At 38.1% G+C, this 256083-nt stretch overlaps 3 protein-coding genes across 8 annotated transcripts; 1 reads left to right on the top strand and 2 right to left on the bottom strand.

Moving 5' to 3' along the window:
• The first annotated feature begins 31445 nt into the window (after positions 1-31445).
• TMEM131 (transmembrane protein 131) lies at positions 31446-124891 on the top strand. Its single transcript, XM_081946768.1, has 41 exons — positions 31446-31844; positions 41456-41517; positions 45315-45355; positions 61125-61193; positions 64372-64495; positions 65067-65183; positions 68024-68146; positions 69681-69761; positions 71026-71176; positions 71261-71317; positions 74057-74118; positions 79351-79459; positions 80473-80581; positions 82058-82211; positions 82305-82475; positions 85973-86083; positions 86222-86356; positions 87821-87925; positions 89139-89225; positions 93524-93676; positions 94162-94237; positions 94331-94448; positions 95424-95562; positions 95650-95759; positions 96224-96290; positions 96837-96988; positions 103520-103662; positions 103890-104076; positions 107101-107286; positions 107826-107984; positions 108726-109315; positions 113889-114064; positions 115963-116087; positions 117286-117407; positions 117550-117708; positions 119218-119377; positions 119910-120031; positions 120114-120210; positions 120668-120765; positions 122080-122243; positions 123935-124891. The coding sequence occupies exons 1-41, from the start codon at positions 31658-31660 to the stop codon at positions 124223-124225; spliced, it is 5649 nt and encodes a 1882-aa protein (XP_081802894.1). The 5' UTR covers positions 31446-31657; the 3' UTR covers positions 124226-124891.
• Positions 124892-134710: 9819 nt separating this feature from the next.
• LOC309390209 (inosine-uridine preferring nucleoside hydrolase-like) lies at positions 134711-148368 on the bottom strand. 2 transcript variants are annotated; one of them, XM_081949349.1, is made up of 6 exons: positions 148227-148368; positions 142281-142471; positions 139389-139568; positions 138700-138811; positions 137918-138054; positions 134711-135672 (listed from the first exon to the last, which is right to left on the bottom strand). In XM_081949349.1, the coding sequence occupies exons 2-6, from the start codon at positions 142458-142460 to the stop codon at positions 135352-135354; spliced, it is 930 nt and encodes a 309-aa protein (XP_081805475.1). In that variant the 5' UTR covers positions 142461-142471; positions 148227-148368; the 3' UTR covers positions 134711-135351. The 2 variants fall into 2 exon arrangements, with proteins under 2 accessions (XP_081805475.1, XP_081805474.1); XM_081949348.1 differs by lacking the exon at positions 148227-148368 and adding an exon at positions 145130-148021.
• Positions 148369-151760: 3392 nt separating this feature from the next.
• INPP4A (inositol polyphosphate-4-phosphatase type I A) lies at positions 151761-255787 on the bottom strand. Of its 5 annotated transcripts, none has more exons than XM_081948196.1 (27): positions 255586-255787; positions 215695-215868; positions 210119-210187; positions 209157-209354; positions 207869-207913; positions 207057-207175; positions 206835-206951; positions 205523-205602; positions 204235-204346; positions 203657-203747; positions 202194-202341; positions 197687-197817; positions 194869-194973; positions 192239-192347; positions 188666-188683; positions 186125-186308; positions 184765-184983; positions 183313-183577; positions 175756-175788; positions 174821-174993; positions 173009-173132; positions 171601-171727; positions 170546-170686; positions 169109-169206; positions 167057-167169; positions 162543-162697; positions 151761-156825 (listed from the first exon to the last, which is right to left on the bottom strand). In XM_081948196.1, exons 4-27 carry the CDS (start codon positions 209260-209262, stop codon positions 156693-156695), a joined length of 2946 nt encoding a protein of 981 aa, XP_081804322.1. In that variant the 5' UTR covers positions 209263-209354; positions 210119-210187; positions 215695-215868; positions 255586-255787; the 3' UTR covers positions 151761-156692. The 5 variants fall into 5 exon arrangements, with proteins under 5 accessions (XP_081804322.1, XP_081804325.1, XP_081804323.1 ...); XM_081948199.1 differs by having other exon boundaries at positions 183439-183577; XM_081948198.1 differs by lacking the exon at positions 151761-156825 and adding an exon at positions 159475-160087 and having other exon boundaries at positions 183439-183577.
• Between the last annotated feature and the right edge of the window lie 296 nt (positions 255788-256083).

Genomic DNA, 256083 nt, shown 5'->3' with positions numbered 1-256083 from the left:
TGTTAAAGCAGAACATTCATACCCTTCCCCAAATAATATAGTGGAAACCTGCTGAGCTCTCTTCAGCTTTGTTGAAGGCATGAAGAGATGTCATCAAAAATAAGGAAGTAGAGAAGTTGATTATGTGGGAGGTGGGGGGACAGGAAACCAATCACTTATGAAGAGGTCCTGTACTGGGAGGAAACTACTGCAATTGAAGCTGGCAAGTGATTAGAGAGGAATTGGCCTCACAATACTCTAGCCCTCTAATCACTGCCACAACAGGTCATCTAATCTCACCTCAAAGATAATGGGTGACCAAGCACTGCACATTTACGCAACTTAAAGCAGGATAGTACTAGATGAAGGGGGGAAATCTTACCTTAAAATAGGTGCAATGACTTAATACTCATGGACATGAGATGACAGTAAAAGTAGAAATAAGACCTTAGAGGACAATAATATGATGAGGTGAAAATTATATCTTTTCGGATGCAGAGAAAGTGCTTTAAAAGTTGTCCAACAGATAACACTTAGTTTAACTGATAGCAAAACTAAGGAAAGAATTGCTACTTTCTCCTGGAATGGAAAAAGGTTTCTAATTATTCAGGCTGCAGAAGGACATTTTCCTGAATGGGTAATCACATCCTACCAAAAGTCTACAGAGATTCTCAGTCATCCAGGTCATGGTTTTCCCAAAAGTGCTTTTTCAGGAGGCAACTGGACATTCTTGTTTTTTCCTTTGAAGATGTTTTGCTTCTCATCCAAGAAGCTGCTTCAGCTCTGACAGGATAGTGGGGAATGGAAGGCTTTATATTCCTTGCAGACAGCTGGTAATCTGCATCCTTTTAGAAGGTCCTTGAAGCACTTGGAGGTTTATCTATGTTCTCAGGGTCATAAGTGCTTCAAGGACCTTCTAAAACAGGGGTGTCAAAATGCATCTTCACAGGCCGTCATGCCCTGGTTTAGGAAAGGAGAAAAAGGGGAACTTTTTTCCTCTTCCCTAAACTGGGGAGGGGGGGATATGATGAAACTGGCCCACAAGCCGCAGGTTTGACACCCCTGCTCTAAAAGGGTGCAGATAACTAGCTCTCTGCAAGGAATATACCGTAAATCCTTCCATTCCACACTATCCTGTCAGAGCTGAAGAAGCTTCTTGGATGAGAAGCAAAACGTCTTCAAAGGAAAAAACAAAGTCCAATTGCCTCCTGAAAAGCACCTTTGGCACATCCTACCAACCGTGTCCTTTCCCTCTAGAAATCTTCTAGAACAGTATTTTTAATGGCAACATTAAGATGCTGGATGGAATATTTGGGGATATTATTTCTATTAAAATTTCTATTATTTCTGTATTATTAACAACAGTAAATAAAGAAGCATTGGGGTTTTTGTTTGTTTGGGGCTTCATTTTGTTTTGGTTTCTTTCTTAAATCGCCTAAATACAATGCATTTGTATTCTTTATCACATAATAGAACTTTTTAGCAAAATATTGTAACTGAAATAACTACTGTAATGTCATAGTGAATATATTCTGAAAAATTCATGGAATAATTGGTCAAAATAGCTGGAAGTTGTCTACACTTCTTAGGTTTGAAAAGTTTGAAAAACATTAATCCAGAGAATTTGTTTATTGGTAGACAGTTCATTAAAAATGTCAACACAGTGTAAAGCTTCAGTAGGAAAGAAATTGGAGGGAAAGCCAATTATAAATCTTAGATTTATTATAAATCTGTAATAAGATTTCACTGTATAATTTTTGATCATCCCTGCCTGAAAAAGATTATAAAGATGGAAAAGATGCAAAACCTGACTAGGAGAATAGAGTGTTTCCATGACAGACCATTGCAACGTTTGGAGTTGAGGTGGCATACTCGTGTAACACATAAATAGAAGGATTGCTCAAAAATATACAATATGTTTTGCCTTAACTAATTGACTAAAGTCATTAATTATGGTACTCATGTATTAATATATTTTCATGTGCTGCTATGTTCTTTTCTACTTCATTGTACGCTGCCAGAATCTCACAATTGGGGCAGTCTACCAAAGACATTGATGTCTATCATTAATAAAGACAGACTTTTTATTGCTTCAACAATATCTGGCTGACGCTATAAATCCTTAGGGTGGAACTGTATTAAAGGAATTCAATGTAGCAGATGCAGTCATTAAGTCTGGTAATGACTACCAATTTAAACGCTTTAAGGGGAAAGGGACAATATTATGGAAGAATCAATGGTTATTAGCCTTTGTGGTTGTTTTCTTACCTTAGAATTATAGACAACACAACCACATTGTGAGTTTTTCAAGCACATCTGTTTGGCCATTTATGAGAAGACAATAATAAACTAGATGGGTCATTGGGCAGATCCAGGCTGGCTTTATCTTTTTATAAGTTATGTGTTATACAACACAGATGGAAGCCACATGAATGGCTTGAATCCTGATTCACTCCTCTCATTTTAAGTTTTACAAAGTCATACTTCCCTTATTTAATCAGTGTAAAAACTGAAGCTAGATTGGAATCTAGCCCAATTATTTAGTGTAGCAGGATGCTCAGCTGAAAACAATGAAATGAATCCAGACTTACTCATATTTCTGGTAAATATATTGAAATAAATAGAACATATTCAAGGAAAAGATAAAGGTTTCCCTCACACATATGTGCTCGTCGTTTCCGACTCTAGGGGGCAGTGCTCATCTCCGTTTCAAAGCCAAAGAGCCAGAGCTGTCAGAAGACGTCTCTGTGATCATGTGGCCAGCATGACTAAATGCCGAAGGCGCACATAACGCTGTTACCTTCCCACCAAAGTGGTCCCTATTTTTCTACTTGCATTTTTACGTGCTTTCGAACTGCTTTTGACTTTTCAGTAAACATTCACAGTGCAGACTGGCTTTCTGTTTTTTAAAATTAGCACAGAAAGCCAGTCTGCACTGTGAATGTTTACTGAAAAGTCAACAGATGCATTCCTGCATAACAGTAAACCAGGATTATTTAAAGGATGGCTTGGTGAACAAGTCAGAGAAGTCTAGTTCACATAGCATGCTAAGGCAAAACAAATGTGTTCAGACATAACAAACAAATTGCATTAGATTAGACATAATTATTTATGTCTATAATCTAATACATAATTATTTATGTACATAATCTAATGCAGTTTGTTTGTTATGTCTGAACACATTTGTTTTGCCTTAGCATGCTATGTGAACTAGACTTCTCTGACTTGTTCACCAAGCCATCGTTTAAATAATCCTGGTTTACTGTTATGCAGGAATGCATCTGTTGACTTTTCAGTAAATATTCACAGTGCAGACTGGCTTTCTGTGCTAATTTTAAAAAACACCATTGCTGTAAACTAGACTGGGAAGCTAAGAAGGCAAAAATAAAACTACCATACTTCCATTTTGTTGCAAAGAAAACAATATATATGTTTTCCACGAATCACCAGGAGCAAAGGAAATTTGATGGAAACTTTTCTCAAGTCCAGAAAAGAATGTACTGCATATTCTAGCACTGCAATGCCACAGATCCATTATATTTCTGCCCTGCCGTTAATCCAGTTTGGAGGAGGGGATCTTTAACCCCTGCTAGGATTTGGATTATTTTAGGATTGATATGGCATCAGATGAATTACATCACATTACATTACATCTGCAAACAACCACTACCATTTTTTTTCATAAGGGTAAATCCACTAGTAGGTGGTGAAAACCTCCAGCAGGAGCCCCCCCAAATGGGTTAATGGCTAAATATAACAGTAGAGTTATTTCAGAGGAAATAAAATGATACAGATTGGGATGGCATCTCCAGTTTCTAGGGTGATGAGCACATTTGGGCTTTTTTTAATTACAAAATGGCTCACTAATCCTGCCTGCCTGTCCAGAGATTAGAAAATTATTTTTCCTGCCTGCAGTTCATAATGGACACATCCAGTTGTGGGATGCTTTTTCCAAGAATGATATTCATTTAATTATTAAATTGATATGTCACCTACAAGGTGACTCTGGGCAGCTTACCAATCATAAAAAAATAGATAGAAAAGTGGTTTAAAATTTAAAACTATGCAAAAGAAAATTTTAATGCAATAAACCAGGAACCAAGAGATAAACCATACAGGGATGAGGTCTTCTTACCCATCAACCCACATCCAGGGCCCCAAGCCAACCCCTTCAGTGCCTCAAGTCAATTAGCAAAATCAAATTTTAATTTTAATACCTTTCTTGGAAGGGTATTAAGGGTGGGGAGGGCAGTTCTCAGCTCTGGTGGTAGACAGTTCCACAGGGCATGTGTAATATGAAGCATATCAAACTAGTTGGATGCTTTCCAAACGGGAAAAAATGAATATTTTCTGCTATTGTACTAGTTCAACAAATAACTGAGGAAACAAATACTCTTGTAGAGCTCAAATGTGTGCAACGTGGTGTTTGTTTCATGCTTAGCAACTACAGTATGTTCTCTTCTCTTTCCTCATATATTTACAGTCTGAAGTATTCAAAGACTAGCCTCAACATGATTAAAGTTTAGATTGATGGATCCCGCACAGAGGAAGGAAAGGTGTATGAAATATTTACCCAACATATCATTTTAAAAACAAGAACAGAATGTTCTACAACTTGATGATATAAAATTAGGCACATCATGGTATGCAAAACAAGGCATTTGTTTTAGAGATTCCTCACATTGCATTCTACTGTGTTTATATTAAAGCCTTTTTAGAAAAAAATCAAGACTATTTGTAATTGTTATTCCATGTAATAAATGTTGAACGTTAAAGGAAACAAAAAAGTTCTGTTGTTTATTTTAATAACCAAACTGTATGGTAGAATTGGCCAACTGGGACTTGCTAACTAGCCCAGGTGTAGGAAAACTGCATTGGGGTTCCTGGTGAAAATCCATGATGCAAATCTAATTAATATCTAATAAAATAATACTATGATTAATCAGGATTATCATCCTCAATGAACTAGCCATTTCCTCCAGTTTAACCTTCTCGGGACCTCTGTGAATACCAAAGACTTATGCCGTCTGCTTTTTTAAATTCTTAAATTTCTTGGTTGTGGTTGTTTTAATGAAGCTCGGGCCAGACATCCTCAATCAGAATATTTTGCTTGCGATGCTTTAAATAATGTAATGATTGGACTTTTTTCACATTGCTTGTGGTAAAGAGAGAACTAATATGTTCCATAGTGTTCAAATAGAATTATTCCTCTTCAAAGAAGGTGACTTCCCACTTGAAAGGTAACTTCTGCATCCAGGAAATTTAGTGGAGCCTTTGTCTGTCATGCAGATTTTAGAGGCAAAAGAACTGTGCCAAGAGAATTGGTAACCTTGCTTTATACACTTTGATCTGCAGCACAAGCTTACACATGCCCAATTAGAAATAAATCTAATTAAATTTAATTAGTTTTAATTATAGGCAAGTATGTATAGGATTGCAGTCTCAACGTAGTAGCCTTTCATGAAATACTTAAATAGTTTTGATAGCTGGGGATTATGGGAGTTTGAATTTCAAGATATATGAAATGCTCTAGTTAGAGAAAGTGCATTGCCTAACAGAAAAAATAAACTCAATTTCAGCTGTAATAATATTGTTTCCTTAACTATGAACCTTGAAAATGACTAATTTGTTTATTGTAATAAGCAAAGCAACAGTACATTCAAGGTACCTTCTCTATTTTCTGTAGCATCCAGTGTAGTACTTCTTCAGTGTTTGAGACATTTTTTACTGAGGAAAATATAGGCTCCTCACTCAAAGGTATATAAAAGAAGAAGTAGCTTAAGAGAAAGAAGGACTAGGGGAGACATGATAGCATTATTCCAATATCTCAGAGGTTGCCACAAAGAAGAGGGAGTCAAACTATTCTCCAAAGCACCTGAGGGTAGAACAAGAAGCAATGGGTGGAAACTAATCAAGGAGAGAAGCAACTTAGAACTGAGGAGAAATTTCCTGACAGTGAGAACAATTAATCAGTGGAACAGCTTGCCTCCAGAAGTTGTGAATGCCCCAACACTGGAAGTCTTTAAGAAGATGATGGATAGCTATTTGTCTGAAACGGTATAGGGTTTCCTGCCTAGGCAGGGGGTTGGACTAGAAGACCTCCAAGGTCCCTTCCAACTCTACTATTGTATTGTATAAGTTGTGATCCTTTCTTTAAGGCAAGTAGAGGCATTGGTAATCAGGGCTGTTATTTCAGATCTGACTTCTGGAATGTCCCCATGATGCTGATTTTCTAGTAGCACACACAACTATGGTGCAACATAGAATGAACCTGAATTGATGATCACTAAAAGTCAGTTTCTCAACCTTCTTATCCTGGAATGCAGGTAGTCTATTGTGTGATTGACAAAAATATAGAATACAGAATAATAGGGTTGGCAGAGTCCTTGGTGGTCTTCTAGCCCACCCCCCTGCTGAGTCCTTATACCATTTCAAAGAAGTGGCTATCCAGTCTCTTTTTAAAAGCCTTCAGGGATGAAGCACCCAAAATTTCTGAAGGCAAGCCATTTTGCTGCTCAATTGTTCTATTAGGAGATTTCTCCTTAGTTCTAGGTTGTTTCTCTCCTTGATTAGTTTCCATTTTTTCTTGTCTTGCCTTCAGGTGCTTTGGAAAATAGGTTGGCTCCCCCCTTCTTTGTGGCAGCCCCTCAAATATTGGAACATTGTTATCATGTCACCCCTAGTCCTTCTTTTCTCCAGACTAACCATACTCAATTCCTCAAACCTTCATATGCTTTAGTCTCCAGGCCCTTGATTATCTTAGTTGTTCTTCTCTGCACTCTTTCCACAGTCTCAACATCTTCTTTTATAATGTGATGATCAAAACTGGATGGAGTATTCCAGATGTGATCTTACTAAAGTTTTATATAGCGATACTAACACTTCACATGATCTTGACTCTATCCCTTTGTTTAGTGTACACTGCTGGCTAATATTTAAGTGATTGTCCACTAGGATTCAAAGATCCGTCTCCAGTTACTGCTTTTGAGCCAGGGTTCACCTACACTGTACTTGCACATTTGGTTTTTTCCTGCCTAAGTATAAAACCTTAGTTTTTTCTACATTAAATTTTATTTTGTTGGATAGGGCCCAGCAAAACAAAATTCTAGTACTGAAAACTAATGTAAGAGTGAGCATGTTCCATAACATTTAGAGTATGTCTCATTGGTCTTCAACCAATTTTTCATCCAGCTGCATTGGTGGAAACTTGACGTAGATCAGAGATGGAGAACCTATGGCACGTGTGCCACAGGTGGCACGCGGAGTCATTTGTCAGGGCACGTGAGGCGCTATGGCCCTATGGGTAAACCAGAAGTTTGGGAACGGACTTCCAGTTTGCTCGGAGGGTCGTTTTGACTGCTCCGAAGGTGTCTGGGAGGCCTCTGGACGGTCCCTGAAGCCTTCAGAGTGCTCAAAACGACCCTCCGAGCAAACAGGAAGTGACTTCCGGTTTGCTCGGAGGGTCATTTTGACTGCTCCGAAGGCTTCAGGGAAGCCTATTGAAGGTCCCTGAAGCCTCCAGAGGGCATCCGGGGGGGCGTGGGTGGCTGTTTTCGCCTTCCCCAGGCTCCTATAAAGCCTCTGCAGCCTGGGGAGGGCGAAAAAAGCATGTGAAAATGGGGGGAAGCACCTGTAGTGCACGCATGAGCACTGGGGCGGTCACACATTGCATTATGGGTGCGGCACGCCTGCACACGACCCCCCTGCACTCCCCCCACTTATGGCACGCGAGCCAAAAAAGGTTCGCCATCGCTGACGTAGATCATCATTCCAGCATTTTTTTTCCTGAACTTTACACTATTTTAAGGTGACCAACTTTTTTACAATGAAAAGGAGGACAAAACACGTTCTATTGTCCAAAATGCTAAGGTGACCAACTTTTTTACAATGAAAAGGAGGACAAATAAATTGGAAAAAATATATCATAAATAAAAGAAAAATTTTATTCATTGCAACAATAATGCACTAAAATATGATATATGCATAATAAAAACATTTGCAACATTTTATATTGTAATTATGCTTACATGCCTGTTAATTATTATTTAAATGAGTACTTTTCCATTGAATTAATATTTTTGTCAATGTATCATCTTCTAACAATAGATTGGAAATATCTGAACAAGAAATATCCTTCATACTGAATTTTACGGCAGGTGCTGCAGCTAGAGTATCAACATTCAATCTCGATTTCTCACTTGTCGAAAAATCATTGGCAATTGGAAAAAACTCTTTCAACTGCTGCATTAGTTCCAGGGCAGCACAACGTAAATTGAACAAGTATAAATAAATGTTCACATGGAATATGTTCATTTTTGAAATGGCTGAAAATATCCACCCATCTTTTATCAATTTCAACATGTTGATTTTCCCATTGTATTAATTTTTCAGAATTTAAATATACATTCAGTCTTCTAATTTCTTCAAAGAGACAATTGTCGTCTATTTTAATGTCTGGCATTTCTTTAGATAAAAATTCAACACAAGATTCAATATCTGTTCAATATACTTGCGATGAAGTAAAAAAAACACCATTAAAAACTGTTTAATAAAACGTGAATTGTACTTACCTCTGTATAATTGAATATTCACTGAGAAAGAAATAATTACCGTGAGTCATTCAATTGCCGACGTGCCGTGAGTCATGTGCCATGTTGTGTTTCGGTAAGAAGTAAACAAAGCCACTTGCACCCGGCGCTCTCTCTCAAGGTCTCCCGTGCGGAGTGCATGCATCTCATAATCGCGTCTTATACCGCACTATACGGAGTCTTGACGAATTGTCATGTCAAATGGCATGACAATTGGAATAGGGCGGCTGCCGGGGCCTTGGACCGGGTTGCGCCTTTGCGGCCTCTCCTACGGCAATGAACCACCCTGGCTCCTTGGTTCACCGAGGACCTGAGGGTGATGAAACGCCATAGGAGACGCCTAGAGAGCAGGTGGAGGTCCTCGCGCACCGAATCTGATCGAACACAGGTAAGAGCCTATTTACGGTCTTACCTTGTGGCATTAAGAGCGGCCAAACGTAGACATTGCGCCGCTCTTATTGCGTCCACCGATAACCGCCCTGCTGCCCTGTTTCGGGTAACCCGCTCCCTCTTATCACAGAGGCCGCGGGAAGCGCCTTTACAGGGCAGAGCAGAGGAGTTTGGAGAATATCTGCAGGATAAAATCGCTCAGATCCGGAGTGGATGGGCCCCCTTCAGTGGACCAGAGGAGTCGTCAACAGCGAGTCTTGAGAGACCATTCTGGGAGGAGTTTGATTCTGTTGCCCCCGAGGATTTGGACAGGTTGCGTGGACGGCTGTGACCCACTACATGTTTATTGGACCCGTGCCCCTCCTGGCTGGTACTGGCTTCCTGGGAAGTGACACGAGGCTGGCTCCTGGGCCTAGTGAACGCCTCATTGGGTGAGGGGTCTCTACCGGTCGCCTTGAAAGAGGCGGTGGTGAGGCCCTTACTCAAGAGGCCTTCCATGGACCCGACGGAACCAGCTAATTATCGTCCTGTCTCCAACCTTCCCTTTTTAGCGAAGGTTGTAGAGAATGTGGTGGCACAGCAGTTTCCGCGACACCTGGAAGAAACCGATTATCTAGACCCGCGCCAGTCCGGTTTCCGACCCGGTCACAGCACGGAGACGGCCTTGGTCGCGTTGGTTGATTATCTCTGGAGGGCCAGGGATAGGGGTTGTTCCTCTATCCTGGTCCTATTAGATCTATCAGCGGCTTTTGATACCATCGACCATGGTATACTACTGCACCGGCTGGAGGGGATAGGAGTTGGGGGCACCGTTTTGCGGGGTTCAGCTACTACCTCTCCGACCGGACGCAATGTGTGTTGGCAGGTTCGCCTGGTGCGCCAATTGCGTCCCCTATTGGACCGGGATGCCTTATGCACAGTCACTCATGCGCTGGTGACGTCTCGCCTGGACTACTGCAATGCTCTCTACATGGGGCTCCCCTTGAGAGGTACTCCCACATAACACCTCTCCTGCGCGAGCTGCACTGGCTGCCTGTGGTTTTTCGGGTGCGTTTCAAGGTACTGATTACCATCTTCAAAGCGCTCCATGGCACAGGGCCTAGTTACCTGCGGGATCGCATTCTGCCACATACATCCCTGCGACCAATTCACTCACACAGGGAGGGACTCCTCCGGGTGCCGTCCACCAAGCAATGCCAACGGGCGGCGCCCAGGAGTAGAGCCTTCTCTGTGATGGGCCCAACCCTCTGGAATGACTTCCCCCCCGATATCAGAACTACTACCGACTTCCGTTCCTTCCGACAAAAACTTAAGACTCACCTGTTCCGACTAGCCGGCCTGGCCCACTTATAGTTCTACTCTTCCTCCTGGCGGATATTTTATTTGGGATAGCTTTTAAGGTTAATATTTTTAACTTTTTAAATTTTCTAAAAATTTTAATTTAACTTAACTAAATTGTACAGGGAATTTCTACTACCTCCTCCAGTCCTATGTTTAATTTATTTATTGTATACTTAAAACATGTATATTTACTGTCTAACCATTTTAATATGACTGTACACCGGCCCGAGTCTCTTTTGAGAGACGGGCGGTCTAGAAATCCAATAAAGTTAAGTTAAAGTTAAGTTAAATACAAATACGTCACATAACGCGCAACAGATTAGTCTTCAAATATCGAAAAGGAGGACATGTAGGAGGACACTTTTTGAGGGAGGACAGAACTTACAAAAGAAGGACTGTGCTCCCTAAAGGAGGACGGTTGGTCACCTTAACTATTTGGCCATTGCAAAAGTTACTGGGGGGAGAATGCTGTTTCACAAATTTACTACTATCAGCAGAAGTACCATGTTAAGACTGAGGCCTCACCCGAATCTTTTACCAGCCTTAAACTAGAAAAGGATTTCCCCCCTTTCTTTTAAATTGGAATAACAAATATAAAAGCTTTTCTCATCACCAAGGAAATTGTCATTGCTGAGAGCAAAGATCAAACTATATAAGATGTCAAATTATTGCTGCTTCAGCCTGGCTCTGAATTCACAAGGATCTGAGAATGAAAACTATGTATGTATGTATGTATGTATGTATGTATGTATGTATGTATGTATGTATGTATATTTATTCATGGCTATGGGTCTCTCCAACTCCTCCTTTTCACAATACATTATTTATTGGCATGTGTTCATCGTGTGTAAGTCTGTTGCTGTTTAACCACTAAGATATTATGAATGAGTTATGTAGAATTAAAATGCAAATAGAAAATGGCACAATGCTTACAGACGACCCTAAAGCAATAAGAGAATGATGTAAGAATGTAGACATAACTTATTACAAACACATAGAAAAGGATTACATCTTTGAATCACCTGGTGACTTCATGGACATACAGTATGTCTACAGTCTATAATTTGCTTCATTGCACCATGGAGTAGATTCCTAAAGGCTTCTCCCAAAATTATTTTTTGACTTTCCAGGCTTGCCTACAGCCCAGAGGTCTTTATGCTTGTCTTTGCTTAGCTTCTTGGTTCAGACACTTCTGTATAAATAATAGGATAGTTGTCTGAAATCAACAGCCCTATAATCAAAAGTAGGTTAGAGCAACCTCCTAGAGAATAATACAATAGTAGAATTGGAAGGGACCTTGGAGGTCCTCTAGTCCAACCCCCTGCCTAGGCAGGAAACCCTATTCCATTTCAGACAAATAGTGATCCAATATCTTCTTAAAGACTTCGAGTGTTGGGGCATTCACAACTTCTGGAGGCAAGCTGTTCCACTGATTAATTGTCCTAACTGTCAGGAAATTTCTCCTCAGTTCTAAGTTGCTTCTCTCCTTGATTAGTTTCCACCCATTGCTTCTTGTCCTACCCTCAGGTGCCTTGGAAAATAGTTTGTCTCCCTCTTCTTTGTGGCAGCCCCTGAGATATTGGAACAATGCTATCATGTCTCCCCTAGTCCTTCTTTCTCTTAAGCTAAACATACCCAGTTCCTGCAACCGTTCTTCATATGTTTTAGTCTCCAGTCCCCTAATCATCTTTGTTGCTCTTCTCTGCACTCTTTCTAGAGTCTCCACATCTTTTTTACATCGTGGCAACCAGAACTGAATGCAGTACTCCAAGTGTGGCCTTACCAAGGCATTATAAAGTGGTATTAACACTTCACGTGATCTTGATTCTATCCCTCTGTTGATGCAGCCTAGGACTGTGTTGGCTTTTTTGGCAGCTGCTGCACACTGCTGGCTCATATTTAAATGGTTGTCCACTAGGACTCCAAGATCCCTTTCACAGTTACTACTACTGAACAAGGTACCACCTATGAGTTACTAAGATGGTGTGCTGTGAAATAACAGCAAAGTTTTATTGCCAAGCATGATCTTTTTGGAGAAGAGACTGCCCTTAATGCAGCCAATAAATTTAAACTGGAAAAGGGGGTCCTTTAGAAACCAAACCATTTAAATAACATTTAAGCAGGTGCATAGAAATAAGTCATCCACTCTCTTATATATTTCTCTTAGTAGGTATCTGAATGTATAGTAATGCATTTATTTTCCAGGGCAAGTCTATTAACACTATAAGAGTAAAATCAGTACAAAGTAGCATAGATGCAGATTCTTTGATTTTAGAGTCCTAACTAATCAAATTTAATGATGCTATTCAAGCCCAAAGAAATAGAATCAAGCAAAGTATTTTGTTGCCCTCGCTAACCGAGGCAACTTATTTGACTAAATTGTCTGACAACACTTATACTCAGCTGACACTCACTTGCTCAAAATGTAATATTTATTCATTTAACTCTAAAGAAGTATTTGTTCTTTGTATATTGTTGGAAGTGACTACTACGAGATTACTTTGTATTTGAAAATATACCATCATTTCTCTGGGTAGAGCACTACATAAATCTTTCAACACAAGTTCTAGAAACAGAGAGGTCCCCCCCCACACACACACACTTTGTTCTCTGAAAGGATAAGATACTGCTTGAACAGTCACGCTGAAGAAAACTGAGAATTTCACTGTACGAGTAGGAGGCATTATTGACCAGTGCTAAAAGTAAAAATGATGTTGCCTTCATTGTAAAGGTAAAGAAGTAACAGATATTGGCATCAAGTGGACTTGCTGATGTCCAAAAAACTAAGTTCCTAGTTAGATGGAAGACAATTAAAATATCCCAGAACTATAGGCTAGGTTGAAAAAAAAAATAAAATAAAAGCCCAATCTGGAGGGAAACCAGTTCTGTACCGTTACTAAACAAAAAACAAAAACACAGCATGTAGTCTGTAAGACTTGATTGAGGCTTAGTGTCTTGTGGAAACTTAAGTATGATTGATGGATTAGAATAATGTGGGAATCCAGTTGTGTTTCTCTCAGTGACACATCTTCTTTGGATACAGCTGTCAATTATCTTTATGACACAAATCATATCTGAACACCTTTTTGGTGATCCATGAAAAGAAACAATGAGGAAACTATCTCAAGCACATGTAAAGTTTTGGCATTTCCTATTGAATCACCAGTCACAAAGTGTCTAGCATGAATTTCCAGATTAGTGAATCTGAGAATTCCTGATACCTGTTGCTTTTTTCAGTGCCTGTATATTGCTACACAGTGTTGTTTCTTTGAAAGTCTAATTACAATTGTCATTAAACAGTTAAAGGGGTTTCCCCTAATTTTTTTAGTTTGCAAGTCTTAAGAGATATTTGACATCTTCCTGTTGCTCTCTTATTTGGAAAAGAGACAAGAAAAGAAAGAGAAGAACAGAAAGGGAAAAAAGATTTTTGAAATTACAGAAAGAAGAAAAAGAGGAGAAAGGAAGGAATGTGTGAACAGAAGAGGTGATAAATTGAGAAGGTTAAAAAGAACTACTGAATCTAGAGTTTACTGTGGTTGACATCTCACTGCCTTCTACAAAAATCTTCAGAAAAGGAATATTGGAGACTTTCAAGAAGTTATTAAAAATGACTTGATCAAAAGCCCAATCCTTTATTCAGGTAAAAACTCCCGTTGACTACATGTCTATGTAGCAATAATCTGAACGCATGTTCATGACTATATTATAAATATGATTGCCATTGTCTTCACTTGTGATGTTTTCCCCATAGTCCACTGTAGCTTCCAGTCCTCAGATGTTCTGATGGAAGAAGATGTTCTTCTTCCCAAATGCTAATTGGATCCAACCCTGCTTTACTTTTTGAACTCAGCTAAATCTCAATCTCAATCCATTAATCCATGTGAAGACATTCCAGACACATATCTCATCTTTGTTGTATGTTGTGAATAAGATAATTGGTTTCATCGTCAAACTGTTCAGGAATTGGATTCAGGCAGGATCTACCTTCCTGTAACTTAAATCAATTGATTAATTTCCGGCAGTCTGAAATGATAGTTGTGGCCTTATTTTATGTTACTCCATTTCAGATTCATGAAGAATGTGATCTTACAACCTTTTTAATCATGCCTTGTCAAGTTTAAGATGAATTAAACCTAAGGAAGACTGCCTTCCTCACTAATACTCCAAATATGATGAAGTTTTCGTTTCTCTATAGTGTTTAGCATCAATGCTAAGAGTAGGAGAGAAGGTAAGAAGGAGGAGAAGAGGGGAGGAGTGGGGGAAAGAGAGGGGAAGAAGAAAAGAGGAAGGAGAGGAGGAAAGAAGAAGGTAGAGAAGAAGGGAAATTGAGAAGGATGGAGTAAGGTTGTTGCAAAACAAGATGGAAGTCCGGGGGGGGGGCAAGAAAGTGACCCCAATTGTGTTTTCTACATTTGTAAGAAGATAGTGATAACTATTAATAGTTAATAGATAAATGTTAATAGCATTAAAAGAATGTATATTTGTGAATGTACTTGAAAGGAAAAAATAAAAAACTTTATACAAGCATCATTGTTACCCTATGTAACAATGAGCAATAAGGACAGGCTTATAAGGGTCTAAATGAAAAAAATCTTCAACATCTCACTAAAGTTAAATTGTTCATATGGAAAATGTGTACTTTGAAATTTCTTGTTTTTCTTTTTTAAGAAGTTAAGTTGACTGATGTTTAGGGAAATAACTATGAACAGCATGTTTGAGGCAGCAATAGGAAAGAAGATTGTTACTTGTGGATAGGGATTTGCAATGGAATAGAGATTTTGCTAACTTGTACTGGCAAAGTCAGAGCCAGTTTGGTATTGGTTAAGGTAGGGGTCCCCCACCTCCAGTCCGTGGCCCAATACCGGTCTGCGTAGCAGGCAAGCCCCCAAGTGTGTGAAACTCCATTGCCTTAAATGACAGACATGTGCACAAAACCATCCCCTCACCCCTTCACCATCATCACCATGAAGCTGGAAAGGTTGGGGACCACTGAGTTAAGACATCAGGCTAGAAACTGAGAGACCATGAGTCCGACTCCTGTCTTGGGCATTAAACCAGTTGGGTGATCTTAGATGAATCCCTTTTTTTTCAGCTCTAGGAATGAAACAATGGCAAATCACTTTTGTAAAATTGTGCCCCCAAAATTGGAGGGACTTGTTCAGGCAGTCTCCAAGAATAATTGGATACAATTGAATTGAAGGAACCCCCTCTCCATAAAATAATTAATGTTATCACCTTATTTATTTAAGAAATGAAACTAAAATAGCAATTATGTCAGACATGTCTCTGTAAATTTTATAATTGATAATAGCATCTTCAGCAAATCTGCTTCTAACTTTGAATAATTTATAATGGTATCTTCTAGCATCCCATTTATTCTTTCATTTTTCTGATACAATGCCATTTACTGGGGAAAGCAAATCTTGCTGAATGCTACTTTTTAATTTGTTTGTTCGTTTCATGAAAAATTAGGTTACTGTAAAGAAATGATTGTTTCACGTTTTTAAACTTATTCAGAAAATGGGGGAAATGCCTCCTTTAATTCTGAAATTTGCCTTAAATCGTTTCCAGTTGCCTCTTTCTCTCTTACATAACTTAGTTTAATATATTTTTTCCATTAATGTCTTTATTTGACTTTTAACATTTCGTAGCAGCTAATGAGAGAGCAAGTACTTTAATACACACACGGGCAAAATATTTGCAGAAAGCAATCACACAGCAGCAGCAGCAGAAGCAGCAGCTGTGTAAGAAACACAGTATTGTGTGAAGGAATGCCACAGAATAAGCAAAAGAACGTGGAGCTGCCACCCAGAGATTCCATAAATGAAAGCATTAGAATTCACTGAATGTGAGTAACTCCCGGTGTACAGATCAGCATAAGCATCAACTGACGGAAGGTTGTATTCATGTGAATAATAGTCAAAACTATCCTTCTGTCCTAACAACTTCCAAGTGTAGCCTTTAATGTTGGAAAAGCAGTAGGATGTTCATTTTGAAAAAGAAACCTTTCACACTCTCAGAGGGGACATATAACAAGAGCTATGGATTTGCCAAGTAATTTCACTGTGGAAGCAGAAACATTCACTGTAATTTTCCAGGGATTTCTGTTCAGCTGGGTGCCAGAGTTTACTCTTTGGATGTGAATAAAAAAACAATGTTTAACAGAAGTAAGCTATGCACACAGCACTGTCCCTACTTCTATTCAACATTGTTTTCTATTCAAATCCAAAGGATAAACTCTTCGAAGGAGTGGATCCATCGCATACTTACTTATTGTGCAAATTATGTTGCCGCTCTATAGAAGTTCAGTTAAGATAAATAAAATACTAATCTATTTATTGGGATTACTATCATTAGATAGAGAGGAAATACTGTAGTATTGAAGTCTGCAATGCAAAGAAAATAGTATTGAAATTGGTTACCTACTTTAGTTTATTCAACAAGTTATAACAAATCATGATTACTGTAGTGTGTAAACTCAGCTAATTCTAATGCCCAAATGCCTGAATATTAACAGTTGCATGCTGTAATTGATTTTGTATTCCCTCTCCTCCACAATTGCCTTTTTACAAAAAAAAAAAAGACACATATTTCACAGCTGAAAGCAGGGCTTGATCTTATGATATTATCCACAAATACTATGCCCCAGGTAGGAAAATCATATCTGTAATAATTATCATTACATTAAATTTGTCTAATTACCTAAGGAATGGTTAGCGTTCTTTCCAGGGCCCTCATGCCATCAAGGACAATCTGTCGTGGTTATTCATAATGGCTAAACTTCTATAATCATGGAAAATTATATGATGTTATAGTTGTCAGTTCAGGGGATCAGACTCCACAAACAATATAATCATTTCACCAAAGAATGGCTTTACGGTGATGCTTTTCAACTTGAAAATCGGAGTATCATGTTGAAGAAGGACGATCATAAGCATGATCTTAGTCATTTGTAAACATTTTTTCCATTATATATCCTTTTCTTTGCTTGCCCCAATAAGATGATATCATAATAAATTATGTTATGTCTAACTGTATGCTATGCATTACATAATTACTTCTGGAACTAAAGAAACATTTGCCCAAACATGTGCTCAAGCTAATGTCTCAGAGTCAGATGTTGCAACTCCGGTTTTAGAGCACCTTCCTGCATGAGTGGTAAATGAATCACAATAAACAATGACATTGGAAATGCACCTCATAGCTAACAAGACTACAGTGGAAGACTACATGGGAATTACAGAAGAGTTACTAGATAACTCACAAAAGATTTTGCTTTTTAATAATATTTACAAGATATTACTGAACTCTTTCTGATGTTTTGCTGTCATAGTCTAATACGATTGTTCTCTTATGGTACATATAGAAAGGGGATGTAGTGTATGTAGTGGGTGGGAGGAGAACAGAAATAAGAATTAAGGTTCAAATGCTTATTTTTTATCATTTTACATATCAAGATATATTCAAATGAAATGATTAAGTATTTTATAATCATCATTCTTACCATAGTAGTTCTTGCAATAGTAGTTCCTACTTGTATAATACCAGTAGTCTTTAAAGAAGATTCTCTTTCTCAAGCTTAGGCTTGGTTTAGCAGGAATGCTGGTAACAAATGAGAGTTTACATCTTGCGTATTGAATATAATCACAATGTCAAAATATTTTCTGATCCTTTTATTGAGACTTTGAACTTACTGAGTATTTTGAATCCCAAATGGCTGCGATCTTGGACATTTTAAATCCAGAATTTATGTTTTAATACATAGAGAGGTATCCTATAGCTTCTAATTAAAATGATTCCTAAAAAAAATTCCATCCAACCTCCCTTTAATATAATCTTAATGTATATGCTTTCCTAAAAATCCAAAACACCAAAATAAACAAAAATGGATAACTACATTCATTCGATGCTTATTACGATCACAGACCAGAACAAAAAATTAAATATTAAAAATAAAGTAAAACTGAATAGAACCAAATGGAACAAAAGATAGTAACATGTTACAATTGAGAATGAAATGATCAGTGGGTGCCTAATTTTACAGACAGTGTAATAAAATTTAGCTACATTCAGAGAAACTGAATCATACTGATCTGACAATAATAGTTGTACATAAAAGAGATCACCGCCCCGAGTCCCTTTTTGGGAGAGGGGGCGGTTTAGAAATGCGAAGAATAAAATAAATAAATAAATAAATAAATAAATAAATAAATAAATAAATAAATAAATAAATAAATAAATAAATAAATAAATAAATAAATAAATAAATAAATAAATAAATAAATAAATAAATAAATAAATAAATAATAAATAAATAAATAAATAAATAAATAAATCAGAGTTTCCAGAATATTTCATCAGGGAAGGTGTTAAATAGGTCCAAGATTATGACCAATTCAGATGCAAATGACACAGTAAATCTGAAATCTCCACTTACAAAATTCACACATGGGTAACAGGTAAAAAATCCTAAATGAGAGTTCTTGCTATATGAATATAGCCGCAGGGAGTAAAAGAGACAAATGAAAAGATAGACGGGAATAAATGTACAGTAGTTATAGCGTGTATTTAGATTTTGGGTTTTAAAGGATTAACACTGCAATGCCATGTACTGTGTACATCTACTTTATTTCACATTGTAGATGTACAATAGGACAATTACGATGTATAAGGAAGTCTTTTAAATATTTCAGATGCTATCCTGTTTCTACTTCATATTCTCTCTCCTTTCCTCTGTTCTGTCTACTTAGTACATTGCCAAGAACAAATCATTCTTGACTAAAGTGTGAATTTGTCACTTGCAGAGATGAAGGAATGACAACAATGATAACGATGATGGTCATCACCATCATCCTGACAGTCATCATGTCATTTTTCTACCCGGATTGTCCACTCTTGCCTTAAGAGGTTTGATGTACAATCAAAACTTGAGAGTGAATTCTGAAGAGTCTACGTTCTCTGATCAGACCATTCTAAAGATAGAAAAATGAGCAAACAACATATTTCAGAATGTGGAAGATCTTTGGCAGTAAACTTGAATCACAAATCATTTGAACATTCACTTTTGACTTATCACAACGATGTTGCAATTGTTATTTATTTCAAAGTGTTATTGTATGTCATACTATACAGCAGTCTATAAAATATGCCAAAGGAACTACATTCTCTAACTAATGGGGCTAAATGAATAACATAATTTTATTGATATAAGTTGCCACATTCTTCCTCCTTTTAAAAGGTGGCCTGTGTTCCCGAATACTACAGATATACATGTCCACATAATACATTAAACTAAAATGTAGTTTGTTCCGTTTGGCTCAGCATAAAATATAAATTTTGTTATTGTAGTTTGAAAATCATAGTTTGGTTTCTCATCCTGTGTAAACAGCCTTCTATGACATATTCAACAAACCATGGCTAAGTGAATGGCTTAAATTGTTTGGCACAATGCGTGAAATCTTTTTCTGGGTGAGTGCTATCGTTTATTGAGTTACTTAGAAAAAAAAATATTATACCCTCTGTCTTAGTTGTTTTGACAAGCTTAATGTGTTAATATGGCATCATATTATGCTGGTCAGAATCACTTGTTGAGATTGGTGGCTGTAAAAATCAAATAAACAAACAAATAAAATTGTATCTCCTGTTGAATTAAATACCTTACTAGTGGCAGAATAACTGTTTAGTGTGCATAAATTATAGGGCAGCTCTCCTCCATAAACCATCTTGAGCCCTTGAAGGAAAGGTGATATGCTGAAGTAAACATGCTGATGATGATGATGGAGGAGGAGGAGGAGAAGTAGTAGTAGTAGTAGTAGTAGTAGTAGTAGTAGTAGTAGTAGTAGTAATAGTAGTAGTAGTCAGTTAGTCTTTGGCATCTCTAAAGCTGCCTGAAGCTATGGAGATTCTAGATGCAGAGTGCCAATGGTCAATCTGCAGCAAAATTCTGTTCTAACACAAACGTGCATATAAAAGATTTAATGGATCAATGCTTGACCTCAGAGCAGATTGAGTTCATAATAATTTTATTTGAATGCATTGTAGTTGAATAAGGCTGGGCTGAGGGTTAGCTAAAGTTCAGAACCCTCCATCCTGGTGGCCCTTAGCAATAGTATCACATGGATATGGAGTTATAGCATAGTCCAGTAGATGGAAAGGTTTTAAAAACAAAACATTGTCGATTTCATTTGTTGGCTCTAATGTACCAGAAATGTAGAAACCAGCTCCTGAAAGCATGAGAAAATGAAGTAGTAGATGGGGGAAATATTATTTCTATGTTTTCTAATGGGAGTAATATCAATAAAGGAAAACATTTGTAGTTCAGGGTTGAAATGAGGGGTCCTTGGTGCTCTCTGAGCTTGGTTGTTTTCTTACAGATAGTTCATTACCCAAACTAGGTAACATCATTAGTGCTAGATAACCAGAGATGAACCAAGTAATGAAAGTATCAATGATAGTAATACACATGGTAACCTAAGGGGGAGGGGAGCATAAGATAATTAACTTTGGAGGGGGAAAGTAAAACCATTATTAAGTTACAATCATTTTATCTACAGAAATACTCTTGTTCTATTGTGTATGGGTGTGTGTGTGTGTGAATAACTGAGATCTTGGAAAGTCTCCAATCAATATGAATCTGATACCCTCCTCCAGGATCTGGTTTCTTCCAAATGTGGAGTCTTACTAGACAGGCATATTGAGAAGTGAAGTCTAATGTATCTGGAGCACTAGTTGGGAAATCTTGATGTAGATACAACAATAAGCAGTTTCAAATGTTCATCTTCCAACTTCTGTAGATACATTCTAGCTACTTTGAATTAACGGGAGCAATGAAAGGTAAAGGAGGACAGTGTTTCTGTACTTACATAGTTGTAATAGAAATATACTAATTCAGTTGTAAAATTTAATAGATTCACAAAAAGGAGATTAAAAACCCACAGTAGAACTAGAAAGGGGCATTTAGGCCATCTAATACAATCCCTGCTCCATACAGGAATCCAGATGGTGACTTTCGTCATTCATCATTTGCAAGTAGTATGAGGCAACTACAAAGGATTACTACTTTCGCATAATAATTTATGACTTTGTTTCTTCTCCATACTTTTTGTCTAACTTAACATCCTCTATTTTAGACTACTTTTCCTATTTGTATGAGGTTGGTTTGGTTGAGATTACTGTACAGATATTTCAAAAAAAAAAGTGTGTACCCTTGATTGTTGTTTGTTTGGCTCACAAGTGTCAACAATTTTATAGCAAGCTTTCTGAACATAAGTATGTAATTTATATGGTAATCTGTCTGGTGACTACCAAATGTCTTTAATCCACAACATGTGCTTTGGAGCATGACTGAATATGGCTGGTTGTCAAATGAATCACTTTATTAATTATTCTCTGACAAACTGTTCACATTAGATTAGATTATGTCAAAGATTCCCAATCAAAAACAATCATGTAAAATTTCTTAGTTTAAAATCATATACACTTCAGTTTATTTGCAATTCTTCGTGCTTTGTTTATTAATTAAATTTACATTCAAGTTTCAAAAACTTTCATGGGATGAGAGAAAGTGTGCAGTTTATATCAACATTATACAAGTGCCAAGAAATTGTTCTATCTTCTTATGAGGAAATTGTCTTTTATTTTTTGGATTTTTTTCCATAAATTTAAAAAAGAAAGAAAAGAAAGAATTGACATTGGGAATTAGAAGAGCCAGTGTTTTACACCTTACAGCAATCTTCCCTTCTTAATAATACCTCAAAGAATTTCTTCATTTGCCTTCTCCCATATAAATATTGCTGTTCCTATTTGTACAAAAAACATGTATGGTTTTTTTTTTCTAACCAATGATAGCAATTTTGGAAGCATGGTGATGACTTTTCAGACTTTTGTGTTTAAAAGAGATGTCCAATTTTTGCAGTCTCTTATTTCGGGAAAGAGAATTGTTCCCTTTTAACACAAGGCCATTAAACAATATCTACTTCAGTATCTCATCTGATGAAATAAATAAAAGGACATTGTTTTAAAAGACATGAGCCCTATCCTAAGAATGCTACTCACAGTGATGTAGAGAATTGACAAAACTTCTGCATGCAAACTGCTCTCAAGCAACAGAATCAGCTATGACTTTGATCAGCAAGTTTAAACATGTTTATATGATAAACAGTCAACTCACTGCATAGCACATAGCACTAGTCATGTGTAAAACAGAGGTCTATTTTTTCATGTTGAGGACAGAATCAACCAGTCCAGAAGGTCACAGGAAATGAAACAGAAAGAAGTAAAAAATAAGCTGGACATATACAAGGGCATATTATGCATAAATTGAAGAAGATATAATAATAGGAAAGAGCAAATAAAGAAAAATGAAACAAAAAGGACACACACACACACCAATCCCAGTATACAGTATGGGCATTTTATTGCAAGACGTTTTGTAGTACCACTGGATTTCAACCAATTGTTGTAAGAGATTCCATGACACAATTTCTCTGAGTTTGACAAAACAGAATGGCCAATTCTCAACTCAAATTTCTGAGATTTATTTTTCATAGTAGACAGGATGCTAGAGTTATCAAATCTTAGAAGGCTGAAAATTCAAATACCGGTACATATTTCCAGATTTATTTCATATTCCAATAAAATGTTTAAATGTTGCGAAATACCATGGCATACCACTTGAAGAACAGAGCAAGGCACCTGCTCCTGAAGAAGTTATCTCTTCCAATCTTCCATTTTGGGGGAGGATTTAGGAGAAGATGGCATAGTGAAGGTTGCAGACACTCCTAGATCAAGCAGCTTATCTGGATTCCTTTTACTCAGAATTGATATCTGAAGATGGGATGAAAACCATGTCAGTGGATCACCATCAAGACCTGAATGGAGGCAATGCAACCCCTCTGAATCAACTAGACCTCTTGATGGAATGTCATACTTTTGACAATAGTATCCCCCTTGGACCACTTGTGAGGGTTAGGAGAGTAAGTCACTGCTTCATTGTTGCTTCACTTCTTCCTGACCGGGCTGCTCCAAATAATAGTTATGGGACAGAGGCAGTCAAAGTATGTGTGGCATGTTCCCTGTAATATTTAACACCTACATGAAATTATTGGGAGGTTTCATATCCACCCTGGGTTGAGCTAAAGTTGGAACAGAGGATTTTATTCCATGTCTGGAGGCTGTGACAGTTTGCATGGGGGGGGGGGAGTTAAAATTGAATCCTAGACAAGCAGGGGTTTATTTATGCATAATCTGTCTTCCTTGCAACAACCTCTCTATTGGATGTGGAGGAAGTAATCATCCCCCAAAGAAACAAGTCCATGACTTGAGAGTCCTCCTGGATTCACACCTTTTGCTTAATAAGCAATTAGACGCCATAGCTAGGGAGGCCTTTGCCAAACCTCAACTGATATGCCAGTTGCTGCCCTTTTTGGAGTGGGAAGGCCAAGCAAAGTGATTCATGTTCATATCACATCAAAGTCAAGATACTGCATGGGATTCCAAATAATGTGATTTCTTTAAAAGATTAAGGGAATGCAGTAGATGTAATATATCTTGATTTCAGTGAGAGATTTGACAAATACCTCATGGGTATTGTGATTATACAATACAATACAATACAATAGTAGAGTTGGAAGGGACCTTGGAGGTCTTCTAGTCCAACCCCCTGCCTAGGCAGGAAACCCTATTCCATTTCAGACAAATGGCTATCCAACATCTTCTTAAAGACTTCCAGTGTTGGGGCATTCACAACTTCTGGAGGCAAGCTGTTCCACTGATTAATTGTTCTAACTGTCAGGAAGTTTCTCCTCAGTTCTAAGTTGCTTCTCTCCTTGATTCCACCCATTGCTTCTTGTTCTGTCCACAGGTGCCTTGGAGAATAGCTTGACTCCCTCTTCTTTGTGGCAACCCCTGAGATATTGGAACACTGCTATCATGTCTCCCCTAGACCTTCTTTCTCTTAAGCTAGACATACCTAGTTCCTGCAACCGTTCTTCATATGTTTTAGTCTCCAGTCCCCTAATCATCTTTGTTGCTCTTCTCTGCACTCTTTCTAGAGTCTCCACATCTTTTTTACATCGTGGCGACCAGAACTGAATACAGTATTCCAAGTGTGGCCTTACCAAGGCATTATAAAGTGGTATTAACATTTCACGTGATCTTGATTCTATCCCTCTGTTGATGCAGCCTAGAACTGTGTTGGCTTTTTTGGCAGCTGCTGCACACTGCTGGCTCATATTTAAATGGTTGTCCACTAGAACTCCAAGATCCCTCTCACAGTTACTACTATTGAGCATGGTACCACCTATACTGTACCTGTGCATTATCAAGGTTTGAGTTGGAGGAATACCAATTAAGTGAATTTATAACAGCTCAAAAATCACACTTGATGAGTGGTTCCTTATCAAAACTAGAAAATGTATCAAGTGACTCACTAATGGTTCAATCCTTGGGTCTTCATTCTTCAATATTTCTATGAATAACCAAGAAGAAAAGAGACAATGGTTATCACATTTTCAGATGATGCATCTGAAAGTAACTAATATCCTAGAACCGTGATGGCGAACCTATGGCACGCGTGCCACAAGTGGCACGCGGAGCCATTTGTCAGGGCACGCGAGGCTCTGCCCTGTCAGCTGGCCAGTGCGCATGCGCGCGCTGGCCAGCTGAGTTCACCTTTCTAAAAGCCATTTTTCCCCTTCCCCAGGCTCCAGAGGCTTTATAGGAGCCTGGGGAGGGCGAAAAGAGCCTCCCCCGCCCCCTGGAGGCTTCAGGGACTGTCCCTGAAGCCTTTGGAACGCTTAAAACCACCCTCCGAGCAAACCGGAAGTGACTTCGGGGTTGCTCGGAGCGTCATTTTAAGCGTTCCGAAGGAAGCGGGCGGCAGTGGCGGCTGCAGAGGCGGTGGCCCCGGAGAGGCAGAAGGAGATTCCCCGGCCGGTGCGGAGCAAGCGCGGAAAGGCGATGTGCCGCCGCCTCCCAACCGCAGCAGACACAGCTGCTCCAGAGGCGGCGGCGGAGGTGGAGGAGGTAAGCACGGGGGGGCGGGGCGGGGGAGGCAGGCAGGGCGGGAGGCGCCACGCGACGCCCGGCAAACTTTTCCTGGCTGGGAGCCGCCTGGGCGAGAGGCGACGGGGGGGGGAGGACAGGTGCTCGGGGGCGCCTCCACACCTTATGCTGCTCTTCCACGTGGGCTCCGGCCGCCTCCCCGGCATGCAAGGTCGGGCCGGGTCTCGGGGGGCGGGGGAGGCAACTTTGCTGGGGACGGGACACACTTTCCGCCTGCCCCGCCAGCGCATCTCCCGGGCCTTGGAGGCGGGGGTCACGGGGGTCCAGGGCCCCGTGGGGAAAGGCAGGAGCTGCGGGAGGGGCGCGTGGGGCTGTCCTGCCTCCTGGACGGGGGCTGCCCGCTGGCTCCGCTAAATGGGGAGGGGGTGGCTGCGTCCCCGGGCTTCCCTTCTTCTTTGCCCGCTTGGGCTGCGCTGGCCAAGAAGCCCCCTTTGCCCCCCTTCCTCCGGGAGGCCGGGAGCCTGAAACTCGGGGGCTCCGTCGCCCGGGGGTGGGGAGGCTGCGACGCCGTAGGACAGGGGGGCTGCTTCCCGGGCGTTGCCTCCATGAGCTCCCCGCCTTTAAGCAACCGGCAGTGGGGAGGGGGTGGCGGCAGGGCAGGTGCCGCTGGGGAGATGGGGTGACCCGTCATGCGGAGGGGGGCTCGGGCGGGGAGGTCTGGAGCGGAGAAAGGCAGGAGCTGCGGGAGGGGCGCGTGGGGCTGTCCTCCTGCCTCCCGGACTGGGGGCGCCCGCTGGCTCCGCTAAATGGGGAGGGGGTGGCTGCATCACCAGGCTTCCCTTCTTTGCCCGCTTGGGCTGCGCTGGCCAAGAAGCCCCCTTTGCCACCCTTCCTCCGGGAGGCCGTGAGCCTGAAGCTCTGGGGCTCTGTCGCCCGGGGGTGGGGAGGCTGCGATGCCGTAGGACAGGGGGGCTGCTTCCCGGGCGTTGCCTCCATGAGCTCCCCGCCTTTCAGCAACCGGCAGTGGGGAGGGGGTGGCGGCAGGGCAGGTGCCGCTGGGGAGATGGGGAGACCCGTCATGCGGAGGGGGGCTCGGGCGGGGAGGTCCGGAGCGGAGAAGCGCCGCAGCCGGTTATGTAACCGCTGGATGCTGGGCCTCCCCCCGCCGCCTTTCTCCCTCCGTCCCCAACTTCTGCCGACTCCCCGCGTCCTTCCCTTGCTGGGCTCAGAGTGGCCGAAAACTACTGCGTGTGTTGACTGCATAGCCGCGCCCCCCCTTCGCCCCCCCAACTGCCTGGCGGGCACCGGTGTCCAAGGGGGCTGGGCTGGCAGGCGGGGGCGCCCAGTTGCAGGTGCGCCTCTCACAGCAGCGCTGGGCTCCCTCGCTCAGACCCAGCCAAGGTTACATAAACTCTGCCGGGTGGGCGATTGGCAGCGGCAGCGGCAGCGATGGAGGCGCGCAGAGGCTGGGCGGAGCGGCGCAAGGGATGGAGGCGGCTGCGCGCCACACTGGCGAGTGCGCAGAGGCTGGGCGGAGCGGTACAAGGACGCCGGGCCCGAGGCGCCGCACGGCGGAGGCGATCCGAGCACGGGCAATCGAGACGCACGTCTCGTGCCTGTTCAGGGACCGTCCCGAGGCTTCCCTGAAGCCTTCAGAGCTCTTAAAACGACCATCCGAGCAACCCGGAAGTCACTCCCGGTTTGCTCGGAGGGTGGTTTTAAGCGCTCCGAAGGCTTCAGGGAAGCCTCTGGACAGTCCCTGAAGCCTCCGGAGAGCCTCCGGGGGGTCGGGGGAGGCTCTTTTCGCCCTCCCCAGGCTCCTATAAAGCCTCTGGAGCCTGGGGAGGGCGAAAAAAGCATGCAAAAATGGGCGCGTTGTGCGCGCATGCGCACTGGGGCGCGCGTTGCATTATGGGTGCGGCACGCCCGCACACGACACCCCCCCCGCGCTCCCCCCACTTATGGCACGCGAGCCAAAAAAGGTTCGCCATCGCTGTCCTAGAAGATAAAAAGAATATTCAAAATCAGCTTGAAAGGATAGAGAAAAAACAGAATGAAATTTAACCAAAACAAGCATAGGGAATATTACCCTTTGTATTGGTACTTGTGATAAAGATCTTTAAAAGTGATGCATAATAATAAAAGATTGAATATGAGTTGACTGATCTGGCTGAAAAAAACATTAAATGTAATTTTAGAACTTGTTAATAGAAGTATAGTTTCCGAATCATAGCAAGTTGTTTTTTTTCTTTGGTCACATCATGCCTTGAATACTGTGTTTGGTAATAGGCAACATCCTTTAAGAAAGATTTAGACAAACTGGAACCAATTTGAAGAATTGCAAATGGGATGATTTTGGAAAAAGTTCAGGGAATAAGCAACTATAAGGAAATATTGAGAGTTGATAGAGGGACCTGGTTCCATTGTTTAAAAAGCTGAAAGAATGTCACACATAAGAATGGAATGCATTTCTGTGTCCACTACAGTTGTTTATTAGAAAGTATCTTCTATTCCACTGGTTTCAAAGATAAGAAAGATTGAGAAAGAAGCTTAAGGACTTTGAAAATCCCTTTTCTGCAGAGTGAATAGATACCAATCACCTATGCAGCATGCCAAAGATGATATAAGTATACATCATGGACAATTAAGTTACTGGTGACAAAAGACATGTTGTCTTTTCTGTTTCTCCCAAGCGCTGGTCTGGTTCCTGTTCACCTTCTTAATCTCACTGCTTATCTCTTCACAGATAGGATGCTGCAACCATGGGTAACAGACAAGGTTCCATTTGCATGTCTGTTGGCTTCTTGTCATTTGAGGAAACATCCTGATGTAATGAAGCCATGGTTCTAAAATCTTACTTGCCAGAAAAATACATTCTGAAAGCTCATGTTTTTGTGTGTGTGTCAATTTGACTGGTTCTGTTTAAGTGTTGCCCAATTGTGGACTTTCTTTTCACCATAGATCAATTTGGGCAAGATTGCTTTGAAGGTGCAATGCACTGAAAAGTTCCTCGTCAGCATTATAAAGCATGCAATAGTAAGTGCCCTTCCCTTAGACATTTTGCCCAGAGCAGTTTGGGCTTACTCATACACAGGGTTTGGTCCCATTAAAAGATCTCGATCTGCTTTTATGTTCTTCTCCCATAGCCCTCTACAGCAGACTGTTGTTAGTTGTATAATGATTCAGATGCTCAGATGAAGAACTGTCAGAAGTGAACAGTTCTTGATTTCCATTAAAAATGACTTGCCCAAGACATACTTAAAAATTAATCTAAAATGCCAGATAATGTATGTTTTCACATACAATTTGTAGCTTTTCTTCTTTTTAATGCAAATAGCATGAGGGAAAATCTATACTGGAAAAGTTGCCGGGGGGGGGGGGGAGTTAAGATATTCCTTGACTTACAACCATTCATTTATTGACCAGTCAGTGACACTGAAAAAAAGTGACGTGATCATTTTTCACACTTATAACTATTGCACCTATAACGGTTTGAGTTATGGTGCTTATTAGGGATTGTCGTGAAGGCTCTATTGGCATCTTCTAGCATACAATCTGATATTTGTCCACTGAGCTTGGTAATCGGTCTTGAGGCTAATTTATCCATGATCTTATACCTCACATCAGCTGCTGGGCTCTGTAATGGAGGAGGTGGCAGAGACATTCTATCCTCAGGTGTTGGTTGCACATCCAGTTGTTTTTCTGGGTCTTCTTGAGTCCAGAATGTACTGTGCAATTGGTTTATCTCAAGTTGTGAGAGCATCTTCCTCTTCACTATGTTGAAGTGTTGGGTAACTAGCTGTTTCTCAGTCAGTGTGAATGTAGTTCTTCTGTCCATTCGTAGTTCCTTCATAAGTTTCATACACCCCCTCTCAGTAAGTAATCTCCTCTCCTCTCATTCATGTATGATTTGTTTCAATAGCTTACTTATCATCAGATCGTTCTGATTGCCCAACATTTGATGTGGACCTTGTTAATAGTATCAGCCACAATTTGAACTTAATCTCCCATGACAAAGGTATATTCTTACATCATGTTATCCAACCAGTTGCTATACACACAGATGACAAGCATGAAATATAATACCAGTAACAGTAATAATAAAAGCAATTAGTGCCTTGGGTGCAATCCAAAAACCTCTGGAAGACCATTTGAACACCTTTGATTTCAACAAAATCACTATCAGTCAAATACAAAAGATGGTTTTATTTGAGACAGCTTACCTCCTGCCATGATCCCTCCTGTGGTGATACCTTTAGCACCATAAAAAAATGACTTGATTGAGTTATTGTTTTGTGTATCTAAAGTTTCTGCCTGACCCAGTCTTTCTAAATGGATTACCAAATCTGCATTTCAATAAACTGGCTTCCTCAATTGCTGCTAGGGGCAGGGAAACTGGGGCTAGTTTTTGCCTCTCAAGTTTTTTTCATTTCTCCTTTAAGAGAAATATTCTATCCTGCCTTGTTAATATTCCTTCAAATATTTCATTCTTGGGGCTAACCACACCATGGTCTGAAATGGTTATGTTTCACAAATAGCAGTTTGCGTTGTTGGAAGAAATGTCCTTCTGGGTTCAGCTCCCACAAGCCTCCACGATGCTCCAGCTGCTCGGCGGAGCATCGCGCAGGCGCTGTACACAACATGCACGTGCACGGAAGCGCCGAAGGTTTTAAAGGACAGGTATGGAGCTCGGGCGGAGCACCGTACTAGAACAGTACCCGTACCAGGGCATACCGCCTGCAATCCATCACTGGTCCAGCTCCAAGTGGGGGGAAAGACACTGGAGACATGGAGAGTGCTTGGAAAGATGGTTCAATGGTGGACAGGACCACATGGCTTGAGTCCTGAAAAGAAAAGGTGATCACATGCTTTAAGATGCTGAGGGAAGAAGAGAGAGGCTGAAAGTTCCTGGCTTTATACTCTCTGTTCGGCCCCACCTCTCTGTTTCCAGTTCCTGTGTAAGAAATGTAGTCTGATTGGTTGTTAGACTCCCATGGGGCCATGCAGGGGCAACTCTCTAGGCTTTGTTTTGAGTCCAAGTTTGAGTTTCCAGACGTCATGTGGTGAGTGGGGTAAAGGGCTAATGCTATCATGCCTTAATCCCATTACTCTGGAGCTGAAGGGAAGAGCTCTTTATTATGTAGAATAGACTGGTGTGGGCATCTAAATGGCCCATTAAGAAAGTGGGGGCTATTAAGAGTGAGTCTGTTTCCTGCCTAAAAACACGTTTCTCCATTTCTGATCCAGGGAAATATAATATTCTGCCTTTTCTTTTCAATATTTCCTAGGATATTTCATTCTTCTAGGAGAGGGGTGGGTGCTTACTTCCTACAGCGTATTATGTGATTTAACATTCTTCCAATATCTATTCCAATTTCTCATCAATTGCCATTCAGGATGTAAGTTACATTTCTGCATACTGTAATGTGCACCACCACCCACATGCGTGGCACACAAAATACCTTGTTTGATTTTGGTTTAGTGGTCCTCTAAACTCAGTCCTCTAAACTTTCGAGACGAGCGATGCTCGGTTCCTCTGTGCAGAGAAGTCATTAGTGTGGGAGGTGGGGCGTTAGGGAAAGTTCAAGTATTAACCCAATGCACAATGTGAAAAGTGAGCATCTGGATTAGAAATAAAGCGACTATGACCGGCACGATGGATAAGATGGCTGGACCGAAGTTATTAACAGAAGTATCGTGATGATTGCTGGTTGATTCCATGGCGTGTAAATAAAGACCCCAAAACTCCCATTTTAAAATGACTGAACTTCCATGCTTGCAAATATCGCGCACTTTATGAGAACTTGAAAAGAATGTTACAGGCAGATACGTTTTTAGGAAGCTTAAACCAACTGGAAACGCTATCTTTAAATAGAATAGCCAGGCTCTTACGAAACGAGGGAAATTTACTTCCGGAGCATGTCCTTTTTTGCAGCCATCTGCCCTTACTAAAGATGATGAAATGGTCCCAGCCCGTCCCTTGCCTGTGGAGTTCTTTGTAAAATACCGTATGGGTTAGTGCCTTGCCCTTATCCAAGATGGCAACTCTTCCGCTCCCATTTTTATTTTTTGGTGCGTCACCGGAGGGGCGGAGCCGATCTCGAAGCACGGCCTCCGGCCCTCCTTGCTTATTGGTGCGCGCGGAGCCGAGGGTGTGTCCGCGTGTGTCATGTGCGCGCGCCGAATGCTCGCGCCCTCGCCGCGGCTGCCTCCGGCACGCGCCCAACGACAGAGGGAGGAGTGAGCGAGCGAGCGAGCAAGAGACGCGGCAAAGAACCGCCTCGCGCACCCTACGGGCCAAAGAGGGGCCCGCAGACAGACGCGGAATTCTCAGGCGTTGAGGCGGCAAGAGCGTGATGGCGGCGAGGGCAACGACGGCGGCAGCAAGGCTGAAATGGGAAGCGACTCCGCGCTCCGCCGGGTCTTCCTCTCTTCCCGTGGCGACCGAGAGCCTAGCGTCGACGACGGCGGTCCCCTGGCTAGGAGTAGCGCTGCGGTTATTGGTCGCGCTGCTTCTCAACGCGGCCCGGGCCGACAAAGAAGGTGAGGAAGAAGCTGCCTATGGATATACCTCTTTCGGGGGCGTTTGTTACCCAAGCATCGTCCCCTTAGCTAGAGTGGCCCGGTGGGGTGGGGGAAATCCGAGGGACGCGGGCGATGCCTTCAGAGTCTCTCTCCCTCCTCCTTCCCCAGGTAGTTAAACATCCAGGATTTCAGCGGGTTTCTTCCTTTTTATTGCCTGGCCGTCCCTCTTGTTGGATGGTCCTGTGCAGTTGTTATCTGCGGGTGATCCCCAATGATTTCCGTAGCATCGCGTCAATGTTGTTAGCAGGAATACAACAAATACTGTTTCTACCCTCCCAAAGTTTCTGCATCTTGGGTGCCGCCGTTCCCTAAACCGCTTGCCTCTGCTTTTCACCCTTCTCGAAGGCCCCTTAACGATTTCTTCTCGGATATCCTTTACTTCATTTTCTTCTTCTTTCTTGGTGCTGCTGTAGTTCTCTCTCGTCCCCTCCCAGCCCGGGCTGCCAACTCACTGCCCGGCCCTGTTAGTTGCTCCACCCGGCTTGGGACCTGCCTCCCCTGGGCTTCGACTTTCCCCACTTTGTAGCCGGGCCGTAGTAGCTGAAGCTGTGCTTGTTTGGCAATAAAAATTGAAGTTGCCTTTTTAAAATTTTATTATTCTCTTGTGTTTTATACCGGCGATGGGAATGGAAGACCACTTGCTCTTTAACCTCTCGACTAAATTCTAAAAACTGAAACAGTTACTGCACCATTTACAGCCAACGTTAGACTTGGCTTGTTTGTTGAAAATTATTTTATGCTAAACTATTTCTTCAGGCCACCCTAAGCTTCCTTTACTTCACTGGATAGTTCTCCTTCCTGTCCCCCCAATGGAGGTATTTGTGAAAGTATAAATAGTGTAATACTTACTACCTTTGCTGCTTGGTTTATGATGGGTGGGAGTGATACCTGGTTATTGTAATGAAGCATGTATTCAGGTTGTGAAGAAATTTCTAAACTAAAGGGTATAGAAAGAGTCTTATCGTTTACACTTGGTCTTGGCTCTAGCGGTTGATGCCAATCAAAGATGAACATGAAATGAGGGAAATGTCCCCTCAAGCTTCCATTCCACAAGCGTATATTAACATGTTTGGACATTTGTGAGTTGGAACTTCTAATTTGTTTTAATGCTTATATTTTGCGGCTGCTTATGTATAAAATATAAATAATTATTTAAGGCTTTATCACAAATGGGGAAGAGTTTTGGCCCTGTTATCAGTGGGTTGTTTGTTTGTCAGCTGATTTTTTGCAGCTTTAAGCCAGGAGTTTTAGCCACAGAAAGTAAATCATAGCAGGTATTCTTGGAGAAGGAGCATATCAAACAAATTGCTACAAGTGAACATTTTTGTAATAATTGTATTTGATAACAATGTTTAATCACATTATGAAGATGAATCAAGATAAAATATTTAAAAATCTAATGAATAGTCTAAATTTTAACTTAGTCAGGGAAACTTTGATTAAGGAACTAGAATCTGTATTGACTACTGATTAAAATTTATCAGAAAATAAAATGTCCATTATATTTCTGTTTTCTGATTCTATAGCTGATTTTGCAGACTGGTTCTTGGCTTGTGAATAGCTTGTGTAGATTCTGTTTGAATAAGTTGCTGCTTCATTCTGTCTTAATAATGTGCCCTCATGCTGCCTTCATGCGTTGCCTGGAACTTGCAAAGTCAGCAGTTAACTCATTGTTAATTTCCTCCCTTCTGATTTATTTATTTATTTATTTATGTAAAGCATTTATATTTGCGCCCAATTCAAACATGAAATTTTGGGATGCATACAATAAAAAACAAATTAAAATATAAAATAATATATACAATCAGATATAAACAACTGGCAGCCAGGAACTCAGATGTATTGCCTTCTTTCTTTATAAGAGCTCTAATCAATCTTATCCAAATGCTCAAGGAAAGATCAGGTTTTCACTGCCTTTGTAAAGGCCTAAAGAACTGGGGCCCACCATAGGGTTGAGTGGAAATAACTAGAGGGCAAGCATTGCCCTGGGAATGATATCCCCCTTAGGTCTCATCAGATGACATTATTTTAAGAATGTACCTACTTCAAAGTGTGCCCACCATATGGGAGCATTTGGAATGGGTAGATGCCATTGGGAGAAAGTGGTGCTGCAAATAATCAGGCCCTTTGCCACTTAGAGTCTTAAGGGTGATAACCAGCTTCTTAAATCCCACCCAGAAGCCTATAGGACAGTGATGGCGAACCTGTGGCACGCGTGCCACAGGTGGCACGCGTAGCCATTTGTCAGGGCACGCGAGGCGCTGCCCTGTCAGCCGGCCAGCGCATATGCGCATGCTGGCCAGCTGAGTTCACCATTTTTAAAAGCCATTTTTTCGCCCTCCCCAGGCTCCAGAGGCTTTATAGGAGCCTGGGGAGGGCAAAAAGAGCCTCCCCCACCCCCTCGGAGGCCCCCCGGAGGCTTCAGGGACCATCCGGAGGCTTCCCTGAACGCTTAAAATGACCCTCCGAGCAAACCGGAAATGACTTCCGGTTTGCTCGGAGGGTCGTTTTAAACACTCCGAAGGCATCAGGGAAGCCTCCGGACCGTCCCTGAAGCCTTCGGAACGCTTAAAACAACCCTCTGAGCAAACTGAAAGTCATTTCCGGTTTGCTCGGAGGGTCATTTTAAGCGTTCCGAAGGCTTCAGGGAAGCCTCTGGACGGTCCCTGAAGCCTCCGGAGAGCCTCCGGAGGGGCGGGGGAGGCTCTTTTCGCCCTCCCAGGCTCCAGAGGCTTTATAGGAAAAGCATGTAAAAATGGGGGGGTCGCGTCTGTTGTGTGCGCATGCACACTGGGGGGGTCGCACATTGCATTATGGGTGCGACAGGCCTGCACACGACCCCCCTGCGCTCCCCCCACTTGTGGCACGCGAGCCAAAAAAGGTTCGCCATCGCTGCTATAGGAAGCTTTTATTTTAATTAATTGTAGCTTCTGGATAGTTTTCTGGGCAATCCTATATAGAGATTATTGTAGCAGACCAATGAGATGACTAAGGTATGAGTGACTGCAAGTGGAAATTGGCATGTTGGTATCCAAGATGAAGTTATGAAAATGCCTCTAGTAGTTTATAGTAGTTTCCAGGCATACTATTTGAAATTGATACTTTATTGTATCAAAAGCTAGCATATCATTGTTCAGAAGTCTTGACATGATATTTGAAATTTCATAGCTACTGAGAACAAATATTTCTACTTCTACATGTCCATTTGAATAGGTCTATGCTTACAGTAACTTCTGATATAGAAAGCAAGCTTTTTATTTAAGGCATTTTGGATCCTCTACTCTGCATTCTTTAATGAAATTTATAAGGCATTTCCATCAGTTGGCTTATTTCTTTAAAAAAAGATATAGAAGATATTCTTATTCTGGTACACTTTTTCAAGCTATCTGACTTTAACTGGATTGTTTGCTTATCAGAATCTATTTTGGTCTTGTGACTTGGAAATTCATTACTTTTAATTTTGAGTTGTAATGTTTGATATTGATAAATGTAAAGGCAATTAGACAATTACTTGCACGTTGATTTTGATTTTTAAATCAAATTTTAAATACAAGTTTTAGTAAAAGGGAAAAACATATTTAGAATTATATATCTTGAATTTGAATTATTTTAATATAAAGGTAAAGGATTCTCTATCCAGTCATGTCTGACTCTAAGGTATGGTGGTCATCTCCGCCAAGAGAGCCAGCATTGTCTGAAGACATTTTCTGTGGTCATTTGACCAGCATGGCTATACATCAAAGTTGCATGGAATGCTGTTATCGAAGTGGTACCCATTCATCTACTTGTGTTTGCATGCTTTTGAACTGCTAGGTTGACAGGAGGTGGGGCAGGAATGAGAGCTCATCCCATGCATGGCGCTTGGGTCTCAGATCCAGGCTGTCAGCCGGACAAGCTAGGCATCTTAACTGGTGAGCCATTGCACCCCTTCTTTTAATGTAGATAGACAAATTGAAAGGTATACTGATATTGCCTGTGACCCGACAAGAGATGGAGTACAAAGCAACTCGCATACCTCTGAAAATGTCAGTCACAACTGCTGGCAAGACAAGGAAAAAACCCTAGATCACAGCTATTCAGCCTGAAAACTCATCACTGTTTCAGACTAAAACATACTTTGAAAATTGCATTTAACTTTATTGATTAAACTACTAACAACATTAAGACGATAGTGGCAGGATGGACATTTATCTGCTTTGTCTGAATAACAGGTTGTATTACACTTGAAGGGAAGAAATCTGATTCAGTGATACATGTGTTGGTAACCTCAAGGCTACACTACTGCAATGTATATTTCATGCAACAGTTTTCAAAGATTGCCCAAAAATTGCAGTTGGTCCAGAATGCAGTGATAGAAGGCAAGTGTCATTTCTTGGAGATGACATATTGCTCCTATGTTGGAAGAATTCACTACTACCACCGTAGTTGCCTATACTCAAGTTTATTTAACTGTTCCTCATGGGATTTAGTTTCCAGTCCCTTGATAATCTTGGAAGCCATCTGAACAAGCTCTGGTTTGTTGAAGATTTTTTTTAGATGTCTATGCCCAGAATGGAATACTATCTTGACCTCATTTTGGGTAATGTCAAAATCCTAGGGTTTCACAAGAACCTGATCGGATTTCTTGGAAAGATAGTGTTAACTCAATTTTCTTCATTATAGCTTTATCATTTAATAAGTGGTCCAGGGTTTCTTTTTTTAAAAAAAACCACAACATTGTAAAACTTGAAAAAGTTTGAAAACCTCTGTATTAGTGGGTGGGTGGGTGAAGAGAGGAAATATTTTGGATTCCTGAATTGAAGAGCTAGGTGAGCTCCTAAATGGTCACTTCTAATTATTAAGATTCTATTAATTTATGCCTATGGTTCACTCTCAGGCTTGCCATAATTTAACTCATGATACAGATTCAGATGTCATTCGGGATATAATTGTATTTTAAACTGTGATTATGAAACTGAAAACAGATCCAGTTAGAATTCCAATTTAGATTGCATGTTAATTTGTTCATGTTTCCTCTCTCTTTCCTATTTTATCCTTTCAATAATACTGCTCATTCAGCATACTGTATTTTTGGGGGCATAAGATGCACCTTCCCCCCGGGAGGGTAAAAACTTTTTTTTTAAATTTACCTCTTCAAAATTTTGGTGCGTCTTATACTCCGGTGCATCTTATAGTCTGAAAAATACGGTAAGTACTTGATTGTGCATAGTTTTGTAGTTGATCTTTCTTATCAAACTGTTAATGTTTTATTGCCATTGCTGGGTATGGTATTACAGTATAACTACTGTTTCTTTTATAACTGGTCTAATAGTTAAGGCATCAGAATAGAAACCAGGTGACTGATTTCTAGTCCTGCCTTGGGCATGAAAGCCAACTGAGTGACTTTGGGCCAGTCATTCTCTCTCAGTCCAACCCACCTTACATGGGGTTGAGGGAAAATAAGAAGAGAAAGGAGTATTTGGTATGCTTCACAATTTAAATCCCACTTTGTTTACAAAAATACTAAATGTTAGATATAAATAAATAAAACTTATTTTGTTATACATCCCTGAAATTTATTTCTGGCTCCTTTTAAACCACTATTAAAAATTTAAATCATATCTATATTCAAGGACTGTATCCAAATTTTGTCTTTTAAACAATTCATTGTTTTTAAATTATAGATGAAATAATATACAATATTGTTTTTTATTTTATCAAAGTATATTAATCCAAAACCTATTTTACTCATGCAAAAACATTGATATAATTGTTTTTTAAATTCCATTTCTCTATGAATTGTTAATAAGATAACAGAAAAATGGGAAAACTGATATATCCATGCTAATTTACAGAAGGAAGAAATATAGCAAAAACAATGTAATGCAATTACTGTGGATTCTTCATCTTACCCATGTGTTTCTTTAATTGTTATTTAACAGCTGGGAACTGGCTCATAGATACACTCAAATATGTCTTTTGGTTGGTTGAGGACTTGTCTTGCTGTGAATACTGTATCTAGCTATTATACTGAAGTTTTTTGCATTGCCTGAGAAAGAATTATTCTCTTTGGATAAGTGTTTAAAGTCCACCTGTCCCCCAATCCTAACATTTATTGCTATTCTTCAGCTCTAAAATATTCTTAATAAGTTAGTCTTCCTTATGCACAGTTTTCCCAAACAACAGTATTTCCTCACTATGGCCCCTAATGGTTTATAGCAGGGGTATCAAATTTGTGTCATCACGGCGGCATCATGTGACATATCGGGACTTTCCCCCCCCTTCGCTAAACCAGGCGGGGGCAGGGCCAGCATGTGATGCATCTGGCCCATGGGTTTATAGGATTTCTTTCGACATCCTTGGTTTATAGGATTTCTTCTTCTACAATACAAAATAAACAATTAATGATGAGCAACAGAATAAGATACTGGACTAGCAACAGGGTTTTAAGACATGAATAGTTGTTATTTTAAGAATAGTTTGGTAGAACTTGAATGGATGATTGTTTGGACAGGTCTTTTAAGACAAGCTGATCTGCTTAAACAGCAAATGGAAGCCATGGCCTACTTTAACTAAAATGTCTTGATGACAGTAACTCATGCTCTAATCACCACTTGGTTGGATTGTTATAACATGCTCAAAGGGGCTACCTTTGGAGATACTGAGGATTGCAGCTGGTGTTAAATGCAATGGCTAGATTGCTAACTAGATAAGTTGGACAGGCAGGAATAATACCTATTTTGAAATTGCTGCATTAATTGCCAGTAGTTTCTAGGCTTAAAACAAAGTACAGGTTATTACCTTCAAAGGCATTTCTGGTGCAGCATCAGGATATATCAGGAAATGCCTTGGCAGAATTGAACCTGACTGTCTGATTAAGTCATTAAGAGAGGATATGTTGCAGGTCCCTCCTCTATATGATATGCATTATCAGGTGCAAGGCTTCTCAGTGGCATCACCCACTTTATGGAATACACTTCTCCCAGTAGAACACAAAACCCCAAATCTGCTGGCATTTCTTAAACAAGAAAAATAATTGGTTAGAGCATTTGTTCAGCCTTTAGATTTACGGATTTATGAAGTTTACTGATGGGTTTCTAGTTTTTTTTAATTGTCATATATACTGTATTTTTTGATGTATAAGACACACTTCTCCCCTCCCCCGCAAAAGTGGTGGAAATATCTGTGCATCTTATAGAACTAATGTTGCCAAAGCCCCACCCACCCGACGGCCCCTACACTGGCCTCTACCCTCCCAGCAATTTGCCTCCTTGCAGCAAACATCCTGGTCAGCTTCAGCATAGCCAGATTTAGCATGAGCAGCTGATTGGTGGTTGGATGAACCTCCCGGAACAGTGCCGATTAGCTGTTCCAGGCTGTGGGGATTGCCACCGCTCATAGTCACCATCTCCGTGCCCCCCATTTTTGGCCTCTGCATGCCCTGTTTTTGGCTTTCACACATTCCATTTTCTGCCTCCGTGCACCCCATTTTTGGCCTGTTCCAGGCAGCGGGAATAGGCACCGGTGGCAATCCCTGCCACATAGAACAGACCGAAAATGGGGCACTTGGAGGCCGAAAACGGGCATGGAGGTGGCAGTTATGGGCAGCAGCTGTGGGCGGTAGCGATCCCCGCAGCCTGTAGCAGCTGATAGGCGGTATTCCGGGAGGCTGATCCAACTGCGAATCAGCTGCTCATGCTAATTCACACTATGCTGAAGCTGACCAGGCTGTTTGCTGTTTGCTGCAAGGAGGCAAATTTCTGAGAGGCAGAGGCAGAATTTTTTTTCTTGTTTTCCTATCCAAAAGTTAGGTGCGTCTTACAGACCGGAGTATCTTATAGTCCAAAAAATATGGTAATTTACTACTTTATTAAATTTGTGCCATCCATCTCATAAGAGATTACTCTGGGCAGCTTACAAACATTAAAACTAGTACACATTGAAATAATAAAACAAAAAACAATAAATAATACTGATAAAAGATGGAGAGAAGGGGAACACAAAGGATACCTGATGAGGTCTCTTTTCCTGAAAAGCGCAAAATTCTTGACCGATGTAGTCTGCAGCATGCTCCATCTACTGACACAGGTTGGCCAATCCCAATGAGATGAGATGGTTCTTCAGCTAACCTGGTCTCATGGCTTGAATTGTAGCTGGAAACAAATAGTAGCCAATGCAACTTGCAGAACAGTGGTGTAACATGGGCCAACATAGGGGCCCCAAGAACTGCCTATGTGGCTGCATTATGCGCTAGTTGTAGCTTTCGAATACTGAATCCTGACAGGAAGGGGTCCAAATAATCAATTTCTTCCTCTGAAACTGCCAAGCAACCACCTTCTTTATCATATTCCTTAAAACGGGAAGGTTGGAAACTAGACAAAAATTGTCCAGACAAATGGGATGAAGAGCTGGGGTTTTCTAGGGGGGGAAAAACCAGGGCCTCCTTAAAAGACCACAGGAATGCAGTGAATGTCCCTTCCTTCAATGAGGAGGGCTAAATCTAATTGACAGGTTGATACACTGACATCATCCTGTTCACTTCCATCAAGATCAAACTGTTCCCATATAACTGGGTAAGGCCTATCCCCAGGCATATCACATATAGGAACGTCACACATAGCTTCCAACTGGGAATGAATCTCAACAACTCTGTCAGGTGTTGAAGAAATTCCTCTGGGCAACCCTGAAGATGATCATCTCAGCCCCCCTCTCCCAGGAAGGACTAGGTGATCCTGAACAAGGCTTCCGGGCAACATTCTGTGATTGCAATGGGTGGAGAAATAATGATGTCTTGCCACTCTTACCGCAACAAACTAGGCCTTAAAAGTCATTTCCAGTCAGAGTTATCCCTTATTTAGGTGTGTCTTAACCCTTTTCAAGACCCACAGCTCCTCTATGAACCATAGAGGGTGTGAATAGTCAAGAGAGATGGGTGGTGAGTGTGAATAGTCAAGAGAGATCGCGCAGGCACAATCCTGTTCAAAGCCTCCGATGCCCTTTGATTCCAAGACTTTATCAGAGTTTTGGCAGGACTGTGCAGTGAAGCCCTGGGATATTTTCCAGTCCCCCTGGAACCATTTGCTGGGGACAGATCACTCACATGGGTCCAGGAGGGAGGCAGCATAAGGGAATCTCAGGGACACCAAGGCGTGATCTGAACAGGACAAGGGAGAAGCCAACAGGTTTCACACACACCCCAGCTCATGTTGCCATTGCTCCGATATGAAAATTATATTTGGCCTGTGGTGACTATCCTGAATCGGATCTGAGATGATCTGAGATAGGCCCATGGCTGCCATTATAGTCATGAACACCTGGGCCACTTCTGAGATCAAACCCAGAAGTGGTCGATTAAACTGTCCCAGAACAATAAGCCTGGGGAACTCCGCTGCCAGCCCCAATATGGTCTCCAGCCGTTCAGACAGAGAAGTTGCTACGCAGCAGGAAGGCTGGTTACAATAGTTCCATTTTTGTTTTGCCTTTGTTGTACTGCACCCACAATTGATTAGAATTGAGCAAGTTTTAAATAAGGTAAAATAAATAGGTTACAAAGTTCACTTGAATGAAATTTTTGTTTCTTTTTCTTACAGCTTTTATCCAATCCGATAGCATAATAGAAGTCTTACGCTTTGATGAAGGAGGCTTATTACAGGTAAATATTTACTGTTAAATAGAATTATATAGTAACATTTCTTCAAATAGCCTGCTTTACTACTTGCATTATTTTCTTTAATAAAGAAAAAATAATGGTGGAACAACTGGTCAGACTTGATTTCCTTTTCAAATGGTCTCTTGCAAGTCTGCTGTGTTATTTTGCCAATAAGCATATTTCAGCAAGTGTTTTTTTTGATGTTGAGATAAAATTTTAAGTGACTAGCTGCATTTTTGGCGCAAGGTTTTTTTGGTGAACTCCCCAATTCCAAAATGATATTATGAAATATCTTTTTAATTAGTTACAGTGCTGAATTGAACTTATATAGCTTGTTTATTTTGACTTATTACTCAGCTAGCCATAGGTAAAACAAACCATAGCAAATTATGTCAAGTTACCTGATCTTTTTTAGTTTGTTTTGAGAGAGAATTGTTTTAAAAATTTGTATTTCACTTTTCATTTCAAATGATGCTATTATAAAAGAATTTACAGGTAGTCACTTACTTACAACAGGGGTGTCAAAGTCCGAGGGGCAGATCCGGCCTGCAGGGTGCTTAGATGTGGCCCGCGGGGCCGCCCTGGAAACAGCAAAGGACCAACCCGTGGGGCCTCTGCCAGTGAAAACAGAGGCCATTGCAGCTGAAAACACAGTTCACAAGGGCTGTGTGTGGCCCTCCCGGGCTATGTTTTCACTGGCAGAGGGTTGCAGGAGGACGTCACAACTGGAAATGGAGTTGGGGAGCCAGTTTTCGCTGGCAGAGTGCTCGGGCCGCCAAAGGAACCCCCGATATGAGTAATGTCAGTTGGCAATGCCCATTCTGGCCATGCCCCCCCAACCCCCCCCCCCAAGGTCAAACACAACCCAAATGCGGCCCTCAATGAAATCGAGTTTGACAACCCTGACTTACCACAACTCATTTAGTGATTGTTTGAAGTTACAATAGCACTGAAAAAAATGAGTTATGACCATTTTTCACAACCGTTGCAGCATTCTCATGCTCACATGATCATTTGCTTGCCAAATGACTCATTTTTATGACGGATGCAATATCCTAGGGTTACGTGACCTCCTGAAGTCTATGGAGAAGTTTTACTTAACCATTTTACTAATTTAAGAACTATAGTGATTCACTTAACAGTGGCAAGAAAAGACATAAAATATGCAAAACTCACTTAACAAATTTTTCACTTCGCAACAGAAATGTTGGGCTCAATTTTGGTCGTAAGTTGAGGACCACCTGTATTTGATTTCAAAATAGTTTTTAAAATTATTTTACCCTTGCTCATGAAAAGGAGATGATTCTTTTTTTATATTCAATGAGCGCATTTTTGACAAGACTTTATATAACTGTGTTATAGTTGTTTCTCCTTGAGCTTCTTCATTCTTCATTTACCATTTTTTGGAGTCTGTTTTCCATTTTCCCTTTCAGGCTGCCAGCTATGTGTTTTCTCCTGTCAGAAAACTAGCATTATGATGGATGAAGGAGGCTTGAGTCAATAGGGGGGGGGGAGTGTGTCTCACAGCATACAGGTAGTCCTCGAGTTAATTTAGTGACTGTTCAAAATTACAACGGCACTGAAAAAAGTGACTTATGACTGTTTTTAACACATACAACCAATGCAGCATCCCTGAGAATGTAGACGGAGCGATACACGCATCCCTCCGGGTCTCCATTTACAGTGGCAAAGGGCTTTCCTCAAAGCCTTTGCCACTGAGAATGGAGGCCTGGAGGGATGCATGGACCCCTCCCAGCCTCCGCTCTTGGCAGCAAAAGCTTTTTCCAACAACAGCAAAATGCTTTGCAAATGGAGGAAAGGCGTCATTGTTTGAGGCCTTCCCTCTGTTTGCAAAGCCTTTTACCACAGATCTCACCCAGGCCTCCATTTGCAGGACTATGTCGTAAGTATTTGGGAGTGGGTGGGTTATATTATAATTTTGAACGGTTGCTAAGTGAACTGTCATAACTCGATTACCTCTACTCAAAAAAGAATTTTTTATATGATAGAACAGCAAAATTAGTTAACACCATATTAATTCAAAGGAAAGGTGTCTTTTTTCCTGTAAAGCATAACCTTTGCAAAAAGGTTGGTTGTCTTATTTTCTCAGAATACTGGCAGATATTGAAAGGGAAAGTTTGTTTCTTTCTGACCATGAGTGAGGATTCTAGAAAAAATATTAGGGAATCCAGTGATTGAGTGTCTGTCCATGCATCTCCACAGAGTTTTTAGTCTTCACTTTCAATAGGGTAAAAACAAATTAAATGGCTTCCCTCTTCCTTCTGCTTATCTCTTACAACTTTCAAATAGCATAACCTTATTCAAATATTGCCAAAAGGTTCAAGCTGACTACTGTAACTCTAATATTAATGATAAGTCAGCCCCACCCTGGTAAAATATTAAGTCTTTTTATAATTCCTGACAAGCACTTTCCTCTACTTTCTCTTTCAGTTACCTCATTTTTATTTAATCAGTTCTCTTTCCCCTCAGGGCTGCTATCCTTTATAATTTCCTCCCCCCCCCCCCCCTTCTGCTAAGAAGGAAAGAAATTGGCTTCTAATTCCATACACAAACACACACACACACAAATCCATCAGTGGGTTTTAATGTCATATCATTAAAAATTATAATACTTATTTCATGGACATTACATATCCATTTTGTAATCAGGACATGATTATTAAACTTTAAGTATACTTGGTTAAAATAATCAAGTCAGTATAAAAAAGAAAACAGTGAAACTATAACTGATAAACACTGCATAAGCAATATTATAAATTATATGTAGATCATATGTCAGGTTAAAAAAATAAATTATAAAATCAAGAATTTTTTAAAGTGAAACAATTTATTTATAAAGTTTAGTCTATACTTGTTCCTAATACATACTCCTATGACACCCTCGTATGTAGGATGAGCATTGGTTCTTTTTTCTCCTATTTTTTAGGCAAAAACTTCTATTTTTATCCCAGTATTGCGGAGTTAACTTAAAATGGGTGAAGGGCCCGTTTATAGTGGTTATGTGCTTGCCTAGAAACCAGGAGACTTGAGTTCTAGTCCTGTCTTAAGCAGGAAAGCTGCCTGGGTAAATTTGGGCCAGTCACTCTTTGGCAGCCTAACCCACCTCACAGGACTGTTGTTTAAGGAAAAGAGGAGAAAGGAGTATTATGTATGTTCATCGCCTGGAGTTACTTAAAGGTAATAAAGGCAGGAAAAAAGTCTAATAAATAAATAGCTTTTGATGAGGAATTTTGTCAAAAGATTTTTAAAAATAAAAATGTGCAGCATTTATTGTTTATCTACAAGTTTATTAGTATGTTTGTGAGATTAGATATTCCCTAGTTACAAGTAGCTATTTACAATTGAGTGACCATTCAGTGACGGTTTGAAATTGTGCCAGGACTAAACAAAGGGATTTATGTACCCAAAGTTATAGCCACTGCAGTGTCACCGTAGTCACATGAACAAAATTCAGGCCGTTTTGGGATTAGTAACAATTCTCTGACCACGTGTGAGTTGGGGAGGTGCAGTGTGGGCCTAGGCCTGCACCAAGCTTTCCAGGGCCTCCCCTACCCCATGCTTTACTTAACAACTACAACATGGAGAACAGGGATTGTGGTCATCAAGTGAGGCAATCATTTTGGTGCCTTGTTTAACAACTGCAGGTTCCCTTTCAGTCGTAAGTTGAAGACTTCCTGTAATGGGATAGACAGCTGATATTCAGTTCTAAATAATTTGAATATTTAGAAGTAATTTCTTTAAAAAATGCTTTACAATTGAACTTTTCTATTCTTTTTTAGACTGAGACAGCTATTGGTCTCAATTCATATCAACAGAAAAGGTAAGTTGTTTGCTATAATAGAATATTTGATTTAGTTAAGCAGTTTTTTCAATATTTTTTGTAATTTGAATTATTTTGACAGTTTGGTAAATCTACCACATTGTCTCCAATTATTACTTTTTAAAATCCATTATGACAGTGGTGGCTAAGAATGCCTTTTATAAGTTTTGAATTGATGCTTCTGTGCAGACATATTGCAACATTGTTTGTAGGTGCTTTGGTAACCATTCACTTACTGCAATCATAGTAAGATGGACTACTTTTCAACATAGTTTCTAAACTTTAGTTCATCAAAATGAAAGTTTCAAAGTTTGTAATAGGTTTAACTAATTTAATCATATCACACGTGTTCTTTGTTAGTTGAATTAGCTGCCAGTAAATAATCTATTTCCAGGGGCTAAGAAAGGATTTGAATTCTAATTTTTAAAGTTCTGAATGGCTTACAGTTAGGATGTGCAGCTATTCAGAAGGGGAAAAGGTGCTTTGAAGGGTCTGTCAGCATTCCTCCTTAACGAATATCTCCCTTTTTTCAGCTCTCACTACAGGCACATAGTGCCAGGAAAATACATATTTGAATTAAGAAACTGAGAACAGGGTATTACATTGTGCAGCATTTCCTAAACACAAGTGAATTTCCTCTCAGAATCACAGAAATTATAAAATTAATCATGTTTTATTAGTAATTAAAAATGTACCTCATAGCAAGCAAGTTTTTCATTTTTTTAAAGTTATGTGTTCAGTGACATTGAACTAGCTAAAGAGCAAGGTACAAAGGAAAAACGTAACAAATTATAATTAAAAGACTTCAGATTAAATATGGCAAAATATTTTCTACACACATACATACACACAAATATTTTAATTATTTTTTTGCATAAAGTTATTTTTTTAACATGTCAAAATTTCATTTTCAATTAAGCGGTGTATTGTCGGTATAGTTTGAAAGATAGTAATAATGTTTACAACAATTTCATTACATTTATATTAATTCTATAGTAATAAGAATAGTAATCATATTTACTTCTCTATTTTAACAAATCTCCCTTATTTCATTAATGTTTTTGTTATATTTCCATGTTTCTGACTTCTGTTTTTGTTATCTAACCATTGATAAAATAAATCCCATATCATAAAATATTCAGTGTGTTCCTTTTCCTTAATTGCAAGTGTTAATCTATTTCTGCACGTTCTAATATTTTTTTTATCACATTTTCATCTGTAGGGATCTCTTCACTTTTCCATTGTTGTGCAAATACAATTCTGGCTGCAGTTAATACATGTAGGATCAAATATGTATTCCCCTTATTATAATTATCCGGTAGCACACCCAATAGAAACATTTCTGGTTTTAAATCAATATGTTGCTTTATAATTTTTTCCAACCATGTATGTATTTTTGTCCAATATTTTTTTGCTTTTGGGCATGTCCACCATATATGATAGTACAAACCAGGTATCTGATGGCATTTCCAACAGTCAACCGACATATCCTTAAACATCTTTGCCAATCTTGAGGGCGAGAAGTGCCATCTATAGAACATTTTATATAAATTTTCTTTATGCAGTTGACATCATTAATTTGTAATTCCTATCCAATAATTTCTGCCACTTATCTAACTATTGTTTTTAGCCCATACTGTCATTGTCTCCTTTACTTGTTCATCTTCCATTTTAATATTAATAGATAACTATACGTTTTCTCTATTAGTTTTTCATCTGTCCCTATTAGTATCTGATCTAGTTCTGTTAATTCTTTACAAAAACCATACATTTTAGCATCTTTCTCATCTCTAGATTGTATCTGCACTTGTGGCCACCATGCTATATCAATCCCTTAACCACGCAGTTCCTCTTTAGTTTGTATCTAGTAATATTTCCAGGATTAATAACATTTGGATGGATCAGTGCCTCTATTGTGGAGAGTTGTCTTGTCAAGAATTGGGTATTATTTCCTTGTATCCCTTACTCTACAAGGAATATGTTTTAGGACTACATTTTAATATTGAAGTTCTTAGGAGAAAAAGTCATGAGTTTGTCTCAGTACACTGTATCTACCTCCTATTCATGGAATGTGGGTAAAAGTGGAACAATAGAAAATACTCGTATCTCGGGTTTTAGATTTTGGCAGTGGTTTGTTCTCCGAGCTTGCCATTTAATTCCTGAACTTTTCATTGCCAGGCTAGATAACATCAGCGGGACTTTGGTAGAAATGTCTTGTCCTCGTCCTCTTTAGCTTATATATGTCTTGTATGCCGGTGTGGTCAGTTGGTTGTGTTATTGGCCGTTTGTGCTATGTTTAAATGCTGAGAAGCTAATTGAACATTAGGGTAGCTTGCAAGATACTTTCCAGTCTAGAGATCCTAGTCTGCATAGAGTGATGTAAGTATATTGTTTGCATGGCTACTCTATTTCAGATAGAACTGAGTTTTATTTATGTCTCCTGCAATGTGGCCAAAATGTGCCAAACTGAACCAGTGCTACAGTAGAAAAACAGATATTGAGAATGTGACTGAAAAATTGTTAAAATAGGACAATAGTTTACTTAGGAGTGACTACACAACTTGCTTAACATTTTGTATGAATACTGCATTTATAACTGACAATTGGAAGAATGTCATTATTGTTCCTCTACCCCAGGGGTGTCAAACTCTATTGCTTTGCGAGCTAGATCAACATTCTAGTTGTCCCTGGGGGAGGGGAAAGAGTCAGTGGGCGCATGCAAGTGCAGGAGCCTTTGGGCGTATGCGAGTGTAGGAGTCAGTGGGCGCATGCATGCGCAGGCCCCAACTCGCCATCCTGGCCACCTCCTGTGTGCATGCGCACATGCCTGTGCATGCATGCGGCCACTGACTCTGCATGAGTGCCTGCTGTGATAGAATGAGCCAGGCCAAAGCTTACTGGAGGGACAGCTGTGGATCCCCTGCTGCCGGACACCTCCCCCCATGCATAAACACCTGAAATGCTGGTAAGTGTGGTCATCCCGGAAACGGCAAGGGGCCAGGGTGCGTGCTCACAGGCCCGGCCCACGCCATGCTGGTGTGCGCACATGCACCTGCATCCTGTGCACACACGCACCTGCCGGGCTGGCATGAGCCGAGCCTGTGCGCCCGCTGCTTCCTGTACGAATGCATGCATGCCGGGATTGGGTGGGCCTCACCTAAGTGACGCTGGCCAGCCACTTACCATTTTCAGGATGACTGCATGGGCAAGATCTGACCACATCACAGGCCGGATCTGGCCCACAGGCCTTAAGTTTGACACCCCTGTCCTACACAGATAGATAGAGCAAATGTAAACATTAAGTATATTAGCTGTGTCTGGGGGAAAGCATATATATAAATTTTGTTTATATATATAAATGATGAAAACCTAGAGCATTAATTACACAGTGAAATTGAATTGAATTAATAGAATATTTGGCTCATCAAAGGAAGAGCTTTAACAATAAGTGATACAGGAAAGAAATTTTAACAAATGAAACTAAGTACAAGATTTTCTTTTTCCAATTCATGTAATTCATGGGGAAATAGTAAATAGCAGCTTGACAATGATCCTTATCAAATATGAGTACAAACAGAAGTGGTTGAATCTGTTACTTACCATCACGTCCCACATTAAGGTCTTAAAACTCCTAACAGACTTCCCCTGACAACGAAACCAAATATAACCTGAAATAATGAAAGAGATGACTCTCATTGGCTCATCACTCTTGCGAGAATGGAGTACGGGTCTGTGGAACTTGTATTTTCCAAAGTTGCTTGGATGCAATGTAGAAGAAATGAAAAAAATGTCCCATTGTGGAAGGGTTTACTAAAGCTGGATAAATAAAATAACATTTGTGCAAATGTTGCTAGGAAGGTAATGATAGTATGTGGTTTGTAACTTATTGAAAGGGGAATGGTGAAAAGTATAATTCTGTTCACTTTAGTGCATACAAATGAAAGTATATGAGAAGAAATTTTTTCAAGAACTTGAATCTGGTATGGTTTACTCAAGATATGTAAGTGGGGATGGGGACAAAAATGAATGGGTGATTAATGAGTACAATTGAGTAATGTAACAATAACATAATATTCATAATTGCATGCAGAAATGTGCAGTCACTATAAAATCTATTAGAGTGGTTTGGTCATATAGAAAGAAATCTGATAGCACATCCCATAATATTGTGCAGATGTAATGCTATAAAAACTTGCCTGTGCTATAAAAAAACTCAGATCAACAAAATATGCATTGTGTACAAACTGGTACAAATTGTGGTTAAAATAATTTACCAGTCCACTACACTAAAATATTTTAACAAAATAACTATTTCTGAAGCTTATATTTAAAAACTTGAACAAAATTTAAAACCAAAAAAGGAAGTTTAAACGAAGTCTCTTAAAAGACATACGGGCGCTTGCTAATTTCACTTCCTGTTTATTTTTGAAATGTCAGACTTGCAATTTTGAAAAAGGCATATGAACAGTTAACAATAAAAAAATCAACTGTGTTCAGTTACTTGATATTAGGGGACTCTAATACTCTGTCTTTTGCAACAAATAATATTTTACAGTTTGCATTTGTCTTCGTTACGTCATAATCACTAAGTATAAAAGTGTAAGTAAAATCAGATGATAGAATGGTTGGAATTGTTTCTTAAGTGCATTTGTAGGGAATTACTTTAGATTTACATATTTAATTGTAATTGCAATTGATCTAAGATTTTACACTTGCATTCCTATTATTCTCATACCAGGGAATACAATGGGGCTTATGCCTGAATGCTGAGAGATAACTATAGTCTAGTATAATATTTGTTTAATTTATATAGCTTCCCATCTCAACAAATTACTCTGGTTGGTGGACAGTAATTAAAATATCATCAAACATCACCTCCATACAAAATAAATATAATTGGTAATCATTCTTTTTAAAAAAAGAAAAAACAACTATCAATATAAATACACTCCGATTATAAAATAATTGCAGCAATCATGGCAGGAAGAATTAAACAGGTTTTAAATGAACGAATACACCCAGACCAAAAGAGATTTTTTACCTCACAGACACATTAGAAATAATACGAGAATCATCCTAGATATAATAGAGTACTACGAGGCGCATCCAGAAAAATAAATGATACTGGTTTTCCTTGATACACAAAAAGCATTTGACAACGTTATCTGGAAATTTATAATAACACTATTGGATGAGATGAAATTTGGAGAAAAATTTATAAAAATGATAGAAGGATTTTATAACAAATCAGACAGCCAAAGTTCTGATGAATGGAGAATTAACAGAGAAGATTGAAATAAAAAAAGAAGTCAGACAGGGATGCCCCCTCGCTCCTTTGCTGTTTATATTGACTTTGGAAATTTTATTAAATGAAATTCAGAAGGACCAGGGAATAAAAGGTTTAAGACTCAAAAATGAAGAATATAAGGCTCAAGCCTATGCCGATGACTTAGTATTTGTTTTAGAGGACCCATTAGAATCCAGTCTGAAATTAATTCAAAAATTAGAAGAATATGGCGAAGTGGCAGAACTAAAGATCAATAAAAGCAAAACAAAAATGATAACCAAGAACATGACAAAAAAGCAAGAAGAGGAACTGGCAGTAACAACCAGAATGCAAATAACTAAGAAAGTGAAATACTTGGGGATCTGGGTGTCGGCAAAATGTTCCACAATTAAAGATAATAACTATAATAAATTAGTGATACAAATAAAGAAAGAGTTAGAAAATTGGAAAAATATTCAACTATCACTCATGGGACGTATAGCGACAATTAAAATGAATATTTTACCAAGAATCTTATTCCTGTTGCAAGCCGCACCCATTAAAAAATTCTTTCAAGAATTAAACAAAATAACCGCTAGGTTTATTTGGCAGGGACGAAAAGCGAGGATTAAACTAAAGTCAATGCAAGACAGCAAGGAAAGGGGAGGTTTAGCATTACCAAATTGGGAGCTATACGCATCAGCAGTATCAATAACATGGGTGAAGGATTGGATAGAGCTAAAGAATAAAAGAATTTTGACCTTGGAAGGCCATGATTTGCAAGCAGGCTGGCATACATTCCTATGGGATGATAAAAATAAAACGCACAAATACTTTCAAAATCATTTAATTAGAAGAGCGTTATTGCAAAAATGGTTCAAAATAAAAAAAAAAACACTATGTGAAAATTCCGAATTGGCTATCACCGACAGAAAGGACGATCCATCCAAATTTTATAGATTTGAGCAAAATGCTAAGATATAGAGACTTAATTGATAGGGAAACTTAAAAACAATTGAAGAATTGGCAGAACAGAACATGAAAGTTGACTGGCTAACTTACCTTCAAATCAAAACTAAGTACAATAAAGATATCAAATTATATGACATTGAAACAGAACCACACGAATTGGATAAAATTATTCAAAGCTCAGATAGAAAGATGATAGGGAGAATATATAAATTTCTCTTGAAGTATAAAATGGAAGAGGAAATTGTGAAAGAACAAATGATAAAATGGGCGCAGAACTTTGGATATAATATTGAATTAGACAAATGGGAAAAATTTTGGGGAACAAACTTAAAAATGGCACTCTCAGTTGCATACAAGGAAAACCAATACAAAATGTTTTATAGGCACCTGGCACCAACAAGGTTAGCTAAAATATCAACAAATACCTCCCCAAAATGTTGGAAATGCGAATCGATACACGGAACGTATTACCATTTATGGTGGACCTGTGAGGAGGCTAAACATTTTTGGAAAAAGATCAAAAATTGGCTGGAGGCAATAACGGGGGTTAAAATAGAATGGAAACCTGAAATTTTTTTATTAGGAATAATGTCTGCGAAATACAAAAAAGAAATCCAGTATTTAATACTACATATAACTACAGCGGCAAGGATTGTTTTTGCCCAGAAATGGAAAAACAAACTAACTCCAAGTGAAGATGAAATAATAAGAAAGGTTATGGACTGTGCTGAAATGGACAAACTAACTAAAGAAATTCAGGGAAAAGAAGAATCAGAATTCTACCAGATATGGTATAAATGGTATAGGTGGATGGAGGAAAGAAACAAGAATCAATGAAGGAATGTAGCAAAACTCAAAAATAATAGTTACGAGTAAAATAAGAAAGTTAAGAATGGTGAAACTCAAATGAAATACAGTTGAATGGGAAATAATATAAGGTGAGCGCTATCGATTGATAACTGCTATTAGAAAGAACAGGAAGCTCCTGTTTGTATTGCATTATGTAAATGTGTTGTACGTCTAAGTTTTGTGTGTGTGTATTTTATATGTTTGTTAATAAAAAAATTATTTAAAAAATATAAATACACTACAAATGTTTCAATAAAACTAATTCATAGGCTCTAGCGAACATTCCGATAACTCCTGTTATATAATGTAAGATGTGTTTTAGTAGGGCTATGCAAAGCATGTAGAGGTGCTCCTCACTCAAATAGCCATATCTTCCCAAGTAATCTGTGTAACTATTTCAAGGGTGTTCTAATATTGTCATGTACTGTATTAATGTATATATTGTATTATATAAGTGGTGTTTGTGTGTGGGTGTATTAATCTGCAAAAGAATCATTTGAACATTTTGCACAGATCTAAAATTTACATTTTAATTATAGTTAAATTCTGAATTCCACCTGCTTTCAGATATAATTAGCATGGGCAAAGAAAAAGTGGGATGTGTAAATCTCTGCAGTTGCTACTAATCCCTTTATGAGGTGTTTTTAAACTTTCTAGTTGAGGGTCATTTTGAGAGAACTGATCATAACTACAGGATGGCAGTACAAGAAAGGAGCCAGTCACAAATTGGTAGTAGATACATTTTGAATGGTCCTCAGATAGTTATTACTTAATGCTATTAAATACTTAGATATTTCTTTAAATTAGTACACAATCTTTTTTGAAATTAGTAAATTCTTCACTGTAGGGTTTTCCTTATAGCAAAAGTTTCCATACTTCAGTTTCCCTAAATTAACTGACAACATTGCTCAGCTTTTTTAATTTCAAGCATAGTTTATTTTATTTACTAATCAAATTTATATAATTGCTCATCTCCCCCCCAAAGAGGACTCTTGGAAGTGCACAACAATACATAAAGCAGCCAATATAAAGCAGATTAAAAAAATCTAAAAGCTACAGTAATAACATAAAAGCCAAAATACTTACCCTGGGCAAAGGGAAGACAAAAATGACCCTCTCAGCAGTAGAACCATTAAGACAAATCTACAGTTTCTTGGAAGCTCCAGGCCTGGCAGCATAACCAAATTTGACTTTATTTACTTTATATAATGTATGTGTTTGTTGCATTTATATATTACTGCAATAAAAATGAGTCAGGTTTGCTGATAATAAAATTATTATTTTATATGTGGCTTCCCAACATTCTTCTCAATATTTTACCCATATTTTGTTGTATCTCTCTTTGTATTATACACAGTCTTTTCAAATACCAGATCTTTCAGCCTTTCCTCCTTTTATACTGGGTGAGGAGAATGCAATTAACAACAGATTACTTCTCTCTTAATATAATATCCTCTAGCTTTTGCTTGCCATTTCAGAGAGGGCCAAGGCAGATATAACTAGCAGAGTTTCAGAATTGTCCAGACGGTTATCCAGAATAAAAACTGGGTATGCTTTTTATCTATGAAGAAATCCTGCATGCTTATTTTTCTATTCACTGTTTAATATTTAGTGAATATTAAAAGTATTAACATTATTTCAGTCTAGATTCATCAGGGCAATTTAGAATTGTCTTATCTGAATACAAGATTCCTTGCAGTGTTTTCCTTTGTAACAGGAATGCATAATCTGCAGATTTAAGATCATATGCAGCTCTTCAGATGCCTCATGTAAATCTCTGCAAAAGCTGCCAGTCTGATGTTTAGATTTTATTTTTGTCTTGGCCCTTAGTATTGTTTGATAGTATGGAATGTACTGCTACAACTGTGGCTCTTGGCCTTAAAAGTGTTATGTACCTATTTTTTTTTTATTTTTGAATAAACACAGAAAAAACACACAAAAAACCCCCACAAAACCATCTTCTATTACAAATTGTAGTAAGTGTGTTGATTGGTTACAAAAACTTCCGTGCATCCCTTCCACAGTCATCACCTACAATTCATATCAAATCATATATTTTAAATGAAATATATTTACATATATTACTATCATCATACTTCAACCTTCATTTGACTATAATTGTTTTTACATCTTTTTATGTAAAATATTCCAGATTTAAAGCAGAACCACATAATGGCATTCCATTAGCTCTTCGCAATTTCATCTAGTAACATTACATCTTTATAACATGTTCTAAATAAAAATTGGTTATATTTAATAACAGAGTTTCTAAACCTCCTTTCGTAGTCACAATTTGCAATTTATATCAAATTACCTCTTATCAAACCAATACATATATATGCATTATTATCATTATCAATCAATTATTTAACTGTATCCATTATCACTTCATTTTATACATAATGCTCTAAATTTAATTAAATTTGACTTAATTTTTTATTATAAGCTTTCATTACATCAACCTGTGTCTTTCCAGTAATAGTGCAGTCTTATGTCTCTTGCCATTTGTGGCATTAGTATTCTGGTTATTTCCTTAGTAAGTTTTATATGGACTTCTCTTCGCAACTTATTGCATATGCATATCTTGCATAAGCTCGAAACCCTCCATCTGCTTCTTCGATCAGCTAATCTTTAGTTATCATTAGTGCTTCTGACAAAATTTCTCTCCTTAGTTCCATTAATTCTTCTCTCTTTTCTTCTACTATACTTTGACATCTGGGGTAGAGCTCCAGTCCATCTATCTCCCCTTTCCATATTCCACTTTTCCATTTCCAACCACGCTCAGTTCACTGTCAATATCAACAATTTTCTTGTCTCTTTGTTTATTTTTTCCTTCAGTTTTTAGAACTCTGACCTCCAATTTCTTTATTTGATGAACACCCTCAATTTTTCCATCAAATTTTAATGTTCTACGATCTATGTTCTCCAATCTCTTCTCAATTTTCTCTGTTACTTCTAATAATTTTTGAATTTCAAACATAATCTTTTACAATGTTAAGGTTTCTTTTTCATGATGCGTCCTTCTTCCAACTTGTAAACACTGCCACTCTGGCATTCAAAACTTTTTATTAAATTTAAAACAAGTTCATTTATAATCTTTCAAGACAAGGCTTTGTTTTCAGTCCACTCCAGCTGCCAATAAAGCTCCCGAAGAGCATTTGTATAAACAACCCATGCTCTTCTCACTATCACTCTCTGTAAACAAGCTGAGGAACCTTGAAATGCAAAGTCAAATGATCAAAGAGAAAAAAGAAAAGACAATATTTCCAAGCCTCCAGCCTCCAAGTGGCAGTGTTACTTCCTTTCCCTATGTTATTACAGCCCTCTTTGTATTCCTTTTATATCTTCTTTATATTCCAGGCTTAAAGAAAACACCATTCTTAAATGAAGCAAAAAAAACCCCATCCAATCCAGCATTATAAAAATAAGGAAAAAGATTTTAATCCATAGATATAAAAAAAAGAATATAAAAAGTAGAAGAAGAAAAACTAATCCATTCAATTTAAAGAATAGGAAACATCTGCAAAAGTTCCATCCATAAAAGAAAATTTTAAAAAAGGATAACACACTGTCTAGTGTAGCTTAATTTCGCCACTTGTTCTCTTCTGTTTTCAAATTTAATTTAGCTTACATTGGGGGGGGGTAGTTTCTTTTATAATAATAACATTTCCTCACCAGATGGACACACTTTCTCTTTCCGTTTTCCTCCCGTTCCAGAGCTGTCCCAACTTCAGCAGCTTCAATGGCTGCTCTTCTGTTTCCAGCAAAAAGAGATTCTTCTGGATCAATCAGGGACTTTGCGGTGTCCCTGAGTTCAGCAGGACGTACTCTTCCCTATCACTGTCTCTTCGGGACGGTTTAGGTCCAAAAGGACCGTCCAGCGGCAAAAGTATCAACTGCGATCTTGGGGCTCCAAGATTGCACGTTGTGTCATTGCAACGTCAGCTCCTTCTTTCGCTATATAAAAATTCTTGATCTTGGTCTTCTTGGACATATACAGTCTAATTAATATATTAGGTTTAATTTCCCCTGATTCTGTCATTTGATCAAGTTGATTCTTTCTGTCCTACTTGGCCATTAACTTCTAGAATAGTTATCAGCCTTAAATAGCATCTTAGACTTACCCCACATTCTAACACTTTGCTCTTGTTCAACTGCAACCAATTTCTCTCAAGAGTGATTATTTTTCTCATGGCACATAAAGAAATTTTGCTTTTATGTTCAGTAATCTGATGTAACCTACAGGTGGCTTCTCATGGAAAATGCTGAGTCACCTAGATCCATCTAGGCTGTGGGTGGGAAATCCTTTTTGTAGTCTGAGGTTGATCTTTGTTTTATTTCATTTCGATGGCTGATCTTTTTAATTCATTTTAATGACTGATTTGTTTTATTTTATTTTAATATCAGTTACCACGCAGTTGGAGCAGTGATACTAATTGCAGTGTGGGTATGGGGAAGATTGTTGAATAATTATTGGTGTAATATGTCCTTTTAAAAAATTATATCTTAGGATATTAATTTTAAATCATCCTATTCTTTTCTATTTATAAATAATAAATAAATTGAAGCTTCAGGAGGTGGCAGCTTTTAAGCTAATTTTCATTGAGTTCAGAAAAGTTAAATAGGCTTGGAACATTAGTATGAGAGTATCAGAGACTACCTGAAAATCCAGGGCTGCAGACTTTAAAGATAAAAATCTTAAAAAGATCCCAGAAATAAACATAGGCATAATTGTACCTATGAAGTTCTGATGAATTGAATCCAACTTAAAAAAAAGTTTTTAATTAAAAAAAAAGAATTAAAATTTTTTTGATCTTTCATCTCAAATTTTCTGATGAATTCTGATGTAGTCTCATATTTTTGTCTTTTAAAAAAACTTTTCAGTTTTATAATTTGAATAATAAATATTAGGCAAATATAACTTAAATATAGTCAAGATATCAAGAAGACAGAGACTGGATTTCTTTGTTTTTTCCAGGAGAAAATGCCATAACCATGGGACTCTTTGAAAATGCCTTGTCTCATATATCTGCCAATCTTTTTTTAAATAGAACAATCTTAGTGTTCAATGTTGGCATATACAATTTTTCATATATTAGGTTATTTAGATTTTATAGATCATTATAACCTGCTTCAAAACAAAACTCTTTTAAACCTTCAAAACAATTTCAATGCTTGCGTATAACTAGTGATCCTTATTTTGCAGCCAAATCACTAAACCATTTGAACTTGGTAAAAAATGTACCTGCTGATTTACCGTATCTTTCGGAGTATAAGACGCACCGGAGTATAAGATGCACCAAGGTTTTGAAGAGGCAATTTTTTTTTAAAGTAGGTAGGTAGGTAGAGGGATAGAGAGGGAGAGAAAGAGAGAGAAATACAGTAGGGAGGGAGAGAGAGAGAGAGAAGGTAAGTAGGTAGGTAGTTAGGTAAAGGGATAGAGAGAGAGAGAAATAGAGAAAGATAGAGAAATACGGTAGGTAGGGAGAGAGAGTGTGTGGGTAGGTAGAGAGATAGAGAAATAGAAAGATAGAGAAAGAAATTCAGTAGATCGGTAGGGAGGGAGGGAGTAGGTGGGTTAGTAGGTAGAGGGAGGGAGAGAGAAATATAGAGAGAATACAGTAGATAGATAGGGAGAGAAAGAGAGAGAATAGGTAGAGAGAGGGGGGAAATATAGTAGGGAGGGAGGGAGAGAGAGAGAGTAGGGAGGGAGGGAGATGTTTCCAGGGGTATTTATCCATGGGCTGGAGAAGGAAATCGCTGACAATCTGCAGCACCTAAGATTTTGTTTCTGCTGGCACAGCACTTGATCAATCTAATTCTCATCAATCAGTTAAAGAGCTTTCCAAAAGGGGGCAGGGGTTTGCACTCTGCAAACCTCCCAAAAACGGCCCGTTTTTCATGAAAACCAGACTGAATAGCATGAATGGCTTGGGGGGCGGCTTGCAGAGTGCTCCTGGGGGGGGGGGCAAAAGCAAGCAAAAAATGCCCATTTTTTTTTGCGAAAACGGGCCCTTTTTGCCAAAAAAGTGCATGCATAGCTTTATGGAAGCTTATAGAGTGCTGCTGGGGGGGGGGGGGGCAGGCAAAAATGGCCCATTTTTTGCTCTGCTTTCAGGAATTCTCTGAAAGCCTCCAAAAGGGTATGCACAGCCATTTTGATGAAGGGGCAGGGCTTCGGGAGGCAAAAAATGCTGCATTCGATGTATAAGACGCACCCAGATTTTCAGCCTCTTTTTTGAGGAAAAAGGTGTGTCTTATACTCCCAAAAATAGGGTATATTATTCATGAATCATGAGCAAGAATGAATTGGTGGCCACTAAATTTGGAAACAGTATGTTATCTCAAAAAATCCTAATTGCATATCAGTTTCTTTAGAAGACAGCCAATTCATCTATTCCTCAGTAAAGCAGCCCTTCACACTCCTCCACTGGGAGGCTATCAGATCTCCTTTTATTTTATGCAGAGCATGTCTTGGTTGTTTCTTTTCACTAGTCACTTTGAGAAGGTCTCTGAGGGAACTGGCAGAATGCTTGTAAACAAGATTATTTTATCATTTATCAAAAACAAGCAAACAAACAAAACAAACAAAATCCAAATTCAAGAGTCCCAAATTGTGCTCATGGCACATAGATGCTGCCAAATTAAACAGGTTACCAGCTTTAAATGTTTGAGAGTGCCTGGGTTCAAAAAGTTCCATATTTGGTATACAACCACAATAGCACAGAAATCCTCAGGTGCCATCCTTAAGTTTCTACACAGGGATGAGGAATATTTCATAGCACCAGTGATAAATCTCTCAGGCAAAATCAAGGACACAATTACTTATGAGATGCAGGCAGGCTCTGCCTCCTCATTTTGCCCTTCTGGAACAAGTGCAGTCTCTTAGAGCAGCTTTACAAGTTCCTTGAAGTGCACCAAATGTTATTCTTTGACTGGAGACAAATATGAATAAGGTGAAGGCAAGTGTATATATTGTATCTTTAAAATTATGATATTAAAGTATGAAAATATTGCCCTATAGGATTGCACTCACCCACCTCTCCTCCACAATGCCTATCAATCTTTCTGGATCAAATCAATCCAACTGAAAATATTCCCTTCTGTATTTATTCCCTAACATTGGATTATGACAGGACTAAGATAGCCATTAAATAAAGAATCTTTGACATAGAATACCAGGAAAATTGAAAATATACCAGGTTTGTTTAGCCTTAGAGTGGTTCAAATATTTAGTGATTCCTGCAAGGATACTTTCATAATTAGAAACACCAAGCCACAGAAAACCTTTTATGCTGATAAAATGCTAAATCCTCCCTTCTGCTGTACTGAAGAGTAAGTATAAACAGCACCCAGTAGTTTAATAGCTTTGTTCCTCTAATACAGGAGAGATAAAAACATGGGCACATGCCATCTTCTGTTGCTCATTCTAAAGAGATAAAAGGTTTCTTTGATTGGCTGTGATCCTGATAAACTAGATTCAGCCTGTGTCCAATTTCTATTGGAAGGCAATAGTCTCTATTTTAGCTTTGACTTACTGGGCAAATGAAATCTATTACTTTTACTGCTGTTACTGCTTTTATTGTTTTATCTGTACTGGTGTTAGAACCTCCTTAAAGATATACAGTATATACCTGCATTTTTATCAATAAAGATAACTCAGTATGTGACATATAATCCTGTCAGAACTGCCTCCAAATAAGCATTCAAGTTTCCACCACATCACTTCAAATAAGAATTACATATAGTCTTGATTAAGCTTATTTTATATTGAATAAAATAGAGTTCATTTTCATATTATTTTATTGCAGCTTTTATAATGAATGTCTTGTTGGAAGTTGTCTGAATAAATAGTATAATATATAATTATAATAAGATTTGCACTGTTGTGATACTTAAGCTAAATTCCCTGATGGTTCTTTTCACTAATGTCATATGAATGTTAAAAGCTGGTAGGAAATTATGAATGGAATCATTTTATCTTAAAGAACAAATATCATTTGTATAGTATCTCAGCATCACATTCATGAACATTCCTGCTGATTCCAGGAGTTGATTTACCATACTTCTATGGCAAGTTGACCCAGTGGGATATCATAGTTAATAATAGCCACTGAAAGAAGTCTGTTCCTCTTATGTCTGTAATTAGAAGTCCAATCAAGACTATTTCCATCTCCAGATCAGGATATCAGCTAAACTAAAATTGATCGAAATAATCTGTGCCATCCAAATCTATCTGGAAGTGAAAAGTAACCATTCTTTTTCCCAAAATGATAGGAAAGGTTTTCTTTTCTTTTATCATAGAATACTCAAAGGCCCAGACTGGTCCCATTAATGCAACATATTTTATTATAAGCAAGATTTTAAATTATCCATAATCTGTATACTACTGAAATCTCATATCTATAACTTTTAACTGGGTGAAATAGTGCATCATAGGGCAACACCTTTTGAACCAAGATACCTCAAATGGGCTAATTTACAGAATGCATCCAAAATCTGGAACCAATCACTTTGTGGAGTTGAAATTTGCTGGTTGCTTCAGCTCTCCTGTGCTGCATGTTGCCACCCAAAAGTGTGTGTTTTTAGGTAAAAATGACTCCATTATAAAAATTTTATTTATTGTTAATGTTATAAAACTTTTAGCTATATATCTGAGTGTCTTTTCTTTTTGTGTAACAGTGTATCTATGTATCGAGGAAATTGCAGACCTATTCGGTTTGAACCACCAATGCTGGATTTTCATGAACAGTAAGTTGGGAATATTTTAATTAATATACTAAACAACACTTTCAGATAAAAATTGTACAAGGTTTCAGTTCCAGAAACTATTGTATAAGCTTATTTTTCATTATGTCAAATTGCACAGTGTGTGCATGTGCAAAACAACAGCTGCCATTTTTGCATCCCTTGAATAGAAGGCATGAAATAAGTCAGGAGTTATATAAAGGTAAAGTGTTTAGATGTTGAACTATAAGCAAGGAGACCATGATATCTAATTCTTCCTTTGGCCAACTTGGTGACTTTGGGCCAGCCTAACCCATTTTACAAGGTGGGGGGGGGGAAATTGGAGGAGGAAACATTATGTGCACATTATGCAATAAAACATAATAAATCAAAACAGTTGTAGCAGCAGTAGCAGAAATTGATGTTAAAAGACCAAAAATAATAATAACATCATGTCAGATATTCAAGATTGCTGCTTAGCACTGCAAATGATATGTACATTTGAATCCTATTTAAGTGAAAGGTGTATTTATTTGTTCATTGGATTTAAGTTCCATATTTTTATAGGAATGCAAAATGGCTTATATGGAGATATCTCTTCATATTACTACAACAATATCCTGTAAGCTACATTACACGGAGAATAACTAGTCATTTTTAAAACCTTTGCAGTTTCAGCACCAATGCCACCTGTAGTGTGTTTCTATTTGGCAACCTGAATGAAGAAGAAATCAGAATATAGAGGAATTGTAACATATTACAATCCATGAATTCTAAATTTGTCACAGAGGATTTAAAATCAGAAGTAAACTTATTCAATAGCAGGCAGGAAGAGATTATTTTATGTTCCCCATTTTATTTGCATACCACCCAATTCTGGAAAGCATCTGGGCATCATCACCTAGTAGAAAAAATGTCTGAAATAATAAATCCATAAAATAAACCAAATGCAATATCAAATATTACACTCACCCACACAAAATGTGCAAAAGCATGCAACTGCATGTTCAAATCTTCAATCATGCCAAGCGCTTTTCCCGCACTTGATGAACTATTCAGTCATGACTATCCTCCTGAGACCCAAAAGGAAGACTAGTAATACAATACAATAACAATACAATAACAATACAATACAATACAATAGCAGAGTTGGAAGGGACCTGGAGGTCTTCTAGTCCAACCCCCTGCCTTAGTCTCTCTAAGAAGGGAATTCCAAGATATGGGAAAAATTATGAGGCCCAAGACAATGTCATTCTTGTGTAGACAGGATATGGAAGTAATTTACCATATTCATCTTGATTAGGTAGTCTCCAGCATTAGATGGATAATGGAGAAGATGCCGCAAGATTAACTATATATTGTCTTAAAAGTTTGCAACAAGCACCTTGAATTACATCCAGAAGCCTCTTGGCAATCTGCAGCTCGCAAATCAGTGGGTAAACCCTGACTGTCCAGGCTTGTTACCAACCATGGCTTCTGAATGCTTTCCAGGGCTATTTTCATCTAGGGCTTACAATAATCCCTGAGGGAGGTGACTAGGCGATTGGCTGTGAACAGGATTCCCTGATCCACAGAAGTTGCAGTTGGTGCACAAGATGTGACTGTTACAAATGTTTTGTAAGTTGCATTGGTTACTAGTTTATTTCGAGGTCCCGTTCAAGGTGGTGGTGTTGAACTTTAAAGCCCTGTAGGGCATGGGATCAGGTTATTTGAGAAATTACCTTTCCCCGATTTCATCTTCTCATCCCATTAGATCCGACAAAGTGGGCATGTTTTAAGTTCCCTGATTTAGGGAGCTATATCTGGTAGTCCCAGGTAGTGAGCCTTTTCTGTTATAGCGGAATGTTTTCTTCCCTCTCTCCCAATATTAAATCAACTTTATCATTTTTGAGGATTGGAAGGTCTCTCTGGTTATGCCAGAAGGCCTGAGAACCCAGGGGATGGGTAAACAAATGAAGTTTGTTATTTCAGTGAAGATATTAATCACAATTAATTGTTTGAAAACAATATTGTATAGTAGTCAGACCATGAATGGTTATTGAATATTAATTTAGTTAACCATGTTAACTAAAAATATTGTTCATTCTTTTTCTACTGCTTTTAGTTTAGTTTTTATTTAAGAAAAACCAAGATGATCTTGGAAATGTCATGTGACCCTAGTTAAAAAAAAACATTGGAATTCAAGCTTATACAATACAATAGCACAGTTGGAAGAGACCTTAGAGGTCTTTTAGTCCAACCCCCTGCCTAGGCAGGAAACCCTATACTGTTTCAGACAAATGGCTATCCAACATCTTTTTAAAGATTTCCAACTTGTTCCACTTAACTCTGTTAAGTATGAAGGAAGAACGGGAAATGCTGTCAAATGACTTTCAAATTTCTGTTATGGTAGCCTACATCAATAAAAAAGGATTGGAACAATACTTTTGAAGTCTTTTTTGATCTAGCTTACTTCAAAGGGCTGATAGTTCCTGTCCCTAACCCTAAACATGAACCCTAGAAACTTGTCTTTGAGAATTGTAATTGCAGTGCTGTATTTTTTTTTCAGAACAAAAATGTATCAGTGCTTTAAAGACAGCATATGTGCTTGTTCTCTTAATTACTAATAGAAGAAATAATATTTAATTGGAATATTAATTGACTCCATTCTCAACTGAAGCTTCAAACCAGCATGCCAATAATTTTATAAATAAGATTATTTATAGTCTCTAATATAAATACCTGGTTAAATAATCGTACTTGCTTACTGCAGTAACTTGCATTGTAGAATTAACATAGTGATAACCTATGATTATTGTGGAATAATAGTTTAAGCTTTCATTTATTGGTTTATTTCCCTTTGTATAAAGCTTCTCTCTCATGTAAAAACTTCATTTTTATTTCTTTGAATATGTTAAAGTTAGTAATTCTTTAATATGCAATTCAGTGTTGCTGCATTGTGCAAGTTATTGTTTGCTTTAGGATAAAGAGTTAAATACTGCTTGTACCATTTGCATTTCTTTGTTTTGTTAATTTAATGCTAGATACCACCTATGGCACCTATAGAAACGAATAAGACAGATATTCATAATGATAATTCATATACAAGAATTTTTTTTCATGATGTATCAAAATACATTATGGCCTACAAATATAAATTTACTGTGCTAAGATAAAAGATAAAAAATTATAAATGCTTTTTTTGATCTTTCTTTTTATACAGGCCGGTTGGGATGCCGAAAATGGAAAAAGTTTACTTGCATAATCCCAGTTCAGAAGAAACTATTATATTAGTTTCAATATCTGCAACAACATCACACTTTCATGCTTCTTTTTTTCAAAATAGGGTGAGCTAGCTTTGTTTTGTGAAGTTATTGTAGAATATTTTTACCCTATCATAACAAACTGTACTTTAAACAAAATCCCAAATATGAGATATTGTAAACTATAAACTAAAATATGTTTATATCATTTTTCACTGAGGAACAGTTCAGTAAAAATGAGAGATCGATTTCTCCAGGGATTTGCAAATGTATTAATTAAGTATTGCAAAGGAAAAACTTAATTTCAGTTTATACTACTGTAGTTCTAATTCTGATAACTGAGGAAGAGCTGTTTTTTGTTAGATTTATATTCTGGCTTTTTTCCCTCAGGATCTAAGGTGTGCTACATTGCACTTTGTCCTTCCATTTTTCTGCACAGCAATACTGGGAGGTAGATTGGGATTAGAGAGGCGATTGGTCCAAAATCACCCAGTGAACTTCCATGACTAAGGGTGAACTTCAATCTGGATTTTCGCAATCCCTAGTCAGGGATCTTAACAGATAGCTTGCATATGTCAGTTCTTCTTTTGCATACTTAATACACTGCTTTTGAATCAACAGCATGGCATATCTTCTGACTTTTTTTCTTTTCCAGAAAATTATCCCAGGAGGAAATACATCATTTGATGTAGTTTTTCTTGCAAGAGTTGTGGGAAATGTAGAAAACACATTATTTATTAACACATCTAATCATGGGGTATTTACTTACCAGGTAAGAACAATGTGACATTGCTTTGTAGCACAGTGTACATTAAGATAACACTGTACAATTGAAACTAACAACAGTTTATATTATTTGAAGTCCTTTTTCATAGAACCAGAGTCCTGATAGGCTTTTTTGGTCAGAGAGTCCAAACCATTTGCTCAAATCCAAAGTAAAGCCACTTTGGCAAGTTGCTGCTTAGGCTTTTCTTGAATAGGTTTAACGCCAATGAATGGGAGTTTATATCTTTCTGGGAATTGGTTTCACTAACTGGTATTTGAAAGATGTCACCCTCATTTTCCATGTGTGGATCTGTTGGGTTTTGAATCTTTCCTAAAGTAAAGGCTCCAGAAATAAATACTTTACTTAACATACCCTGGAGACTGACTGACTAAAGTAAAATGTATATTTCCCATGATTCAGAAATGTATGTCCGTTGATACACTCCTGCACAACTTTTTTTTCTGTTTTCTTTTGCAGCCACATCATGATGTTGAACATTTTTTCAATTTGTTAACTATTCTACAATCTTTTTGATAAGAATCATTACAATATATGTTATCCCTCATTCCGGGCACTGTTTCCCAGTGTGTTTGTCTTGAATTTTATTTTATTTTCAAAGGCCCATCAGGATTGTTTTGAGTTTATTTTACAATGTATTACTCTGTAGATGCATTACTCTGGATTCTCTTATCTGTAGATTTAATATGCATTCTCTTATCTCTTTATCCAAGTCACTAATAAAAATGTTGAAGAATACAAGCCCCAAGACTATGATATCCTACTTGATACCTCCCTCCAGTTTTATAAGGCTACATTGATATGCACTCTTTGAATATATTTCTTGGAAAGCTGAGGTTTGGCCGGCTTGCCTCCTTGTAGATATCAAAATAATGAAAGTCATCCATCACTAATACTTTATATTTTTTGGAAAATAATCATACATGTCTTCTGCTTGTTTAGATAAGTGAAAGTAAACAACAACAGTTCTTAATTTATTTATTACTCCCTTTATATTAACTAGATGCTCTTGGGAATAAATTCTTTTAGGAGTTCAAGTCCCTCTTCTTTTCTATTACCTATTTGTTCCTTTTTAACAAATTGTATTCTTCAATACAATCGTAGGAGTCATATCACCAGATGTAAGGCCGAATTCTATTTCTTTTTGTTATTCCCAGTAATTATTACAGGAGGATAACAAAGTCTATTTCTTCATTTGTTTTATTAAGAGATGTGAAAGATGCCATCCTATATAAGAATAAGCTTTTAACTTCTGAATTTTCATCCCCAGGTTATACAGGATTCATTTTATGGGCCTGACTTCTTCAGGAATCCACCACTATTTGTTCTGTTTTGCAGTCTCTCTTTTTCTTCCTCTGTAATTCAAAGCTTGTTTGTTTTGTAAGGGCTTGAAAGCTGTAAAAATTGTTGTTTCCTCCCCACCTCCCACTATGTCTTGTTTTTGGTTGTCATTCTTATCCAGAAGCTTGCTCCCATGGTTCATTTTCTTCATTAAATAGAATTGATCCATCTTCCAGTCATCTTGAAATGTCTATTTTTTTTAATTGGATAAATCTTCATTTCATATTATGAATTATAGGAGCCACTTATTTTCCTTCAAGCACCATTACAGCATTGTATTTGCTGAAAGTATGTGCCAGATTGTTGGTGGGTAGAAATATAAACACATCATAAGTAATGCTGCTTATAGTTAATGCTTTCTATTCATGTATGCTTTTATTTCTAGTGCACTACTCACAGAAGATTTTATTGTTGTTCACTTCTTAGGCTGTCAGAAACAAAGACTTAGAGGAAAAAATTGTTAGGGACTCTTCCTTAAATACTCTTGCTAAGTCCATTGTTAAACTCCTGTTTGCTCATTCAATGATCTTGTCCCCTGGAAAATTACCACTTTATGTACCTCTTATAGTCTCTGCTTATGCAATTACTCATCATTCCCAGTGAGCAATCAACAAATGTTCGATCTGTGTTAGAAGATTGCTTTTCCCCCTTACATTTGAACACATAACCGTCAGAGGAAAGAAATGCTATGGTCATTCTCTTATTGAATTCTACTGGAAAACTTTAATTTGTGATTCCTTAGTGATCATTCTTTTCTCAAATAAAAATTATTCATGGGGAAAAAACATTCCAACATGGTAATGTCTAAAGGTTTTGAATTACAAATATATCCTAGCCGGTGTAGCAAACAATTATTTTGCCTAAGGGTACTGGCATTTGTACTTCAACACATTAGATGAGGAAGGCTGGAAATATGCTCAGTAGTGCAATGCAATAGAACACCCACAAAATTATCTTTAAACTTTGCAAAGTTTGTGCATTTAACAATATAAAAACTATTTAAGAAGTGTAGTAAAGAACATTCTGTGGTACTAATGATTCTAATGATATTAAAAATATAAGAAGATACTTGAATGTCAAAATAAGTTTTTCCCAAAAAAATCAATGTATGAAAATAATCATAAAGTCTTATGATTCATTTTATATAAATATGTACATAATAATTTAACTTCAGTATTCTAAATTATGGAAAGGAGATAATAAAATATCAACAAAGCAAACATTTTTACTATTACTGCATTAGATGATGTTAGAGAATAACATAAAACTATCATTTCTACTGAGGGTGAAAGGCGGAAAAAATTATTTACTTGAATTTTATATGATTAGGAAATTAAGTAATGTCTGAGACTTTTTAACCTTGCAATAATGAACTTCAAATTCAGAAACAGATGTGGGACTGTCTTTAGTGCGAGAATTGGGTGAATTTTAAAACTTGGAGAAACGAAATAACCATATTGATTACTAAAAATTGTTTTCCGAAACAGGTGTTTGGAGTAGGAGTACCAAACCCTTACAGACTGCGGCCTTTTATAGGAGCAAAAGTTCCAGTGAACAGCAGTTTTTCTCCTATTATAAATATACACAATCCCCATAGTGAACCTTTGCAGGCAAGTAATAGCATTTTTATATTTATAGGTATGTTAAAGAGTTGTAATATATTACGTACAAGTAGTCTTTGACTTTTAACCAAAATAAGGGATGGAACATTTATCAATATTCAGTGAACTTATTAGTGAGGTATCACTACACCCGATTTTAGGAGCTTTTTTGCCACATTATTAAATGGATGTTAAACGAGACATCGTGACCATGACTTGGAACCTCATTCCAGCTTCCCCATTATCTTTGCTTGTCAAAAGTCAGCTGGGAAGGCTCCAAATGACGATAATGTGACTGCAGAATGCTATGACTCTCATAATTGCATGACAGTTGATGGGCCCTAAATCACAGTTGTGACTGTGAAGATGCTGCAATGATTGTAAGTGCTAGAGGTGATTGTAAATTACTTTTTTCAGCACCATCATAACTTCAGTCACTAAATGGTTATTATGTGAAAACTACCTGCATTTCATGCAGTTCTTGAAATATTTGATCTTCTCTATTTATTTTCAGGCTGGGTTATTATATCTACACTAATGTTCTGACATCAGAGTATTCTGACAGATCCAGTGCTTTGTTGGCAATTGACTGACTAGAGTACAAAAAATTGAAGCTCATTCTATCCTACTATGAGCTAGCCTATTTTTTCTGGCATGATATAATGGAAGATTGGTACCGTGTTTCCCCGAAAATACGACCTGTCCTGAAACTAAAGCTTGCCACATATTTCGGGTGGGCAAAAATATTAGCTCCCTCCCCCCCCCGAAAATAAGCCCCTTGGACAATCCCCCCCCCTCCAGCCAGGCAGAGCACCGCTCGCCGACCTAGCGGTATCCCGAAGGCACCAAGCTGCGGGAACAAGGTGGGGGACAAAGGTGCTCGTGTTGCTTGGTGCTTTCGGGGTACTGCTAGGTCGGTCAGTGGCGCTGTGCCCAGCTGAAGAGGGGGGGTTGCCGGAAAGCTGCTCTCTTGCAAGCAGGCTCCCAAAGAGCCAGGCACAGCCTCAGGGTCGAATGGCTGTGTTGCGCTGTCGCAGCAGCAACACAGCAGCCATGAGGTGACCACACTTGTGAGCAGCCACCCAGCAACCCCCCTTTCCAGCCGAGCACAGCGCCGCTGACCGACCTAGCAGTACCAGGAAAGCACCAAGCAATGCGAGCACCTGTTCGCCGCCCTCCGCCTCCTGCTGCTCGGTGCCTTCGGAATTTCTTGATATCTGGAAAACTAAACTTGGAAATTAACTAGCAAAAGGAGAATCCAATATTATAGATAGAACTCTCACTAGACAATTTGTGAATTAATTTGATTTTTTTATTCTTTAGAGAGTAATAGGGAAATACTATATAACACTGTAATTACTGGTGATTTTGCACTTCAAAATTAGGTATTTTTAAGAGTTATTTCGCAAATATTGTATCTAAGCATGTCGCCACCTTAAGACATCTAGTTTGAATTTGGATTCAAGTTTTATTAACGCTTTTAACAACTTTTTTTCTTTTATTCCCCCCCCCCCTTTTTTTTTTTTTTTGCATTTTCTCTCAGGTAGTAGAAATGTATTCAAGTGGGGGTGATCTTCATCTAGAGCTTCCAACTGGCCAACAAGGAGGAACGAAAAAATTGTGGGTAAGTGATAATTCATTGATGTTATTATCTGCTTTTGATGACAATCAAAATTAAATGCAGCATAAGCTTTTATGGGCAAAGCACTAGAGCTTCTTTAGATCAAGGGTGTCAAACACAATTTCATTAAGGGCCACATAAGGGTTGCATTTGAACTCTTTGAGCCGGGGGGTGGGTATAATCAGCTCAACATCACTTGTGTCGGCGCACCTCTGGTGGCCAACTGCTAAGGCAGGACCCTCAGACCCTCCCTCGCTCATTATAATCCCTTTCCTTCCTTCCTTCTCCTTTTTACTTCCTTCTTTCTTTCCTTTCCTTCTTTTTCTTTCCCTCTTCATTCTTCTTTCTTCCCCACTTTCCTTATGTTTTCTTCCTTGCTCTCTTCCCACTTTTCCCATCTTTTTTCTTTGTCTTTCCTTTTCCCTGTCCCTTCTTGCATGCTCAAATGCAAAAGGGGAAACATTTCTCCTTTTCTTTTTAGTTTCTTTTGCTAGCCTTCTGCCAGTGAAAAGTGAGCCCAGGGGACCATGTGTGCTCCCCGCGCCACGTTTTCGGCCACGACAGCCTCCTTCAGTTGTCTGCCAGTGAAAATGGAGCTAGCTTATCATTAATTATTGCTTTTGTTTGTGTGAATGAAGAGTTTTCAGAAATGTGAAAAGCATAGAGAAGAGGAAACACAGATACATCCTCAAATTACGACCACAATTTAGTCCAACATTTTCATTGCTAAGCAAGGCAGTTGTTAAGTGAGCAGTGCCCCATTTTATGACCGTTTTGCCAGAGTTGTTAAGTGAATCACTCCAATTGTTAAGTGTATCAGGCAGTTGTTAAGCGAACCTGACTTCCTTCATTGATTTTGCTTGTCAGAAGACAGTTGAGACGGTTACATATGGTGATCACATGACCCTGGAAAATTGCACCTGTCATAAATACATGACAGTTGCCAGATTTTGATCGTGTGATCCTAGGGATGCTGCAATAGTTGTAAGTGTGAAAACTGGGCATACATCATTTTACAATGTTTTTGTAACTTTGAACGGTTACTAAACAAATGACCTACCTCGTACAAATTGAAACCTCTTATGTTTCTTTATTGTTATGATTAGAAGCATGGTTATGGGTTTTTATATAGTGATAATAATCACTAATGGTGACTTTCTATTAAATATATAATCAACAGATCAAAATATACTCAACATTATACTAAATGGACTTCTGAACCTTTAATTTTTTTGACTCACATTTGCCACTATTGTCTATTCAACAGGAAATCCCTCCCTATGAAACTAAAGGAGTAATGAGAGCAAGTTTTTCTTCAAGAGAAGCAGATAACTACACAGCATTTATTCGAATAAAAACAAATGCCTCAGATATTACAGAGTTCATTATTCTTCCAGTAGAAGTAGAAGTTACAACAGGTTTGTGATGTAGTTTTCAATCAGTTCCATGTATTTTTCTTCTCTGGTGTAAAAGAAGCTAATTTTGATTATTTTCTTTTAAAGCTCCAGGAATTTATTCATCAACAGAAATGCTAGATTTTGGTACTTTAAGAACACAAGGTAAATCCTACATTTGAATATTTCTCATAATTATTATTGATTTAGTTACACAATTCACATCCTATCTGAATTCACATATTTATGATGGCAACTGTATATACTATAAAAATGATCATTTAAAAGAAAACACATCTTTAAATCAGCAGCACATCAGTCACCTCAAGCCTAAAAGTTTGATGGGGAACAGCCACAACATTGCTACTAGTAAAATCTAAAAGGGGGAAGGCATCTGAACTGGGGAAAAGTGTGTTCCAAAATGATAATTTTCTGTGCCATAAAAACCTGCAACTGAGCGTTGACTTTTCTAAATATCTGGAGAAAAGGAGACCAGCGTTCTGTGCAGTTTATAGAAGTAATACTGTTGAAGTGCCTCTTAGCATGCTAGAATGCAGACAGCTACATTTTGTGCCAACTATAGCTTCCAGATATTCTTTAAAGACAGCCACAAGTAAAAGAAACTGTAGTGATTCAGTCTCAAGGTAATGAAGGCCTCAATGCTTCTCTTTCAAAATAGTAAAATTTGTGCATTAAAGGTTGAAAAACGTTGTCCTAGTCATGTTCTCCACCAGCAGCTAAACCAAAAACTATAAATCCAGAAGTCCTTAGGCCATGGGCTTCTTCTTTTAAATAGTGTGCAATCAAGGGTTAGTGTAAGGACTCCTCCAAATCTGATTGTTTCTGAAAAAATAACAACTCACATTTTGTTGTGATTCGGTTTCAGTTGTTTTCCCCATCCAGACACCATGAAATAAGGAGAAAAGAATCAAGCCCTAGACAACCAATATAGGAATTCCTTAAGGTCCAATTATATATCTCTTGTTAGTGCAAACCAATGCTTTCTACCCTCTTATGCAGACAAAGAAATGAGATATCATTGTGGAATTCATTTTTGTTCTGTTCTTTAGATTTGATATATAATCATTATCTCTCAGATAGATTGTTTTTAGATATAGTGTATATATATATACCGTATTTATCGGCGTATAACACGCACAGGCGTATAACACGCACCTTCATTTTAAGAGGGAAATTTCAGGAAAAAAATTTAAATTTCAAATAAAGAACTTTGAAGCAAAATAAGGGTAGCTCAGAACTTTTTTTAATTAATATTATTACCACTTATAAGGTAAATAATGTAAAAGGACAGTAAAAGCAACTATGAACACTGCTGCTTTCACTGCTACTATCTTCCACCCTCCCTTCCTCCTTCCCTTCCTTCCTGCCTCCCTTCCAGTTCCCTCCTTCCTCTTTCCTCCTGCCTGCCTGCCTTCTTTCCCTCCTGCTTATCTATGCTTCCTTCCTTCCTTGCACCTCCCTCCCTTCTGCCTGCCTGCCTTCTTTCCTCTTTCCCTATCCTCTTATCCTTCCTTTCTCCCTCCCTCCTTCCCTGCCTCCCTTCCAGTTCCATCCTTCCCTCCTTCCTTTTTTTATTAACTTTTAGTCGGGAGTCCGGTGAGAGGAGAGACGGCTCATCCATTCTCTCCTCCTCTCACCCACACCCCCGCTGTCTAAAGCGCTTCCTTTCGCCCGCCCGAGCTCTTCCGCGGGCGAAAGAAAGCGTTTTAGTCGGGTGTCGGGGAGAGGAGAGACGGCTCATCCATTCTCTCCTCTCGCCCACACCCCGCTGAGTAGCGCTCCGCGATCCTTTTCTGTGCGCCTGGCGTTTAGATAGATAGCCGGATGTTTTAAACGCCAGGCGCACAGAAAAGCAGCTGCTTTTGGGGCGAAGCGCTCCGCAATCCTTTTCTGTGCGCCTGGCGTTTAAAACATCCGGCTATCTATCTAAACGCCAGGCGCACAGAAAAGGATCGCGGAGCGCTTCGCCCCAACAGCAGCTGCTTTTCTGTGCGCCTGGCGTTTAAAACATCCGGCTATCTATCTAAAAGGCTGCTGTTGGGGGGAAGCGCTCCGCGATCCTTTTCTGTGTGCCTGGCGTTTAGATAGATAGCCGGATGTTTTAAACGCCAGGCGCACAGAAAAGCAGCTGCTTTTGGGGCGAAGCGCTCCGCGATCCTTTTCTGTGTGCCTGGCGTATATCGCCTGGCGTATATCGGCGTATAACACGCATACATCATTTGCCCCCTATTTTTCGGGGGGGAAAGTGCGTGTTATACGCCGATAAATACGGTATTTATATACATGCTTTATTTAATTATGCATAATTTTTTGTGGTACAGATAAAGTTAAATTAAGTAAATGAAACTAAGATTAGTATCTCCAGATTAATGTACAAATTCATTTGATTGCCTTTACACTATATTTGAATATACCAGCAATAACTTCCTGCCTTGGGCTGGGGGTTGGACTGGAAAATCTTGGAAGGTCTCTTCCAGCCATGTGACACTATGATTCTACACAGTGAGTTAAAGCTTCAGTTGCATTTTGTTTCTCTGGATTAACAGTGCTCTACTTTTAAAAAAGATTTGAAGACTTGTATAATTGACTTCAAAAGCTTTCAGTTTGTTATAATTTCCTGCTCAAAATAATGGAAATATATGGATTTGCACTTGACTTTTCAACTCGCAATTATGCCCTTGGTCAATATTGATTGCTATATTAAAGAAAAAAGGAGCATTTTAAATAATCTGTTTACCAATTAAGGATTTCAATTTTCTAATTAGGACAATAAAATGCTCTTGTCCTTGGGAAACCAATATATATATATTTACAGCTAAAATTAGTTAAGTTCTGGTTTTGGGTACTAAAGTACTTATAATGCCTTCTTATATGTCTCAACAGATCTGCCAAAAATTTTAAATCTACATTTGTTAAATTCAGGAACAAAAGATGTACCAATAACTGTAAGTACTGCCTGTGTAATTTCACAATTCATTATAACTTTCCTTTCTTTTGTACACTTATATTTATATTAGTGATTTTGGGCCAAAAACTCTCTCTCTCAGGCCAACAACCCCCCCCCCCTACACACCATGTTGTGGAGAAAACAGGAAGTAGCATTAGGAATGTTTGCTGCCCTGAGTTATTTATAAAAATAACAAGGGAGTGTGAAGAAGGAAGGAAGAGAGAAAAGAAAGAAAAAGAAAGAAAGAAGGAAGAAAGAAAGAAAGAAGAAAGAAAGAAAGAAAGAAAGAAAGAAAGAAAGAAAGAAAGAAAGAAAGAAAGAAAGAAAGAAAATAAATTAGAAGTCAAAGCTTGGGTTCTGAAAGTTTAGCTCCCCTTTTCTTATGGCATGTGATGGAATAATTTGGATTCCCAGGAAGGAGGGGCTCCAGTGGGCAAAGAGTCATCAAAACCATTGAAGTTTTGATCTTTGGGGGAGAAGACAGTTAAGAAGGATTATCCTTAACTATTCCCAGTAAATATCTGTAGTGATGCAAATAGTTGCTTTAGTTTGGCAAGGTTTCTAGGTGAGGAACAATAAGAGAAAATGCTCTAGGGTAACTCCAGATGCCCTTCTTGGTTCTTGGGGCCTGACACATCATTTACATTGTCACCTATCCTTTATACGTAGTATTTACTTTTCCCAAGTCAGTATCAACCTTTGCTAGATTATCAGCTTTTGGTACCACAACTTGTCAGAGATTTATGCTACCGGTTTATAATATAAGTTAGCAGTGCTTATATAAGTAGGATTACCCTGAAGGCAGGTGGACCTAGCAAGATTCTAGACAACGAAAGTTTCTTGTTTACTAAGCATTTTGAGACTAAATTTGTATACTATTCATTTCATCTCTGGGTTATGGTTGCAGAGAAGTCTGATTGTTGAAGATCAACAATTTGTTTTTGAGAATATGCCTCATTTGACTTAATATTTCTTTGTTTCTCTGATTCATTATGTTTAATTAGATAAAGGTTCATACTTGTATCTAGGAAGTGATTAATATCCCACAGAATTATGATTGCCATAAAATTATATAGTTTTGAGACCCTCCTCTTGTCCCAAATTATTTTTGTTCAAACTATAGCCAATCAAAATACAGGTAGTCCTCAATGTACAACCACAATTGAGCCCAACATTTCTGTTGCTAAACAAGACAGTTGTTAAATGAATTTTGCCCCATTTTATGATTTTTCTTGCCAAAGCAGTTAAGTGAATCATTGCAGTTGTTAAGTTAGTAACACGATTGTTAAGTGAATCTGGCTTCCCCATTGACTTTGCTTGTCAGAAGGTTGCAAAAGGGGATAACACTGCAAAATAAATATGACTCGGTTGCCAAGTGTCTGAATTTTGATTGTGTGATCAAGGGGATGCTGCAGCGGTTGTAAGTGTGAAAAACAGTCAGAAGTCACTTTTTTCAATGATGTAACCTTGAATGGACACAAAATGAACTGTTGTAAATTGAGGACTACCTGTATTCACTTTTAGATCAAAGTTCTGGAGGCGATACTGGTGTGCATTCTGTCTAAAGTTACCAGAGTGCTAAAAATGGGATGTTGGCACATTTGCAAAGTAGCAGTGTTTTTATAGTGTCCTAATCAGTTTTCTCATTTGTTGTTTCAATTAGGAGAGTGGTTGAGCAGAATGTTTGTTTGTACATATTCTTGAATTGCTCTTTTAAATCTAATGTAGCTTTATTTTTTCCTCATCTTCCACACAGAAAATTGAATCATTGGGTTATGATTAGTTAGTAGCTTGCAGAGCCAGCAGTTGGCTGGTTTGGCCTCTAAATTGAGGATAACATTAACAAACAAACCTTAATATAAAAGCAATTGCTGGACTCAGATTTAGAAACTCGAAAAACGTATTTGTTAGCGTCTAGCATGTAGCAATTCTCTAAAGATAAAATATGCATAATCACATTGTTATAGAAGAGACACCATATTTTCTGGTCTATAAGACGCACTCCCACCACCCAAGCAGTGGGGATTGCCACCACCTATTTCCAACTCCTATCGCCACCACAGAATGGCAGCAGCAATAGGCAGTGGCGATCCCCACTGCCTAGAACAGATGATTGGCGGTATTCCGGGAGGCCGATCCAATTGTCAATCAGCTGCTTAGCAGCAAAAGGTCCAGCATTCCCAGCAGAGGCAGCAGACACAGAGGAAGCAGAAATTGGCAGGGTTTCCAGTCAGCCAGCCCACTGATCAGCGGGGCTACAGGAGACTGGGATCCAGCTGTCGCTCAGCTGACCAGTGGTGGACGCAACAGAGGGGAGCCCTGACGACCCACATGCTGGGGCTGTGATAACGTGCCGAAGCTGACCAGACTGCTGTTTGCTGCAAGGATGCTAGCCAGATGAATACCGGATGGATGCTGGGAGGCAGAGGCAGATTTTTTTGTTTGTTTTAATCCTCTAAAGCTAATGTGTGTCTTATGGTCTGGAGTGTCTTATAGACGGAAAAATATGGTAAATACATCTGACACAATTTGTAGCCTAAGAAATATTTCATGAATCCCTGGATCTGATCTGTTACCCATCATGTGGCTTAAATGGTATCAATAAAAATATCCAGTATCCAGAATTATCTATGGATACTTTCTAAACAATATACTATTGAGTTCAAGAAATAAATTTACAGTAATTGAACATAAAACTGCTGTTGTTAATCATAATAGTAGAAAAATACAAATAATCCTGCTTGACAGAACCCATTTCCATGTTTGTTGTTAAATTATTTAGCTAATTATCTTCGTTGGGATTATTTGATAGCCCTATTCACTAGTATTTTACTTTTGGCTATAAGGTGAGATAGAAATATAATAATGATAGTAATATCCTGTAGAATCCTAATTGCTTGATCAATGACACTTTACAGCAAAATTGGTATATATATTTGAACTTATCCTAACAGTTAAAATATTTTTCATATAAGTAGGAAAGCACAACTTTTTGTATTGTGGACATTGTTTCAGCATGCTTTGAGAGCAAAGAAGTCTATTTCAAACTCCATTCAAATGTCATGAGAAAGGCCAAGACTATATTTAGCTGAAATCTGATCTAGATAGTCCTAGGATTAAATTCTTTCAGTATTTTCTAACACTATAGCCAATTTCTATAGCCACTAATGTGTTTATTCTTTTACAATCATTTATCTCAAAGCTTATGAATTTCAGAAAAAAGGAAATGTTAATAGTGAAATAGCCAAAAAGCTGTAATTATTTGGTTTCCATGCCAGAAACTATCCATCAAGAATAAGTAACTCAGTAACTTCCCAATATTTTGCACTACAGCTGTATTTCTGCCAGTAACTATGTTGGCTGAGCTTGATGAAAGTTCAAAACTTTTGATGAATGCTGCAATAATGCCTTTTATTGCCTTATATTTACATTTATATTGGCAGTTTTGCTTTATTTTTGAGTTCATAGGTGTGTCAAAAATTCCGATACAACCCAACCAAAACTTGTCCATAAGATTTATGATTCTTCCAATAGCTCCATGCCAATGCCGGGGAAAACAGGTGATGATTTGTAGGAATGAGAGGTAAGGCTACGTAAAGACATGCGTAGGAAATTGCCATGATCTCAGTAGCTGGTTATTTTGGATACCTACAAGCTCACCTAATTAGCAGAACCAGATGTGGGAATAAAGGAAAGGTTACACATAGCCGGTTATCTTTTAGCTCATTATCTCACCGAGCAAAGGCAGGAGTCAACCTTGGCATGAATAAGCTTTCTGGATTCACTAGGGAAGAAATGGGGGGAGTAAACCAAAACAATGTGTTGTTGCTCTGTGGTTTGCTTGTAAAAACTATATAAAAGCCAAATAAACTCTGCGAAGGCAGAGAGATATTTTGGACACAAACTGCCATGATTGATTTCTGAAACCTACAATGATTATTGTTTTGAGACCTTAGTTGCACCAGAAGAATTGCCCCACAGGTGACTAGATGTAGGGCCCTAAGGCCTTAGGAACAACATAGACTTGCAGCCTGTAAGGTTTTGTGATTAAAATATTTTTTCTGCAGTGGTTCCACTTCTTCATTAGTAGGAGGTTTCAGTTGCTGTGTGAGGGCGGAAAGTTGTATATCCATCAGTCAGGTTGCTGTAACACATCCCACATGAGCTACATTTTAAGATGCCTTTAGAAGCTTCTATTAATCTAAAGTGCAATGGGCCTTTTGCTAAAATTGAGCATAGTATTTCAGCCTATGCTACCATCACTATACTGGATATTGTTCAATTTCTGAATCCAATTCAAAGTGCTAGTTAGGCTCACGTGACTTGGCTCTTTTATATGTAGACAACCATCTCATAACAAGATCTACTAAGCCACATGCATCGTAGAGGTATGGGATGTCCTGAACCTCTCTGCCCTTTCAGATATGCCAGTATACCAGGTTATATGGAGGTGAGGAAGCACAGGTGAAAGGAGCCACCAACTCCACTGATAATGCTCATTACATTTTTTGGACCAACTCTATTGGATGTTATTATAATATTTTAAATTCCTATTGCATGGCAACATCAAAAATAGGAAAATGATAAAACTTATAACTGTGGTAGGATCCTATCAATTTAAGCAGTGCATTTTTTTATTTTTGAAGACATTTATTAAAGAACTTCAATCACATTCAAAGTCAATGTTTAAAAGGCAGGGTGGTAGGTAGTTTTATTGTCATTTTGCATGCTATAACTTAATATATTTTTAATTTCGACTTTATGAAACAGATATTGATTAAAACAAATTAAAATTGTGCAAGTTGTATATTTTCTTTCATAACATGCAATATGCCTAAGAGTTGACTTTCTTTTTAATGTAATGTAGGAGGCGACCCAGTATTATTTTTATACAAATCTAAAATGTAAGGGCTTTAGGTTTCTTTGTAATCCAAATTATTATGGATTGCTGTCATTCTAATGTATTTTTGTGATAGCATACAGTTCTAGTCATCATATTGTCTAACCTAAGAAATAAAAGTTAAAAAGATACAATGAAATGTTAAATAAGTGTTTGAGAATTAAAATTAATGTGTGCTTTTATTGTAAATTGTGTTTTTTTAAATTCTGACAATGCTCTAATGAATATTTTCAATAATGAATGGAAGATCTGAGATAATTATAACTAAAAATAATAGTAGTGGATTGAATTGTTTATTAGTGTGCAAAAACAACTTTGCTTCTTTTTCAGAGTGTTAGACCCACACCCCAAAATGAAGCTATCACAATCCATTTCAAGCCAATTACATTGCGAGCTTCTGAAAATAAATATACCAAAGTTGCAACTATTAGTTTTGATGGTACGTGATAATCTTGGTAATAGCGTTCAGTGAAATCAAAATATATTTTTAAATTTTAGTTTTTATTCAAAGCTAAGAATATTTTAATGAATATAAATAAATGTATTACTATTTGCTTTTATTTTGAAAATAGTTATTTAATATTATACATTTAGTAAATCTTTATCTAGGGGACATAACTAATTACAATCAATACCTCATGTGGATTTCAACAGGTTGCATGAATTACTTGCAAAAGTAGTTAATTTAAAAGAGGAATCAGTGAACACAATCAGGGATAAATTGATTTATGACTGCATATGATTGGTTGTTCATCAGATTGCAGCAAACATAGCATACCGCAACTTCAGCAAAGTTCTAAAGAGGCTCTCATGAGATTTTTATGTAGAGGATGGCAAAGATAGAGTGAGCTACACTACCATTAAATGCTTAAGAAGCTAGCTAATGATTATATTCAGTGAGTGTTCATCAGCAACTTAAAAGGAAAAAAAAACATTTGAGGAACTTTGGGAGGAACTGAGTATGTTTAGCTTGGAGAAGAAAAGTCTGCTGAGTGACAGCTGTCTTCAAATTTTTGAAGGACTGCCATGTTGAAGATAAAATTGATAAAATGGTTATTCCAGGAAAGAAGGATTCTGTGCTGCTGCTTTAAATATTTCAGCAGATGCCATTATAATGTAGTAATGGATTCAAGCAGTGAGCTGGAGTTTGGACTATTATATATTATCTGCATGGTCTCCTCCAATCCTTAAATTTTACTGTGTATTATCTGCTTCAATATACAGTAGTACACAAAACAATTCAAAGTGTAGAATCTGTTGAAGACTCTGTTTTCTCCTTTTGACTAAAAAAATAAATGAATACTTCACTTTTAGTTAGTAGTTAATGTCTTAAAGTATTATGCTTAAATATCAAAATAAACAGTTACATTCTGATATGTGTTAAAATATGTATAGTTAAAACTATAAACATTGATTCTTTTTATTCATGTATGTGTATGCAAATGTATATAGCATCAAAAGCAAAACGACCTGCACAATTTTCTGGAAAAATAACTGTGAAAGCAAAAGAGAAGACCTATTCAAAACTTGAAATTCCATATCAGGCAGAAGTATTGGATGGGTAAGGTTACATTAGCATGTGTTTTTGAAAATTGCTTTGCATTTTTGACTTTGCACAACATTTTATAGACAGGTAGTTAAACAATTGCATAGCTCTTGATAGCGATGTGAAATTACTTCAGGCTTGCGGGATATAGTTTATTTGAAGAGTGTCAAAGCAAGATTATGATTTTTCCATTGTTTTCCTGGATTTGGGGAAAGAGCAGTATATATCCTTCACTATTGATTTCTATTAAATACAATGTAATTGAACTGGATAGTATGGAATAATTTATCAGAATCATTTTATTGAAATTCAAATAGAGGGTATGTCTGTATAGGGGGGGGGCACCCTTTGGCCGTGGCCCAGTACTGGGCTGTGGCTGGTTCGGAAGTGAGTTGTATGAGTGGTAGGCCGGCGCACGCAACTCAACTCGCGTGACCAAGCAATGAGCCGATCCACACCAACCCAGTTGGAAGGGCCAGTTCCTCCCTCTCCTCCCCCCTCAGCGGGCTGCCAAGCTACAAAGATTGGGGACCACTGCTATATAGCCTTGGAGTTGGAAGTTGCCCACTCTTTGTTTATTTGAATGACTTGTATGTCTAATTTTGGCAGAATATATTAATTGGGATATATTTGTTTGTTTGTTTGTTCGTTTATTTGGGAATTTATATTGCTGCCTATTCACATATGGCGACTCAAGGCAGCTTACAAGAATAGAAAACATATATAAACAATAAAACTAATAAAAGAGAGAACCATATGATAAATTAATATAATAATAAAATAACCCCTCGCCCCAGCAACAATACATCCCACGAGCCATCAAATGAGCTTCATCCTGCTCTGTGTTCCCCAGGACTGCTGGCAGAACTAGGCCTACAGTGCCTTCAGGAAGAGAGAGTGGGAGCTATTCTAATCTCTGGGGCAATGAAGTTCCAGAGAGAGGGAGCCACCATGTAGACGTCCCTTCTTCTGGGTCCCACCAGGTGTATCTTCCTAAGGGATAGGATCCGCAACATAACTTGGTCCCAAACCATGAAGGGCTTTAAAGGTGACAACCAGCACCTTGAATTGCACCCAGAAGCAAATCTGCAAACAATGCAGCTCCTACAGGAGAGGTGATAGATGTGCACACTGAAATGTGCATAAAACCATGCGTACTGCTGCATTTTGCACCAAATGGAACTTCCGGATGCTGTTCAAGGGTAGCCCCATGTAGAGCGTATTGTAATAGTCAAGATGGGAAGTGACTAGGGCATGAGTGACTGTGAGTAGGGCTTGTTGGTCCATGAAGGGCATAACTGGTGCACAATCCACAGTTGCACAAAGACCCTCCTGGGCTTTTAATCTGGAAATGAAGAATAAGTTTGGGTTTAAAACTCTTTTTGCAGAAGTACTATATTAAACTTTCCAAAACAATCTTAATTCAATATTGTTAGAAAGAAATGTGTAATAACTACTATTCTCCCCCTCAATGTTGTTCTTTTGAAATAGATATTTGGGATTTGATCATGCAGCAACATTGTTTCATATTCGTGACAGTCCAACAGACTCTGTGGAAAGATCAATCTTTTTAACAAACACATTCAATTTTGCAGTCTTCATTCATGATATAATACTTCCAGAAGAAATCAAAGCAACATTTAAAGTAAGCTCCGTTATATATGGCATTATTTTTATAACTATTCAATGTTACACAAATTGTGTTTAAAGTTAACTGTTACTTTATTTATTAAACTAGGTTCACAACTTCAGCAAACCAGTTTTAATTCCACCAAATGAATCCAGATATATTTTCACTCTTTATTTTGTGGCTTCTTTATCATCTTTCCACATTGATAACAATATTCTGCTCATTACCAATGCCTCTAAATTTCATCTACCTGTGAGAGCATATACTGGGTTTTTAGATGTGAGTACTACATCATTTGACTTTTTCCCCTCCCTTGTTTTGAAAATCGCTGAGTTTCATTGTAATTTTATATGTAGTGAAGTGTTTTATCTGAACCCAAAATGAAACTTCAAATTTTAGTCTTTCCATTTACTTAAATCTAAATTAAAGGATATGCACTAGCTGTAGAATTCACTTCTGCCCTAATTTGGTGCTTTGGAAAATAGCCTGATGAAATCAGAAGTTGCCAAGTATAGGAGGGATCTAAATCCAAAGAGAAACGCCTTCTCCCATTGGCTAATGTCAGAAAGAGTGCAGGGATACATAACTGTTTTACTGCTAGATTTTTAGCAGAATACAATTAAATGTTCAAGCAGAGTAGACTTCTTTGAAATTCATCAGTTTCACAGAAAGAGACATGTGCTTGGATCTAAGATTTAAATATTTTTAATTTTCAAATAAATACTTGAAATATGTCTCATGAAAAATGCAAATTTGGGGTGGAAAATAAAAACCTTGGATTAGTTGGCCACATGAAAAGGAGAGATTGAAAATATGCAGGTATCATTGAGCATCCTTTTGCAAGACAACTATAGTTTCATAGAAACAGATGCTCTATTCCTTTTTAAATTCTGTTTTTAAAAAGAATGCTGTGTCTAGAGAAAAATCAGATGATACTTGCAGGTATTTTGTTACCTGCTATGTAAATAAACCATTCCATAATTCAAGAAAGTATGTGAATAATGTAATATTTTGATTTGGTCTTCCAGCGTAGATTTACCAGCCGCATTTGTGGATTTACCAATTTTTTCGACCTCATTCTTCTCCCTTCTATCTCTCCCCATTTTATGTAAAAAGCAAATGAAATGCTATGAATAGGGGGAGAGTTTTGTTTCAGCACCTTTTTTTTTGCAGGGAGGGGGACTAAAAAGTCTGTCCCGGCTTTTTTGTTTTTGTTTTCTTTATTGAAGAAATCTGGGTTTGGGGGGGGGGTGAGATTAAGCAAGAAAAGGAGTTTGGGAAGATTTATTTTCATGCAAAGGAGACTTCCCCAAAGCCTAAAAGAGGTTTGTAGTCTCCTGACAGTTAGCTAATCAAGGCAGAAGCCAAACCACAAGCATAGCTTCATTGGCTAAGTGTAGAAGCTTGTTTGGAAGCCTCACTGACATTAAAATGCAGTGCTGGGCCCTAATCTAAATAGGTTTTTCCCTCCTCCTGGACTATTTTTTAGTTTACAAACCTTTTTGTTGTTTGTCTGCTTCCTTTATGGACCCAGCTGTGTGGCAGGTCTCCTAGGGCCTCCCCCATCCATAAGGTGCCCCATGTTCACTTAACAACTTGTGTGTTTGTTTAATGGTGGCATCAGGGAGAACGGGGGTGGGCAAGGCTGTCTTACTTAATGGTTGTCACTATTTGCGACTATAACGGCAGACTGCATTATGATTATAAATCAAGGACTAACTGTACAGTGCACAAAAGTTTCATACTAATACACACACACACACACACACACACACACACACATATACAGTTGCAAGAAAAAGTATGTGAAGCCCTTGGGATTACGTGGAGTTTTGCATGAATTGGTCATAAAATGTGCTCTGAACTTCATCTAAGTCACAACAATAGAAAAACAATCTGCTGAAAATAATACTACACAAATATTAGATGTTGCCATGGTTTAATTGAACATAACATGTAAACATTCACCGTGCAGGGAGGAAAAAGTATGTGAGCCCCTAGCCTAATGACTTCTCCAAGAGCTAATTGGAACCAGGAGTGAGCCAACCTTGACTCCAATCAGTGTGATGATATTGGATGTGTTGCTGACAGCTGTCCTGCCCTTTAAAAACACACAACTGTTTTGGGTTTATTGGTTTCAAGAAGCACTGTCTGATGTGAACCATGCCTCGCAGAAAAGAGCTCTCAGAAGACCTTCGATCAAGAATTGTTGACTTGCACGAAGCTGGAAAGGGTTACAAAAGTATCTCCAAAAGCCTTGATGTTCATGTGTCCACGGTAAGACAGACTGTCTACAAATGGAGAAAGTTTAGCACTGTTGCTACTCTCCCTAGGCATGGTCGTCCTGTAAAAATGACTGCAAGAGCACAGCGCAGAATGCTTCATGAGGTAAAGAAGAATCCTAGAGTGTCAGCTAAAGACCTACAGAAATCTCTGGCACATGCTAACATTTTTGTTGACACATCTACAATAAGGAAAACATTAAACAAGAATGGAGTACATGGGAGGACACCACGAAGGAAGCCATTGCTGTCCCCCCAAAAAATATTGCAGCACGTTTGAAGCTTGCAAAAGAGCACCTGGATGTTCCACAGCACTACTGGCAAAATATACTGTGGACAGACGAAACCAAAATTGAGTTGTTTGGGAAAAACACACAACACTATGTGGAGAAAAAAAGACACAGCACACCTACATCAAAACCTCATCCCTACTGTAAACATGGCGGAGCGAGCATCATGGTTTGGGGCTGCTTTGCTGCCTCAGGACCTGGACGGATTGTTGTCATTGATGGGAAAATGAATTCCAGAGTTTATCAAGACATTTTGCAGGAAAATGTATGACCATCTGTCCGCCAACTGAAGCTCCGCAGAGAATGGGTGATGCAACAGGACAATGACCCAAAGCATACAAGTAATTCAACAAAAAAAATGGCTTCAACAGCACAGAATACGCCTTCTGGGTGGCCCAGTCATAGTCCTGACCTCAACCCGATTGAAATGCTGTGGCATGACCTTAAGAGAGCAATTCACACCAGACATCCCAAGAATATTGCTACACTGAAACAGTTTTGTGAAGAGGAGTGGTCCAAAATTACTCCAGATCGTTGTGCAGGTCTGATCTGCAACTACAAGAAACATTTGGTTAAGGTTATTGCTGCCAAAGGAGGGTCAACCAGTTATTAAACCCAACGGTTCACATACTTTTTCCTCCCTGCACTGTGAATGTTTACATGTTATGTTCAATTAAACCATGACAACATCTAATGTTTGTGTAGTATTATTTTCAGCAGACTATGTTTTTCTATTGTTGTAACTTAGATGAAGTTCAGAGCACATTTTATGACCAATTCATGCAAAACACGTAATCCCAAGGGCTTCACATACTTTTTCTTGCAACTGTGTGTATGTATGTATGTGTGTATGTATGTGTATATATGTATGTGTATATATATATGCATATTTAAAGTGGGTAGGACAGAAATGAACCTGCATAATAGTTTTAGAACATAGGGTTTAGTTACTTATACTGCTCCATTTAAACATCTTGACTTGGCACACTAGTGAATTCAGATACTGGCTTTTCTGTAGAGGTGTGATCTCAAGCCAGATAGCTGAAAGGCAAATACAATGTTATTACAATGATTATTTATACACATCTAAATATTCTAGTGAATAAATAATGTTGGTGTGGCAATAAAATTTGGGCTAGTCACTATATTAACAGATATATGAGGTATCTTCTTTTAATACAATTAATATTGTTATTCTTTTTAGTATTTTATATTGCCCCAAAAACCTGATGAACAAATAATTGACTTTGGTATATTAAGTGCCACGGAAACTAGCACAATTATGTTTGCAGTGCTTAACAGTAACCCAATTCAGGTAAGAACCCTCCTTCCTTCCTTCCTTCCTTCCTTCCTTCCTATCTATCTATCTATCTATCTATCTATCTATCTATCTATCTATCTATCTATCTATCAATCATTCATATTTATGCTAATGCTATCCTATTTTTTTAAGCTTTTCCTAAAAAGCTGGAATATTATAGGTGATGGTTTGACCATAGAACTCCTAGCTGCTGAAAAAGGCAATAGAACTACAATAATTGCTAGTCTTCCAGACTTGGAAAAGGCCAGTATATTGGATCAAACTTCGGTAAGTTACATATTTCTTGAAGTTCCTTACTACCTATTGAATTTATTCTCTAGTTAAAAAACATGTATTATGATTTAAACTTTTAATAACATAGTTGATCCCAGTATATTTAATGTGTCTGTTGTTTTCACAAGATAAGAAGCAATTCCTGGTAGTCTTGACTCTTCCACCTGTTAAAAAAAAGTAGAAATTTATTTCAAAGTGATAAAAATAAAAATACCCTCATTTGATAATCTAACCTTGGCTAATCTTGGAAGATAAGCAGGGCTGTCTGATAATGTTTTGACGGGAGACTTTCTGTGGATTCCAGAGCTGTTGGCTTGATTGGGGAAATGAAAAAAAAATTCTGAAATAAATTAATGGCAAACCAATTCCATAATGCCCCCAACAAAAGTGCAGGAATATGTCTAAAACAGTGACTGCATACTGCATCCAGCTTCAAGATTATTTTGTGAGCCTTTTCATCAATCACTGCTAGAGAAGAATGATAAAAAGCAGGAAGGCAACACATTTCCAATTCTTTGTTAGTCTGATGACAAAGTGTGCTATGCAGTGATCTCAAACTGCAACTTGTCATAGGACAGACCAGGGGCAGCTAATTTCTACCACAACTGCTAAAGTTCCACCTTTCTATGACTTAGAATAGGAAGCACTGCTTTGTTCCTGGACAGGTAAGCTCAGGGATACCTGCACTCCTAACTTTACATCAAGACATCTTCACACCATTGCTGGGGTCATGCCAAGTTCATCACCATTCTTCTTAATTTAAAGCAAGGATAAATGTGACAGTGGGAGCAGGGAGCAGGAATTTCTTTATATGCAACTAAAGTGAAGTCAACTCTCAGCTTAACCCACCCAGATACAGAACCACACTTCTCATCCTGAAGCTATAGCAGTGAGAACTGTGGTAATGACAGGTGGGTCAAGTTCCTGCACTGGTCTAAGGCTTTTTCTGGTATCTTAGTTAAGAAACTCCTCATCAGATAAGCAATAATAGGATCTGGATATCCTCTGCATCGTAAGGCCATTTAGGTTCACTATGGGGATGCTCAATCATTCTCAGAAAGAATAAGCAGTTATGCCAGCATTGTGCTGATTGTAGACTTCAATTAATATTATTGCTGCTGCAGTATTAAGAAATGCCTTATTGCCACAAAACTACAGAAAAAGGAGGAACTGCATACTTTTTTGCAGTATTTGTTTTAATTACAAGAATTCAGAGCCTTATCAGATTTCAGTGCTGTGTCCATTGGGATAATAATAAATATGCATGCAGCCTTCAAGATAATTTGAGCTGAACACAGTTGTTCTAAAATATATTGTCTGATACAAATAACAATTGATGGGCAATTTACATCTAAAGCAAATGAATAAAGCATAGAAATCATTCAGATAACTCTTAATTTTGGGGGGGAGGGGGAATAGGAGACTAAGTTGGAGTATATAATTACTTTTATTTTTCAGGTAACATTGATGCCTGGTTCATATACTGTATTCAGAGTAAGATTATTACCAAAAGAACTTGAAGGGATCCATGATGGAGCTATACAAATCACAACAGATTATGAGGTATTTCTAAATTGTAAATTATATTATATTATATTATGTAAATTATATTGAGCCTGGAAGTATTACGTATGAAAGTAGAAACCAAACTAAACAAATTTAAAAAGGAAAAACACGTGTACTTCCAGATAGCTATTTTGATTTACAACTACTGATCTTTTTTTGCTATTATTTGTTATAATCCTTGATTACTATTTTAGAGATAACCGTTGACTTATGAATGATCATTTAAACATTGTTCAAATAGAGAATGAAAAGAGTGCTTCACAGCCCCTAAAACATCCCCCCCCCCCTATTATTTGACTGCATGTTGGGTGCTTGGCAACTAGGTCACATTTTCGCCTGGTTATTAAGTTCCCCATGATCATGTGATGAACATTTGCAGTCTTTTCTGCCAGCTTCTAATGGGGAAGCCAGCAAGGAGGGTTACAGATGGAGGGGAGCTGAAATTCCTCAGTAGGCTGCAGGAAAAGAAGAGAAATCTTAAGGGTTCCAGCTCTATCTACAGTCTGCTGTGCATCCTACATACAACTTGCACAGAAATGAGGTGGCATCCTTTGGTAGACTTCAGGAACATTTGAGAGTGAAAGGGCTTCCTGTGGCGAGGAATTGAGTTCCACTTAACTTTCTAGGAGATCGTATAATGACTGTAACTGGAGTGCCAGAACTGCAGTTGTTGAGTGAAGCAATTGCATGGGCATCTTGCTTAACGACTGTGTTGCTCAGCGGCCAACATAGCGTCCCAGTTGTGGTTGTAAATTGAGAACTGCCTGTATGAACAACTTCTGTCAAAACCAGAAGTTTTACTTCTTTTTATAAGTTTGTTTTCTGAAAGTAAGTTACATTAATTTGATATTTTTATAACTTGGCCAAGTACACAGGAAAAGTACTAAATTGCTATAACATAAAAATGACCCAGACCCCCCAAAAATGCAAAGCACAGGGCAGTTTGATTTCTTTAAGAAGCACTAGCTTCTTAATCACAAATCTGATACAGGAAGGTATGAATTTTTTTTTTGTTTCTGATTTTCAATTCTGGAGTAGTCGATCTTTGAAAAGAATGGTGGACATTTTTAAGGAAACCTAAGCGTACATATGTTTTACAAAATAGATTTTCATAGTGCATAAAATATTATCAGTAGAAATGTGTTGATACAAAAATTAATCTAAGATTCAGATTATTACATTTGTATATTGCTTCCTCCCTTTTCTTTAGATCCTAACAATTCCTGTGAAGGCTGTTGTTGCTGTAGGCTCCTTGAGTTGCTCTCCAAAACACATTCTGCTTCCACCTTCCTTTCCGGTAAGCTATTATTTGGCATTTTCAAAAGATTCTTCTTGGTTTTTAGCTTTCGTGTTAGGTTAGAGGAAAGTTTTGCTAAATAAATGGTATGCTGATACTGCAGGAATTCATTGACTGCTTTGCACTATGAGGCAATTAAATGTTGGATTGTCTTTATTTTTTAGCAAACTTGGTGTGCTTTCCTAACTGGTTCATTCATAATTATAAAAGGCTGAGTAACACTAATCTCTAAGAAGTAATATTAAGTGTTTCAATTATATTTCTGACTTAATAAGCAACTTTGTTAAAACAGGTTTTTTGGCCTTATTTTTGATTCAAGGCAATTTCTTTTTATGTTCTTTAAGAATAAGTGCAAGTAATTCCCATGCTACTGCACATTCAAAAATATAAATGCTTATACTCTTGTCAGTTTAACTAGAGTAGAGTAATTTGTAAAATGGAGAAAAGGGAGAATAAGCTAAATTATGTTTTACATCAGTAGACTTACCGTATTTTTCGGAGTATAAGAAGCACTTTTTTCTCTCAAAAAAGGCTGAAAATCTGGGTGCGTCTTATACACTGAATACATCATATTTTGCCTCCCGAAGCCCGCCTCCTTCAACAAAACGGCTGTGCATGTCCTTATGAAGGCTTTCAGAGAGCTCCTGGGGGCTGGGGAGGGCAGAAATGAGCAAAAATGGGCCGTTTCTCCTCCAGCCCCCCCAACAGCACTCTATAAGCCTCCATAAGGCTATTCATGCAATTTGTTTGACAAAAAACAGGCCTGTTTTTCTGAAAAATGGGCCATTTCTTGTGAAAAACAGGCCATTTTTTGCTCGTTCCCCCCCCCCCAGCACTCTGCAATCCCCCTCAAGGCTATTCATGCCTTCTTCTTTTTTAAAGGGCCCGTTTTTGCAAAAAACGGGCCGTTTTTGGAGGTTTGCAGAGTGCAAAAACTCCCCCCCCCCTTTTGGAAAGCTCTTTAACTGATGGATGAGAATTACCGTATTTATTGGCGTATAACACGCACTTTTCCCCCTGAAAAATAGGGGGCAAATGATGTATGCGTGTTATACGCCGATATAATACCGCACAGCGGCTGCTAGGAGCGTTGGTGCCACTGCGCTGCGGTTGCTGTGGCTCTGGCTGAAGCTCCCACCGGGCACGATCCCTCTCAGCTCGCGGCACAGATTTGGTTGCCTCCTGCCGCCCGGGGGCCACCCTCATCTTGGGGCCCTGCGCTAAGTTGCCGCCATCTTCGTCCGGGAGAAGCACTTTTTTGGTGGGGAGCGCACGGCCCTTTGCGTCATCTCCTCCTGCGCCGCCAGCCTGGTGCATTGGCAGCAGCGGCGGCGGCGCAGCGTGCTCTGCTTTCTTTCGACTGGGGAGGGGGGTCGGAGGAGGAGAAGAGAGACGAGGGAAGGGGAGAGATTTGGGGAATTGCCTGCCACTCTTGTGGCTCATCCTCGCCGCTTTTAGGATCCCCACCGCTGACGTTCTGGCTCAAGGGGGAAATCTCCCAACTCTCCTCCATCGCCCTTCAAGGAAGATGGATGCACCGGGGATCCTCCGGGGTGAGTGCCTCCGGCGTGTCCCTTGCATCGCTTTAAGGCATCGGTTGCGGAAGACCCAGTTTCCATTTGGACCTGCGCGCCCCTTTCCCCAAAGCTCTAACCTATGGCGCGTCTAGCGGCTCTTTCACCTACAGGCAGCCGCCAGCTCTTCCCGAGCCACTTCGTAGTGCAGAAGGCACGCAGTTGCATACAACTTTCTCTTCTGGCTTTTGCGGTTCCTTTTTATTTATTTTTTTAAAGAAGAGAAGCTGTGCGCTGGAGTCTGACCGGAGTCCTTTTGCCGAGAGAGGAGCAAAAAGCGCTAAATCCCGTTTTGCCGAAAATCAGCCCTTTCGCGCTATTCTCTTAGTTCAGAATTTGATTGAAGCAAGTTCTTTTTCGCAGGGCTAGAAGGGGGGGGGACCTTTCGCGTTAACTGTATTTAATAACAAGGACACTGCTATGTTATGCATTCTATGTACCTGTGCGGTAACGCTTTGGAGTAATACAGATTTTGCCTTCCTAACTGAACTTGATGGTAAGGACATTCCTTCCAATTCTGAAGCTTATTGCATCTACTATAGAGAGAAGTGTTGGTGTTTGAGGGGCTGGAGTAGGAGATAACAAGCCAGTCTGTTCTGTCCTGCTGCACCCCTTATTAAAGTAACTAATCAGAGGGTGGGGGATAGTCTAGTTTTAGCCTTTAAAATAGGTTCTTGCTCTCTTCTTGAAGGGAGAAAAAAACTGCAGGTGAATTTAAGGGGAAGATCAGGCAGCATTTAATGCCTATCCACCTATTACATCCAGATACCTCCAAGACTATTCATACTAATATTGTAAAAACAGAATATCCAAGTTTCTTTGTTAAAACAGTTGCTTTTACTGTCCTTTTACATTATTTACCTTATAAGTGGTAATAATATTAATTAAAAAAAGTTCTGAGCTATCCTTATTTTGCTTCAAAGTTCTTTATTTGAAATTTAAATTTTCTTCCTGAAATTTCCCTCTTAAAATGAAGGTGCGTGTTATATGCCTGTGCGTGTTATACGCCGATAAATACGGTAGATTGATCAAGTGTCAAAGTCTTAGGTGCTGCAGATTGTCAGTGATTTCCTTCTCCAGCACATGGATAAATACACCTGGAAACATCTACCTACCTACCTACTCTCTCTCTCTCCCTCCCTACCTACTATATTCCCCCCCTCTCTCTCCCTCCCTCCCTCTACCTACCTACTCTCTCTCTTTCTCTCTCCCTACCTATCTACTGTATTTCCCTCTATATTTCTCTCCCTCCCTCCCTCTACCTATCAACCCACCTACTCTCTCTCTCCCTACCTATCTACTGTATTTCTTTCTCTATTTCTATTTCTCTATCCCTCTACCTACCTACACACACACTCTCTCTCTCTCCCTACCTACCTACTGTATTTATCTTTCTCTATTTCTCTCTCTCTCTCTATCCCTTTACCTACCTACCTATCTAACTACTCACTCTCTCTCTCTCTCTCTCTCTCTCTCTCTCTCTCTCTCTCTCTCTCTCTCTCTCTCTCTCTCTCTACCTACCTACTGTATTTATCTTTCTCTATTTCTCTCTCTCTCTCTATCCCTTTACCTACCTACCTATCTAACTACTCTCTCTCTCTCTCTCTCTCTCTCTCTCTCTCTCTCTCTCTCTCTCTCTCTCTCTCTCTCTCTCCCTACCTACCTACTGTATTTCTCTCTCTTTCTCTCCTTCTCTCTCCCTCTATCTACCTACCTACTTTTTTTAAAATTTGCCTCTTTAAAACCTTGGTGCATCTTATACTCCAGTGCGTCTTATACTCTGAAAAATACGGTACCTTATTTAACTTCTTGCACATCTCCATGTCTTTGCTGGAAGATTTCTGAGCTTGAACCCAGAACATATTTGAAGAGATATACAGAAAAGACATATCAATTTGGTCCACAAATGATGGCTTAGTTTTAGCATAGAGGCACTCTGAAAGTTCACTCACTTTATACAGTATAGCAACAAAGTATATACCTTAGCCTAGATGAATATCTTATATAAAACAGACAACAAGTCAGAACATTATGACTAAAGCCTCAATTGTATGTCATTCTTTTTATCCAATTTACTTGTTATCTTTTGGTTTATTGACCAAAAGATCAAAAGAAATATTGTGGTCATATAATTATGTTGTATATACCTTTTATGGCTTTCTGATGAGCCTGTGACCTTCTTGTTGGTGAGCTGCAACTTTCTATTGTCTCTGTATGGCCAGTTCCGAAGGATTCCTTATATAAATATCTAAACAAATAATTGGTTTCTGTTTTCACAAGCATTTCCGTAAACAATTATGATTTTGCAACCCTAATTTCTTCATGTGGTTTTATGTTAATGAGTGTTAGGTTGAGTGCATTACAATAAATCAGGGTAATTAGAATACCTTAGCTGTAATATTGAAAGATTTTCTGAGTGTTTATCTACTTTTACAGTTCATTATCCTCTGACTAAACAGTTCAATCCTAAACACTTTAATAAATTGGCAGATTTTGAAACACTTGCGTGAAAAAATTTCTTAACTTGTGATCATTTAAACTATGTAGAAAATCATTCAACTGGTGTGGCTTAAAATAGCCTAAATGATAATTATAGAGAATGTTCTAATAGTGGTCTCTGAACACTTCAAACAATTTAAATGTTTTGTCTGCTTCAATAAATGTGTCAGAATGTGATCACTATGGGCACAAAAGCATTAAAAGGAAAAATATTTCTTCTTCTAGGGCAAGGCAGTTCATCAGAGTTTGAGTCTTATGAATTATTTCTCGCAGAAGGTAAAAATACAGCAGATCCGATCATTATCAGAAGATGTTCGGTTTTATTACAAGAGAATACGAAGTAACAAGGAAGATCTAGAACCAGGGAAAAAATCAAAGGTTTGAACATTTGAATATGATTCATATGAACAGAGTTATCTGTGGAATTGTCATCATTTATCAAGTCTGCTATAGGCATAAAGGGAGATGGGGAAAGGGAAGGGGTTTTTTTTTTGTTTTTGTTTTTCGTTCCTTTAGTTTTCGGTCTTTATGGGAGTTTTTTTGTCTCTTTTTACTGGAATCAGTAAGAAGGAAATTATTGCATTGGTTGACGTAGTTTGTATGTATTTATTGAGGCTCATGTAGAAATGGCTTCTGTAGATCACAAACTATCTCACACATCTTTGAAATCCCCTATTCCATATATAAAAGCACTAACAGGATTTTGAGATTCTCAGGTATACAAATGGGAAGTATTTCTCAGTTTTACTTTATAGTTTCAAGTATATTTCTGCCGGTATTGGGAGTACACTAAAATATGTTATATTTGCTGTCCCAAGATATATTGTTATTCAGGTTGTTTCCATCTTGCTTATATTTTTCAGATAGCTAATATTTATTTTGATCCTGGTTTACAGTGTGGAAACCACTGTTATGTAGGTTTGCCTTTTCTGAGTAAATGTAAGTAATTATTTCTATAATTAACTATTAAAAGTGCTATTATTGAAGGCATTTTGGATTAAATCATTTATTGGTGGTTGTTTTTTTCTCTAGCTGAATCAAAAGTACAGCACAGTGTGTCAATGCAAGAAGATGCATGGGATTTAGATTGGGAGTTGCATGATAATTTATTCAGAGAATGGATTGGAATAAGAGATTATTCAAACGATCAGTGAGTTTATTTTAAAATACAGTTACATTTGAGTTAACTCTGATTTTTTAACATCATTTTATTTGCTTGTTAAGATGTTGTAAATTATATGTATTAAGCAAATAAGAAGCATAAAAGAAATTATTTTTTAATGAAATAGCAACAATCAGTTTAGAAACTAGAAACTTAAGAAACGATTCAACAAATATTCTGGAGAATTTATTATAGATTAAAACGGTAACAAGTGTTTTTCCTTAGTTATACTAGGCATGCCCACAGAGGTGGTCAGCAAGTCAAGATAGAGATAAGTGAGCAACAATGCTTCAACTTTATAAATGAGTGCTTAATGCAAAAAATAGGTGGGGTTTTGATTGTACATTCACACTTGCTGTCTTGATCTTTTTGACACACAGAAATGTGCACATGCACAAAGATTATATTGTAAAGAATTCTGCTTTTATCAGTCTTTTAAATGGTTCAAAGAATCAGAGTATGTGTTTGTGAGATAGTTGATTTTAGCATCTTGTGAATGCTTCTATTTAGTCATATTGTGGTTCATAAATTCTTTGATTCCGTACTGTAGAAGCATGTGCCACTAATAGTGACCTTTACTAATAATGGTTCCATTCATTAAATGTGTGAGCTATGCACCGTAGCCGTTTTAAACAAATCTTCCAATTTCCATATTTATTTATTTTCATTTATTTTTCATATTTTTGAACTCCCATCTCCCTCAGAGACGGACATATGCCAATTATATATAGAATAGTTTCATTATTTTACTATGCAAAATGTTTTATGTCTTTCTCAGTATTATGTTCCTTTGTGTCATTATATCTCTATAACTAGAGTTGATAATATACTGTATTTTAATGAAATATAATTCTTTTTAAAATCAAAATGTAATGCAGAATTGTGAAATTATGGTTTTTATATTATGTGAATTCCATGACCTACTGTTACTTTTTTGTTTGTTTAACTTTTTTTAATATCTAGGCTGAGTGCTGTATTTGAAGTGGACACAGATCTTCAAAAGGCTGTGACATCCACAATCACAGCAAAATTGGCCTGGCCCTCTTTACTTGGCTCACAGCACCAGTTGGATTTCTCACTTACCAATACAAATGGTTCTTCTGTAAGTCTTGGCATTGTTAATAGAGTAAAGCTTAATATTTTTTATCCCTTTTATACAATAAATCTGAATTTAAATTTGTTCCATTAGGAAGAAGAAATTGTTCTAGAAAATCCTGCGGATGTTCCCGTTTTTGCTCAGCTTCTTCCCATAGCGCTGTACTGTAATCCATCAGTCTTTGTAGATAAGCTACTTGACAGGTAACGTTTGATATTAACAGGGTTGATAAGAAGATTAACTCTATGTTCCATTGCCTTGATGCCATTTATATTTTAATTATAAGTTCCTTGTGTGTTTTTCTGTCTGCTTAATGCATAACCACATTTGAAAAAAGGATTCCCCCCCCCAATCATATGATTGGGGTGTCCTTAGTGATGGTCACTGGTTTCAAAATAAGAGGGGTGACCATGGGATCAAAGCTCTGCTTCTGCTTGATATGCATTGTATATGCATAAAAAGGGATGAATCTTTGATTGTTTAGCTGCACCTGCAACTTTGAAACAAGTTCTTTAAGGAAAAATATTTCATAGTTTTACTATGGAGTGTAATTAACCTAGAATATTATTCAAATATATTTTTAATATATCTTTTCAAAGGTATTTCCTCAAATAAATTTTATTTTTCTAAATGCATAAAAGTGGCTAATAAAATATGTTTCTTTTAGATTTAATTTAAGTAAAACAGGAGACATCAATTTGAAGACATTAGAATTTCAAGTTTCTAGAAATTGTGTAAGTAACCCTCACTTCTTGATTTTCTTCAGATGTCAATCTTGGTATAATATAGTAATTACAAATAAGAACTATATATTTAGAATTCCTGGTTCAAATTGTATTTCCACTATGCACTTAATGAATATCCCAAAGCAGAATGAACAGCCCTTGGACCATGGGCCCATTCCTCTCCCCGCTGTAGTAAGTTGCCCAAAAATGTTAAGTTAAAGTTTACTTCACAAAATAAGAACAAAACAAAATTTCCATTCTGCTAAATCACTATATTGATGCCATGTTCTATACATCTCTCAGAAACCAAAGAGATATTTTTAAATGTAGCTCTGATACCAAAATTAGTCTTGCTACTGAAAGAAGTCAGTGACAAACCAAAATATTGAATTCTATCTGAATATGCACATCTGCAAATTGTGCTTTGGTCATTAGGACTCTCATGTATTTACTAAATATATGGATTTGTTTTTTATATACTGAAAGTTAAGATTTCTAATATATGTTGCATTTTATACAATTCTACAACTTCTGAATTTTGTTCTCTTTTCAAAGGGTCAGACATTGCAGAGCTCCACAGGATTTATAGAAGGGTTGTCTCGGCAGTCAGTTTTAAATGTAATTTTAAAACCTGGTGAGAGAAAATCTATTAAAGTAAAATTCACTCCAATCCTTAATAAAACTGTTTCATCCCTAATAATTATCAGGTATAGTATGCTTTCTGAATATAATTAACACAAATATTACTTCTGAATTTTGACTATACTTTTTACAGGTTGATTAGTCAACATGACTTGCAATTATTTTGTAGCTGTATAAGAAATTAGGTGAAATGTTTTGTTACAAGTATTGTATGTATACCTGATCCAACTTATAGAACTACTTCTCCTAAAACAACAAATAATCTATCTTTAATGTACATATTGCTATATATATTCGTGTCATCAAATCAACTACAATATTCTTTTTCATAAATATTTTGCATTAGAGGAAAGATAATTAACTAAGATTGTATTTTATTTATGTATTGATTATCATGTAGAAAACATATTTGCATGAAGAGAGATAGCTGCATTTTATCAAACATTTGACCCCATGATAAGCAATCCCCTGCCTGTTTTGGGCCTGGAAAGTCTTCTGCACCAACCTAGAAGCTAAAAATGGGCGAAGGGGGGTGCATGTGCAGGAGGGGGCACTTGCATTGCATTTTGGGGATGCCTGTGCGCTTTGGGCACTCGGCACCAAAAAGGTTAGCCATCACTATCGTAGGGTTGTAATGATAGCCAGGACTGCCAGGATTGCCATCAAAAGCAATGTGATCTCATAATGATGCACTTTATGACCACATCGCTTAGTGATGGAAATTGTAGGCACAATTGCCATCGTAAACTAATAATTTGGGAGAGAATCCTAGTGGACAATCACTGAAACATGAGCCAGCAGTGTGCAGCAGCAACCAAAAAAGCTAATACAGTCCTTGGTTTTATAAACAGAGGCATAGAATCAAAAGCACATGAAGTGTTACTACCGTTTTGTAAATCCATAGTAAGATACACCTGGAATATTGCATCCAGTTTTGGTTACCACATTATAAAAAAAGATGTTGAGACTTTTGAAATTTGCAAAGAAGAGCAACTAAGATTTATTAAAGGCCTGGATACAAAAACATATGAAGAACGGTTGCAGGAATTGGTATAGCTATTCTAGAGAAAAGAAGGACGGGGGGGGGGGTGACAGTATTGCAGTATTGGAGGGGCTGCCACAAAGAAGGAGTCAACTTACTTTTTTTTTTTAATTAAAGAGTTTTAATAAATTTTACAAATGTATCCCCTCCCCTCCCTCCACCCCGATCCCACCCCCCTCCAACCCTCCCTCCCCCCAACCTCCCAGAGCAAAATACAGGGTATAAACATTTAACAATCATACGCTAACATAAGCTAACTAACTTTAACTTTAACATCTTCCTCCTCTTGTACTTTAACTCTACTTTTGTTAAACTATCTTTAGATAAATTATATCAATCCTTGTTCTTTCACTCATAAGCTAATTGGAATTTCTTAGTCCGATATTTATTTTGAATATATTCAATCCATCTTCTCCATTCCAACTTGTATTTCTCATCTGAATGGTCCTTGAGATATGCTGAGATTTTGGCCATCTCTGCTAAATTTACTACTTTTAACGTCCATTCTTGAATAGTAGGCAACTCTTCCTTCTTCCAGTACTGCGCCACCAGCAATCTTGCTTCTGTTGTTAAATTCAGAATCAAATTAGTGTCTATAATTGTACGTCAGTAATTATCCCTAACAAGAACAGCTGGGGAGTGAACTTTATCCTCTTTTTAAGAATATTTTGAATAATCCACCATATTTTTATCAAAAATGCTTTAACTTGTTTGCAAGTCCACCATATATGGTAATACGTAGCGTCAGCACAGTCACATCTCCAACATTTAGGTTGTAAATTCGGATACATACAAGCTAACTTTTTAGGATCTAAATGCCATCTATAAAACATCTTATAGAAATTCTCTCTCAAGTTTTGAGCTTGCGTAAATTTTACATTTCTTGCCCAAATCTTTTCCCATGTTTCCATCATTATTGGTTCTTTAAAGTTTTGTGCCCATTTTATCATACAATCTTTAACTAACTCTGTTTCAGAATCTATTTCTATCAGTACATTATACAACCTTTTTATATGCATTTGACCCTGGTCCCTAATTTGTTTTACCAAATTATCCTCATTTTGCATGATACCAATTTTTTGATCTTTTTTCCATCTAGCCTGTAACTGTCCATACTGAAACCAGGTTTGAATTACCCTTTCCTCTCTTAGTACATTCAAAGGCTTTAGCTGTAATACACCTCTTTCTATGTTAAGAAGCTCTCTATATGTAATTACGGTACATCCTGTTTTTGTTCTATACTTACATTCTCTACTGCGTGTCTGGGCACTACCCACATAGGTATCTTATCATTTAACTTATATTGATATTTTTTCCAGACACGCAGTAGAGCATTCCTTAAAATATGGCTTTTAAAAATCTTGTCCACCTTCTTATCATATATTAAGTAAGCATGCCAACCGTATACCAAATCATATCCCTCAATATTCAGTATTCTATCCTCTGTTAAATTAATTCAATCGCTAATTGTTGATAAAACTACTGCTTCATAGTATAATTTTAAGTTGGGCATTTTCAAACCTCCCCTTTCACATATATCTTGCATTATTTTAAGTTTTATTCTCGGTTTCTTCCCTGCCTAAACAAAATTATTAATACCTTTCTGCCATTCTTCCAAATTTGCATCTTTTTTGAGTATTGGTATCATTTGAAAAAGAAATAGAAAATTGGGCAAAACGTTCATTTTTACTGCTGCTATCCTTCCCAACAAAGACAATTGTAGTTTTTTCCATTTAGTCATCTCTGTCTGTATTTTATGCCATAATGGTTCATAATTATATAATTTCCCATTTGAGGTTGTAATATGAACTCCTAAATATTTAACCTTTTTTACTATCTCACATCCTGTTACTCTTTCTAATTCTTCTTTTTGATTTATGGTCATATTTTTAACTATCATCTTTGTTTTCCCTAGATTTATTTTAAACCCAGATACTTGACCATATTGATTAATTATATTCATTAAACCTATAGCTGATTTCCCCGGTTGGGTTAAAGTTACAACCAAGTTGTCCGCAAATGCTCATACTCTATATTCATAATGCCTAATTTTAATTCCTTGTAGATCATCTGACCCACATATTCTGTTCAACAATAACTCCAAGGTTAAGATAAATAATAATGGAGACAGGGGACACCCCTGTCTTGTTCCTTTTTCAATTTTAAAGGATTCTGTTAAGCTACCATTAACTATAATTTGTGCTGTCTGTTTCTGGTATATTGCCTTGATAGATTGTGTGAAATACTCTCCAAGCTGCATCTTTTGTATTATTTTCATTAGAAATTGCCAATTCACTCAATCAAATGCTTTCTCCGCATCTTAAGAATATAAGCACTGCGAGGACTTGGTTATTCTTCCCCAAATATTCCAATATATTAACAATTTGTCTTACATTACTTTTCATTTATCTCCCCTGTATAAAACCAGATTGATCATTGTGAATCGTTTGTTGTATAACTGACATCAGCCTATTTGCTAATATTTTAGCAAAAATTTTATAATCTGTATTAAGTAATGATATAGGCCTGTAGTTTTTTGGCTGAGTGTGATCCTGATCTTCTTTCGGAATCAGGGAAATAAAGGCTGTTCTCCAAGATGGTGGTACCTTTCCTTCCAATTGAATTTTATTAAATAATTCCTTAAGAGGTTCTACCATTTCTAATTGTAACTTTTTGTAATAAACCGCTGTCAATCCATCTGTACCAGGGGCCTTGCCAATTTTTAACTGCTTAATAGCCAGAAGAGTTTCCTCCGTGGTTACCAGTTGATTCAGTGTTTCCCTTTGCTCATCTGTAACTATAGGGATTTTCCCTTTCTCCAAATATCTATCTATATCTAAACCTTGTATTTTATCACCAGCATACAGTCTAGTATAGAATTTTGCTCGTGTTTGAGTATTTTGCAGAAGTCTCTTCTTGTCCTTCATGGTGTCCAATACTCCGTTCCAATCACCCAGTAATATACACGATCTATAATCCCATTGTATTAATTTGGTATGAAGCAACTTGTAAAAAATTTCTTGTTGTTGATTGGGGGCATATACTCCTGTTAAAAGTATTTTCTTTCCTTCTATTAATAGTTCAATTGCAATATATCTTCCTTGAGGATCTGCTTCAATTAATTCAGCCTTTAAATCTTTTCTTAAGTATATAACTATACCATTTTTCTTCTCCGGAGCAGATGCCACAAAATGTAGTCCCAATCTTGCATTCATCAGATATTTCTGATCCTGTGTTCTAATATGTGTTTCTTGCAGACAAATCACATCATTTTTAAATTGTTTCAGATAGTGGAATATTTTTTTTCCTTTTTTGTGGTGAGTTTAAACCATTAATGTTCCAGGTTAGAAATTTAATTGTCATCTTCAGCCCCCTGAAGCTTTTTAAGAGCCACCTGGAAATCCTGCTGGAGTTTCTTCTTCGGTCTGACTCCCCCCAGAACTTCTGTATTTATGCTTATAGTTTCTTAGATTGTTGTCTGGGCTTGTTGCATCTTTAATTCTTGCTCTTTACGTTTGGTAACCGCTCGGGTTTGTCTTTGTTCCATGATTTCTTCTGTCTCAAGTAAGTCCAGGGTTTGAGCAGCACCCGCTTGTGCCTGGATATCTTCCTGTTTTATCTTCCCCTGCTTCTTTTCTTCCTCTAGATCCTGGAGATGGAGGGTGTCCAGCCTTTAATACATTGCTGTAAAAATCTCTTGCTTTCTAGACTGAGCTAAGACGATATCTTTCTCCTAAGTAATTCACCACCAATCCTTCTGGAACCTCCCATCTGTACTGTATCTGGCGAGTTCTGAGTTCATCCACTAGGAATGCATAATCCTTTCTAGATCTTAACATTTTAGGGGGAATTTCCTTTAATACTGTCACCTCTTGACCTGCGACATGCAATTTGTTTTTAAACATCGCTTGTAGTATCCCATTTCTTATTTTCCTGGTAATAAAATAGATTACAATATCTCTTGGTAGTTGTCTCCGTCTGGCAATTCATGAATTTACGCGGTAAATTTTGTCCATCTGCCAGTCATATTCGGTCTTGGATTCACCAATTAATTGGACAAAAGCTTCCGCAAAAATCTCTTTCAAATTTTCTTGGTTACTTTCTTTCAAGCCTCTTATTCTCAAAGCAAACTCCATAGCTCTATATTGTGTCATTGTGACTTCTGCCTCTGACTTATCAATCTTGCTTTGAATGTCTACAACTTTGTTCTCCAAATTCACATTGAACTGATTGATTTCTTCCACTCTATCCTCCAGTGATGTTACGTAACCAAGCAAACCCTTAAATGCATCCACTATATCTTCCCTTATTTGCTGGTTGCGAGTTTGGATTAAGTCCTTAATTTCAGACATTTCGTTAGACACATCTTTAAGGGCTTTAGTAATTTTGCCTTCCAGAGCAGAAGCTTTTTCCTTTAAGGCATTTTGAAGGTTACTTTGGAGGGCTTCAAGTGTTAATGTTTCTGCTGGGGGTAATAAAGATTGCAATTTTTGTGTCTGGGCTGGAGAGCTTCCAGCACTCTTAGAGGCAGTTAATTTAGTTTGCTCTGAAGCCATTTCCAAATACTCAAATCAAACTTTTCAGCGGCCAAATTGCTTATCCAAAAAGTCCACCGAACCCCCCAGATTTGTTAATTTTTATAGCTTGTTAGCAAACCAACGCTGTTTTGTTTAATCTCGAGCTCTTGATTCTTTTTACAACTTTAGCAAGCACTTAACAGATACTTTGCTTCTTAAGTATCACTTTCACCATGCCCTTTGATGTTCAGGCGCCATCTTCCCTTTTATCCCCCTTAATCTTCACAGAAGGAAGTTATAGTAAATCTGAGTTAAGTTTTGTACTTGCGATTATAATCACTCCTGTTTTCGCTCCGCCTGCTTCTTATTCAAATGTAGATTAATACATTGATAGCAGGAGTGGTGTTTTGTTCTGCCGATGCAGAGACGCCCCTGGAGCGGAGCACTATCGGGCTGCAGGGGGGCTCTTGCCTTTCAACCCCCAGAATTACTCCTGTGGGTCTAAGGGAGCTCTACCCTTACACTGTTGCTCACCTCCCCCTCTTTTCCCGAGGGGAGAGTTTTCAAACTGTCAGACAGCTGGTTTATGCTGTTCTAGCAGCTTAACGCAATCTCGGGGCTGGGGTTCCCAAAGGAACGTCTATCAGCACCTATGTTGCCACCGGAAGTCCCAGGTGAACTTATTTTCCAAAGCACTAGAAGGCAAGACAAGAAACAATGGATGGAAACTAATCAAGGAGAGAAGCAACCTGGAATTAAAGAGAAACTTCCTAACAGTGAGAACAATTAACTAGTGGGACAGCTTGCAGTCAGAAGTTGTAGGTTCTTCATCACTGGAGGTTTTTTAGAAGAGACTGGACAGCCACCTGTCTGAAATGGTATAGGTCTCCTGCTTGAGCAGGGAGTTGGACTAGAAGACCTCCAAGGTCCCTACCAGCTCTATTCTGATTGAAATTGAAATTGTGGAATAGCTTCAAAATAGTTAAACATTGTTACGTGGTTAATTTTATAATGATTCTATTGCTTTTGTTTTATAGAAATAATTTAACAGTAATAGATGTTATAATGGTTAAAGGACAAGGAACAACAGAAAGCATGAAGATTGCAGGAAAAGCACCCGGAGTAGCCAGTTCATTGAGATTCAAAATCACTGAAGCATTACTAAAAGATTGTACAGAAAGTGAGTATTTTAATCACTAGAGTTAAAACAGTTAATTCCATGAAAAAGTGCTCAAGAAAGATAGTAAATATAGTATTACTTTTTTTTTCTTTAAAAAAAAAAGACTAAATGAAACAAGGGCCAATGATGGTTTTATTAAAAATAAAGAAAACAGATATAGACTAATATCTTTTTTAATAAATAACTTATGGATTATAATATTAAATGTTTTGTTCTCTTTGTTACAGAAACAAAGTTGAAGGAGCCAAATTTTACTCTGAAAAGAACATTCAAAGTGGAAAATACAGGACAGCTTCAGCTTAACATAAAATCCATGGAAATCAGTGGATATTTATGTGAAGGATATGGATTTAAAATAGTTAATTGCCAAGAATTTGCACTAAGTGCCAATGCCTCTAAAGACATTGTCATATTGTAAGTGTCCTTGTGCTAAATACTGGCATCAATTTCAATTTACAGGATAATCCTAATTTATGTATTCTTTGTATTGTGTATAAACAAACTCTTTAACAGGAATTTACAAATCCAGAAATACATTTTGCATCAGACCTGAAATGAACTGTTGTATACCAGGTGTTCTGCCACATCATTTTAGATTGGCTGCCCTTCAACAGAAACAAAACCTGCAATGTTTCACCCAGGGGATGTAGGGCAAAGCTAGTGGCCATCACTAATTTCTTCCCTCTTTTTTTGCATGGCCTGTCCCCACATCTCCCCAGTTTTTCCTTCTAACTCCCACAAACCCACCTAGCATCCCAACAGACTGGCCTGTCCATCCCTCTGAATTCTACATCATTGTTGCCTTCCCTCAGTCTCTCCCAGGCTTTTTGTTCACAGCTGCTGCCAGTGCACTAGCCTATGTGCCCTTAAACCTTTGCTACTAATGTTCATTAATGTAGTTGCCAAGGAAATTCCTTGCGTTTTTCCCCCAACCTTCCCTCATCCCTCTAATCCTTTCTGCCCAGATTGAACTCCATTTCAGTTCTTATCCAGAACAGAGCAGTTGATCCGTACATAGAACATTTCAATAATAAAATGCCTGGTACATCCCTACCTTTTATTATATAAAGAAATCTATGTGTAGATACAGGAGAAAATATAATGTTGGTTAGGACAAGAAAATGTTCCGTCCCCTAAATTATCTTCCCAGGAACTTGGAAAATAATAATTTCTTGTCAATTTAGCCAGAAAGTACTTAAAAGGCCAAAGGATGTTGATAAAGCTTGGGGGGGGGGGCAGAGGGGAATACTAGGAGACAAGCAAAATGCTCTAGGAAGCAGGGGAAGTATAAGATAAACCCATGAAAACAACTTCCTAGAAAATTAGGTGTCCTTTCATGTGCCAACTCTGCCTATTGACTCCTGCACTGTGGAAAAGAGACAGAAGAGGCAGGCAATGACAAAGACAAAAGGCAGGGTTCACCACTGTAGAAGGACCCCGCCGCCACAGCCCAGCTGCTATTCATCAAAGGACCAGCACCATTTCCACCCATTTTGGGGCGGGGGGGAGGGAAGTGTGTCTTATAGAGCAAAGAATATGATACTTTCATGAAATCTTGCTTCTATGTGCACCGTTGTTCTTAGTTCCAGCCCTTTACCTCAAAGATTTCATCCTAATTACCTCACTGACCTTATCATCACTTATCATCTCATGCTGAATCCAATCATATACATGTACTAATTGTTATATAAAGAAGTGGCATCCTTGCCCCCTTTTTTAGGTTTGCTGCATCTGCCTCCAATACTAAAGTATTTGGGCTTCAGTGGAATATCATATGGGTCCATACTAAAAGCCCTGATACCTTCTTGGTTTTTTGTAGGTCGTATAACATTTTTAATAACCAACTACTCCAGGGTCAAATCACATCAAATTTATTACAGCCCAGATACAGGCTAGATATAGTGGGACCTCGGGTCCCTGACAGCTCAGACCACAAACAATTCGGGTGCCGACCAAAAAGTACATTAAATGTGACTCGGGTCACATCCTCAGGTGCCAAATAAACACCACCGTGGTGATTTCCCCTTCTGTGCCATTTTGTGTGTGTCATGACCAAATTGGGTGCCGGCCGAAGTCCTGGAACCGATTACAGTTGGCAGCTGAGGTCCCATTGTACAAGCAAAATATCTAATAAAAAAAGTATTACATCCTTCTATAAATGTGTTTAACAGAAGAATGTATAATAGAATCCAAAAATAAATATGAACAAAGATACTAAAATAAATCCAAATAAAATAGTATTATAAAATGTTGGAAACCTAAGTAATGATGTGGCATATCATACAAATGGTAACACAAATTTGAGTGATGTGAGAAGTTATTTTTGAGTTTTTGTCCGAAAAAAGTAATATTAAATAGAAATCACACTGAGGTGATTTTGATTTGATTATTCCAGAATATATAAAAAGGTTAAATCATGGCAAGTGGACCAAAGTTTATTAAACTGAGATGTTTCGTTACTCATTTAAATAACTTCTTCAGTCAAAATGAATTTTTTTGGTTAGGCATAGAGAGAGAGTTAGCCATTAGAATGTACTAACTCTGCCATACTGACTGCAGAGGGTTTCTCTCCAAAATGAAATACAATATGTAAATGAAGACTAAATCATCCAGGTCAAAAGTATCTAAAAGATAAATTATGACAACTGGACCAATTTATTAAATTGAGACATTTTGTTAATCATCCAAAATGAATAGATGAATAACGAAATGTCTCAGTTTATTAAATTTTGGCCCGGTTGCCATGATTTAACTTTTAAAGATATTTTTGGCCTGGGTGATTGAGTCTTCATTTACAGACTACTTCAGAGTTATTCATGTATCATACCTTACTCTGGGGTCTTTCTGGATACTGTATGTGCCTGACAGAACATAGTAATCTTGGATTGAATATGCCACCTGAGGCTAAGATAGAGGATATCCTATACTTAAATAGCCTAAATATCCAAGAACCTTGTGGATTATAGAATATGAAAGTTCATTAGCCATATGCTCATTATTCCATGCCTTTATCTACAATTGGGTAGGAACAAATTATAGTGGATGTTCTGTTAAGTTTCTTGTATTTTTCAATAGTTTTCTACACTCCCATATTATTTTACTTATATGTATCTTACTATGAACACCCAAAAATGTTTCATAATGAAAAATGGCATGATTGCATAATGAAAGAAACAAAGCAAAATTCAAGCAGGACCCAAATATGAAAGGATTTTCTCATTTTTAAAATAAGCATATTCAGATGCTTCACTTTTTCAATACTGTTGCATGGTTTTTTAACAAGAATTGAAGGAAGTTATTGCATTGGTTATTGTTGGACCAACAAAAATGACATTGACTTTTAGAATGGCTCTAACTTAATTGAAATTTGCAAAGTTGCTTTTTTTGTTGTAAATGATACAACCTGGATAAGTCGACAGTATTTCTTTATGCCAACAGGTTTACACCAGATTTCACTACTTCCAGAGTCATTCGTGAACTGAAACTAACCACAGCAGGAGGCTCAGAATTTATATTTGTATTAAATGCATCTCTTCCCTATCACATGTTAGCAACTTGTGCAGAAGCTTTGCCAAGACCAAATTGGGAGTTGGCACTGTACATAGTAGTCTCAGGAATAATGAGGTATTAAGCATCTTTTTTTTTACATATTTTGTTTACTGGTGTTCTCTACTTGTTAAGAAAATAAGTCTTCATGCAGATCGTCCCCAACTTATGCCCACATAAGTTGGGACCAAAATTTCCATAATAAGTTAGTGTAATAAGTCAAATCATCATGTAACCAGACCCAATTTTACAACCATTTTACCTTGGTCATTAAGTGACCACATTGTTGTTAAGTGAATCTAGCTTCCCCAATTGTGTATTTGTTGGAAAGGACTGGGAAAGTAACAAATCGTAATCAAGTGACTGGAATGTTGCAATTAGTCGTAAATGGATTACTACTGAAATACTTGCACTGCTTGCCATTTATTAATTTTTTTATAAATTGAAGCAGTAAAAATTAAAACAAATCCTGTCTGGTTGGTTGAATCAATATTTAAGCTTATTTTGTGTATTTAATCATTTAGTAAATCAAGGAATTTTATAATTAGTAAACGGATGGCCATTGTTTCTTTTGATTTTAAGAATCAAAATAATAAAAGCACTTAATTCTCTTGCAGTGTGCTCTTCCTTTTGGTAATTGGAACAGCCTATTTAGAAGCTCAAGGAATTTGGGAACCATTTAGAAGGCGCCTTTCCTTTGAAGCTTCCAATCCTCCTTTTGATATGGGAAGGCCATTCGATCTCAGGAGAATACTTGGAATTTCATCTGATGGAAAGTATGACTTTATTTAGAAATTGAATGCTTTCAAAGTGACAGTTTCATTAATGTATGTTGTCCTCAGAATGGATTTGTACTGGACTTGCAACATTTGAGCATATCTGTGTACATAAAGAATAATTATGGAATTAAAACTCACTGGGCAAATATGTTGTTTATATTATCTTGCCTAATAAATGCCAATTAATATTATTTTCCCAAAATTGGATTATCAGTTTTAAGGGGAAAAAATTTAAAGATTATTTTAATCCTGGATGTACATTAAATTAGTAAATCCATGGTATATATCTTATATTTTGTAGTAATAGAAATAGAAAATAAATCAAAATGCAAAAACAAATAATAACAAACAGCTTTATCCTTATACTAATGTACAGATCCTTTGGTATGATTCTATCATGTTCTTGAATATATTATAAGTGATGCATGAGTCCAGCCTTTATTTATTTGCAGAATTCTTGGGATAATATATGGGTGAAACTCAGTTATACAGAAAATATGTACATGAAGAAAGAATGGCAATGGAATCTTAAAAGGAGGGTTAGCAGTAATTATGGAATGGAAACATTTATATATTGAGCTTTTAGATCAAAATTAAGCATTAATTCCACGTATTTTTATTCACTGTATTAAATTTAATACCTAGTCATTAAAGTCTCATGCATTTTAGTAAGTAGGTCGATCTCTATATTCTAAATATTTGCATTGTGAGATTTAAAGGCGGTTATTTTTATTTCAGCTTGAATCCCTTTGGATCAGAGTCAAATCACAGTTCTTCCAGAGGAATGTATGGACCAGGAAATTCCTCATCACGATCCAGTGCAGGAAGTCATAAGCAATGTAACTCATCAATGAATCTACACAGCAATAGAAATTCAGTTGAAGTTGATAATATGAGATTTAAAAACAGTTCTAATATTGCGAACAGAACTTCTGTGCAGGCAGGTTCTGCACAGGCTATGAACAGAGCAGGTTCTGTCTGCTTGGATTCTAATGCTGCAACTCAGAATCATGCAGCAGGCAGGAAATCTAGAAGTACAAAACAAAATTTGCAATCAAACCAGCAGCATGCATCGGTTTTAGTAGAGCAACATTTACCAGAGTTACCAGTAGTATCTCAGCAACAAGAACAGCAGAATGAAAATTCCTCACCACAAATGCAGCAGCCTGCACCTTCACATTCAGAATGTGCTAATAACACAAGGCATAGTTCAGAAGACTCTGATATTGCCACTCTCATGGAAACCATGGATAAAGACTTTGATCACCCAGAATCACCTCCAGAGGTATTTACAGAACAACCACCCTCTCCAGTAGCAAAAAATAAAGGTAATAAATTCCTGATTAATTGTACTATTAAGTAGTATAAAAGGAAGTATATAAAGTTAAGATGGGTTGTTGAAAGAAAATATTTCTAAACAAGACAAACCTGTAGCATACATTTCTTCTTTATGAGCAAGCCATTATAAGGTTTTAGCAACCCCTAATATACAGGTAATTCTTGACTTACAAGCAGAATTGAACCCCAAAATGTATGTTGTTAAGCAAGACATTTGTTAAGTGAGTTTTGCCCCATTTTACGACCTTTCTTGCCACACTTAAGTGAACCACTACAGTTGTGAAGTTAGTAAAACGGTTCTTAAGTGAATCAGACTTCCCCATTGACTTTGGTTCTCAGAAGGTGGCAAAAGGTGATCACATGACCCCAGACCATCATATATATGAACCGGATGCCAATCATCTGAATTTTGATCACATGACCATGGGGATGCTGCAATGGTCATAAGTGTGAAAAATGGCCATGTCACTTTTTTCAGTGCCGTTGTAATTTCAAATGGTTGAAAATTGAGAACTACCTATATCTCAGCTTATCAAGAGATTTGGAGAAATATTGCTAGATAATGGAGATGACAGAAGAGGCAATAACTTACAATGGTAGCTGCTTTTACTCCTTCCATAATGGGGGTGGGGGAAGCAAGCAAACCATTTTCTTCTGTATTTCCACTCTCTTTAGGGAATGCCACTGTTGCATATTTTGGAAGTGGGACAGAATTGCTTTTGACGTAAAGAAGAATTTGGCAGCTGGTCTAACATTTTAATATGTGTACATGTGTCTCTGTGCAGAACCCTGGGAACGAAAACAAACTTTAGTGATACGTTTTCAAGCTTTAAAATATGTGAACATACACAAATGCTTTCTCCATGATTTTTGGATACACTACAGATCAAAGGGTCCACACTGTACAAGGTTTTGAAACTACAGTATTACCGTATTATCCATCAAAATGCATTACCCGTAGATCTTTTTTGTTTTGTTTCAAAGCTAGGGGCATTTTTCCCCAGCCTGAGAAATCTAATCGGATGGGCTTTCCATTATAATATTTTTTATTTGCATTTCCAGGGGAGGATGTAGGTATTCTAAAGAGAAAACAGCACACAAGCTTATTTTTCTAAATCAGTCCATTTTCTCCTTTATATTTCTAACATTGGAAGATAAATGCTTCTGAACCTGGTCTTTATATCTTGGTAGCTCTGTAAACTGCATGCCATTAAAACCTATGCTTTAACCCTGTCCTGCACTGCTCCGCCCTGCATGTTTGCCATTAAAAGTTTGGAATGTAGTAAAGGAAACAAGTCATTCTCCCAAGTTGGTGGAGACAGCGGTCATGCATGGGTTAACTCAGTCAGTAACCAATAGAACTGAGTCTACCAAAGTGATGGTCATCGTCTCTGTGGAGCATGTTCCCGCTTTTTTAGACTCAGTTCGATTGGAACTGGCTTCTCCTCAACAAATTCTGATTAATTGGTCATATTAATTTGGTTTAATTAGATTTAATTGGATTTCTCTAAGCTACAAACAAAATTACTTCTTCTAAATTCATTTTTCTGTATTGGGCTCCTGCTGAAGTTCTTCCAGACCTCTCAATAGCCTCTGAGGCTGAAGAGGATTGCCTTGCCTCAACGAGGCCTGCCTTGCTTGGCTTCGGGCTTCTAAGGCTTCCTAGAGCTGAACAAAACTTAACTGGCAAACTCTTGTGGCTAGCACAATGTTGATGTTCTAATTGGGTCTTCTTGGGACTTCTCTGGAAATCTGCTTTAGGGACATTGATCCCTCCACCCAAAAATGGGCCCAGAGGTCTTCAATTTATCCTTATCATTTTTTTCAGGTCCTAAAACTTTTAAAAACTGGCTTGATCTGCCAGCTGCCTTTGTGCCATTTTTCTTTCTAGCTACAATTCTCCTTAGCCCAGTGATGACTAACCTTTTTGTCGTCCCATGTCAAAGGCATGGGCATGCCCACACCCATAATGCAATGGGTGTGTGACACACACACCGCATGCTCTACCCCCTGCATATGCTACCATGACACTTCCCGCGCATGCACGTGAAACCCCCCACACCTCATTTTGGGCCTAGCAGGCCTCCCTACAGCCTCCTGGGAATAAAAACAGGCCGCCGGTGGGAGGGGGGGTATTCTACTGATTTATGGCTCCATTCTTCAAAAATCTTCTTTAATATTTTCATTGTCATAATGTTTTGCATCATTTTGTAGGCTCCTGTTAATTAACCTAGTTTTGTAGGCTTGTGGAGTTATTACCTAGAATCTTTAGTTCCCCCTAGTATCCAGTTTTTAAAATTATAAAATTACTTCTCTCTCTTGTCTTGTAAAAACAAAAACGGATCTATTTCCCCCAAGAAATTGTTTGTTCTTTATAATTAATTCCAAAATATTTTTATAAAAGTTAATATGTTTCAAATTTATCTGGACCCTTGCCCATTTAGAACTTTCTAAGATCAAAATTCTGTTTAGCTTTTTGTTGTTCATTTCAAATTCTTTTTTTTTAGCAAATTATTAAAACATTCTTTTATACTGGGTTGTACAGTGGGTAGATTCACCTGGTGTTCATTCTGAAGTTCTCTACTAGCTGAAAAGTAATTAATAAGCAATTTCCAAAAGTGATTAGAAAGTGAAGTTAGCAAACTTAATATCCTTTAAAAGGCTGCAATTGTGAACACGATGACTGGTCCCTTCATCTCCAAGAAGTCAGACCCAAGGGGGACCACTGTCTTGCAGTCTTCTCAGAAGGAGTACCCTTCTAGAGCACATGTAGGCAACCTTTAATCCTCTCCTTATTGAAAGAACTTCCAAGGGATCTTTTTTCCCCATAGTCGGCAACTCCGCTTTCATAGACACATCTTCAGTCCACCATCCCCTGAAAGCCTTCTTTGCTATTGTTATTTGGACTGGTTTCTTGCAAATCTATGTCATTATCCAGGCTTCCTGAAATAGTTTGGTTAGACCCTTTACTTTCCATAGTTGCTTACCATATTTTGATAGATCAGATCTATCAGATCAAAGAACTTTCCATCAGTTCTTCTCATCTCCTAACTTAGAAGCAGGCAAATGCTGATCTAGCAAAATTGTTATTTTTTAAAAAAAATACAGTTGACTGCACAAAGCTGCTTAGTAGGCAGCATGTTATATAGACTTGACTTTATAAAGAGTATCACAGAAATAATGAACAATTGTTATCTTATTCACAAACCAATGTGATAAAGTCCTTCGTAAATAGAAAATTAACAGCAATTGGATTTGAGCAAATTTAGGCCACTATAAACAGCAAATCTCTTTCTAACCTCCAATCTACAAAAAGGCAAGATAAAACTATTTCATTTTCTGCATAAATGCTTCCAATGCAATAATTTAATTTTCCAGCCACCATGGAAATAAGGTTCCCGTTACAATCATTCTTTTTGCAGCAAAGTGCTGAGTCTCATTCTTTATCATACACATATGTGTAATTGTAAAGATGTAAAAAAAATGAGAGCAATTCAAGCCAATGTCTTAAGACCAATGCTACATTCAGGCTTGATACTGGAACTTGATTATGTATCAGCAGAGACCCAAAAAGGAATTACTGATTGAAATACAGGCAAAACTTTATCTCTATCCCAGTTAATTCTTGTCAACAAGTTTGACTCATTGTGGGGGAGGGGGGAGATATATCCTCATACTTGACCTATTATGGATTCTGAGTCGTCCCCCCCCCCCAATTGATAATACTAGGGTCTCAGGACCTTATAAAATTTCAAGAAATATATCCTGGATTGAGACAAATAAAGATGTACAGGAATAGAGTAGAATTTCTTACCTGTATAACAGCCTGTAGAATAGGTTTTTTTTAATTTACATTTATACAGAATTCTCTCTATCCCTCACAAAAGAGGTTGTTTTCTTAGGCTTAATGCTTTGAGTTTTGGAAAGGAGGTATAGCAACCTTCACTTCCAGAACCAAATCTGTTCCTGCAGGAAGGGCATCACTGAACAATTATCACATGTATTGGTCATGGTCAGAAGCGTTTGTGACCGCTTCTGACCACAACCAAATCGGGGTCCGACCAAAAAAATTCACAATTTTTTTTTTCTCAGCTGATTTTCCCTTCCGCACCCTTTTTTTTTGTACACAACATATTTCCAAAATTAGGTTTGGGTCACGACCAAATCGGGTTGCAACCAAAGTTATGGAACAAATTATGGTCATGACCAGAGGTTCTATTTTCTGCTAAATTATCTACTGTATCATGCATGGCATTCTGAATTAATATTATCATTTTTTTAAACCACTTCAACCACCAAACTAAATTACTATGGAAGAGAACATATGTTTTTCTATTAGTTATAATTCCTTAGAAATCTAGAAAAATATAGCAAAATACTGCTTTGTCATGACCACTATAAGAACAATCCAAAGCAGAAATTAGTTTATATCAGAATGTGTCATCTAGCTATGATTTTCTTTTTTACTATTTTAGTTTGATATCTGTTTGTTTAATGTTTTATAAATAATGTTGATTTATGACAGTTAATCTTGAAACAATGTAACTACCTTTATCATCCTAGGGAAAGGAAAACAATTCCAGCGAAAATCGAAACCCCCAAAGAAACGTGAAGAAAAGGAACACAGGGGAAAGGGTAGGCAACAAGAGGATGAATTAAGAGATGCTCTAGCAGATGATGACAGTTCTTCAACCACAACAGAAACTTCAAACCCAGATACAGAAGCCGTTCTGAAAGAGGTACAGAATTTTAATAGGAATAGCTTGGATAGCATTTTAAAAACTACTGTAGAATCTTGTATATTCAATGCCTTCAGTAGATTTTTTTTTAAAAAAATTATCAACATCACTGCAGTTTTTAAGTTTTATATTAATCTATTTAAGAAATAAACAAGCAGATATATTATTTGATATGGTGGTTCTCTTCCATCCGTTGTTGCTGTATTTTATAGTGTTAAAATATGAGGCAATCTTGTGCTGAACCTTTAGCAAAGTTCCTATCCTGTGCCCTAATTCACAATTAATTCACAAAACCATCAGTTTGGAAGGAAAAATAGATATACTTCTGCCAGAGTAGGATTAAGGCCAATTGACAATGCAGGAAATAGTAAGTATCCGGAGTTTTAGAGATACAAAATGTTCTTTGGACAAACCATCCATAGCTATAAGGCATAGCATTATAGAAAAGTGATTATTTACTTAAAAATCTGTCTTTAAAGTTTAAAACAGCTTTTAGGAAGAGGTTTCAAATTTCTAAATGCTAATTTTAGAATGAAAACTTATATTATATGATTAAAAGCCTATTTCTGGAGGGTGGAATTATATTAATCCAACTTCTTAGATAAGAAGAGAATGAAGTCATGTAAGATGAATGTATAATGTTTAATAAGTATGTGGTCATTTTTGTGGGACAGCTTGGAGAAGAAAATTGATGTATAAATTATTCTTTCCTTTAAAAAAATATGAAATCCAATTAAATTTTTATTTTATTTTTTTATTTAGAAACATATGACCATAGAAAATTTGTGGCAGAAAAAGAGCTGCCATGTTTCCCTGAAAATATTTCCCCCCACCCCCCAATAAGCCCTAACTTGTTTTTATAAGCATGTGCCTAATATAAGCCCTACCCGAAAAATAAGCTCCAGTGAAGGGTGGGCACGGCCAGCACAGGAGCAGCAAGTGCGCAGGCCGACAGTGTCCAACAGCAGCCGCAGCACAGTTGAGTTGATTTCCTGTCCAAACATCAGGCAGAGGGAGGAATGCGATCTGGATACGCCATAGAAATGCCAAGAGTCGGTGGCCGCAGCTGGCGGCCAGCCGCAGGAGGTTTTTCTTTGCATCTCTCAGCTTGCCTGCAGCCTGCATAGTGCATTGAGATCACCTGCCTTCTGCCCCGCACTTCTGCCTCCCTCTGCTACCAGTGCCACCGTGTGAAGACGAGCCTCCTGCTCCGCCCCACCGACTCTTGGCTTTCCTGCAGCCCACCCAGTATGTCCGGATCACCTGTCTTCTCCAGTACCTCTGCCTGCCTGCTTCTTGGATAGAGAATCAACTCATCTTCGGGCTGCACAGCCTCAAAGTGCACTGACCAAATGTCTAGCTGTCTGCAGTTTCTGCTGGATACCATCAATCCCTGCATGCTTACCGCCTCTATGCACATGTCAGGGCGTGGGGCACCCAGCCAGGCTGATCACCCTGAAATCATGTTTCCCTGAAAATAAGCCCTAGTGCTTATTTTGGAGCCCAAAAAATATAAGACCGGGTTTTATTTTTGGGGAAACATGGTAGTAGTCCATCAAGTCTGCCCTTTGAGTTTGTTTTTTGTTTCCTTTTTAATAAATTTATTATTTTTAAATATTTTTATATTTTCTTAATTTTTCTTTTCTTTTTAATTTTTGCAGATGATAGACATGTGTTTATCGCAAGCATGTTTAAATTCAGTTACTAATGATTGACCCACTACTTCCACTGGAAGTTGGTTCCAATCTTCCACTACCCTTTTTGTGAAATAATACTTTCTAACATTACTTTTGAACTTTCTTTCTATCAGTCTGAGATATTGAAAATACTGCTTTCTAGAACATTATTCACAACTTGAATATGTTTAAAGGTTTCAATCATGCCATTTTTACTTTCAGGAGCCAGAAAAACAAAAGGGAAAACAGTTAATACCAGAGAAACAAGAACATGAAATACATGTAAAGCAGAAAAGCAAAAAATTATCAATGAACAAGAAAGATGCTCCAACAGATTTAAAGCCAAGGTAACTACATACAATCATAGTATAATCCAAATAGTTTATATTCTCTACTAAGCATATGGAAAATGATGTGGCCTTTGGTCTCAATTGTTACATGATTTACAGAAATGAATCAGTGACTGTTGATGTGATGTCTTCTATGCTAAGAAGGCTCTGGAAAATGTGAAACATGTTTTTAATATAAACCGAGAAAAGGAGAATTATAATTAATGGAGTATTTTGCCCAACGGAAGTCTTTCTGCAAATAAAATGTAATCAGACATTTTTCTGCTGTTACAACAATTAAATCTACCGTGTTTCTCAGAAAATAACACCAAGTCTTATTTTCTTTTAGACTTGAAAATAAGCACTTGGGCTTATTTTCAAGGCGGTTTTACTTTTTTTGAGGTGCAGCAGGCCAGACTTGGTGAGCTGGATGCATCATGGTCTCCATTCCGAATCTTCAGCGTTCAGAATGGAGGCTTTTTGGCGAACGGGAGGAAAATGGGGAGGAGGATTTTCCTGCCTGCCATCAATCTGTATTGAGCTTGAGGAATGGGTGACAGGCAGCAAAATCCCCCCCCCCTGTTTTCCTCCCATTCACCAAAATGCCTCCATTCTGAAAGCTGAAGTTTCAGAATGGAGACTTTTTGGCAACAAGGAGGAAATTTAGAGGGGAAGGGGGGATTTTCCTGCCTGCCATCCTTCCCTCAGTCTGTGCTGAGCTTGAATAATGGATAACAGGCAGGAAAATTCCTTTCCCACCCCCTCCCCCTTTCCTCTCTTTGCCAAAAAGCCTCCCGCGAGCTTCCCAAAAAGAAGGAAAAAGCAAAGCAGCTGCCCACGTTGTTACCATCTTTGGGGAAGTGGCCCAACAAGCAGAAGCACTGCGCCCAGAAAGAGAAGGGCAAAAGCAGTATTTGCACTACCTCAAGGGACCAGCGGGATGCAGCCATACAGTTGCTCCCCCGCGCCGACACTCATGCTGGCCACGCCCATCCCCCATGTCTTATTTTCAGGGTAGGGATAATATTAGGACCAAAAAATTAGGGTTGGGCTTATTATTGGGGTGGGTCGTGTTTTTGGAGAAACATGGTAAGAATATCGTATTGATGAAGATTAGAGAAGCTGATAATCTGTTCTGCATTTTAGGAATGTAAGATTTTTTTCACCAGTCAGTCTACTACAAATACTTTTTTTTGTGCTTGTAATTTTGCTTTAGTTCCTTTGAGGCATCGTGTTCATCACTTGAAAGTAAACAGCACAAAAACTTTTCATCAAAGCTATCGGCTCCGCATACATGTTCAAATGGACTCAAATCAAGAAACTTCCAGAAAATGAAAGGTATGACTGGTAAAATAAAGACTTTTAAAATAATTAGAAACGGACTTCAGTTCTCTTTTATTCTTTATTATCTTACATGTGAAGCTAAAGAAGTTTCTATCTTACTAATTATAGCTTTTTTAAAATTATTATTTCTCTGTAGGTACAAGTCTGAAAATGATGGATAGCAGGCCATCATCATTAGCAAAGTTTTTCTCTAGTGGCTCTGGTCAAGAATTAGGCAATACCAGCAGTTCAGAAGGAGAAAAAGATTCACCACCACCAGAGTGGGATTCAGTACCAATTCACAAAGAAGGCAACTGTAAGTATCCGCCAAGTCATAGATATTTTGTACCAGAACGGCTTGTTTTAACTGACCTATATCCAAATTGAAACATATGTGCCATATTACATTTTGCCTGCATAAAAAAGGGCTTTTTTTGTTTCTGGTATAAATGAAAATAGGGTTCTTCTCAATGGTTTGGATAGATTAAAAATTAGACCAAAAACAATTCTTAGGGTTTCTTTTAATATCCTTCAGGGGGGCAATCAGTGGTGATAGTTGAAGAGAGGGAAGGTGCTGGGAAGTTCGGAGGTTGGCTGGGTGAGCACACAGGCCATCTAGAAGAGAAGGAGGTATCTCCTCAGCCTTAACCTCCCTTGTAAAATCACTAAAGTATCCCTCTTGATTTTGTTTCATTCAAAGCACAGAACAGCCAAATGTTTCAGGTTTTATTTCTGCGAGACAATCTATAAAAATTCAGCAAAAGTTTCCAAAACACTACATTTTGTTTCAGGTTGGGGGGGGGGGTGTTTTCCATTTCATACATCTTTACCATGTGTCAGTTCAACTTTATGATGACACGGCCTAATTTTTTTTTTCAAATATTTTTTTTTCAACAAAACAATAAAGCGAAAGTGATGTGAAACCTATCTATTCTGAAGGTTATCTACATACTGCTAAAATTCTCATTGTGCTTATCTGTTTGTATCCTCAAGTTAAACTCTGCATTATACTGTTATAGTTTTTTGAATCAAGGTGCCTAAAATCCACTAATTTAAAGACTGTATAAAAATCTGGAACTCGTTACTTCAGCGGAATTGAAATTTCCACAATACTTAGTCTAATTTTATTTGCAATGTTGTGGCCATTTGTTCCTACTCCCACTGCTTTTCTCTGAAACCATCATCCAAGGAGTCACAGGGTTCTCCAACACAAAAGTTATACTTACACAAGAAATACTATTTTTCAAACCTTCCTCTTTAGTAAATTCTTCTGCAGTGAGAGCTTGACAGAATTTCTGAAACTCAGATATATCCGACTTTCATTCTTTTTTTTAGTGGAAGAAATAATTGGAATTTCTTTTGTACAGTTCAAGACCAACACCCAATTCAGGTTTTTTACTGAATAGGGAAAATTGCTAAAATGTCCAAACTTTTAAAATACCACAGCACAATGACTTAGCACTTGATATCTCAATATTCAGATATTTTTCTTTAAAATGAACGTAAAAGGATGTTCACACAGTCCTTCAGTAAGATACATTGGAACTAAGTTACATTGAAAGAGTTATTTTTAACTACCACCACCACCCTGAACTGTCCTAGGAAAAACTATTATAAAAATAGAGAGGAGGTGGGTGAGAGTTTGAAACTGTTTTTGCAAATTAGATGTACTGGGCTTCAACGCCCTCCCTAGTTTGTTTTGAATAGCATGCAACCTTAAGTAGCATATAGTATCTGACTTAAAGGACATTCAGTTTGGTGCTCTACTAAATGTTTTTTAGGAAAATGAATATGAGGGACTTTAACAATTGTGTTCTCATTCCAGCTTCTGACAACCTTTATAAGTTGTCTCTGCAAACAATTAGTGCGGATGCTTTTCTGAAGCAAAGACAGACCTCACCAACATCTGCTTCTCCATCTCCACCACCTGCGTCATTGGCCTATGCCACACGGAATAGTTATAGCAGCATTGTGAACAACTGCAAGTATGTTCAGATAAAAACTAAACACAAGAGTTTAGTACCCTTACTGTATCAAATACATTTTAATACATGCCTTTTCTTTGTGGCTGAAAGTTCTGAAAACTTGTCTTCTCTTCCAAATGTATGAAGCAATTTATTCAGAGATTCTCGTAAGATAAATGTTTCTATAGAACATTGAGATATATTTACATTGATAGCAATCAAATCAGATTTCTAAATAATTTGACAAGAGTTAGTAACAGTTAATTAAAAACAAATATGAAAGGAGTGGATTTGGATGAGAATACCATATAGTAGGAGTGCTAAAACTGCTTTTGTGTATGATATTGCGCCTTACACCCATGTCACTCAGCAACAGAGTTCCCAGTCCCAATTCCTGTCAATAAACAAGGACTTCCTGTACTTGTAATAGTTTGCTTTTATAAATCATATTAACAGTTCACGTTGTTCTGCTCTCTGCTCGGGATATAAATTGTCACCACAAATCCAATATTAGTACATTGTAAGGAATAATATGTCTTTTTACCTTTTGTAGAGACTCGAAAAGCAAACTGCTTAGTGGTGCCAAGCATAAGGTGACAAAGGCAGCTTCTCTTCCTGGCAGGAATGGAAATCCTACTTTTGCTGCTGTAGCTGCTGGTTATGATAAAAGCCCAGGTAACACAGAAACTTGGGAAAGCAATTTTTGTGGTAGCCCTGCAATTCCAATATAATCTTATTTGCTAATTAAAACTTCCAGGTGGCAGTGGCCTAGCAAAGTCTTCACCAATTAAAGCTGAGCCTTCTGGCTGTATGGGCATTTCACACACAGCTGTGGACAGCGATGGCTCTGACAGGTAATCTTTTTGAAACAGAAAAAAACTCTAAACCTATTAGGATATGATTTAGAAGTCTACATCTCTGTTTTTCTATGTTTAAAACTTGTCTTATTTAAATTTTCTGAATTTGAAGGACAAGACAATTAGCATAGTATTGCATGTCTACAGGTTTTTATTAGAACGGTGCAGTAGTTCAAAAATCCAACATAATATTGAATGATAATGCCTTTCTTATATTTATGGATAAACCAAAAGTGACTTAATTCAGCTATGTAATGATTTTGTAAATTATTTTTCTAAGTGCAGTTCTCATGGCATATATCAATAACTCAGAGCAGGATTTTTTCTACTAGTATTTTCACTAAATATGATTTTGATATGCTGAAATTGATAGTCCATATAATGTTTAATTGTATTTTGAGTTTATCTTACAGAAATGATTGTTCCTAACATAAATGCCCTTCTTTTCTCTTAGTTCTGGTTTGTGGAGTCCTCTTAGCAATCCTAGCAGCCCAGATTTTACTCCTTTGAACTCTTTCTCAGCATTTGGAAACTCTTTTAATTTAACTGGAGGTAAGTGGGGCGAGTAGAACATAACTCAGAAAATAAGTCAGTAAGCTAGAAACCAGGAGACAGTGAGTTCTAGTCCTGCATGAAAGCCAGCTGAGTCACTCTCTCAGCCCAACTCACCTAACAGAGGAGGAGTTGTGAGAAAAATAGGAGCAGGAAGGTGTATTAGGTACGTTTTCTGCCTTGAATTATTTGTAAAAATAATAAAGGTGGAATAAAAACATCCAAAACTTACTAATATACTTATGCACTGCTTCAGACAGTAGTTAATGATTCTGACTAATATTACAAATATTAAATATTGATGTTTTCAAGTTTTGCATTTATATTCTAATGGAAGTATTAAGATTTTCCACTTGTATGGGGGGGGTGGCTATTTCTGGTGGAAGGAGAGAACAGAATATGCAGGTGTTTGCCTTTGTGTGTTCCTATGTATGAGACAAACGTTAGTTAGGAAATAAGTTTATTTAATAATGATACATAGGTAGTCCTTTTATGACCAAAATTAGGAGTGGCAACTCAATTGCTAAAAAAACAGTTGCTAAGTGAAGCCAGGAGTGTCCTCATTGTCTCACTTCAGCTTTCCTTTATTTTACAGACCTGTAAAGGTCATAATGCAAGTATTGATCACAAAGTTACTTTTTCAGCCCTTTCATAACTGTGAACAGTCGCTAAATGAGGCAGTCACTAAGCAAGGACTACTTGCATACATTTTATAACCAATCTATCTCTTAATAGTACCTTTTATTATCCTGGCCCTTCCCTTATTATTAGCATGGCTTCTGAGGTGTATACGTACACAAATGTGAGACATGTACACATTTTATAGAGAAATTCTAGGATTATCTTTATTTAGACTTGGCATAGATTGGTAAGGTGAAAAGATAAGCATTCATAATATTTTTGTCTTAAGTTTATAAATAGTTTCTCATTTGTTTTTTGCTTTGGGAGGGAATCATTTTAAATCCAGGATAATCTCCCTCTCTGCTAAGGTATTTAGCAAAATTAAAGTAATTAAGACAATTTTTTAAAAACAGTAATAAGTAAAGTATAAGTGGCAACAAAAGACTGACTTATAAAACAATATAAAAAGCAAAATTCTGAATGTTTATATTGAATTGCTCTATGGCAGCAAATAAATTATAGCAAAGTCTTCTCAAACAGTATCTGCGGTACACTTATATAGCTAATATCTGATGAGATTTAATCTTCATGCTTCTATTTCAGGATGCCAATGTTTTGTTAATTTATTCAAAATCAAGGCCTTGTATTTAAAATAGAAGTTACATCTGTCTTACTTTTCTTGCCATCTCTTAGAAGTTTTCAGCAAACTTGGAGTGTCACAGTCTGTTTATGGTCAGGATGCTCAGCGAAACTGGAGTGAGTTTAGCAATGTTCCCTCATCCATCTGGGATTCTTCAGCTGCAGATTTTGCACCTTCCTGGCCCACAAGTTCGGGATCCCCAACTCACACAACTTCGGTAAGTATATGTTTCTCACACTACTGTCTTTAAGTGTCTTAAAATGATTTCTTCAATAACCTGGACTGCTGGGGACAAATTTATTTGACAATTCTGGGATGTGGACTTAATTGTTCTATTTTCAATAATACTAAATTTTGACTGTACATTAATACCCAATATGTTCTTAGATAATAAAGGAATAACGTAACTGGACAATGGAAATCTGGGTCTAAGATTAATCCACCTAGATGGGTGCAATATGCACACATCTGCTGTTAATCTTTCAATTACAAGCCATGTCTTTCATGTCCGATAAAGTGCAAATTGAATGCTCAAAATTAGATTCTTCAAAACTTCATTCAGTATATCAACAAATAAGACCTACTTATAATACTATGCATCCATTTAGAGCTAACTTTCTTACCTTGCAACTCTGCTTCACAATACTTGGATAGTGGCATTGTTTTTCAAGAGAAACCTCAGGTTTCTGCTGTTCTTTACATAAAATACTGGGCAAAGTAAATATGGATTATTTCATTTATGTTTGCATTTATCTTGCATTTTTTATATCCTGCCTAATTTGAAGACTTGGATGGATTATAAAAGGGGTAAAAAATAAAAAGACAACAATAAAACTTCACGATTGTTCACCCAAAACAAACACTGCTTGCTGATATTCATGTTTCATTTTAGTAAAACATGTAGTCTAGGTTTTCTTAGGTTACAGAGATTTATTTTCCACTCCACTGAAAAAGGGAAAAACTGAATAAAATACAGATTCAGTGGAGTTTGCTCAGGAATTCACCTAAATATTTGCGAGCTTGAATCTGCTTATATGTAGATTATTGAATGTAGATGTAGATATAAGTAATTCTAGTGGGCTTTACACGTCATGTTTATTCAGAGTCAGATGACAGTTTTGAAATTAAATAGCATGGGAAATTCTTGATACACTTCCAGAGAGGCAAGGGTCATTATGAGCAACAGGGGCTTGGTGTGAAACTTGACCTAGTCTGAAGTGCTATGTAATAAGGTTTATTGAGCAGGATTAATGATTGTTGGCTACTGCCAACCCACATTGACCTATATCAGTGGGAAATACCTTGATTATCAGTCTAGTGATACAGAAGTACTCCAGGGTATGAATCTGATCTGTGATGTCAGTTCTATGTCTTCTATGGACAGTTGCATAACCAATAGCATATTTGAACTAAAAAGTATCTAGGTATACCTAGGTTTGATAGTAGTTTTTTTTAAAAAAAAACACCTTCATTTCTATTGTATACTATAATATTTCTTATGGGAACTAGAGAAGAAATGCAAAAGCTATGAGCAAAACATGAATTAAGCTGTCAGACATTCAGTAATGATGTCTGTCCTTTGAGACAGGCCAGGTCAGGAAACAGACTCCGTAAGAAATGCGGAACTCCACTTTACTGATAGACAATAATAACTGGATTTTGAATGCCTGGCACCATTTTCCTTTCCAACCTCAGACTTAATTTGTGTTTTTCTAATAGCCTTTACATTTCTTCTCCAAGTCAATTCTGTGGTTCAAATTATTGAATAAGCAGATTAAGTCCTGCATATTAACATTCAATATATTGACATCTTTAATCAAAATCTGTAAAAATAAGACATTTTAACCTGGTAGTTATGATGATGTGTATGATAAATAATATTGTGGTGTTTTTTTTTAAATAATGCAGTCTATCCTTGGCAACCCAAGTGGCCTGTGGTCTACGACTACCACTCCATTCAGCAGTTCCATTTGGTCAAGCAATTTGAACAATTCCCTTCCTTTCAACACTCCAGCTCACCATTTGCCAGGGATCGACCTTGGGAGTGAAACCACCCCACCCTCCCCTGTTTCTGCACCCACCGTAAACAATTCGGAAGAGTTGGGACAACCATATAATCCTTGGCTAATTTGGAGTCCTGCAATTGGGAGAAGAAGCTCGGATCCTTGGCCTAATGTGCATTACCCATCTGAAAATTGAAATTAAGAAAAAATAAAGTGACTGTAATTATTCAGATGCGATCATGGTAAATTCTATAACATGCCTGAAACATAATTCACAAGCCATTTGTTCCTATTCTTTCTCTTTGTTCCTCCCAACAAAAACCATTAAAGTCTAATCATACATTCATCACTTGCTCCTCTTAAAGTCTGTCTCGCAATTATGGTAGTGTGAAATTGCTGATCTGATTGGCGAATCTTTATGTGCAGTCATCTACTGCACTAGGACTGTTGTTCTGGCTTTTTACCACCTACTATTTAGATTTTTAAACATTTGCTAAGTTTTAAAAAAATACAGTGATTTTCATCTACCAAGCTAGATTTAATTTTTTCCAGTATTATGCCCCAAACCTAATTTTAAGGAGCAGCTCGTGCTAAAAATGCAAAGTATTTTTTTAAAAAAACAAAGCTTTGTCAAAAGACTCTATGAATGTAAAAACATTAGGAGAAAAAATGGCTGAATCTAAGAGCATTCTGTTCAAACTATACATTTTATGTGTCTGTTTGTACATTTGTAAACCTGAATGCATTTTTAAGTTGAACTGAAATGTGCATAGCCAATACTTGTGGATGACACAAGATTCCTTGTGCTTTTTTACCAATACAACTTTGAGTTGTACTTGAAAAATAAATAATGCTTTTTTCATGTTTGTGTTATGTCTTCCTTATGTACCTTTTGAAGTATGTTTAAATTTCAAACATTTGGCACAGTTTTGGTTAAAATTTATGTAATAAATCATAGTTTAATCATCAAACAAGTTTTCCTTTAATCTAGAAGATTTTTTGTAGGCCATCTTAAATAAGTTTGCTGCCTGAGCTGCTCTACCATAGTGAACTCTGATCATTCTAAAAGTTCACAGTGGAGGAAAACATTGTATAAAAATAACTGTGCCGTGTAAACATTTTTTTAAATGGCAACTACAAGTGAGCTGGCTGGCAGTTCTGTGACAGCTGCTGCAGCTGAGTCACCAAACAGCATATCATCTGTCATACATCCACAATGGAAGAAGTCTACAGGTGAAACTCGAAAAATTAGAATATTGTGAAAAACTTCATTTCAGTAATGCAACTTAAAAGGTGAAACTAATATATGAGATAAGATTCATTACATGCAAAGCAAGATAGTTCAAGCCTTGATTTGTCATAATTGGGCCCAGGTCAGACGAGTTTGCTGGCCAATCAAGCACAGTAATCCCACAGTCATTGAACCAGTTTTTGGTGCTTTTGGCAGTGTGGGCAGCTGGAAAATGAAGTCAGCATCCCCATAAAGCTTGTTTGTGGAGGGAATAATAATTAATAATTAATAATAATAATTTATTAAATTTCTAGACCGCCCCCTCTCCCCGGAGGGACTAGGGGCGGTGTACAGGAATAAATTTAAAAACATACAAACAATCATATACATAGCTAAAAATCAAATTAAACAACCCCTGTACGAATTTATAAAAATTAAAAACAGACCCTAAAACCAATCCTAAAAATTTAGAAATAAAACTGAGGTGGGAAAGGTGGAATTAGGACAAGCCGGCTAGCTGGAATAGGTGGGTTTTAAGTTTCTGACGGAAGGAGCGGAGATCCGTAGTCATTCTAATGTCAGGGGGAAGGTCATTCCAGAGGGTTGGGCCCATCACAGAGAAGGCCCTTCCCCTAGGTGCCGCCCGCTGGCACAGCCTAGTGGACGGCACCCGGAGGAGTCCCTCTCTGTGTGAGCGAATCGGCCGAAGGGATGTATGGGACAGGATACGATCCCGCAAATAACTAGGTCCTGTGCCATGGAGCGCCTTAAAGATGATGGTCAACACCTTGAAACGCACCCGAAAAGCCACAGGCAGCCAGTGTAGCCCGCGCAGGAGAGGTGTTACGTGGGAGTAGCCAAAGACTCCCGAGACTGCCCGCGCGGCCGCATTCTGAACCAGCTGCAGCCTTCGGGTGCATCTCAAGGGGAGCCCCATGTAGAGAGCGTTACAGTAGTCTAGCCGGGACGTCACAAGCGCATGAGTGACTGTGCGAAGGGCGCTCCGGTCCAATAGGGGACGCAATTGGCGCACCAGGAGAACCTGGTGGAACGCCCCCCTGGCCACGGCTGTCACATGGTCATCCATGGACAGCCGAGTATCCAGAAGGACGCCCAAATTGCGTACCCAATCCACGGGGGCCAGACGTTCGCCCCCAATGGCCAGTGATGTAGTAAGCTGGTTGAACTGGGGCGCCGGTAGCCACAGCCACTCAGTCTTGGACGGGTTGAGCTTGAGTCTGTTACTTCCCATCCAGATCCGTACGGCTTCCAGACACCGGGACATCACTTCGATAGCATCGTTGGGGTGGTTTGGGGTGGAGATGTACAGCTGGGTATCATCCGCGTACAGATGGTAATCTACCCCAAACCCACGATTGATCTTGGCCAGCGGCTTCATATATGTATTGAACAGGAGAGGCGAGAGGACCGACCCTTGTGGCACCCCACAAGAGAGCGGCCTCGAGGTCGACCTCTGCCCCCCTGCCAATACAAATTGCACTCGGCCAGAGAGGTAGGAGGAGAACCACCGCAAAACGGTGCCCCTCACCCCCAACCCCTCCAATCGATGCAATAGGATACCATGGTCGATGGTATCGAAAGCCGCTGAGAGGTCTAATAGGACCAGGATGGAGGAGCAACCCCCATCTCTGGCCCTCCAGAGATCATCCACCAACGCGACCAATGCCGTCTCCGTGCTGTGGCCGGGCCGGAAACCGGACTGGCGCGGGTCCAGATAATCATTTTCCTCCAAGTGGCGCGGAAACTGTTGTGCCACCACACTCTCTACAACCTTCGCCAGAAAGCAAAGGTTGGAGATGGGACGGTAGTTGGCTAACAGAGCTGGGTCCAGGGAAGGCTTCTTGAGGTGGGGCCTCACCACCGCCTCTTTCAGGGTGGCCGGCAGAAACCCCTCACTCAAGGAAGCGTTGACTAACTCCTGGAGCCAGCCTCGTGTGACCTCCCAGGATGCCAGTACAAGCCAGGAGGGACACGGGTCCAATAAACATGTGGTGGCTCGCAGTCGCCTACGCAACCTGTCCATATCTTCGGAAGTAACAGAGTCAAACTCCTCCCAGAATGGGACCTCACGACCCGCCTCCGACGTCCCTTCCAGACCACTAGTAGAGACCAACTCGCTTCGAATCTGAGCAATTTTGTCCTGCAGATACTCCCCAAATTCCTCTGCTCTGCCCTGCAGAGGAACTTCCCGCGGCCTCTGTTGGAGGAGGGAGCGGGTCACCCCAAACAGGACGGCAGGGCGGTTATCTGCGGACGCAATAAGAGTGGCACAATACTGACGCTTGGCCACTCTTAACGCCACAAGGTAAGTCCGTAAATGGGCTCTCACCTGAGTTCAGTCAGATTCAGAGCGTGATGATCTCCATCTGCTCTCTAGGCGTCTCTTGTGGCGCTTCATCACCCTCAGCTCCTCAGTGAACCAAGGGGCCTGGGTGGTTCGCTGCCGCAAGAGAGGCCGCAAAGGCGCCACCCGATCCAAGGCCCCCGCGGCCGCACTATTCCATGCAGCCACTAGGTCCTCTGATCAGGTGTGGGTCAGGGCTACAGGAAATGGCCCGAGCTCCGTCTGGAACCTGTCAGGTTCCATCAGGCGCCTGGGGCGGAACCATCTTGGGCAATCTGGTTCCGCCTCCCCACGGTGGGGAGTAGCGGCTGGAAAGTCGAGCCGGAGCAGTGAGTGATCAGACCATGACAGGGGAGTGATAGCTAAATCCCCTACTCCCAGATCACTCCTCCATTGGCCAGAGACAAAAATAAGATCCAGTGTGTGTCCTCCCTCATGTGTGCTCCATGAAGCATGAAGTGCTCCAAAATCTCCTGGTAGACGGCTGCGTTGACCCTGGTCTTAATGAAGCACAGTGGTCCAAAGTCCTCTTTTCTGATGAGAGCAACTTTTGCCAAAAGCACCAAAAACTGGTTCAATGACCGTGGGATTACCGTGCTTGATTGGCCTCTCCATTCTTCCTCCATACTCTGGGTCCTTGGTTTCCAAATGAGATGCAAAAGTTGCTCTCATCAGAAAAGAGGACTTTGGACCACTGTGCTTCATTTTCCAGCTGCCCACACTGCCAAAAGCACTAAAACCTGGTTCAATGACTCTGGGATTACTGTACTTGATTGGCCAGCAAACTCGTCTGACCTGAACCCCATAGAGAATCTATGGGGCATTGCCAAGAAAAAGATGAGAGACATGAGACCGAACAATGCAGAAGAGCTGAAGGCCGCTATTGAAGCATCCTAGTCTTCCATAACACCTCAGCAATGCCACAGGCTGATAGCTTCCATGCCACACCGCATTGAGGCAGTAATTGCTGCAAAAGGGGTCCAAACCAAGTACTGAGTACATATGCATGCTTATACTTTTCAGAACTTTGTTCTATGTACAATCCTTGTTTTATTGATTGCATGTAATATTCTAATTTTCTGAGATGGTGGATTTGGGGTTTTCATGAGCTGTACGCCATTATCATCACAATTATGACAAATCATGGCTTAAACTATCTTGCTTTGCATGTAATGAGTCTTATCTCATATATTAGTTTCACCTTTTAAGTTGCATTACTGAAATAAATGAACTTTTGCACCATATTCTAATTTTTCGAGTTTCACCTGTATTTACCTTGGCTGTGAAACATTCTGCATTGGATACCGATTACATACCAGGAGCAAAATGCTTGAACATCTTTTCAGGGCTCGGAAAATAAGACTGATATTCTGGGGGGAAAAGATAATAGGTTTGGAAGGGCTACGTGTCTTGATTTGTGACTACTGGACAAGCAAAGTCCTACAGTTTTCTTGACAAGGTTTTTCAGAAGTAGTTTATCATTGCCTACTTCTTCCGGCTTAGAGAGAGATACTCACTCAAGGTCCTCCAGTCTCCCAGTGTCTAATTTGATGCCTTAATCCCTACACCAAACTGCCTCTTATTTAGAAAGCTAGATTTTGTCTTTCAGAGGAATCTGTTGCATCAGGGAGATGTTTTTAAACCAGCGCTAATACATATTGTACAGTTCCAGTAGTTATTCTAATTGCAAACTTTTTCTCCAACACTGCACAATAGCATTCACTTTAGAGCAGGGAACTTTCAGCCAAAAACCCTAATTCACTCCTGGGACCTCATGGACCACAGCGATCAGCATTGATTTGCAGTTGCTTCGTTAGACAAAAGAGAATGAAAAGGCTTACACAATCAGTTGTTTGAATGATGATGCTTGAAGATGCATTTTTAATTGTTGCCAGTCAAAACCCTTTTAAACACTTCACAATGTTTCCATTGCCATGAGTCAGCTGTTCTCCAGGAGCTGGGTAAGTGCTCCTGGAGAGGAGGAGAACTCTGGTCAATCCCATTCCAAAGGCATCATCTAACCTATGGAAGGAGGCCAGTTATGAAATTCACCATATTTCTGAATACAAAATGAGGGCCAATTATAGGAAAGAAATACCTAATTTTTATTGGAATCTTCCCTTGGAATGGATGATGTAAAATGTATTCTGGCTGCATAGTTTGACTCCGCATGGAAATCTTTGAATCTTAGATTGGAAAAAGTGATTCACCTAGATCAGTGATGGCGAACCTGTTCAGCACTGAGTGCCCAAACCAGAATGCGCGCATGCACATGTGCGTGCACGCTGGAGTGCCAGAAACAAAAACCAGCTGGCTGGTACACATGCACACACCGGACACTGCGCACACTGGTTTCTGTGTTTCCAGTGCATGCATGTGCGCCAGCCAGCTGGTCTTTGCACTAGCGGAGTAGCGGAGCGACGGAAACCCAAAGACCAGGTGGCCGGTGCACACATGCACACTGGCCAGGTAGTCTTTGGGTTTCCAGTGCTCTGGCACACATGGGCATGCCAGAAACCCAAAGACCAGGTGGCCGGTGCACACATGCACACTGGCCAGGTAGTCTTTGGGTTTCCAGTGCTCTGGCACACATGGGCATGCCAGAAACCCAAAGACCAGGTGGCCGGTGCACATGCACACTGGCCAGGTAGTCTTTGGGTTTCCAGTGCTCTGGCACACATGGGCATGCCAGAAACCCAAAGACCAGGTGGCTGGTGTGCGCATGCAGAGAGGGCTCTGTGTGCCACCTCTGGCACACGTGCCATAGATTCACCATCCAAATTTAATGTTTATATGTAGTTATTAATTCAACCAATTTTGGTTAAACTAGAAAGTCAAGCACCACTAACACTTGGAGTACTTACGTGGGGGAACCAATTACCTAGTTCGACAATGAAATGTCTGCAAGCAAACAACCAAGCTCAAAGACCATCTTGACCCTACAGTTCAATCCAGAGCTACAAATGTTCTTTAAATTTTCTTATGTGGGGTGCTTATGGGGGACATAGGCATCTGCAAGAGGATATGCAGAACATACCCATAAGTGCCTTGTGATACTACCTTCCTTTGTGTTTTAATATGCAGCTAGGTTTAATGAACGATCGTAATCAATCACAACTTGGTCCAATTTATGACTGCTAAATCAAAAAAGATTTTTGTTTATGTTATGCTACAACACAGAATGTGACTTTTTAAAAAAATTAGTATGGATATTTTTTTTATTTTGGTTATACATGACCATAGAACATAATTTCAATTGCATGGAAAAATTGGTGGAATTTCTATAATATTTGGTAGTTTTACTTGGGCAAAATAAATACGTTTTCTTACGTAAGTAAATACAGTGAAAGATGGAGGAAGGAGACCATCAAACAAGGAATAGCATTTAAAGAGGATCTGGCTGAAGGATCCAATTTCCTTTACACTACTTGGAATACCCTGAATAGGTTGAGAGTTGGCGTGCCTAAGTGTAAAACCAATATGCTGAAGTGGAAGCTCTTAGCAGCTATGTTGTATGAATGTGGAAAGACGCACATCTGCTGCAACGTCAGCTGTTACCAGAAAAACATCCCAATGATGATTTATTTTTGGCTACAAAGTACAAAGCCAAGAAAGTGGGGGGGGGAGTGGGGACATAAAAATAATAAATGCCAAAGCTATTTTAGATATTGTGTGTTTTTATTGCATTTACCCAAAATGCAATGGGGGGGGAGACTCAAATGGTGTATATTTGTATAGATGAGTGTAATTTGTTTAAGCAATTAAAATGGAACTCATGCCAAACCCAGCATCTTTTATGATTGACATTATGTGTAGAAGTAACAGTACATTAATTTACTGCAAGGGGAGGACAACATGTTTGTTCTGCCTCTATTTTATTTTATTTTATTATTTTTATGTCTTCTGCAGCTGCTCATATTATAACAAGAATCCTGGGCAATGCACAAAACAATAAAAACAACTATCATTCAAACCATAAAATAAAATAATAATAAAAAATTCTGTGATTTCTGAAAGGACTTCCAAGAGTGTCTTTAAAACGTTGAATTTTCCAACATGAGAGACTCCTGAAAATTCTTGTATAAGTCCTAGAATAGGCTTAAAACTTTATAAATACCCCTTCACCAAAAATGAAGAAAATGAGACATCCTGGCACCATCATTTTTACCTCATTAGTCTGCCCATTGCAACTTTCTTTTCTCCTAACTACTATTGTCTCCTCATTTATAAATCATTTCTGTCCTTTGCAAAATCTGTTTTAAGTGCCTGAATGGACATGCTGTTTAATATTTGAAACATCTTTTATGAACTGGCTGAAAACCTACAAGTAGATAACTCTTATTTTTAAAATCCATGCAATTTTTGTAAAGGAAGAATGCAACCTACCTAAATCTTGTTGGCATATTTTCAAATTCATTCAATCTGTATTTAACTTTCAAGGTTCCTGTTACTTAAAAAAAAAATAAACATGCTACCTTAGCATATTTGAACAGAAAGGTAACATTATGAATAGAGAATAGAATAGAATAGAATAGAATAAAATAGAATAGAATAACAGAGTTGGAAGGGACTTTGGTGGTCTTCTAGGCCAACCCCCTGCTTAGGCAGGAAACCCTATGCCATTTCAGACAACTGGTTATCCAACATCTTCTTAAAAACTCCCAGTGTTGGAGCATTCACAATTTCTGGAGGCAAATTGAATCTTATTCCATTGAATGGCACAATTTCTTTGTAATGTACAAGTGCAAAACTCTGGGCAGTACATTATCTGCATACAGGATGTACTGTTTAGTAATATGTTGAACGATAATGCAAATCAAACAAGGTTTCAGATTAAGAAGGTGAAACCCCTGCTTCATGCACAGTCCTTCTACAAACTGATAGATGCCAATTTCATTGGGATTTCATTTTCATTTCTGTGTCTTAAGGACTTTATTGTTTGTAATGAAACACCACCAGCGCCACCTTATGGCTATAAAAATGGTTACTTAATATTCTGTTATTCTTTTTTCTATGCTTAATTATGGATGCAAATTTAGTTCTACTGAGATTACATTTCATTAGCTCCCTTACTTGACTCTAGCCCAAGATTTTATTATACATTTTAGTTATTTATTTAGTGCAGATTACTTTGCTCTTAATGTATAAATGTTTCCAGGGTTCCTCCCTTTGGGTACATAGTCTAACCTAATGGTATATGAATCAAAAAGTAAATAAAATAGAAGGAAAAAGAGAAAAGAAAAAAAATGAAAATGGTGATTGGGTCGGTTGCTTAGTTAGCTCAGATTATATTGTAGTCTGATTAGCATGTGTTGTAATCTAAGTATCTTCCATTTAAACATTGCAATAAGAATGTCTGCCAGCTAATTATTTTAGCAAAGTATCTGTCCTAATTTCAAGAAAGTGAGGGGAAAGAGCCCATAAGAATAAAAGGTGCTTATTAGTCCTTCTGTTTAGAAAACATAGAATAACAGAGTTGGAAAGGACCTTAGAGGTCTTCTAGTTCAATTTCCTGCTCAGGCAGGAAATCCCATATCATTTCAGACAAATGGTTGTCCAATCTCTTCTTTAAAATGTCTAGTGTTGAAGCATCCTCAACTTCTGGAGGCAATTTGTTCCACTGATTAATTATCAGGAAATTTCTTCTTAGTTCTAGGCTGAGTCTCTCCTTGATTAGCTTCCATCCATTGCTTCTTGTCCTGTCTTCCAGTACTTTGAAGAATAAATTTGACTCCCTCTTCTTTATGGCAGTCCCTGTGATATTGGAACACTACTATCATGTCACCCCTAGTCTATAAGAGGCATTGCTCTAGAGCAGTGGTAGTCAACCAGGTCCCTACTGCCGACAAGTGGGCGTTCCAGCTTTCATGGTGAGCGGTAGGGGTTTGCTGTAACTCTGCTTTATAAATTTTATAAAGTAATTTCCCTACTTTATAAATCACCATTACTGTGGAACCAGTGGGCGATTAGAAAATTTTACTACTAACAGAGATACAAAAGTGGGCGGTAGGTATAAAAAAGTTGACTATCCCTGCTCTAGAGTCTGTATGTTTTCTTTATAAAAAGGGACCCTCTTGAGATATTGCTTTGGAATTTATAGCAAATAACATTTTATCTTAGTTGCTTCATGAAAAATATCTTTTGGGATGAAATGGACTATGCATCAGATACTAAATGTTGCCATTTGTGATTCTGTAATGATGATGCAATGGTAGTAATGAGTCAGCAGGGTTATTTCACTGTTACCACTTTAAGAGTCTGTATTATAAAAGAGGCCCTGTTGTGGCTTATCCCTGTCTCTGTGTGTGCTTCGTGCTGTAAACTGCTGATTGATTGTTTGACCTTTGCCTACAATGTGTATGTATATGCTTTGTAGAGATAAACCACTATTTATTATTTACAAACTTGTGTGTGATATATTTGCTCCTGGATTGTCTCAAGTAGTACACTGTACGCACTCTGACATCATATTGTGTAGTGAAAGAGCAATTATTTCAAATGAGTTCTTTGAGCGGATCTTTCACCTTTTCTATTAGCATACCTTGATTATCTTGAAAATTATGCCTGAGATCATAACAACATTCACCTTTACATAATAATAATTCCAGAAATAATTACAGCAAGTCTTTACTTCTTGTTGACTGTTTTCTATGGCTTCTGTTTTCTATATCACAATTATTAGAGCAAAGATGCATAAGAAAAGTATTTTCTAACTGAAAATACATGCTATTATACAGTAATGTTGCCATTGTTTTATTAACAGATATTAGTTCTAAAGTAGGATATGCTTCTCACACCAATGGCATTTATTGAAAATACCAATTAGCTCATTGGAAGCAGAAGACAACTGTAATACAAGCAGTTATATGCCAAGTGTAGTGTAGTAAAAATGGCATCCAATTATACATATGGAATCATAAGGATTCTGCTCACTGGAACAGTATCCCCTCAAAAGATACGTTCATCTACCCAAGTCTTGAGTAGAAGGGACAACTTGCTTTAGAATGTCAGTCCTTTTGTTTGCTAGTCTGACCTCTGGCAATATCACAATGGATATGCACATCATTTTCTGCACTATCCTTGTTTCTAACTTGCACCAAATAAAAGAATTTGAACATATCAAGATATTCTCCGCTATTTATTATGTGCTCTTTTACTTTAAGAAAGCTTTTATAAAGTATAAGCTATAACTGAATGTTTTACCCACCCACCCAAGCAAACCAAATACCGTATCTCCATTAAAATTGACCATATTCATTATTATTTTTAGATTTATGAAGGGGTTTTTTGCCACACGTTTAAGAAACAAATAACATAAATGGTGCCTTTATCAACATCTATAGTGCCACAGAGGAGGAGGAAGATAAACATCATGTTGGAGACTTTATTTTATTTATTTAAATTTATAGCGTTTGCTCAAAGGGTCCCTTCATGAATACTTCCTAGGGATGCATAACTCTTGTCATCCTCAAGAATTTGTGACTATAGATGACTCAGTGAACAGGATTCAATCAATTGGAGTGCAAAGGAAAAGAAAAAAAAGTTCAATATATATATCTTTCATGCTGGCAAAAATATTAAAAGATTATTTTATTCTTCAGAACAATTAGAAAAGAATTCAAATAGAACCGTTCGCATGGGGAGCTATTATAGTGCTTCAGGCAAATCTTGGTTTGCCCAGCAAGAGGAACTTAACATATTTGGAAGAGAACCTCATAAGCCCATTTTATTTCAAAGCATCCGTCATAAGAGCCTGGAGTTTCCCTAAATCACAGTTTTTCATTACAAATGCTTTGTGTTCCTTTTTCAGATGGTCACACCAATCCATTACCATCATTCCTCTAGTGAGAGAGCCACTGAGCTCAACACTTACGCCAATTATTGTGAATTCCGTGACAAAGTTTTCATCAATGGCAGCAGCCATCGCATAAGAGTCGCAAGAAACAAAGCCCAAGTGAGGTTTTGCGATTTTTAAAGAATGAGCAAAGATTTTCTTCATGAACCTGGCTTTCTTGGTATTCTGATTCACCCATTCGTGGTAGAATTCCTAGGAAGGAAAAAACAATGTTGAACATTAAAAAACCAGCCAAAGAAGGAATTATGGGGGGTGGGAGAGAGATCAATGGGCAATCAGCCTGGAGGAGTCACACCTACCTTGCTAGAAGCCAAAAGAAGCAGGCCCAATAACGTTATGTCGCTGGGACCAGTGGCCTTGGAATTTCTGCCCCCCGTTTTGTTTTGGAGACTTTGAGGAAGACCTAACTCATCCATGTTGCCCTATAAGCCTCCCAAACAGGGAAAATAAGTTTACTACTATAGAGAGCATACATCTAATGAAAGATTACCTGCTAATTTATTAGTTATTATTAAAATAATAAAATGTTTTGCCTTAGAAGTTTTATTTTAAAAAAGATACCCTTTGCAGTTAATACAAAATTGTTTCTATAGTGTATGGGTATCTCTATGTGTGCATTAAAATATTTTGTGGGGTCCCATAAGAATAGAAGTATTTTACTGTCTTTTTAAATTTTCACTGAACCAATCCCAAGCATCATTCTGGTGAGAGTGAATTCTGAAGAACCAGAGCCAGGAAAGAAAAAAAAAGCTATTAACTAAGATAAGACTACTTTAGCATTCGTAGGGAAAGCAGTTGACCCAAACCCCCTAACTAGATCAAACACAGAGATATACAAGCCACCAGCAGATTTTTCAATTACTGTAACTGGCTATGCATCTTGTTTTAACAACCCCATAAATCCCTTGTGGGGTGGGAGTCTGGGGAACTGAATGGAGCTAGCAGAGTGTTTTAATAGCTGGATACCCTTCCTGTCACCAATTCAGAGTTTTATTCAGCAGATATATTCTCAGGGTGCCCAGAGAGAGAAACATCTGCCTCTACCTAGGATCAAAGCCCCCTGATTGTGAGGCAAGAGCTCGACCTCTAGGCCACCCCACCATTCCAACTGGCTATGCTTCTATGTGGTGCTTAATATCTCAGCCCCATCAATTTCTACTGTCTCTTTCTTGAATTCCCTACCAATACTCCACCGCTAAACTGAACATATTCAATGGATGGATACAGACAATAAATTGGGAAGATCTGAGGCTCTTTCAAATTTCAGACGCTTATTGGAAAACTTTAAAACTGTCACTGTCTCTCAGATTATGATGTCTCACAAGGCTGCCGTGAGAGCCAGAGAAAATATGTGCGTTGCCTTAAATTCTTGAAGAGCAAACAGGAATTTGTGATAAAGAAACTGCTAAAAGCTTTAGTAAAGACTTGGGGGGGGGGGGGAAACAAAGCCCTATTATTCCAAACTAGAGAAGAAGATTGTTATATGCGCTGATATCAAGTGGGTATACTTTTACAACAGGAGATTTCTTTTTCTGATAAATAATAGGCGACAACAAATGTTTTCAATTCATTGTTTTATAATTTTAGTTATATTTTTATGGAAGCCAACCAGAGTTGATGAAATTGAACAAAATACAAATAATGTACCCTAAATATTTTCTATAGCTATAAATCATCAACTACTTTCACGTTCCTAATACGAAATTCCTAATATTCTCTACATTTTTACTGCGATTTAAAAGCCGGTAGAACAGCTGATCACAATAAAATAATTTTAAATGGGCGAATGTTAGGCTGTGATGAATGTTGAAGATATTAGCCTAGAAGTCTTCAATATGTTTCCTTGATGCACTTGAAAGAACAAGAAGTCTTTGATTTATGACCATTCATTCAGTGGTCATGTGAAAAAAAAGGCACTTGGCAATCTGCCTGCCCTTAAGACCACCTGCCTATTTCCTCCTTCTCATCCTGCTTTGGGCCTGCTTTCCCACCCTATTGGGCCTCAAATCCTCCGTCCCATTCCCCGCACGGATTGGTCCAGGGGTGAAATTTGACCGGTTTTATCCGGTTCGGGCGAACCAGTAGTGCTGGCAGCGGGAGGCTCCGCCCACCACCCAGATGTCATTGCGTCCCGTTTTTGAAGCTCTGCGCATGCACGCAAGATCCTGCTCACACACTCACATTTGCATACTGGTAGTGAAGGTAAATTGATTTCATCCCTGGATTGATCACTTACCTTTTTTGGTAGATTTTTGGGAATCAGCTGCTCCTCTGCACGACCTTCCTACACAACGGAGGCAGCACAGTGCCATTCCAGAAGCGAATAGAGTGAGCCTATGCAACCTAGTTTAATTAACCTATCTACCCAGTATGAAACCCCATTGAATTCAGTGAAACGAATTCCCAGTATAGACAAAAGAGTAGAGAACTCTCTTACCCAGGGCAGTGAGCAGGCACAGGTGAACTCCCAGGCTGCAATATACATTGGGCAGGTATACTCATTTAAGACAATGTAAGCAGCTTCAGGATCAGTTGCAAAATTGAATTCTCCACACACTTTAATATTTCCTCTGGCTAAAGGAAACAAAGACAAAGTTTCTTTAGAAGAACCATTTCATTACCGAAGTAGATGAATTGGAATGAATCTATGTATAATCTCATATGTAAACCTCATGCTCATATAAAAACATATTTTATTGGCAGTGTGAAATTTCATGGCTACTGTAGCTGTAGCTGACAGTCATTTAGTTTAGACATTTTATCACTTGTATAAATTTCGTTGCACATAAAGTGCAATTCATTCATCTTCTAACTATGCATAAATGTTCCCTTCATTCACTAACATACCTATAATATTTAAGTCACAATCTATAAAATATATCTATAAATATGAACGTGGATACATGTAGCTTTGTCTGCATTGTGTGAGAAAAGCGCACATCAAGCACACGAGCCTCACACATGAGCTAACCGGCAGTAACACTGGCTGAAACCCACCCCTGAGTTAAAATATTTAGGATACACACTCATGCATACACTTGGTAGAAATAGATTTGAATTAAAGCAATCAGACTTTATCTAAGCAGCCAGAATTAGGTAGTATGATTAGATTTTTTCCCCCCATAAAAAATGAACAAACAGGTTAAAATTAATTTTAAGCATGCATCTGCCACATTAGCAGCATAAACATGTCAAATAGGTCCTCTTGAGTTCACTTACATTCAGTATTTCCTCCCATGATGAACAAATTTTTAAGTTTCTTGGGAAGTGATGGGTCCATTTTCACTGCTAATGCTATATTCGTCAGTGGACCAAGGGCAACCAGAGATACCTAAAGATAAATTTATTTATTGAATATTATTAAAACACATAACTGCAAGATTATATTAATTTTTCTGTAGTTGATTAGGCTTCACTTCTTCAGGTCATACTGTTGTTATAGAGACAATATGTGATCATATTTTTGGGTCCATTTGGAAATAGTATAATCAGTAAATCTTGAACTGAAAGTCAAAAAATATTTTGCTGTACTCATAAGGAATGTACTGTAACTTTATTTGGTACAGCCTAGTTTTGTCCTTGTTCTGATGCCTCTTTTTCTTCTTTCTAGGTTCCTTGGGTTAACAGTAGGGCTACCTTAACTTCCATATCTATCATATCCATCCAAAGTTTCTGAGTGCCAGGCAGCATGCAAGTATACCTGGGCTGCAAATTCTAGACAACCACAAGTTGTGAAAACAAAGAGATACAGGGAAAAAAAATTGTTTGCAAGTACTGGCTATGTAGATTTTTTTCAGCCCTATTAAAAATGTGCTGGAATTCAGACCCTGGGGAGCATGGAAGATGAAGCAAGACCTTGTTCTATTCCAAATTTATGATAAATATTTATGGTACCTGTACCATCTCACCTGACCTGGCCGCTCATTGATTATTCTTAATATTGCAGTCACAGCATTTTCCTTCTGCAGAAGTTCTGTTCCTGGGGCATTAGGATCAGGAGCATCGCCCAATCCATCTTTACCATGGAACTCTGCCCCTGCAACAGGTCCACCAAGTAGGGGAGCAGCAGCTCCAGGATAAACTGGAATCTATATGTGAAAAGATGCCTATATAATATGAATTTTAAAGAACTATTGATCTGCATAATATTAAATAGCAATGTCAAATAATTGAATTGCTCTACAAATCCAGCCACCCACTTTTTTATTTCAAACATATTTATCGCATTTAATTATCTATATCTATCATCTATCTATCTATCTATCTATCTATCATCTATCTATCTATCTATCATCTATCTATCTATCTATCTATCTATCTATCTATCATCTATCTATCTATCAATATCTATATCTATATCTATCTCTATCTATCTATTTATCTATCTATATCTATATCTATATCATCTATATCTATATCTATATCTATATCTATATCATCTATCTATCTATCATCTATCTATCTATCTATCTATCTATCTATCTATCTATCTATCATCTATCTATCTATCATCTATCTATCTATCTATCTATCATCTATCTATCTATCTATCATCTATCTATCTATCTATCTATCTATCTATCTATCTATCTATCTATCATCTATCTATCTATCTATCTATCTATCTATCTATATATATATATATATATATATATATATATATATGCTGGTTTTGTTGTATTCGGGTCTTTTCCCGTGTAAGGTTGAGATTGTCTTTGCAACGTTTCGGCAGGATCTCACCTGCCATCTTCAAGCGTGGCCTCAAAATGTGGGCTTAAAATGGGAACGGAGCTGCCGTCTTTCTGTAAGTCTTGGTGGGAGGGGATGGGGTGCTGGCTTTGTTTCAGTAAGTGGAATGATTGGTTGTGTGGTTGTATCATGATTGGTAGATTGGTGCTGATTGGTGCAGGCTGTATGTGCATTGTTGTTTTGTATTGTAACGGCTTGGGTGGTGGGTGGTGTTCGTTTGTTGGCTAGGGCTGGTTTCCAGATGTTTGGTAGGCGGGAGGTATCATCACGTTTGTTCATGCTGTGGGGGTGTTTCTCTATTTCGATGGCTTCCATGATTATTCTCTTGTGGAGGTGTTCTGTTTTGGAGATTAACCTGGCTCCTTCAAAGTTGATTTCATGTCCTATAGCTTTAAGGTGCTGGAAAAGGGAAGAAGTTTTTTCTTTTTTTCCTACTGCGTTTTTGTGTTCTGTGATGCGTGCATTTATTCTCCTGTTTGTTTGTCCTATGAATATTGCTGGGCAGATTTTGCATGGTATTTTGTAGACTCCTTGGTTTTCTGAGGTTTTCGTGGGTGTTTGTATGTACGTCTTTGGTTGTTCGGGTTTTCTCCCACGTAGAATTGGAAGTATCTTCACGACGTTTCGATGAAGTCTCATTCATCATCTTCAGGCTGGTGAAGCACCAAGCCGGAAGCACCAGCCTGAAGATGATGAATGAGACTTCATCGAAACGTCGTGAAGATACTTCCAATTCTACGTGGGAGAAAACCCGAACAACCAAAGACGTACATTTATATAGGTTATATAGGTTTGAATCCCAGTAAGGGTATGGCTAGCTGATGAGAGCTAATTAGCTCGAAATAGATCTATACTAGTCTCCCTTTATTTATTTATCAGTACAAATACAACACAAATATAAAAAGGCAACATTAAAAATAAAAATATGCTTTTCTGCCTGCATGGTCTTCTGTGATGAAGCCGAAGGACAGAAAGAGGGAGTAGTGACCTTCCTCCCATATTTAGTCATACCAGGGGTTGTAACACTAATACATACCTATTTCCCTGGCTCAACTGATAAGGAAGTGAGCCCGTGGCTTAGTGGCTAACACTCCTGCCTAAGATATATACAGCCCGGGTTCAAATCCCAGTAAGGGTATGGCTAGCTGATGAGAGCTAATTAGCTCGAAATAGATCTATACTAGTCTCCCTTTATTTATTTATCAGTACAAATATAACATATATATATATATATATATATATATATATATATATATATATATATATATATATATATATATATATATATATATATATATATATGCTGGTTTTGTTGTATTCGGGTCTTTTCACATATATATATGTGTGTGTGTGTGTATATAATGACACGTGAGTGCTTTGTCTCTCAGGGTTCCTACACTTCCCTTCCTCTTTTAGACCACCCCCTTCTTCTGAAGGGAAAACATCTTCTTTCATTTGGCTGCTATATTCTGTTTGCTGGTGACTGAAGAGGTCCAAAACACACATCTCCTCCATTCTCCTTTCATTATCTCCCAGACCTGTGTCATGGTGTAGCTTTTTTGCGGGGGGGCAAACTCTGCTGTGCTGTTGCTTGGGAGAAGGTCAAATGGGAGTGAATGAAAGCAGCACAAGTGCCTGTATTATTGCTAAGCAATAATTGTGTTCTTCCTCAATCTGCAAAAACCTATATGGATTGGTAGGAAACCAAGCAAATAAATACATTAAAGTTTCCACTTCAGACCAAAACTATGAACACACCCATAGTAATCAATCATAGTGGTAACAGTTCCTACTGCAAACCATGAAGTTGGCTTAACCCCGTCCAAAAAAATCATATGTGCAGTTAAAGCAGCCACATCAATGTTTTTTTTTAATAAAAGGCAAGCAACTGCTTTTTGAGAATTAGTGGTGTGGCCACGCTTCTCTTATGTGTAAAGTGATTCTTACACATAAGCAAATAAGCACCAGTCTCACATGCCAAGATTTGATTTTGTGAGTCCCACACACAATGCGATGCCAAATGTATTGGGTTGTTCAGTTGGGGCAATTACCTCAAGCTTATTACAAACTTGCAACACACGGAGTACATTTCTTGATGTGTTTTCCAACCGGTTGTTCCCATAAGTGCAAGTAATCCCCAGGACTTCTACACTGGGATTTGCAAGAGCCATCATAATTGCCTGAGCATCATCAACACCACAATCAGCATCAATCAACAAAAGTTTCTTCATGTCAGAAATATCTATGGAAATAAAGAAACATCAATAATTTTAAAAAACACCTTTGTATCAGCTGTAACCAGTATTGAAAGGATACGTTGGACAGATAGGAACCAAGTGCTGGATGAACCAGAGCAAGCCCAGACTTGAACAGAATATAACTTTTTTGCAGGCTTGCCTAGAATAACTTTCATAAATGAGCCTGATGAATATTGGGTTTGATCAGCCCTATGATGTACATTCATATTTTATTTTAAAAAAATATGCACACTATTTGAACATACTAGTGCACAGAGAATGCATCAGTATACTGTGGTAGACCAAAACAAGGATCGACTGGAAATCAGATCAAAATATAACTGATGAAAGCAACAAGAACCAATCCCAAACTCTGACTTCAAGCTGCCTAGGAGCAGCTAGACCCCTCCTAAATTGTTTTCTTTATCATTAAATATCGTTTTTAAACAATATTCTGTGATTGGGGCCTTGATGAGCCAAAGGGGTTTGTGTGAATGAATGAAATTGTGGGGTTATGTCATCGGATATGTACGTTTATGTCCAGAAGGGTCTTCCAAAGAGAACAGGCCATAATGGATACCCCAGACTAACACCGATCACATCTGCCAACCTGCATTGGACCAGCATGGCAAATTATGGTCTATTCCTTCCATATGCCAATACAATCTCAAAAACGGCCCTCAGTCCCTGGATCTCAGGAAACATGTGGAAGAGGCCAACATCCTGCAGTGGATAGACAATGGCTAAAATGATGATGGCAATGATGATGATAATGATGATGATTTATACTTATTGGATAGGAAGAGATTACAAAATAGCAAACAAGTACACTGTGGGGAATGCACATTGAAAGGAATGCTTTGGTACTACCACATGCTTTTCACATGCTTTTAGGAGCTTTTCTGGAACATCCCAACATGCCCCAAAGTTCTGAGGAGATGGTATCTCTGTTTCTTTCTCTCAATATCATTTTTACACCATGGCAATCAAAACTGAATGCAATACACCACACCACTTGGAATACTATATCCACTTTTGGTCACCACAATAACAGATATTGAGACTCTAGAAAGAATGCAGAGAACAACAACAAAGATAACTAGGGGGATTGGAGGATAAAACATGTGAAGAACACCTATCCAGGAATTGGATATGTCTAGTTTAATTAAAAGAAGTCTAGGAGTCACATGATAGCAGTGTTCCAATATTTGAGCGGCTCCCACAAAGAAAACAGGGTCAACTCTTCTCCAAAGCACCCAAAGGCAGGTCAAGAAGCAATGGATGAAAACTAATGAAGGAGAGAACCAACCTAGAGCTAAGGAGACATTTCTTGACAATTAGAACAATTGGAATGACTGCAAGTTTTTAAGATTGGACAACCATTTGCCTGAAATGGAATAGGGTTTTCTGCCTGAGTTGGGGTTTGGACTAGAAGAACTCTAAGGTCCGTTTGAACTCTGTTTTTGTCTTATTCTTTTAGCCTCCTTTCCAACATTTTTTGGCTTTCCTTGCCACGGAGGTACCCTACTTCCCTCTATGAGACATGGGGTTTTAAACCACTCCTCTGGAGAGTTTCTGCTTTGATCCAGGTGAGTCTGGAACTTTCTGTCTTGCCCCATACACATGTTCTTAGCCACTGCGTATGTGCTTATGAAGACAATGCCTCTGTGTCTGGGAATTCATTATCAAGAGAGCTGGAGTGAGTAAAGAGAGAGAAGGAAAATGGGTGGAATGGTTACCAGTTCCCTATAATGCAAGATGGAAAATATTAGCTTATTACACTTATAATTTGAAAGGAAACAGTTAATGTCCTCATCAGATTTTATAAGCTAACATTTGAAGTAAGTCCAGCTTTGAAGCAGATACTAAAATCCAAGATGCTTTCTCAGGCAATCATTTCCTGCACTGCTCCCCTATCAATTCTCACTTTTTTGGTCTTCTGTATTTTAAATTTCAGATATATAATTATTATGTGTGATGGGGCAAAAACCAATAGCTACTAAGAGAATCTTTCCAATATTCCCTGGCTTCTCATGATAGTGAGGATGATTCCGGAGAGGAAGCACCTAACTCAGTGTCCTACATCTTCCTTAGCAGGAGAGCTGTCTGCAAGGAGGCCAGTGGGCTCCTTGGGGGGGGGGGGGGCACCATAAAAACAGGCTATTGAACTAAATAGCCAGGATCCAATCCACCAGGACATTGCTTATAATTTTATGGGAGATATTTGCACTTTATGACAGGTACCTAGGAAAATGCCCGTGTGAGTTTTATTAAGAACTGCTAATAGATGTGCTTCCTGGACTTCTGCTTGTGGTGTAGTGTTATTCTTTATATCAGAAGATAAAGCAAAATGGAGTTTTAAAGGCCCCAGATCATTTTATGAAACCTTTTGAACTTGGTCCAGTTTATAAACTTATTATACAAAGCAGGGAAGCAGTCTGAGGGAAAGGATTTAACAAGTTAAACTTGGAGCAGCGGGACTATTTAAGCGACGCATTTTGCCTTAAAATCCAAGACGAGGAATGTGCTTCCTTAAAAAGAGACAAAGATAAAACATCGATTCGCCTTTCTCACTAACAGCCGCTATTAGGGACAGACGAAACTAGGCTAAAAAGCGGGATAAAAAGGCGCTAATGAAAAACGAGCCAAGTGGACGAGCGAACCTGCCGAAGCGAAGACAGCAAAGCCCGAGCTCGAATCTAAGCCTTCGGGCAGGGCGGGGCTGAACGGAGAACGAGCGCCCGGAATCGGCCAATCACCAGCTGCCCAACTGAATTCTTTCGGAGTAAATTCGGGTCGTTGTTATGGCAGCCGCCTCCCGATCGTTGCAGGCCTGGACCCTCCTCGAGACAGTCCGGTAGGGAGGGTGCCTCAATGTGGAACTGGATGCCAGCAAGACGAGATGGTAGCTGGGCCTCGAGGCGGCTGAGCCACCAGCCCTTGGAAACTCGACCTGCAGATACGCACCAAGATATTTTTAGCCGTGAAAATCCGCCCGGCTGCCTGCGGTGTAGCCCTAAGGTGCAATTTCTTCCAGGATAATCGGCTCAGCATCGAACGCTTTAATATCTTCGTTGTGGCTTTGCCAGACCTGGTTTTCGGGGGAAATAACGGACCAAGAACCGCTTTTCCAAGAGGCGCCTAGGGCTGACTTGTTATCGTTAGTGTGGGTTTGTGAAAGAGCCGGCTGAAGGTGGAAGAGCTTTATTGAAACCGGATAGGCTACTAATCGTCTGGCACAAAATCAGACCATCCAAACCATCCATTCAGGTGTTTCCAGTGGTCCTCAGATTCGAGTGTTATACCATCCGCAGCTCCTGTCCTGCCCGTGTGAGGCCAAAGAGATAGTTCATGCTCTATGGCACTATGCTATAAAGGCTTCCAGTTAGAAACTGCCACATCTCTCCTAAATCATCAGTCTGGCAGCATCGTTTCAAGTTTTTTAAAAAAAATTAAGGGGCAGAAGCTTTCATAATATGTAGTTCGCTTATCACATGCCTGGAGTGGGTCAATTGGTGTAGAACTTGAAAAGGTTGGATATGCAGTTGCATGTTACTTGTGAGACAGATTTGGAGAACATCAATTAGCAATTGTATCAAACACCTATTTGTTGGGAACTTCTAGGATAGCTTGAAAACTTTTGAGATGTCAGTTTGGTGGACTCACTCTATGATGCTGGAACAGTTTTGTCATAAAAAGACAACTGTGAAATCTATAATGAAATATCCTGGGAAATTAAAGGGCTCTGCTATTCTTTGCATTGTGTGAGAACTGATGTCTAACTGTTGATTTTTTTGCAAAACATTTGACTTTTTCTAAAGTAGAATGCAGAGGAACAATGCTGGCAGATAACACCATTGGAAGAGGAGCATGTGAACGGGACTTATTTTAATTTTGTGTGAGAAATTGTGAAGGCCTGTGATGTGGCTGTTAGCTACTTTGCCCCCTTTCCTGTATGTATACTATCTGGGTTTGTTGAAAGGGTCTAGTTATCATGATAACCTCATTGTTCTTGTCACTTGTGTTAATCGGCCTCAAGGTGATTGCATGCAAATATGGCATTGTGTATGGAAGAATGCCATCTGCGGATTGAGAAAAGGCACCATCCTTGTCATTATGGTTGTAGCTTGGGTGGCGAGAGCTGTAGGTGACAACCAGTGAAATTCTAGTTCTGTAGTCTGCTTCCAGGAATTGATCTGGCTCTTTTGTCTATTGGTTAATGGGTAGTTCGGACTCCTGAATGCCTGGCTTAATTCTGTGAGCTTATCTGTCACAGAACAAATTCATTTGTGATGTGGAGTTTGGCAAAAGGTAGGTTTGGAGAGTTTAAGAGAGCTTTTAACACTACAATTGCTAATTGATGAAGTAATAATAATGTTTCACATGTAATATAACCACCCTTTCTTCCCTCAATTGTACTTGTTTTTAAATTTTACTCCAATTTAACTGTAACATGCATCTGATGAAATAACCTCATAAAAGTGTGTATCTTTCAGCTTGTTAATTAGAAAAGTTGCTATTGGATTCCTTCCAATATTGGCTGTGATAGATTAACCTGGCCCTCTTAATGTTTAGAAAATGAGACGCTTGTTTCAGAATCCAGGAATGCCGTACAAGTCTCATCCAGTGATCAACATCCAGAAAGAATTAAGTGGTAAAATTATGTTATTGTCTTTGTATGTTAAGCAATTGTATATGTACATTTTGTAAATAGCTGTTACTATTTGACTTTTTCATATGCAGATCAGTTCTAATACTTGTAAGTTAATTACAAGTTAAAGAAAACTTCCGGAAGAATGGTCCTTCATATGATAAGTACTAGTTTAATAATGCTTACCAATTCTTAGGATGGTGCTTTTCAGCCTTCCATTCAGTTACATTTCATGAGGCACTCTATCAAAGAACCTGGATACCACCATAATATGCATAAAAGCCACTTTTTCTGAAGTCACTTTAGTAGTAAAGATTAATCCTAAATAAAAATTTGCTGACACTTTCATGTCAGGTGTGGATTAAAAAAAAACCTGAAATGCCTTCAGGGTCATTTTATCATCCTAATCCTTTTTTTCCATTTCTTGCTCCAAAATAAGAGAATGTAAATCAACTGAGCAGAGCAGGGAACAGCTATAAAATACTAATGGGTCCTTATGATTCTGACCTTTTAAAAAAAAAAGCGAACAATCAGGCATGATCAAATTACTTCTGAAGAAAAAGCAGTAAAACATTGGCTTTGTGCAGTTGTGTTGTCTGTTTCTTCTATCCCGAATTCCACACACTGTTTCTGTTGCAAAATTCTTTTCTTTTTGGAACACTCCTCCCCCCTCCTCCCCAAGTTTAGATTGGCCTTGATTCTGGATATCAACCCTGCTGGCATTTCATAACATTGCAAACACGTGCATAGGGGTTGAACTACTAGTTGGAGTCCACGTAGTTATCAATTTATAACAAATTGGCTTTACCTCAATTGCCATTTTGCATGTAAGTTTGATTTTACATTATTTTTGTTTTGATTTTAAAACTTGTTAGCTGCTGAATCACTGTGGTGAGATGGATGACAGTATAAATAAGTGAATAAATTTTAGTTTGTCGGTCACAAGAGGTTTAGTCTTCTGAGCTTTTGGATTCATACTGGAGCCCATCCTCATAAAAGCTTGGAAGACTAAACCTCTGATCCTGGTGACTGACCCAGATTGGATTCTGCAACATTATCCTGGAACATGTATATTTGCCTGCCTTCATGAAAAATATTTTTATCCTTACCTGTTCAGCTCTCAAGTTGTCTCAGTCTGAATACTTGCTATTTTTCAACGCTGTGGAACTTGACCGGATTTTGTTAATATTTACCCAGTGTATTGTTAGAATATTAACAATACATATTAACAATGTATTGAATAAAATAAATTGAAAAGCAGCAATTTAAATCAATATTCTTAGAGTCAAAATTATGTGGGAGATAATGGAATTGAATTTCCCAGTTTTATATTTCACTGAAATATAATAAAAATCACCACTTATTTCATTCTTTGATAAAGTGATAAAATGCTATGGACATAGTATACTTATATTTCAGTAAGATATTTCACAAAACAGACCACAACCTACTTCTTGGTAAGCTAGAAAAATGTGGAATAGGCAACATCACCACCAGATGGATTTGTAGTGGGTTGACAAATGATACTCAACGAGCAGTGACGTGCGGTGAGGTTTATGGCTGGTGAGGCTGGTGACGTCATCAAACCGCGTGGTTGCTCTGATCGCACGGGCGCAGCCCGACCAGAGAAGTTTCTCTTCTCAGAAATGTCAGAAAGGGACAGGCAGGCTGCCACAGCTCCACTGAGAAGACATTTCTGAGAAGAGAAACTTCTCCTTTCTCCTCCTCCCCCCCCCACTCCCTTCTAGCACTGATGATATCATGTTACCTAGGCATTTTTTGCATCAGGCGAGCCCGAGATCCTTGCAAGAGGAATGGGATCACGTGTGCAGGAGGCTCCCAGCGCAGGCCTCAGATCAGCGCAGCCGCGGTCCCCTTCCCCTGCACACGTCCCATTCCCCTCCTTCCTGAGCCAACATGAAGGGGACCGCGGCTGCGCTGATCTGAGGTTGGCACTGAGGAGCCTCTTGCATACGTGGTCCCATTCCCCTTGCAAGGATCCCGGGCTCGCCCGATGCAAAAAATGCCTAGGTAACATGATATCATCAGTGCTAGAAGGGAGGGGGGGAGAAAGGAGAAGTTTCTCTTCTCAGAAATGTCTTCTCAGTGGAGCTGTGGCAGCCTGCCTGTCCCTTTCTGACATTTCTGAGAAGAGAAACTTCTCCTTTCTCCTCCTCCCCCCCCCCCCTACTCCCTTCTAGCACTGATGATGTTACCTAGGCATTTTTTGCATCGGGAGAGCCCAGGATCCTTGCAAGGGGAATGAGACCACGTGTGCAGGAGGCTCGGAAGCGCCAGCCTCAGATCAGCGCGAGCCGCGGTCCCCTTCCCCTGCACACGTGGTCCCATTCCCCTTGCAAGGATACCGGGCTCATCCGATGCAAAAAATGGCGAGATTGACGCACTTGGGGCTGCTGCTGCAATGTCCAGGGAGGCTAAACCAAGCCGCGCACCTGTCCCAGCCACTTTTGCGGCATCCCAGAGTATTTTTTTTTTCATGATGAGAGCGGTGAGGCTCTGCCTCCCCTGACTGCACGTCACTGTCAACGAGTAGTCCTTGAGTAGTCCATCCACATGGAGGGAAGTAAGTGGTGGGTACCACAAGGTTCCATCTTAGACCCAGTACTCTTCAGTATCTTCATAAATGACTTAGATGTAATAGAAGAGGAACCTATCAAATTTGCAGATGACATTAAGCTGGCAGGAATAGCCAACACCCCAGAAGAAAAACGGTGAAGGAAGAAGAAAGGAGAAGGAAGAGGGAAGGAAAAAAGGAAGGGAGGGAGGAAGATTATGAGAGGGAGGATCTAAGGGAAGTCCTGCCTTAGCACTTGGCCATCACAGGTGCCCCGACATGAGTGATGTCGAGCTGGCCATGCCCACCATGGCCACCCCCACCGTGGCCATGCTCACTCTAGCCCCCTGAGATCAAACACAACCCTGATGCGGCCCTCAATGAGTTTGACACCCCTGCTCCAGAATATCAAAGTAGGTGGATATCTTTGCAGAAGGCTTAGTTTTAAAATCTGCATAACCCTAGGGAAAAAAGCCCTTTCTCCCAATTACTTCATTGAATATACCATGCTATCCTGGAAGTGAGCAAATTAATAAGAGAATGGTGATTGAATAATGATTTCTTTTGTTCATTGTCATACAGTTTTCCTTTTGTGTTGCTTATATTGAGGATTAGCTTATGAGCTCGAGAAAGGACTTTGATCCTAAATAACTGATAACTCTACATAAGTAAATAATAAAATATTGTAAGAGTAAGAACAGGTGTGAACATGATTTCTCCCTATCTTTGAATCTCCTTGAATAGCAGGCCATCAAACGATACTATATACAGTATTATAAAGCATGCTGAAAGTCCCTCAAAAACAACATCACTTTTCATGGGGTTAGATGGGATCGAATAAGATAGGCGTGAGGGTGTTTTCAAATCCACGTTTAAAACTCTTGTTATAAAGTTGTTGTCATCTTCCATCATTTTTTAAAGTCGGTAACCCTTAACACAGTGAACTCTTTTCCTCTCTCATCACAATCACCTTAGGAAATAGATTTGGTTAAGAAAGAAGAATTAGCCCAAAGTCACTCAGTGGGTTTGCATGGTTGTGGACAGATGAGAATCTGGTTTTGCCCTTATACAAGTTTGACCATACATCATAAGGCTCTCCCAAGTTTACAACCAGTTCTTTGATTCTACAGTTTCATTCTTGTACTTGAAATCTGTTTCTATTTCTGTAGTTGAATACTGCAAGGTTGGTGATATTTACATCTTTTGAAGATTACAATTAGCTTTGTGTTGGTCTGATTTTCTACTATTGGATTCATGATTCATTTAGTGTTTGATTTTATTTTGATTTATTTTTTATTAGAAACTACCAATTTAGTATAAATAACACAAATAAATCTTCAGTTATTTATTTTCATTGTAAAGTACCCAGTGATTTGACCTAAACCATAAAAAAGCTTATTGATAAGGACATAGAAGTACCACTATATTTGGTCATCAGTTTTTTAGAAAATAAAATATTAAAACCATAAATACACATAGAAAGAAATAAACACTTCCCAAGACCTAGAGAAAGATATTCTGGCATAATCTTTTAGAGATTATACAGAAGGTAGTCTATAAATGTTTATTCCAGTATATATATATATATGTGTGTGGTGTGTGTGTGTGTGTGTGTGTGTGTGTGTGTGGTTACAACCCCTGGTATGCCTAAATTCAAATCCCAGTAAGGGTATGGCTAGCTGATGAGAGCTAATTAGCTCGAAATAGATCTATACTAGTCTCCCTTTATTTATTTATCAGTACAAATATAACATATATTTATGTGTGTGTCTGTGTCTGTGTTACAACCCCTGGTATGCCCAAATATGGGAGGGAGCTCACTCCTCCCTCTTTCTGTCCTTTCGGCTCATCACAGAAAACCATCCAGGCAGAAACCCATATTTTTTATTTTTAATGTTGCCTTTTTATATTTGTGTTGTATTTGTGCTGATAAAATAAAGGGAGACTAGTATAGATCCATTTCGAGCTATCATGAGAATTTATTGGTATGAAAACTTTAGAAAGTACAAACAAATATAGGGCTTAAACCTGTGATCATATTGATTTTTTTTTAAAAAAAATAGTCATCTCAGCATGCTTGTCAGTTCTTTATTTTTTTAAACCCTAAAGACTAGCACATTTACAGCATACAAGGACTGAGTGAATTAAGACTATACAAAACAGTAACCATATTTTATGGTATGCCAATACTGCTCCAAACAAATAAATAAAATAAAATAAATGCAAAACGTTTTAGGAAATACAATTGTGCCGGGACAAAACTATGTTCTATTTTACAACAGCTATACATATTGTATATAAATGAAAAACTCAAAAGGCAGCAGTGTTGTGGCTGCTTTTACAGAACATGTACAGAATAAGCTTGGCAGTAACTGTATATCCTTTGAATGTTTCATCTAAGAATTGTACTCAAAAAGGTTAGCATGAGGTTCATACAATAATAATCCCTAATAATGGATTTTCTATGGCAACAAAACAAACATTTTAGAAAAGTCTGCTCATTTGATATTTTCTATATGGATATATGCTTTCTTTAATCCCCATGTTTTTATTGAGCTATTTTTATTACCCTTTAGGGAAATCTGTGCAAAAGAAATGAAATCAGAATTTTGCATTTGTTTGTCACATATGATGTAGCATTGTACATTGGAGTACTGTTCTCAGAAAGGGTAGAAGAGAAATAATTATATATACAGAGAATTTGGGAATTGCTTTAAAAAGTAGTACAATGTTAGCTTTTCACAGTTGTAAGATGGTATAGTACTGTAAATCACAATGTAAAACAAAGTTGTAACCTAACTGGGAGTAGCGAAATATCTTCCATGGCATACATTTTGCAGTGCTGACAGGTCTGATTTAAAGTTCTCTTTTCTGAAAAACCTATAGATTCCTAATGCATATGAGCTTTGTGTTTACATCAATAGAAATTTATTCACACTAAAGAAAATAACAGTGGAGCAGAATTTCCTTTTTCTATTACAAAATGGGGGGGGGGACGATGACCCTAATTGCTTCTAGAAGATGATTAATAAAGGAGAATAATACATTGTCCTGGCAGCAATCACTGTAATTAATCTTAAATACTTGTTGTTGGCAACAAGTTTTAATGTCAGACAATTAACGTTAAAACAATTGTTTTAGATCCAATATTCTTTCTTGCCAAGGTAATATTTAAAAGGTGAATTATATTAAGTATTTAAATATAAATACATTGTGCACACAGAGGGGTGGGGAGAGAGTGAACAGAGAAGAAACATTAAATAAACTAACATAAATCAAAAGGAGTTTCTCGCATTTGAAGTTATCCTAAAAATATAACTTAATTTTACAGAATTCTGCCATTCAATATATTGTATTATACAAACACTAAAAGCTGTGAAAAAAAGAGTGATAAAATATAATTCATCCTGTCCCTAGCTGAAGCATCATCCTGGGAAGAAGAAAAGGAGGGGGAAGAGGGCCAGACAGATTCATCCTGGCACTAGGAAGAGTAGAGAGATGGTATCAGGCCCCCACATACCTGCCCCTTGTGCAGCTGCTATCTCTGGAGGAAGAGGAAGGAAGGCCAAAGATGTTCTCAGCTGCAAAGAGATACCTTTAGGCAGGGGTGGGCTTCTGGGCGTTGGTAAGGGTTTGAGAGAACCTCTAGTCAAGTTTTTGTGCAGTTCAGAGAACCCCCAAATCCCACTTCTGGCTGGCACTGCCCACCCCGCCCCTCCCAGGAATCCCCACGTGGCCCGTTTTGGATGCGGGTAAGTGCAGGGAATGCCTGGAGACTCAGGGAGGGTGAAAAACGGGCCTACCAGAAGTTTGGGGGCCGTTTCCGGCCTCCAGAGGGCCTCTGGAGTCTGGGGAGGCCATTTTTGCCCTTCTGGAGGCTCGAGTAAATCGTCCAGAGCCCAGGGAGAGCAAAAACATCCCCGTGGTGCAGGAGGCCGACTAGCGTTGTTCAGTGCCAGGAGACCTCAGGAAGGGAATATTCTCTATGCACGGTACCGCCCAACTACAGTTGAAGGGGAACAACTTTTCATGGCAGCCTGATTTGTATTTTGTTTTCAATTGTTTTGCAGCTAACTTTCTAGATCAAGGGAAGCTTACTTGCAAATCTCAACTCTTGTTGACTTAACTGCTTTGCCCTGCTAATCTTAGTTACTACCAGGAATTTCATTAGTAACAGATACAACTATTCCTTTTCCTGTTGGGTTTAAGACTTGAAAGCAGTGTTTCCTAAATTTGGTAACTTGAAGATGTGTGGATTTCAACTTCCAGAATTCCCCAGCCAACATGTTGCCTTGGGGATTCTGGGAATTGAAATGCACACATCTCCAAGTTACCAACTTTGAGAAACAATGCACGATCAATTAATTTGCGAGACCGCCTACTTGCAAGACTGCCTACTGCCACCGGTAACCTCCCACCATCCAGTATGATCCCACAGAGTTGGCCTCCTCAGGGTGCCGTCAGCCAGTGTCGGCTGGCGACCCCACGGGGAGAGCCTTCTCTGTGGGAGCGCCTTCCCTTTGGAATGAGCTGCCTCCAGAGCTTCGCATAATCCCCGACCTCCGGTCCTTCCAGTGCGCCCTAAAAAGTTGGCTTTTTCAGCAAGCCGGTCTGGCCTGAACAGAATAAATTAAATTATTAATTTTAATTGTTAATTTGAATTTAATCCTAAATTTGATTTAAATTGTCAATTGAAGGTTATTGGATTTCCTATTTAATCTTTTTTACCTTTTGTTATGTTTTTATATTGTACACCGCCCTGAATCCTTGGGGAGAAGGGCGGCATATAAGTCCAATAAAACCAAACCAAACCAATTTACTGCATTCTAACGGATCCAGACTGTTTAGTACATATAAGACTAAACCATTAAGCTACTAAAAGGCAATATTAAAACAAATTTCTTGGGTCTGAAAAGACCATTCATACCTTCAATAAATATAAAGTGCAAAAAAAGGCAGAATAAAGTAAAATATTTGAATGGCGAATGCATATCAGACTCTTTCTTGAAAATTGCACCATTTTCTCCTTTTCATTAAATGGCCAATAATGCTAATGTAAGTAAATCCCTCAAGTATCAGTGGAATTTAAACATGTTGGGGTTAAATTGTTAGAATGAAAAATTGGAAGGATTTCGCAACCTGCCTACAGCTTCCAAAGTCCATCCAAATGCTACTACTGAACTGTAGCATTTCAGCTGATAAATATTCACACCCATAAAAACATACAGTGACCTATTAATCAAAGTTGTTATATATTAATAATTGATGAATATGTACTGGTACCACTACATTTTTCAATATAGTGGTAGTTCATCTTGCTTTTAAAGTATGAATTTGTTATAGGGATAATGAACAATGAAATAAGTTATAGTTTAACAATGCCAGGAGAGTGTTCATGGAAATTTGGGGTTTGTTACAGATTAATTCCTAAGTAAGCAATAAGCAATTTAGCAATCTTGCTAAATAATGTAGGAAATTATTCCCCTTCTTTGTGAATTCATTAACCTGAAATTCAAACTCTGATGTTCTGGAACAAATTGTAGATTACTGAGTTTCAAAAATTAGTAATGGGTACTGGAAACATTTTATATAAAATAATATTCAAAGTAGGAGAAAACTCCTACAGGAAAATGAGGAACATTGATTTCTGTAAACTAAAGTGCACCTACATTCTGGATAGGATCTAACAAGCAAGCATCTTAGGAACTTGCAGAATTCTTAAATGCATAGGGCAGTTTTTGTATGCAAATATGTTTGCCTAAAATAATTCTTGTCATTTAAAAAAAAAAGAACTTGGAAGTTCTGATCTGCTACATGCTAGTTTATACTACATATCACTGTGGAATCAGCTAACTCACAAGCAAACAAAGTAGGGTAAAGTGACAGTGATTAAAATTATGATGATGTGGAAGACACCGACGATTCAGCCCGATGAAGTCCTTCAAACTGCAGGTAGAAATCCACTTCTGTTTTGTGAATAGATATGGATACCATACCTTCTGTTTGGATTCATTGTTTAGGGCTAAGTCATGCTTTATTAGAGATATATATACCGCATTTTTCAGAGTATAAGACGCACCCTTTTCCTCCAAAAAAGAGGCTGAAAATCTTGGTGCGTCTTATACACTGAATACAGCATTTTTGGCCTCCCGAAACCCTGCCCTCTTTGCAAAAATGGCAATGCATAGCCTTTAGGAAGCTCCCAGAGTGCTCCTGGGGGTTTGGGAGGGCAAAAATGAGCAAAATACAGGCAGTTTTTTGCTTGTTCCCCCCCCCCCCCCATCCCAGCCTCCAGAAGCACTCTATAAGTCCCCTAAAGGCTATGCATGCCCTTTTTTAAAATAAAAAACGGGGCCAGTTTTGCGAAAAATGGGCTGTTTTTGAGAGGTATGCAGAATGAAAAACTTTTTTTTTTAATTTGCCTCTTCAAAATCTTGGTGCGTCTTATTCTCTGGTGCATCTTATACTCCTACGGTAACTCTTTTATATAATAGTGTTCTAATAAATTTAAATTCCCAACTTTATATTTTAATGGACTGCTCTGTTTTTAAAACTGAGCCTTCTCTTCAACTTGTAATACCTGTTGTACTTGTCAAAACTTCTCATTTCCAATTTATTTATTATTTACAGCACTGAGGTTTTAAAAAGTATTATGAAAGTTTTAAATAAAATCAGTATAAAAATGAAGGAAACAGCTGCCTAATTCATAAAATCCTCCACAGTCCAGGAATTATCTTTCTTATTTAGGCAAAGAGATTGATTAACTAATATATGCAGGCATCTTACACTGGGCAATCATTATATTAATTTCATGTTATGATTATTCAGCACGTAATTGTTTTCTTTCTATGGAATCCAGTTTAACAAAATTACATGCTCAGTATTTCCTAGTGAATCATACAAAAACATTTTTTTCTGACATTGTCATCAAAATTCATATACTAAAGTTGAGTGTATTCACATATTTTAACGGAACAACTAATTACAAGACACCGTAATCCTATGAGTCAACTTTTCCATAAGTTCCTTCAGGAGGCCTGTAATACTTGGGGAAAGCCTTCAGCTGCAAGGAATTAAATGCATATTTGCGACATCCAACATTCTTCATTGTATTTTCTCTTCGACAGCCCTCACTGGGGAAAAAGACAAGCACAAAAAAGGGAAAAAATGACAGCAGTAAAACAAAAACAAAATTACCAGTACTTTAATTAAAATGAAAGGAGTCAGCTATTTCATTTCAGTAAAATATTTGAATTCATAATTAAATAATGGGCCATTGATGGTGTACATAAAAAAATGTGCCACATGGACTCTTGACACTGCAAATCTAAGCAAACAACAATGCATATTTGTTTTTAGGAAAAGGAGGTATAGAGTAGGCAAGTCTGCCAGCTCCTTCTCTGAATCACTGGGAACATATTGGCAATATAACATCACTTCTGGAAGATTTTGGCACAGGAGAAGAAATTTTATCGCAGCATTTTCTATTTGGCTCCGAAATCTATTGCACACTTTTATTCAGCAAGACTGAATTCTATTGTGAAAGCCATTATTATTAGATATACATACATATACATAATTACATAAGTAATTTGAATTCTCAAAATATACTTTCCAAGTCTCCTTCTTTGGTTTCTCTAAACAGGAGATGACAAAGGAAAATGAAAGCTACAGAAGCAGAAGACAAAAGTATACAAACATGACTGAGATATTATTTATTTGTAAGTTGACAATGAAGGACAGCAACATTGAACATGCTCTGAGCATTAACTACAACAGTTTTGTTTCCAATATGCACTGGGATGTCAATTTATAATAACTTGGTCCAATTATCAGTACAAAGGAAATTCTAGTCAAATAAGATTTTAAAATATTGTATTGATTTCCGGGGTATGTTTTGCTGATATTTATTATACAAATATAAATAAAAGACTTTAATTTGCATTATCTTTTATGGATCACACATATTCTTACATTAATAGGTCTAACTGATTTCATTATGTTTTAAATGTATGGGTTAAATAGTCGATTATTTGGTGTAGTTATTGTATGTAGTGACAACTATTTACGTATATATTTGGTTTCAGCATCATTTCTACCACCGGGCATGTTTTAAACAAAACTCTCCAGACTTATGAGGAAATGCATGAAATAAAGATTCATTCATTTCCCGATTTAATAACTTGTGATGTGTTTGCATGTATATATACATACATACACACCCCTATACATAAAAGTCACATACAATTTAAGTCTAAAGCACTCTAGTATATTTAATGCCACAATATAAGGCAGGACAGCTGAGTTTTTCAAACCAGCCCCCCAAATGTATTCCTCCATTTATTTAAATAATTTGTGCACCTCAGTAAGAACTACATTCCCCACAGAGAAAATTCTTACTTGGATGTTTTCCTCGGGGAGCTGGCTATTTGTCAACCCAGCATTACTTCCTTAAATCCAAGATTGCATTTATGTACTGAACTCTCTTGTCTTGAAAAAATAGGTGTGATTGAGAACTCAAGGGCTACTTATATTCATTTGCAAGGCCACACAGATGCATGCAGGGTCAAAGCCTACATTTGGAATAAGTGATCTTGTTGGATAAGCAAAGAAAATGGTGGTATGGAAAAGATTATGATGTGACTGTGCCAAAGAGCATGCTTAGATTTGGCATAAAATGATCAATATATTGCTAACAAATTTGTCAAAGGACTTGTTAGTTACCAAGATGTAACTATTGTGGTTTAATTTAAAAAATAAAATAAAACTGTGTTTCAATTTAAAAATTGAACATTATTGTGTGACATCTACAGGAAGTGTCTCATATTTTCATTATCTACCCTGTTGCTGGCAAGTGAAACAAACATGCAGTATAATTGAGCCCTATATCTTTCACTGCAACAGAATCATATACCTACCAAGAAAGCAGCTACTGTGCTACTCTGTCAAGATCCAAATCAATCCAATCAAGAACACATCTATATCTTATCTTTGCAATACAATTGATATGATGCAACAGATCAGATAAACAGGATGTAGCACAACCAAATATTAAAGAATTTTATTTATAAGCCTTGGAGCTGCTTTTTTAATACCCAATAGTTAGCTGTATCTCTCTATCTATCCATCCATCCATCCATCCATCCATCTATCTATCTATCTTCTATCTATCTCTAGATGTTCCTAAACATACACTGGTGTTATTTATAAATGCTATCGGGATGTTTTGGGTGAATAAATATAATGATAGAAATTAAGATCATTATTACAAATTGAATGATTAGGATTCAGGATATCACTAAAACACATTTGCATCCTTCACATACCTTAAGATTTAAAGTTTAACATTAACCCAAAAGAGCTATTAGTGCATTTTATGCCAATATTTAATGTAAATATTAATTAACATGTGATAGCATTGAATCACACAGATTATAAAAATATTTTTCCAATGATTTGAATGGAATTAGCTGATTGTTAAGCCTACTCTTCCCATATATTCTTTTTTTTTTTTTGATACAGTAAGAAAGTAAACATATAAATATACTGACTCTATATATTGCGTGCAGCATACTGCTTTCAAGTTCATTTTAAAGGGCATAATGTGTTGCAACAGATTTATAAGAAAACGAGCTCCATGGTTTTATGTATTGATTGTAACACTGTAGAAGTGATGCTTATAAATCAAAGTAGAAAGATGCCTTGAACAGATATGTAGATAAATATGTTACAAAGCCCTCCCTTTTCCCCCCTTACCACTTAAATATGAAAAGCAAGACTGACACTTTTTTAGGATATACAAAAACATTAGAAATTTCTTTAGACATAGTTTCTTTTTCTGGATAACAAGAAACATGTGAAACAAAGCTGTATGTAGTTATAAAGAAATGGAGGGGAGGTGGATTTGAATGCCTAAAATAAATGATACAGAAACCAATCTTCAGGTTGAATAAATCGCTGAGGTAACAGGCAGCTGTTGGACTTATATTACAAGCACTGGAAGCTCAATGACAGTGTAAGCACTTAATACAATTCCTTTTCATAAAAGAATCAGATGTGTATTTTACAAGTTTAGTACAATAGAAACAAAATTGTAAGGCATACTAATCATTATTCTTGGCAAACAATGCTATGAGACTTTTTTTGACAAATCGGTACCAGGTGGCAATATATATTCTGGCACTTTACTGGATTTTTGCTTGGTTTATTTTACTTCATTTGCAACGTAATTTAGCCACCAAATATGCAATGCTCAGAAACAGCCACACAATCAGTAAATTGGGGCTTAGAGCTAATAAAGGAATAGAGTAAAGAAGACTGGGATCTAGCCTGAAATCCCGGAGGGGCACCAGGCCACACAAGTTCTTCTGGATGACTACCTCCCGTGTTCCAATACTGTGAAAAGGAAGAGATTTGGGGAGAAAAGAAAAGAAACAAAAAAAAAAACAACCCACAGACATGCAATGTATATATCAAAAGATAAAAAGAGAATCAAGATGGCAAAAGAAAAAAATTGATTCAGGAAGAGGAAAGAAAATAAACTTTGAAAAATTCACAACAGAAAGTAGAATGTGTGAGGATAAAGAATAAGGAAATATGCCAGTTTTTTTCAAAATAATAATAAAAGGCGCAATTACAGAATAAAGAAGAGAGAAAGAGAATAAAAAAGAGAAAATAAGAAAAAATACTGTAGTCTACTGAAAATAAATACATGTATGTCAAACTAGAATGGTTTTCCATGTTCATTTTTCTCATTTGGCTAAGCGATGTTCTATGCGGTTGTGCCATGCTTTCCACATGCTGCAAAGAAAGGGAACTCTGAAAAGCAAACTGAACATGAATAACCATTGTGATATTTGACCCTTTCAAGAATGCTTCAATGCCGGGTATATTGAATTAATTCAACTATTAATGTAGTGAAAATCTTCCCTTGAAGAAGCTAGGTAAAACTTATTTCTTAAAATCCATGGCATTAGTTCAGTGGCTTAAGAACTAAAATAAACCACATAGATATCCTATTTCCCAGCCTAAAATATACTTGAAAAATGGGTGGAGAGCTTAAAAGTTTAAAAAAGTAAATCTATCCACTTTGGTTCCAGATTCTGATTTTAATCACTTTGGTATTTGACGTTTTCAGAAATAAAGATATGGTGGTATGTGTACCAAAAGGCAGGAAATTTTTTTTTTTTGTGAAGAATTAGGTCTGTAAATATCTTAGGCAAGTTAAACTACATGTAGCATTTATTTTGAGGTTTTCAATGAATATTTTAGAAAATTATCATCTATTTAAAAAACATTTTATTAAAAGATGGTAAATTGAAATTCTACAGAAGAAATATTGACTGCTAAACAGCCTTTTTCAAACTCAGATCAACAAGAGTATTCCCTTGCTTCAATTTTAATTTTTGTATTATCAATGCAATGTCTGTATTGCCAGAAAAAAAATGCTTTGTTGTAAAATAATGCCAAAATGTAGCAATTATTTTGCAACAAGCACATAAAACAGAATTCCTACCATTAGGTCTACTGTGTAGCATCATCCACATCAATTCTATAGTTTTCTTTCCTAAATGCTCAAATACAACAACATGATAATTTTTTCTCAGGATAGTATGAGCTGAAAATGTTTGTTGAATACAACTGGTTCTTGATGTGATCCATATTAGATCGCTATGTTAAATTGTAGTGAATGCTATCAGAGGAACAATTAATAAAATGGTAAGAATTAATTTTAAAATACTTTCTCTCATATTAGATATACTATATTCTTAAACTGCTGGCTCAATGTCAAACAATTGCAATTGCACTTTATGGAATTATGTAGTTGCTAGATAGGATTTATGGAATTAGAAAACATTTACTAAAGTAAGATGACATTGCACGTAGGTTTTAAAAATAATAAACCATTGAAGGTTTAGAAAGGGTCAAATAGCAAAAACATATAGAAAGGATAAGATAATTGAACATTTATGAGAGCTTGTGAGAAGACACACAGAACATTTACATTCAGCAAAAGTGAATGTTGAAAGCAGAACTCTATAGTCAAACTATGATTAAACACTAAATCTGGATTTCTTATCCTTTCTTGCTTCATATGTACAACTGGAGCTTTTCAGCAGTACTTGAAATAATGTATTGGATTTTTATTTAAAACAGAAACTGTGAACATGTCAACTGCTTCAGAAAGCAGATTAAACTGACATGACCACAGTATGTCAGCAGGTTGTGATGGATTGTTAGCTGTATCATGAAACATTCATAATGGCAATTCGCTGAAGGGGCAAACCTCTGAGGAGTAAGCATAGGAAACCAATGCAACCTGCAGATGTTTCGCCTTAATTCAGCTAATAATTCTGCATTTTCACTCCCAAGGAAAACAGCAGCCTTGACAATGTTAGTTGTGAAGCTTTCATAGCAGTAAAGCAGAAAGATCTACTTGCTTAGCAATTTCTTCCTTTATATCTCAAGTCCAAGGAGACGGTTTAAATCAGGGGTAGTCAACCTTTTTATACCTACCGCACACTTTTGCATCTCTGTTAGTAGTAAAATTTTCTAACCGCCCACCGGTTCCACAGTAATGGTGATTTATAAAGTAGGGAAGTAACTTTACTTTATAAAATTTATAAAGCAGAGTTACAGCAAACCCCTACCGTCCACCATGAAAGCTGGTAGGGACCTGGTTGACTACCACTGGTTTAAAGGATTTCAGAGTCTGGATCTCAGAGTACTCAGCAATGGCGGTTTTGTGTGTAAAGAAAAAGCTGAATCGTATAGTATTGAATACTCATCTGCAGTTTACAGGGCTCCAGGATTAGAAACAAGTAAGCGCAAGCAAACTAGGTCTTCTTACCTCCTCATGCACTCCAGGGCCTGAGTGAAGACCTGTGGAGCCATTCCATGTTCATGTTGCAGTATGAGACATTGCTCCAGGGTCACCGACATGGCAGTCCGATCCTTGGCACTTTTACAGCTTGTAAACCGAACACCATTTAGTCTGCGGCAAATCTGGGGGTGGGTGGGAAATGCTTGGGATTAGTTCCACTGTAACGCAGGACAAAAATATACATAGCATTACTCCAGGATTACTAGGATAATCTCATTGCTAAAACTGGGATGAGATTAGAATTCAAGAAATGTAGAATTTATAGTCAGTCTTGAATTATTTTAGGTATGATTATGTACTGTCAAATTGTTTTTGACTACTAGCAACCACATCTTTCCCTAGCCTATTCTTTCAAATCTCCGAATAGTGTACTCATCATTACTATAAGTGAGTTCATCCACCTGCATTCATTCATTCATACATACAGTCATACAGTCTATTTCTGGAGGAGAACCTTCCAGATGACAGAGATTATAGCAGAAAAGGTTCACACTTCCTAGTCTGTGCCATCTGACATATCTTAGCTGATGAGACCTGTATCATGCCTTGCTGGTGGTTGCCCTGTTCTTCCTCTTTCCCAGCATTAGTGTCTTTCCGGAAAGCTGGGATTTTACAGAATGTGTGCGAAATAGGAGAATTGGAGCCTGGTCATTTGTGCCTCAGAGTGAGAACTCTGAGATGATTTGTTCAGAAACCCATGATCTGTGTTCTTGGCTGTCCACAGTATTCTCAGGAATCTTCTCCAAAATCAAAGTTTAAGGGTGTCAATACTCTAACCATGTCACTTGTTTAAATCCCAACTTTTGCTTTCATTGAGCGACCCGGGGAATATTATGACTTGCATGACTCTGATCTTTGTAGGTATAGACAAATCACAGCATTTGAATATATTTCTAAGCCTTTCAAGACTGCTCTACCAAATCCTAGTCTGTGGCATATTTCATATCTGCTTGTTCCTTCACTGTTCATGGATGACCCTAAAAAGCAAAAGCTATCCACCACTTCAATATATTCTTCTTCATTTTCCTCCTCCTCCTCTTCTTCTACCTACTGTCATTAGTTTAGTTAGATACAGATTATAGGTATTGGAGGACATGCCATATTTATTGGGGGCGCTGAACAATCCCATCGGTAGAGCCCAGATTGCCTACTTCAGCCATGGAATATGGGTTTTCAAGTGTCAAAATCTACAGAACGGTGGATAAAACTTCATGATGCATGCTCCATCCCTTTTCTATATACATCAATGCCATGCCCAGATTCTTGTAAATTTTTAACTCTCTTGTGAACCTCACTGGTCAGGCTATAGCATTGCAATCCTCAGTGCCCATCATTGCCATCTCTGTGCAGAACAAGGCAACTGGTAACAGCACCCTCAGTAGAAAATGGTCAGGCTTTTTCTAGGGCAGCCAAGCTGGCAACAATGTCAATAGTTTCACAGCATTTTCTTTTTAAATTAGGAGCTGCCAATGAGATACTTCTAACATTTCTTGAGACATCTACAGAAACTACACAATTACAATATATGTAGAGCAGTGACGTGCGGTGACGTTTATGACTGGTGAGGCTGGTGACGTCATCAAACCACGTGGTTGCTCCGATCGCAGGGGCGCAGCCCAAACGGAGAAGTTTCTTCAGCTCCAGCCTCAATCAGCGCAGCCGCGGTCCCCTTCATCTTGCCTCAGGAAGGAGGGGAATGGGACCATGTATGCAGGGGAAGGGGATCGCGGCTCTGCTAATCTGAGGCTGTGCGCTGAGGAGCCGCCTGCACACGTAGTCCCATTCCCCTTGCAAGGATCCCGGGCTCGCCCGATGTAAAAAATGCCTAGGTACCGTGTTTCCCCGAAAATACAACCTGTCCCGCGCTCACTGACCTAGCGGTATCCTGAAAGCGCCAAGTTACAGGAGCCGGGGGTGGGGGGAGCGCCCACGTTGCTTGCCGCCTTCAGTATACCGCTAGGTTGGGGAGTGCCTGCTGCCGCCGCCCGCTGCCGCCCCGCGCCGCCGCCGCCGCCCTATGCCGCCCCGCGCCGCCGCCGCCCTATGCCGCCCCGCGCCGCCGCCGCCTGCTGCCGCCCCGCACCGCCGCCGCCTGCTGCCGCCGCCGCCCCGCGCTGCCTGCCGCGCCACCGCCGCCCCGCGCCGCCGCCGCCCTATGCCGCCCCGCGCCGCCGCCGCCTGCTGCCGCCCCGCGCCGCCGCCGCCTGCTGCCGCCGCCGCCCCGCCTGCCGCCTGCTGCCGCCGCCGCCCCGCCTGCTGCGCCACCGCCGCCCCGTGCCGCCCCGCCGCCGCTGCCCCGCTCCGCTCTGTGCATAACATCCAAACTCCAAAACTTCCAGCATCGGCCGCTCTAGGAGTGCTCTCTATGGTGGGCCGGCTGCTGCCGGACAGAGAGTTTTCCGGACAGAGTCTTCCAGCAGCCGGCCCACCATAGAGAGCACTCCTAGAGCGGCCAATGCTGAAAGTTTTGGAGTTTGGAAGTTATGCGCGGAGCGGTAGCGGGCGGCGGCGGCGCGGGGTGGCAGCGGGCGGCGGCGGCGCGGGGCGGCAGCGGGCGGCGGCGGCGCGGCAGCGGGCGGCGGCAGCGGCGCGGGGCGGCAGCGGGCGGCGGCGGCGCGGGGCGGCAGCGGGCGGCGGCGGCGCGGGGCGGCAGCGGCCGGCGGCGGCGCGGGGCGGCAGCGGCCGGCGGCGGCGCGGGGCGGCAGCGGGCGGCGGCAGCAGGCACTCCCCAACCTAGCAGTATTCCGAAGGCGGCAAGCAACGTGAGCGCTCCCCCCACCCCCGGCTCCTGTAACTTGGCGCTTTCAGGATAACGCTAGGTCAGTGAGTGCGGGACAGGTTGTATTTTCGGGGAAACATGGTACCTAGGCATTTTTTGCATCGGGCGAGCCCGGGATCCTTGCAAGGGGAATGGGACCACGTGTGCAGGAGGCTCCTCAGCGCACAGCCTCAGATTAGCAGAGCCACGATCCCGTTCCCCTGCACACGTGGTCCCATTCCCCTCCTTCCTGAGGCAAGATGAAGGGGACCGCGGCTGCGCTGATTGAGGCTGGAGCTGAGGAGCCTCCTGCACACGTGGTCCCATTCCCCTTGCAAGGATCGCCCGATGTAAAAAATGGTGAGATCGGCACACTTGGGGCTGCTGCTGAGATGTCCAGGGAGGCTAAACCAAGCCGCGCGCCTCTCCCAGCCACTTTCACGGCTTCCTGGAGTAATTCTTTTTTATTTTCATGATGAGAGTGGTGAGGCTCCGCCTCCCCTGCCTCCCCTGACTGCACGTCCCTGATGTAGAGATATATGGAAAGCCAGTTTGGTTTAGTGGTTAAGGCAGGAGACTGTGAGTTCTAGTCCCGCCGTAGCCATGAAAGCCAGCTGGATGACTTTGGGTAAGTTACTCTCAGCCCAACCCATCTCACAGGGTTGTTGTTGTGGGGGAAAATAGAAGGAGGAAGGTGTGTTGAATATGTTAGCCACCTTGAGTTATTTGTAAAAATAATAAAAGTTGGATATACATAATCAAATATTATAATAATCAAATAAATGTACTTTTAACATCAAAATTAACAAGGTAGAAAAAGCATGGCTTCTGGAATTCTTCCCACCTCCTTTATGAACAATAATCATTGGCGTTTTTGCCTTCATCAACCCATAAAGTAATGGGTTGCATCTTCATGTGTATATATGAGTCTGCTCTTTTCCCCAAAGGTTGTGCATATGCATTTCCTATATACATGAGTGTCTATAAACATGTTTCCACTTTTCCTACATTTCTTCTGTATTGTGTTGTGATTTGTGTATATGTACGCAATGCGAAGTACAGAGCAGGCTGCATACATTCCGCTATGAGTCACATGACAGGAGGGAGGGGCCTTAGACTGAAGCCATCACCAGCATTCCAAGGCTTTGCCCATCTGGGTTTCCCATTGGGACAGGCGGGGGAAATCTGCTCAGCAGGCCTCAACCTTACCTAGTCCATTTTCAGACTTAAATCTGTTTTTTACTGGCATCTTCCTCACATCAAATTTAGTCCTGTGCTATTTCCTTTTCAGATAAATCATATAAAATCCTGAAGCCCTTTAAATAAACTCCAGAATTCTGATGAGTTAGAAATATTAAAAATGGTCAAAATCTTAGAAGATTGTAGCCATTTTTAATTTGATTCTATTTTCTGATGCCCAGACTAGATTTATGCCAACAGTGACCAGAACCTAAAATTTTGCTAATCCTGGAGGAAATCATGCCACGACAGAACCAAATGTCAACATTTATTCATTTTTATGTCTATCTTAAAATCAGAAAACTGGAAGGATAATGAGGGTTACTATAATGCTCTGCATCTTTTTGGCCAAGGAAACAACATGGCACAACAAACGAGAACATGCAGGGATCTGCAGCTTTCTGTACTGCTGCTTATTCTGAAGACATAACGTTGTCATGGGAGATAAGTGACAACATACTAAGTTAACTTTGTTAAACCTTACCTCAGCAGCTTGCCAAAGAATATCAACATTCTTATTTTTTCTTGCATGTACATTCTGTCCAAGGAACCTCAACAGTTCAGGCAGGCACGTTTGACTCCGAGATCGAGGTAGACCTGAAGAAAAAATAAATAAACACAACTCAACAAAGGCCCGATAGCATTTTTTTTCATCTGAGAATGAATAGGTTATGTTTAGCAGCAGACAGTTATTGTCATGACTGCATCTCTCCTATCCAAGCATCATTATATGACAGCCTGACATTAGCAATCGGGAGGAGAGGGGATATTTGAATGTAAGGAGAAAGGCGGGGGAGGATGGAAGCTTGTGAGAATCTTCAGCCAGCCCTGGTCAACTATCAGTATGCAGAGCTGGGAACCAACAACCTGTTTCCTAAACATTATAAAGTTAAAGGTTCCCCTCACACATATGTGCTAGTCGTTCCCGACTCTAGAGGGAGGTGCTCATCTCCGTTTCAAAGCCGAAAAGCCAGCACTGTCCGAAGACATCTCCATGGTCATGTGGCTGTATGCCAAAGGCACACGGAACACTGTTACAATCCCACCAAAGGTGGTTCCTATTTTTCTACTTGCGTTTTTACATGCTTTCGAACTGCTAGGTTGGCAGAAGCTGGGACAAATGACAGGAGCTGACTTCGTTACTCACTCAGGAACTGGGACTATACATAATAGGAATTCAGAAGCCATTCTTACACATCACATCAACTGATGTGTTGCATCTGATATGGTGAGCTCCATGAAAATCGATATTTTTTTTTAATAAAATGTGTTAGTTGGAAAAAGTACTACTAGATTCCTTCAGATTTTTGGGAACTGCCTATGAAGGTCACGAGCACTCTTTTGTAATGGTTGCACTTCCCTTTTAAGGGAGCACATAGGAAAAAGAGGTTTGGTAAAAGGTAAGCAGCAATAGTGAAAGGGGAGGTCTGGTATTCTAAACTGTTAAGTTCCTTGAACAATATTTCTAAAATTAATATGAATATCCCTTTTCCTATCCACAACTGAGCATAGAATTGATTTAGTCTCATGAATGTGCTGGCATCATCATTGCAGGAATCAGGCCGCCAGCTATTTAAAACAAAAAAAGTAGCAAATAAAACTAGTGTTATACTTCTTCATTTCAATAAGTAGAAGGACTTGAAAAAGGTACTCAAACACCATGGCTGTCAAAGTGACCTACAAAAATCAGAATCATGCAGGCCATTGTATTCTCCATAAAAGTGAAAGTTGGACTATGAAGAAGTAGAAGAAGAAGATTGGTGCTTTTAAATTTTGGTGTTGGTGAATACTCTTGAGAATATCATGGGCAATCAAGAAAACAAACTACCAGATCATTGAATAAATCAACCCTGAGTTCTCACTCAAGACATACTTGACAAGGCTCATATTATCCTACACTGGACATTATGAGAAGCATTAGAGCTTTCTGAAGAAGGCTGTAATGCTGGGAAAAGTGAAGGAAAGAGGCAAGGATGACCATCAGCGAATTAGGTGGACACCATTACTGTGGCAATAAGTGCAGCACTGGATAAACTGAAAGACCAGGTTAGGGATAGAAACTATCAGGGGTGTCAAACTGGCAGCTCATGGGCCAAATGCATCTGGCACAGGCCACACCTACCCCGATTCCCCAAAAAAGGGGGGGATATCACAAAACATCTTAATGTGAGGCCACAAGTTTGACATCCATAGGACAGATTGTCATGGAAAATATTTATGTGGTCACTAAGCAATGAGTTGATGATGCATATCAATCAATCAACTTCAATTGGAATTGCATTTTTTTTCTCTTAGCATCTATATGTGCCCATGGCCACACAACCACTTCCATATCAGGGTTTAGGGACTGTCCACAGGAGGTTGATACTGTTCCATTTTACTAAACCCAACTCAAAACATTAACTGAGATTAAAGAAACCTCAATGTATTCGGGAGACATAGCTGATTGATTTTCAATTGTTTTGTTATCATATAAAAGCAGATCTTTTCTTGATTTAAATTGTTTTGAATATAAATATCTGTAATTTACACTTACAGTCTTCAGGCAAAACTTCTTTGAACTGTTCAAAGTAGGAATTCAACCGTACTAAGCTTTCCATGTTAATAATTTCCTGCAAGGAGGTATCGCCAAACCTTTAAAAATTTAAAGGGCCATATTAATAGATCTTCCAAACAAAAGATGAGACATTCTGCAAGCTTTCAAATTGTTCTTTTCATTTCAGTTATTAATATTTTAGCACTTGCCTTAAACATAGTACAGACAAGGTAACTCATTTATTCAAGTGTTTTTAAATAGATTTTAGAAATTATTGTGATACTAATTTTAATTACTCTATGTTTACTTATTCTATAGTTTTATAAGAACTTTGCCCTCAAATTCAGTAGTAAAATGCTGAAGTAGATTAATAAATAAATGCCATAGACTCTGCATGTATTGTCGGATTGATTTCTACTAATAATATAAAGGAACAGATACTCCATTTAATAGCTTGTTTACTGTTTCCTTAATAAAAGTAGTTTCCTTAACATAAGGAGATCCAAATACAGACTCTGACACAATGTTATTAAAGCCATCAAAGCAATACAATAGATTCTCCTATCTTAGGTTTTGCTATAGCTCTTTTGAAGTGGCAAGCACCAGATATTAGACTCTTCAGGGTTTCTGATTCAAAAGGCAAAAGGAGTCTGGCACATATATAAGAACACTTTAAAGCAGCTGTTACTTTCCTGGATTGCATGGTTGCTCTTTATAGCTGAGAAACAATCTTGGCAAAAAGACATCTTATTTATTCTCCATAAGCATTACATAGGCATCCATTTCTTATTCAGTCACTAAGTTGTGGCAGACTCCTTACAATCCTGTGGAGTACAGCACACCAGGCCTCCCCGTCCTCCACTATCTCCATGCATGCTCCAAATCACATGTTGCCTTTTGAATATGGATACTGCATGATCTAGATAATGTTGTAAATGCCTCAAGGTATTCCATGAAGCCAAGCTTGCATCTAATCTTAAATATAGCAATAGCATTTAGACTTATATACCGCTTTAAAGCGCTTTACATCCCTCTCTAAGCGGCTTACAGAGTCAGCATATTGCCCCCAGCAACCTGGGTCCTCATTTTACCCACCTTGGAAGGATGAAAGGCTGAGTCAACCTTGAGCCTGATGGGATTTGAACTGGCAAATTGGTGCAGCCGGCAGCCAGAAGAGTTAGCCTACAGTACTGCACTCTAACCACTGCACCACCATATAACCATATAACATCAGCAGACTATAAAGTGTAGAAATCTATGTAGTACACATATAAGTACTGATTCCACAAAAGTTTTCATGTCATTCAACTTCTTCCTGAGCTATCCTTTAAATAACCTCTTGGAAATTCATTCAGTATATATTTAGGAGGAAAACCATTTCCTCTGTCATCTATTAAACATGAAAGATTAGAAAAGAGAATGTATAGGTGTATGTACTTTTCTGCTAAAGTTTGCTGTTCATTGATTCCCACGTTGAAAAGTACTGGTTGAACTCTCAGCAACATGCCACTCTGGATTTCACGAGGCAAGGCATCGAACAAGGTGCTTGGTAGTGGAATCCTCACATTAAATCCATCCCTAATTTAGACAAGAAATGTGAAGCTAATCAAGCAATAGTAATATTTTCAGAAAAGCCCCTTTAAAAAAATTTAAGGCATACTGTATGTTGCTATCTAGGAGATTGCTAACAGTAACTAAAATCAAAACTCTAAGCATCTCCATTCTTGGCAGTTTTCAGAAAGCAATGGAAAATACAGTATAATAGGAGAATCTAAAGACCTGACTCGAATGTCATATCAGTCCAAGAGGCTAAGCTTAATAAACCATGTTGCACAAGAAAAGCCCATTGATATAATCAACCTATTAATTAGCACTTTGCTCAAAATGAGTGGATACATTAACTACCACAATACTATAGTTACATGTGCCCAGACAAGGTCAAATTAGGCCAACTTCAATCTACATGAAAACTCACTTCTTGTCCTCCTTTGATTATTATAACATGAATTTCCTAACTCTTTCTGGTTGGTTTGTTTGTTTGTTTGTTGGTTGGTTGGTTAGTAATACAAAACTGGAAGGAATAGGCTATATCATACTGGCTGGGAAATTCTTGAAGTGTACATCTCTTAGAGTTGCTGAGGTTAAGAAATTCTGGACTAGATATATGCTAGTTCTGTGTGAGAAGACTACATTTCCTCCTCAGAATTTGTTCTCTTCTTGCATACAGTACCAATAAATGTTATATTTATTCCTTGTACAAATCCTTATCCGAGAGCTTCATTCATAATATAAAAAAATGATAGCATGGCTTGCATTTTTATCTTAAGTAAAACAGATGGTCAGTTATGTTTATAAGTTGAACAAGAGTAACACATTGGTATAAACAACGCACTAATTAGCACATGTTCTAAAATATTCCTTATTAGGGAACACATTTCTCCTTTCTTTTTCTTTCCCAACCTCTCTTCTCCATTCCCACTGCAATTTTTTACCGATTTCCTGTAATGACTGGCAGCATATCAGCAGAAGCACCGGAAGTGGCCTGAGTTACTTTAAACGTTACATTTCTCAAGTCCATTATTCCCACACTCATATCTTCTAGCATAGCCAGTTCTTCTCCTAAATGAAAAAAATGAAGACAATATTAGTAAGATTACAAAAATATATGTTTACATTTATTGCCAACTAAAATAAAATAGTCTTTGAGGCAAGCTAAAGGCCCAGTGATTCTGAATAGGTTTGTTTAGTTTTCTTGAAAACAGGAGATAATGTATGGGATTTTCTTTTCAATTTTCTTAGTTAACTTGTATCTCTGGAATTCCCTAAAGCGGGGTTCCTCAAACCCCAGTCCATGGACTGGCACCAGTCCACAGCATGCCAGAAACCAAGCCATGCAAACAAGTGAAGCCCCATCCGCGCACTGCAGGCAGCACACGAAACCATGTCCTCTCCGGTCCGCGGAAAAAATCTGTTTTCATGGAACCAGTCTCTGATGGCCAAAAAGTTGGGGGCCAAAGCCCTAAAGTATCTCTCCAAGAACTAACCAAGTTTGAGCTGCTTAGATTCTGAACCCAGATAAGGATGAGCTATGGCTGCTGTTCACACTTTAATTGCAATACAACAATCCTACAGCCTAACAGGAACTAGCCATGCTTCTGGCTCCAACATCATACCCTCATACTAATATGGGTTGCATCACTAGTGAGATGAGTGGCATATACATTTAATAAATAAATATAATAAAGATGTCAGTGCACTGATAGCTAACAAGGAGGCATTCCTCTGCAGACTTTATGCCAGCACCATAAGCAGAAATGAAGCCATCGAAAATTGCTTCGGTTAGTCAGATCAGCGGCATGTAAATTTAATAAATAAATGAATAAATCCAATTTCTGAAACAACTCGTAAGTTTGGATTGACATTTCAACTTTAATGTCTTCATTTTGCCAAGGCTTTCAGCTGGAAGGAGTTGCCATTATTTGAGATAATGTAATCCAACTAAAATTAATTTCAACAAATCCAAATATTTAGGTACACTCCAACAGAAAGTTTTACATTCTAAAAGGCAGCTGGTGTGTTCAAATTTGTTTGTCCTGCTGAACAACTCTTCTGAAATTGCTCTTCTGTTGCTTGAGGAACTTATCAGTACACACCAAGCTCATTACAGTTTCTGAATTTGGATCCTGTCCATAATTATCACAAGCAACTTTGATTTTTAGTTGCATTGGATTCTGTTGACTAATTTAAAATTTAATTGTACGTCATGGTTTGATTCTAAACCTACCTAGAGCCTTTTTATGTTTGAATAACAAGACCTACATTATCTATGCATATTTCATTAAGTGTAACACTTCAAGGAATTAATAACTCTGCATGCTTTCCCCATGCAATGTTCTTTACCGTAAGTACTTAAAAGGCTTTCAAATTGGGCCAGCAGACCAATGGTATACAGCTGCCTCAGGAATCCATTATCGTGCAGGCAGTTCCTCAGCTTGATAATGAAACCACAGATCAGGGCTGTAAGCTGCAGGAAAGAATACAAAAAGAAATTAATTGAAGATACTTGCCAAGGTTTCTCAAGCTTACTCAGCCAGTACTAATATGGCAGATTGCTTCTGAATGGATGCATCATAAAGGTCATTAGACTTCACTGCAATCTGAAGACAGAATTGCAATTGTTTTTCACGCTATCAGTTTTATTGCACTTTTTGTTATGTTCATCCATCAGTGCCTCTAGTAACTGCTATTAGGGATTCAGAACTGGGAGATTCAATTCCTCTGTGCCACCATTTGAAACTCAGCACAAATACTTATCCAACCTTTGCAGTCAGCATCATTTTATTAAATTATGCTTTAATAGATCTGCAAATGACTGTTAAAAGCTTGTCCACCTAATATTATTACTGAAAAATATGATTGAAGACTTTCAGCATTTGGTCAACTTTGCCAAAATGGTAAATGGGTATCAGGAAGCAATATTCTATAGATAGGATGTCACCATTCAGTGCTGGAAGCCTAAATTAACAGCTTCTAAAAGGATAACCCCAAAGTAAAGTCTTGGAGGAGTTATTAAAATCCAGATGGCCTAGCAGTCCTTTAGGTATACAATTCCCAAATGCCCTTGCTGATTGGAAGCAGATTAGAACTCAGTGCCATTATTGTAAGATTTTCTGGTTAGTTCTATATATTTGGTGCCAAATAATACTGCATGTAATCATCTTGCACCAAGGCTTCAGAACAGTTTCAAAAGCAGGCCAATATGTGATATCCCTACTATGACCATACTTTTTTGGGAAACAATAAAGGTAAAATCTGACAAGGGGCAAATATGAAAGAAGTTTGTAAAGGAAAAAAAATGTTTATTTTTATAACTTTGCTTTACAAAGGAAAACGCAGTAGCAAAACCAAAAGAAATTTTATGAAGATGCATATTCTAATAAAAAACGTCTCAAATTAAACACTACATCTACATTTATTTTAAAGAGACAATTCAGTTGCCACATTTTTCACAGGAATATGAAAGTCTGTGCATTAAGGGGTACCATTTATACAGTAAAAGTTAAATGAGCAAAATAAGAGATGGCACAGTGGTTAGAATGCAGTATTGCAGGCAAACTCTGGCCACAGCTTAGAATTTGATCCTGATCAGCTCGAGGCTGACTCAGCCTTCCATTCTTCTGAGGTAGGTAAAATGAGGACCCAGGTTATTGGGGGCAACATCCTGATATTGTAAAACACTCAGAATATGCTTGTAAAGCACTATGGAGCAATATATGTCTAAGTGCTACTGCTATAAAAGACAAAAGTGAGTTTTTGAAAAGTAAGTCTAAAGTACAGCTTTCTTATTATAAAGTGTCGTCCTTTGTAATAAAGGACATGGGACTCTAAATATCCCAAAGGTTTATCACTGCAGAAGAGAATTCTGTGACTGTGTTATCTGGCTCCAAAATTGCTACAGTGCCCTAGGCCAGTGTTTCCCAACCTTGGCAACTTGAAGATGTCTGGACTTCAACTCCCAGAATTCCCCAGCCAGCATTCGCTGGCTGGGGAATTCTGGGAGTTGAAGTCCAGACATCTTCAAGTTGCCAAGGTTGGGAAACACTGCCCTAGGCGATCACTATCCCCTTTTGAGTCTAATCACTGTTTTCAAAACGCTAAACCTCCAAGCACAAATCCCAAAATCCAAAACATACATTCCATGTTCTTGCTTACAGTTTGGCAAAAGACCACATCCCTCCGGTATTGAAGGCTTAAGCAAAGAGCTATGGTGGGGGCACTGTCCTGCATTAAAAGAAAGACCATTGCTTTCTTTGCTTTGTCACTCATCATGGCCACACATTCTGTGAGTGTTGTTAGCAGAGGATAAAGAGCCTCACTCCATTCACCTGCAGGCCAGAAAAGAGAAGAGAGAGCAATGATAAGGCAGGCACTTCTGTATGTTTATGCATTTGGCTTTTAAGTACAATTTAAAATCACTTGAAAGCATCTAAGAATTCCAAGACTGCACATATCCCAGTCTCAGTCATGATCTATCAGCTGCGTTCAAACATCATAGGTAGGTAGGTAGGTAGCAGTGGTGGGTTGCAGCCGGTACGCCTCGGTACGGGCATACCGGAGCCAGCCCGGAGCACCTCATGGAACGGTATCCGGAGCACCGGATACCGTTCCAGGATGGTGCTCCAGAGGGCCACCCAAGATCCTTACCGGCCTTTTAAGTAGTCGTTGCTTCCGTGCACGGCACATACAGCGCCTGTGCAATGCTCCGCTGAGCAGCTGGAGCATCATGGAGGCTCGCAGAGGCGAGCCGGGCCCGTTCCAACCATACCGGTTGGAACGGGATCCGGAACCCACCACTGATAGGTAGGTAGGTAGATAGACAGACAGACAGATACAGTAGATATAGTTTAGACCTAGTGATCATCAACTCAAGATACTATTATCCATAGTTTATTTTGTGAGAAAGAGGCTCTCTCTCTCTCTCTCTCTCTCCTTCCCTCTCTCTTCCTCCCTCTCCCTCACTCCCTCAAAAGTCAATATAGTAGAAACTTTACGATCAGCAAAAGATGTTAGTATTCAATTAAGAGAATCATTCTCCCCCAAGTTTTTCAAGTACGAATACAATGAATGGAGGGGGAAAATATACATACCTGGGTTGGATTCTTCAGGAGTAGGACTGCAATCTGCATAAAAATGGAGGTGTAACATGCATGATTAAGGGGCAGCAACACATTTTAAATATAAGCAACTGAAATGCTTAGCACAAGCAGTCTCAAATATTTGGGGAGGGGGGTATCAATTTATACAGGAATGGGCCATCTATGGTTGTAGGGATGCACATCAGTGGTGGGTTCCTACCTGTTCGGCCCAGTTCGGCTTTGTGCATGCGCAGAAGCAAAAATTCATTCAAACTGGTAGTACTTTGGCGGCTTGGGTCACTGGAACCGGCAGCGACCCAGGCCTGCCACACCCCTGAACCGGTTCTCTCCGTGGCACTGTAGGCACCGCTATTTTGTTTTTTGCTTCTGCGCATGCACAAAGCAATTTTTATTGCATTTATGGTCAAATGTACACACGAGCACCGAACCAGCAGCAATGCCAGCAGCAACCCACCGCTGATGCACATGTCCTGAAACTTTTTTCAAAAGCCTTCTGCAAAAAATCCATGTTAAAAACAATATATCACAACTGTAGAGAAAGGCAAAGGAGAAGATAATTAGCACAGAGGGGGGGGGATGGTTTGTGAGAAAAACAGCAAATCAATGACTCAACTCATGTCGCTTCTAGTCTTGTCCACTGTTTGAATAAGCTCATTCATCGCTGACATGCAGCCTCCTATAAATTTCTTGCAATGAAAGAAAACACATGGTTGCTTCTTCTTGCTGTAGCCTCTTTCAAGATCCTCTTTTCTGCTTAAAACACACTATACCCTGCTGCCAAAATCCCTGCGCTACCAATTCACAGAAGCACCTAGAAACTAGGAAAAATGCAGGTATATCATTTTGGGTTTTATGTAGTACAACCTACAGAGTTTGAGCCATCAGCTTGCATTAGAAGCCACTAGATAGAATAGCAGAATACCAACTATTTGGAGTCTACCAAATAACCCAAATATGCAGAAATAGATTTTAAAGGTGTGCCCCTGAAATATTTAATGTGTAAGGTTAAAAATGTGAAGAATAAATATGGTGGTGGTGAAGAAAATTCACCAGAAAGATTGAAAGCAAACTTTCTTGGAAGTGTCAATTCAGTAACAAATTCCCATTTCACTTCAAATAGCTCTCATTCAGGCTCTATTGAACAGTACAACTGGAAACCCATCACATTATTTCTTCCAGCTTTTATGTATTTTACACTCTTATCCAATGTTAAAAAAATATTTACAACTTTCAGCAAGAAACACATTTATGGAAATGTATTAATACGGTTTAATTGATTTTATTGTCTGTTCTTTAACATTTTTAATAATATTTAATCTCACTATACCAAGTTTATTGATGGAGGCTGGTGAAAGCAAAAATCTGTTGGTTTGCGGCAGACAAACTAGAATCTGTGCTTAAAGTGCATTCATAAAAAATACTATTATTCCATTATCTTCCCTATCTTCTTTTAAAATTTTTAGCTTTTTATAAGTTTAGTATGTGGTCAAATTACAAGGCAATTAAATCATTCTAACATAGGCAACTCTAACTATGAAGATTGGAGTGATTTATAAGTTTATAGTTTGCTGAAATTTTTGTCTCAAAATGTGCACGTTTTTTTTAATGCAATTAATAGGATCCAAACTCTGTCACTGTGAAAGTTGGACCATGAGGAAGGTTGAGTGCCAAAGAATTGAAGCCTTTGAACTCTGGTGCTGGAGAGGACTCCTGCGAGTCCCTTGGACTGCAAGGCGATCAAATCGGTTAGTCCTAGAGGTGATCAACCCTGACTGCTCTTTAGAAAGCCAGATCCTGAAGATGAAACTTAAATATTTTGGCCACCTAATGAGAAAGAAGGACTCACTGGAGAAGAGCCTAATACTGGGAACAATTGAGGGCAAAAGAAGAAGGGGACTGGACAACAGAGAATGAGGTGGCTGGATGGAGTCACTGAAGCAGTTGGTGTGAGCTTAAATGGACTCTGGGAGATGGTAGAGAACAGGAAGGCCTGGAGGAATGTTATCCAGGAGGTTGCAGTGGGTTGGACACGACTTTGTGACTAACAACAACAAACTGTCACATAACAGACAAACTTAACTCCAGCAGAATGTACTTGCCCATTATATACTTCCCTGTCTCCTCTTCTGTTCCCTTGAACTATGATTCCAAAGCTCTAAAATTAGTTTACACCAAGAAAATAAAAGCCTAATGTTTAAGTGATAATAATCCACCAGAATCAAATCACCGAAGTAGGTGGTACTCGATCCCAATCTACCACGCTGAACCAGTGCATGTGATTTCCGGTTTACTTGTAGAGTTGTTTTTAGTCCTCCGGTGGCTTCAGGGAAGCCTTCTGAATGTCCCTGAAGCCTCCGGAGGGCCTCCGAGGGGGTGGGGGAGGCTGTTTTTGCCCTCCCCAGGCTCCTATAAAGCCTCTGGAGCCTGGGGAGGGTGAAAAAATCATGCAAAAAATGGGGGGAGCACCTCCCATGTGCGCATGCGCACTGGATGGGGTCGCATGTTGCATTATGGGTGCGGCACACCCGTCCACAATCCCCCTGCGCTTCCCCCCTTATGGCACGCGAGCCAAAAAAGGTTCGCCATTGCTGTTCTATACCATGATAGACAGGCAGGCACATAGATAGCAAATATTATATGACAAGTTCCTTAGGGTTGTTCTATGGATGGAGAATGGAGGTGAGGACAGGTGCAAGAAATTCAGGTTGGAACTTTATATGATGGAAAACCATTAAGGTGAGCATCTTATCATCTTCTCTCAAAAGATTTTTAATGAAGTGATTGCATAAAGGTTCGGCTGTCACTTGCTAGAGCAGGAAAACATTCCACAAGTGACATTGCATTATACATTTAGCATTGGAAAATATTGTTAGAGAGAGAGAGAGAGAGAGGAACAAAGCTATGTTAGTTTACGTCGATTCCAACCACTGAATTTAATTTTGCAATTTTATAGCATACCTGCAACTAGAATAGAAATAGTATTCTAATAATAGGCAACATTAAAAACTTATAAAATGTTTATTGTTCTAATGATTCTGCAGTCATGCTGATTTTTACAATTTCATATTATAAGCATTTCACTCCTATGCAATTTCACACTTTAAAAAAATCCTACACAGTTTAAAACATGATTATGCATTCTCTTCCTAATCTTCTCACTGGTGTGTTTTTAAAAATAAATACTGCCTACCATGACTTCAGTTGTGTAAATAATCAAGTTAAAAATATCCTGGCTTAGAATGTGATGTTACTCTAATATTTTAGTGTGCATTGATTATAGCTTAAAATACTTATTGGGGGAAAAGCTTTAAATCTTTATACACATTAAATGTGTATGTGACACTATCAATCCATTGTTTCATTTGTTATCAAACAGGGCAGTATCAGGAAATATTTGATGTAAAAATATTCGATGATCTAATACTGTACACATGATATTGCTCTAGTTGGGTGAGATTCTTTTCCTTATTACCCATCTAGTATATGAGATTTTTCTTAGAAATTGCCTTTATTAATCTGATGTCATCATTGGATTATGCCTATATTTTGCACAGCTTCACAATAAAATCAGAATGTGTATTAAAAATTTAATATAGTAACTATTTGCACATTAATACACTATTCCATACATAATACATTATTCATTCTTTTACTTTGCTAGTGTTTAACATACCAGCTTAAAATAGTTACTAGAATTCTGAACAAATCATACAAGTCCTGTTCTATATTAATAAATTAAAAGAGACATCTCAGCTATTTCACATAATAATGCAATTTTACTATTTTAAATAATAATTTATTGTGAAATCACAAACATAAAAAACTATCATAAGGAAACATAATGAAGAGACAATATAAGACTATAGGTGTTGTAAAAATTATTTTGAAATGTCAAGCAAGCACATGGACTATAATACATTCTTACTCTACATTCTGAAACATTATATATTTATATATAATGTTATGTATTATTCATATTCCAGTATGAACATACTCTGCACTACTTATAGAATATGACCAGCAATTAGGAAAGTAGATTTGCAGATGATCACAGCTTTAGAATAATACTAGTGCTTTTGTAACAAGTGCTATTAATGGAGGAATCTTTAAATGTGTTTTAAATATTATTTAATATTTAAAGGTTTGTATGCAAAAAGTTAAATACCTTTGAGCAAACTGTATGTTTCAGAAAGTCTCTAAGTAAGTTGATACAGCCTCTACCTACCCAGTACAAAATTAGAAATGGCATATTTCTGCAAATGTAAGTATACATTTAGTTTTTATGCGCATTTGTTTCTCTTTGCATTTTCCCGATTGTCCCTTGCAGTACTCTTGTAGCTCACAATATTCTTAAATCTCCTTGCATGTGTTGTATTTGGAGATCTTCCCATCGATTTTCAAAACATTTCAAAGTATGAGAATTCCAGATCAATAGCTTTGATCAGGGATTCCTAAACTTTTGAATACAATGATCTGTATTTGCATCATACCTTAATCTGGAACTGCTACACGTAGTATTGGCGTAAAAGAATCTTTCCCAAAGTGGTGTCCTCTAGTTATCTTACATTTCAAGTCCCATAACACCCAGCAAAAAATCCAAGAGCCATGTCTGACGTGGGAATTACAGACGTTTGTCTGCACATCTCAGGGAAGGCTCACTTAAAGAATCAAATTAATTAAAGAAATGCTTAGATGGTAGTTTACACTCTAGAATGAGTCTTGAGTGAGACTAGAGTCACAAAACTCACATACAAATCCTGCCCTGTGGACTGCAAAAATGTTCCTCTTCCAAAGAAGAGAAAAACCACATATCCTTTACTTTCCCAAAAGGGCAAATACCTACAGGTATTTGATATACCTATAGGGCAGTATTGGCGAACCTTTTCGGCACTGAGTGCTGAAACGGGAGCGCACACATGCACCTGTGGGAGCACTGGAAACTGGAAGAACAGTTCCTTGGTGCGCATGTGCGTGCCAGGAAGCTGAGCTTCCAGCTTCTGGCGTGCACATACGTGCTGGCCACCTGGTCTTCTGGTTTCTGGCATGCAGGCGTGCATGAAGACCAGCTGTCCGGTGTGCATGTGCGTGCCAGAACCCGGATGGGCGACGGCTGGCATGCTCAGAGAGATGGCTCTGCATGCCACTTCCAGCACGCGTCCCATAGGTTTGCCATCACGGCTATAGAGCTTGCAATTTGCTTTCCAAGCTCACTTTAAGACAATAATTTTGGCCTATAACAGGCCTGAAATTACTATAATTGGAAAAAAATACTTTTCCCACTATAAATTTGTTTGGACTCTGTGGAGATCTGTAGAATTAATGCAACTACATTTTTAAATGTTTTCATGTTACTGCAATTTTTATGATAGATGGCCAATACATTCTGTGGACAAACCATCCAATGAACAAAACATTTATTTCATCTTGGTATAGATACAGACCCTGCAGATTTTGAGTTCTATATGTACCTAAAACATGTGTTGCAGGCAGAAGTGTTCTAGGGTGGGGAGAATGAAGGAAGGGAAAGCCCCTGGTGGTAGCAGGGGTCAAAAGGAGATAGAAGAAAGAAAAGCACAGAGATATGATAGGAAAGGATGGACAAATAGATCATTCACAATGGTGAGAAAAGGGGTTATACGACAAGGTGTGAGGAGATGGAAAAGGGCAGTTTGGGTGGTTGGTTTTGTAATGCAGGGTGATGATGTTGCTATGTAGATAGCAGTGGGAGACAAGTGAAAAGAAGGTGAAGGAAAACGGGAGGTCAGGGGAAGCATAGCCAGTTGGAGTCATCTAAAGCATGGTGGAGTTCCTGGTGGCACACAGCTAAACAGAGGTAAGGGAAGGAAGGAGTGATAAAATCACTGGAGGGACAGATGTCTAGGCCACATGGAAAGGGAGGGGACAGAGAAGCAAGGAGCCCCAGCCTTACCCAACTTGCACTTTAAGACTCTTCTAGAGTTCTCTCAACTCAAATCCTGAATCACCAAGAAGGTCCAGCAATACATACATACATACATACATACATACATACATACATACATACATACATGTTGTACAGCATGAATACCTCTGGTCTCTGAAACATATGGCAGCACTAAAGGTCTTCAACTCAACCAAGTACTTACTAGGTGGCTTGAAACAAGCCATATTCTCATCTCAGTGTCTTACTTTCATTCGTAAAAAGAGGGAACGAAATACCAGCCTACCTTTTAGATTCTTTCCTCATAGAAAACATGCCATATAATATAATCATATGAAAGTATCCTAAAATATCAACCAAATTGAAATCATCAGTTGATTTCTTAATTAGGAGATAAAGTCACTTCTGAAAATATCACTGGGCAATTTTTCTATCTTCAGGTATATGCAGGGTCATCAGACATTTTTATAAATACCTAAACTAGAGTCTGGAGTTCTCTATTTTTTAATTTCAAGAATGTAAAGAAAATTAATTAAGGCCTGGAAGGGAACTTGGTAGGTACTGTGGCCCAACAGCGGCCGGCTGAGCTGTTGCTGGAATCTGACAGCGATGAACACTATGGGACTGCCCTGGAGGCTGAGGAAGACTCTGGGGGGTGTTCAGAGTCAGAGCAGGGACTAGAGAGGCCTGTTGGCCACCAGATGGCGTCTGAGTCAGGGAGCAGTGAGGAAGTACAGAGGGAGGCTGATGTGTAGGGCTGAGGAGGAGGCGGCAGCAGCTTTGGAAAAAGGCTCACAGAAGGAAATAGGAACAGGTGGCTACTGATTGGCCCTTCCCAGAGAGCTTATAGGTGGGGCGATGGGAGGGGAATTTTGCAGGAAACAACAGTTTACTAATCTAGGCATAGTGAAAGATTGGGAGAACTTCGTGAGTTCAAGCCTTGTTTTCATAGAGATAATTTTCTGGGCTCCTAGCCAAGGGGTTGCTTATCTCCCTCCTTAGTTGTGGCAGACAGCCAAGTCGGCATCAGTATATATTAGAGGCTTGGGACAGAACAGTAGGCGAAAACATAAATATCTACAGGTACAGTGGTGCCTACTAGCACCATGTTATATAATCTAGTTTATATTCCAAAGATACTTTATCCAAAAGGCAACTGGATTTTCTTTGGAAGGAGGGTTTCTCTGAAAACACTTCACTTTTCATCCAAGAAGCTTCCTCAGTTCTGAACTAAAGAAGCTTCTTGAATGACAAGCAAAATGTTTTTAAAGAAAGAAAAACAACAAGAAGAAAATCCAGTTGCCTTTTGGAAAAAGCACCTTTGGGACAACCATGACCTGGATGATTAAGAATCTCCATAGACAATCTAATTTCTACTATAGCTTTTTGGAGAGTGATCAGAAGCACTCCCTATTTAACCCTTTTTAGGAAATGCTCTGAAAATTCAAAACGGAAATACAGCAAAAAAAGACCATGGTTCTCTCATTCCTGGGACCTTGCTGTTCAATGAAGATTCCTAATATACCGAGAAATGCTTACAATACATGGATCATGATTAAGGAAGAGCTAAGAGATGCAACGAAGCACAACAAAATGGCAACACAAAAAGCCATGGCTGTCATACGCACTTGTGATTCTGGGAAAATGGCATGCAGAGGATGAAATGGATGAAGATGATGGTGGGGATGATGAAGATGAGATGATTTCATTTAAGGTCTCTGGCTTTATCCAGTATGCACGGGTGTCTTGTTTACCTTTCTTGCTAGAGCAGCTAACTTCACACAGGAAAACATCTTCACAGCTATCACTTTGTAATCGTTCTTTCAGGAGAAGCTTGTCTACCCTCTGGATAATGCATTCAAGACTTTTATCAACATTCACCCAGACTTTTTCCTGGGAAGGAACAAACAGAAAGAAAGGGATCAATTACATACTGGTGTGCCCAATATAATGAAAAGAAATAAAGAAGTATATTGAAATAATATTTTGAAAACACTATTTTCAGTAATTCATAGAAAGCATGCACATCGATTGAAAGGAAATAAAGAAGCATACTAACCATTTCCATCTAATTGGGCAACAGGGTAAGATAATATTATTTTCTTCTGGACAAAACTGCAAAGACTATCAGTTCATTTACTACTTTCCAATTAATAATTGGGAAATCATCACATCTCCAAGATACCTAGAATTAACTCCATAGCAAGATAGGCAGCAAATAAATTTAACAAATAAATAAATTTAGCTGCTCCATTTTTACTGGCAACTCAAAAAATAGAAACAGAAGTAGAGAAAAAGAAATGAACACCCAATGCCTGGGTTCACAGATTGCTTTAAGTCATCATATCATTCCTTTATTGCAAGAGTTGCATGACCTCAACTGATGTGGTTCCTAGTTTTCATCATATATGAACCCAGCTACTTATTCCACAAACTATATTTAAATCAGATAATGAATCAGTGCAATCTGTCAAGAGTCTGCCGGAATTAATAAACGAAGGGCTCCAGAAGCATCAAAGCACCTCCCAATAATGATTGCCACAATTGGGTGCATGGATTTTTACCAATATTTTTAAAGGAAATATGACAATTGGAACACAGGCTCTAAAACAGGCTTAACATCATTTATAACTACAGTGATCATAATCCTTTCTTATAAAGGACAGTCCTTTATTTCAGAAAACTACCCTCTAGATTTATTTAGCAATTATTTTCTTGGTTTTGCTCTTGAATTTTCCTTTGTAAAGCAAAATTATAAACCTAAATACTTGTTCCTCTTATCCTTGAGAACCTCTTTTAGAATTGTCTCTTTTTCAGATTTGTCTTTCATTTTTTCCAAGAAAATATGGTCACTGTATTTATAGCACAAAGAAACAAAATGCAATAATCCATGTTACTATGGATTCACTATGCATCACTGTAATGCCCACCATGCCTTTTGCTCATTCAAAGCATTTTAAACATAGTTTCTAACCCACAAAACATGATCAAATACCTGGCAGCTGTAATTTTACAAAAGGGAATTGTCTGAATTAAGATTCACTGTAGTATAGGAATGGAATTTTAAGGTAACAGCCTACCCACTCTTCTTCATGCCAGTCCACCTGTAGGGAAGAACGGCTATTTCTTCCTGCCCACCTGGCCACCAAAGTATCTTGGTCATTTCTTAGCACCACTTGTTCTCCTTCTGTAGATGTTGGAGAAGCCTTTGAAGCTATATAATCTGGTCTTGCAGCATTCAGGGCATGAATTGAATTTGCCAACAGCTTGCAGTCACAGACAGTGACAAGCTGCCTGGTCTAGAAAGGATAAAGATGACACGCAATATTTGCAAACACTGTCTATTTTATAACATCATTCTTTATTACTGTCCAATCCCAACACTACTAAAGTACAGTAAAGTAAACAAACCCAGTAACAAAAATTATGTCACTTTTTAAAAACAGTTTAATATAAGGTATACTTTTCTTAACAAATATGGACATGATTTAGCCTTATGGCTACAATACAATTTTTAACAAATAAAAAGGTTATTTTAGCATACTAAAAACCTGCTAAGACTGTTTTTTAATGCAATTATAGTGATCTAGGTACTGATTGAGGCAGACGGGCAATCTTTCCATTACACTGCCAATTGAGAGCACAGCTCCCCATAGAATTTATCATAGAAAAACATATTCTATGGTTTTTATTTTATAATTATTTCTATAGCATTTCACTGTGAATTTAATTTCAATTTGAATTCAATGAATTGATTCATACAGCACACTAAGCAATAACCTTTCTTAGCTTAATATGTTGTGTAACCTAGACATTGTGGCATTTAACCTGCATCTGATAATATGTTGTATGGATCCCAATAATTATGGCTTATTTGTTAAAAGAAACTAAATTTAGTGTCCACTGAATGTAATTACAGTACAGCAAGGAAATATAACATGATTAGCAGGAGGCAGTTAGCACTGAGATGGATATCATTACTTGAAAAAATGATCAGGGCCATAAAGATTCCCCCCCCCCAAAAAAAATACTTTAATTAGCAATCTGAAGAATGTTGTTTTACAGTCCTAAGCATCACCAATATTTATGATATTAGGTTTTCGATTTTCACAACAGGAATGAAGGTTGGAGAAGGAGAATCTTTTTGCCTCAAGTCTATCTGCTGGAGCAGTAGGACTTAAAGCAAGATGGGTTGTATTAGATCAAATGTATTAAAATACAATAATCTTATATGCTGAGGTCAGAGAGGTTTAGGGCTCATTACTGATCATTAAATATAGACCAAATAAACGTAAGTTCTTGTTGTCCTTTCAGAATTCTCAGATTTTGGCAGGGCTACAGAGAAGGAAATTCAAAACTGCCAGTATAAGAATATTCAGTTAATATTCAGTTAAAGAGGGATCTCAATGGTATAGAAGAGAGGTTGAACAAATCCCCTACCTTATCTGCCAAAATGGCAAGTGTTCTCTCAAGTCCATTCGTTGATTTATCCTTGGCAGCTCTGGAAAGTCTTTCTGCATAATAACTAACTTGAGTTTTCAGGGTATTGATCTGTGCAATAATCTCCTTTGCTCGAATAATATCCTGTGGTATGTATACTATAGACTGAGAATTGGTTGCAGTGCTGACAACAAGGGGAAAAAAGAGTAATTTTTTTTTAAAAAAATAGTGGAAGATATTGGTTTGGGATCTTGTTCTAACTATCAAGCCGCTAAGTACAAAGACTGACAATCTACTATGTTGCAACCATCTTATTCAAACTATCTTGAGATGCACATGATGAAAGCATTTGAACAAGATGTATTTATCAAACATGCCACGTGATTACTCAGAAGCTACACAAGGAACAGAAAACTGCCAATCAAACAATGCAGCAATAACAGAATTAACAGAATTATTCCTGTTAATCTGATTCCTTGGCTAAGCATAATTTATTCATTCAAATGGATGACCAATCCATTTGCCTTCAAAGATTTCCAGATTCATCTTAGAAAATACTACTGCTATATTATCCTTTCCACAACCATGTAATTACTCAAGATGATTGAAGTCTCATATGGCTTTGGTTTTAACCTTCTTGCCAACGTCAGAATTCTGCTTAATAAACTCAGATTTGCACTATTTTAGATGACTAGCCAAACATAACTCAAGATAGATTTATAGTAAACTATTTGATTTCCCTTCCATATATCTGGATTTGTTTTTGTAAATCCAGATATATAGTCTACCATCTATTTTTGCTGGAGAGCCATCAGCTTAGTAGTTTACACAATGTACCTGGAAAAGTAAAAATGGTAGGCTAATTCCTTTCTCTTGGCAGATAGCTTCCTTCTAATGTCCCACTGCAAATTTCAGATTACCAGTTGCCTAATTCATTCACAGCAAAACAGATTTATTTAACAGAATGCTTTCATTTAGCATAAGACAATGTTTCAGAAACAATGCAAGTTTTCAGAATCAGCTTCCAATATAAAATTGAAGCAGGGAATTGTCTAAAAATGTTTTTGGTAGTATGAAACTTGAAACAACATCTCTTCCTTTTAATAAACTTTAAATCTATCTTTGAAAGAATCTAGATAACAATTTAAAAGCTTTTAACCAAAGCTTTGTTCAGCTATCTAGAAAAATACATTTTCAGAAGAAAGGATTTAGACTGTAATTTTAAAAAAAGGAAAACAAAGAGGAAAATATGTCTTTTTATTTTTAGAATAACTTCAAAATTATTATAGGAGTTTCCTTTAAAATGTGATACAGATTGTTTATTTTAAGGACAGTTAAAGCTCAGGCTTTTAAATATTTCTATCAACCTTTATAGCAATATATGCATCTTATTTGAAAGAGAGACATCATGCAGAATCAATCTATATACAGTAGCAAACTACATGCAGCATTATTTGTGTTAGATTCATTCTCAAAAAAGAAGCAAAACAAATCTTTTGCTGGAATCAAAGGAAGTAATTTGATTAGCTTCTTATGACCATTTCCCCAAATGAACAGCTATCATCCTTCACTGACTTTTAACTGGAAAACATTTTTTCCCCATCTCCCCCCAAAATTTTATTTCTTTTTTAAATTAGGATTAAGTAGACTAAAGCAGTCCAACTTTTGCTATTAAAGACCCAAGGTCACAATCTTACAAACATGACAGTGTAGTTCCATGGATACATAGGCCAATTATCTAATGCTTGGAAGTATAACTGTCAATTCATGTGCATGGATTAAAGTTTTAGTTCATATCTGATCCAAATCTATGTAAACCTCTTGTACACAAGCTGAACCCTTATCTTAAAAATGAGCCACTTTGTGGGCATAAAATGAATAAATCAGAGGCATATATTCACATAAATTGCTACTAGCCTCTGCCACACCCCTAGGATAAATACTAGAAATACCTAATCACCAGAGTCTAAACATAGCTGATAGAATTTCCTTTAATGTCTAGGGTCAAGTGGTAACGTGGTTAAATGTTTTAGCAACATCATACCATTGACCTAAAAATATCTGAATGATAAGGATAATGACTTCCAGGCTAGATGAGATAATATGAAGGCATTTTCATCCTTAGCACTGCAATTTTTAACAAAATAAGCTTGGTGTCCACGATCTCCTTTTCAAATAAGCACTTCTTAAAACTAAGCCCAATCAAACTATTTTTTCTGCCCTAAAAGTAAAAGTATTCAATCGGTATTTGATTATTTTATTTTTTTCAGTGATGAGCAGTTATACATTTAATATTTCCAAATCTCTCTTAAATTGCCTTGTATAATCTAAAGGTTATTTTTTAAATGTTAGCTGTTCATTGATAAAGCAAATAATGCAGGTGAAGATAACAAATTCATGCCTACGAAATTCCGCAATAAACATTTATTTAATGAAGCAAATTAGCGAAGTCAGGATACAACCATAAAATACACCCTGTTAATACATTGTCTGCTTTAGAAAAGAAAGAAAGCTGTGCTAGCTGAGAAATAGAAAACTCACCAACTTTCCTCAAAACTGCTAAAAAAAAAAGAAACCGAAAGAAAATTAGCCTTTAATTTGTTAGCAAATATCAAAAGCCAAATGATGTTAGATAAATGTTAATTGCTTTAAAGCTTCTTTGTATGCTGTGTTTGTATGAAGTAGATGAGGAAAACAAAAAGTATGCAAAATGGTAAATGTCTCCTAAAATGTTATAAGACCCCACCAAAAAATTTATAGATGACTGATAGAACACATAGATATTTTTATGAGACATTCAGTATATACCCTAATGAATTCGAGTCCCTCCTTGACTGCCCTTCTGCCATTCCTTCAGAGATCCTTAATCTCATTTTCCAACCAATAAATGGTAATGCTACCACCAATGATCTAACTCTGCTTACAGTTTTAAAATTTAAGATAATATGGAGATCCCAGTCCTGTGTCCAAACTATCAAGATGATCTTCCAAAGGTAAAATAGTTCAGTCACCAATGTTAACGGGGTGGTAGGTCCAACCCACCCAATTACTACCTAGTTACTCTATCTAAATATAATAAGCAAGCTATATGCTAGGCATCTCTTCACAAAACTGATGGAATTTAAGAAAAGATTTTAAACTCAGTACATGCCAACTGGAGTAAAATGTTGGCATGTGTTCTAGTTAATCGCATTTCTTATTGCCATTCTTATTGTCATTCAAAAATAGCTGGTATGCCTGAAACATAAAGTGCATCTGTTTTATTTGTAAATATTTTTTAAGTGTAAACCTTGATGTTTCAGTAATGTATGGGCAATTTTCAGGACTCAAAAATATTTTTGTAAGAGATGTCTGTAATGATAAAGCACAAACTCGTGCTGTGCACCAGTGTTTCTCATCCCTGGCAATTTTGAGATAGGTGAACTTCAGCTCCTAGAATTCCCCAGGCTGGCTGCGGAAGTCTGGGAGTTGAAGTCCACAGATCTTAAAGCTGCCAAAGTTGAGAAAAACTATTTACACCAACAGAGTGTTTTAGTATTAAAAGCACACTGCATTCCAGTAGTGCATATATTGCAGCAAATCAAATAAACAATAGTGTACAATAGTCAAAAGCCACTACCACAATCAGTTAAATATAGTTTCAGAATCTTTATTCATAAAGATTTCATAAAAATGCATGGTCATTTCAGGGTGACATTTTATATTCTCCTTATTATCCAAATAACCAGTTTATTCAGAGTTTTATTTTTTTTATTTTTCCCAAAAATAAAATATAAACTACAAAATAAAAAAAATACAAAAAAATAAAAGAAAAAAGAAAAAATATAAAATTAACAGTAAACATGTAACCTCCACCTTGGTTGAATACTGACATCTGTATCTCAAACAAATATTCAGAACTATATTTTGTACAATGGCTACTAGCCTATCAATATGATTAAGTTTCTTTGGATATAGTCACATTTTTACTGTTTATAAATCCTGCTGTAAGGAATCTTACTAATTATTTAGCTTTGGTTATATCTACTTTTATTTTTAAATTTTAAATTTTTAGCTTTTTAAGTGGAATTCTGATCATTGACCATAATTAAGAATTAACTGATCTCAGAACAGAGTTTCGCTGGATATGAAAAATGGCCACACTGCCTACTAATGTAAGCACAGGAATACAAACATGACATATATTACTAGATGTCAAAAAGACAAAATATGCAGACAGATCTTGAGATATAGCTTATCTAAAAAGCTATTTTGATTATTTTAATAGAAGCAATTAATATGGCAACTAAGTTACTTGAAGAAATACAATCAAAGAATATGCAGATTGTGATTTTTCTAAATATGGTCCTTTTAAGGGAAATTTTACCCCTGGACTGACTGCCTGGTAGATGATTTTTTGTTTTCTGTAGCTATTATTAAAAGTTATGCAAGTAACACAGACTAAAATAAGCAGTGATTTAAGATATGAAACTAAAATAAAGTGCAGATAGGAAGTGTCAGCCTAAATTTAATTCTGACTTACTAACTTTAGAATATTATTGTTTACTGGTCACGTATTGTGGATGGAAAACTGTATCTGATTTGGCAGCATTTAAAGCAACAAAACATCTATCTGGATTCTAGAAGTGTCAAACTATTTTGTTCCTGTGAATTCCCTCTTTTTAAATTAAGAATATAAAGGCAATATACTATAGCTAAGGCAGGATTACTCTACTCCTGAAAACAATAGAAAATGATATATTAATGGTAAAATAGGACATTTCAGCTTTTAAGAATCTTCTAGGATATTTTTCTTCAACCTTCTTTAGCCAAGATACCCTGAACTTTAACAGAACCTGCAAGTTATAGAATGTTGACAAGCATAATGGTTCCAGTGTTTCCATGTTTTCATTTTTGGTTAAAATCTCTGATATCCAAAAAGATAAAATTAAAGGATAAATGAATTCCTCTGCTCAAGCAAAAGCAGTACTAGCACTTATTTCAAATCTGTGAAAGATCTAGTATATCCATGTGATCTATTTTGGACCCATTGCTGTATCCTTTAAACTTCTTTCCATCTAGAAAGTAGGGAAATTGCAGAAGAGTGTTTTCAAGTTTCAAATAATGTCATATATAAAAATCAGCTACAAAAGTTATTAAGGTTTTCCACTTGAACTCCGCCTCCTTCTATGGCTTTGAATACTATAGGGATGCTTTATACATCTCATAACACCTGACTCCATAGCTCTCTTTCTTTATGGGCATACATGTTTCTGTTTTACGCTACAGTTTCTATCGGGAACAGGTCACAGGATAGTAATTGTGTGAACAAAACGAACATAAACCTGTTTTTCTTTTTAGCGTGTTCTTTCTTTTTTAATTGTAAGCCACCCAGACTCATCAGACCTCCAAATTGCAAAAACAAATGAAACAAACATGGAATCATTCATCTCAACAGCAAAAAATAAATAAAAATGGAGAAAAGTGTTCTGTCTGCTCTTGAATAAGTAACATAGCAAAAAGCAATGTTAATGAATTGGGCTGTAATCCATGTAATTTGAAGGCACACAGAATAAATTGTTTAAACTTTGCCTTCTTCAAAAATATTCCCCTTTTTTAAAAAAAAATCCCAGTCTAGCTTACAATGTGGTATTTTCTGGCCATTCTCTCATCCAAGTACTAAAAAGCCAACCTTCCTTATTTCTAAATTCAGACAAGGTCAACAAGGTACTTCCCCCTCTTGAGGTGGTGACCCAAAAGAAGTTCAAATGGGCGGTGTGTGTGTGTAAAACAACAGCACCAGGAACAGAGGGGGATCTGGAAGGAAGTACCTCTTTGAAAATTCAGCTACTCTGATCAAAAAATCTTGCACAAAATTTCAAGGGAAGTCTCTAACCAATGCATGATTAATCAGCTTTTATATGTGATTAAATAGGAAAATCTGCTAAAAGCTAACATACATTGATCAATTTAAAAAAGGAAATCATTCTTCTAAATTCTTCACAAAAGGTATCTCTACTTGCAATTTGGTTGAAACTTTCTATGTGTGGATAAAAGAGAAAAGAAGGAATGACATTCTGTTTTTTACAAAACTAGAGTCACAAAAAAAAAGTGTGCGTTCAAAATGCCACTTACTGTTTCTTTGCATCTTCAAATTTATGTAGCTTTTTCCGCAAACCTCCAGATTTAAATGCCTGGCAGTGAGCTGCTGGTGCTCCTATAGTTACAATGTCATAATTCTCATCTAAACATTACAAATGACAAGGAAAAAGACACCATGAGAATTTCTGTCAGTTTGTCCTAGAATGCAAATATGCAAAGAAACCAACAACAACCATATTTTAAAGAACCAACAACACTCTCTATAAAGTTTATAAACTCTTTAAAAATTCTGAGAATTGCATTAAGGTATCTTTAAATCTAATACAAAGTGACATTTCTGCATCAGTTATTTCTAGTACAGGAAATTCCTTATAATAATTATGTCAGGATCCAATAAATGTATGAATTATAAGACTTTCCATTCTACTAAACGGCATGCCATTTCTTGCATTTTTGTTATAGGCCACAGAATATCACTGGAAATACACAACCATAGGATGTGAGAACTGATTAGTGAGCAAGATGCCTAGTCATGTGGACAGTCTCCATGCCAAGAATGTAACTATTAGAACATTATTCATTTGGCCTTAGAATTATGTAAGAGAAATTCATATAGTTCATGAAGAAAGTCAGCATAGACTTTCTTAAATCAACTTGTACTTCTCTGCAAGGTGCTCAATGGAGAAAATGGCTACACATGAACATTTCTTTGCAAAGATGGTCATTTTCTTCCACTGGAAAGTATGCAAAATTTTGAACAGGCCTACCCTAGCAAAAATTTCAATTTTATTATACTTTGTAAAAAGGTGGGCTAAAATAATGCAGTTTAAACCAGGGATTTTTAGCACTTGAATAAGAGCACAATTTAGATTTATCTGGGATATTTCATTTCCCTCCAATGAAAAGCAGAATAATATAATTTGTAAATGGCAAAGGCCACAGAAAGCCGCAGTTAGTATCACTGCTTAGGAGAATGCTAAGTACTATCAATATCTCTCAATTAAAATATCAAGATTTCCTGCCAAGTACAGGTAATTCTCAAGTTACAAATGTAATGGAGCCTGCCCATTCCATTCGTAACTTGAAGATTCATGGGAGTGAATCTCGTGGGTTGAATGGGATCACTCCTTCCTTTCGCCCACGCATTCGCTAATCAAATGCGAGGCTCATTAAGTGTACATGAAGTATTTCAAGGTGAGGAAGGCCATGGAGAGCCTACTGATGGAACAGGCCACCTGCCTAAAGGTCTCACCGACCCAATGAAATACGTCATGCTCCCTACAATTGCTTCCCTCCCCCATCCTGCCGCAGCAGGTCACTTATCTAGCGAAGATCTAGCAAGCTGTCTTCTCTCTAGCCACTCAGCCGTGGGACACTTTGAGGGAGTGAAATCGCACTGCCTCAAAGCATCCCATCAGCTTGCAAACATTTCGCATGAAGACTGGAAATTTCTGGGTGCCGTGATTTCATACCCTGAAGTCCCATGAGATCACGGTCCCCAAAAGCTTCTAGTCTTTGCGCAAAATATTTGCAAATGCTGGAAGTGAAATTGTCCCGCTCTCAAAGAAACCATGGCAGAGAGGAGACAGAGTTTCACAAGGTGAGTCAGGATGGGAAGAGGGAAGCAATTGTGGAGACCTGTTCGGAACGGAATAGGTAGGGTGAATGTTGCAGTGAGTTGTTTGTAAGGGTGAATAACTGCTGTGGTGCTGCAACATTTGTAATTTCGAGACTGATTCGTAAATACTTGGGGAGATGTTATTGTGTAAACATCCACTAAGTGAACTATTAAAACTCGAGGATTACATGTGTCCATTCCTTGGTGTTTAAAAGTTTTTGCAACCTTCTTCATCACTTTTCAGCACAAGCCACTTGTTCTAACCAGCAAATATACAATATACTTCCAACCTCTTTATTCAGGAAACAAAATATATAACCTTTTCCAAATCTCTCGTTTTCCTTACCCTAAGGTAAAGAAAGAGAATCAAGAACAAAGGGCACCTAGCTAATATGAGCAAAAGAAACCAAGAGCAAAATATGTTTTCTTTAAAAGAAAGAAACAAGAAGTGGGCTCTACAACAGCAAAAATTCCTACTCAGGGATCTAACCAGTCAAGAATATTCCATTTCCTGGGGCCGCGGCTCTGCCAGAAGACAGCGGGGAGGAAGCAATATTGAAAAGACTCAAGTCACAAAAATAAGTATATTTGAAACATTATTGCAATTGTTGATATAATGTAATTGTTGGAAGTGACATATGAGATGATTGAATATTTGGTTGATACAATGTAAAACAAAAAGCTGTTAATGTTTATCTTTTACTTTTTGGGGTTTTTTTCTGTAAAAGTTGTGAGATTAGGGGAGATTTCTACCTTTCGCACGATGTAGCTGTCAACATTTTTTGTATACCTACTTACCCTTTCCTATAAATGTTTGTAAAAAAAACTAATAAAATTCTTATTAAAAAAAAAGAATATTCCATTTCCTGACCCTTCCATTTCAGAAATATACCAGACAAGCTTAATTTTCATTAGGTTCTAAAGACTTTTCTTCTTCTGAAAAATTACATGTAGCATGTTGCTAATGAAAAATAAAGATTCATACGTGGAGAACTCACCTTGCTAATAATATAAGTATAAAATGTATTAAGAAGCATAAGAATACCTGATCCCGCATCATCCTGGACTCTCATTCGTTGTATATGTAAATTTGTGGGCATGAATTCAAGCTTTTTATCACCTTTCAGACTACTTGCTTTGAATGATGGTCCTGGAGAAATGAATTGAAAAAGATCAATGTTTATATATTCACTTCACAGAAATACAACAATTAATGAACGGAAAAGAATAATGACCATAAAGAACAATAACAAAATTATAAATAGATCAGCAATTGTATTTCCTATATTTAATCACAAGTCACAATGAAGAGTCATGCTTCCAATTTCAATCCCCAAGGGAAACTGTTGGGGTGTCACTTCTTTTGTTTAAAAGAAGGTAGACTTGCTTCCAGATGTTGTAGTTAATAACCACCATTACAGTCTCTCACATTACATAATTATGTTTCCAACAGAAAAGAAGATTGAATTATGGAGTCTTTGATGGTTTCTGAACTTGGTTGTTTGTTTGTTTCATTACCCAAACTGGATAACCTCAGTTCCAGTGATTATACTTGTATTCACCAAATTGTTCATTGCAATCTTAGTTCATTCTGTGATGAGCTTGAAATGTAACAGGAATATGGATTAAACAACTATCAATGAGTTTCCAATATACTTTTTGATGGAAAAATAAATGTAGTTGATATGTTGCTTTCAAGAAAGTAAATAGAGAAAATATGCCATTAAGATACTGTTTTAGTGCTGTCTATAAAGTATTTTGGACTAGAGACACGCAGAATATTTTTGTAAAACTGATTGTAAAAGCATGAAGATAATTTGAGAATACTGTAAGACTTTTTTAAAAAAATGTACAGGATGTAATAGCAATGGTACATCTTAAAGGCTTAAATATTTAGAGGATAAATGGAAAGATCTGCCAAATTTCATAATTTCGACTTAGTCCTTTAAAAGCAATGTGAAAAAATTTGAACGCTGACTAATAAAGAACACACACAAAAAGAATAATGCTCTTTGGACTTGAATCCTTCTAATTCCAAAACTGGACATACTTATTGTCATCTATTTGAAAATGTTAACATTATAAAATGTTGGTTCTAGGATTTTGCTTATATGATTAAAGCTTATGCAAACAAAGCATTTCTTTGCAACAATACTCATCCATCCTTGATGTGCTGCTGTAAGCTTCATTCTGCAAAGCCTTTCCATTTTTTTGATTTTATTGCTGTTTTCCCTTTATTTTAGTATAAATGTTTTCATCAACCCGGCAAAGCTAGCATTCTGGAAATGTGCCTTCTCTGCCGCAGCCCCGATATTCTGCCTTCAGATATCAGGATGACCTTGACTCTCTTGGTTTTTTGTAAGGTCATGAAGACTTGGTTGTAAATCCAGGGTCTAGGGCCCTGAGTATAGTAAGGTTCCGGCTGTATTCCCATCCATAGTAATAGTTTTTACTTGGTGCCATATATATATTTATTTTGGATTCTTTTACTTAAATTGTTTTAAATCATAAGATGCATGTTGCCCAGAGTTGTACCTACCACCCTGTTGAGGTAGGTAGCTATCAAACTCAAATAAATAAATAAAATTTGAAGAGATCTTCAGAATCACCAGTTTAATGACAAATCAGACCTGACATCCATCTCTTTGTATGATTAATGGCTAAATGTCAAGGACAATGTAGAATCAGGTCCGTATATATTGAGACGATAATGGAGGTTTAGGAATATTCAGCCCTATTCCAGTAGTTTGCATTCAATCAGAAGATTTTAAGTTAGGCCTTGCCTAGATGAGAACTTATCAATGGAAACACTTTTGTCAAAGTCCTTGAATTAAAGCTGAAAGTCAACTTCATTGACATCTTGAAGGTTTCACCTGAAATTCAATGTGATGATGTACAGAGGCTGAATGCCAAAAAACATTGTCTCAATATAGGCAAACCTGACTTTTTTTAATCTCAACTTTTATTGCAACAGCAAAAGATTCATAAAAATGACAAGTCCAGATCCCTCCTCACAGTTACAGTATTTTGTCCAACCATTTCTTCTTCAACTGCACTCCAATACTGGAAGTGGCCTCAATGGGCAAAGAGTGTTTAAAACTGCCAGTAGAGTGAAATGTAGTAGACGTCATTATAATGTTCAGCATCCCTTACTTGTATTCCTTTTTTTTTAAAGTTAAATTGAAGAAATCCAATGTTGTAAAGATATTCATGTAGCTGTTCCTGCTCTATCTAGCTTAGTAGAAAAGGGTTGTTGTTTAAAAACTAGAATTCCATGCAAACACCCAAATAAACAATGCAATTTTTAAAAAGTAGGACAAATTATTTATTTATTTTTAAAAAGGCAAAATTTTTGTAAGCTACAAATGCCAGTATGATTCAGAGCATTCTTCCTGTTCTTCCTCCACTTTAGTATTTATACCGACTCATTTCTGATCTATTTTGGACACAAAGATATGCTGTTCTTTTGCTTTTAATGGCATTTCAAAATGTTTTAGTGATTTTTTTTGTAACAACTAGATCCATTATCATTTTACTTTGTGGTTCTACTACCTCTCATTTGTACTGAATGCATAAGCTGTCATTATTTTTATAGAATTCTTCTTCTATATCCACTTCCAATCTTCCTGGACAAAGAAAACTAGTATGGATGGTATGGATAGCATACAAGGTTCCACATTCCTTCCTATACCCATCCTGGTAAAACCAAATGACATAAGCAAACAAAACAATTTCTATGAATCTATGCAATTGGTCTGTATAAAGAGTACTCTTGGACAGCAATTTACTTCTAAAGAAAAGGCAACAAAATCTACACCTGGTGATTTTGAAACCATCTTAAAAATTATGTCTGAAGCATCTACCTTTATACTGATGAAGATTTGTCAAGTTGTCCTGATAGGTCAGAATAATTGTTTGGTACTGAGTGACTATTTGCCGACGAAAACTTTCCCAGCAAGGTGACAGTTCTCCCAGTTCTTCAAGTTCACAAATCCTACCAAAACATCCACAAAGACAGTAAAATACTATTAGATCAGTTATATACTAAATAAAAAACAATATATCCACCTCGTCTTTTAAAACTATCTATTCAAGCCTACCCATGGACTACTTAAATATTTTATTTTAATTAGAATACATTTTGAACTTTTTTAAGGCATACGTTAACCATTGTTATTTTCATATATTTTTTCATAAATGATTTTGTCCTTACACGGAGAAAGGTCAAATATTAACCACATTCATATCCTAACTGTTTAATTATTACATTTTCCAGTATTAAGTGAGACTGATGGATATCAAGTAAAATTTTTGTTTCTTACAAGATCTCATGATGATGACATGCCAGTCATCACCCATTGCTCTTCCAGGTTCCGGCACACACACGCATGCTGGTCTTTGCGTGCTGGGAGTGCTGGAAACAGGAAGAGCAGCTCCCTGGTGCGCATGTGTGTGGCTGGGAAGCTGAGCTTCCAGTTTCTGGTGCGCACATGCGCCTATGTTCCCGTTTTGGCACTTGGTGCCAAAAAAGTTTGCCAACACTGCTCTAGTGGGTCAAATAAACACTTGAAATGGTTTTAAATCCAACAGATTGCAATTTCTAAAACTCGGGAATTCAGTGGAAATTTTTCTATTGAATTGTCTGCTACTAATTCCAAATCCAAAACACTGTGGATGAAAAATACAAGTTCTATGTACAGTGCTGAAAAATATTACTTTTTACTAATGTGATTTCATCAAGTTCATTTTCTTCTTTTCAAACTAATCTCTCTATTTTTTTTTCTTTCCAAATATATCAATTTGTAAATACAAGATATACCAAATATGGAAGATTTTATAACATATTTTTACTAGATCATTCTCATTTGCAGAAAAAGCTGTCACTCGATTTATATTCACACTTTTAGCATTTGGAAAATTATATCAATATTTCAACTCACTATAGAATAAAACTAAATAGTGCTGGGATTGCTCATATAACATAAATATGTATGTTTTACCAACAGTAGTGGATTAGACATCCAATTCATTCATGGATCTTATTGAGTGAGCAGAGCTTAGACTTCTCTCCGCTCAATCTAATTGAGTCAGTCAGTCATTGCTTCCTAGCTCAGTCTAGCCAAAGTCCATTCTGGTTGAGAATTTGGGGAACTGAAGTCACACATATCTGGGTAGACATTAGGTTGGGAAATGCTGAATTAGACAAAATGGCAAGGGCGGAAAAAGTTAAATAAATATACCAAGAAGCATTATTTGTCCAATTTACAGCAGCTGATCTACTAAAATTAAGCATTTGATGGTTAATCACAATTAATAGAAAAATAATAATGGTATATAGCTGTGATGGTGAACCTATGGCACACCTGCCAGAGGTGGCATGCAGCGCCCTCTCAGTGGGCATATGAGCCATCGCCCCAGTTCAGCTCCGCCGTGCATGTGCACATGCCTCCCACCAGCCAGCTGGTCTTTAGGTCTCAGCCGCTCATGCATGGGGGAGAAGCATGGAGGGAGGGGGCATGTGTGCACATTGCATTTTGGGGGTTTGGGCGCACGCATACGCGCATACACACACACACCCGTTGGGCATTCAGTCCAGAAAAGGTTAGCCATCACTGGTATATAGCATATGAAAATACAATTTCCTGTAATACCCCCACAGATCCCTCTATGTATGTTCTACTTTGACCTATCTATGTATATCTGCTAATTTTATCCTGCAATTGCTCCATTGGGAAGTTCTAATCTTGGCAAGGCCTAATTTAAAAACTTCTGATTGAATGCAAATTGCTGGAAAGGAAATGGATATTCCCAGACCTCCATTAGAAGGTGAGAACCGTCTAATCACTGCATGAATTACACTGCAATAATGAATCACAGAAGCAGATGACATTGACAGGTAATTTTTCAAGTAAGGCACATAATGCCAGGATTCTGAGACAAAAAGAAAGACCGCAGAAAACTTAGTAATTTCTCATTAAAAATTTATCTCAAAGCCTGGAGCTGCTTTTTATACAGCTCCAGTAATATAACAGCAATTATATCATTTATCCTGTACACTCATTCTTACAACACAATTATGACAGTGATGTGATAGATTCCCTTTATAGCCAATGAAAATAGCAGGAATGACAATTAATCAACAAATCACTCAATCTATCTTTTCCCAATCTAGTGCCCTACAGATACCTTGGCGTGTGATGTCATCCAATCCCAACTTCAAAGTCAATTGTTTAGTGGCAATTGTAGGCCCCAGATTGGACAAAGCACTGGCATGAGAATGTCAAAGATGCCTTCCATGGTAAGAGTCAGAGATGGGATTCTTTTGTATCAGTTTATTTACAATACTGAAAATAATCTAGGACAGATATCATTACCTTACTTCTACTGTTAGGCCAATTAAACCTAGATTCAAAGTAAATTATGATGAAAAGTAAAATGAACCCCAAATAAAATAGATACCCAATGACAGAAATATTCGGACCAGCAAACTATGTTTGTTAAAAGTGTTGAAGATTATATTACAGGTGTCAGAAGTTGATAAGTTAAAGTTTCAATTAAGTATCCCACCCCCTATTCTTCAGAATTATCCTGAAAGAACAGAAGATGTGAAATCATTCATCCTATCCATGCTACTTCTGAATACTTTTGATTGGTCATTGTATTACACAGCATGCTGAACTTCATAGGCTATTAATCCAATCCAGCAGAGTTCTTCTCATATTTTTATAAACTAGTATTTCAGTATATAAAACTATCTGGATATCAGAGCACTCTTAGTAAGGAGTCAAGCTAGGAGCCACATCTTCCAGAAGACTCAAAGCAACTGCTTTGAAAGATGTTCCCAGCTACTTCTGCATACATGTGTATGCACAGGGAACACCTCTGCTGGGATGGGACACAGAATAAAGCAGCTCTGTGAAGTGGCTCATGAGAAATCCAGGAAAATTCAAAGTAGCAATACCAAGCAGTTGTTTCATTAAGGTGGATCAGTGCATTCTACAGAACTGCTCTTAGGAATGCTCTACTACTCTATACATAACATGAAACAAATCCTCTGAAGTTTTATACAGTACTCTAGTACTTTGATGAGGCTGGTGTGTTTTGAACACTTCTTCTGCTTTAACCAGTATCTCTTTTGCTTTTTGTTTATTTAAAATTGCTATTTGTTTATATTAACAAATGAAAATCAGCCAATAAATACTTGCTGTGTTTCAGAATTTGATCGCATAAATTTAATACAACAATAAGTAAACTTATAAATAAATAAAAAACTTTACATCAAGTGTTTTGGGGTGATGGAGTAATTTCAAAGCAGTCAAAGCAAATTCCAGAGGAAACTGAAGGCAAACAAAAATTATATGCTTGTCCCATGAAGCCATTACACAAAAATAATTGTTAATAGTCATTTTATATAGTGATTTCCCCATAGTTTTCTAAAACCAGCCTTGAACCAGAAGGTCAAGCAAGAAAAACTCAGCAAGTAGGTAAATGGAGGACAAATTGCCCCCATACAAGTGCCAGCGTATACCTATGATAACTGAAACAACAGATATTTGCCTAAACAACAGCAGCAGCTGCAAAGTCTAGAAGAGTACAGCACACATCCTATTCTTTTTTTTTTCCATTTATTTCACAGCATGCCTATTCCTAGAGGACATTGGTTGGGAGACAAATAACAAATCAAACAATTTTCAAATAACAGCATTAATGATGACTAGCTTTGACTTGGTGAGATTTAATCCAGTCTTGTTTTTCCCTCACCGACTCCAGGTACCAGTTTTACAGCATCTTTGGCTCAGCTTGATGAGATAATATAAAACTGGGTATCATCTCCACATTGATAACCTGGATCATAACTCTGAACTCTGAATCATAACGGTTTCCCCAGTCAGTCTCGTGTATATATGAATTAACATGGAGAAATAAGAACACTAAAATACTCAACACTCGAGTTTACAAAGACTCAAAACGTGATTCCCATGACTACGGATTGTTAGTCACCATTGAGGAAAGAAAGGAACAATCACAGAATGGTGCTCCCAGTTTACAACCCTGAAAACAATCCGAAGGATACCAAGGTCAATGGTATCAATGGTATTAAACACCATTAAAAGCTCCAATGCTACTCCCAACAAAGTTCCATCAAATGTAAATCAACCAGAGCGATCAATGCCTTTTCTACCCTGTTACACTATAGAACAAACAAGTAATTGTGCTGCATTATTTTCCAGCCTACCAATTATTTACAAAGAAATAAAAGAAAGGTGTCAGCTAATCACTGTAAGCAGTGCGCAAAGCTGAACTGTTTGCCTTAATATTGTATTTCCTCGTTAGCATCAACAGTTAAAACTTTATTGCAGTGACTTTTACCTTGCAGCATCTTCCTCTAGCAGCAATTTCACAAATTGCCTGGGAATGTGTAAAGAGAGCACACTCTCTCCCATTTGCTCCAAAATCCTCAGATGGTTGCCATCAGTGGTAGGAAAACGATACATCCGACAAATGGCACCTCCAAACACTAAAATATTAAAACATTTAAATAAGTACTTCATTGCAATTAGGCCATGCAAGCTCCATTCCCCTAACACATTAATTTAACACACTGTTTAGAGACGCTAGAAACCCTATTAACCTTGAAATGCTAAAACCTACTTAGCACATCCAAGCATATTATAAGGTGCACTCCTCTCAACAAAAAGCAGAAACAGAAAGTGGAGTTTTGATACAATATGCACAAAAGTTGACATTGAAAAGATTGTTAAGTATATTGTATGACCATACAAATGAATATTTAGACTGCGATATTCAGGTCTTCCTAGTTTCTCAGCGTAATGCATTCAGTGATGAGACAAAATATAGACTTATGGGCTGTTCTTGTTTGAAGAACAGTTCTTTTCACTCTGCCATCCATGCACCTGCCTTTGATACCACAGGCCTTGTATGTTTCAACTTAAAAGGAAGACACAACAGAAAGATTGGACAACTAAAATCAGAACCTATGCTGGAAACTGTTACTATGTAAAGAGAACACAGGTTAATGTGCATTCACAATATGCTAATGCCTTTTTAATCACATAATATTTAAGACAGAAACATCAGTGGTGCTAAGCTTTAAATAGTCCTACAAACATATTAGAGGCTTCTGATCAGTTTCTTTCAGCTTGCAAATTCTTTTGCATCCTCGTGGCCTCCTAAAGATCATGGCTTAGATTCAAAACAACACAAAGCTTGCAGCCAACTCCCCCTCCCTCTGAAAAAACCCAACAGATCTCTTATGCATAGACAGATGTACAGTAGATCAATGCCGTATTTTCATCTGCATCGCAATCTAGGCCAACTACTTCTGGCGAAGTGACCTCTGCTATCCTCCCCCGCCCTTAATCTAATTCTAAGAGATTTCAGTGAAATCCTGGAAAAATATTATTACTTAGAATAAAAGTGAACAATGATTTAATCATTTCTGCACACAGATGACTGACTGACCATAATGCAGATGTAAACGTGTCCAAATGCTTTTATATAATTAAATCTGTGATGTAGCACAATTTTAAAGATTTGAAAACCATAAAATAATGCAACGGAGCTTTTCCTCTTCAGTATTTATTCACTCTTTTCCATTCACTCTTAAGTCAGCTCCAATCAGTCCCCTTAACACTGATGATGTTAATATTCACTGGATCTCTTCTCTCCACAAAGCCAAATGGAAGAATCCTTTGTCTGATCAATCTGATTACATAAACACTGACATAATATATGGAAGAACAGGCATGACAATGGATTAGAAAAAGCCAAATTAAGATGCAGAATACTCATCCATTCAAGAAGCTATTTACCAGATTTTAATAGTGCATCTTTTCGTAATGAAGCATATTTGGATCGGATTCCTAAGGACGCTGTCAAACTTTCATCAACTGGTAGCACAGTCTGAAAAAAAGCAGGAAAACATATTAATTACAAAGACAGAGTAATCAAGCATCATCATTTGTAAGAGGTTCTCAAACTGAAGGTGCACCCTAGAAATTCAGAAACTTGACAAACAACAGATTCCTATAAGCAGAGTTGCAAAGTGCCCCAACCAAAATACCTCAATTCCCAAGATATATTGCATTTGTCTGAGAGGAAAACAACAGTTCTTTTTTTAAAAAAAAAAATCATCACTAATTTACCGCTAGCATGAAAAAGAAGCCTTAGATTTATTGACAACACAATAAAGAAAGCAAGTAAGCTTTTTTCTCATTTTCACTTTTGCAGTTGAGATGGTAGCTTACACAGGTCTCTCCCTTTTAGATACATAACAAAATATTTTTATCCAACAAAGGCTGAACTGCTTTAGGGAAAAAAATTGACTCTGAGGAATGGTGTGGGAAGAATAAGAAGATTTAGATATACGGCAGAAAGACAACCATCTCACCCTTCCATTAATAGTATCAGGAGATCTGGTCACAGGAGGCCTTTCATCTGTGTTTTCTTCCATCTGCCATCCTATGGCCGTAATGTTCCCGACACGGTCATTTTCAGCAGATCTACAATGTACAAATTACATGGGATAAATCAATCAGGGTCTGTGAGACACAACAGTGACCCTTTCATGAAGAGAGATACAATTGTGCAAAATGGCAAAATTGGACTCACTCTGGCCTCCAAATTCTGTTGTTTATAAAAATGCTATTTCTTGAATGGGATTTTATCCTCAGTGAAAACAAGACTAATCCCAAATTTCAGACTCATAATTTTGTCAGTGGTAAAGCATATTAAAGAATGTTGAGTGCACACCCTTTTATTCTTCAGTCTAAGCCACACAATATCTTTTGGAAATAAACAATAATAAACAGGTATAGTAAATAAACTACAAACATGTATAGTATATAGGTCTTTACCTGGCTCAATAGTGGAAAATACTCAATAGTATTTTCTCATTATGAACCGGGAAAAGCTTGAAATTTTTAATATGGAAACAAAACGTTCAAGTAAGAGTTTTAGGAATAAAATGAATAAAATGGGCCTCTTTAAAACAGAAAATATTTAGGACTTAAGATAATTTTAAAGAAACAAAGTATCTTCACACTCAAAAAGGAGAGGCAATGTGTCAGATATAACCAATAAATTATAGGATTGTATCCTTTAGAACAGGGGTAAGGTGTGATGGCTCTTTTATGAGTTGGGGAGTTCAACTCCCAGAATTCCTGAGCCAGAAAGGGGCCGTTATTTCCCAGCTCTGCTTTAGAATGAGGGTATATATAATGAATATTTATATATTACAGACATAATGGCGGAAGACAAATATTGTATATCAAACTGAAGAGGTCAAATGTAATCTATGGGTAGAAAACCTAAAATTAATAATGGATGATTAAGTCCAAAAATTGGGAAAAACAGAGAAACCTGGAATTACAGGAAGATTGGGATTTGGTAAATTCAATGATGCAGGAAATAGAGCAATCAATTTTTGGGAAGAGAATATTCACAATATTCAGAAAAGCTTCCCTTTCATCTGTTTCCAAAGCTAACACAAGCTCTAGTGAGAGATTGCTCCAGAGGTTAGTGCTGCTACAGAGAGGCAATTGTCTTAAAGCGTAAACCTTTGGTTTCAATCTGAGTTTTAAAAATGAATTAAACCGAACTAGCATGCAATTAAAAAGCCTGACTTTCTTCAGTTAGCATACAGATAATTTTCATATGAAACAAGACTAAATACTAACCTTAGTGTTAAGTGCAGCCTATGACTTTTCTCCTTAAGTAGATCCTGTACAGTAAATATCACAGAACCCAATAAATACATCTGAAGAAAAAGAACAAAAACATTTCAGTAATAAATTATTACCATTTTTAATTCCAGTTTTGAAATGCCATTAATATTTCATGTAAATCTAAGTCAAAAATTTGATGGAGGAATTCCTTTCTCTCTCAGTTCTCCCTCAATTCAGAAACCATGCATCATAAATGATGAGTTAAGGGCCCAAGCATTTAACATAGCTAATAGGTATGTAATGTTGTATGTAATTGGTATCTTTACCATATAATACATAATAGGCTTTCATTTTCCATTTTTATAATAAATACATGACTCCGTAATCCAGTTGCTTCTTGTTTATGTGTTGCTAACCAATGCAAATTATATCAATTCATATTTAAAATGGCTTGTTTTTGACTGCCTCTGTATTAAGATTATACATCTATCTAAACATTGTTTATCTATATCAGTGTTTCTCAAACTTGGCGACTTTAAGTCCTGTGGACTTCATAGCTGGCTGGGGAGTTCTGGGAGTTGAAGTCCACAGGACTTAAAGTCGCCAAGTTTGAGAAACACTGATCTATATCATGGGTGTCAAACTTGCAGCGTCACATTGCCATCACATGATGTATTGCGACATTTTCCTCCTGGGTTGGGCATGGCCTACATGTGAAGCATCTGGCCCTGGGCCGTCAGTTTGACATCCCTGATGTATATATACATGAAACAGAGATAACTTTTTTTCTTTTCTTTATGGGGATAATTTATGAAAACAAGAAGAGGAAAGAACCACTAAATTGTCCATTATAATTATTTTTTAGAATTCAGATCCAAAGATTCATTTCCTCCCTGCCACAGCAAGGAAATCTTTGGTTCCATTTTAAAATAATCCACCAACTATATACTATGTTTAATTATACAGCATACTACCATCCTTTTTTACTCAATAGTGATAATAAGCAGGGGCACTTAAGATTCATTAGCAAGGTAGGGTTGCAGATTTCCTTTTTGCACCTGCAAACACCAAAGAAAATGCCAACCCAGCATTAGAAATGCAGCCGGGGTGATTTTCACTTAATTCAAATATACAGTATGGTTCTTAATTAAATTTGTATGTATTTTTGAGCAAAGTCATGTAATATGTTTCATACTTAATATAATCTTCAAAATCAGGCTCAGGCTGTTATATTTATAATAATTATAATAATGCCATGGCCTCCAGGATCAAAAGCATGCAAGCTTTGGTTCAGATGTGCAGCAATAAAATATTTTAAACTTACAGTTCCCTGAGATCTATCTTTTACATCGTATATAGAAAGCTTAATTTGTGTCATCTGATTAATAAGAGAGTCTTGAAAAAAGGCAATGCTGCTTAGAAAGATGGGATTATTTGTGCCCTGCAATGGAAACAAAAAGATATGTATATCAAAAATTAGTAGAGACAAATTGGTACCAATTGAATTTAATCAGGTTACTGATGCAGCAAACACAATACAACCTACCTCGATAATTTCTGTTTGAGCATGCTTTGTCCAGAATGCCTGAGGTGGTGTAGTTACACTCACTGCTACAAAACAATTTGGCTTCCTATCCAGTGATGGAGTTAACAGTTCACTGCAAGCTGTGGAAAATCAATAGCACTGTTTGTACACAATGAAGGAACTGAATTTCACAAATAGAATACAAGAAATGAAAAATTGTCACTTGCTAAATACAAAACAATCATAATTGCTGCCATTCTGATACACGTTATACCACAAAACACTAGGCTTCTGTCTGAAATAAAGAACAAGTGAAAAGAAGAGAGAGAAAAATAGAAGATACTGATTATGGAAAAAATAGTGTGAAAAATGCTTATCAATTAAAGTTTAATTATAACTTAAAATTGGATAATTTTCAAGGATTAATGAGAAAAAACAGAATTAGTGCCGGCTATATATTCAGATGACGTATTTCACACAAAGGTGTAGAATGGAAGATTGATCAAAAGTGGTAGTGGGCAGAAACAGATTATTAGAATAACAAGCTGCCCAGTTTGTATTAATTTTGATACATTTCTGACATATTTTACACTGCTCTTGCTATTTAATGCTTTAATTTAACAGGCAGTTTTCCTAGAAATTTGATATATCTAAAATACATTACCAAAATTAATCCAAAATGATAAATCAGAAAGTGCTGGGGAAGGTAGCTCTAAGTGTGATAGGATCTTGTAAAACATGTTTTGCTATAACCAACCATTAACCCCTATATAAGCAACAAGTATAAAGGTAGCATTTTCAAATGAGGAAAAACGTATTATGAAATTACTTACCTAAACTAAATTCTAAGATTGGCTCATCTGGATCTTGAATGTTTCCTGTAAAGTACAAAGGTTAGCAAAATTGTGTGCTGCTTTTGGGAAACCCAAATTATTTTTCAGAAAGACTGAAAAGATCCAATAGAATTAAAAGAAATAAAAGAATTGATCATGATTCATACATTATAGAATTAGCTTCTGGAGTGTTATTGATGTGTTTTTATTTGACTGTACACCGCCCCGAGTCCCTTTGGGGAGAGGGGGCGGTATAAAAATCTAAATAAAAGTAAAAAGTAAAGTAAAGTCACTTTCAGAATTATTTTGGTGCAATTTTTTTCGCCCTCCCCAGGCTCGAGGCTAGGAGTCTGGGGAGAGTGAAAACCGCCTCCGCTCCCCTCCCCCCAAGGCCCTCCGGATGTTTCAGGAGCTTCCCTGAAGCCTCTGGAGTGCGAAAAACTGGCCCTACAAGTAAACCGGAAGTTCGTGAATGGACTTTCGGTTTGCACAGAGTCGTTTTTTGCCCTCCACAGCCTTTAGGGAAGCCTCCGGAGGGCGAAAAATGTCCCCACGGACAAACCAGACGTGACTTCCGGTTTGGTTGTATGGTTGGGTTTTGCCATCTGGAACCTTCAGGGAAGCCTCCTGAAGGCAAAAAGCGGCGCTACAGCCAAACCTGAAGTGACTTCCGGTTTGGCTGTAGGACTGTTTTTTGCCCTCCAGAGCCTTCAGGAAAGCCCGAAGGCTCTAGAGGGCGAAAAACGGCTCTACGAGCAAACTGGCAGTCTATTCCTGAACTTCCGGTTTGCCCGTAGGGCCGGTTTTTCATGCTCCAGAGGCTTCAAGGAAGCCTCCGGAGGGAGAAAAATGGCCTCAAAAGAAGGGTGAAGTCAGCATGCGCGCTGGAGCTGACAGGGCAATGCCTCATGTACCCTAACAAATGGCTCCGTGTGCCACTTGTGGCACGCATGCCATAGGTTCACCATCACGGACCTATACTATACATGTTTATAGTTTATTTACTAAACCTGTTTATTGTCTAAATGTAGAACCTTACTTTTTCACCATTGCATTTCATTTTGATGGTCGGACCCAATGTCCAAGTCTGTCAAGATCCTTCTGTATCTTAAGCCTATCTTCTGGAGTGTTGGCTATTCATGCTATCTTGGTATCATCCACATATATGATGAGTTCCCCTTCTATCCCCTCATCTAAATCATTGATGAATATATTGAAGAGTACTCGGCCTAAGACAGAGCGTTAATATTTAATACTAGGAAAGCACAGGATGGGAATAGATAATCACCTGTCAAGGATAAACCTGACATATCAGAGGCAACATCAACAGTAGAGGCCCGCTGCGCTACACGGGATTTTGAACTATGTCGGGGGCTGAGATCTTTCACTGACATGTTGTCATGAGGAAGCCACTTCTTTATACTGCTTGAAGCATCCAAAGAGAACAGAGATTTGGTCTTTTTGCAGCCCTTACGTTGTTAGCATGCTAAAATTAAAAAAAAAGTAAAGCACAAGTGAAATTTGATTTCACACGACAATCATTTTAATGCTCATTTTATCAGTCAATTAATTAAATAAATAATGATAACATTAACGCTTTGCTGGTAATGTTAACAGTATACCATTAGCTTTAGTAGACATTAACTTTTAAGTCAATAAAGAAAGCAAACATGAGAAATAAAATATGAATCTCAAAGTTGCTCTATCACAAACATAAGTACCCTAGTCATAAATTGAGCCAACTGAGCTCTGTGACAGGAATCCTAAATAATTTAATATTGATCTCTTTTTGCAACCAAAGGTAAGACTAACCACAACCTGTTTGAATTTAGGTGCCATGACAACTGAGACCAATCTAATGAAAGTGATTACAGGAGAAGAAAAGAGAAACACACAAGATTATCTTGCTTTCCCAATTGTATATTGTATTTTATTTTGATGCCAGAATTAAGCTGATTCAAAATTGTATGTAATGTCTTCGTGACTTTGCTTTTAATCTATGATCTGTAACAGCTGGAAAAATAATAGTTAAGACTTCAGCTGAAAATGCAGTAGGACTTCAGTTCAAAATGTTAAAGCAAGTGAACAAAATTCTCCACAACAACTGGAGTTTTGAATATTAAGAATATTAAGACCACAATGATCTTGTTTTGATATGGTACCTAAAGAAATGTTCCCAGAGTTGCAGAGCATGCTGTTCCATATAGTATATGTGACTTTGTTCGCCATATTTATGTATGTCATACTTACAGGAGGGCTAATGTCCTCTTCGATGTGAGCATGGTATTGCATTTGTTAAAGGCCAATTTATTTTCCCATCTGAAAAAAAGCCCATATTTAGTTATTCAATGAAGCATGCAAAGTGGATATTGATTTTAAAATCCACATTTTTCTTTGACCTTTTTAAAAATCTTTAGCCTCTTTTACTGGCATGTTAACTATTGCAGGTCTTTGTTTGTTTCAGATGGAGATCATCAGCAGTCTTGTGTTTAGAATTTACCAACTTTACTCTAAATGTTTTTTAAGACAGAAAGAAAGCAACTAACTACATTATGCAAGTTCTTCCTTCACTTCCTTTCTTCACTAGCAAAACTATCACTGCTGATTTATGTTATCTACCCATCCTCAAGATGTGTGAAAACTATACAGTCATGACATTTGCTATTCTAGAGAGCTTGAGGAGTCTGCAAAGTATCTGAGCTGTTGCTGGTACTGCACTTTTCTGGACAGAGAACTTCGAAGTTGTTCCTGGGACCCTGTCCCAGCTTAGGAGTCACAGCTTCAAGTGATCCTACTACCACTTGGGACCACTTTCTCTCTAGCTCCTCCTTCAGGTCCCTGGTATTTCTGCAGGTTTTAATATTCCTCCTTTAATATTCCAAGTGATGTTGCTTTCACTTGGCACCACCTATCACCACTGATGTCTCCTGGCGCTTGTCTATTACCACGAAACGTGTGTATGTGTGTGTATGTGTTTTATATAAAATCATCTACCTAGTTTCAGAGAATAATGCTCTCTCTGGGAATCCATATATATAAAATTGGTTCTTCAACTCAAGTTAATTTCAGCTATAAATAGAATGCTTAAGAAAATCAGTAGTGCCTGGCAAATTATGTTTTTCTTATTCATCCCTTCTAGGTTTCTACACACACTGTCTTGGCTACAGCATTTTAAATAAGCCATTGGGATATTTTTAGATTTGGGGGAGAGATCCTAGGAAAAAGATACTGTGATTTGAAATCCTTTAATAGAAATAGTCTGGCTTTGCTCATACAAGAAAAATAAACTTCAGAAGTCTGAAGAAACTGGTTTATCATTCATTTTTCACAAGTCATGCGGTCATATATACAGCCCTTTTGATCCCATTTTATTTCACTTGCTGTGAGAATATCTATGTGTCTTCTGCCTAACACAGTCTGCTTGCTTAGTTTAAGATGCTTGACTTCCAAGCTACACAGCAAGGCGGAGGTCCAACTTCAGATGACAGATTCAATATTGCTTGGGTCAGTTCCATCCAAAGAGATTAGTAAAGCCTCTTCCACATGATTGTACACAGTTTGTGAATACGACAAGGAGAATTTTGGTTTATCATTCTTTGCAGATACACGTAGCTACCATGTTCTCTCTCTCTAACACATTATCCTATGATTTCTTCCAAACTGGAAGATATAAGAAGCAACTTAAAGTTTTCTTTCATATGAATTTTTAAATGTGAATATAAGATTGGTAACACATAGTGTGTTTTGCACATTTGCTGCATATTTATTGGTGGATTTTTCTGTATTAATTCATTTTTAGAACCCTCTTGACAAAGGAATATTATTTCAAAGTATTTTTAACTGGCACTTTAGAATCCCTCCCTTACTTTTTTCCCCTAGTTTTAGGACTAATCCCTCCTCTTTTTCCCCCCTGGGGCACCTTCTGAGCAATGCCAATGAATGTTGTAATGAGCAATATGCTCCTTATTCCCAAGCCTATGCTATTTTGGGAACTTTTTAAATATTTGTCCTTTTTTTTCCCCTGATCCCCACCATATACCATATATAGGAGTGCAACCGAAGCTTTGCTTAAAACATTGAAAGCCCTTGTCAAACAACATTTTTTTTTCCTGACTCTTTTGTCCCTTATTTAAAACTTCACTCAGATAAGGTGTTCCTATATCCATTTTTAGTGGAAGCAAGTAAGACTTTGGTGACGCACTTATTATGGTATCTTTTGTGACGCACTTATTATGGTAGCAAAACTATCTCTTGTATATGTTACATCCTCTAACCCCCACAGCTTCAGCCTTAAACTTTGTCTACCCTGGACTTCACCCGATCCCTAAGAGGTCCGTAAAGGAGGCGTGCATAAGCGCACCAGGGTGCCTTCCATCCACTCATTTTCCTCGCTCATGTCCATGTTTATACTTATACCTGTTATCTTGTACATCTTTAACAAACTAAATAAAATAAAATAAGAATAAACTAAATCCATGAGTTGCTAAAATTAGCAAGTTTCACTCACACTTTCTCACATACACAAACACACACAGAGCGTGATGGAAAAATTCAGTGTGCCCACCCCAAAACTAAATATTAATGATGTGGCATAAGCATATTTCTCCCCCCACCTTCCCATCCGAGTTGTATAATCTTTCAACCCGTGAAGAGACTCTGTGTCCCCAAGCATGCTAGTCTCCCTTGTTAGACAATGCCTTCATGCAGCCTTTTAATGCAAGGATGGTTATTGGTTAAAATGAATCCCTTACAGTAAAAAGAAACCTTTTCTTCAGAAACACAACTCTCTTCTTTGGAATGATTTTGATCTCTTGGTTATTTTTCTAGCAAGCTAAGATGCCATCCTGGCACACTAGTGTTTGCTTTGCTCTAATAATTGGCCCCAAGAGGAATGCTTAGAAAGTAACATGCATAGGAAGGAAGGAAGGAAGGAAGGAAGGAAGGAAGGAAGGAAGGAAGGAAGGAAGGAAGGAAGGAAGGAAGGGATTCAGCTTGTTAAATCAACCAAGCAACGATTTCCATCAAGCCCACCAGCATCACAATGAGGTGTCTTGGTGGCGAGGATTTAGGATATTTTTTATTCTACATTTCTAAAGATAATCTGAGATATCAAAAGACTCACAGATTGTAGATGGCCGATTCAAATCTTTCGAAATTTTTAACACTACTAGGACCACAATGAGTTATTTCGCTTAATTTTTCTGGTGACATTGCACAGTAGATACCAAAGATCAGAGGTGAAATCATTCACAATCCTTTCTTCGAGTTAATATAAAACAGATAACAATTTATAAAATAAACCATAAATTTATTAAAGATCTGCACAGTAACACTGTTTCATCATACAGCAAAAGTTGAGTCTCTTTTAAGTCACACTGACTCCTTTGGACTTCAGAGGCACATGGGCAGTAATGCAAAAGTGGTTTGCCACTGGCTTCTAGCATGTTCTTTTGGACTTCCTAGCCCATAGTCCTGGTCTTCTTATCTCCTATCCAAGGATCAATCCTGCTCAGAAGCCAAATCCAGGCATGGTAAATCAACTTAACTAAGCCGGATTTGGATCTGAACAGATGGGGAGGCAAGACTGGACAATATAGTGCTGTACAGATTAGGCTTAACTTAGTATTTAAAAAACTGAGTCTTAATGTTAAAATTAAAGCAAGTTATATAATTTTAATTGACTGACACAACCTTTTTCTCTATATAAAGAATTAGAATTAAAATATAATTTAGATGTGGGATTTTTTTCCTTCTCATTAATTTTATGTTTTGTTTTGATTTTTTTCAGGGCAGGTGTCATTTTCCCTTTTCTCTTTTCTCCTCGGGGGTTTAATATATGATGTTTTTCCCCTCCTCCCACTTTATATTTTTTCATATAATAGATTAGGTTTCTTTTTTATAGTCCTGTATGCAATAGAAATATAGTTGTAGAATTATATTGCTGTTTGATTACATAAAGAATGATAAATAATTACTGCTTTTAAATAAATATTAACTACTAATATCTTAAATAAAAGTATGCTTTAAAAAAGTATCGGCCAGGTGCTAAGCCCTGTTGAAACAAATACTTAATAAAAGTACCTTATACAAATCAATATTGCCCGTATTACATACTTGCATCTAAATAACTCTTTCTATAATGCTATACTGCAGTGGTGGGTTTCAAAAACTTATAGAACCTCTTCTGTAGGTGTGGCCTGCTTTGTAGGAGTGGCTTGCCAGCTATGTGACTGAGTGGGAGTGGCTTGGCAGTCATGTGAATGGGTGGGCGTGGCCCAACTTGTAAAATGTGGTGAAACTCACTTAACAATGCTCTTGCTTAGCAACCAAAATGTTGGCTCAGGAACTCTGGCATTGAAGTGTGCAAGCCTTAAAGGTGTCAAGTTACAAGACCCTTGCACCCCTAATCCTTTAGAAAAAAAAACCCAGAGGTGTTCAAACTTGACAGCTTTAAGACTTGTGGACTTCAACTCCCAGAATTCCTCCTCTCGCTCTTCATCTTGATGATGAGCGGACGGGCGGGGGGAGGGAGCTGGAACTGGTTCTAAACGGCACTGTAGATTTGTGGAACCTCTTCTATAGAAGAGGTTAGAACTGGCAGGAACCCACCCCTGCTGTACTGACTTGTTATATTATCCTGCAGTGAATGTTCTTTTAATTCTTTTAACAAATGTTTTTTTTACCTTCCACTAGGGGTCTCCCACTCTGGCTGGAGGTGTGAATTTAACCTTATTTTATTTTTTAAAATGATATGGTCATCTAGAAAACCTTTTATACATCAAAATAGAACCATATTAAAACCGTATTAAAAATAATCATAATACTAAAACCAAAGAAATGAGTCAAACTCTTAACAAAGGAGGCATTCAAAACAAATGACAATTGCAACAACATGCAATAAGATTTTGTTTCATCCTGCTGCTAAAGCCCTTCACATAGGAAAATAAATAAATCAGATCCTAGGTCCGAGCCTGATTTAAAATGTGCTCCTCCTTTCTTCAGTTTATTTCCTGAACCTTTCAGGCAGCATCAATTTTTAACATCTGTTTCATTTTGACCACAAGAGGAACAAAACGAACAGGAAAGACTGTAGAAAGCTAACAAAGTCGATATTCTAAAATAGGAAGCAATGGATTTTCAACCTCGCTCTGAAAAAATTCTTTCTCCAACAATTATAAATTCTGCTGCTCTAACACATGATATAGAAAGACATGCAGATCTTTCGTATCTTCAATTCACATGTAACTTTAACTAAGCATGTTGGGTTTCACCTTGACTCCCTGAATATTTGAAATGATCACTAAAAGGCATATTCTCCTATGCTGGCTCACTACTCATAATTACTGCAAATCCTTCAGGAAAATTGATTGGATATAATGGATTTTTTCATTTAGAAACTTTTGATAATCTTCCAGGGATCTTTGATCTTTCTTTAAAAACTGCTTCAGTAAACAGTGTCACCACAGAGGTTTGACAGTATGATCTTTCATTTTCCAAGGCTTTTAGCACTCTAAAAAAATCATGTTGTAATCGCTTTTATTAAAACTAAGCGCCATATTCTGTACTTGAAAAAAATACAGAAATATAACCAAATGCTGTAATAAGGAAGTTTTCAAAGGAAAAAAAAACAAAGCCATATGATCTAAAAGAATCTTATTTCTGCTAGCAATGGAAGGGTAGAACCATTTTTTTTTTGACATTTGCAAGACTGGATTGGAATTCTACTCTGAATCAAAATCAGTTCAACACGGATATTACAGATGCTTGGTAGAAAATGCCTTATCCCTCAGCTATGCCTAAGCTATGATAATAAATTAAAAGGTTACCTTTCTGGTTTGTCAAGGAAAAGCTGAAAATCACAGAGTAACTAGAGCCTATTTAGCACTTGCTCAGTATAATTGCAGAATGCGAAATGAGCCTTGGTCATGATGCTTTAATTCATTTTCCACAGATATCACACCAATCTGGCTGCCAATCTTTCTGATGCTTTTACATGAAATCTGAAATACAAGCAAAGAGACTGTCATTGTTTAAATATTTGCAGAATGGTCTGATCAAAACAAAGTCCAAAGCATGCCATTCAATATCTCACTGTTATTATTTAAAAGTATCCCCACGCGTCAATAAATATTGGATCAAATTAATGAATATTAATGGGAAAAAAGTTCTCTTAGGCCAAGATATTCTGCAATAGAAAAGGAATTTAAAATTTAATTACAGGTCAGAACTTCTATGGTTCAAAAATGTTACTTCTAGAAGTCGTAGCATCACCTTCCCTGAACAACTATTGTGGCAGGAGTTTGCATAGCCATTGCCTCTGGAATGCCTTGAGCAATTTCAATCAAACTTGGTATACAGATTATTTACTCTCTGAAAAAAAAATTGTGGGGGTAAGGCACTCCTAAAATCCCTCAGTGTGTGTGTTCTCTTAAGGTACAGCCTGTTGTGCCTTAAAATGGCTCCTACTATACTGCCATAAAATGGCTTCTACTGTACAGCGCAGTGGAGTCGCCATGGTAACAGCTTCACAGTACTCCACAAGGGGGCTCCCTCTGGTAAGGGGGAAAATCCAACATTAGAAATGATGTTTGGTCTGGACATCTTCCCTCTATAAATAAATACCCAGGCAACGCCAGGTTATCAGCTAGTAGAATATAAAATTGCCACTGCAAGTTTAGGCATCTAATCCATTTCAGCTGCATACTATATTAGCATCCAGGTTTGCCACTTTTATTTCTAAAAATTTGGAAATTAGCTGCAAGGAAAGGTGAGAAACCAGGTCCCTCAAAATGAGAACTCTTTTGCAATTTGGTTCAGTGATTTGCAAGATTCTCATTTCAAATTACAACTAGAAGAACATAGCAAGGTAAAGTACATTCAAAAACATATTGTCCTATTTAAAATATATATTTGTGAAGAATACATATGATGCATGAAAACAAATGCACTAGAAAAGGGGGTATACAAAATTATAGGCAGCAATTTGTGTGACTATTTTCTGTCAAATTTGAAAAAAAATGGGCCAAATTCGCAGCTCACAGTAAAAGAAATTCAGCAGAATCAAATTGATAATAATCAGAAATAAGGCATGTATGCTTCCTCATCCCCCCCCCATTAAAAAAAGAATCAAAACTAGCACAACTGAAAGATATTCAGTACAAAGAAGCAGTTTATTTTCCATTTGCAATACATTTGAAACTAAACCACACACTTTCGAATGGCACAGGTATAGACTTAATACAACAGCTGTGTTTAAAATATACACACAAAAAGGGATCTTGTGTATGCATGGCCTTAATGATGGTTGAAACTACACAAACACAAAAATCCAATCTAAAAAGGAGTTCTTCAATGGATTTGGCACAATAGTTGAACTCTCATAAACATCCCAATCATAAAAACAAGAATATCAGATTTTAACTAAAAAGAAATCTGCTTTTTTAACACATTATGATTTTTTTCTGATTATCTTAAATCAAAATGAAAATTGACACCTCCAGGGAATTATGTATAAAACTACTACTTATTTCTTGCAACAGAATCAAGATACAATCCTAAAGAGTGACTTATTGAATATCATTCTTTCCTATCATTTGACTGAACCCTATATTGCTCACCAAAAACACAACTTATTAAACTGCAGACTTATTTATCCATCTAGCTAGAGTATCATGTGGAATACATTTGAACAAATGTAATAATTGTCTTTTGCCAACTCCAGACAGCCAGTTTGATCTCGTGATTAAGGCATCAGGCTACAAAGCTGGAGACCGTGAGTTCAAATCCCATTTTAGCCATGAAAGCCAGCTGGGTGATTTTGGGCTAATCTCTTTCTCGGCTCAACCTCTCTCACAGGGTGGTTGTTGGGGGGGGGGGGAAGGAGAACGAATGTGTGTTGGATGTGTTCATCAACTTGAGTAATTTGTAAAAGTAATAAAGGTGGGATTCAAACACACAAATAAATAAAAATACAAATTATGGAAATTCCCTTTGAAGGAAGCCTCTTAACCTTTAAATCTACACAAAGCTTTCAACAATACAATCCACAGAGGAAGTCATACTTTTTTCTTTCTAAAAGGAAAAAAAAAGGTGTCACTTCTCAAGTTTTATCCAAGAAAACTTTTTTTTTTTGATAATTTGCATCCTGACTTTAAATGAACATCTGCTAGGATTTATCAACTAAAGCTCCCAGAATTCCACAGCCAACATGGAGTTGAATTCCATGCATCTTTAAAAAAATTTTGAGGCTGATAACATTGAACTAAAGGAACTTTGTACAGCTAGTCCTCAATTTACAACAGTTCATTTAGTAACCATTTAAAATTACAATGGCACTGAAAAAAAAGTGATTTTTGACCTTTGTAGCATCCCCAGGTTCAAACTTGATTGCTTGGCAATTAGTTCATTATTTATGACCATTGTCGTGTCCTGAGGTCATGCGATCCCCTTTTGCTAACTTCTGAAGAGCAAAGTCAATGGGGAATTCAGATTCACTTAACAACCTTGTTACTAAACAAATTCACTGATTCACTTAATCACTGTGACAAGAAATATCTTAAAATGGGTCAAATTCATTTCACAAATGTTTCACTTAGCAACATAAATGTTGGGCTCAATTGTGGTCGTAACTCGAGGTCTACCTGTATATGGATTAATCCACTGCAGTTTCCTTGCAAGCTTTATAGTTGTGTTATAATCTGCCGTAACACCTACACTATGCTGCATATAAGCATGCAGAAATATATGGTACAAATTGAACAGATGGTCCCCACCACAGCTGATAAATATATACCGGTAATAAATTTGTCCTTACTATAGAAACTATACTGAATGAACTCAATCCTGAATTATACATTTTAATCCAGACTATTGCATACCTCTTGCCATGATTGCTGAGAGCTGACATCAACTTGATGTTACACAATCAAACAAATTGTCAAAAGTGTCAAAAAGTGCCACTTAGAAAACTGAAACATGAAAGATTCCATTGTGCCAGGCAGTTGAAGCACATTCTCGCCTTAACTATCAGTTGCAAAGTAGAAGAAGACGATTTATTTTTAAAGACCCCCCCATTGCATAATGGTCAATATCTGATTTTAGATAAAATTAGAATTTATTACAGTGGATACAACAACACAGATGATTCCCCCAAAGGCCAAATTTTATGAAACACTGCAGTCCCACGTGATAACTGAAAGTGTTCTGTATTGAAGAAAAGCGGAATCGAGTGGCTTTTCCCTTCTTAACCACTTCCTTCTTTCCAAAACCTTTGCCAGCAGCATTCCCCTTCTACAAAGTCAAGGGTTGGTGTTTTGCATTGGAAAGCAGCTAATTAAACAGCACTAAGATTTGTTTTCCCCCCCGTCTCCTTTTTTTTTTTGTTAAAGCATTATTTAAAAAAAGAAGGCATTGGGTAACAGTATGATATTTTTCCTGAGCTACTTGCCCCAATGAATTGGAGCAGTGGTGGGTTGCAGGCGGTACACTCCGATACGCGCATACCGGAGCCTGCCCGGAGCACCAGGTACCGTTCCGGTACGGTGCTCCGGAGGGCCCACTCGCCTGCCCAAGCTCCTTACCTGTCCTTTAAGCCTTTGACGCTTCTGCGCACACGCATGGCATGCATGGCGCCTACGCAACGCTCCGCCGAGTAGCTGGAGCGTCACGAAGGCTTGCAGAGGCATTGTAGGCAGGTATAACATATGCACACGCCACATGCGTCCATGTGGGCGACACCGGGCCCGTTCCAACCGTACCGGTTAGAACGGGATCCGGAACCCACCACTGAATTGGAGTATAACAAATAAAAAGTGAAACAATATATATTAGCAATACTCTTAATGATACCAAATCCTGTTTATTCAAATACCTATTTATTACACTGCAAAATACACAGAAGCAAACATCAACTCAATGTTTATATTGTATTTATGCAATATCTTTCACATGTCCAAAGTATCACATAGAAAATATCTAAATATGATGGATATAGAAATTTTTATGTATATTACTTCAGCGGGAGGTTTATTCTATTTTTTCTGTGTCCCTGAGTAACGCATGGTTTCCCAAAACTTGCTTGGACGGCACTGAGTGAAGACGAATTGTCTTGATCTACACACAAAATATATATTTAATATATATAAATAACAAACTTCCTTTATTTTTTATTATCTTGTGGGGCCACTTTACATAGCTGTTCATGCATGGTCCATGGATTGGACACACCTGCTGTAAGGTCTGTTTTAAATAAAAACTTTTATATGTCTATTCTATGTCTAATACTACAAAGAAATAAGCTTCAATCCATTCCTGCCCAAAACATTTAGATATATTTGCAATTCTGCAGTACAGATTTTCTTAAAAACAGTGCTACTGTTAATTATGACAGTACACCTTAGAAGGATTAGATTAATTAATTTATCATTTAATTTAATTAATTACTTAAAATCTATTGTTATGTTAATTGTATAAATGCTGAAGACTCTTTATGGATTTTGTTAATGCTGTTTTTGCTCCATTTCTTTCATATCTAATCATTACCATATTTATTGATGAATATAATGATTTTATGTAGGGGAGATGCTAAACAGACACATGAAATGATTAAAATAAATACATTGTATGTACAGTATATGAATCTAGAAGAAAGGGAAGGTCATAATAGGTTTGAGTAAAGTTATGTATATTGATTTTATATAGGGGAGATGCTAAATATAAGCAAGAATATTAAGTACATTGAAGCACTTGATCACATCAGAGAGTGAAAGAATTGAATTGCAAATCATGAAGAATAAATGGATTGAGCAGAAAGAAAGATCAAGAAATTGTGATTGGATGGGGTGATGAAATTTTCAAAAAAAAAGGTAAGCGAGAAGCTTAAAAATATATCAGTATAATATAATACATGGCAACAAAGCCTATAAGGAAAAAACTACATGGAGATGTATAGTGAATTGTGTTCATTTAAAGTAGTTTTAGCTGGGTTTTCCCTTTCTCTCATTATATGTCTTTAATTCTTCTGGCTTAGTATTTCTTATTCCTTTTCTGTACTTTGTATAATGATGCTTATCTCAAACATGCATATGCGTATGTACATATATAAAACAAATAATACTATAACCCAATACTTCATTATATTATTCTTTGCATCCTTTTGATTCACTCTTTTAATTGGACTCCAAATCAGTAGCCTCAGTACCAATTTGTCTAAATTTCATACATTGCACAAATGAAACTGCAAGACTTTGTTCAAAAATAGAAGAGCCAATTAAAGCACCTAACCTCCTGGGATTTCAATAATATGAGTGGTTTTGTAATAGCAATGGAACAGCACATTGGATACATAAACTCAACTTTACATACGAAGATTAAAAATCTAATAATAACACTGAACAGATGTTTTAAACAATCTATGCAAAAACTAACAGTGGCCTTTTTTTCCTAAAAATTAGTTACCAATTAATTACAAAACTGAAAAAGGAATCAGTGTGAGATAGGGTTCTCTTGGCTATAGTTAAGAAATTAGACCCAAGTAATGTTGAAATAGGATTTTTAAATTATTATATTGAGAATTTCTACACATTCTGTGTACAATAGACATTAGGATGTTCATTCATTATTGAATGCAAGTTTCCATTAAATGAGAATGGCCAGGTTACTAGTCCATGTCCTGTAGAAGGATCCAGAACTGATTTAAATACATTCTTAAAAACCAGAGTATTCATCAATAACTCAACAAAATGAAGAATGGTATCAAGCAGAATGCCAAAGGACCCAATACTCTTCGACATTTTTATTAATGACTTAGTAGCAGAGAAAATTCAATTTGGAAATGACATCAAATTAAGATAGCCAGTACATAGTCCTTGACTTATGGCCACAATTGAACCCCAAATTTCTGTTGCTAAGTGAGACAGTTAACTTAGTTTTGCTCCATTTTATGACCTTTCTTGCCATGGTTATATAAGTGAATCTTTGCAGTTAAGTTAGTAACATGTTGTTAAGTGAATCTGGCTTCCTCATTTAATTTGCTTGACGGAAGGTCACAAAAGGTGATAACATGACCCCAGGACACTACAACCATCATAAATATGACTCAGTTGCCAAGTGACCGAATTTTGATCATGTGGGGATGCTGCAATAGTCATAAGTATGAAAAATGGTCATACGTCACTTTTTTCAGTGCCGTGGTAACTTCAAGTGGTCACTAAACAAACTGATGTAAGTCAAGGACTACCTCTACTCTGGAAGACAAAAACAAATTTAAGTCTATCTTGATATATTAAAGTTGGACTGAAAGTATCAGTATAAAATGTATCAACACAAATGCAAAATTCTTCACTTAAGAAAAAGTAAGTTTAGTATAGGAATAGGGTGGGTGAAAAATGAAACAAGAAAAGATCTTGGAATAATAACTAATCACACATTGAATATGAGTCAGCATGGCTGCTAAAAAAGCAAATGCAATTTTAAACTGCTTCAAGAGAAATCTAATTTACAAGCAACAGGAAGCAACGGGATACATTATACTCTGTATGGCCAGACCTCATTTTCAGTAGAGTGTTCAGTTCTGGGTATATTTAAAGATAGATTCTGAGAAAAGTGGAGTAATGCAGAGAAAAACAGTCAGGATGTTCAAGGAATTGGAAATTAAGTTTTATAAGGAGACACTGAAGCAACTGGGCCTTAGGAGACAAAGAAGAAGATTCTGAAAGCACATGAAAGATGATAAAAGCAGATGGTAAAGTAAAAACTTTATTTTAGGAGGTAGTATTCTCCATCACTAGATGTAGTCAACATACGTCTAGTGATTCATCAACTTAGGATAGTCTGCTTCACTGTCTGGCAAGTTGGATTTGACAGCGTCTTCTGGTCTATTCCTTGATTCTGCAATTATTTCTACCTTTCATAACTTCAACTACTAAAAATTACTGTGCTGTTTTTTTCTTTCAAGAATGACGGATGAAAAAAGGATGGTAATATATTATTGATGGTATAAATGTCACAGAACAGTGATGAAACAATGAATGTCTGTAGATATTAAAACGAATAGAGTGAAGATATACTTTGATAAGATTAACCAAATCTGAAATTGAATGGAAAAGGAGTAAAAGACCAAAGAAAAAATGGATGTAATAATACTCTGCTCCTCTAAGAATTGGAAAAGACTACATGTTTAAAAAATCTTAAAATATATACTCAGAAACAATGAAATGATGATTTACATTGATGAATATACACAAAGAGAATACACATGCATAGTAATATTGGCATATGTTTACATCTGGCATGGGTTTTTTTTGAGCGGGCACCAAAATTTTATTCTATTAATATCTTTGGATGATTGGTAAGAAATAAATGAATAACTGAATTTACACTGGATATATGGAGAAAGGGGTCTAGAAAATCAAAGGGAGAAGAGTCATTAGTGGAAAGTGTTGGAAACAAAGGATGATGGAAGTGCAAAAATTGAAGTGATTGTAGTAGAGGAGTCTGATGGACAATAGTATCAAAGGAGTAGAATGAGGTTTTTGGACTTTGGTTATAGGCTTTTGAAGAGTTGAAACACAGAGAAGGCAACAGTGTAGGAAAGTGAAAATGGAAAGAGGACGATCTAGTGTTGGAACAATGTGAAGTGTAAAACAACCGCTTGGGAAAAAAATAATGGAGAAGAATAATTTGTTGGAAAAAGGAATATTGGAACTGCTAATGGAATAAGATATTCAGTTCTTTCATTTGGTCTGTCACATTTGATATTCTGAAATATGATGTCCAGTGATCCAATATTCTGATGCCTGCAGCAACATCACTGCCACCATTGTCAACAATGCAGTTTTACCACAATTGTGTGCTTTGTCTGCTATGTTTACCATCTCAATAGTGAGTCTTGCCTCACCACTTGGGATAGGATGGCAGACAGAGTTGGTGGAGGGGTAGAGTTAAACGTGTCATCAGTTTATAGTTCTTGTGTTGCCATAAAAGATCAAAGTGCAGCCCCTCCCTTGAATTTCATTGACTCTTATCTAGTGCCAATGTACTTCAGCAGATTCTTATGTGTAGATTTGAATAAATCATCTATAATGCAAATTATAAATGATCATGATTCTTTGTGCCCTGGCAGTAACATTTTATTATGGCTAAGGTACATCTACTGAATCTGTCCTTCCATATAGAACAGCATCCCCCAACCTTTTGGGCACCAGGGACCGGTTCTACGGGGGAAAAAATCCATGGATTGGGAGGGGCATGATTTTGCATGTTACCTAGACCCATGCATGTACAGATGAAGCTTTGCTCAATTACATGGCCCAGCCAGTACCCAGTGGGCTATATACTGGTACCAGTGCACAGTCTGGGGGTTGGGGACCTGTGTTGTAGAGCACAGGCCAATTGTGAGAACCTATTCACAGGTAACTCTGGATCTAATGAAATGCCACAATATGCTTAAGTATCGTTTGCTGTGGCACTAAATCTTTCAGTTGAGCTTTTGATAGTAGACTGAAATATTGAGTCACCCCAGATCATGGACTACCACATGATCACTGCCCACTCCTTGAGCACACAGATCCTGTTGATCTGTCAAAGAACTGTGGGCTGTGAAGTAAGAAAGCAGATGTCTCAAAACAGATATGATTTACTTCCACCGAGAACATAGTGACATGGCTATATGTGGCTTTGAAATAGAGGAAATTTGGTTTTTCTCCTTTGTAAAGCTTGTAGAAAGCTTCCTCACATCCTCAGCAATGAACCTGAGAGCTTAACCGATTTTTTCTCCTCAGTCACTCACTCATATCTGCAAGAAAGATGTTAGTGCTGTCATTAATGCCTCTTTCTAGAGCAGTGGTTCTCAACCTTCCCAATGCAGTTCCTCAGTTTAATACAGTTCCTCATGTTGTGGTGACCCCCAACCATAAAATTGGTGTCTCGGTTCCTAAGACCATAGAAAATATGTGTTTTCCAATGGTCTTAGGCAACCCCTGTGAAAGGGTCATTCGACCCCCAAAGGGGTCCCAACCCACAGGTTGAGAACCACTGTTCTAGAGGGTGATGCTGTCTTCTCTAAAGAGAATGGTAGTCTATCCTTCCCTCTAGTTCCACTATTTTTGACTATAATGACCTACAGTTGAGCAAATGGTGGCCGGCAACTTAAGGCACTTCTGAATAATTCTGATTATCTAGATCTGTTTCAAAGCTGCTCATTGCACAAAGACCTCTTTGGTTCCCCTGTTGGAAATTCTCTTGAGGAAGCAGCACAGGGGAGTATATATATTAGCATATAGATGTAATAATAAATAAACAAAACCTTTGCTAGTACTCCTGCATCTATCAGATGCTTTGGATATCATCAATCATGATATCCTCCAAGACCATCTGAAGAAGTTGGGGGTTGGAGACATGGCTTTGTCATGGTTTTGTTCCACCCTTGTTGTGGTTGATATCACTGAAGGATACTGCTTTCTCAACCAATTTCGAAGTCCTTGTTTTAATACATAAATACCTTTATAGCTTGGGTCCTGTCTCTTTAAAGGAATGATTTGCCCTGATCACCAGCAAAATCTCAATTTATCTTCTTCTGGTCTGTTATGAATGCCACCCAGAAAGGAGGTCAGCTACAACCAACCAGGAGTAGGGGCAACACCGGGTTTGTGGAATTCCCTCCCTGCTTGGTTTTAAGTAACTGGTATTACTTTGTTAAAATATTTATTGTTATATTATAAAGCACCAGACTGTTTTCCCAGAAACATGTGAGTATATAAGTCTGTCAGTAATTAAATTAATATGAATTGCAGCAACAAATTCCTCTAAGAGCAGCACTGCTGGTTGATCAAAGAAAGGACCTTTCTAGCACTTCCTATTTCTTCCACAGTAACAAGCTGCTATAAATATCACAGATATTGTACCACACTGTTTGATATATACCTACTGAGCAATAACTAGATTTTGGAAAGAAAGTACCCTTCAAAAAGAAAAGGCTACATTACAAATCTTCACCAACTATATTCCAGAAATGCATATCAAAACAAAGTATGAAAAAGCCCTAATCACTATATTGCAGCAATGTTGTCATCAGTGCACCATGTTTCACAAAGAAAATGATTCCCTTTCAAAAGAAGAAACTAAGAGAAATGTAGCTGCCCCTTCACAGAAGGCAGCTTCTAAGTAAGGATTGTAATGAAAATAAACTACACTGATGCTACCATATTGAATATAATACAATTAGTTAAGGTTCTACCTTGACCAAGGCATAACCAGTAAATTCAGTTCAGCAGCAATCAAGAGAGTCAAAAGAAAGAATATAAAGTTGGTTTATTTGATCAAGGTTATAATATTTTTATATCAGCTAACCCTTAATAGATTTTTGCTGACGAGGACTGACAAGGCTTTATTGATTTTATAGGTTAGAGATGAGGTACAGGAAGAAGAGATAATGTGTCGTATTTTAAGAGAAGGTAATGTTACTAAATATATCTATGCTTGTATGTATGCATCAGTGGTGGGTTGCAGGCGGTACGCCCTGGTAAGGGCGTACTGGAGCTAGCCCGGAGCACCGGATACTGTTCCGGAACGGTGCTCCGGAGGGCCCATCTGCCCACCCTCGCTCCTTACCTGTGCTTTAAGCTTTTGGCCCTTCCATGCATGCATATGGCGCGTATGACGCCTATGCGATGCTCCACCGAGCAGATGGAGCATCACGGAGGCTTGTGGAAGCGTCGCAGGTAAGTACAACGCATGAACGCGCCATGCGAGTGACGCTAGGGCCATTCCAACCATACCAGTTGGAACGGAATCTGGAACCCACCACTGGTGTGTGTGTGTGTATGTGTGTATAAATACAGTATGCATATGTATGTGTGTGTGTGTGTGTGTGTGTGTATAATTTATTTATCAGCACAAATGCAACATATATATATAGTGTGTGTGTGTGTGTGTGTATTATAATTGCTTTTCTTTCTTTTCAGCACTATTTTTTCTTTATATTCTTTTATTTCTTTTTAAATTATATTGGTGCTCATTTTTTACTATTGTGTTTAATAAATTATTAAATGTTATTTAAAAACCCAAAGAACTCTGTTCCAGTTCTAACTTTAGTAGTAACTAAAGTTCTTATATGATTTACCCATAAATATAACTAAAGTGAAAATCATTATTTTAGGGTAGTTTAATCACCCTTTGCCAGCTCATGCTAGTTCTAAATGGATAACCGGAACTTTCTGCTATTTAAACCTTACAGCTTTTGACTTAGTTATATTTTGCCTGAAGTGGTAAATGGAAATGTCTTTATTGTCAACATTTAGTGGTTGCATAATACATGTTTTTCTTGTAAAAGGCCTCCTGCAAAAATAGCTCCTACATAAAATAGCTCCTTGTTTGAGCATATACTGTATTTTGCAGGTATAATGATCCTGCTGTAGTTGCAATCCAAATGGCCAAACCAAATAGTCCAATAAGGAACATTCATTTCTAATTCAGTCTGTTTCTATGTGGGAAATACATACTGAGGGCAGAGCTTAGTTCCTCAGTCAATAAAATTATTTGTTCAGTTCTGACTGGTAGAGCACATATTTTGATCCCCACCCCACCCCTCTGCTGACTTTGAAAAAAAACCTTCGTTCCTGGAGAGTGTCTGAACAAGTCCCCTGAAATTTTCATAGCAGCATTTTCTGAATTGTTTTGCCTTTGCCTTCTTCTTCTTAGAGCAAGGAGTGGACCAAAAGTCACCCATCTGTCTTTGTGGCTAAGGCATCACTGGAACTCAGGGTTGGTATCTCAAATCCTTTATGTACAATCCCAATCTCCATTTCTGGTCTTTTCAGAAAGGAGCTTGGGCGTCTCCATTGGAAGTGTGTCTATCAAGACTTAATTCAGGAAGCAGATATTTAGTGTATATCTTTTAGATGTGAAACATCTGGCACATCGTCTTCTCTTTCATCACTGATCAAATACAATCACTTCTCACATATCCTTGTTTTCATCGTTTGGACACACCTACATCTGATATGATTCATTTATGCATAAGCCACCTGGCAAATGCATTTACTGAATTAACCATAAGTATAAACTACTCCAATCCATACAAAATCCTGGTACTATACACTACCCATTGGGAACATTCCACACCATATTAATTCAGAAAACGTTTTTTATTCAACAGATCCTGATTCCTAACACATTAATTAATTACTTCCTAGGCAGTCACTTTCCATTCCTGATTTCTTCTTTTTTTAAAAAAAATATTATTTAAAAAGTTAAAGCATGGGTGTTCAAACTTTTAACTTGCCTGGGCCCCATTGAGTAAAGAAGAATTGTCTTGGATTATGTAATAAACTATACAATATATTTAATGTATAAAAATAACAAACATACACACACACATACACACACACAAAAAGCTTCCAATTTTCTCTGCAGCAAATATAAGTAGGATTACAAAATTACCCCTTTCCTGATTCCTGAACTGTTTCTATTCCCTATGATATGGTATGGATATATTCCCCACAGAGTCTTTTTTGCAGCTTGAACAATTGCTCATTAACTTTCTTGTTGCTGATGTAATTGAACAATTGCTTTAGACACCACATCTGAACCAGGCCATTGTATGTCTGCACAATAGTGAAAGAAAAAACTACGATCCAGTTAAGTATATGTCAGTGATATGCTAATTACACACTATTGTCTTCTCTTACAAAATAATTCTAAAATCATATATTGTGGAATAATTATGCAGTTGTTCAATGTTCTATTCACTTATGGTTTTTGTTAGATCTGGGCAACGAGAGAACAGACTGCGGACACGAAGTGACTTAACAGCTCTTTATTAGTAGTAGTAGTGATCCAGCTTGCTCTGTGGCCGGAGGGTTCCCCTTTTATAGGAATCGGGTACGCCTCTCAACCAATCAGAACGATACCTGTTTCCCGCTGTAGCAGCGGACCAGAGAGGAGACTTGCTAAGATATATGTTAATATCTAACACCCCTCCCCTCTTAGACGGAACATTACGGTTAGTTATATAGTCCTTAAGGTACGTTGGAGTTTGCCTTACTCGGGTGGAGCGTCGCAGTTCGGGTTGGTTAGAAGTAGTTGCAGGATCGGTTGCTTTCTCTGTTGCGTGTTCGGGAGTTTGCAGGCTTTCGTTGCTTTGGCGTTCGGGGGTCTGCTCGCTTTCGTTGCTTGGGGGTTGTTCCGTTTCGCGCTCGACCTCTTGTTCTGTCCTGGGCTCACAGGTGTCGTAGTTCTCTGTGTTGGGGCTCTCGAGTGGCTGACTTTGCATTGGCAGGTAGCTCTCGTTCTCGGTTCGTAGGTCTGAGTGCGCCAGGCGACCCCGTAGTTGATCGATGTGCCTTTTCCAGTTTCGCCCATCTTCCAGTTCTAACAGATACGATCGTGGACCCGTGATGCCAATGACCCTTGCCGGCATCCACAATGTTCCCCCTGCATAGTTGTGGGCGTATACTGAATCCCCTATGCTAAAGCTCCGAATTTTGCTTGTGGAGTCTGGGGGTGCTGTGGCAGAGTAATTTGGGTGAAGACGGTCCAGGTGAGACCATAGACGGCGGCCCATGAGTAGTTCAGCGGGGCTCCTACCCGTCGTTGCGCTGGGGGTAATATGCTGAATTAAGAGGTAATGATCAATGCGTGTTTGCCAATCACCTGGACCCATCCTAGTGAGGGCCTCTTTTGCGGATCGCACCATTCTCTCCGCCTGTCCGTTTGATGCTGGATGGAATGGCGCGACGAGGGCATGCCGAATTCCCTGACCTGCTAAGTACGTTTCGAATTGCATGGCCGTGAACTGGGGCCCGTTATCGGAGACCAGGAGGTCGGGCAGGCCATGAGTGGCGAAAAGTCGCCGTAGAACCTTAATGACTGCCTCTGCCGTGGTTGAAGTCATTAGGACTACTTCTAGCCATTTGGAGTATGCATCCACAACTATAAGGAAAGTCTGACCTTGGACTGGCCCTGCGAAATCGATGTGTATTCGCGACCAGGGTGCTTTTGGCTTCTCCCATTCTGTGGCGGGCGCTTCCGGGGGTGCTGGTCTCGATTCCTGGCATGGATCGCAAGTGGCCACCCATTCCTCTATCTCTTTGTCCATGTTTGGCCACCACACGTAACTTCTAGCTAATGCCTTTATTCTAACGATCCCCGGATGCCCGACATGTAACGCATCTAACACATCTTTACGCAATGCATAAGGAATAACAACTCGATCCCCCCACAATAAACAATCTTGCAACACTGAGAGCTCGTCCCGTTTCGACCAGAACATTTTGAATTCCGGGCCCACGTTTCCCTTCGGCCACCCCCTCCAAACCCATGTTTGAACTTGCTTTATTAACTTGTCCCTTGAGGAGAACCTGGCAACGTCGCAGGAAGAAACCGGTCCTGAGTCCAAACAGTCAATGAGCAGCACCGGTACTTCGGGAGTGGGGTCTGGCAAAAGGTCCGGAAGTGGGCAACGGCTGAGTGCGTCTGCGTGTCCTAGAGTGGAACCCGGTCGATGAATTAGCTTGTATGAGTACGCGGCCAGGAAAACAGTCCACCTGGTCATGCGTGGAGAAAGAGAGACTGGTGTGGGGCGGTTTCCCGCCAAAAGTCCCAACAGCGGTTTGTGATCTGTAATCAGTTCAAAGTCGCGACCGTAGAGGTATTCATGGAAACGTTTTACTCCAGCTACAGCAGCTAACGCTTCCCTGTCCATCTGGCTGTAATTCCTTTCGGCCGATGAAAGCGTCCGGGAGTAGAAGGCGATGGGTGCTTCGTTTCCGTTTGGCATCCTGTGGCTGAGGACTGCTCCAACTCCAAAAGGTGATGCGTCGCAGGTCAATACCAGCGGTAGCGTCTGGCTGTATTGGACTAACAGCGAGTCAGTGGTGAGCAGGCGCTTTACTGCGGCAAAAGCTGCTGCTTCAGATCGTCCCCATTTCCATGTTGCGTTCCTCTGGAGTAGTCGATGTAATGGCTCAGCAACGGTCGCCTTCTGTCTCAGAAAAACGCTGTAGAAGTTAAGTAGTCCGAGGAAGGCCTGCAACTCTGATTACGTGGTGTGGGGGCGTCCTGGATCGCCTTAATTTTCTTTGAAGTGAGGTGTATTCCCTGACCATCGATTCTATATCCCAGGAATTCTACGCTAGGCACGTCAATTTGGCATTTTTCCTTTTTGAGGCGAAGACCCTTCTCCCTGATTCTGGCCAAAACAGTTCTGACTCTTTTTAATAATTGCTCCTCGTTTGCAGCGGACACCAAGATGTCGTCGAAATAGGGAACAACTCCCGGTATCCCTTGCAACAGCCGTTCCATGACGCTCTGGAACAGACCTGGAGCAATGCTCACACCGAATTGTAGCCGGTTGCATTTGAATGCCCCTCTATGCGTCACTATAGTTTGGGCCTCCGCTGTGGCGCTATCCACGGGCAATTGCTGGTAAGCTTGTGCCATATCTAGTTTAGCAAATATCTTTCCTGGCCCCAACGAGTGCAATAAGTGTTGTACTACTGGCACAGGATATGCGCTTTGTTGTAGCGCGACATTAATTGTGCATTTATAGTCCGCGCAGATGCGGACTGACCCGTCTGGCTTGACTGGGGTCACAATGGGAGTTTCCCAGCGCGCGTGATCCACCGGCTCAAGGATTCCTTGCTCCACTAACTTATCTATCTCCTTATCTATTTTTGGAGGAGACTTGCTACGATATATGTTAATATCTAACAGTTTTGCTGTACTGTTTTCTGTAAACTAACTTGCATTCAGCAACTGTGATATTTTCAGTAATAGACTTATTGGCATGCTGCATAAAATTACATATAAAATGAAGGATCTAAATTCTAAATCCTTACATGTGAATGTATCTATTATGTAAAATGCTGACCAAGGTACTTTAGTCTTTTTGTAGTGTGACAAGAATTACTCATACAGTTAGAGTGCTTGGGTACTTGATTTTTTGTAAAATGTTGGCCATAAGCAGTGGTGGGTTTCAAATTTTTTTAGAACCTCTTCTGTAGGTGTGGCCTGCTTTGTGGGAGTGGCTTGCCAGCCATGTGACTGGGTGGGTGGCTTGCTGGCCATGTGACTGGGTGGGAGTGGCTTGCCGACCATGTGACTGAATGGGAGTGGCTTGGCAGTCATGTGACTGGGTGGGAGTGGCCAACTTGTAAAATGTGGTGAAACTCACTTAACAACGCTCTTGCTTAGCAATCAAAATGTTGGCTCAGAAACTCTGGTATTTGAAGCACGCAAGTCTTAAAGCTGTCAAGTTACAAGACCCTTGCACCCCTAACCCTTTAGAGAAAAAACCCAGGGGTGTTCAAACTTGACAGTTCTAAGACTTGTGGACTTCAACTCCCAGAATTCCTCTTCCAGTCATGTTGGCCCAGGAACTCTGGCATTTGAAGCACGCAAGTCTTAAAGCTGTCAAGTTACAAGACCCTTGCACCCCTAACCCTTTTTAAAAAAAAACCCAGGGGTGTTCAAACTTGACAGCTTTAAGACTTGTGGACTTCAACTCCCAGAATTCCTTTTCCAGTCATGTTGGCCCAGGAACTCTGGCATTTGAAGCACGCAAGTCTTAAAGCTGTCAAGTTACAAGACCCTTGCACCCCTAACCCTTTTTTTAAAAAACCCAGGGGTGTTCAAACTTGACAGCTTTAAGACTTGTGGACTTCAACTCCCAGAATTCCTCCTCTTGCTCTTCATCTTGATGATGTTTGGACGGGCGGGGGGAGGGAGCTCGAACAGGTTCTAAATGGCACTGTAGATTTGTGGAACCTCTTCTATAGAAGTGGTTAGAACTGGCAGGAACCCACCCCTGGCCATAAGGATCCAATCTATAACAGCAATGAATTTATCAGAATGGTTCCTATCAATTTTTCTACTACTTCCTCCTGTAAAACATGACTTATTGTCTCTTTTTATTTTTATTTTTTTCTGGAGACACAGATCCGTTTCCAGAAATAACTACTGTCAATAATTGCTTATCTTCTAGAAAGCTTATGAGGCCACCTGAGACCCAAAGACATTTTTAAAAATAATGGTGACACTGGAAGCTGCTGTCTGTTATGCTAACTTTATTTTAAAAAAATAAAAAGTACTTAGGGTTAGGAACCTAGCCATGGCCACCATCCTGGAGATTTCAGATATACATTTTCTACTAAGAATTTTTGTGACTTTATTTAAAGCAATGAATGGTAAGTTGTATATTTTCACATGCTACTGATAGATTGGAGACTTTTTCAGGAAAGGTAAGAATTGGGTTACATACTTTCAAAGATATGCATATCCAAAAAAAAAAAAAGGACTGGAAAATGGATCATGTAATACTCACTAAATCAAACAATTCACAATGGCTTTACCAAGTCAAATAATTTTAATTACTGAAAGAAAGAGAGAAAAATGCCATACTTTTTCACTATAAAAAATGTATTAACTAGGCCCCAAATATGGAACAATCTTTTACATGAAAACAAAATAACACAAAATAAATCTTAACCTAGTATTCATATCTCGTATCATACAAATATAGACTTGTATAAAGTCTGACATAAATCTTAATGTTTCACTTAAAGATAAAGCTTTTCTATAAAACATTACGATGTAAGTTCTCTTCATTCTATTATTTCTCTTTCATCTTATCAAGTCTGTACTTATTCCTTCTCTTTCAGTTATCAGATTTTACGCCCAGCATAAGCAATAAATCTTGATTGTGCAGAAGCGTTAGCCATATTTAGGAACCTGGTTGCTGCATAAATTCACTGATGCAACATGGCCAGATGCTTTAATGCAGACAAGATAAAGCCTTATAAATAGAGAAGGCATACCTATTGCAGAACACAGAAATCAAAGCCAATATAATTGTAGCTGCTTCACAGTTTAAATTCTAGGCCAGGTATGTCTAGCAGGAGTGACTGGGGAATTCTGGGAGTTGAAGTCCACTAGTATTAAAAAGTTGCCAAAGTCGGGCAGCCCTATTCTAGGCCTTTCCCTCCAACTTTTCTGAGACCATGGAAACAGGTCTTTTTCTGGCCTAGACTGGGAACACCTGCACAATATTTCCATTCCAATTAAGTCCAGCCTGAGAAGTGCTGATTCTCATCAACTTCAGCCCTTAAAAGAGTCTTTTAGGAAAGGACAGAGCTGTTCCTTATAGTTAAAGAGAAAAGAAAGTGGAGCTGTCAGAAGCAACTCAATTCTAATGTATAAACGGCAAGCAAGCCAACATTCATGTGTTTTTTTCTGCAAAAATTATTGAAATCTTTATGTGACAGAGCCTGGCAATCTAGGACAGTTCAAGGATAAATTTCAGAACATTCATTTTACTACAACGCTTGAAAAGCATAAACAAGAAAAATATACATTTAAACACACTACAATCTTTTTCTCTTAAGGACCAAAAGAAACTTAATTAATGAGATATCTATCATACATCAGGAGTTTCTTCTGTGTCTTACAGAAGAGAACAGCCACAAGCATTATACCTCAGTCTTCCACAACATGTTGTCTAAAATGAGTTTATCCCTAGCCTGCATCACCCAACCCAATCTGGGATGATAGGATCTGTGGACCCTCAGATATAGAAACCTGATCAACAACCCATGTCTTTATCTTCAAAAGCAGACCTCAGTTTTTAAAGGAAAATATACTGACCCACATTTCTGCAAAAAATAAAAAAGTAAATTAAGTTTGACAATCAAACTTAAATTGACTTTACACCTTTGGGGAGATTTCTCAAAAACTAGGCCAGGTCAAAAGAAAAATGCCGCACACCTTCCAGAAATGCTACTCTTTGACTGCAAATGGGCTGCAGAGTCACCGGATTGTTTCATATTTCCAAATTCTACAGATATTGATAACTCTTCAGAAATTCAGCTTTGAATCAGCTGCTTATTTAACTCAAAGGAAATATCCCCCTAGCCTGGTAGCTCATTACCTGTATCAAACTAAAAATAAATAACTTTAGGAAATAGAACTATCCAAGAGTATACATCTTTAAATGCATGTTTAAAACTGTATATCCCAGAATTGTTAAATCAAAAATTTTAAAGTGTTGTACATGGTCCCTGACATAGTAAAATACAAAGCCAAATAATATGCAAACTTTCATAGAAGCTATCCCTCTGAGGAGCAGAAAACCCCAATATTTCCCCCATGGATGACGTTTATGCTAATAATAAGTGGGTAATAATATTTTTCTTGCTTGATATGGTTATCTTTTAATGAGTGATTTTAAAATACCTTTTTAATCCACTTACTTGTAAGCCACTCAATATGCTGGCAAGATCGTGGCTCTCAAAATTTCAGAAATAAATAAAATGTGCTGTTTTCTTACTCTTTTGAAATCCAGGCATTTGTGTCCATTCTGTTGAGAGCTCAGAACATTCCCCTACCCCTAAGAAATGTCATAAAGCATAGTTTTATATTAAGGCGCATTGCTAGACAGCAGTTAGGTGATTAAAAAAGAATCATAAATAGTAGTTTTGTTTAAAAACTTGTAGCTATGACATATAAAAAGAGAACCTTCATTTTTAGTGGAATATTCATTATTTTTAATTGAATTTGTGCCTTGTATTTTTTATGCCTTTGTTGTGAGCTTTCCAGTAACTTCTATAGTAGTTGCAGTTAGGTTTCATCTCTAGAAAAATAGCTTTTCTGCTCCTCAGAGGGATGCTGTTCCATAAAACAGGCACCACAATAGATTTTGCCCCCTGTCTTCACAGGATATAAAGTATTTCTGCCTCTAAATTTTTTAGGTTTTTTTCAAACGGACATTAATGAATCACTATATCTTTGTACTCATTTACTGTATATGCAGTAAGAAATTGCAGGAATAAAAGCAATCACCATTTGTAGATTTCTCTCCATACCATCAAATGTCTCATAATGAATTCATTTAGCCTTCATCCCAAATTTAGGGCGAATGTTAAACTAGGTTACACCTATATGGCACACTAGTGACTTAAGCAAATTTACTCCTTCTCTTTTCATTATTACTGGGCATGTATGGAATAGCAAGGATGCAGTGGCTCAGTGGCTAAGATGCTGAGCTTGTTGATAGAAAGGTCGGCAGTTCAAATATCTAGTGCCATGTAATGAAGTGAGTTCCCATTACTTGTCCCAGCTTCTGCCAACCCAGCAGTTCGAAACCACATAAAAAATGCAAGTAGAAAAATAGGAACCACCTTTGGTGGGAGGGTAACAGCATTCCATGCGCCTACGGCATTTAGTCATGCCGGCCACATGACCACAGAGACATCTTTGGATAGCGTTGGCTCTTCGGCTTTGAAACAGAGATGAGCACCGCCTCCTAGAGTCAGGAACAACTAGCACATATGTGCAAGAGGAACCTTTCCTGATGGAATAGTATAATTATGTTTTTCTTGGATAACTTTCATTGAAAAAAAAAGTCCAAATTATTTGCTGCAATCAAGAACTATTGTGATAGAAGCCAGGAAGGAAGGGGCAGAAACTCTCCTTTCCTCAAATTGTTAAAAGTTTCTACTTGAAGCATGGTATTGTGGCCTGATTTTAGATGACAAAGACACTGATTTTAGACACAGTTATTTTTCTGTTTGTAAGTTATTTACCTCTCTTTTGTTAACATACAACAATGTCATATTTTCTGTTAATACTATCAGTATCTATTGTTATTGACATAATCATTATTACACATGAATTCCATTTTGGTGGCACAATCACATTATTATGGTTCATCACACAGTTAGTCAGATATTTAGACTGAATTTGGCATGCTTATCCACCTATTGAATCCTTCCCAGGCATCTATAGGATAGCAGACACTGTTTGCTGGATGGCATTAAAAGTTCTGTCACAAGATGTTGTTCCAAGTAACTTTTGCAACTTGACCACTGGAGATTTTGTCAATGCCAATGTTGTTCAGGTTCCAGATATTTTTGATGGTTATATTTCACCAAAAACCTGATCTATTTTTATGAAAAACCACCAAAATAAAAATAAGCACATGCTGACTACATGCTGCCACTTTACTACATGCCACCCATATAATTCACATTTTATTTGTAACTTACTGTAGATAGATAAATTCATACATACAGTACATCTCTAAAGAACATTAATTCTATTTTTGTTACCATTGAAAACAAGTCTAGTAATCTTTGGGCAGAATTTATTTTGAAAGGCTTGCAGGGAAAATTATAAAATGCAGCTATCTATAGTAATTTTTAAAAATCAAACATGCAACATTCTTCAGACACCTGGTGTTTTCCAGAAGTTTTTAAAAGGCTTAAAGATGGACAAAAATACATCTAGGAGTATAACAATAAGGAAACCAATGATATAATGAAACCAAAAACCACCAGCTTTTAAATTTAGAAGTATGCAGTTAAGACACACCTAGAATTTATAGAAACTGTCATATATTCTAGAAGTATTTGCAATTATCTATACAACTCTAATATAGAGTCCAAGGTACTCCTACTCGTACATTCAGGAAACTCACCCTCTTATTATTGAGCAATTCCTATGGATCATACTGGGTAGCAGATTTCACATTAAGAGGAGGAATAGTTACAAGAGATAGAGATTTAGAAGTCAGGGAGGCTATCACAGGTTAATGTAGCCATTATAAAGAGGAAGGAAACTAGAAAAGCAATCAGTAGAAGAAAAGGTAACCCAAACAAACCAAAATTGTAACAAAAATAGATTAACTTTTGAAGAGACTTCACAATAATGTATTTCATTTTTGACACCATGTTGCATAGGCAGTGCCACCTAACCTCAAAGCAACTGATACAGGCTTATGAACCATGACTACAGTCAAAGCCGCATATAGGTAAAAGTTCAACACTTACATTTTAGTCCACAGCACTGTCTATAAATTAAAAACTTTTCTAGAGGAAAAAAAGGTACTGACTTGGATCCACAGTGATCATCATGCAAACACAAGTGGTAGCAGACACAGCATTTTATCAACGTGCATTAGGTTCTAAGGCAATGCAATACTTCTATATTGCTCTGAAGTAAACCACAAACCACAAAAGCACCTTGGAGATAGGCAGGCAGGCAGGCAGGCAGGCAGGCGTGCACACACACACACACACACACATATAAAACAAGACATGGAAAAGAAATCATTGTTGGGAATTCAAGATATCCATGTAGGTACATGAACTTAAACCAGTGGTGGGTTTCAAAAATTTTCGCCGCCAGTTCGGTGAGTGTGGCTATCTGGGGTGTGTGTGTGTGTTAGGGTCCAGATTAGTCCTAATCTGACTATTCTTTGAAATAAATTCAAAAGTGTCCTATAATATTTGGGAGGGGGGGGTTAATTCCAAGCATACAATACAATACAATACAATAGTAGCGTTGGAAGGGACCTTGGAGGTCTTCTAGTCCAACCCCCTGCCTAGGCAGGAAACCCGATACCATTTCAGACAAATGGCTATCCAACATCTTCTTAAAGACTTCCAGTGTTGGGGCATTCACAACTTCTGGAGGCAAGCTGTTCCATTGATTAATTGTTCTAACTGTCAGGAAATTTCTCCTCAGTTCTAAGTTGCTTCTCTCCTTGATTAGTTTCCACCCATTGCTTCTTGTTCTACCCTCAGGTGCCTTGGAGAATAGTTTGACTCCCTCTTCTTTGTGGCAACCCCTGAGATATTGGAACACTGCTATCATGTCTCTCCTAGTCCTTCTTTCTCTTAAGCTAAACATACCCAGTTCCTGCAACCGTTCTTCATGTGTTTTAGTCTCCAGTCCCCTAATCATCTTTGTTGCTCTTCTCTGCACTCTTTCTAGAGTCTCCACATCTTTTTTACATCGTGGCGACCAGAACTGAGCACATACAAACTGAGCACAGTCTAGGTTTTAGCGATCAACATTCCAAAATGCAAAACCCCTCCTACTGATTCTAGGGGAAACCATCCCTTCAGACTTGTACCTTATTACCTCTTGTCCTGCTAAAACAATACAGCTCTAAAGCTATATTCTTCATTCATCTATTCAGACATTTGCCAAACATTGACACTGGCATTCAACGGGTAATTGCTAATAAAAAGATATCTTGCCAAGTTAAACTTCTCTAACTAGTTTGATAATGTTATCAGATTCTTCTTATAATCACAAAAATATGAAATTGGTTTTCACTGATGTAAAGCCAGGCAGCCAGAGGAGAAACTAAAATGCTGTTCCCAATCACTAGAGAAAAAAGGATTGAGCCCAATAGCAGAGAATAAAGGAAATGAAAGTCCAAAGTCACTTTTGCATACAGAACATCCATCAGAACATCTATCCAGGCAGTATTTCCCTTCACACAAAATAGATGTTACATCAAGTATATTTTCAACACTGAAGGGCAATTTAATTAGATCAATTGGAAGCTATTCGTATCTAAACTAAACTTTCTCTTCACTGATGATCTCCATGTTGATTGGACCCTAATTCCATAATCGCCATCATCAACAGCAACACATTTTTTTTAGTAGCAAGAGCCAATGGAATTATTCTATTCAGGAAAACTAAACTAAAGCACCAAAATAAACACTAAGGATTTTCAAAAACTTTCAATGCCCAAAGTCACCTTCATGAGATGGGCACCTATATATATATTTGATAAACAAATAAAGAAGTTGATTTTTTTTTAAAAAAGAGAACATACATGCATTTTTTACTTACATCCAGATGGGCTTATAGCTGTGTATTCTACCTGCGACTGCATTGTGAGAGTTGCCAGATACCAGCTGTGAAGCCATCAATGAGTGTTTAGTTAGCACATCATGTTGATTCTTCCCAAGTTGCACTAATTGCCCATCTGTTTCCAGACAGAATTCCAAGTACCAGAAATCACCACTAAAAGCTTTCAATGGATTTAGATCCAGGATGTCAAAGGGATTCAAATTCAACAGAAGTAAAGAGAGGCATGCTGAATTAAAGAGAAAGTGTTGAGGGTTAGTGATTTACTTATTGTATTTAGATGCTGCTGTAAGGTCTTGCCTCTCCAATCTTCTCAAGAAAGCAGGACTTGAAACTCCGATGGTTCGAAAAGGAGCTTTTATTGGAAGGTTTGTGATAACAAGAAATTTAGGCAAGAACTGAAGCTTCTCATTTAAAACCAGCTGTTTAAAGCAATGCTAACCAAACCCTTCCCACACTACATTATTGCAGGGAAACAGAAACAGAGACTTAATATAGAGATTAACGCAGTAATGCAAAAACCAGAGACTTCACATAAAGATTAGCACAGTAATGCAGGAAACAGAAGCAGAAACATCATATACAGACCAATTCCATTACTCCCGTCCTTCCTTCCACCAAAACCAGCATCCCGGTATATCTGGACCTGACAGCTGCCTGCTTTTGGGGGGTCAAGTTCTTTCTATGCTACTGATATTTATCGTGTTTCAACAAGGAAAATAAAATACAAGGCTTGTTTATGTAGATCCCCCTTTTTTTTCTGTTCCCATAACTATATTGCTTTTTTTTCTGGCAGATACTTGAACTACTAGGTCAAATTTTACTGGACAAATGTATTGTGTTGTATTATTTATCTGTTCATTTGTAATAATTGTTTTTAAATTTTAAATTCTTCAGTTTTGCATGACTATATTAATTTTAACTATCCTTAATACTGTATACAATTATACATAAGGTAAAGGTAAAGGTTCCCCTCGCACATATGTGCTAGTCATTCCCAACTCTAGGGGCGGTGCTCATCTCTGTTTCAAAGCCGAAGAGCCAGCGCTGTCCGAAGACCATGGTCATATAGCCAGCATGACTAAACGCCAAAGGAGCACAGAACGCTGTTACCTTCCCACCAAAGGTGGTTCCTATTTTTCTACTTGCATTCGAACATGCTTTCAAACTGCTAGATTGGTAGAAGCTAGGACAAGTAACAGGAGCTCCCTCTGTTACGTGGCGCTAGGGATTCGAACCACCTAACTGCTGACCTTTCTGATCAACAAGCTCAGCGTTGGTGGTTAAGAGTCACAAATGCCTGAAACTCAATTAATCGGTTTCAGGTTGGAAATTTTCTTCTAGTTTGTGCAGCATAGCAAACCCACATGAGAACGTAAAAGGATGTAGCTAGCAGGAAGCAGAAGAGGAAGAATTCTTGTACAGTGGCTGAATTCCCAATGTAATAAACAGATTTGATCTTGTCACAAGTCATATTTATAAAACGACTGGTATTCTCTGTGGAAACTATGTTTTCTCCAAAAATATCTACTCTTTTTTTAAATGACTATTTTGCAGGAAACACGTTCCAAACTCAAGCAAAGGAGAGTTATGCATATACAGTACTTGAAATTGTTGTAAATCATTTTTCCTCAAAGGATATATTGTTCTTCCACTCAAGAACCAACAGCAATGACAGGTCATCTTTTAAAAAATGAAAATGCAAAGTACCCTTTCATATTACTATCTCTCTGTTTAAATGTGGACTCCTTGAGCTGCATCTTATATATTTGTGGATATGTGGATAGGAGCTGTGGTGGCACAGTGGTTAGAATGCAGTATCTGCATTCCACTGCCAGGAGTTTGAACATGACCAACTCAAGATTGACTCAGCCTTCCATCCTTCTGAGGTAAAGCGACGACCCAGATTGTTGTGGGCAACATGCTGACTCTGTAAACAGCTTAGAGAAGGCTGTAAAAATCACTGTGAAGTAGTATATAAGTCTAAGAGCTATTGCTATGTGTGGATTATGAAGTACATGATGGGAATGTATATTATACTTAGAGGTATGTGACCAGGAGGAGCTAAGAATGGAGTGTTTGGCAGCATTCAACACCACAGTCCAACTACCTCTCCCAGGGGGATGCACTGGTGGGACTTTTTCCTGGAATGTTTTTCTTTGTAACCTCCTAGAGTCCTAGACTGATCTAGTTCATTCTCTAACTTGATCTTTCCTTGGTTGACTTCTCCCGCCATTCCAAATTTTGTTCTGCTTTGTTCAGTATCCATAAAGCATCTTGCTGATAGTATAATTTAGTTCCAACTCTCTTTTAATGGAAAAATAAAATGGGAGTAGAAAAGGGGAAAAAATGTGAATCAGATCAAATGCCATAATGGTTCAGGACTTCAGCATTTGATATGTCACCTTATTCTGGTACTCTTAACTGGTTCTACTAGTTCACTTAAAAAATAAACCAGCAATCACATCAAAATTGGGAAGGCTAATGCAGCAAAATCTGCCACCCTCACAAAAGCCATGGTAGATGGTACTAGCACTTTTCAAAAGCAAAGTCAGATCTTGTCTGTCAGTCATTCAGTGCCTGGCAGGCAAGGTCAAGAATCAGGCATGATAGGAATGCTCTTTATTGTAGTATGGAATAAAGTAACTTGAAAGCCAGGTTTTTTTCCATTCCATCTTATTCTACTACACAGTACCAAGGTGGGGCATTCTGAGTTTCATTTTTCAAGTCTCCTCTCAGGATTGAATGATCTTTTCATTTTAAGAGCTTGCTGTTCCTTCTCTCTTCTCAAGGTGAAGAAATATAAAGCTGACCTTATCACCCATTTGTATGAATGGACTAAGAAATCAAATAAATAAGGCAAGTTCTGCTTTTTAGACCTATGTCATTGAATAGTTCAATAACTGTTCATACATTTCAGGTATTTATATTAATTCATTTCCCCAAAATTGTAGACCCTCCCCAGGCTCTAGAGGCTTTATAGAAGCCTGGGGAGGGCGAAAACAGCCTTCCCCGCCCCCGCCCCGGACGCCCTCCGGAGGCGTCAGGGAAGCCTCCGGACAGTCCCTAAAGCCTTTCGGTTTGCTCAGAGGGTCGTTTTGAGCGCTCCGAAGGCTTTAGGGACCGTCCGGAGGCTTCCCTGACGCCTCCAGAGGGCGTCCAGGGGGGCGGGGAAGGCTGTTTTTGCCCTCCCCAGGCTCCTATAAAGCCTCTGGAGCCTGGGGAGGGCGAAAAAAGCATGTAAAAATGGGGGGAGTGCCTGTAGTGCATGCATGTACACTGGGGGGGTTGCGCATTGTATTATGGGTGCAACCCGCCCGCACATGACCCCCCTGCACTCCCCCCACTTATGGCATGTGAGCCAAAAAAGGTTCTCCATCGCTGTGCTAAGTAAATGAGCTGTTCATAGGGTGGAACTGCCAAGAAACTCTGAAATTTTAAATTATTTTAGTACTTGAGAGGAGGCATTATATAGGGAAAAAAACCCATCTGTTTTTCAGATGTAGTTTAATAGTTATGCTACAGAACTAATTTATCTCACCATGGTGATGTCTCACAGGAGTAGCTCTTCTAGGTTAGTTCATCTTCTGCAAATTCTCCAAGGCAAACATCAAAGCAATTGGACCCATCTACTTCATCTCTACTCTTCCAGAAGTTGCAGTGAGGACACATATGGTACTAAATTTAGGCTTCTGTCATGACCGTCATTTGTAAAGATGGTCTAATAACTTTAAAAGCCAGCTTTTAAACCATACCTTGAGGCAGCCATTTCCCTAAATTTCTTCTAAAAGCCTTACTACTCATTTCACTTAATAGCCCAAATTATTCTGGAGAAGTGGGGAATGTATCTAGACCTCATAATTTTAGAAATCTCAGTTGTGTCCTTCTCCAGCTGGCCCAAATGCTCTTTCTTCAGGTTCATCTATCTCCATGTGTTCATAAAAAGACAACTGGAACTAAGTACAGAGATCCAGATATGGCTGAATGCCATATGCAAAAGCACTAATAGGAAATAATAATAGTTATTATTTTCATAACTTTCTAGTAACAAAATATATAAACAAACCAATATATACAGTATTTTCTAATTAGACTGGGCCAACTCAAGAACAACTTATCAGTTATTCGGGAAGTTAGAGATTTTTACTTCAGGGCATATCACTTAATATATACAGTGATACATATTTGACATTTAACTAGCTTAAAAAATGATTATGTTAATTATATACAGTATTTTTTTTTCACTTTTGCTTCCTGTTTTAACTAGTTCCTAACTAATCCAAAAAAGGACCTAAATTCTTATTTCATGACTCTTAAAATTACTCATCAGTAACAGAAAGGAAACTATAAAAAGCTTTTCAAAACTACAAGTTTATGTAATTTCAAGATCTTTATGAAACAGGTGTTCCTCTTCCGAAACCATTGCTGTTTTTAAGATATTCAATTATGGTAAATTCAGTATTACTAAATACAACACAACCAACAGAAATACTTCACACAACAAAATTAAAGGCAGAAAACATTACAAATCCAATGCCCATGGGGTTGGCAACTAGTTAAATGAATTTTTAAGAAAATGAATAAATTCATGGCACGCAGGCCAGAGGTGGGTTGCTCCCAGTTCAGCCCGGATCGGGCGAACCCGTAGTGGTGGTGGTGGGAGACTCCACCCACCCACCCGGACATTTCGCGCACGTGCAGAAGCGTTGTGCACATATAAGTGAACCGGTAGTAAAAAATGAAAACCCACCACTGACACAGGCCTATCAAAAGCTATTAGTCATATCTACAAAAATACTGCAAAAACTACCACCAACCCAATTTCAGATTAAATGTAGAATAGAATTCCTTCTACTTCTCTTTTTAAGATTATTCTTCTAGAATCTTGAATTGTTTAAATTTCTCTACAGGACTAAGGGCTGGAATACAGCAGGTAAGGTAGAAGAGAGAATTAAACCTGGTCCATGTCACATTTGTAAGCTTTTAGTGTGATGTGTCCGGGAAATGAACTCTTATTTTAGCCAAAAGAATAATTCTCATATTTTTCCAAGTATATACAACTTATTCAAGAACGACAGAGTTTAAAATAAGCACTAATTCATTTAGTTGATTAATCTTAAAAAGAAAACAATTTATCCAGACTTTTTTGCATCACACTATGCCTTAAAAATATTTGCTTCAACTATGGCTTTAAAAAAATAATAATCTAGAAACAAAATAAACTTGGAAGTCATAATGAAATAATTTAAGGGACTTTGTGACTATATTGCTTAACACAATGGTTTAGAGACCCCAGAAAAATTGCTTTTTTCAAATACTATCATCTCCATGGCTCTAGGCTACTATAATAGCCATGGTTCTTTTAGTTTATCCAAAACCAGAAATAACATATAAATATTATTTATTAAATATGCAACAGTACCTTAGCCACAATTCATTTTAAAACATAGAAGAAATATCTGTGTTTATTAAAAGGAAGTCACAAAATTCATATATTCCATGCATGTCAGAAACAATGAATTTATGACTTCCGGTTCCGGCGGCTGATCGCGACGGGCAAGCCTTGCTCGCCCCGCGCTCTCCTGGTGGGCCCCTCACTCCTTGGGGGGCACAGGATGCCCCGTAGAGGCTCCTGCTGAGGGGGCGGCACCGCAGGGGATCCCCTGAGTCGGCGGCGGCCAGGTGCCCCCCCGCATCGCCCTAGGCACCAGGAAGCATGATGGGGAGGCGCTCCGGCGCCTTCGTGAGGAGGCTGCTGGAAGAATGAGCAATCTGAAGGACGCGGTTGCTGTGCGGTGAGGTGGAAACTTCTTCCCATTCCTTTATTTGCTTTTAAAGAAACTGCCAGCTATATCTAAAACTGTTTTCAACTTGATTTGGAGAAGCGCGGCTGGAGGGAGGGGGATTTCCCCCCCCTCGGACAGGCGGCTGTAAACTGTTTCTGCTCTCAGCCCTGGTGGAGGAGGAGGGAGAGAGCCAACCAATGATTCCACGCTCGTAGCAAGGGCTAATTTTGGATCATAACCCTGCAAATGAAATGATGATCTGAAAACTTTTGGAACTTTGAAAACTTTCTGTTATGCCTCTTAACCCCGAAACTGGCAGGGCAAGATGGCACACTTCCGTTGTCTTTATAAACAGTGAAAATTGACTCCACCTACAGAACTTCAGGCTTCCTGTCTTTGTCTCCGTGCGACTCAGACAAATCTCTTGTTGCTTTGAACTCCCTGGATTAAGGACTTATTTCTCTAACGCCAGAAATTGTGATTAGAAAAATCTCCTCCTGCCTGGACCTTTTGTCTCTCGAACTCTCTTGGCGGTTTCCCCACCCTGATTGATCTCTCTCTGTATTGACTTTGAACTCTTTATTGCTCATACAATGCCACCTAAAAAACCACCCCCGGGGAAGCCGGGCTTTGCTTCCTCTGCCCCGACATCTGCAACATCCAGTCCCAGTACACAATCAACGATAACATCTCTGACGCAGCCTAAAACTACTGAGACGGACTTTCAACAAATGTTTCAACAAATTTTAAAGGGACAAGAGGAGATAAAAAGTCCACTGAAGCAGATGAAAGAAGAGCTTAAAGAGAACCAGAACCAGACCAGTAAAAATTCACAGAGACTGGATCTTTTGGAGGGGGGGACGGCTGAGATGAGGGGAGAGATGGAAGGGGTGCAGAGGGGGAACAAAGAACTTGAGACCCACCAGATGAAAACAGAATTTGAAAGAATGTCTTTTTTTCTTAGATTTCAAAATGTGGTTGAGACAGATGATGAAGATTTAAGGGACATTATGACAAACATCTTGGCTGAATACATTCAGAAAGAGAAGCAACAGATGGGGTGGGAATTCGACCTGGTTTATAGAGTAAATTCAGCATATGCTAGAACGCACAATGTACCCAGGGAAGTAAACATTAAGTTTCTTAGAAAGACTACAAGAGATGAAATTCTGAGTGCACAAAGGGGGCAAGTTTTGAAATACCAAGATAGAGAGATAACCATTCTGAAGCAGATCCCCAAGAATGTGAGGGAGAAAAGAAAAAATTATTCGCAGTTAGCGAAGAAACTTTACCAGAAGGGGGTGTGGTTCAGATGGCTGATGCCTGAAGGTATGCTAATATTCTGGGAGGATACAAGAGTTAGAATTAACACAACCATAGAGACTCAGGCCTTTATGGAAAAAAACAAAGTACTCCTAGATAAACCAGATGATCTCACAACAGACATACAGGACACGGGAGGGGCCGGAGCTCTGCTGGCGGGGGGAGAAGGGGCAACACCAAGGAAACTCAGATCACAAAAATGAACAAAAAAATTTGCTTGACATAAATTGATTGAAACTACTATATGAATTTATATGCTGACTAAATATTGTTATTTTGTACTGAATTTTGTTTAAATGTATACCATGAGTATGGGGGGAGGGGACACCTGCCGTATATTGCAACTGCCAAAATTTGTAACCTTTCCCAGCACCTTTTTCCTTTTTATTTCTTAAAAACCAATAAAACTTTGTTTAAAAAAAAAGAAACAATGAATTTATAACACCTATTAGCAGAGCAGGTGTATGTTTTCCACGCAAGAAAGTCTGAGATTCAAGTCCATGAATCTCCAAAAAGAAGTACTGTAGATAACTTTTGCATGAAATATCTGCTTATCACGGTTGACAATACAGGCTTTGATGAACTAAGAGAAAGAAGTTAGCAAATGCCCTAAGCATATATTTCACCTCCTACTCAACTCCCATAAACATAGACATATGAAAATATGGGTAACTTGTAACTGAGTGTCCGCACCCTCTTATGCAAATATTCAGCACTAGAGGAAGGTGGAGGCCTCCTAAATGATTTGGCTTATTTACTTCCAGTGACATCATCAACATTCTTATAAATATCCTTTGACATGTTGATCATTTCTGGGTTGAGAACAAAATTGATAGGAATGATATTATTCTCTGAAGTATCTTTCTTCCCCTTCTATTTGAAACCACATTCTAATTAGGGGAAAGTCAAAGGGGCATGTGCATACTTAATAGAGCTTGACTTGTTATTTTTTCCAAATGACTCACATTTTCAAAGAATAATATACCGTATATGGTTTATCATCTCACAAGTGAGTACATTAAATCTGGGGCCTAAATTCATCTGACTATATTACTGCTTATTCTGCTAAAATTGGAAATATGGTTTGAAGGTGGGCTGTTATACAATATGAACATGCCCACCTGATTATTTTAAGATATTTAACAGAGCTTTGGGCAAATATGAAATACCCAGGGTATTACAGCAACATCCAAGCTAGGAAAGCTCCCACTGTTCTTTTCCACTGGAAATGGAAGGAAGGAAGGAAGGAAATAAATTAATTACTATTTTTGCCTTAGCTAAGAGCATTCTAGAAACTATAGAGTCAAATTTATAGCTATAATTTCTTGCAAAACAGCAAATATAATTGCAATAGCAATTTAGCCACAATAACAGGCATGGTTATGAAAAATGAAAGAAGCTATCTATATACTATTACAATTATTGTGTCTGTAACCTTTAACTGAGTGAAATGGTATATCATAAGCCAAAACTTTGTAAACAAAGGTATCTCAAAAAGGCTAACTTACAGAATGAATCCCAAGTCAGATCCATGACTCTCCTGGAATTGAAATTTGGCAAATTTTATAAAATATTTTATGACATAAAATTATTACAAAGCATGTTGTGACATAAATCAAAATTTCATAAAATATTTCTTCAATCAGCTCTGATATTTGACTGTGCTATACAGTTCAACAGGGACTACTTTCAAGACAGGTACATCTCTGAATATCTCTCTTGAATTCTTAAGAACTTTAAACTTTTAAGTGCATTAGAAGTTCTGCCACTATTGAGGGATCTGGTAAGGAAGCATCTCTGAAACAATGATCAAAAAGTCACAAGTTGTCTCACTTGAACTAAAACTGCACAAAAATAAGACAATAATCGTAACTTGTTACAGAATTGCACAATCTTGTTTTCTACTAATCTACCCAGAGAGATCGTGATTAAAGTACCGTAATACAAATTTAATGTCTCATAGTTAGACATTTACTAAACACATCAGTCTGATTTCCCAACCAGAAAACAATCTTTCAAAATAATTAGGAAATCACAGAACAGACACCTCATACTTCTGCTGAGGTTCTAATAATCTTCTTTGCCGTTCTGTTTTGTGAACTGTTCCTGGCCATCAAAATTAACAATTAATTGAAAGTTCATTGTTTAAAACTGGAATAATGTCTTCACTCTATAGTTAACACTGATTAAACAGATAAGCAGCATTGCAAACAAAAGTCAGTACGGTATCTCTGGAACTATTCAGGGCAATGTGATTTTGCCAATTCACACGCACTGTGTTCAAACAAACTTCCTTGAAATAAAAATTGTTAATCACTATAAATCTTGTACAAGAATACTAAATTGGGGGGTGGGGGATTTTCTATGCTCCAGTACTTGCTCATTTGAAAAAAAGGAGTTACCAGTAGTCCTTGATTTACAACCATTTGTTTAATGACCAGTGAAGTTTCAACAGTACTGAAAAAGGATGACTTAGAACCAGTCTTCACACTTAATGACTTTTGCAGCATTTCCATGGTTATGTGATCAAAATTCAGGTGCTTGGAAACCCACATGTATTTACAATGATTGATATGTCCTCGGGTCACACAACCATCATTTGTGACCTTCCCAGCCAGCTTCCCAGAAGCAAAGTTAATGGGGGAAGTTGGAATTGCTTAATGATTGTGTGATTCATTTAACTGCATTGATTCATTTAAACCACCATGACAAAAACGTTGTAAAATCCACTTTGACAACCACCTTGCTTAGCAATGGAAATTCTAGTGCCAGTTTTGGTCATAAGTCAAGGACTACTTGTAAAGAGGTCTAGAGTCCTGATCAGAGCATGGATGTGAACTGAATACCACCATAAGTATTCCCACAAATTCTGCAACATGTGTTTCACTGCATAGTATAGCCCAGGGGTGTCCAAACTTGGGAACTTTAAGACTTGTGGACTTCAACTCCCAGAATTCCCCAGCCAGCTGGCTGGGGAATTCTGGGAGTTGAAGTCCACAAGTCTTAAAATTCCCAAGTTTGGACACCCCTGGTATAGCCATTATTGTCATTGTACAAAATAAATGCAATGAAATTGGTTGCATTTCAGTTAAGAATGGTGAAACTCAAATAAAATACAATTGAATGGGAAATCATATAAGGTGAATGCTATCGATTGATAATTGCTACTAGAAAGAACAGGAAGCTCCTGTTTGTATTGTACTGTGTAAATGTGTTCTACGTCTAAGTTTTGTGTGCGTGTGTATTTTATATGTTTGTTAACAAAATATTTTTTTAAAAAAAAATTGGTTGAATTTCAGAATTCAGTTTCAGAAGCAGAAGTGCAAAGTAGAAATACTACTTTAAGAAATATATTTTATTACTCGATTTTCATTTGTCATCATTAAATACAATTAATTCTCAATTTAAAATATCATACTTTCCTTATTTTTAAGCCTTTGCTCACAAGAGTGGAAGGAAAGGGAAAATAATAGCACTTTGTTATTACAGAGCTACAATATTAGGCAAAAGCAGAGCCAAATTCTTAAACTTAGCTGGTTAGAAGCTTTTATGCCAAATGTTTTTATCTCACTTCACAACAACTAAACCAAATTATACACATTTCTTCAGACTCGACAGATACAACACAACAGACACACAGTCTGGTTTAATTCAAACAATGGAAAACATCTTTCTGTGTAGAGAAGCAAATATTCCCTCATTGGATTCCCTCCAATCCCTTGTTCAACTAGTGACGCAGTACTAGTTTTCCACATGAATGGATATGTTTGCTTCTCCTCAACTAATGGCAGTTACCTAAATAGGCAAATAGCAGAGCAAGTATATAATGTTCTCTCCTAGGAAGCAATCATACAAATTCATTTACAGAATATATTCTCTGGAAGAGATATTTGCAAGAGTCTGGAGCAGCAGGTGACATGGCAATCTTCCTCAGTTACCCAATTATGATAATTGCGACTTCCTTTGTGCATCATAGGCCTGTCCAACATAGGCAACTAGAATGCATGACTTGCTGAGGGGGGCTGAGACTGCCTATAAAAAACATAGTTGCCTTTTACCTATAGTTCTGACAAGCAACCAAAGCACATATATACTATGCCTTTTGAGTTATAGGAGTACATTACTGCTAATTCTACTCAGACCTTACAAAAACACACATAAAGAAGATATTAAATAAATGTTTACTTTATTCTGAATGTATATTTGTAATAAGATGCTATTCATTTTTCCTGATGTATTTCTTTCAGGACCTTCTTCTTCTTCACTTCCTCTTTTACCACTTTGGGTGTCAAGGGATCTTTCAGGACGACTATATAATTATTACATAATCCATAAAAAATATAGACCTAATTCCATTTCAAGGAAAGCACGGATTACTGAATATATTCCAGTGCTGTTAGTAGTAAAAAAAAAAAAGTTAAATTTCTCATCTGTTTAAGGTATGGTAGTTCTAAATTAATTCAAAACTTTTTTTTAGAAATGTTATCTTAATGTTTTTTAACAGATGAGTAAAGAGAAAAAAACAATGGCAGAGAATTTAGCACTTAAGGTAAGAGCAGCAGGCAGGAATAGCTTTATTTGGTATTTCACAGATTAGTATTTCTACGAGAGGTGATATTCAGCAGGTTCTGACCAGTTCTGGAGAACCAGTAGTGGAAATTTTGAGTAGTTCGGAGAACCGGTAAATACCACCTCTGACTGGCCCCACCCCTATCTATTCTCTGCCTCCCGAGTCCCAGTTGATCGGGAGGGAATAGGGATTTTGCAGTAACCTTCCCCTGGAGTGGGGAGGGAATGGAGATTTTACAGTATCCTTCCCCTGCCATGCACACCAAGTCATGCCCACCAAGCCACACCACACCCACCAAGCCACGCCCTCAGAACCAGCAGTGAAAAAATTTGAATCCCACCACTGATTTCTAATGTATGAAACATCTCCTCCTGAAGCTGTTATCAGCTACCAGGAAATATAAGATTAACATTTTTACAAGCAAACATGTACTGCCATGTTTGCATTATGCAAAGAATCCAACTATATAAAGTTCAACATAAATAGGAGGAAACACATGATGCACAAATAAACCCTTTAGCAAACCAGGATTAAAGAAGGTGGGTGGCAGTCTTGCAGCTGGGGAAAAAAAGGTTTCTAGGATAAACACAGCTAATTTCATCAAGATTTATTTCTATCAGGATGAGAGATAAGTAATCTAGATTACAATACTTCTGGTTGGGAAAGATCTGCAATTAAAAGAATTTCCTCCTTAGATAGAGATAACAATTCCAGGAGTTATCAAATGACATCCAGGAAAATTATAACATACAGTGAAAAAAATCATATATATGGAAGCAAAAAATACAGCACAGAAGTCTGCAATCTATAAACATAAGGAGGCTATATGTGCCTAATTTAAAATGGCCTTTTAAAATGGTAGACAAACAATTAGCATAATTATGACAAGAAATGTGATACAGAACTTGTAAAAGTACTATCACTATTAAATTTAAAGCTAAACTAGGCAAAGAATAAAATAGTGAATCTATTTTATCAGACAATCTTTGATCCTAAACAATGTAATTCAGCAGGTGTCTACTGATTAAAGAGTCTGTATAGTAAAGGACAATCCCAAAGATCTAAAATAAGCTAATTTTAATGGCTTTACATAATAACATAACATGAGTATATTTTATTTCTAACTCCAAGGTTAAATCAGATGTAAGAAAGACAATGATTACACAGAAATTAATTTTACAATATGATAAAAATGCAAAAGTTTTGGTCTCAAAGATCGATAAGTATATAAATTCCTAGCATTAAAAATATTTGGAGAATAATATTGGAACCTATTGATGAAACTATTTGGAAGAGTTGACTGTATATTTCATCAAAAAAAAAAACAAACCCAAACTGTATCTGCCAAAAACAGAATATATCTCAAAATCATTCATAGTTAGTGTTCCCCCTGCCCTTCCTCTCAGTGAGATTGTAATTTAAAAAGTATAATTTATGTCATAGGAGAACTGATAGATTGGTGCTTACTTTCATATAAGGTGGCAAAGCTTATTCATTTAAAAAGATCTATATAACTATATCTATATATCTATATCTATATCATCTATCTCTATCTCTATCTCTATCTCTATCTCTATCTATCTATCTATCTATCTATCTATCTATCTATCTATATATATATATATATATATATATGCTGGTTTTGTTGTATTCGGGTCTTTTCCCGTGTAAGGTTGAGATTGTTTTAAGCCCACAGCTTGAAGATGGCAGGTGAGATCCTGCCGAAACGTTGCAAAGACAATCTCAACCTTACACGGGAAAAGACCCGAATACAACAAAACCAGCATACCTACACCCGTGAAAATCTACGAAAACAAATATCTATATCTATCTATATCTATATCTATATCTATATCTATCTATCATCTATCTATCATCTATCTATCTATCTATCTATCTATCTATCTATCTATCTATCTATCTATCTATCTATCTCCAGCTATCTCTCTATTTATCTATCTATTTTGCAGGATTATTCAGAAAGAGATAGCCCCTTCCCTAATACTGACTTTATTATCACCATATAATGCCTTGTATATAGAAGCATCAAATAAAGAGCTATTGTCTCCTGCCAAGCTATATTGTAACTTAATTATGAAGAATGAAGCAGGATATTTAAACAGCCAGAGACTATGGAATATAGCCTTAGCTGAAAATGTAATTAAGCAGGAGAAGCTAAGCAGGAATATTAATTACAGAAATAATTTTTCTTCAATACAATCTAGTTTTATGGTATATATTAAGAGAATATCCAACCCTCAGTTTTTTGCATAATCATGAGCATGTTGTAGCAGAGAGTAACTTCTTGTACAGTTACATATCAATAGTTGTGTTATTTTACACAGTTACTGTTTGTTTGTGTGTATTTGTATAGCTGTGTCTTTAACAAAATAAAATGTAAAAAGATAAATTGCAAACACCTCAGTTATTCTATTCAAAACTATTGCAGGATGGTTTCATTAAAAGTTTGGCTAACATTATTTTTAAAGCTCAGTTGTTTCAGGAAGCATCAATAGCATTTGTATTCTATTTTCCAGCAAAAATATGTATTCTTTTTAATGATCCTGGGTTGAAGCCCACGCAAGGCATACTCAGACCTACCAAATCAACTGAAATTGAGCTGTTTATCCCCCCCACATTGATCTCTATAGATCTTCTCCATGTATGACAAAAGTTCAGCTGCCTGTTCTGTTTGTTGAACTATGATCCTGCCCACACTACTATAACCTCCATCTTGTGGCCAACCTATTGCTAAGGCAAGATGAAGCTGATTCAAGGTGCTTTTGAAGAATGGAAGCATCTTCCTAACAACTGAAAAGACTTTTCACATGGACAATGGCAATTGGAGGATGGCCCTCCAGAGGTCAGTGAACTGCTGGGTTCCAGATGGACCAGCCTCTCCCATCAAACTACTGGGCTCTGTGCCTGCATGTCCATTTATATTTGGCTGCCAAAGAGACTAGACAATTCCCTTGCAGCTTTCTTCCCCCCCCCCCCCTTAAGTTCAAACACAGCAATATCAATATAATGTAAAATCAAATGCAGTTCTACTGGGAGATTGATATTCCCACTGACAAATAGAAATACTGTAATCCTAAAAATCCTACTGTAATGCTAAAAAGCAGAAACATCTGAAACTGACAAATGAAATTAACTTAACATCAAGCACCAGGGCAAGGCAAGATAGGGTGAGATATTACAAGTCATCCGGAGCTTTGGTGTCACTTAAAAAGGGTCAGATCAAGGTTCAAAAATAAACCAACAATTCAAGAAAGATTTTAGATAAACCCCAACCCCCAGTAGACCCCAGGAAAAGAGAAGGAACTGTTTCTAGCAACAGCACCTTCTCATTTGAGATTGGCCAGAGATGAGCAATACTATGGGTCTTTTTGCTGAGGCACGGTAAAAAGTAGACCGTGTGGGCAATCGTTTAAAATTAGTAACCCAAGCCTAAAATTAAGCTAGTCTTTATAACAGCTCCTGGGTGACTAGCACTCTACAAGAAAGGCGTGAACTGTGTGAAATAGTTTTAACAAATCTCTTTTGTGGTAAGATTTAGGGCTATCTTGGGAAGATATCAAGTCGATCCTTTTAAAGGTCTCAATTCACAGATGAATCAGGAACGTATCATGTAATCGCGTTCCATGCCAAGAAACCAGATTAATGAAGGAAAAGCCTGGCTCCGGGGCAAGAACTCCCGGTAGCTCATTCTGCAAAACAGAACCCTGGAGGCCCTAGGAAAAAAGAAAAGAAAAGCCCCGAACCTGCCAATATACAACCATCTTCTCTTCCTCCTCTTTTATTTTTTTTATTTGTATTAAATCCTGTCCGGCGCACGCCCTCCAGTTTGCATCAGGCAAAATGCAGCTATCGGATCACACACCAAACGCCAGAGAAAGACATCAGCATCCCTCCTACTAGGAGACGTGAACATCCGTGGTGGTTAAACATGTCCTTCCCCCCCCCGCCCCCACGGCATCGGCGGGCCGAGGCAAAGCAAGAACCCGTCACGCGCCGGTCTCCTCCACCCACCCACCCACCCCAAGTTGCCCAAACAAAACCGAACAATGGGGGGGGGGGGCAGCCCCTTCTGAGCAGAAGCGGGGCAGCGCGGAATCCCACCGCCCTCCTTCGTGTTTATCTGACAGCTCCTCGCAAAGCAAGGCGAGGGAGAGGACGCGGCGTTGAAGCCGCCGCCGCCGCCGCCGTTACCCCTCCCTGCCGCCCCTCACCCTCTTTGGCTGGGACTCTTGCTGCAGAGCTCCCACCCTTCCCCTCTTCTCCTCGGGGAAGCGGCGTTTGCAACCGAGAGCGCGGGAGGCGATCAGCAGCAGCGGAAGAAGGGAAGGATCCCGTTTTTGCAAGGGCGCCCGCCTTACCTCGCGCCCGCTCGGACTAGAGGAGCCGCAGCTTCCTCAGCAAGCCTTGCGCGACATGCTGGAGTGGCTCGTGGCCCTTTTGAGGTCCGAGGAGCTGCGGCTGCAACCTCACCTTCCCGTCGGATGTGGCTCTTCTTCGCACCCGACAGCAGCTTCTTCTGCTACTGCAGCAACCCGGGCTGCCCAACGCGCATACACCCAAGGCAGCTATGACGCCATAATCCACCCAGGCTCCTCCTCCGCCTCCCGTTCTTCTCCGGCGCTTGCGCCGCCCACCGCTTCTCTGCCCTCTTGGGCCGCGCTTCGGGCCCGCCCGATCGCTCTCCCTGTAATTTCGGGGTCTGGGCTGGCGCGCCTCAGCTGCGGGGATCCGGATGAACGCGAGGCGGCAGCCGAGGGAGCAAGAGACCGAGAGTGCGATTTCGTAACTTCTGGTGAGCGCCATCTAGTGGTGGCCTGATCTTTTACGGCATCTCTCAGCATGTAACATTAAGACCT

The sequence above is a fragment of the Natrix helvetica genome (genome assembly GCF_964273705.1).
Source record: "Natrix helvetica genome assembly, chromosome: 3".
In the NCBI taxonomy this organism is placed as follows: domain Eukaryota; kingdom Metazoa; phylum Chordata; class Lepidosauria; order Squamata; family Natricidae; genus Natrix; species Natrix helvetica.
This window is presented reverse-complemented; position numbering and strand designations above follow the sequence as displayed.

Bases quoted from the DNA above. Each gene is read 5' to 3' on its own strand.
- LOC309390209 (XM_081949349.1), bottom strand. From the start codon at position 142,460: ATGAAGAAACTTTTGTTGATTGATGCTGATTGTGGTGTTGATGATGCT. The intron at 139,569-142,280 runs GTAATTGCCCCA...TTTCACATATAG, and splicing joins AAGTTTGTAATAAGCTTGAG to ATTCCAGTTTATCCTGGAGC. The intron at 135,673-137,917 runs GTAAGAGAGTTC...TTTCCTTCCTAG, and splicing joins GTGCCTGCTCACTGCCCTGG to GAATTCTACCACGAATGGGT.
- TMEM131 (XM_081946768.1), top strand. From the start codon at position 31,658: ATGGCGGCGAGGGCAACGACGGCGGCAGCAAGGCTGAAATGGGAAGCG. The intron at 68,147-69,680 runs GCAAGTAATAGC...ATTTTCTCTCAG, and splicing joins CCCATAGTGAACCTTTGCAG to GTAGTAGAAATGTATTCAAG. The intron at 94,449-95,423 runs GTGAGTTTATTT...TTTAATATCTAG, and splicing joins AGAGATTATTCAAACGATCA to GCTGAGTGCTGTATTTGAAG.
- INPP4A (XM_081948196.1), bottom strand. From the start codon at position 209,262: ATGTCAGTGAAAGATCTCAGCCCCCGACATAGTTCAAAATCCCGTGTA. The intron at 203,748-204,234 runs GTGAGATGGTTG...GCTTTTTTTCAG, and splicing joins CTGATACTATTAATGGAAGG to ACTGTGCTACCAGTTGATGA. The intron at 167,170-169,108 runs GTAAGTGTAAAT...TTTTTTCTTCAG, and splicing joins AGAAGTTTTGCCTGAAGACT to GTCTACCTCGATCTCGGAGT.